The sequence below is a fragment of the Microcebus murinus genome, chromosome X, assembly GCF_040939455.1.
Source record: "Microcebus murinus isolate Inina chromosome X, M.murinus_Inina_mat1.0, whole genome shotgun sequence".
In the NCBI taxonomy this organism is placed as follows: Eukaryota; Metazoa; Chordata; class Mammalia; order Primates; family Cheirogaleidae; genus Microcebus; species Microcebus murinus.
In genome coordinates, this window is record NC_134136.1 from 34,643,527 (window position 1) to 34,931,884 (window position 288,358).

Here is a 288,358-nt window from a genome sequence, read left to right on the forward strand (position 1 = left end):
TAAAATATTTATCAGATTTACAAAACATTTTTTTTTTTTTTTTTTTTGAGACAGAGTCTGGCTTTGTTGTCCAGGCTAGAGTGAGTGCCATGGCGTCAGCCTAGCTCACAGCAACCTCAAACTCCTGGGCTCAAGCGATCCTTCTGCCTCAGCCTCCCGAGTAGCTGGGACTACAGGCATGCGCCACCATGCCCGGCTAATTGTTTATATATATATCAGTTGGCCAATTAATTTCTTTCTATTTATAGTAGAGACGGGGTCTCGCTCTTTCTCAGGCTGGTTTTGAACTCCTGACCTTGAGCAATCCGCCCGCCTCGGCCTCCCAGAGAGCTAGGATTACAGGCGTGAGCCACCACGCCCGGCCTACAAAACATTTTTCTTTTCATTATAAACATGAAAAGGTGTTTGATTTCTCCATAATTTTAAAACTTTTTTACACTTGAGGTCTTGGCTTAGTGGGGCTGAATGCAACAGAAAGTTTTAGTTTACTAAGACTTTCTCAGATCATCCTAGGAAGCCTGCCCTTTTAATGTTTGCCATGATTGCTTTTAACAGGTGTCCCTCTTTCTGTATTCATTCTTTGGAGGTTTGATGTGAATTCAGCAGTGTTCATTGCTTTCCAGTTCCTGTTTTTAACATTTCTTCAATTTCAACCCTCTGTTCTGACAGTATCCATTTCAACTTTATATCTTCTTTACTAAGTAGTTTTAATAACACTAAAAGATGAAAAAAATTAAATTTTATTTATTTAGTTTTTAGAGACAGAGTCTCTCTATATTGCTGAGGTGTGCCTTCAACTCCTGGCCTCATGCGATCCTTCTGCCTTAGCCTCCCCAAGTAGCTCTTTTCTCTCTTCTTTTACCACTGCTGACATCTGAGCTATACAATCACTTTATGACTCTGTCCCTACTGGTATGAGCCATCTCAGGTAGAAATCAGGGAAAGAATCACAGTGTGTGCCGAGGAGCACAACTATATTAGAACAATACAGTTTTGCTGACAATGGTGGAATTAAATGAACAGAACTTGTGTGGCACTAAAGGGTAGCTCACGACCCTAGGGCCACAGAGGAAAAAGATGATTCTGAGCAATATTAGAACCAAAGGACCTTGATTGCTCATTGGACAGAGGGTATGCCAATCATTCCTTCTCAGTAAATGACCTTAGAGCTTGTGAGAAAGAGATGTGGCCCTTTGGTGAGCCTTTCAAGCTCTGCCCCTGTCACCCGCCCATCTCAATCTTTCTGGTCTTGCCCACCACCATTTTAATCACAGCCTTAGCGGGTTGCTGCTCCGGCTGCTCATTGGTCCTTCCTGTCTTGTGTTCTCCAAAGGTACCAATCACAGACTGTTCTCCTCTGCGCAGCCTCCTTCTTTGCCACGCCCACCACTTCCCAGCAAGCCTTGCTGCCAACGGCCTTTCTCTTCTCTGCGATAGTCACTCGGACTGCCGCCATCTTTATCGCCTGAGGCGTCGCTGCTGTAGCCTCAATTGCTGCTCCAGTTGAGTCACTGACTGGTGTCCCTCCTGCCATGTCTGCCACAGAGGAGCAAAACCCGATCTTAAGTGGCCAGGACAGAGCTGATGGCCACACAGGACAGGCCCCCAGACAAGTCGTGTTCCCTGTGGCGCCTGTAGAAGAGTCAAATGGCGTCACAGGAGCTGCAGCCTTTCGGGCTTCCCAGGTGGTCTTGGAAGCCTTTAGGGAGGAAGAGGGTGGGCAGGAGGTGGCCTGGCCCAAAGTCGAGGAGGCTAGGGATGGTAAGCAAGCTAAGCAGGAGTACATTGGGGAGGGACAGGAAGAGGATGAAGATGAAGAGAGAAATGAAGAGGAGCAGGACTGTGAGGATGAGGAACAGGATGCTGAGAATGTAGTGGAAGACCAGGTTGTGGAGGTAAAGGAGGAAGGTGCCAAAGTCATTCTGGATGGCCGTGAGTTCTCTGTGGCGGAGTTTCATTCCCTATTTCGAGACTTGGTCCATTCCCTTCTACACCGTCTCTATCATAACAAGCGTGTCCTCGTCCGGCCCAACACTGGCCGCCTGGTGGTCAGGCATGGTGCCAGGGAACCAGAAAACCCGAGAGAGGGACCCACTCCCCAGGAGGGCGAAGGCATGGTAGAGGGAGCAGAGAACTTGGAGGGTGAATACCCAGCAGAGGGCACCAGAGTGCCTGAGGAATCTGCAGAGGGGTCCGCATCCCAGAAGTCAGAGAAAAGTGATGAAGCCAAGTTCCAGAAGGAGGAGTCCCTCACTAATGCAGCACCGTTCTATGAGATGGGGGCCAGTGCGTTTGACGGAGCTGAGGCCTGCAAGTGGCAGCAAAGTCATCCAACCCTTGCAGCCTCTGTTGGTGCATCTGTCTCACTTGCAGGCCGTGCTCAGTGCCTGTCTGCAGTGGTTAAGCAGCAGGTCAGTGCTCTCAAGAAACTCCAGGTAGAATATGCACAAGTAGAAGCCCAATTCTATAAAGACCTTTACAGTCTTGAGAAAAAGTATTTTGCCTTCAATCAGTCTCTGTTTGATAAGAGATGTGAGATCATCAATGCAGTGTATGAGCCCACAGAAGGTGAATGTCAGTGGGAAGGAGGTGTTCAGGAAGCAGCTAGGGAGGAAATGGAAAAAAAGCATGAAAGCAAAGGGCAAACAGATGGCATACCTCGCTTTTGGTTGACAGCTTTTAAAAATGCAAAGATTCTTGATAGGATGATTGGTGAAAATGATGAACTTATACTAGAGCACTTGAAAGATGTAAAAGTTAAATTTTCAGGAGTTGAGGAACCAATGAGCTTCACCATAGAATTTGTCTTTAAGTCAAACGAATACTTCTTCAATGAAGTTCTGACGAAAACATACCAAATGCAATCAGAACCAGATAATTCCAATCCCTTCTTGTCCCTAGGGCCAAAAATCATCAGCAGCACAGGGTGTGAGATCTACTGGAAAGAGGGGAAAAATGTCATTGTGAATACTGTCAAACAGCAGAAATGTGAGGGCCATGGAAGTGTTGTACCAACCAGTAGGAATGTGCCGAGAGGTTCTTTTTTTACCTACTTCTATCCTCCTGAGAGTGGAGTACTGAATTCCACTACTGATTATAAATTGGGATATTTTTTCCGTAAAGTTCTTGTTCCAAAGGCCATATTATTCTTTATTAATGAAGCATCTGAATATATGTTCAAAAACTTTGATGAGGAGGCCCAAGAAGCCAGAAGTGAGGAGGAGAAAGGAGAGGATGAAAATGAAGAACTAGAAGAACAACCTGAAACAGATTTAGACCCAGTAGAGGCTGGCCTGGGAGAACCAAGGTTGAGTATCGCCTAATTCTTCCTGACTTACACATTTTATATTTCTACATTTTCTCAGTAAAATAAATAATAATATTTTTTTTTAATTTAGTTTTCTTAATCATTTTTATGTTAATAATATGTGTGTATACTAGATAATATAGAATGCAGCATGTTCTGAAATGTACTTTTTTACAGTCACAAGTACTTTGAGCTGTAGCTATGCGACTTCTTCAGATGGGAAATATATTAGATCTCGTAGCTGAGACCAATATTTGCTTATAACACAGTTACTACAACAAGTGGCAAAAGTGATTGGAATATACACTAGATAGGCCTGCATCATTTGGTGGCCACAGAAATATGATATACTAACTAGGAGACAGTGCCTTTCAGAATGTGACTACCTATAAAGTTGTAAAATTTAAGAATTTCAAATAAGATTACAATTAATGATTGATGCCTAAGTATTCGTTCACTTTTAAATTTTTGTATTTCATGTGATGGTCAAAAGAAAAAAAAATTATAAGATATTTATTATTGCTGAATTGATAATCAATTCAATGTATATCTCATCTATCTTTTTTCTTCCCCTATTTTACAATTATGGAACCTGAGAGCCTAGAGGGCTAAGAGATTTTGGTTTATGGAAAGAGCACAGTCTTTTTTAAGAGGGAAAGACATTTATTTTCCTGAATAGTCTGAGGGGAAAAAAAAACAGGCATTTTTAGTATTTGACAAGAAGCAGATGAGGTTGATGTGATCAGATTATTGAAGACATCAGATGATATACAAGCACACTGACACCCGAGGGTCTAGGTTAAAATAGAAAATATGTTTATTTCTGCTGTTGAGACAACAAATATAGGATAGACTATTTTCTTAGTTTTAGAAAGTCATTGGTTCATGTTAATATTGTACAGTTGGTAATTTTTTTTTTATTCCTTCCTATAGTTCGATGGCATAGAAAGACATGGATGAAGTGAGAAACTATGAATTTATTCTTCAAGGACTTGAGATTCTCTGATTTTCAGTAGCACATGGGAATTTTATGAACACTGGTTTTGTTCCAAAGTTCATCACCCAAAAAGTCAGATCCACTGATAGCTGGCTCTTCTCCTGTGTTTTAGGTGACAATATATCTGACAGTAATTGTTCAAGTTAAAAATAAAAGTTTTTTTAAATGAATAATAAGCTGCAGGATTTTTTTTTTTAGATAAATAACACTGGCTCATATCTGTTGCTGTACCTTTCTTATTGCTTTGGCCCAGCTTAACGTCATTGAAAGAGATCAGTTTCAATTATGTTTGAAGCTCTTTTATTGAACACCCAGTTACTTAAAATATCAAGTTTAAACAATTTATGTAAAAAGAGAGATGGAGATCTAGCCTCTATCACATTTTATGGAATGCTGATGGATGACCCACCCAGCTCGCCTGGAGGCCAGATGGTGCTACTGGGCTGCTGTGGATGAGCAGCATCAGCATTGCCCGGGAACTTGGTAGAAATTCAAATACCCAGGCCCACTCAAGACCTACTGAATCAGAAATTCTGAAGGTGGGCTGGAAATCAGACTTTTTCAGGTCTTCTAGTTGATTCTGAATTTCAATCAAGTTGAGAACCACTGGTTTAGAGTAATGGGAAAACTTTGAGCCTCACCTATGGTAGGACCAGCATTAATTCACTAACTTGAGACTGTTTCTGTTAAATTGAACAGGAAAGTAAATACTGGACTGGGGAAATGACTACAATCCTTAGGGGTTGGAACACAGAGAAAAGACCTTCTAGATGGGCAAAGATTGAGTGGTGGCAGTAGAAAAACTGGAAAAGGGAAAAAAGCTAGTTCCAGAAGTATATGAACACTATGATAACATGTACTTGAGGTTTAAAAATATGCAAAACAATCACTGTAAATTGATCATGGGTACATGTATATGTACTAAAATGAATACATAAGAATGATGCATGCATATGTAGCATGTAGAAAGTCACGTATGAAAATGATAAACATCTATTCAGAATAGTGGCTATGTCTTATGGAAAGAGGGAGCGGAATTTAATTAGGGAGGGTTATATGGTGGGCTTCAGCTTTATTTGTAATATATTGCTTGGATCATGGGTTCATGAATGTAAGTATTCTCTATACTTTTGTGTAGGTCAACAATATTTCCTATTTTTTTTAAAAAAAAGAGGAATGGGAGAAAATTGACCCAATGACTATAATCTGTTTAAGGCAAAAAAGTGAAGTAGGTGGACAGAGTACAGGATCAGAGAACGGGAAAGGTTAGGGCTTTGAGGGTGGAAGGCCTCCTTCTATATTTACATAAAGCTTCATAGATACTTTTTAGTAATGTAATACCTTTTCTGGTACTCTATGGTAATACATCTCATAACTTAATAATCATTCATATATGTGTATCAATGTCACCATCCTATAGCAGATACATTTCTTAATAGTTTGAACCCTAAAGAATTTATCTATCTTTCCTGTAGCACTGTGTTTTTCACTTAGTAGGTACTTGGTTAATTTAATGCATCCAAAACTCTTTTTGGTCACTAGCGTTGACATGTAAAATTACATTATCAGGTAGTGTTCACATTTAAAAATATATTATCAGGTAGTGTTACATAGTTAAGGCAGGCAGAAGATAGAAATGCCATGTTGTAAGCTAGGGTCTTTTATCATCATTTAAAGTAAAAGGAGAGTCCAAGTAGGAATTTATCCAGGTAGTGTCATCTCAAGAGCCTCGTATTGGTTCTGCTTGGTCAATGCTGTTGGAATTTCTGCTAATATAGTTTAAATCTAATTTGTGAAACTTATATGAATCATATTGGGATTCACTTCATTATACAAAAGGCACACCCATAAATCTCTTTCAGATAAATCCTTTTCACCTTAGGCTTTAGGTGCAACTGCTTAAGGACAACAACCTTTAGTCTTTTTTAAGGAAGTCTATTGTTTCACCAATGTTTCTAGAGAGTGAGTGATCCTTTAAAATGGGTTCAGTAGCTTTGGAGACCTCAGGTATCTGGATGTATAGTCTTCTGTATCACCCAACCATTCCTGATACATACTTGTTAGTGACAGCTTTATGTTTTTAAATTTCCTCAGTAAACTAAGAAAAAAATCTTCAAAATACACTAAGTATTCTAAATTCGATCCTGGCCTTTCAGGTTGACAAGAAGGTATATTTGTCATGATAGGAAAGGTAAGATATTTTATTTAACAGTCTATTAGTTGATTTAAACCTTTCATATATTTTTATACATGGCGTGTAGGCCTCCAAATGAACTCTTACCCTGAACCTTGCAAATATTACAAAAGTTACAGGTGGTCCAATTTAAATATTTTCTCCATTACCCTTTCCCCTTCCTTATTCCCTGTTATACTTTGTTACCTAAGTACAGAAACAGTGCTGCCCTTGGTTCAGAAATAACATCTTCAGCTTGATCCTATAGTCCCTCTCTCTGTAGGGCTTGGACTGATGGGCCTAGTAACTAGGCAAGACTAAAGTATAACCACCAACTATCCTTCCCATCTACCCACGCTCAGCCTCTCACCCTCTCTCCCACACGTCTTCCTTCCTCCCTATAGTACATGCACAAATCCTCTTGATCAAGACAAGTTCTCCCCCATGCACATAGCCACCCAGAGGCTACCTGCCATCAGCTGGATCAGGTACCCCTGTGTGGAGCCCCTTTAGGATCAGCACAATCTTTCTTAAGAATACTTTGCTTCCCTGACAGCGCTCAGGCCTGAACTGTCAATGTCCTATTTGATTTTCCCCACTGTGACACACAGACTGAGATGGGCTACAGAAGAGTTTCTGGTTTTCTTTCTTTCTTTTTTTTTTTAGATCGAATGCTAATCCTATACAGTTTCTGCTTTTATAATTTAGTTTTTCATACAGCAAAGATCAAGGAAGCTACAACAAGGAAGCTGGAAACTTTTCAGAATGTTCCTCCTGGCGTCTAGAGAAACATTCTAACCTCTTCATTAGAAAAACAGTTACATTGCTAACATTGGAAAAGAAAATATTATTGGGGAATTTTCAGAGTAAGAATACCTTATATTTGTCCCCTCTGAAACAAAGTAAAAGTACGGAAGGTATAACAGCTAGCATGCCACAATTATCTGGGTAAGAGTATCAACCCAAATAAACTATTTTCCATGAGCATTAGAAAGACATACAATCGAAGAAGTCCCCAAAGGCAATCACAGCAGGAACAAAAATAAATAAATGGGACATGATCAAACTACAAAGCTTCTGCACAGCCAAAGAAATAGTCATGAAAGTAAACAGACAACCTACAGAATGGGAGAAAATTTTTGCATCCTACGCATCCGATAAGGGGCTGATAACTAGAATATACTTAGAACTCACGAAAATCAGCAAGAAAAAATCAAATAACCCTATTAAAAAGTGGGCAAAGGACTTGAACAGAAACTTTTCTAAAGAAGACAGAAGAATGGCCAACAAACATATGAAAAAATGCTCAACATCTCTAATCATCAGGGAAATGCAAATCAAAACCACAATGAGATATCACTTACCTCCAGTGAGAATGGCCTTTATCAAAAAGTCTCCAAACAATAAATGCTGGCGTGGATGCAGAGAGAGAGGAACACTCCTACACTGCTGGTGGGACTACAAACTAGTTCAACCTCTGTGGAAAGCAATATGGAGATACCTTAAAGCGATACAAGTGAATCTACCATTTGATCCAGCAATCCCATTACTGGGCATCTACCCAAAAGATCCAATGACACTCTACAAAAAAGACACCTGCACTCGAATGTTTATAGCAGCACAATTCATAATTGCAAGGCTGTGGAAACAGCCCAAGTGTCCATCAATCCAAGAATGGATTAATAAAATGTGGTATATGTATACCATGGAGTACTATTCAGCTCTAAGAAACAATGGTGATATAGCACATCTTATATTTTCCTGGTTAGAGCGGAACCCATACTACTAAGTGAAGTTTCCCAAGAATGGAAAAACAAGCACCACATATACTCACCAGCAAACTGGTATTAACTGAGCAGCACCTAAGTGGACACATAGGTACTACAGTAATAGGGTATTGGGCACGTGGGAGAGGGGAGGGGGGCAGGTACATACATACATAATGAGTGAGATGTGCACCATCTGGGGGATGGTCATGCTGGAGACTCAGACTTGTGGGGGTAGGGGGCAATGGACATTTATTAAAACCTTAAAATCTGTACCCCCATAATATGCCGAAATAAAAAAAAGAAAGAAAGAAATACAATCAGATCCATCAGGCTATAGGAGCCTGAAAAATGCTCCATATGGCACCCTGGTTTGCCACAGTCATTGCTACTGGCAATTTGGATCTGCCGGGCCATACCAACCAAATGGCAGAGGAGTTTGCATGGCATCCTAGATCTGTTGCAGAGCCTTTTTTGTTCTGGGCCCCACCTACAACTTGCAGCCTTTTAGGTAACTCAGTAAATGGGTATTGTTTGCAATCCTGAGTAAGGTACGTGATGCCTTCAAAATAAAAAGAAGCTCTCTAGGTGTTGTGCCTGGTAGTAGAGGCCAGATGCAGCAACTTGTACTTTCTCCTAGAATGGATATTTTGATGTGTTCTAGACCCCTGAACCCCTAGAAAATTCAACAAGGAGGCCAGCCCTTTTTGTGTGGTTCATTTTTCACCCTCAGGCATGCATGTGTCTTACCAACGTGACTAGGGTAGGTGCTACATCCTGCTTATCAGGTCCAATAGTATGATATCATCAATGTAATGGGACAGCATGAAGTCCTGTGGAATTAAAAGATGATCAAGCTCCCTGAGGACTAGATTTTGACATAGGGCTGGAGAGTCAATATAGCCCTGAAGTAGGACAGTGAAGGTAACTTGCTGGTCCTGCCAACTGAAACCAACCTGCTTCATATAGACTTTACCACCAAATATAGAGAAAAAAAGGAACTTTATACCAGGTACTGGGGTGATGTGTTAGGTTTTTCTTCTGCAAAATATCCATACCTTAAGTAGCATATATATAGTTGGATTAATCATCTAGCTATTTTTAAAAGAATCTACTATTAATCTTGAAAATCCATCCCTTTCCCACACATGCCAAATAGGAAAGTTGAATGTGGAGAAAATATTCATCATTTGAATGTTTTAAACCCCTGATAGTGGTTTTAATCTCTGAAGTTCCCTCCAGGAATACGGTATTGTTTTTGATTTATATATTGATAGATAGAGGCATTTTTAGTGGTTTCCACTTGTCCTTCCCTACCATAATAGCCCATAGTCTGTGGATCAGGAAACCAATGTGGACATTCTTTCAGTTTTTGAGCATGTGTAATCCACTTATACATTCTATAATGGACATACCATAGGGTAGCAACTCCACACTGGCATTTTGAATCTCTAGGAATTAGAGTTACTTCAGTGTCAGTGTCTAGTAATTCCTAAGAGGTCTAATAATGTTCATCCTTCCCCAATGCCCCATCACCCGGGCAAGTGAATGCAAGTCCCTTTACAGAAGACCAGGATAAAGATTTATAATATTTATTTTGACTAGTTAGCATAGTCCATTTTCAAAAGGATCTGGCCTCCTCTTACTTAGTTCATGGGGCTCTGGGTGAAGTGGCTCATGTATAGGAATTGATGAGGGGCTGTGACTCTTTACTATAGTGATTCAAGTCAGACTTCCATTCACTACACCTGGAATTGTTTAATTTATGAAGATGAAGTAGAATTTAGTGAGCTGCCCATCTATTTTAGTTTCAGGGACACCATAATCAACTTGTCAATGCCAAAGATAACTGTGAGTAGCCAATTCTTACTACTGCTTAAGTTCTGCCACCTATTAGGGTAACCATGCTCACCTTGCCTTTGGCAAAATACATATTGCCACTTAGTTCTTTTCACATGAGAAACACAGTTCAGGAAGTCCAATTTGATGGTGTCAGTTCTCACTCTCATTTATGACCCACAGAGATTATACACCAGGAAGCATTTCAGTGATACTAGAGTTCCCCTCATGAATGTATTTCTGACAGCTTTGGTAAAGAGAGTGTCCTTTAGACCTACATTCCCCAGCCCCTGGGCTGTGGACCAGTACCGGTCTGTGGCTTGTTAGTAACCAGGCTGCACAGCAGGAGGTGAGCAGTGGGCAAGCAAGCAAAGCTTCCTCTGTATTTGCAGCTGCTCCCCATCACTCGCATCACCGCCTGAGCTCCACCTCTTGTCAGATCAGCAGCGGCATTAGATTCTCATAGGAACATGAACCCTACTGTATAAACTGTGCATATGAGGGATCTAGGTTGCCTGCTCTTTATGAGAATCTAATGCCTGATGATCTGAAGTGGAGCTGAGGTGGTGATGCTAGTGCTGGGGAGCAGCTGCAAATACAGATTATCATTGCAGAGAGGTTTGACTGCACAATAAATGTAATGTGCTTGAATCATCCCAAAACCATTCCCGTCCCCTCTGTCTGGAGAAAAAAATTGTCTTCCATGAAACCGGTCACTGTTACCGAAAAGGTTGAGGACCACTGCTCTAGACTTTTCTGAAGGTAAAAGTGGGGTGGTGGGAGAAAGTCATATGTGGTAAAGCTACTCCATCATTTCAAACTCTTTAAGCCTTTATCTCCAGTATTCTAAGCAAGTTCTGGCATTTTCATTTAGTATAGGATATCTTTGGGTCCAGGTTTCAGTCAACCAACCAAGCAAACTGTTAGGGTCACTCCAGCTACTCAAGCTGACATTAAATATAGAATAACTGCTTGGTGAGTCCATAGCAATAAATTTGGCCCAATCCAACATATTTTTTCATCTTAATCTGATGACTTTAGTATCCATTTTCACATATGTTCCCCAAGTTTCTATTAATATGAATTGGCAAAATCATGCAATTCTTTTGATGTGTATCACATCTCCTTATAGGCTACTTTTTACCTCATAATCTCTAAGCTACTGGGACTTGTGTCTGGTTATAGGTCTAACAGCAATGATACATGGTGTGAGTAGGCCCTGAGGAGGATCAGCAGTCTGTTACAAGGCAAATGCCCCAAGTAAGGCTATTAAAGGTTTTTTCTGCTAGGGGAAATTGATCTCCTCAGACATGAGTATAAAGATTGCTACTAATGGCAAAGGTAGACAGGCAGAATTTAAGGTTTCAAGGATCCTAGCTTCATTGTGATCTTTCTATATGTCTCTGTCTAAATTTTCACTGCTCAATTTCTTCCCTATCAATTTTCTAATTTTTAACAGAAGAGAACCATTAGGAAATAAATTTGCATTGCATTCCTGTTCCCCAAAATATTATACTTTAGGTTTGCTTTTCAGAAATCTCAGCTCCATGACTGCAAGACATAACAATTTTTTATAGAGCAGTCATAGATGTGGTTTGGTCCTCTACCCAGAACTTGATATGGAAATTTAAAGCCCTGAACTCATTATTTTCTTTCCCAAGTTTTCTGAAACATGTAGAAGCACACAACTAACCCTGTAATATTCATTGCTTTTACTAAAGTGTTCTGTGGCTGCAAGTGCTTTTTGATCACCCCAAATCTTGTCATTTGTATGTATTTGTTTCCAGGTGTCTACAAAGTGATAATACATGTAACTGTTTTGCTGCTGTACACCACGGATTTCCAGTACCTTTTACCAGTAGAAACAGAGTCATTAATATTTTTAAATAAAATCAGATCAGAGGATATTGGTGCTTTGAGACGGGAGTCTGCCAACCTCTTCATTTGGCAGAAAATAAATTCCTCTTTCCTTCTTCTCAAACCACTTGTCCTCATTCTTCTGATGTGGCTTTAGGGACAAGTGCCAAACTTTTGGTAACAGAATTTGGCGTCCCTGCGTGGTATCCATCAGCATCCTGGTGGAATGGCTCCCCACCTCTGTCGGAAGAGGCAGGGAGCAGCCCTGAGTCAAGGCTGTGAGTCTTTGCAGGTAGAAGCAACTTCTTTTCAAGGTGAGAGAACAAAGGACAGCCCCACCAGCTACTGGAGTCTGTTTTAGCTTCAGGGAACTCCTGTCTCTGCCTCCCCAAAGTAGACACAGCTCCCCGCATCCTGAACTGAGTTGAGGAGAAGGAACCAGATCTGGGAAGCCTCATGACAGTCACAGCCATTTGTAATAAAATTCCCCAGGATGCCAAGACCCTGTTTCCCTGTTTCCACCCATATGGACCTCCCTGTTGGATTTGTTTTGAGGTGCCAATTTGGGGTTGGAAATCAGGAGGTTGAGTGGAACTAAGAAACCTGGTTTGGATTGAGCTCATTTGCAGTTCCCAGGGAACCAGCGGGATTGGGAGATGTTGGTTCTTCCGTCTGAGAGAATTTGGTTCTCGGTTTGTCCCCTTTGAGATTAGGAGATGCTGATTCTCAATTGAGAGTTAGGTTCTCAGTTTGTGGTTCCCATTTGGTCAGCCATGGCATTTTATGTTGAGGATTCCTTGTATTGTCTGTGTTTGTTTGTTTGTAAAGTTTTGTTGCAACATAGGAAAGTTCCATCTGAAAGTCCCTAGGGAAAAACTTTGGCTGAATGGTTAGCTTATAGCTATGAACCTATGTGTAAAGAGAATGGCATCATTGTAATCCAATGTATGTGGTGGAGTGTGAGAAGCTACCATTAAATGAAAATTCCCATTTGATTGATAGGCCTGGAGGATTGTTTCTGTTGGGAATTCCCTATATTGTTTGTGAGGTTTTGTATCTATATCTAAAGATTACTGTAATTAGCACTTGCCTGGAGTGTGAAGAAAAGTGGTGGTTGATAGTCTGTTGTTTATTTTGAGCTGTTGGTTCTTTTAAAATTTAGAGCTCAAATGGTCAACCTGCCACTATAGAGCTAAAGTGTTCAGTCTCAAGGTCTCTGCTTGAGATAAACTCATTGTTTATGGTGTACAAGATGATCTGTGTTTGTACAATTTGTGATAAATGAAGTCCTCCTACCCCCATCAGAACCCCCACAGCTGCCCAGGGCAAGGCACTAGGTAGGGCCACAACCCAGGGGCAGACCTGGCAGGAGGGAGGACCAGTGCATGTAGCTAGCAGTGCACAGCAAGGGGGAAGGAACACCTGCAACTGCCGCCATCTTGGCACCATCAGAGGGGCTGAGAAGGGCACCTCCCTGAACTAACTCTTCAGTCCCACTCTCAGTAAATTATGACTTGAGGTTCAAAATGGCCTCTCCTGGCAGCAAACCAAATTTAGGTCAGAGGGAGCCCATAGCTGGGGTGGGCAATTTGTGGCAATATCTGATAGGGGGCTTGAATGTTCAAGAACAACCAGCAAGGTCCTTTGAGACAGTCAAAAGAAATGGGCAAAAAAGCGCTCCCCCCAACTGACTTTTTGTAACGAATAAAGACCTTGAAAGGAACATTGCCCAGAAGTTGCAAAAGCCTTAGGTAGCAAGAAGCCTCCAGAAGAGAAAATGTTCTTTTAAGTCCACAACTCAGACGTCGAAGGAAAGGGATGGAGCCCCCTGCCTCCAAATAGCCCCACAGGAGCCCTGGGAAAGATTGACAGTGGGGATTCAATTGGTGTCAACCTGCATGGACAGAAGCGGTCCATTGGGAGGCCTTTTCTCCCAGTCGCAGCCCCAACCCCAGCACCAGCCATGCCCAGCCAGACAGGGAGCAGTGTGGGAGGGGCCAGGCAGCAGTGAGGCAGCATAGACAAGCAGTTGAGGAACTTGAATGGTCCTGTTACATTTCAATGGCAGGATCCTGGGACTGTATTGCCTCATGGGATTAAAGGGGCTCTCCTGCTCTGTTTGATAAAAGCTTAGCAGGGAACTTGTGAAACCTGCAATTGGACAGATTTATAAACTTGTATTAGCTTATCTGGCGTTCCTAGAAATGGTGTCTGGATCTCAGACTTCGGACTATAGTAAAGCCCTTGTATAGAGAAAAACAAGGAATGAAACTTAGTGTCTTATTATAGATGCTGAGATGCATCCAATGGCCAGTAGCATGTCAAAGCCACTGAACAATATTGTGAGAAGATGGCCTCTTTGCCTCTGGGCAGTAACAGCTACTTAGGAGTTGTGTCTATTCTCAATCCTACCACTCTTTTGCCAGCCAAAGAGAATGAGCACTTACAACATGACTGTTTAGAGCAGGCATCCTCAAACTACGGCCTGCGGGCCACATGCTGCCCGCCTAGGACATTTATCTGGCCCGCCAGGTGTTCCTGCTACAGCTGCCTGTCCTGCTTAGCAGCCGTCTCATCCCGGGCCCACAGTGCACATGTGTAGAATGAGCACCACACTCTCCAACGGCCTTCCAAGTCTGAGGGACAGTGAACTGGCCTCCTGTTTAAAAAGTTTGAGGACCCCTGGTTTAGAGGTTCTGGAGGCTGTGTATTCTAGCAGGATAGATCTGTCAGATCAGCCGACACCCGAGCAAGATTGGGATCTTTTCCACTGAGGAGAGCAGCTTTGTGGACAAGAGATATGCGGTGATCATGACAGTGGCACTGCCACCTGGGACTTCAGCCCAGGAAGCTGAGTTGCAGTCATCGAGAGGAAAAAGGTAAACATTTATACAGACTCTAAATATGCTTTTATGATTGTGCATGCTCATAGTGCCATTTGAGAGAAAGGGGGTCTCGTGATGGCAGAAAATAAGAATATTAAGTATGCCAGTGAAATAATTGCCTTGAAACAGGCTGTGGCTGATTCCAAGCAGGTGGCCAACACGACAAAGAGAAGGCAGGCCACTGGCAGAGCTGCTAAGCGAGCCACTGAAGATCATCTGTTTCTCGGGGACTTGATACCCTGGCTAGATTGAGACCCCTTAAAAACTATAGATTGGGGCTCTGACATTTGGGATGGCACAGCTAAATGGAGACAGAATTCTAATAGACTCATCTCCTACCTAAAGCTTTGGTTCGGCCTCTTATGAGGCACCTACATGAACACAGATATTGGGAGCATGATGCCTTGATGGATTTAGTTGGACCTCATTTGAGAGGACCCTGTTTACAGCTAACTTTTTATGTGTTTGGAGTGGTCCAAGGACAGAAAGGTGACCTGCTACACAGGGAGGCCAACATGTGGGGGTCCACCCTTTCGATGATTGGCAGTTTCACTCAGATGCCTGGGCTTGTATTGGCAGATACCTTTTCAGGCTGGGTGGAGGCTTGTCCTGCCCAAAGGAAAGAAAGGAGCATCTGAGGTCACCAGAATCCTTCTGGAGGAACTCACTCCAAGATGGGCTCCTACCAGGAGCTGACAGGGCCTTTGCCAAGTTCCTGCATGCATACAGGAACAGGCCTTGGAGGATGATGGGATGACAGGCATCAACAGCCCAGAGAAAGAGGCCAAGCAAATGGGGACTAACATGCTGGTGACGGAGGCCGTGGACAGACAGCAACAGAGATGGCTCAGCAGCTCCTCCTCCCACACAAGGACATCGACAGGCACCCCATTGCCAACAGGACCCAGGAGCACACTCCACGGAGCCCTGGACATTTCACAAGAGTGATAATAGACCCTCCTTTGTAGCAGAGGTAACCCAGAAAGTAAACCAAGAATAGAAATTGCATGCATCCTGGAATTGATATAGAAAGCCCATCTAAAGTGGGATAGGGCCGGGCGCGGTGGCTCACGCCTGTAATCCTAGCTCTCTGGGAGGCCGAGGCGGGCGGATTGCTCGAGGTCAGGAGTTCGAAACCAGCCTGAGCAAGAGCGAGACCCCGTCTCTACTATAAATAGAAAGAAATTAATTGGCCAACTAATATATACAAAAAATTAGCCGGGCATGGTGGCACATGCCTGTAGTCCCAGCTACTTGGGAGGCTGAGGCAGGAGGATCCCTTGAGCCCAGGAGTTTGAGGTTGCTGTGAGCTAGGCTGACGCCACGGCACTCACTCTAGCCTGGGCAACAAAGCGAGACTCTGTTTCAAAAAAAATAAATAAAATAAATAAAAAATAAAGTGGGATAGGATATTCCTGCTTGCCCTCCTCTGCATGAAGGTAGCTCTTTAGAAGCAGGCGTAAGTGAAGCCCCTAAGAAATAGTTTATGAGAGACCCTTCCTACCACCCCAAGGTGAGTATGGTAATATAACCATAAGTAAAAGAGAGTAGAGTAAAACAATATGTCAAATGCATGGGTCAGGTACTAACCACCATACATGAGTTTGCCTCTGTCAGGTCCCTTCCCCAGTTAGAAGCAGAGAAGTGGAAGGGACCCTATGAAATGCCTCTAACAACTCACATCTCATTGTCAGAAGTGAAACCTTGGGTCCATCATACTAAAGTAGAAGTGTATCCCCCAGTGGAGAGGCCAGCCTTTAGGTGATCTAAAGTAGGCGTCCTCAAACTACGGCCCGCGGGCCACATGTGAGTGTTTTTGCCCGTTTTGTTTTTTTTACTTCAAAATAAGATATGTGCAGTGTGCATAGGAATTTGTTCATAGGTTTTTTTTTTTGTTTTTGTTTTTTTTTAACTATAGTCCTGCCCTCCAACGGTCGGAAGGACAGTGAACTGGCTCCTGTTTAAAAAGTTTGAGGACCCCTGATCTAAAGTATCTGTTTGAGAAAAAGAAAAAAATGAAAATGTTGATATTTTCGCTAATCTTTCTTTGGTGATTTGTTCTGTCTACAGAATACAGGGACAACTCCTTAGTGAGGATTTCCCCGGCTATTGACTCTTCTGTTAATCTGTCTTACTGCTGGGTGTGTTAGCTTAAACCTCGTTTGGTACAAGTATTTCGTACATGATGTCTGAATTGCAGAAGCTGGGCTCTCAGATCACCTACAGAACACACCTAATAGCTCTGTGCTCAGAGGTCCCATGTTTCTTTTGTAACCCAGCCCTGTATCAGACATTGTGCATGAGTGACAGTCCATTTCACTTTGTCAGTCCTCATGGTTATAGTTATCACTTATACCCTTTTTCACCTGATAGTTTGTACCTTCCACCTGAAACATCTCCCCAGTTCAGCAGGAAGTAGCTTAATGACTATGTGGCCTCTCCTCCCATAGAAATGGAGGGGTAAAATTGACAGTGGGAAATATGTAGCAGAGAAAATGGCCTGAAAAAGGGTAAAAATGTTTTCTGTCTCTTCAAAACCCCCTTACCTTTTCTGAGAACTAAAAACCTATGTCCCTGCCTCAGGCCAATGGTCAGGAGGGGCAAGGGAGTGTCCTTTGTTCTTTGTGACACAGGAGATGGCTCAAGGGAATTGTCTGGGCGGAGGTCACAAGATTGTCTTAGCCGAAGATGGGATGAATCAGAACCTTTAAAAGCTCTGTGCTTCTGCTCAGAAACAGGACGTTGGTACTTTGAGATGGGAGTCTTTCAACCTCCTCAATTGGGGGCAAATTAATAAACTCCTTTTCCTTCTCCTCAAATAAATGAAAAAATCAGCAGGGTTTTATAGTTTCGGTGTACAATTCTCGCATATCCTGTTTATATTTATTCCTAAGTATTTTACGATACTGTTATACCTTACAGCAACAGAGTTGTGTTACTTGGCCCTCTGCTTTCCTTCTTCTTTGTGTTAACAAGGCAATAAGCATACAAACCCACTTGAAGGCAACAAGGTGGTGTGAACAAGGTGGTGTGAATCTGCTCCTCTTTGGTCAGAAAAGTGTAAACAAAACTACAGGGAGAATTGAACTTCTACCCTATTCATCTGCAATGAGGCAATGTAAATAAGTACTCTACCCAGCCCACATGCAACACTTCAATAAGGGTACTCCAATTAAAAGAGAAGATTAAATAGGATCAACAATCTCATGATATTCAAAATCTCTAGGAAAAAATCTCTCATCATACCAAGAACCCCTAAAATCACAGGTTGACTGAGAGAAAATAATCAAATGATGTCAAAATCAGGAAGAACAAAATGTCGGAATTATCTGACAAGGATTTTACTGCAACCATCATAAAAATACATCAAAAAGCAGTTGCTGTCCTGTTGAAGTATATGTTCAAGCCATACGAAGGAATACTATGCAGCAAAAAAAGAAGAAACTCATAAATTAAACATAGATGAATCACACAAATAATGTTAAAGGAAATAAAACATACACAAATGGATACATATAAAGTTCAAGACCCGACGAAACTACAGGTCAAAAAAGTTGTTGGCTCAGGAGAGGTGGCTACTGATTAGAAAGGGGCATAAGAAACTTTGAGAAAATTCTTCTACATTTTGAACTATGTGATAGAGGAGTGTGTATGTGTGTGTATATACATATATGTATATACTCACACACAATGACATTGAGCTATACAATTAATATTTGTATATTTTAGTTTATGAAAAGTATGCCTCAAATGAAAAAAGTGAAACACAATGAAAAAAATCAGTTGGAAAGATAAAACTACTGATTTTAAAATCAATATGTTCCATGTATGCATATGGATCAATCGTTAGATACAAATATCTTAATTTTTCTTCTCTTTAAAGAAGTTTAATGCTGAACAGAACCAAAAGGAATATATAAATGCATCTATAATAATGAAATTATTACTGAGAGAAAATCATTATAATAGTGATAGATATGAAAAATACTCTTAAAGTTTGAAAGATATTTACTCCAAAATCATTGTAGCAATGTGTGATACCACCAATAGTGAGTCTTTTTCTACATACCTTAGCTAGGTCAGGGCATTAGGTTTATTTTTAATGTTAATAAAAGTGATTGGCAAACAATGGTTAAACATTTCTTTTGCAAATGAATATTAAGAGATTTAATGATGATTATAATCCCTCCTCTATGCTTAAAACTATAAAATGTTGGTCATATCAGAGCAAACAAGCAAAGACAACTCTGAAAGATAGAAAGGAGAAGGCAGATTGGCTGGGGACCTTGGGACTTGAAGGACACAGCAGTGAGTTCTCCTTTAGTTTCCTTATTACTTCCCATATGTCCCAGATAGTGCACTGCAGAAGCCTCCAACTCAAAAATGACAGCAGGCACAGACAAAATAATAAAATAAAAGATCCAAGAAAAGCCTATTTCCCTAGTCAAGTACTAGAAAAGGGTAGCCTAACAATAGAAAATCTTTTTGACAATACCTTCCCTACTACAAGGAAACATTAGTGGAAAAACTGCCACTCCTCTCACGCTGTTTCAGTGGGGCACAGCAGAAGGTGGATCATCCACCCCACACACTCACCCCATGAAAGCAACTGCACACTATTGTTTCCCCACCTGGTGGTGTCAGTGAGACTGATCAGGAAACTAATCTATGCTTACTTAACTTGATGGAAGCAGGAAACAGTATGATTCCCCAGCTAGGTGATAGAGGGGCTACCAGGCAAGGAGATCTTCCATCTCCATGTCCTACTGAAGCATGAATTCATCTGCCAGGGTGCATTGACAATGGGGCAAAATGGAGAGCTGAGTCTCTACTCCCATCTGGCCTCAACAACACTGTACAACTTGGTGCAAGTCAAGGGTAGTCAGCATTCCTTTTTCTCCCCACCCCTAGTGTCAGTGAAGTCCAGCAGGGAGCTGAACCTCTGCAACCACCTAATAGCAACAAGAGTGAACAGTTAGCAATCCCATTCTCCTCCCTGGTATCAGTGGGGCCTAGTGTGTAGCTGAGCCTCCATGTCTGCCATATGCAATGAGGCAGTGTGAGATAGTTAGTACCCTACTTTTGCCTAGGTGGTGCTGGTGAAGTTAAGATAGAAGCTGAACATACACACTCACCTGGGCCTTGCACTTCACCTCAACAGGGAGACAGCTATTAAAAAATGAAATTAAATAGGATATAAAGTTTCATACTATAATATTTTAAATGTCCAGAATACAACTGAAAATCATTCAGATTACATCAAGAACCAGGAAACCACAAAATGAATGAGAATAAACAGATACCAACACCAAGATGATCAAATGTTGGAATTATCTGACAAAGATTTTAAAGTAGTTATAAAAATGCTTCAACAAGCAACTAAGGGTTATTTTGAAACAAATGAAAATAAAAAGAATCCAAGTAAAGAAATAAAAATTATATAATAAAATGAAATATAATTTTTGAAATGAAAAAAATGCAATAATTAAAATCTCATTAGATGAGCTCACTTGTAGAGGCCAGATGATAGAGGGTAGAATCAGTGAACTTGTGGAGACGTCAGTAGAATTTACAAAATCTTAACAAAAGAGCATAATAGACTGAAAAAAAATGAATAGTCTAGTGACCTATGGACAATAGCAAAAAATCCAACGCTCATCTTACTAGAATTCAAGAAGGACAGGAAAGTAGGACTGAAAAGGTATTGAAAGAAATAATAGCTGAAAACTCTCCAAATTTAGCAAAATACATAAATCTAAATATTCAGAAGCTGAAAGAATTCCAAATAGAGTAAACTCTATGAAATACACACCAAGACACATAATTATACTTTTGAAAACTAAAGAAAGAAAAAATTTAAAAGCAGCCAAAGTGAATACAATTAGAATGACAGAGAATTTTTCATGTGAAAGCATGAAGGCCAGAAAGAAGTGGCACAACATTTTCCACACAATAAAAGAAAATAATTGTCAGTTGCAAATTCTATATCTGAGGAAAATATTCTTTATGAAAGAAGGGAAAATAAATACATTGTCAGATGAAGGGGAATTAACACAATGTGCTCCTAGGAAGTCTACCCTTCAAAAATGGTTTAAGAAATTTCTCTAAATAGAAATAAGATGATAACAAAAGGAGATTTGGAACTTTAGAAAGGAAAAAAGAACATCTTGGTAGGTAAAAAATAGGAGCAAAATGATGTTTAATAATATTTGATAGTTGAAGCAAAACTTGTAACACCATGTGATGTGATGCTTAATATATGTAGAAGAAATCTTTAAGCCAATTATATTTAAAAATCTGGTAGGAGAAGGAGATCTAAATCAAAGTAAGGTTTTGTCACTTTACTCAAAGTGGTAAAACACTGATACCAGTAAACTGTGTTAAGTTATGTATACATACTGTATACCTAGAGCATCCACTAAGAAAACTATACAAAGCATTATACCCTAAAACACTATAAATAAATCAAGCTGGAATCCACAAAATAATTTCTAAATAACATATAGGAAGGTAAGAAAAGAGAACAGGAAAACAAGAAAGAGAGAAAACAAGAAGAAAATAAATAACAACACAGAAGACTTAAGCACAAACATAAGAATAATTGTCTTAAATATAAATAGCCTAAATATACAAATTAAAATAAAGATATTGGCACATGAGCTTTAAAAACATCACTCAACAATATGCTGTCAACAAGAAACTCATTAAAAATGCAAATACAGCTAGGTAGGAATGGAAATGTAAAAGTATGGCAAAAAATATACCATGCTATCATTAGTCAAAAAAGAGCAGACATGACTGTATTAGATGTATTAGATGTAGTAGACTTCAGAGCAAAGAGAAAATCATTAACAACTAAGAAGGACATTCTCTAATGATAAAAGAATGATCACTTGAAAGATATAATAATCCTAAAGGAATACATGCCAAATAACAGACCCTTGTGATACATACAGCAAAAACCGACAGGACTAAAAGGACAAATAGACAGATACATAATTATACTTGGAGACTTCAATACTTCACTGTTAATAATTAATAGAAAAATTAGAAAGAAAATCAAGGATAAAGAAGAACAGAACACAACACCAATAATATCTAATTGACATTTATAGAATACACTACCCAACAATAGCAGAATACACATTTGTTTCAAATGTCCATGGAGCATCCACCAAGATAGACCATATCATGGGCCATAAAACAAATTTTGATAAATTTAAAAGAATTGTAATCATATATAGCATGTTCTCTGATCACAATGGAATCAAACTAGACATCAATACAGAAAGACAATGGGAAAGTCTCCATTTCTTAATATATTGGATATTAAGAAAAAATACACCTAAATAATCCATTGGTTCAAATAAGAAGTCTCAAAGGAAATAACAATATAGAACTAAATGAAGTAATCAAAGCAATACCACAGTTCACCTGAAATAAAAACATGTAAGAATTTCTAGGAAACTTCTAAAAAGAAGTTTAAGGAGGGGAGACTAACATTGCCATATATGAAGCCATATTAACAAAATTGCAGCGATTAAAAATGTTTAGTACTGACCTACCTAGGCATGTAGCAAGCAGCTAATAAAGACATAGTGAGATTAGAATTAAAATACAATGTATAAAACATTTAAGCCACAGCTAAGGCAATGCTGTGGTGGAATTTATAGTGTAAAATATTTTCATTAGAAAAGAGGAAATATCTCAAATGAATAATCTAATTCCCTACCTCAATAAACTATAAAAAGAGCAAAATAAGCCCACAACAAACAGAAGGAAGGAAATAATAAAGATCAGGAATCAATGAAATTGAAAGTAGGAAAACAAGGGGAAAAATGAATGAAACAAAAAGCAAGTTCTTTTAAAAAATCAATAAAATTGATAAACCTCTAGCAAGACTGACAAAGATAAAAAAGGGAGAAGACACAAACTAACAAAGATACCACTATAGATTCAGTAGCCATTTAAAGGATGATAAGGGAATACTATGAAAAATTGTATGCTCATAAATTCTACTACTAAGAAGAAATGGGCCGGGCGCGGTGGCTCACGCCTGTAATCCTAGCACTCTGGGAGGCCGAGGCGGGCGGATTGCTCAAGGTCAGGAGTTCAAAACCAGCCTGAGCGAGACCCCGTCTCTACCATAAAAATAGAAAGAAATTAATTGGCCAACTAATATATATAATATAAAATCGGCCGGGCATGGTGGCTCGTGCCTGTAGTCCCAGCTACTCGGGAGGCTGAGGCAGGAGGATTGCTTGAGCCCAGGAGTCTGAGGTTGCTGTGAGCGAGGCTGACGCCACAGCACTCACTCTAGCCTGGGCAAGAAAGCGAGACTCTGTCTCAAAAAAAAAAAAAAAAAAAAAAAAAGAAGAAATGGACCAATTCCTCAAAACCCACAAAATAATAAAACTCAATTAAGATGAGATATGTATTCAGAATAGTCCCAGGACCAGTATAAATTGTATTTAAAATTAAAAAGGACAAGAAAAAGAAATCTCCAGGCCCAGCTGCTTTTGCTGAAGAATTTTTTCAAACATTTAAAGAATTATACAAAATTACACAATCTTTTCCCAATAAAATAAGAGGAAGAAATACTTTCTAATTCATTTTATAAGACTAGTATTACCACTGCTATCAAAACCAAACACAGTAAACAAAATATACAAACCAATATCTCTCATGAATTTAGATGCAAAAATTCTCAACACAGTACCAGCAAACTAAGTCCAACAATATGTAAAAAGGTTTACGTAACATGATCAAGTGGAACTTATTTAAATTATGCAAGCCTGGTTTAACATTTGAAAATTATTCAATGTACTCTAGCATTTCAACAGGCTGAAAAGGAAAATTATACAATCATATCAATTGATGCAGAGAATGCATTTGATAAAACCTACCATCTAATCATCATAAAATTTTCAGCAAATTGGAATACTAGGGAATTATCTCAATTTGATGAAAAAAAAGCTACAAAAAGCCATATAATTAACATCATATTTAATGGCAAAAAACCAATACCTTCCCTCCAGGATTAGGAATGAAGCAAAGGTGTCTACTCTCACCATTCTTATTCAACATAGCACTGGAAATTCTAGCCAATGCAATGAAGCAAGGACAAGACAGAAAAAGGCATACATACTGTAAAGGAAGAAAGAAAACTGGCCATTTTTGCAGTGACTTAATTATCTAAGTAGAAATTTCCAATGAATCTACAAAATCTCCTAGGGCTCCTGTGAGTTCAGCAATGTTTCTGTATAAAATATCAATGTACAAAAATTAATAATATTATACATGCTAATTACAAACATGTGGAAAGCAAAATAAACAGTATCATTTACAATCACTCCAAAGTAAATGAAATACATACCTACACATTTAACAAAACATGTAGATTATTACAAGAGTCAAAAGTTTAAAAAATTTAAACATTAATAAAATAAAAGTTACAGTAAGCTAAGGTTAATTTATTATTGAAGAAAGAAAAATATGTTTTTTTATCATTTTCATATAGCCTAAGTGTACAATGTTTATAAAGTGTATAGTAGTGTACAGTAATGTCCTAGGCCTTCACATTCACTAAGTACTCGGTCACTCACTCACCCAGAGCAACTTCCAGTCCTACAAATTTCATTCATAGTAAGTGTCCTATATAGGTGTAAGTTTTTTTCTTTTATACTATATTTTTACTGTACATTTTCTATGTTTAGATACACAGATACTTGCCATTGTGTTACAATTACCTACAGTGTTCAGTACAGTAACCTGCTGTACAGGCAGGTATGCCATATATCCTATATGGGTAGTAGGCTATACCAGCTAAGTGTGTCTAAATATACTCTATGATGTTCACGCAATGATTAAATTGCCTAACCATGAATTTCTCAGACTGTGTCCCTGTCATTAAGTGATGCCTGACTATACACCAATGGCCCCTGTAGCTTCAGATACTCTGTGGTTCATTTGGATTTCATTTTCCCTTTCCTCCATTCTCACTATGTCTTTATTAGCTGCTTGCTACAAGCCTAGGTAGGTCAGTACTAAACATTTTTAATCGCTGCAATTTTGTTAATGTGGCTTCATATATGGCAGTGTTAGTCTCTCCTCCTTAAACTTTTTTTAAGTTTCCTAGAAATTCTTACATGTTTTTATTTCAGGCGAACTGTGGTATTGTTTTGATTACTTCTATTAATATCAACTCTAGAGGTATGTATTAAGATTACTTATATTTTCTAGATGATGAAACTAAAGTATGCAGAAATTAAGGAATTTAAGATGACAGAACTAGTGGTAAGGCTGGGAAATAAATTCATATCTATCAGACCTCCTGTCATATCGAGAATATCAAATATGTAACCATGTGGATATATACCTCCCTGACAATTTATAAAGGCAAAACAGCCTGCCTTGTGAACAGTCTCTTATATATCTATCTTCACTAGAAAATAATGATGACCTCTATTCAGAGTAGATACAGAAATAATTCTGGTCTAGCTTGGTCCTTCTTCGGTGGGTCCCCTAGGGAATAAGATGGTTTCTTCTTGCTTTAGAATCCCCATGATTGACCATGCTCTTTGCTTGTCAATCCCAAGAAGAACTGTGTCACACTGCAGCTCTGTCTCTCTAACCTGTGATCTCAAAGTGTGGCAAGAGCTAAAGTTTTTTGACCGCTTGTTTCTTTGTTTTTTTCATTACCTATACAGTCTGATGATGCAGTTTTCAAGTCTTCAGCAACCTCACTTACATTAAAAAAAATTTTAGTATAATATTACCATAAGTGGTAACTCATAGCATCATTAGCCATTGGCAGTGTGTAGGTTTTAATATCGACTCAGGAGCACAAAATCCCCAAATGTGGTAAACTCTAATTTGTATCTCTTTGGGCCATGTGTACCAGCCCAATTCTCCGTGAGAGTTCATCCATCTTTACCAGAAGCACTTTTTCCCTTTCCTCCTTGTTTCCACACATTTGACCAGAGATTACTCAGGCCCCTTTGGCCTTGACTAGTTTGCCTTTTTCAGTATCCCAAAGCTCAAATTCAGTAAATTCTTCTCTTGCTTTTGCACTTAAGGTGGGCTGACATTCAGCCAGTAGGCATTCATATGGTCATATTGCTTGTTTACAGCCAGCGTTGGATATTGGGCAAGGCCTGTGCCTTAGGAGTTGTTACACACTTTCTATATCACCTGATAAAAATTTGCTTTTGACAAATTTTTCTTTAGCATGCGTCAAATTTTATCAACTAACCAGCAGGGGAACCAGCAAGATAACAAAAACATTTAAAAGAGATTGTGCAAGGTCAGAAAGACTGTTGAAATGGAATGATTACAAATTTGGGTACTAGAAATGCTTACATAAACAAGTAGTAATTTGTAGTAATTAAGAAAGTTTCCGGCTGGGAGCTGTGGCTCACGCCTGTAATCCTAGCTCTTGGGAGGCTGAGGCGGGCGGATTGCTCAAGGTCAGGAGTTCAAAACCAGCCTGAGCAAGAGCGAGACCCCGTCTCTACTATAAATAGAAAGAAATTAATTGGCCAACTGATATATATATAAAAAATTAGCCGGGCATGGTGGTGCATGCCTGTAGTCCCAGCTACTCAGGAGGCTGAGGCAGGAGGATCGCTTGAGCCCAGGAGTTTGAGGTTGCTGTGAGCTAGGCTGACGCCACGGCACTCACTCTAGCCTGGACAACAAAGCGAGACTCTGTCTCAAAAAAATAAAAAAAAAGAAAGTTTCCTTTCGCAAAGTCTTAAATACATAATGTTCTTGCCAGTTGTTACAAAGGAGGCATGTGGCACTATGGTACATGCTATCAGTCAGAAGACAAAAAACAGCGTATTTAAGCAGTAAATGTTAAGAATTTATCTGCTTGAAACTGAAAGTTTTCATCCTTCAGCAATAATGTCTAATAAAAACATCTAATGAGAAAGCGTGAAACCAGGTCTATAGAGATTGGAAGTAGAGCACCAAAAACAAGTTATTGCCAGTGATTTTCTTTTGAACTGAAAACAAAGTTGCAGAATATACAGTTTGTCCATTTCTTAGGTGACATTTTTTAATTTTTGATCATCCCTTTTGTTCGTTTCCTCTCCCAAAAAGCAATAATCATTCACATTTTAAGTTATTGTTTGATTAATCATTTTGAAAATTTTAAATATAGTAAAACTCAGGCACAGCCTTACTTTATACACTGTTATTAGGACCATGATTACTGGCAAGGTTTGTAATTATTTATATGCAATATTTCTTTAACTCAGTTTCCAACATCTAGGAAAAATTTCCAAATAAAGTTTCAAAGTAAATCAATCTTAATGGTAACACATTAATTTTGTCCATGAACCTGGGCTTTTAGGGTGTATTCTTTTTCTACATATCTTGATATATTTACATAAGTGCATTAAGTGTTACTAAACATACCCACACCTCCTTATTTTATTGTTACCAACCGTTTCATGGTGAGAAACTACCAACCCCTGATAACTTTTGTCACAAGATTCTAAAAAGAATCCAAAGCTCTGTTTTACATGGTCCCGATTACTCCAGAAATCTTCTTTACCATTTTTATGAACCTATTTTCTCCAAAGCTAGAGAATAAAGACCAAGAAACTCAACTCCATCTGTTTGCAATACCTCTTACTGTGGGGTAATCTCACATTTCCAGAGGTCCCCCCAAATTTCTAAGTCTCCTGACCTGCAGACGAAAAATTCCTTACTGCAGACAAAAAATTCCTCACAGCCCCTGTGGGACAGGGACTATTTGGGCAACAGAGCAAGTGCCAGAGGCCTGAGAGGTCTTTTCAGTCATTGTCATCAAGTACAGTTCTTGTGTTTTGGTAGCAGGCTTGTGAGTTATGATTAGGTAGTTTTACCTTTGTGACATTTCTGATATGGTTACAGTTATAAATTTGATTCTGGTGAACTACAATATTGTTTTGGTTACTTTTATCAACTCTAGAGGTAGGTATTAAGATGACACACACATTTCATAGATGAAGAAACTAAAGCACACAGCAGTTAAGGAACTTATTTAAGATTATATAATTTATAACCCAAAAGCTGGGAAATAAATTCATCTCTTGTCAGACTACCTGTCATATTGAAAATACCAAATACATAGCCATCCTGCCATATGTCTTCCTGGCAATATATAAAGGCCAAACAGTGGGCCTGGTGAACAGTCTCCTATATATCTTGGAGTCATCATCCCAGGTTTTTATTCCCTTGAATATTCATATTTATGGTCTTTTTTACATTAAAATTTCTTAATATAAACATATAGGAAATTTTATGTGTTTCTGTATTTTGATGGGGTATGCCATGTACTGTAACATTCTGAAGAATTTAATCTGTTGCATCTTAAAATTAGATGATATGAGCTATACCATAATACTCCTTCCATGGAATTTTTTTTGAGATCAGATGTATTTCATACCACTTAAAGAGTGAGATATTCCTGTTACCTTGTGATTTTGAGAGTTTAAAAAGGAGGATGAGGAGAAAGAGAAAGAGAAAAACTTCATGGTCTGAGAATGTCAAGTCTGTCAAGGCTGAAGACAGAATACCAGGCATTATACCTAAAACATACCCATGCAAACAATCACAATTAGATTTTTTTCATTCCTTCCTTCAGTCCTCCCTTACTTTCATGTAACTAATTATTGATCCATTTGTCTTGGAGTCAGAAATCTGTCTCTTGAAGTCCTCTTTTTTTGGGTTGAAATAGTCTTGGAAATTTTGAATCTCGGGGCCTTTGTACAATACATTTCACTGTGGCTCTATGGCTAACTTTCTTAGAACTTTCTTCTGTAATACCCAGTCCTTGACCTGCAGCTGGTGACAGATGCCCTTAAGGTCATGTGACAGGGAGTGGGGAAGATGCAAGACCGACAGGTTTCAGTTAATTTATTAGAATGATTGAATACATCAGGGTGGAGGAGCATGGATTTCCCTATTGGGTAAAATACATAAACACATGAACCTAACCATGACCTTTTCTTAAGAATTTAGGCAATAATTGCCATAAGTAAGTGTAAGAATGTTTTATGGACTGTGACTGACAAATCTCTAGGGCTTTAAAAACCTTCCCATAAGCTGTGGGCCACAATTATCACTAAGAAACAAGAAATAAGAACCTAGGAATGAAATCTTATACTGTGTATTAATTTGTGAAATGTTACTGTGTCAGCCTGGGCACATGAATAAAAGCATGTTTCTATCTGTCCTAAAAAGATACAATCACTGAAACACATTTATAGCAATAGTCCTTTAACTATACAAAAGTAATCTAGGAGAGGTTGATTCTCTTTATGATTTGATAGTTTTTCTATAATATATGTCTGAAAAAGATAGTAGTTCTTTTAATACTGTGGTCTAACTATAAAACACACAGCATGCAAAATTACTTAAGTATATTTTTCATCCCTTCTTTTATAAAGTGAGGGGTTATGCCTTTCGTGTTACTTTCTAGCCATCTGGAAACTGCCAAAGATGATTTGGGTGTAAGAGACACCTTGAAAGTTTTATTATTCTAAATTTAGGGTCAGATTTGGGGGAAGAAAATCACAAAAGAGGCTTTTAGGGGAATCTGGCTGCTCAGTTAAAATCAGAACATAGGCACCTAAGAGCAAAGAACAATTTTATCCATGAATACCTCATTAACTATAGTGACAATACAATATTTAAAATAAATATAGCAGAAAGAAGCACAAAAATAAATGAAAATTTTAGCTCTTCCTGAAATGAAGAAATCTGTGAGCACGATAAGAGGCAGCATGGAAGGATGCAAGTTAGCTTTTGTGAACTGAAAATATACGTGCAGGGGAGAGACATATTAAAATTTTTGCTATCATGATAGAACATATGAAAAATAAATAAGTTTATATAATTTCATTATCAGGACAGATTAAATATTCTAAGATCATTTTTAATTTTAGTTCTTTAATCCTCTCCTTTCTATTGTCCCTAGACTACTCTTACTTAATGTACCATTATATTGCATATTTAAACATCTGGATCCAGATACACATACAAATTATAAAAAGGTTTAAATTTGAGCTTGAAAATATAATTAACTTCACAACATATTAGAAAATGATACAAATAGGAGGATATTGACTTTACTATTTTAATTTGAGCTTTACAAAAAGATATCCTTTTATATGTAAGAATCTAAATAAAAATTGTTGCACTGCAACTTGGTATGTTTGAGGCTTTGTGTTTATGGATTCTGATTATCTTAGGAATTTTTCAAGTATCTCAAAAAATATTCACTCATTAATTTCAAGGTCTCAAAGTCAATTAGAGAACTTAGAAATTAAATTTAGGTTGACATTAAAGGAAAACACAATTATTGTTGGTATTACAATTTATAATTTGTAATATTACAGTGAAAACACTTACATAATCCAAATGGAGTAACTGTATGCTCATACATTTTATAGCATTGTCTGAAGTTTGCAACAACCAATCCTTTTTAAGAGAACATGGCTTGTTATAATTCAATTTCTCATTATTATCTCAAACATTAATGGGAATAATGTTAGCTTCCCTGAGCAACAAAATCAGTATATAGGAAATTTAGGAAGTTCAGATTAATTAGTCCTTTTATGAGAAGATAATGATTCCAAACCATGCAAATCTGGGAGAAGACAAGTAGGAGGGCTATGTGGGCCATGAGTCCTATATTTTTTTTTTTTTTTTTTTTTTTTTTCTACAGGCGGGCCACCGGAACATGAGTCCTATAAAGCAGAGATTTCCACATATTTTTTATCACCACTGTAAAAAAAGAATTTTTTTTTTTTGGATAGTCTCGCTCTGTTGCCCCAGCTGGAGTGCCGTGGCGTCAGTTTAGCTCACTGCAACCTCAAACTCCTGGGCTCAAGCAAATCTCCTTCCTCAGTCCCCCCACCCCAAGTAGCTGGGACTACATGTGCACACCACCACACCCAGCTAATTTTTCTATTTTTTGTAGAGACAGAGTCTTGCTCTTGCTCAGGCTGGTCTCAAACTCCTGAGCTCCGGCGATCCTCCTGCCTGGGCCTCCCAGAGTGCTAGGATCATAGGCGGGAGCCAGCGCATCCGGTCTAAAACATTTTTGACACCCTCCCAACAGTTCAATATTTTTATAAAGTATACGATGTACTACAGTATGAATAATTTATCTTGTGCATTTAAAATCATATTTATAAATAGAAGTTTATAAAAATAAATCAAAATGAAAAACACCAAATTTTAAATATTTACTTCCTATGCCTCACTGAATTATCTTACATATGCTCTGGGTACCCATAGCTCTTAGTAGAGACCATTTTTCTGCTACCAATGTAGAGATGCTACTTTGCTGTTTAAAGCCCTAAATGGCTCTCTGTTAACCTCTATAATATTCAGCTTTAGGTAATAATGCCAAAACAGTTCTCAAAATGTTAGTACCTATTTACATTCCTGTTACCAGTGTATGAACTTTCAAGTTGTTCCTCATCCTCACAAATATTTGGTATTTTCAGTGTTTTATATTTTGGTTTTTTAAAAGCCCTTTTTAATACCAGAGAAAGTAAAAATAATACCAGCAACTATTAAAAAGCAACCTCTCAGAGTAGTCCCTTCGTATTCTGACTAGCAATGTTTCTCAAGGTCTTGTGATTTTAGAAAACAAAGTTTATCACTTCTCTGTTCTTAATGTTGCTGTCTCACTGAACAATTATTCTTAGTATTATGTCCTTGATACAAAAGAACAGAACTTGATACAAATGAGCAAAATTTCACAATATTGCAGATTCTCGTGAACAGAAACTATTTCTATAGAGTTGCATTATGAGAAGCTTTGATTTTTGAAATTATATCAGAGCCCTTGAAAGAACCTGCTATTAGAAATCATATGAATAAACAAGTGGGACTACATCAAAGTAAAAAATTTCTGCACAGTAAAAGAAACAATCAACAAAATGAAAAGGCAACCCATGGAATGGGAGAAAATATTTGCAAGATGTGCATCTGATAAGGAGTTAATATCAAAAATATATAAGGAATTCATATAATTAAATAGAAAAAAAAAACACCAGAAAAAAAAAAAAACAACCAAATAACCGGATTGAAAAATGGGCAAAAGACAGACATTTGAAAGAAGACATACAAATGGTCAACAGGTTCATTAAAAGGTGCTGAACATCATTAATCGTCAGGAGAATGCAAATCAAAACCACAATGAGATATCACCTCACACTTCTTAGGATGATTATTATCCAAAAATCAAAAAATAAGTGTTGAGAAGGATGTAGAGAAAATGAAACCCTTATATATTGTTGATGAGAATGTAAATTGGTATACCCATTATGGAAAACAGTATGGAGGTTCCTCAAAAAAATTACAAATAGAAATACCATATGATCTAGGAATCCCAATTCTGGATGTATATCCAAAGGAAATAAAATCACTATCTCAAAGAGATATCTGCACTTTCATGTTCATTGCAGCATTATTTAAAACAGTTAAAATATGGAACCAATCTAAGTGGTGTCTGTCCATGAATGAATGGATAAAGAAAAAGTTATATATATATAAATTCAGCCTTAAGAAAAAGGAAATCTTGCCATTTGCAACAACATGGGTGAAACTGAAGGGCAAGTGAAATAAACCAGACACAGGAAAACAAATACTACATAATCTCACTTAGATGTGGAATCTAAAAAAGTTGAACTCATAGAAAAAGGGAGTTAAAAAGTGGGTACCATGGATTAGGTTTGGGGGAAATTGGGAGATGCTGGTCAAAGGGTACAAATTTACAGTTATAAGATGAGTAAGTTCTGGAGACCTAACATATGCATGGTGACTGTAGTTAATAAAACAATGTAGCGTATATTTGAAATTTGCTAAGAGAATAGATCTGAAACGTTCTCACCACAAAAAAGGTAACTATGTGAGGTGATAGATATGTTTAGATCTGAAATGTTCTCACCACAAAAAAGGTAACTATGTGAGGTGATAGATATGTTAATTGGCTTGATTGTGGTGATCATTTCACAATGTATACATATATCAAATTATCACATTGTACATTTTCAAGATATACACTTTTAATTTGCTAATTATACCTCAATAAATCCAGAAAAAAATGAATAAACCATATGAGACACTACAAGACTAAAATAAATAGACTTTAATCTGGGAGAGATAAAAATGCTTTGTATGTTAAAAGAGCTTTAGGAGGAACTGATTACCAGTTCTCCCCATTTCTGTTAGAGCTAATCAAAATTTTCTTACTTGCCTAATAATGTATTTTTTATTCATTTTTGAATTATTAAACATTTTGAGGTAACTTAGTGGGTACATAAAAGTTTACAATTGTAATATCTTGAAAACAACAAACAAACTGTGACACAAAAACTATTGGAATAGCAGATGAAACCAAAATGTCAGCTTTATTAAGAAGGGAAGATAAATTGCACGATATTGCTTATTGTGAGAATGAAATTAACAGAACCCCAGACTTAAGCAAAACTATGCATCAACCTAGAAGTGTGTCTCTCTAGTCTAAAAGCAGAGAGCCCTCTAGATGCACTGCTTGAGCTTTCTTCACAGGGAAGTAAATATCAGGAGTAGGGAAGAACCTTGTGAATTGTCTGTTTGTGTCCTTTTCCCCTCTCTCTACCTTGTTGTTCATTTCTTTCATATTGAAATATAAGAGCTAACCTAGGGATATTTCTGCTTATCTAATCATACCAATAAACAAAGGCACTTGAAAAGCACTCCTAAATGTGCAGTTGATTTTTTACTTTGGTCTATGGTGGTTTTACCATTGATATATATATATATATTTTTTCACACTTCAGTATAATCAGATTTGGAGGATTTTTCTTTAGAAATGACCTAAGGAAAGAAGTATAAGTAACTTGAATAAGAGGAGAGACATACCATGTCCCAGGTTTAGATTCAAAATTGTAAAGAATTAATTCTGCCTAAAATAAAGTATTCATTCACTGCAAACACAATCAATATATTTAGCATGCTTTTAGGTGGAATTTGACCAGCAGGTCTTAAATTAATCAGAAATAAAGTAGAGAGAGGGCCAGGAAAAAATATGTAAGGAACATTTTAACCACATTTTTATTACATGCAAGCGAGATTTGCTACCTTTTTTCATGAAATCACCCACCCTAGGGGTTTGAATGTATATTAAACAGACACATTTTACCATTACGCTTTAAAGTTCTTTAAGAGGAAGATTTCTTCCCTTTAACTGTATTTCGGTTTAACTTGGTGATTCTCCTCCCTCTAGATGAAGTCAGGACCTCCTGCTTTCCCCATCACGAGGAGGGGGCGGAGCATCCTCCAGGAGCTTGGAAGCGAGCTGTGCCTGGCCAGGCTTGGGGGAGGAGCCGCATTACATACAGGCGTCGGAGGCTTCCGCGGAGGAGAAGCAGCTTGGAGGTAATGGCTGTCGTAAAAGCTAGTTATTTGGGGAGATTTCTTGAGGATACAAAGTAAAGGTGAGAAAAGAAGGTACTGCTGCTTAGGAGTAACGGAAAAGGAGTATCGTTTTGTGAGAGTCGTTGTCTCTTGAGGGAATTAATATCTGGATTTTGTGTTCCTCCAGAGATTTTAAAAGTCCACAGTGGGGGAGGTGGTGATCAGATTACACCTGCGGAAAAAATTTTTCATAAGGTTGCAAAAGCTAACTTTTGAATAGAGCACTTTATGGTTCAGTCAAAAAGCAGTGATGGCTGAGATAAATGATGAAAGAAAACTTGTGAAATTAATCCTTATTTTGGGGGGGAAAAAGGTTATAATAATCCTAAATGAAAAATTAAGTTGTTAGGTAGGGATGTTAGTTTTTTTATATTACTTTGGATGTGTTGATTGTGTTTCTAACAAATCTTACTGTTTTGGGGGAGTTTTTTAAAATAGTAATCTAAAGTAATATGTAACTGCAAATTGGAGTACCTCTGAGAATTAGCAGTTTGGTTATTTGTCAGGAATACTCAATGTCTTAATATAATTGCTGCTTTAATGATGTGCAAAAGACAATTTTTTCTCTACATCTGTGCATCTCTCTATCAAGAGAATGCTATATTCCTATTTGTACTCTAATATAAAAAATCTGAAAAATCATAAAAATAATAGATATAAATAGATATATCTTAATATAATAAAACAACAAACCATATATCTAGTAAAAAGGATTTCAAGGGAAAAAAGAGGAAATTTTCTACTTCTTTCTTCCATATTTCACTTAGCATATAGCACCTATGTCAGCATAAAAACTGTGATAAAAACTGAGATGGGAATTTAAAATCAAGGGGGGGGGGCAACCTACCTTCCCCCAAATGTTGTTAAACATATAAAACATGAAAAGATGTTGAAATATGTGGATAAATAAATGTAATTTCAAATGGTATATTCAAACATATATGTAATGAGGAAAAAAGTCACAGGGATTAGACTCAAATGTAAGCCGTAAACAACTCAGGGATTGATTATGTATATTTTCTTCTTTAGATTTTATGTAGTTTTAGATTCTTTTGGAAATGATAATGGAACTGAAAAGGGAATAATCCATTTTGTTGTAGACACTTGAACAGATGGCCACATCTTCTTTAGCTAAAGTTGGATTTTTCTATGGATCTGATCTGAGAACACTCGTTACCTGATTGCATGTGTTTTTCTTACAATTCAAATATTTAGGCTGTAGTCCAGCTCTGGGTCAAGCAGAAGGTATTTATCTGTATACTCTTGAGAAAGAATCCAGAATATTTAAAACATATTAGCAATAGTCATGTAGGATAGTACATACATAATGTTGACTGCTACACAGCTGTAAAAATAATAAGCTAACTCTAAATGCAATGATAAAAATGTGTCCAAGATATATCTAAAAATAAGCAAATTACAAAATGTCCTTTATCATAGAAACCCATCTTTTACAAAAAAAAAAGCATGTGCATTAGTACAGTATACACAAGAGACATCTGAAAATATACATGCTACTTTATTAATTGGAAATGTAAGTGTACAGAAACAGAACAACTTGACCTTAAATATATTATATATACTCATTTTAAAATTTTATCTTGAAAACAGCAAGCTTGAATGATTTTCATTATGAAAAATTGAGGCAAAATTTAGTAATATGGACAAATCTCATGAAGTAAGTCACAAAAAGATTATGTGGAAAACGTTGATTGATACGGAAAGATGTTAAAATATATTACTGGAAGAATAAAGGCCTAGTTTCAAAAAACACGCACATTTATAAATATCTATAGGAAAAAATCTAGACATGTGTAGAGCAAACTATTATATTTTGACCTTTATTGTGTGGATTTGCTTTCTTCTTTGGAAATTCAAAAGATGAATAAAGATATACAAATTGCAAGAGATATATTATAATTAAAAACATTAAAATGAAGACATTATGATCCCATTTTTGGATAACATATGCACACAACTCTTACACTGAGAATGAAAAATTCTAGAAGCCTAAGCTAGGCTGTAGTTCCCACCGTTCTCCACTAAATACCTGGGTGTCTGCAGTTCCTGTTTTGGCCACAAGATAGCAGTCACCAGGTTTCCTAAACTTTATCTAGGCAACCATTTTTCTGAAGTGGACAAACAGCAATGAAGCGTATTTGTATTAGCAGGCTATGAGACAGCGTGTAGAATGTGATTGAAATTCTGTTTAAAAATTGCAAATGTATGACAATAAAACTCCACATGAGGATTGATGTGAGGATGCATACAGAAAGAATTTTTTTTAAGTAGTTAAACAGAATTTGGCCTATTGAAGACGTAAGGCAAAGGCAGTAGTTATTTCCTTCTCTCCTGTCTCCACCTCATACATTTCCTGAGAGAGCTAATTTCTGCATGAACCAAATAACATAACTATGTCCCAGAGAGCATTTCCCGTTATAAGAATACGAAGGAAAATATACATAGCATCTATATCATGGATGAGATTTTTGTCTCATTCTGTTTCATAATGACACACCTGTTGAGAGTTTTGGTAGAGGAATTTCTTTACACCTTTGCCATGTAAGTGGTTTGATTCCCTTTCTTGCTCCTGGACAGTCTAGGTTATTATCAGAGTTGCACGTGACCTGGACAATCTGCGTGTGATACCAGTTTAGCCACAAAAAGTCAGTGCAACGACAGAAGTGCGGAGCGGAGTTAAGGCCCTGCTGGACAAGCAGTTGGGGTGAGAATCAAGACAGACGGATCACAGGGCCAGACCTTCCAGGAGCCACGTGACAGTGGGTAAGACTCTTCCCATTTCACAAAACACTTCACATTAAAAATATTTTACAAATTTGGGGAAATAATGCATTTTGCTTCCTGCTCTGCAGCCATGGCATTTTAAATTAAAAACCACATTTCATATTAAAATCATACTGTGTTGAGAATTTGGGATACAGTTCATTTTTCTCCCTATTCGATGGCCGTAACGTTTATAGTTAGAAGTCATAGCTTCTAGCTCTGGTAAAGATCCTCATGTATTACCCAACTATGAAGAAATCATGCAGGAAGCTATTCAGGTGTCTACATGAAGTTCCAGCCAATGTCCTGACTCTTGAGTTCTTGAAAACTCTGCTAGATTACCATTACCACATGCTAGATAGCATAGTAACAAAGATTTCTCAGGATCTGCTTAATGTCTTACAATCTTACTTAGATATGTGTACACAGTCCCCCATTGTAAAATGACATGGACAGATTCTGAGAAGTGTGTCCTTAGGCAATTTTGTGGTTGTGCAAATATCACAGAGTGTACTTACACAAACCTAGATGGTATAGCCTACTAAACACCTAGGGCTACATGGTACAGCCTATTGCTCCTAGGCTACAAACCTGTGTAGCATGTTACTGTACTGAATCCTGTAGGCAACTGTAACACAATGGTAAGTATTTATGTATCTAAACATGTCTAAATATAGAAAAGGAACAGTAAAAATACAGTATAATAGATTTAAAAAATGGTACACCTGTATAGGACACTTACTGTGAAAGGAGCTTGCAGGACTGGAAATTGCTTACTCAGTGAGTAAGTGGTGAGTGAATGTGAAGGCCTAGGACATTACCGTACACTACTATAGACATTATAAACACTGTACCCTTAGGCTACACTAAACTTATGAAAATTGTTTTCTTCAATAATAAATTAACCTTAGCTGACTGTAACTTTTTTACTTTGTAAACTTGTAAAGTTTTTTAACTTTTGACTTTTGTAATAACACTTAGCATAAACCACAAATACATTGTATAGTTGAACAAAATATTTTCTTTCTTTATATTCTGATTCTATAAGCTCATTTCTATTTTTAAATTTTTTATAACTTTTTTTTACTTTTTAAACATTTTTGTTAAAAATTAAGACACAAACACAGTAGCCTAGGCCTATACAAGGTCAGGATCATCATTATCACTGTCTTTCACCTCTAAATCTTGTCCCTCTGGAAGGTCTTCAGGGGCAGTGACACACATGGAGCTGTCATCTCCTATGACAACAATGCCTTCTTCTAGAATATCTCCTGAAGGACCTTCCTGAGGCTGGTTTACAGTTAATAGGTTTTTTAAAAATAAGTAGAAGATATATACTCTAAAATAACAATAAAAAATATAGTATAGTATAGTAAATGCACAAACCAAGAACATTTATTATTTTCAAGTTTATTGTCATTAGCAAGTATTATATACCATACATAACTGTATGTGCTATACTTTTATATGCCTGGCAGTGCAATAGGTTTCTTTATACCAGCGTCACCACAGACATGTGAGCAATGAGTTGTGCTGCAATGTTAAGACAGCTCTGATGAATGTCACTAGGCCATAGGATTTTTTTTTTTGCTCCCTTATAAACTTATGGGACCACCATGATACATGTAGTTCCGGTTGGACTGAAACATCATTATGAAAGGCATTACTGTACTCTCTTGAAAAATAATTTGCAGCAGTTTAACACATTTCATTATTTTCCCAGTGACTGTCACAAATCTCTGACTCCTAAGAGGTTGTTGGTGCTGAACCCCACCGTGTCCATGAGCTTTCCTGTGGTTGCCGTGGGCAGATGGGGCAGCAGTAGCAACTTAGTAAACCATTCAAACCCAGCATTCACTTAAGACAACCCACTGGGGTCCAATAGGCACAAATTATGTCCCAGATACCACCAAAGTCCCTCCCACACACATTCCCTTTTTATTATACAACAGAAAAAATGAGGATGGGGTCTTGGGTTGATGTCATAATACTTCTCTGTTTTGTTTCCCTCTCCCAAAATATGTTCCATGTCTCTGACCCCCTCTGTCTGATACCCACTATGTATTCTTCTGGCTTTTATCTTATCTCCATTCCCATTGTCCACCTTCTTGCTACTTAGGAAAGTATACTTCCTATCATCCCTTTTCTTTATTGTCATGGCTTAATGTAATCCACTTATCACCCACTGAAAACATTTTATTCAAGCTACTTTGTCAAGTTTGGGGGGAGGGGGATAAAAAGATACAACAGGTGAGAATCATTTACTAGCCCTAGGTCCATAGAATGAAGTTTCTTTAAAAAAACAGCTTTTCTAGACAACCAGGCAGCTAAACCTCTTTATTATTATATCTTTAAATATAGCTTAATATTGGATATTTGGACAACCTAGATTAATATTAGAGATGTACATAACCTGTGCATCTTTATTAACTATGTTATCTAGGATGTGGAAATGACAATGTAGTATAGTTGTCAAGGATTTGAAAATTTTGTCCCTACTGAGCTAATAAAGATTTCAAACCCACAAGTGTCTGACTTCCTGGCTGTCTGTTTGAATACTTCAAAAACATAAGTCTGTCATAATAATGCCTCCATGACAAACTCTTAGAAGGTCCTGTCAACAAATCTATATCTCACCAAAGAACCTTTGACATCCTTTTCAGATTGGTTACCAGAATAATTTCGACCCAGCTTGCCCCTTCTGTTATGGGTCTCTGGAAAAATGATAGTTTCTTCTTTCTTTAGAATTCCCAATGCAGACCATTTTCTTTTTCTCCTTTTTTTCATTACAGGAAAAGCTATGTCATAGCACAGTTGTTTCTCTAACCTGAATAGTTAGAATGCAGCAGAAGATGTGTTTACATGCTCACTGAGATGATGGATGGGGTTGTGAGGGCTTCATCAACTTTACTTGCTGATGTTTTATAATTTTTGCTTTTAAACTTAGCATAACATTAAGAGAGCTTAACTGTCAGAATCATTATCCATCCATAATGTATAGCTTTTAATCCTCCCTGGGAAATAACACCTCAATGTTAAAGGCAATAAAAAATTTAATAAAATTAAATCTTAATTTCTTGAGTATTTTGTGAACAGAAAAGCTTAGTAAAAGAGGCTAGAAATATGATTTTCCCATACTGAATAGGTAGTTGCAAACAACAAAGCACAGGAACAAGAAATTGCCAATCGTTAAGTGAGAGTGGAGTGAAAATGGCACTTGTCTGAGTAAACAAATTATTTTCAGTCCCTGCCCAGGAATAGTCATTTCTGAAAGGGTAGTTACTTCCATGCCCCTATAACACAAAAGAGACTTGACATAATTACTCTAAGGCCAAGTGAAAACTATCATGCAGATATAGTCAGTGTAAAAGTATAGTGCACAAAAATATTTTTAAATTTATTTAGGAATCTAGATGTATATAAGAGATGGAAAAGAGTTCAAGGATGAGTATGATAAATACCAAAGATGGATGTAGCTCACCAGTGTGTTCACTGAAGAGGACATGAGACTAAGCCAATACTCACTCTGGGGTTCTACTTACCGATTTTCTCACAGTCTGAAAGTGAATGACATCATCTTTGGTTTTACCAAAGAGACAAGATTCCAAGCACAGGGCAATGAGTACTGGGTGGTGAGAAGGTATATCTCCTGTTTTGGAGTCAGATAGATTTTGACTCTGATTTTATCTTGCCCTCTTCCCAGCTTTGTGACCTTGGGCATGAGTGAGAATGGCCATTTCCTTGTTCCCTTACTAACTGTTTATTGTATCATCTCTTTGCTTATTTGTCAGTTAAATTAGAAAAATTACATCTCATTCATGTTTATATTTGTGATTATTAGGGAAGGGGAATATCTTTTATATATTTGTCAGTTTTAATTTTTATTTTGAATGTTTGGGTTTTGAATAGCCCCAGTAAGTAGCAACTCTCTTTCTCCACTGAATAAATTGAATAAATTGACATAAAACAAATGGAGTTGCAGATGGAAGCCAAAATGTCAGCTTTAGTACAAGGAAAGATAAGTTATAGGACATTTAGTGCAGGGAGATGATAAGTTGCAGGTCATTGATTATTGTGAGAATCAAATGGGTCTTAGAACAAGACCCCAAAGTTAAGCAAATCTAATCAAATAGCCTAGAGGTTTGCAACTGTACAGAGGACAAAAATACTTGCAGTTGAAATGTATGAGCTTGCTCTCAAGGAAGTAAATAGCAAGAGTGGGGAAAAATTATTCCCTCAGAACATTATGAATCATCTATTTATGTCTTTTGCCCATTTTTTTAACTTTGCCATTTCTTATTAATATGTAAAAATCACTTTAGCGATTAAAAAAAAAATCCTGGAGATGGGGTCTTGCTGTGTTGTCCAGCTGTTCACAGGAGCAATCACAGTGCTCTGTAGCCTCAAACTCCTGGATTCAAGCAATCATCCTGCCTCAAACTTCTGAGATTAGAGATATTTTTGTATTGAAAACATTGTTGTCAAGTTTGTTCTTCTGTTTTCAAATTTGACTTAATGTGTTTTTACCATGGTTTTTTTGTTTCCAATTTTAGTATATTCAGATACTTATCTCCTTAAGGATTTTAGTTGATGTTTTATATTTAGAAATGACTCTAATTGAAAAAAAACCTGTGAAACTTTCTGAAGGACCTGAATGAAAAGACATGTCATGTCCCAGGGCCAGAAGAATTGAAACTGCAGAAAATCAATTATCTATAAAGTAATATATCAATTCACTGCAATCACAAACAAGGACCTAGCAGGGCTTTTTAACAGAGCTCGACCAGCTTTTTAACAAGAGCTTGACCAGCTGGATCTTAAAATCATTTGTAGAAATAAGGTGGCAGAATAGACAAGGAAAACATGTAAAAGATATTCTTCACTGGGTGTTTATTATATGACAAAAACATTGCTATGTTCCCCCCCCCCCCCAGGAAATCACCTACCCTTGCAGTTTGAATGTAAATTAAAGAGACACATGTTGCCATTCCTCTTTCCGGTGCTTTAAAATCGTTTTCTGTTTTTTTATTTCACATATAAATCAAGTGTTTTAACATTTTTTCCGCTTTAAGGGAATTTCGGTTTAACTTGGCGAGTCTGTTCTGTCTATTTGAGGGAAAGGCCCCCTGCTTTCCCCATCACCGGGAGGGGGCGGAGCCTGCGGAGCGCCGCTTGGAAGGGAGCTGTGCCCGCCAGTCTGGGGGAGGGGCTGCGTTTCAGGAGGCTGCAGCTGACAAGAAGCTTCAAGGTAATGGCTGTCTTAAAGCTAGTTATTTTCTGGATATTTCTTCGGGCCTTGAAAGTGAAAAACAAATCGAGATGATTGCCTGGGAGAGGTGGGAATGGAATATGGTTTTGGTTGGATTGCTGTTATTGGGACGGAATTAATCCTCTGGAATTTTGGTTTCTCCCGATATTTTTAAAGTCCTCAGTGTGGGAATGGGCGATCAGATTACAGCTTCTAAGTTAAGACTTCAGTGAGGCATGCTGTTCATGTTAATTTTTTACGTGGCATTCCATGTTTCTATCTTCATTACAGATTTTATTATGTTTTGTTTTAAGCACTTATTAACTCTACCCAAAAAAGAACTGATAGGAAAACGTAAACATACAAAGTGAACGACGCATCCTGACACAAATATAAATGTACGTGAACACGGAAAGGGATTCAGATATGCTATTGAGTGGTAACACTTGTGAATATATATATACGCATTTTCCTTATTGAGGGAACTAGACTCCTGTGTTAACAGTCTGCATCTCTGAGTGTTCAGATTACTGGGTTTCTTTTAAATCTGTTTGCAGTGGTTTCAGCGTTTTGAGAATTGCTTTATCCCTTAATCATTTTCATAATTAGAGAACACAATGAAGCTGTATGCATTTTGCCTCAAATACATAAACACACATACACACACACACACTCCCAATACACCCCCTGTCTTTTGCTGATAGTGGAATTTTTCCTGGACCTGATTAAGCAGGTAGCCTGGTTGCTGTGTCAACTACAAACCTGCGTGTGTCCTCTCTGCAACGCATCCTTTGCGGCCACAGGTACAGTGTTGTCAGCAAGAACCGTTTTTCTGTATCATCTAAGTTTAAGAGTGAGAAACACAGAGGATTTGGTTTATTTCTATAAACAATTTTAAAAGTATTAGCTAGTATCCTGCATCCATACAGTGGAGTGTTAGATAAAAGTATGAACGTGTAGTAATTTGAAAATATGTCTGAGAAGTAGCATTAGTGGAAAAAGCAAATTGCAGAATGGCAAGCACCATGTGATGTCATTTAAAGCTAAAAGACTGTTAATAGAGTATGTTTAACCAAATCAGAAATAATATAAGGCAGCCTGTGAATGGAGTTATTTATGTGGCTGGAGAGACAGGATGGGCTTTACTATCTCTATTTTAAAATAATCCTTAATACATATATAGTCATTTTAACAATATCAGAAGAAAAAGATTGAGATATAAAGTTGCAAAGTTAGGGGAAAATTGCATTTGAAGTGATTCACAAAAAATCACATTGAAAATACGGGGTGCCCCATAAGTCTCCATACAAAGGAAAAATTATGTAAAATTCTGTAATGAATGTTTTGTAAATAAAGGTACATTTAGCTGCAATTTCCCATTTTCCCTATGTATGCCGATTTTTGGGTCATCCTGTACTTATTGGTATGGGAAAATCTGCAGACCATGAACTTGATCAGGGAAAAAGCTGATTTTAAATGATATGCATTCATGTATTTATGTAAAGAAAAAATATGGAAAGATAAACAGGAAAGAATGTTTTTCCTGAATTATACTTTCTTTTCATATATCTTTCTCATATTTTCAATTTTCAGTAAACATGAAGTTATTTTTTTATGACCAGACCATTGGAGATAAAGACTTTCAGATTCCATTCTTTGTTTAATGCCATAACAAAATGCGAAATTTGAGCATGGTATATTCTAGAAGCCTGAGAAAGCTGCTGGCAGGCAGGATGTAATTCCCATCCTTCTCCTACAAGGACATTGTAGTGACAGTTCTGGCTTTGGTCACAAGATGGCGCTGGCGAGATATCCTAAATTTTCTCCAGACAATTATTTTTATGAAGTAAGCAAACAAAGCAGTGAAACGTATTTTGTATTAACAGACCATGAGACAGCATGTAGAGTGTGGTTGAAATTCCATTCAAAACATTGTACGTGTCTGGGAAAAAAAGCCTCACCCAAGAACTGGTGTAAGGACTCAAACAGAAATCATAAAAAATGCTGCTGCATAAAGTCTGCCCCATAGTAGACACAAAGCAATTGTTATTTCCCTTCTCTCCTGTCTGCATTGCATAATTTTCCTCAAGGATATGATTTCATCATGAGCCAAATAACATAACTGTGACACAGAGAGCATTTCATATTATAAGAAAATGAAGGAAAATATACACATGTGTCTACATTACAGATTTCTCCTCATTCCTGTGTTTTGGAATTACATGCCTGTTAGAGTTTTGATAGGGAAAGTTCTTTAAACCTTTTCCATATAGTTGGCATGATTCCCTGCCTTCCTTTCGGATAGCTTAGGTTAGTATCAGAGATGCATGTGGCCTAGGCAATCTGCATGTGGTGCCCATTGAGCCACAGAAAGGCAATATAGCCACAGAAGTGCTGAGCAGAGAAAAGGCCCTGCTGGACAAGCAGTTAGAGTGAAAATCAAGACGGCCGATCACAGAGCCAGACCCTCCACGATCCACGTGACAATGGGTAAGACTCTTCCCATTTCACAAAACACTTCATATTAAAAACATGCTAAGTTGAGAATATGAAATATAATTTATTTTGCTTCTGGCTCAGTAGCCATAGCATTTTAAATTAAAAACCACAGATTCTAGTGTTGGGAAAGCATGAAATATGCTAAACCCTTATAAAGAAAGTATGCAAATAGTCATAATGATGTCTACTTATGGAAGACTCACATGCCCCAGCCAACTGCCTGACTCTCAAGAAATCCTTGAAAACAGTCCTGTCCAATGGGTAGCCATAACTGCCATTCCAAATCTCTTGCCTCCTGAGCTCATCCTCTGAACGACATCATTGTGGTGTTGTCAGGGTCGGTCCAGAAGACACAGACCTTAGCTCATCCTCGGAATGACGTCATTGTGTTGTTGTCAGGGTCGGTCCAGGAAACACAGACCTTAGTCTGTGTCTGGCTGCCTTGGATAGATAAGGTAGCACTGGCAGCTTAGAAGAGTTAAAAAATGATTCCCCTAGAATAAACCTTGAGAGGCCCCAAAGTAAAAACAAAAAAACATCCAATAGCAGAAATAATGTCCTTAACACACTCTCCAACTCTTGCTGCTCATCTTCCAACACACACACACACACACACACACACACACACACACACACACTTGTTCCCTAAATGTAATAGCTATAAGGGCTACAGACTAGGGCATTACAGAACTACTTCTCTTTTAGTGAATTTTCATATATTCTTCCCCCAACTATGATATGTTTCTCTGGTACCCAGTATTTATTCATCTTTTTGTATATCTTCTCCATTTTTATTGTCTACCTTCCTTCTTTCACAGAAAAAAAATTCCTGTGCTTGTTCTCTTTTTCTTTCCCTTTTCATTCAGTGAGTATCCTCTAGCACTGCCCATTCACAATTATTTATTTAAGCCTCCTTGTGAGTTTTTGGGGAAATATAAACAAGCCACTGAAGAAGAAAACTATTTAGTAGCCCTACGGCAATAGAGGCATCTAAAAATCACTGCTTTTCTGGTTAAACCAGACAGTCAAACACAGTCCAGTCAAACACAGTCCAGTGACCTAAGAATTTTTTTAGATGATTGAGAGTTCACCGATCAACTTCTAGTCTGTATCCAGATGTACTAATGAATCATGTGTATATTCAGATCTTCCATGGTTCGTTTTGAAATTTTTTTTCTTCTTTTCCCCTTCTTTCCTGCATCCATATGTACCTCTTGCAACACACTTAAACTGTTACTGAGCTTTAAAAAATTATTTTAACTTTGTAATATCTTTTGATACATGGTAGCACCAGTTGTTCTTCCAGTCCACTAGTAAAGTTAGAACTAGGTCTTAAAACATGTCTGTATATCTGTCTGTTTGAGAACTTGGAACACCTAACAACCTTGCCATAATACTTGCCTGAGAAACTCTGAGGTTTAGACATTGGATCTTTAACAATTTCTCAGGTCTCCTCACTAAAGAACTGATAGGTACCTTTATTTAAAGTGCTGACAGGAGTAATTTTGGTTCTGCCTGGATCTTTTCCTATGGGTATCTTAGAATGGTGAGGGGGGAGATGACTCCTTTTTTCTTTAAATTCCCCAAGGCAGATCCCAGATAACTCTTCCTCTTTGTTAATGCCAGTAGGAAAATAACAACTTAGTCTCTCTACTTGAGCATTCAGAGAGTGGTAGAGCTTTGTCTATGTGCTATAATGGTGGGGGTGTGAGGTCCTCATCAAACTTCCTTTTCTTTTATTACTTTTAAAATATTTCCCATCCCATAATCCTGAGTCTTGACTCCTAGCAGTTTTATCCATTTGATATGTGTAGATTTTAACATTGCCTGGTGGCTGATTTATTACCTTGTGATCTTTAGGTCACCGGGTTGGTTTTTTTTTTTTCTTTTTCCCCTTCTCTGTTATGTTCATATACACTTGATCACAGATTATGCAGTCCCTTTGGCCCTGGCAGTGATTCACTATCTGCTTTGCCTTTTTCTGGACTTGGGATTCTCATTCTTAGTTAAGTTTTCCTCTGATGTTCTTTCTCTTGAGGTGGGCTGACATTCAGACAGTAGACATCAAAAATAAGATTGAACTCTTTGTTTACATCCAGTTTCAGTTGTTATTTGTGCCTCTGCCTTAGGGAGTCCTTGAATATTTTGAATGTCCATTAAATGTCTTAAGTTGCCTTGTTTTACCAATGCCCGGGGCCCCCTCAAGGTCTTTGGGAGTGTTCTAACTGACCATTTCTTCTTTTTATATGGACCTTATGATATGGACCTATGATTTTGCCTTGTTTCTAATTTTAGGGGAAATGCATTTCATGTTTCACCATTAAGTATGACGTTAACTGTAGGGTTTTTTTTTTCTTTTGGTAGATACCCTTGATAAAGTTGAGGAAGATTCATTTAATTCCTACTTTGCAGAATGTTTTTTATCATGAATATGTGTGAAATGTTTATGCTTTTCTGCATCAACTTATACATTTTTTTCCTCCTTTTTAGTCTGTTGATATGGTGAATTACATTGATTAATTTGCCAATGTTGAACTATCCTTACATTCCCAGGATAAAATCCATTTGGTTGTGAGATATTATCCTTTTTCTATATCATTGGTTTTGATTAATAGCATTTTGTTAAGTATTTCTCTGTCAATATGTATGGGAGATACTGGCCTGTAGTTTTCTTTACTTTTTTGTTTTTTATTTTGGTATCAGGTTAATGCTGGTGGCATAAAATGTGTTAGAGATTTTTCCTTCCTTTTCTCACTTCATTGTCACCTGACTTGCATAACTTACATTTTGTGTGTTTCAGTTGGAGCCTGGAGTGATAGAGGATTTTTCTCAGCGATTCGCCAACCCTAAATTTTCAGTAGTCCTTTCATACCTGTGTCGGCAGAGGAGATTCTATCTTTATGCTCTTGCCCATTTCATAGCAGTAGGCTGCTGTTATTATTAGGTGATAGGCTCATGGTGAGGCAGGAAGTGTTGTCTGTTGTCCTGTCCAGCCTTAACCTTAGGGAGGCCCTGTGCACCTGGACCATGAAGGTGGGGTTTTCTCAGCATTCTTTTCTCTCCCTATGGCAGCTAACTTCTGATTTGTATCTGTGATTGATCTTTGGTGAGAGATATTTGCTTACTCCTTCCTCAGCAATAGCTAACCAGGGATGTTTTGTGTGCTAATGGCTTAGCTTTATTAGATTATTTTCCATTTTATTTTTTTACTGATATATAATATTTCACATATTTATGGAGTATATGGGATATTTTGTTACATGCATAGAATGTGTAATGATCAAGTCAGGGTATCTGGGGTGTCCATCACTTTGAGTATTTATCGTTTCTATGTGTTGAGAGTAATCTAAGTCCTCTACTCTAAGCTACTTTTAAATGTATCATACATTGTTGTTAACTATAGTCATTCTATTGTCAAACGATAGAACCTATACCTTTTATCTAACTGTATGTTTGTACCTGTTAACCTACCTCTCTTCATCACCACCCACTCTTCCCAGTCTCTAGTATCTATCATGCTACTCTCTACCTTTATGAGATAAACTATTTAAGCTCCCACATATGAATGGGAACATGCAGTACTTGTCTTTCTTTTTTTTATTTTGAACCAATAAAGTTGTATATTTTATTTATTTATTTTATTTCATCATATTATGGGGGTACAAATATTGTTAAGGTTACATATATTGCCCTTGCCACCCCTCCCCCTCTCCTCCGAGTCAGAGTTTCTAGCGAGTCCATCCTCCAGGTGGTGCGCATCACACTCGTTATGTAAGTATACACCCATCCCCTCCTCCCCCCTCCCACCTGCCCGACACTCGATAAGGAAAATGGGCTCCACATGTACTCACCATCAAATTGGTACTGACTGATTAAAACTATAATGCTCAAATGATGGTAGTGTTCAGCAGGGATTGGGGGGGGGAGACCCACATCTTAGGGATGTGGTGAGCATTGTGGAGGGGAAGGGCATACCTCTAACCCTTCCTAGGGAGAAGCAAAGATATAAAATGTAACCAAAATGTCAAAAAAAAAAAAAAAAGCAATAGTTGTCTTTCTGTGCCCCGGTTATTTCACTTAACATAATGACCTCCATTTCCATCCATGTTGCTGCAAATGACATAATTTCATTCTTTTTTATGGCCAAATAGTATTCTATTGTGTATATATACCACCTTTTCTCTATCCATTTCTCTGTTGATGGGCACTTAGGTTGGTTTCATATCTTGGCTATTGTGAATAGTGCTGCAATAAACATGGGAATGAAGATTATCTGTTTGATATATTGATTTATTTTCCTTTGGATAGATACCCAGTAGTGGGGCTGCTTTTTATTCATGTAGGGGCCTGGGTCCGAGAGGGTTTCCTCAAGGGCAGGGGATTTTTGCTTCTACTTCTCCCCTAGCAACAGTGGATTTCTGTCTTTGTTCTGGGAATTGGGAGAGTTTCCAATCTCTCTCTCCCTCTCCAGGTGGATGAGTTTTACTTCTGCCAGTCCCTCAGAAGCAATAGATCTTTGTCTGGGTCCAGGAGGAAAGAGTTTGCTGCTTCTCCCTTAATGACTTAAGGCTTTTGCTCTTCATGTTAGAAGGGTTTGCATAGAAGTTTGTGGGGCTGTGTGTCTGTCCCTCAGCAGCAGCTGATTGTTTCCTGCATATCTGAATCCGTGATGTGGGCTTTTTTTAGGCATTCTGCTTTGTCCCCATTCAATTTTGTGAGCTTCTGGTTAAGGACCGTGAGAGAGAACTTGGCAGTGAACGTATACGTTTCTGGGGCTCCAGATACTCCTAACTGACACAGGTAGCCCATGCTTTACCTTTAAGAATTCATTATAATCTCAGCTTTTATAACAGCCACTTCTGTCTCCGTGCTCTGACAAATGTGAAATGATGCATACATTTTGTCTCTTTTTAAAGGGGCCCGTCACCCTTTGGAATTCACTTTAACTCAGTTCCCCGATGGGCTTAAGGAAAGTTATGATTTTGTAGGTTATCTAGAGATTTATCATTGTTAAGTTATGGGTGACATTCTCATGGCTTTTTATATCCTAAGTGCAAGTGGAACTGGCACTTTTTAATAAATTTATGTATGAGTGTCATTTTTGTTTTTTTGTTATTAAATATGCTTTAGGAAGAAGCAGATGGTTTCTAAAGCATACTCATACATTATGAGTTGCTTTTTATATAGTGGTTATTCTATTTTTCCATTTAAATTTTTATTCTTTGAATTACTATACATTAAAATCATACTTTAAAATACTATGCACTATATTTGACATTTTTTTGTATTTCTGAATTGTAATATATATGTAGATTCATATAACCACCACTCACCAGAAGACAAGAGTTTCATCACCCTCACAACTTCTTTGTGCTTTATAGTCATATCCTCCCCACCTGTAACACCTGGCAACACTTATCTTTTCACCATAGCTATACTTTTGTCTTTTTGGAAATGCCATATAAATGGAACCATAGAGTATGTGGCAGACACACTCTAGGTGACCCACTTCCTTGTATAATCCCCTTCCCCTTGAGCATGGGCAAAACATGTGTCTTCTTTCTCATCAATAGAATTTGGCAAAGGTGATGGGATGTCATTCATTCCCATGATTACATTATGTTATATTGCATTCTGTCTTAGCTGACTAGAGAGAGAAATGAAAGAGAATGGGAGATATGGAGAAGGAGGAAAGTTAGATGCAGTACCAGGAACAGCATTCTCTTTTAAGTTCCAGTGACTCCCAGTACATAACTGTTTCAAATTTATTAATTCATCCATTCATCCAGCACACATTTATAGAGCATTTTCTGTTTGCAGTGAGGGTAGGTGTAGTGTATCTTAGTGATTGAGAGTGTAGACTTTGGAGTCAAAGTACCTGGATTCAACCCCCATATGCAAAATACTCTCTAGATTCCTTATAAAAGTTTATTAACCTCTTTAATGCCTCATCTACAAAATGGGAATACTCATTATATGCACCTAACAAGATTTTATGAGAATCAAGGGGGTTGATGTATATAAAGCACTTGGAAGAGTGCCTGACACATGGTAAGAAAACACTTTTGGTTTCTATCATCATTGTCATCATTATGAATTACATTAATGTTGTTATGCAGAATAAGTTGGTTATGAGCCTTTCCTCCAGAAAATAACCATGTGATTATTAAATGAGATAATATGTCAAGTGCTGAGAACATTGCCTGACATATAGAAAAATTTTATAGCTATTGGATATTTTATATATAATATCTATCTTCGTTGTAATAATAGTGATATAGTATTAGCATTTATTATTATTGGTTATTCTTGTCCACCTCCTTCTACGAAATAGTGAAATATAAAATATTATCCATGGAGTTAATCTTTTCCTTTGCATTTTGTTTGGAAAATGGTAAAGTGGTGTAGCATTATTCAGTGGCTCAGTATCACACAGCTCCAGTGAGTTGCATCCTTTTTGTAAGTCAATTCTTGGTCTAGAATGGCTGCCTGAACTTTACTTTGGTCAATTAGGAAGGAAGAGAAAGGAGGAAAGTGAGAAAAAAAGCCCAATCTGGCTGTTTATCCCTCCATGGAGGTGACTTCTGTAGAATCTTTTTTTTTTTTATAAGAGCAAAATAATAAAATTTTATGTATGTATCTGGTTAAGTAAATTTATGATACATTGACATACTATGCAGCTGTAAAAAAGAAAGGAAAGCTATTTATGTATTGATTGTGGAAAGAACACTAAGACTTATTAAGTTAAAAAAAAGCATGGTTCAGCAAATGGTCATAATATGCTATCATTTGTGTGAAAAGGTTCAAGAAAGAAAAAACTATATACATATATATTTGTATTGGCTTATATATTTATGAAATATTTTGGGGCATTTACCCAGGAAACTGATTACATTTGTAATTGTGGGAAAAGGAAAAAATAGGGGTTAGAGTGAGACTTTCCCCCATTTTTTAATGACATTTCAGTTTTTTTTTTTTTTATTTCAGGGAATTATTAGGGCACAAACATTTTGGTTACATTTTATGTCTTTGTCTATCCCTATCAAGGGTTAGAGGCATGCCCTTCCCCTCTACAATGCTCACCGTGTCCTTTAGTTGTGAGATTACCCCCTCAATCCCCCATCCCTCGAGAATATTACTTCCATGTGAGCACCATAGTGTTAATCAGTCAGTACCAATTTGATGGCGAGTACAAGTGGAGCCTATTCTTCCGATCTTGTGTTACCTCACTTCGGATAATGGGCTCAAGCTCGATCCAGGAAAATATAAGAGGTGCTAGATCACTGTCATTTCATATAATTGGGTAATAGACTTCTGTAGAATCTTTATAGCAGTTTCTGCTTGCATTCTTTGGCAAGAAATTCCAATCACATGACCATGGCTTACAGTGAGGGAATCTGGGAAAAGTAATATTTTAGGAGCTCACACTGCCACCCTGAATACAACTGGGGTTCTGCTAACAAGGAAGAATGCAAAGAGTGGATTTCAGGTGGTCGACTAGAAGTTCCTGTCCCATTCATTATAAATATGATGCAAGGTTGTAAAAAAACATTAAACAAATAACAGTAGTCTATAAAAGATTGAAAGGGAAAACTTCCTGTGGTGGAAAGAATGCTACATGTTCATCAAAGTGTTTCATTGTCCTCCTGGGGTCATAGAGATACTACATTCCCCAGGCTCTATGGCAGTTGGGGCTCCATGCCTGAGTTCTGGTTAGTGTACTGTGGCCGTAAGTGGTGTTTGCCAGACCTGGCCCCTAAAACCTTCCACAGGACTTTTTATCCTCCCTCTTCTTTAGACTACTAGCTAGATGCAAATAATGCTGTAAAGGACTTCAGGGCCCAAGAAGATAGTAGAGCCATAGACAGGATGGAAGAAGGTTGGGTCCCTTAATGACTGCTTGGAATCGAGAACTCTGCCCCTTTCTGAGCACATGATGACCTTCATTGAACTTTAACATAAGCAAAATAAAATTTTTAGGGATTGAACTTCTGAGATTTAGGGGATGTTCATAGCACAAAGCATTACATATTCTAATTGTTAGAGTCCCCAGTAATACATTAGCCTAGAAATGATATTCATTAATTTATTTGTATTTATTATTCTGATATTAATGCTTATATAAAGGTAGATTTTTAAAAATTATATGGAGTAGTGCTACATATTATATGATACAGAGGCCAAATAAACTACTTCATTTCCAAAAATTATCACTAATGATACTTAAATTTCGTTTGCTTAGTGAAATCAGGAATCTAAATTTAACACAGCATTTTAATAAAGAGAATGTGCAAAATGTACTCATATGTACAAATAAAGACATGCAAAATTTCAAAAATCAATTCCCCTCACATTAAGTTGCCCAAGTGAAAAACAACAAAAGATAAGAAGAAGGAATTGCCAATTATTGATAAGGGTATATGAAACGGGTACTTTCCTGCCAAACCAATTACTTTCAGTCACTAGTCAGAAATAACCACGTATGTGAAGAAATCTCTAAAACTTTCCTGAAGAGTTTAAGAGAATGGAATAAAAGGACAGATGAACCATGTCCTGTAAGCAAACAAACAAAAAATTATAAAGCAAATTCTCCCTCAAATAACGTACAATTTTGATGCAATCTCAGTCAGTATCCTTAGTGGTCCACTTTAACAGAGCTTGACCAGTTGGGTTTTAAATTCAGCTGTAGAGGTAAGATGCCAGAGAAGGGAAGAAAAAAAATATATAAAAGTATTTTTAACTGTTTTTTTTTATTATATGATAAAGTGATTTGCCACCTCTTTTCTTCAAGCAATCACGTACCCTGAGGGTTTGAATGGAAACTAAACACACTTGTTGCTATTTCACTTTAAAGTTCTTTTAAAAAAGAACATCCCTAGACTTCAACACTTCAGCGGTTTCTCTTGACAATTCCCCCTCCTCTAATTCAGGGAGGGGCCTTCTGCTCTTCATCACAGCCAGGGGGTGGAGCCTCCTCTGAGTCCCTTGGAAGGGAGCTGTGCCTGGCCAGTCTTGGAGGAGGAGCTGCCTTTCACCAGACTGCAGCTGACAAGAAGCTTCAAGGTAATGGCTGTCATAAAGCTAGTTATTTTCTAGTGACTTCTCAGAGCTTTATAGTACAGATGAGACAAATAGGGATATGGTCTTGGAGTGGTGGGAACAGTGTGTGCTTTTGAGAGAATTGCTGGCATTTTAAAGGAATTAATCCTCTGGAATTTTTGTATCTTCCAATGCTTTATAAGTCCACAGGAGAAGGGGTGATCAGATTACAGCCTCTATATTAAGGCTTCAGTGTAGCATGGCTGTTTATGCTAATTTATTGACTTGGCATTCCATGTTTATATGGCTAGACATTCTGTTGCTTGAGTTTGTAAGCATCTATTAAATTACACAGCAAAATAACTGTTAGAAGTATTTGACAGCATGGAGAGAATACTCCTGTATGTTGAATGATACATAGAGAGACTATGTATGTGTCACATGTATATGAGCATGGAGAAGGGATCAAATGTGTAGTTGAGTGAAGTTACTCGCACATAATATATGCATGTATATATATGATTAGAAAAAAATCTGGAAGAAAATAAACTCCCTTGTTAACATTCAGCACTTCTGTGTGGTCAGGTTACTTTTTAAACCTATTTGCATCTTTATAGTAGATTTCCTAATGATTATTTTTTCAGTCATGACAGAAAAATGAAGCTAAAACAGCATACCCATTTTGTTTCAAATATATAAACACACAGACATGTTCCCATGCCCCCCTTGTCTTTTGATGATAGTGGAAATTTTCCTAGACCTGATCAAATGGGTAGCCTGTTTGCTCTGTCAGCTACAGCCCTGCATATGTCTTCCTTGCATTTCATTCTTTCAGGCAAAAGATAGCGCCGCAATCAGAAAGAACCATTTTTCTACATTACCTAAGTTTAAGAGTGAGACAGATGATTTGGTTTATGTCCATAAGCAGTTTTTAAAATATTACATGACATGATATATCCATACAATGAAATACAATGTATCTGGCAAATAGAAACATGAACCTCTAGATGTAGTGATTTGAAAATGTCTGAGAAATAGTATAAGGTGAAAAAAGAAAATTATAGAATAGAAGATATCATATGATCTCACTTAAGAATAAATATGCATGTTAGTACACCTATATATGTTACCACAGTATATACAACTAAATCTGGAAAAAAACATCTGCAAAAGTATTAACAGGATTCTTTGTATAGTTGGAGAGACAGGGCTGGCTTTACTCTTTTCTATTTTTTAAAAATATATTAATATATACCTGTTTATTTTTTTACATATTCAGGGAAATATTGAGACACAATGTTACACACCTGGGGAAAACCTCATTTAATTTATAAAAAATTGTGTGGAAAATATTTATGTAGAATGATGTACAAGCCATGCTCTTGAGTGGGGTCTGAAGCTGGTTTCAAATAATATACAACCATCTATATATAAAAAATTCTGGAAATATATATAGAAAATATTCATAGTGATTATTTGTATAGAGTTCTTTCTTTTGCATGTTTCTCTGCATCTTAAGTTTTAATAAGCTTATAGATGTTTTCATAATCAGAAATATTGTAGTTGAAGACATTATGGTCCAATTATAATCCCACAGAACAAAACCCTTAAACCTAGCATAGAAAATCTAGAAGCCTGAGTAGGCTTCTGGCTGTCTAGATCTAGTTCCCATCTTTCTCCCATAAAAAGGACCTGGTAGTAATTGAGGTCTTGCCTCACTCACTCATAGGTAGGCTGCAGTTCTGGTTGTCATCACAAGATGGCACTTGCCAGATTTCCTAAATTTTCTTCAGGCGACCATTTTTATGAAGCAGGCAAACAAAGCAGTGAAACTATTTTGTATCAGTAGACTATGAGACAACATGTATACTGTAACTACAATTGCATTGAAAAAAAATGTATGTGTAAAGAAGAAAAAGAATCTGTGTAATGACTGATGTGAGGATTCGAACAGAAAAATCTAAAAGTCTGGCTCATAGTAGATTCAAGGCAATTGCAACTTCCTTCTCTCCTGTCTCTTAATCCACCTCATGCTTTTCCTGAGAGATGATATCAACATAAAAAAAATGACAGAACCCTGTCCCAGATAGCATTTCATACTATAAGAACATGAAGGAATATATACATGGCATCTACATCCCAGATGAGATTTTGCCTCATTTATGTGTTTCAGAATGACATGCCTGTTAGAGATTTGGTAGGGAAATTTCTTTACACCTTTTCCATTTAGTTGATTTGATTCTCTGTCTTCCTTTTGGACAGCCTAGGTTAATATCAGAGATGCACGTGACCTGGACAATCTGCATGTGATGCCAGGTTAGCCTCAGAAAGGCAGTGCAACCACAGAAGTGCCAAGCAGAATAAAGGCCCTTCTGGACAAGCAGTTGGAGTGAGAATCAAGACAGCTGGATCATAGGGCCAGACCTTCTAGGATCCACATGACAGTGGGTAAGACTCTTCCCATTTCACAAAACATTTCATGTTAAAAATATTTTATGAACTTGTAGAATAATATATTCTGCTTCCTGTTCTGCAGCCATGGCATTTTAAATTAAAAGCCACATTTCCACATCTTTGCAATTGTGAATTGTACTGCTGTAAACATTCTAGTGCAGATGTCTTTTTTATAGAATGTCTTTTGTTCTTTTGGGTAGATGCCTAGTAATGGGATTGCTAGATCAAATGATAGTTCTACTTGTAGCTCTTTGAGGTATCTCCATATTAATTTCCACAGAGGTTGAACTAGTTTGCAGTCCCACCAGCAGTGTATGAGTGTTCTTATCTCTCCAAATCCATACCAACATTTATTGTTTTGGGACTTTTTGATAAAGGCTGTGAGTGGATTAATAAAATGTGGTATATGTATACCATGGAGTTCTACTCAGCTACAAAAAACAATGGTGATCTAGCACATCTTGTATTATCCTGGGTAGAGCTGGAACCCATTCTACTAAGTGAAGTATCACAAGAATGGAAAAATAAGCACCATATGTACTCACCATCAAATTTGTATTAACTAATCAACAATTATGTGCACATATAGAAATAACGTTCATTGAGTGTCAGGCAGATGGGAGTGGGGAGGAGGGGATGGGTACATACACACCTAATGGGTGTGGTGTGCACCGTCTGGGGGATAGACACGCTTGGAGCTCTGACTCAAGTGGGGCAAAGGCAATATACATAACCTAAACATTTGTACCTTAGTAATATGCTGAAATAAAACAAAATTTAAATTTAAAAAACAAACAAAAAAGCCACATTTCATATTAAAATCATGTTAGGTTGAGAATTGGTGGTATAATTCATTTTGTTTCCTGTTCTACACCCATGACATTTTATAATTAAAAGTCATAACTTTTGGTTTTGGGAAAGGATCTCATGTGTTAAACCATTATGAAGAAATCATGCAAGAAGCTATTCAGGTGTTTACCTGAGGTTCCAGCCAATGGCCAGACTCTCCAATCCTTGATGACTACACTATACAATAAGTGGTCATGGCAGCCATTTTGAATCTCTATCTTCTAAGCCTAGGCATTTGAAAAGGTCATTGTATTGTTTCTGGGTCCAGGAGATAGAGACCCTTTTGTCTTTGTCTGCCTGCTTTGGGTGAACAAAGCACTTCACCCAGAATAATTTGGCCAAGCTAAAAATTGCAGCTTAAAAATTATAAAGCTGTGTGTTCAGCTAGAACACTGCTTCTCAAAAAGTTCTTGGACATATATCATTAGAAATGTAATCTTGCTCTTGCAGTTTAAAAATTACTGTGTGTTCAGCTAGAACATTGCTTCTCAAAAAGTTCTTTGGAATTGTAGCGTTAGAATCACTTAAGAACTTTTTAGAAATATAAAATTGTGAATTTAATCCAAACCTTCTGAACAAAACTCTCAGTATAGGGTCTAGAAATCTAAAAAGTCTTTCAGATGATTCTAATACATCCTAAGTTTGGAGGCACAATAGTACCAAAGTATCTAATAAGATAAATAGAATTCCTGACACACCACCATAAGCTCTCCCACCTCTGCCACTATATACACACATTCACTCCTTAATAAGCATGTACAATCATAAGGGCAAGTTCTTGAATTTGAGGTATTTTAAAATGACTTTTCCAATTTTTATGCCCCTTTTACATTATGCTACATTTTCACCCTCTGTTTGATGTCCCACTGGGCATTGTTCTTTCTTTTATCTCTTCTCTATTTGCAATTGCTCACCTTTTACTTTGGCAAAATAATTTTATTTGCTGATACTTTTCTTCTTTTCCTTTTCCCTGTCTCAGTATCCTCCAGTATTATTCATACAACGCACTCAAGCATCCTTGGAAATTGAAGTGGAGGAGAACAGACCACACGAACTGTAAAACCTTTGTAGTTCTAAGATAAAAGGGGCTTTGGTAAAAGTATTGATTTTGGTAGGACTTCCTTTAGCAGTGACAAGAACAGCTAGCCACCTCAACCTCTGATAATAACCCTTGGCACACAAATCTAAATCACAATGGATGCCGAGTATGTCCTCTGCAATTGGAAAGACCAGTTATGGCCAGCAAAAGTTTTGTCCAGATCTGAAACTTCATCAAACAGTAAGAGAAAGAAGGCATTTTCCCTAGAAGTTCAAATACTCTCACTAGATGAAAAAATTACAGTGGACAGCACAGAAACAAAGATCCTAAATAAATCTCAAATTGAAGCTATTGCCTCCTCACTAGCAGTACAGTCAGAGGTCAGTGCTCCACCTGCAGAGGAAACGGCCTATGGAAGATCTCTAAAAGTAGCACTGGATATTCTGAATGAGAGAAAAAATTTGAGTGAATCTAGCATTTCAGATGAAGAGAAGACCAGTATAGTGTTTCAAAATACACCACAAAAACTGTCTGATTCACCCCCTCGTAAAAAGTATCGAAAGCATGAAGGGGACTTACCAAAGTATCTTGAAGAGAGTGAAAACTCACCATACCTATTGATATCTTCAGAGAGCGATGATTCCCTGTATGATGACAAATCACAGATGCACACAACCATTGGTAGTATCCCAAGTGAAATTGAGACAAAGTCATCACCAAAGTATAGCTGGTGCCAGACTTTCCCTTCATTTTCAGATTATGATGATGAAAAAGAGGACAAGAAAAAGGCTAGTATCTCAACAGTTGTGTCTGTGCACTCTACAGTCAAAGATGAGGATACCTATGTTAAAGATGAAAAGTTTGTTCCATCTTTGCCATCAGATATCCTCATTACGCCCAAAGTTTTGAAAGAGGAGACACAAGCTATCTGCCCAGAGACCATAACTGTTTCCTCTGAATGCTCTGTCCTCTCAGAGAATGTTGACGATCCTGGAGAGGGTCCCTCAAATTCATGCTTTGATGCCAGTGAGAATCAACCTTCTGTAGAATCAGAGATGGGTGCTGCGACATCCACTGAGGGTTGTTCGCGGGAAAGTCAGCCTTCTTTTAGTGCCTCTAATCCTGTCTTGGATTATTCACTTCTTGCAAATAATGAAAGAAATCTTCAGAGAGTGGATTTTGAGGAAGAAGTTCAAGCTTCTGACAAATCATTGCCTCTAGATCCTGTTAATACTTCCTTGCTAGATGACAACGACGAAGATGAAGAACTTCCACGCTTCATTTTGCATTATGAGCCACGTTCATTTGATACAGGAATGATAGTCTGGTTTAAATATCAAAAATACCCATTTTGGCCAGCAGTGGTAAAAAGCATCAGACGAAAAGAAAAGAAAGCAAGTATACTTTTTGTTGAGGCAAACATGAATCCTCAAAAGAAAGGCATTAGAGTAACTTTTAGAAGATTAAAGAAATTTGATTGTAAAGAAAAACAAACACTAGTGGATAAAGCCAGGGAGGAGTACAGTGAAAGTATTGACTGGTGCATTTCACTGATTTGTGACTACAGAGTTAGACTAGGTTGTGGCTCTTTTTCAGGCTCTTTCCTTGAGTATTATGCTGCTGACATTAGTTATCCGATTAGGAAAGTAATCAAACAAGATACCTTCAGGAACAGGTTTCCAAGGCTCCAAAACGAGGATATTGGGGAATCCATGGTTGTGACATCCCAGGCCAAGAAAATGTCCTTCCAGAAAATTCTCCCTGACCGGATGAAGGCTGCTCGGGACCGAGCCAACAAGAACCTAGTGGACTTCATCGTGAATGCAAAGGGAACAGAGAACCATCTTATGGCTATTTTAAAAGGCACAAAAGGATCCAGATGGCTGAAATCATTTTTGAATGCAAACAGGTTCATGCCCTGTATTGAAACATATTTTGAGGATGAAGATCAGCTGGATGAGGTGGTGAAGTATTTACAAGAAGTCTACAAACAAATAGATGAAAGAATGCTCACTCTGATAAAAGATGATAAAATTAAGTTTATCCTGGAAGTTCTTCTGCCAGAAGCAATTATTTGTTCAATTTCTGCTGTTGATGGGTTAGATTACGAGGCAGCTGAAGCCAAGTATCTAAAAGGACCATCTTTAGGCTACAGGGAAAGAGAATTATTTGATGCAAAAATCATATTCGAAAAGAGACGGAAACCATTAACAAATGAAGCTCATTAAATTTCCTGAGAGTCAAACCATAACAGGGAGCTTTCGAAGATATTAGTTTTAAAAAAATCTCTGAAAGGTTCTCTCTAACATGTAAATATTTTTGAAAAAGGGCTTTAGGTAACGTGTTCAATTATTTTGAGATCTCTAGGATCTGTGGGTATCATTACATCTTTATTTCCTTTTCTTGCGCTTCTTTAAAGTCAATTTTGTCAACATGTTTCAGCAGTTCTGCTTTCCCATACCTTTTTAGAATGCATGATTCCTACATGACTTTTAAGAGAAAGTACTATTTTGTTTTATGACATATCTGTGTCTGTGCTGTATAGTTAAATACACTGGGCACAATTATTTTAATATTAAAATTGCACTGGTACTAGATATTAAGCAAGATAATTAGAAAAAAGTCTAAAAGAAACATTGATTATATTTTTTTGCTTAATTTTTATAAAATGTTGGGTTTTCTCTTAAGATAGCTGAATTATTTTTCCTGCCATGGCTATTTATTTTTGGAAAAAAATCTCTGCGACATAGAACCAAAGATAGATATGCTTTGCTATATAGTATAACTAACTATAATTGCTTTTGCAATAACATAACCTGAAATACAAAAATAAAGTAAATGGATTATCTATCTGCATGTTACCTATATGTATGCAAACAACATCTTAGCATGCAGAAAATAATTTTGGCAGCCTTGAACAGGATTGTTCATTCTACACTTTCTTGAAATTCCATTTTTGGAAGTTTGTATCCTTCAATAGCTAAATAGTTTCTTAAAACAGGCTTCTGGCTGTCTTCATAACTAACAGTGAGTAGATCTTCTTAATATAGCTGTCTAATCATGTGTGGAAGGCAGCTATAGTCATTGTATTCATAGTCTGGCCACTCTAGGCCTATGAGTCCAGGCTGACTGCTTAAGAGCCCATCTATTATAGTTTGATGTAAACTGTAGAAAAAGTAAGCACTTTCTTCTGAGTCTCTTATCTCCAAATATATAGTCATTTGTCTTAAACCAAGCAAGCATTATCATCTGGCTTATTCGTAGAATAGTTCCAATTGTTTCCAGTAATATAAATGATGACTGCTGGTAAGTCATTCCAAGGTGCTGGAAGGAGTAGATGGACCAGAATCTGGGGATTTGAAAATAGGTCACAGAAAAAGCCTTCATTTGGCTAAATGTGACAATAGGTCACATTAATCTGAATATGGTTAAATATATATAGTTAAAGTCTGAAGCCAATTAGTGGTTTATTCTAACTCACAGCAAATTTTTTGTGAGAATGTTAGAAAAGTTAATTTTAAAAACTTCATGTGAAAAAAGGCTAAAGGCTTAAGATGAAACTGCATAAAAAACCTCTTAGAGTGAGACAACTATCACTCTTGGGCTCTTGTTATGTGTTCACATGGCTACATGTTTATGTAAAATTTACAAAAGTTTGGTGTTTTGCTTTGCAGTATAAAACCATCATGTCCTTCATTTGGATGTTCAGTTCATCATACTTCAGATTGTAGCTACATAAGTGATGTTATTGTAAATTTAAAAATATATACACACATATATGTGTATATATATATAATTTGTTTGGAATCTTTGCTTATTGCAGTTCTCATCACTTTAACACTTGTTAAAAATTGTCTTATCGTTCTAAATAAAGACTCACTTTCATGGTTGATTTTGCATTATTTTAAATGAAAGTCTACCAAATTTCATAAGCTGCATATGCTACAAAATCTTTTCTGGACCCTGCCTCTAAAAGACAAGTACTTCTCAGACATACAGAATCCATACACCTTCTTCATGGCCCCAAGAAGAAACTGACACAGACCATCATCATACTACATGTGGACTTTATACCCTGGGAAACACACTATATTTATAATACTGTGTCCCTCTAATTCCAATATATCACCCACCTTTGGTTTTTCTCAGTGGAGCTATCTCTATCTCCTGGTTTTAATATTTTCTTTATTGCCTCATTCATTCATTCATTCATAGATAACATTGTGAGTCAGGAGAGCAAGTGATGTATGGTTTAAAGCTCTGTTCTGGGGATAGATTTCAGGTGCCATAGAAAGGAGATGTTACTCCTGTGACCCAGATGACAATTTAATTTCCAAGATGACCAGGATGTACTACATCATCATGGTGAGAAATATTTATTAACCTTCTGAACTGACTGCCTGAATTTGAAAACCAGAGCCCCAGGTTTCCTCACATTTGTGAGTTCCTTGATATCTGTTTGGTCTGGGGTAAAGATTGGACACCTGATCCCTCTTGAGATGTTATTTATCTTGTGGCATATTTTGAAGTCAGGGAGGTGTGCCTCAGACATGCATCTCTTCTCCTCTTTGAATGGGTCATTGAATGGCATTTGGAGTGTGAAAGTGGATGATGAGTTTGCCTTCCAACTCAGTGTGGATTCAGATACTTTCCAGCCTAAGTGGCTATTAAAGCAGGCTCTAAGATTGCCCTATGCTGGATCTCTAACATACGTTTGTTTCTGATAGTAAAGCATGACTTGTCATCCACTCTAATCCATTGGATTAAGGAGACATCATCTCTAGTTATAAGGCAGGCTGCTAAATGCCAGGCCCAGATTCTAATCAGGCCTAGAGACTGCATGCACAATATTTAGAGGTCTCTCTCTCCTGTCTGTCTTTATCTGTCTCTGTCTCTCTGTCTCTTTATCTCTCTCTCTCTCTCTCTCCCCCCTCCCATCTCTCTCTCTTTATAAGTATATATATATGGTTATACCTCTAATATATATCTATATATCAGAATAATATCACCTGACAAGGGAAAACTAGAACCCTCAGATCTAAAGTGGTGATGAGTGTGAAAATCTTGAATACCTACAATTCCCTGAACTCTCAGCCTGACAGTAGTAGCCCCCTAAACCCATGCTATTGGAGAGCAGCCTCCCTGTTTCCAGAGACAAGGCAATAACCTCATCTAAAGCAACTACTTCAAAAGAAGTTACTTGTCTTACTCAGCAAGCAGCACTAACAATTTTATTGCTTCCAACTCATGACAAGGGTAAGGTATCACGATAGGAGCAAGATACAATCTCTAAGTTGGTGTAAAATACCTTATATTCCAAAGGAACTACAGGAACTAGCTAATATATACTAGCATTAATTAGGTAATATATGTTAGAATGGATTTTGAGGATGTCAGACTAGCAAGGAAAGGAAGCAGAATATAAGTGAATATAGGGGAGAATTTATTGACATGGAATCACACACCCAAGACTCAGAGGTCAATGACCTGGAGCTGGCCTAATATGCTGCTAGGGTGGCACCTTTAAGTTTGGACAACAGCCCCACTAGCACATCCTTGCCAGAATACTGAGGGAATTAGTGAGGAGGCCAAAGGGAGTAGGGACATTAGAAATGATTTATTGTGTCAGACAAGAAGAACTGTCTCTGAACTATTTTCCCTGGGAGGGCAGAGAAGACACTACAATAATAAGGAATGTGTTGGTAAAGAAGAACACTGACATCTTTGAGAAGATCATTGCTCTCCTCTGCAAAACATCGTTGGGAGTAAAGTATGCTGCAATGGGGATGATAAGATTCCAAAGTGGTAGAGCCTAAGTGATGGCACAAAACCTCAGGGGCAGAGTAGGTATCATTACCATAAAGGAAAACAGGATTAGAGTGGAATCTGGCTAATTTAACTCACAGAAATCTGTGGCACTGCCTTATAGATAGTAGTATTCTAGTACTAGATGTATGGACAGCTGACTGGTGTATTACTTCTTTTGTACAAAAAGAAAAGATGTAACCTGGCAAGCCAAAGTCTGATGTTAGCAGCTGCAGTGGAGAATGATGGTCCCCCACCAAGTTTGCAGATCTGCACTATAAGTTGCCCTGCTACTCAGGCCATATGACTAAGCATATCTGGTAGTTCTTAAGGTATCTATAGTAGATAAGGATGCAGTATATAGTCACATCAAAGTCATTATATAGGATTTAATAGCACGGAATTTTAAGGTTCTGAAGAAAAGCCATATCTGCTGTAAACTTTGAAACAGCCATTTTAAAAAACAGCTCATTGTATGCTATTAAGGTTTATTAGATATAGAGTACCTAACCAAGAGACAGCAAGTGACTATATATAACAGGGCTGCCCATAATAAGTTGTACATTAAAATTCACCAAGTGATAACATCTGGCAGGCTCAACAGCAGTCCACCCCATGATGGAAATGCTATATTCAAGATCCAGCCTGAGAAGGCACAAATAAATCAGTATATTACACAAACTCCCCATGGCATTGACCATTGTTGCAATGATGCCCCTCTCTCAAAATACTCGTATGGCCTTCTGGGGTAGGAGGTGATCTATGACCAAGTAATGGAAGATGAAAATATCAAGCCCGGTGCACAGATGTCAGCATTAAATGTTGATGATAGCTGTAAATGGGCTGCTGCTACACTTCAGCCCCGGTTGGAGCAGCCCTGAAGAATAGTGTTGAAAGGGAAACTCCCAGTTGGCAGAGTTGTGCACAGTATACCTGCTACTTCACTTTGTATAGAGGGAGTACTGGCCTAAGGTTGTTTCCTGGACTATAGAGAGTAACTCGGCTGGCATGTCAGGACTCTTGGAAGGAGGCGGATTGGAAATTGAAGATAAGAAAGTCTGGATAACATGTACTCACCATCAAATTGGTTTTAACTGATCAACACTTAAGTACACATATAGCGATAACATTCATCGGGTGTCAGGCAGATGGGGGAGGAGGGGATGGGTATATACACACCTAATGAGTGCTATGCACACTGTCTGAGGGATGGACATGCTTGAAGCTCTGACTTGGGTGGGGCAAGGGCAATATACATAACCTAAACATTTGTACCCCCATAATATGCTGAAATAAAAAGGAAAAATGAAAGAAAGTCTGGATAAGAGGCATGTGGATGGAACTATGGGCATGAAAATAAATCATGTGCATCTCTGAATGTCATCTTAATGGCTATACAAGAGAATTGACTGTAGAGAAGATGCTGAACAACCAAGTGGATCTGATAACTCATGCCATGGATGTCAAACAGCTTCTCTCCTCAATTATCTTAGCTCTAGCACATGGCTCCATGAATTGTGATAGTGGCAGGGATAGAGCCTAAGCATGAGCTCAACAGCATTGATTCTCTCTTGCCAAAGGTGATCAAGCTACTGCCACTGCTAAATGTATAACTTCCCAAGAGCCACATCTGATGCTGTGCCCTCAACTATGCACTGTCCTTCAAGGACACCATCCAGCTACTTGATTTCATGTTGAATGTACTGCACCCATTCTATCTTGGAAGTGGTAGTTATTCATCCTAACAAAAATGGAAACCAACTTTAATCCCATATGATCAAGCACCACTTGCCTATAATGGTGTCCAATTTAATAACACATCCTTGTTTGACTTTTCTTCCTTCCTTATTTCACCACTCATTTTCCTCCCTCTGACTCACTGAAACCACTTACCAATAATCTATTCACATGGAAACCCTTGTATCAGGTTCTCTTTTATGCACACTCAGGTTAAGACAAACAGCAATAATTATGTATATATTTTATAAAATATAAGTAGGTACCACTGTATCAGTAATATATTAAACATTTTAAACATTCATAAATGAAAACTATTAAAAGTTACTAATTTTTCCAGTTCTGAATAAGAAGTACACACACTTCTATTGATTCCTACAGCTAGAATCAATAACCTAAGTTTTAACCTTAGGAAACTAGAGAAAGAAGAGCACATTAGATATAAAACCAGCAAAGGAAAGAAAATAAATATTAGAGCAGAAATCAACAAAGCTGAAAACAGGAAAACAATAGAGTAAATCAATGAAACCTAAAGCTGGTTCTTTGAAAAGGTCAATGAGTTTAATAAAACATTAGCCAGGGTAACCAAGAAAAGGAGAGAAAGAGGGAGAAGACACAAAATACCAATATCAGAAATAAAAAAGGAGACATAACTAATAATCCCAGGAACATGAAAAGGATAATAAAATACTATCAACAACACTATGCACACACATTTAATAAATGAAATGGACCGAGTCCTCAAATATTTTTAAGGACAATACCATTTTTTAAATATTTCTTTCAAATGCAGTTGATATTTTAATATAGAATTCACATTATTTTTCTACATGAAAAAGCAATGGTGTCGGATACTGATGCATAATAATTTTAAAATTTCAATATATATTTTTTGAGAAATATCAATTGAGTTTTTCTTTCTCTGTTGCTTCATTGATATAAATTGTTGGATTTCTTCTTAACATAATTCCCAAATTTCCCCTATTATGCCTATTTACTTTTGGAAAAATAGCTTTGAAACATCAAAGCAATGACAGAGAAACTTTCTTATGTATTATCACTAACTTCAATTGATTTTGCAAGAAAACAATTTGCAATTAAAAGATAAAGTTGATGCATTATCTGTATGCAGTCTATATGTGTGTGAGTAAAATCTCAGCCAGGAATAATCATTCTGGCAGCCTTGAGCAAAATGTTTCACTCCACACTTTCCTGAAATTCCATTTATGGGAGTATCCATTCTTCAGTGATTGAATAGTTTCATAAAGCAGACAGGCTTTTTTGTCTGTCTTCTTAACTTACAGTGATGGGATTCTGTTAATATAGCCATCTGCTCCCATGTGGAAGGCAGCTAGAGTCACTGTGTTCACAGTCTGGTCACTTGAGTCTAGACCGAGGAGGAGAGTCCAGGATGACTGCTTAAGAGCCCAACTAGTTTGATATAAACTGTATAAAAGCAAGCACTTTGTTCTGAGTCTTTTATCTCCAAATACATAGTCTTTCAACCAAGCAAGCTTTATCATCTGGCTTTTTCACAGAATAGTTCCAATTGTTTCCAACAATATAAATGCTGACTGGTAAGTATTACAAACTGCTAGAAGAAGTAGATGGACCAGAATCTGGGAATTTGGAAATAGGTCACTTTCTAGCTTTTTCTAAGCTTTTATTTGGCTAAATATGATCATTTTCCAAATATTAAAAATACACAATTAGGAGTTAAAATCTGAAGTCAATGAATTGTTTATGCTAACTTGAAACAAGATTTTTATAAGAATAGATGTTAGAAAATCTAATTTATTTTAAAAACTTAATGTGAAAATAAATGCTAACTGCTTAACCTGGACCTGATTAATTTTATTTTTAGGGCGAGTCAACTGTACCACATTTCTGATGGCATTTACATGTATTTTTTCACAGTAATGACTTGGTCACTAAAGGTATATCTTCCTGGATTTATGGGGACAATGAGACCTATTTCCTGATTTCCTCTTCACTTTACAGAAGGTCCCTTAATAAAAATTATATTGTATTGCCTGTTGGATGGGTGATTATCCATTTTCCTTTCAGTTAGTAAGTTAATGTTTTAAGAGGGAGACAGGCTCTCAACCAAGACAATTGCAAATAAAAATTGCAATACATTATACACACTTACAATGTTGATTTCAAAGGGTGATATAGAAGTTAAAAAATATTGGAATGGAGTCACTGAAATTATGGAGTAGGGAACTCCAAGGATCTGTCAATCCACTGAAGCAATGAATATGCTGGCAAAAACTGTCAGAATCAACATTTTTGGGGACTCTGGATCTAATCAAAAACAGACAATGGCAATCCAGATGTTTATGGATGGATGAATAAACAAAATGTGACATATATGCAAAATGAAATATTATTAAGCCTTAAAAGGGAAATGTTATTAATGCATTTTGTGTTGCCATAACAGAATACCTGATGCTGGGTTGTTTGTAAACTAAAGACGTTTATTTGGCTCATTTTCTGCAGGCTATAGATGCAGCATGGCACTGGCCTCTGCTTGGCTTTTGGTGAAGGCTTTTGTTCTGCATCAAAACATGGTGGAAAAAGTCAAAGGGGAATGATCACATGCAAAATGTTTTCTAACTCAAGGGGCATCCTGGCTTTATACATTTAAAAACCCCTCCTAGGGAATTAATCCATTCCCCCAAGAACCAATCCAGTCTCATCACAGAGTGAGAACTCACTACTGAGAATGGCACCAAGCCATTCATGAGAGATCTACCGAACACCTTCCTCTATGGCCCACCTCCCAACATGGCCATGCTGGGGATAAAATTTCAACCTAAAATTTGGTGAGGACAAAAAAGCCATATCCAAACCACAGCAGGAAGGAAATACTCTCTCATGCTACAACACAGATGAAACTTGAGGGCATTATGCTAAGTGAAAGAAGCCAGTCACGCAAAGACTAAATACTGTACAATTACACTTAAATTAGGTATTTACATAGTCAAATTAATAGAACAGTGGAATGGTGGTTATCAGTGGCTAGGGGGAGGGAAAAGGGGTGTGGGTGTTTAATAGGTACAGAGGTTCAGTTTGGCAAGGTGAAAAAGTTCTGGGGATCTATTTCACAACAATATGAATATACTTAGCACAACTGAACTATACACTTAGTTAACATGGTAAATTTTATTTGTGTGTTTTTAACTGTAAATACACACACGTACACACATATACACACACACACAGCCACCACCAAGGGAGTCCTTAAAGAAGAAAGAAGCTGCTGAATTTTGGCAAGAGAACATTGAAGCATTTTTACTTATCTGCCTACCATCATCCTCTACTCCTCAGGTCGGAGGTGGCCATGGAGATGACAGTCCACATCCCTGGAAAGGCTTGCTAGTACTAGAAAGGCAATATGGACCTTATTTTCAAAAACTTGTGGTTCTGTGTTTTGACCTGTCTGGAAGCTCCATGAAGGATTGACTCAGGGCCTTGCCCTTTTTTTGCCTTCCTCAGAACATTATTCATGCTTCAATACCCTCCCTGGTGGTGTTTGTCAAAAGCATTTAAAAGCATATACAAGCAACCACCTTGGGAAAGAAATAACAGGGCAAAAAGCAGACAAACCAAAAAGCCTGGCAAGGAAGAAGCTGGAGAAGGAGCTACTTGGGGGGAATAAGGGCTTTGATATGCCGCCATTTCTACCAGGGATTCTAGAAGGAAACATACATGCTTGAGGCTAACCACACATTCAAAAAAGACCTCAGAAGACCCAAGTGTTCACTTCTGGGTGAACTGAAAGCTCCATGTTAGCAGGAAGTAAAAATTAAGGCTGAGTTTTTAATGGTCTAAGTGTTGAAGGAGTGGCCCATCTACCAGGGATTCTAGAAGGAAACATACATGCTTGAGGCTAACCACACATTCAAAAAAGACCTCAGAAGACCCAAGTGTTCACTTCTGGGTGAACTGAAAGCTCCATGTTAGCAGGAAGTAAAAATTAAGGCTGAGTTTTTAATGGTCTAAGTGTTGAAGGAGTGGCCCAACTCGGAGCCAATGTACAAAGACCAGGAGAGGTTGGTTTCTTTTCTTTTCTTTCTTTTATTCCCTTTCTTTTTTATTGGCTTCAAGCATTTAAGGAAATCTCTGTCAAATCCCTAGATAGCCCAGGCTAATGGAACATAGACTTCAGTGAGCACATATGACAGGGAATACACTCTTTACAAAATTAGAAAAATGATGTCACTAAACAACAATAATACACAACAGCAACAACAAAAAACCCTGGAGAGGGTAAGCAAAAGAGAGCTGGAGTGTCTATACCAATGTTAGATTTTAAAAATTGTTAAAAAGAGACAAAGACATTATATATCAATAAGAAAGTCAGGTGATCAAGCATATATAACGGTGTCTTAAAAGGTCAAATATGTAGAGATAGAGAATAAAACAGTGGTTACCAAGGTCAAGTGGGGAAGAAATGGGGAGATGCAGCTCAAATGATACAAAGTAGAAAATATGTAGTATGGACAAGTCAAAAGATATAATGTGCAACATGAGGACTATAGTTAATAATAGTGTATTGTATTCATAATTTTTGATAAATGAGTAGATTATAGCCGCTCTTGCCACAGGCATGGGGAATGGAAAACTGTGAGATGATGAATATTTGTTCCAGGATAGTAACCATTTACTAATAAATATATATACACACATATATATACATGTCTTATAATGTCATGTTGTATACCCTAAATATACACAATAAAATTTCTGTTTTAAAAAAGTATGATGTTAACAATAGGTTTTTTTGTACATATTATTTATCAAGTTGAGGAGTTCCCCTCTATTCCTAGTTTGCTGAGAATTTTTGTCATGAATGGACATTGGATTTTGTCAAATAATCTTGTGACTCTATTGATATGATTGTCTGATTTTTCTTCTTTAGCTTATTGATGTGATAATTACATTAATTGACTTACAAATTTTAAACCAGCTTTTCATAACTGGAATAAATCCTACTTGGTCATGGTGAATAAAAAGTATTTCTAACAATTAAAAACACATAGCTAACAACAAAGCCCAAAAATATATGAGTAAAAATTGACAGAATTGAAGGGAGAAATAGTTCTACAATAATAGCTACAATCTACTTCCAATAATGGATAGAACTAGAGAGATCAATAAGGAAATGGAGAACTTGAACAACACTATAAACCAAGAAGATCTAACAGATATATACAGAACTCTCCACTACAGCAGAATACACATTCATTTCAAGTATACATGGAACATTATTCAGGATAGACCATATGCTAGGCCACATAACAAGTCTCAATAAGTGTAAAAAGTTTGAAATCATATAAAGTTTGTTTTTTGACCACAGACAAACATAACCAGAAAGCAATAATAGAAGAAAAACTGGAAAATCCACAAATATGTGGAAATGATACAATGGACTCTTAAACAACCAATGGGTTAAAGAAAAAAATCACAAGGGTAATTAAAAAATAGCTTGAGATGAATGAAAAAAAAACAATGTAACAAAACTTTCAGCATGCAACAAATGCAGGGCTCAGAGAAAATTATAGCTATATTTACCTATACTAAAAAAGAAGAAAAGTCTCAGATCAATAATCTAACTTCATGTTTTAAAGAACTAGAAAAAGAAGAGCAAACTCAATTGAAAGCTAGTAGAAGGAAGAAAATAATAAAAGTTACAACAGAGATTTTAAAAAATAGAGACTAGAAAAACAATAGAAAGAAGAAAGAAAAAATAAAACAAAAATCAATTATTTGAAAAGATCACCAATGACTGATAAAACTTTATGGGGACTGACTAACAAAAAGAGAAGATGAAAATTACTAAAACCAGGAATTAAAGTGGGTACACTACTGAACTTACAGAAATAAGAAAAGTAATAAGAAAATACTATAATTGCATCTCAACAAATAATATCATTTATATGAAATTAATACATTTCTAGAAATAAACTATCAAATCTGATTCAGGAAAAATAGAAAATATGAATAATCCTATGAATAAATAGATTTAATTAGCAATCAAAACCCTTCCAAGAAGGAAAAACTCAGGACCACATGGCTTCACTGGTGAATAGCAAACACTTAAAGAGGAATTAAAATCTATCCTTCTCAAAATCTTCTAAAAATATTATATGAGGAAGGAACTCTTCTTTACTCATTTTATGAGTCCAGATCTGATAAATGAGGCCTGATCCTAAACCCAGACCAAAAACACATATAAAGAAAACTATAGACCAGTATCTTTTATGAATAATGATGCAAAAATTCTCAACAAGACACTAGCAAACGGAATACAGCAACAAATTAAAAAGATTATATACCATGACCATGTGGGGTTTATCCTAAGAATTAAAAGATAATTCAACATATACAAATCAATTAATGTAGTACTCTACATTAATAGAATGAAGGTGAAAAAACCTACACATGATCTGTTGATGCAGAAAAATCATTTGACAATTTCCGACACTCAGTAATCTAGGAATACACCACAAAGAAAACAATCAACAGAGTGAAGAGACAACCTACAGACTGGGAGAAAATATTTGCAAACCACACATCTGATAAAAGGTTAGTTTCCAAAATATATAAGGAACTCCAAAAACTCATTAGCAAGAAAAAAAAATAAAGTAAAAAATGGGCAAGGGACCTGAATAGGTATTTCTCAAAAGAAGACATAAAATGGCAAAAAGGATCAACATCACCAATCGTCAAGGAAATGCAAATTAAAACCACAATGATTGCCTATACTTTAGAGGTATTACTCAAGAATTCCTTGCCCAGACCAATGTCCTGAAATGTTTCCCCAATGTTTTCTTTTAGTAGTTTCATAGTTTCATGTCTTAGAGTTGACTCTTTCATCCATTTTGATTTGATTTTTGTATATGACTAGAGATAAGGGTCTAGTCTAGTTCCCTGCTTCTGCATATGGATATCCAGTTTTCCAAGCACCATTTGTTGAAGAGTCTTTCCCCCACTGTATGTTCTTGGCACCTTTGTTGAAGATAAGTTCACTATAGACGTGTGGATTTATTTCTGGGTTCTCTATTTTGTTACTTGATCTATGTAGCTGTTTTTATGACAATAGCATGCTGTGTTGGTTACTACAGCTCTGTAGTATAATGTGAAGTCAGGTAATGTGATTCCTCCAGTTTTGTTCTTTTTGGCCAGGGTGGCTTTGGCTATCCTAGATCTTTTGTGGTTCAATATAAATTTTAGGACTTTTTTTTATTTGTCTGAAGAATGTCTGTATTTTTAGAGGGATTGCATTGAATTTCTAGATTGCTTTAGGTAGTATGGACATTTTAAACAATATCAATTCTTCCAATCCATGAGCATGCACTATCTTTCCATTTTTATGTGTCCTCTTCAATTTCTTTAATCAATGTTTTATACTTTTCATTATAGAGATCTTTTTCTTTGGCTAAGTTTATTCCTGGGTATTTTATTTTATTTGTAGCTATTGTAAATGGGATGACTTTCTTGGTTTCTTTTTCAGATTATTTACTTTTGGCATATAGAAATGCCCCACTAATTTTTGTACATTGATTTTGTATTTTACAACTTTACTGAATTTGTTTATTAGTTCTAATAATTTTTTGTAGTGACTTTAAGTTTCTCTAGATATCAGAGCATATCATCTGCAACAAGGATAATTTGGCTTCCTAGACAAATGGAATCACATCAAGCTAAAAATCTTCTACACAGCAAAGGAAACAATCAACAAAATGAAGAGACAACCCACATAATGGGAGAAAATATTTGCAAACTGCCCATCTGACAAGAGATTAATAACCAGAATAATATAAAAAGTCCAACAACTCAATAGGAAAAAATCAAATAATCTGATTAAAAATGGGCAAAGGATCTGAATAGACATTTCTCAAAAGAAGCCATATATGAAAACATGCTCAACATTATTAGTCATCACAGAAATGCAAATCAAAACTACAATGAGATATCATCTCACCCCAGTTAAAAATGGCTTTTATAAAAAAGACAGCCAATAGCTAATGCTGGCAAGGATGTGGAGAAAGGGGAACCCTCATACACTGTTGGTGGGAATGTAACTTAGTGCAACCATTGTGGACAACAGTATAGAGATTCCTCAAAAATCTAAAAATAGAACTACCATTTGATCCAGCAATCCCAATTCTGGGTATATACCCAACGGAGGGGAATTCAGTATATCAAAAAGATATCTGCACTTTCATGTTTATTGTAGCACTATTCACAATAGCCAACATATGGAATCAACCTATGTGTCCATCAGCAGATGAATGGGTAAAGAAATTGTGATACATATACACAATGGACTATTATACAGTCACAAAACTATTGAAATCCTGCTATTTACAACAACAGATGGAACTGGAGAATATTATTTTAAGTGAAATAAGCTAAGCACAGAAAGAGAAATCTTGCATGTTCTTGCTCATATGTGGGAGCTAAATATTAAAAACAATTGCTCTGATGGAGACAGAGAGTAGAATGATGGTTACCAGAGGCTGGGAAGAGTAGTAGGGAGGGGGTGATAAAATGGGGATGGTTAATGGGTATAAAAATAGATAGTTAGATAGAATGAACAATATTTGATATCACAACAAAGTGACTATAATCAACAATAAGCTAGAGTATATTTTAAAATAATGAAGAGTGGAATTGGAATGTTCCTACACAAAGAAATGTTAAATGCCTAAGGTGATGGATACCCCAATTACCCTGATTTGATTAATTCACATTTGTATGCCTGTATCAAAACATCACGTGTACCCTACACAGATATACAAATTTTATGTACCCATAATAATTAAAAATTTAAAAAACAATGAAATATCACCTTGTACCTGTTAGAATGGCTATTACCAAAATGACAAAGTTTAACAAGTATTGACAAGGATGTGGAGAAAAGGGAACCCTTCCATACTGTTGGTGGAAATGTAAATTAATGCAGCCATTATGGAAAACAGTATGGAGTTTCCTCAAAAAATTAAAAATATAACTACCATATGATTCAGCAATCCCACTTCTGGGCATATATAGAAAGGATATAAAATCACTATCTCCAAAGGTATCTGCATTCTTATATTAATCGCAGCACTGTTTACTATAGCCAAAATATGAAAACAATCTAAGAATCCATCAATGGATGAATGGACAAAGAAAAATGTAATATTTATAAGGTAGATATAGGTAGGTAGGTAGATAGATAGATAGATAGATAGATAGATAGATAGATAGATGTAATGGAATATTATTCAATCTCAAAAAAGAAGGAAATCTGCCATTTGTTTAAAGATAGATGAACTTGGACAATATTATACTACGTGAAATAAGCTAGGCACATAAAGGCAAATACTGCATGATCTCACTTATGTGTGGAATCTAAAAAAGTCAAATTCAAAAAAGTAGAGTTAGAATAGTGGTTTCTGGGGTGAGGGTCATGACATGTGGAGGGGTGATATTGGTCAAAGGGCACAAAGTTTCAGTTATGTAGGATGAATAAGTTTTGGAGACCTATTGTACAGCATGGTTACTATAGTTAATACAACCTTATTATATACTTCAAAATTACTGAGAGAGTAGATCTTAAATGTCCTCACCACAAAAAATGACAAGTATGTGAGGTGATAGATATGTGAATTAGCTTGATTTAATCATTTCACAATATATACATATTCAAAACATCACATTGTACACTGTAAATATATACAATTTTGTCAATTATACCTTAATGGAGTTGGCAGGGGGAGTGAAAGAGGGACGAAGAAGAGAAAGTTGATGTGATGAAATATGAGAAGGACTCAACCTATTATTACTGATTTGAAGATGGAAGAAGGGGCTATAAGTCAAGGAATACAGGGAACCTCTTGAAACCAGAAAAGGCAAGGAAACTGATTTTCTCTAGGATCTAAAAGAAAAAGAACAAAGTTCTGTGAACATCCTGATTTTAGTCCAGCGGGGCACATATCAGACTTCTCAACTACAGAACTGTAAGATAATAAATTCATTATGCTTTAAAAAATATCTAGAAATAGGAAAGAACTTCCTCAACCTGATAAAGAGCATCTAAGAAAAATCCATATCTAACATCATAAATATTGGTAAAAGACTGAAATCTTCCACCTAAGATCAGAAACCAGACAAGAATGCCTGCTTTCACCACTTCTATAAAACATCGTACTGGAAGTTCTAGGCAGAACAATTCAGAGAGAAAAAGAAAATAGTGGAACAACGAGTTGATCTCCTTCATTCATCCACAAATGCTTAAATAATATGGTTCCATAATTGACTTCTTTTTTTTTTTTTTTTAGACAGAGTCTCGCTTTGTTGCCCAGGCTAGAGTGAGTGCCATGGCGTCAGCCTAGCTCACAGCAACCTCAAACTCCTGGCTCAAGCAATCCTCCTGCCTCAGCCTCCCAAGTAGCTGGGACTACAGGCATTTGCCACCATGCCCGGCTAATTTTTTGTATATATTAGTTGGCCAATTAATTTCTTTCTATTTATAGTAGAGACGGGGTCTTGCTCTTGCTCAGGCTGCTTTCGAACTCCTGACCTCGAGCAATCCGCCCGCCTCGGCCTCCCAGAGAGCTAGGATTACAGGCGTGAGCCACCGCGCCCGGCCATAATTGACTTCTTGAAAGGATATTTATCCCACTGAGTTTGTGATTAGGCTTTATCATCTAAAAACCTGGCAATAATGAAGCCAAGATTTTGACCATGTACTCTCCTTTCATCAAATACCATTTAACTGCTGCTATGGTCTTTTGCAACACCATGTACTGTGTTCTGGGAACATAATTTGACATAGGATAACTGTCTTAAAATCAGTAAGTTGCCTCTCTTTTTTACTCATAAACATGAAGAGCTTCCTAGAATACCAGCTCAGGATCACAGGGATTTTTTAATTTTTTTATTTCTGCTCTATCTCTAGTGCCTTGAACATTGACTAATATGGTATTTGTTGAATTAATTGAATGACAGAATAGTATAGAAATTAAGTCTCTTGAGTCCTTCTTTTTCTTTGTATGTAAAAAAAAAAGTAAAGCTCATGAGAAACTTGGCATCAACTCTTGTGATTTCTGAGACCTTAAAAGCAGTATACCAATTCCAATAGTCTACATCCCAGGATGTAGCTGCTTAAGTAAGCTCAGCACCACCCAGGCATGAGGAACACTTTTGGCCAAAATTAAATAGAAAAAACATGGTGTGATACTTTAACATTTTTGTTTTTAATTTATTAGACACAAGAACAAAACAATTTTATTAATTTCTTTTTAATTTATTTGTTGGAAATTCATAAAGGAAAAGGAGGATTTTTTTAAAAAAAATTTGGAACATCTCCATTTTGTTGCCATTTTATTATTGATATATCTAAATGTGATCTTATAATGTTAGAACTTTTGATGTACTGTATTGAGAAGCATAGCTGGATATAATTCAGGATGGGAAGTAGAACAGGGAGTAAACTTATAGCAGGAAACTGGGACTGTAGAGAAAACAAAGCTATGTTTGTAAGTGGGTAGTTGGCTGCTACAGATGTGGGAAATTTTGCTTATGAGGGTGTGGAGCCAAAGTAGCTAGACAAAGTCCACAGTCAATTCAGGACTGTAGTGCCAGAAACACAGAGCTCAAGAGACAAGTAAGAAAGTTTAAATATACTGAATGAGAAGAAAAAGTACTTCTAATAAGATGTGGTGATAGGATGTGTGCAGGTACCCACTTGGTTTACCATAAGTTCAATTAATGGTTAAGCCATGTGTGTTAAAAAAAGAAATCAAAGATTTGGTGGAACACTGGAATGAGGGTGGGTTGGAGATTCTCCATTTTCCTGTTTCCTTGTTGAAGAAAACTGATTTCAGAGTAAAACTCCTGGTTTCTCTCCCACACTGTCCCTTCATTAGGAAGGATGATGAATGAGCTTTCTTTTTTAAAATAAAATATCTGTGCAGCATTCCATGGGTGAGCTTTGAAAGAAGAAATTAATATGCATGGATCAGCTCCTTCTTTTGTCTTTGGATCTGTCTGCAATGAGATTTGATTCTGGCTTTCTATATTCCATAAGTTATGGTATTTCTGTATGCCATGTCCCATGCTGCTGGAAGATGGTAAAGGCAGTGATTTTCTAACAGTACCAGAGACTGGATAAGTAAATCTGTCTAGTTCAGGGGGAAAGCATTTGCAAGCATTTTGGCTACAGATTATCAGGAGTAAAGCTAACATTGTGCTATCCGTCTCTCTGTCACTCAAGTCTTATTTTTCAGTTGGATCTGATCTAGGGAACACAAAGAAGTACTTAACATATCTGTTGTATTAATCTGAAAGGGAAAAAAGATAGTTTAAATCTCATGAGTTTTCTAGGAGGTGGGGTAGTTAATATAAATATAAATGACATGCATGAAGAGAAATATGGGAAACAGATTTTTGTGGGTTGTTCCATTTTAGAAACTTTGGGGGAAGTTTCAGGCAAAATTTGAAAATTAAAAATCACTGTGCCAGACACTGAGAGCATATTGCCCTTTCTGTAGGATTTCCTTTGAAAAGCTTTTGTCGGTTCTATTCTTCGATGAGCAAGATGGAACACGGGTTGTGGTCTGAGATATTTCTAATCCCAAAGTGTATTTCAAAAGCAATTATCTTCAGATGCATTTACATATCATTTTATATAGATCTGCCTTTGTATTAAAAAGAATCATTAAATTTTATTTGGAATTTTATGATATAGAGAGTTATACTAAATGAGAAGTTTAAAAAATCCTTTAAAATTGTGAAGTTTGGGCTAAGTTATTGGCAAAAAATGATATACAAGAATAAAATATTTTGCTTATCTGGATCTAGAGTCCAACTGATAAGTATGTGATTTAACCACTTAGTATGGAAAAATGCAAAGTTTATTTTTTAAAGCGAGGCAAGAGTTTTATGTGGTATGCTTGTGAGAAACAGAATACTCCCACTGCACTACTGAGACTGTTCATTGAGCAACAGAGAATATTTTATACATCTTTACTTGCCACTGTTTCTGGCATCAAATGTCAGCCTTGGTTACTGGCTTCTGGATATGCTCAACGCTGATATTTAATTCTCTTAGGAAAAGGAACATTAGTTTGCAGGTTATGTGTGTGTGAGATAAAAGTAGTGGTAGAAACACATGGAAATGGAAATGTCATTTCTGGTTCCAGATAATAGAAAATAAACACGCGTTGCCCATCACTGCCACTGAATACAAATATTTAAACTTAAATAGAATGCATGGACTCTGAAATGTAAATAGCAGCAGGTATATTGGGAAATATAAATTCAAAGTATATTTGACATAAATTCAAAGTATAACTGAACTGCAAGTGGGTTTAATGTTTTCTTCTTTTGGCATCCTCCAACTCGAATGTAATGCACTCTGAAACCCAAAAGTGAGCATTGTGGCACAGAAATTGAGAGCTCCAGGGAAAGACATCTAGTCCTGGCTCAAGGAGTTGGAAATGCCTAACATTCTAAGAGAACACATATATTTCCCCTTTCTTTCCTTCTTGATACACATCTCACACCATGCACAAAAATTTTGTCAGAATGCTACATCAAATTAAATATAATAAACTATACAACATCTAGAAGAAAACACAGAAGAACATCTTTGTGACCTTAGGTTAGGCAAAATTTTCTTAGATGTGTATTGTAACCAAATGCATGATTCATAACAGAACAAAAAGGTAAACTGGACATTATAAAAATTAAAGCTACCCTCCCCAAAAGACATTGTTGAGAGGTTGAAAAGACAATCTACAGAGAAAAGAGATTTTCAAATCATACACCAGATAAAAGGATGTGTATCCAGAATATATTTTTTAAAATCTGAGAACTCAATAAGAAAATAAATAAGCTAACAGAAAATGAAATCTAAAAACTCAATAATAAGATAATAAACAACACAAAATGGGAAAATTTTCAACAGACATTTTGTTAAAGAAGATATACAAATGATAATTTAGCACATAAAAAGATACTTAATATCATTAATTATTAAGGAAATGCAAATTAAATCACAATGAGTTACACCACACACCTATCAGAACAGCTAAAATTAAAAATACTGTCTATGCCAAGTACTGGTAAGGATGTGGAGAAACTAGTACTCTCATACACTGCCAGTGAGAATGTAAAATGCTATGGACCCATTGGAAAACATTTTGGCAGTTACTTAAAAAGTTAAACACACAGCTACCATTTCATCTAGTCATTACACTCCTAAATATTTACCCAAGAGAAATGAAACAATATACCCATAGAAAAATTTGTGCACAAACATGCATAGCAACTTTATTTGAATTAGCCAAATACTGTAAATGGGAAACCCAATGTCTATTAAGAAGTAAATGGATAAAATACAAACTGTGATATAGCTGCATCTATTTTAATCTATCAATATATCTCATTAATTAAAATGAGTTATTGACATATGTCACAACATAGATGAATCTCAACTCAAAATGATTATCGTAAGTGAAAGAAGCAAAGCCAAAAAGAAAGTACATATTGTATGATTACATTAACATGGCATTATAGTAAATGTGAAGCCTATGGGTTCCTGGGGAACAAGATAGGTGTTGCAGGGAGAAAGAACAGTGAGGGATTACAAGGGGAATCAAGAAACTTCTGGGAATGATAGAAATGTTTGCTATCTTGAGTGTACTGATGGTTTCACGGGTATATACATGTGTCAAAAACTGTATTGTATAATTTAAATATAGGCACTATACGTCAATTGTACCCACATAAAGCCATTTAATAAAGTAAAATAATGGAAAAAGACATACTATCCAAACATTAATCAAAAGAATACTAGAATGTATATATTAATATCAAAAAAATTAGATTTCAAAATAAGAAACATTAATAGAGCTAAAGAGGGACATAACAATGGTAAAGGGATAAATTGATCATGAAGAAATAAAAATCCTAAATGGGTATGTGCCTAACAACTGAGCTTCAAAATACAATTAAGCAAAAAATAAATGGAAATTAAAAGATAAATAGAAAATATGCAATTATATTTGGAGATTTTAATACTACTCTCTCAATAATTAATAGAATAAGTGGTTTAAGTAAGCTTGAAGAAGATTTAGATAAGACTAACTGACCAAATTGGTATTTATAGAGCACACTACCCACCAACCTGCATAATAAACATTTTATTCAAGTGCACATGGATCATTTACCAAGATAGACCATATTTTGGACCACTAAGCAAACCTCAAGAAAATTAGAATAGTTAAAGTTATACAAAGTATCTACTCTGACCAAAATGGAACCAAACTAGAAATAAATTATATAAATATGGTTGTAAACTCTCATTGTTTTAAAATTAAACAGTATTCATAAATAACTCAATATGTCATAGAAGATGGTATAAGAGAAATTAGAAAATGTTTTGCAGGGAATTAAAAATGAAATGCAACAAGTCCAGTTTTTTGAGATACTTCTAAAGCAATAAGAGGGAAAGGTATAGCATTAAATTTTCAGGATAAAAAGGAAAAAATATCCCAAATCAATGATCTAAGTTTCCATACTAAGAAACTAGGAAAAGAAGAACAAATTAGACCCATAGCAAGAGGAGGAATAAAATATTATATAACAGCAGAAGTCAATGAACTGGAAAGCAGAAAATCAATAAAGAAAATGAGTGAAAACACAGCTAATATTAATGCTTTTAAAAGGTCAAAAAATTTTACATCACTCTAACTTAACTGATTAAGGAAAAAGAAACAAATTACTATTTATCAGAAATTAAAAGTAGAATATCACTACAGATGCTATAGATATTATAAATATAAGGGAAGATTATAAACAAGTTTATGCTAATAAATTTAACAACATTAATGATATGAACACTCTGATTGAAATAGACAAACTATCAGAGGTCACTCAAAAAGGAATCTATAGCCTTCATTGTTCTATGTCTATTAAAGAAGTTATAGTCATAGTAAAATCCTTCCAACAATGAAAATTCCACATCTTGATGTCTTCACTGGGGAATTCTATGTGAAAATTCCACATCTTGATGTCTTCACTGGGAAATTCTATGAAATATTTATAGTATAAACCAGGGGTCCTCAAACTTTTTAAACAGGGGGTCAGTTCACTGTCCCTCACACCATTGGAGGGCCAGACTATAGTTTTAAAAAAACTATGAACAAATTCCTATGCACACTATATATGTCTTATTTTGAAGTAAAAAAACAAACCGGGCAAAAACACCTGCATGTGGCCCGCGGGCCATAGTTTGAGGATGCCTGGTATAAACATTACCAATTCTACATATATTCTCCTATAAAACAGAAAAAAAGGGTCAATCATATCTTATTTTATGAGAACATAATTTTATTGAAGGAATAAATGGACAAAAACATTTAAAAATGAAAACTATAGACCAATAACTCTCATTAATGTAGATGCAAACAAACATTCTTAACAAAATATTAGCCAATGGAATTATTAAAAGGATATACAAAAAGGATAATCGAACATCAACAAATAGGAACTACTCAGAATTTTTTTTTTATTTTTTGAGACAGAGTCTCACTCTGTCACCCGGGCTAGGGTGCCATGGCTTCAGCCTAGCTCACAGCAACCTCACACTCCTGGGCTCAAGCAATCCTTCCACCTCAGCCTCCCAGAGTGCTAGGATTACAGGCATGAGCAACTGTGGCCCGCCCAGAATTTTTGAATTCAAAAATCAATTAATGCAATTTGCCATATCAACACACACACACACACACACACATACACACACACAGGTGTTTTGTTAACCAATGCACAAGAAGCATTTCATAAAATTCAACATCCATTTGTGATAAAAATCTTCCTACAACGTGAAATATAAAGGAACTTACTCAAACTTGTAAAGGGTACTGACAAAAAAATGATGAAAAACTGAATGCTTTTCTCCTAAGTTTGTGAGCTAAACAAGGACGTCTGCTGTCACCACATGCATTTAACATTATACTGGGGTTCCTAGGTATTGCAATAAGGCAAGCTAAAAAGTTAAAAGACAAATTTGAAAGAAGAAATAAAACTATATTTTCAGATGTCATGATTCACGACATAAACTTACTAAAAAGCTATTCTAATAAATTGAGGTTAGCAAGGTTGCAGAGTACAAGGATAATATACAAAACTCAATCATATTTTTATATGCAAGCAATGAAAAACTGGAAATTAAAATGAACAAAGTACTTTTACAAGTGCATCAAATATGAAACACTTAAGTATAAATCTAACAAAATATTTGCAAGACTTCTATGCTGAAAAGTATAAAACATTGTAGAGAGAAGTAAAAATCTAAATGAAAAGAAAATTAGAATGTGTTCACAGATTGTAAGTCTAAAAATTAAGACGTCAAGTCACCCCAAACTGATCTACCCATTCAATGCAATGCCAATCAAAATCCCAGCAGACTTTTTCTTGAGAAATGGAAATGTTGGTTCTAGAAGGTATACGGATGCTATAATTTGGATGTTTGTCCCCCCAAACTTCATGTTGAAATCTGATCTTCAATGTTGGAAGTGAGGCCTAATTGAAGGTGTCTGGGTCACAGGGGTGGATCTCTCATGAATAGCTTAATGCCCTTCCTCATACTTGTATTAGTTCCCATGAGAACTGGTTGTTAAAAAGAGCCTGGCAGCTCCACCCCCCTGCTCTCTTGCCCTGTGATCTCTTCACAAGATCCACCTCCCCCTCACCTTTGGCCAGGAGCAGAAACAGCCTGAGTACCTCATCAGATGCAAATGCCCAATCTTGACTTTTTCCAGACATTGGAGTCTTGAGCCAAATAAGCCTTTTTTTCCTTAGGAATTGCCCAGCCTCAAGTATTCCTTTATAGCAACACTAAATGGACACAGATAATGAAAAAGCAAAGAACTTACACTAGCCAAAACAATTCTGCAAATGAACAAACTTGTAGGATTCACTATACTTGATTGCATGATTATATAAAGCTATAGTCATCAAGACAATGTGCTATTGGAAAAGGTATAGACACATAGAACAAGAGAAGAGTGAGTCCAGAAATAGAACCATACACATATAGTCAATTAATATTCAACAAGATACCAAGGCAATTCAAAGAAGAAAAGATAGTCTTTTTAACAAAGGTGCTGAGACAATTGGACCTCTTGTATGTGAAAAAAAGTGACCTTGATCTATACCTCACATCTTACACAAAAAATTAACTTAAAAGTGTGGGGGCAGGAAGTGTATGGGAAATCTCTCTACTTTCTGCTCAATTTTACTGTGAACCTAAAACTGCTTTAATAAAATAAAATGAATATATATATGTGTATATATATATATACTTTATATATATTTTATATATATGAAACTTTAAAAAATTAAAGGATCATAGACTTATTTAGGTTATTAAGTATGAAATGTCCAATTTCCTTAAGTACTAAGTTTGACAGGTGATATCTCTGACATTTCACTTTGACACTTCTTGTTTTATTTTTATTGTGAAGGAACAATCTCAGTCTTTCAAATGCATGGTTTGGCTTGTGATTATCTTGTACATTTTTTAAGAGCAATTTTTGTGAAACCATGGATAAGTCAAACATCCCTGTTACTTTTGAATATGAGTTCCATCATGGAGCCAAAGCAGCACAGACAGCTCGAAATATCGAAGTGTTCGGGAAATATGTGGCTAATGAATGCACAGTACGTTGATGGTTTGAGAAGTTCCATTCTGGTGATTTTAATCTTGAAAATGAGCCATGTGGGTGACCTGAGACCAAGGTAGATAATGATGAGCTGACAGCTGTAGTGGAAGAGAATCCATCTCAACCTACATGTGAATTACCAGCGAGGTTTGACGTTACCATTCCAACAATATTGGACCCTTTGAAACAAATGAGCGAGGTAAAGAAGCTGCATAGATGGGTTCTGCATGAATTAAACGAGCATCAGAAGAGAAATCATCTGGAAGCTTGCCTTTCTTTGCTGTCTGTCGTGACATAAAGACGAACCATTTCTACACCGTATTGTTACATGTGATGAAAAATAGATTCACTTTGACAATCTCAAGCGTTCAGAACAATGGTTGAATAAAAATAATGGTTGAATAAAGATGAAATGCCAAAACACAGTCCAAAATTGAATATTCATCAAAAAAAGCTAATGGTGTCTGTTTGGTGGTCCAGTGCTGATATTATCCACTACAGCTCCATGAAACCTGGTCAATCCATTACGATGGACGTCTACTGCACCCAGTTGAATGAAATGATGAGGATGCTTGCGATTAAGCAGTCAAGACTGGTCGATAGAGACAGGCCAACTCTCTTGCAAGACAACCCAGGACCATATGTCGCACAAACAACGCTGCTCAAACTACAGAAACTGGACTTGGAAACTCTGTCATCCACCGTATTCACCAGACCCTACACCAACTGACTACCACCACTTCTTCCAGGCTTTGGACCACTTCTTGCTAGGAAAAATATTCAATTCTCAACAAGCTATGGAAAACGCCTTTTGTGATTTCATTGCCACTCGCTCTGCAGGCTTCTTTGCTGCTGGCATAAACAAGCTACTCTTAAGATGGCAAAACTGTCAATAGCTGAGGTGCATACTTTGATTAATTGTACTGCTTCTTGTTTGAGATATAATAAATTAACTTTGTATTCAAAATTGGACCTTTCATATTCAATGACCTATGTCTCATGTTTTCATATTTTTTAATCCACTCATACACCAACAGATACTTGGATAAGTATAATGCCGCAAGGAACATGGGAGTGCAGATATCTTTAAGAGATAGTGATTTTATTTTCTTTGTATATATACTCAGAAGTGGGATTGCTGGATCATATTGTAGTTCTGTTTTTAATTTATTGACCAACCTCCATCCATACTGTTTTTCACAATAGCTCTAAAATTTATATTGCCAACATAATGTATAAGAATTCCCTTTCTCTACATCTAAACCAAGAATTGTTATCTTCTGGCTTTTTGATAATAGTCATCCCAACAGATGTGAGGTGATGAATCATTATGGTTTTGATTTGCATTTCCCTGATGAATAGTGATGCTGAGCACCTTTTCATGTACCTGTTAGCCATTTCTATGTTCTCTCTGGAAAAATTCAGGTCCTTTCTCCATGTTTTATTCAAGTTATTTGTGGGGTTTTTTGAGAGAATTTTGGTTCTTTTGCATTTTTGTAATCAAGTTTATGAGTTCGTTATATATTTTGGATATTAACCCTTTATCAGACCCAAGTCTTCTCCTCTTCTGTTAACTGATTATAGGGAGCTCCCCATGAGGCCATGGGTGCAGGCTTGGAGAAAGAAAGTAGTGTAGCAGGAGTGGTGACCATGGGTATTTGGGCCACTTCTTCAGGAAACTTACCTGTGCCTTCAGGACTTGCTCAGACTCAATCATGTATATACCACTTCCATTTGATGATGGGGTGCTGCACGCATGCCCAAGTTTATGGCTTGGTGGGTCAGATAACACAGTTTATAATAGACAGCTCAGGTCACAGGATAACTTGGTATCCTATGTTTAAACATTCAGTTTTTACTAAGGCCCATTAGCAGGCCAAGAGTTGTTTCTTTGAAGAAGAGTAGTTATCTGCAGAAGGTGGCAGGGCTTTCCTCTAAAAGTCTAAGGACCTATGCTGCTATTCACCTGTAGGGGCCTGCCAAATGCTCCGAACAGTATCCCTATCTGTCAATGACACTTGAAGCACCATTAGATCTGCTGGATCATATGGCCCAAGTGGCAGAGCCATATTTCACAGCATCTTGGACCTGTTACAGAGCTTTCTCTTGTTCTGGGCCCCACAGAAAACTAGTAGCTTTTCAGGTCACTCAGTAAATTAACTGGAGTAACACACCCAAATGAGCAATATGCTGCCTCCAAAATCCAAAGAGGCTCACTAGGTATTGTGCTTTTTTGGTTGTAGAATGGGTCAGATGTAACAACTTATCCTTCACCATAGAAAGAATATCTTGACATTTTCCATACCTCTAGACCCCTAAAAGTTTCACTGATGTAGAAGCTCCTTGAATTTTTTCAGATGTATTTCTCACCCTATGACACACAAATGTTTTACCAATAAATCTAGAGTACTTGCTACTTCTTGCTTACTAAGTCCATCAGTATAATGTTATTAATATAACGAACCAGTGTGATATCTTGTGGAAGAGAAAAATGATCAAGATCCCTGCAAAGTAAATTATGACACAGAGCTGAGAGTTGATATATCCCTGAGATAGGACAGTGAAAGTGTATTGCCAGCTGAAAGAAAACTGCTTCTGGTGGTCTTTACTAACAGGTATCAAGAAAAAGGCATTTACCAGATCAGTAAATTCATACCGAGTACAGGGGGATGTGTTAATTTGCTCAAGCAATGAAACCAGATCTGGTGCAACAGCTGCAACTGGAATCACCACCTGCTTAAGCTTATGATTATCCACTGTCATTCTCTAAGATCCATCTGTCCTCTGCACAGGCCAAATAGGACTGTTGAATGGAGATGTGGTGAGAATTACTACCCTTGCAACTTTCAAGTCCTTGATGGTGGCACTAATCTCTATACTCTCTCCAACAATGTAGTATTGTTTTTGGTTTACAATTTTCCTAGGTAGAGGGAGTTCTAGTGGTTTAGACTTGGTCTCTCCCATCATAACAACTCTCACTCCACATGTCAGGTAACCAGTGTGGGGATTCTGCTTGCTGCTGAATATAGCTATTTCAATTATACAATCCGGAACTAGAAAAATAGCCACAGGATGGGTTTGGGGACCCACTAGATGCCCTGTGAAACTTGGGCTAAAACTTCATTGATCACCTGGCCTTCATAAGCCCCAACTCTGATTGGTGAATCACACTGAGGTTTGGGATCTCTTGGAATTAGTGTCAGTTCAGAGCCAGTGTCAATTAGTCCCAAAAAGCTTTGATTTTTTTCCCCAATGTGTGTTTACTCTGATAAAAGGCTATAGGTCCCTTTGGGGAAGACTGGGAGAAAGATTAAGAGTATAAATTTTGACAGCATACCAGGGTCCTTCCTCAAGGAAACCTGGCCTCCCCTTCATTTAAAGAGTTCCAGGTCTAGACATTAATTAGCTCAATCAAGTCTGGGAATTGATTGAGGGACTATGACTTTCTGTTTTTATGATTAAGGTTAGACTTTCATTCACTTGACACAGAACTTTTCTGTTTACACAGATCAAGTAAGAATTTAGTAGTCTTTCTATCTATTTCACTTCAAGAAACACTATGATGAACTAGCCAGTGTCTTAAGTCTGTACAAGTAATATTATTCTGATTGCCACTTTGACTCAGCTGGACAGTATAGTAACCACAGCTACATTGCCTTTTGTAGTTGAGTGTTGCCACTTGGATCCTGCCATCCCTAGATCCAATTACTCTCACAGAATTTAGGTTTCTTAATACAGTGACTGCAGTCCCTACTGTAATGTCTGGCCTACAGAGAAGAGTGATCACAAAGCTCTTCAAGGATACTTGGACTCCCCTCACAAATTTATTTCTCACAGCAGTGGTGACAGATATGTCTTCTGGATCTTCCCAGTGTGGGTAAGTAGGTCTTAAACAACAAATATACTCTAACATTCCAATCTCCCTAAACCTTTGAATACCTTTCTCAACATTAAGCCAAGGCAGGTCTGGCATTTCTAATTCATTCACTGTGGGCCATCTTTTGGTCCATGTTTCAGCCAACCAACAAAACTATTAGGTCCCTTCGTAATTCCCCAAGCTTAAATATTAAATGCAGAATCTCTGCTTAGTGAGCAATAATTTGAATAATTTCAGCCTAATCCAACTTTATGTTCTTTCTACCATTATCCTGTACCTTTGATATTCATTTCTACATATGTTCCCCAGATTTCTGTATATATAAATTAGAAAACTTAAGTACTTCTTTTGGAGTGTAGTGTATCTCCTCATATGTCATCCTGTGTACCCCACCTCTAGAGGCCTGCTGTGACCTGAGTCTAGTTATTGATCTGGAAGTAAGGATGGGGGAGGTCCTGAAGAGAATCAGTATTGTGTTGCATGACAATTACCTCAAGAGAGGTCATTACAGTACTTAGGCAATGCAAGGTCAATCTTCTCAGATGGACGTGGAGAGGCCACTACCACAGGGGATGAGGACACTGTTTCCAGTGAGGGTGAGGAGACCTCTACTACAGACAAGAAGACTCATCAGAATTTAGGGGCTTAATGTCCCCAAGTTCATCAGGGTCTTCCCACACATCCCTATTCCAGCTTAAAGGATCTCATTCTTTCCCAATCAATGCCCTCACTTTAACAGTGAACACCCTGTGAGTCTGGGAGTTCAACTTGCATTGTAATTCAGCCAATTTGAGGATGAGATTCTGCATTTTATTTTCAGCAATCTGAACCCTGCAGCTATAGGAGATAAAAGTTGCCTTTAGGGTACACACAGATGATTTCATGTCTTTTATGTGGCAATTGAACTGAAAGTTCGAATTTTTGAGATCATCCTTTTCTTTCAACATTTTGTCCAACATTAGGAGAAACAAACCAGCCTCCTTATATTTGATAGACTTCCAAAAATGTTTGAAAATATACACACAGTCACCCTGCTCCTTGATTTTTGTATATCATTGAATAGTAGTTTTCAATGAAGATATTTTTCATATCTCTATTCTCAAGTCATTCCATAGATTATCAGTACTCTATTACTAGAAATAAAGTCATTGGCATCTTTAAATCTATTCAGATTAGAGAGCCAATTCTAGAAACCCAGAACCAATTCAGAATGCTTATTCTTAAACTTCTGTTCCTCCAGAACCACTCTTGACAGCAAAATCTGTATTAGTTTCGGTTCTGCAGAGAAACAAAACCAATAGGAGATGTGTATGTATATATGTGTATACACACACACACACACACACACACACACACACACACACACACATACATACAGTTGGTCCTCTGTATCAGCAGTTTCCACATTTGCAGATCCAAACAACTGCAGATCAAAAATTGTAGGGGAAGAAACCCCAATATATAAATACAACAATAAAAATAACAAATAAGAAATACAGTATAACAACTATTTACATATCATTTACATTGTAACATTTTCTTAAATATTATAAGTAATTTAGAGATGATTTAAAATATACAGGTGGATGTGCATAGGTTATGTGCAAATACTATGCCATTTTGATTTTGATAGCCAACAGTAGTCCTGGAACCAATTCCCCAAGGATACCAAGGTATGAGTGAATATATATACTATTTACTATAAAGAACTGGCTCACCTGCAGTCGGCAAGCTGAAGACCCAGGAGAAACAATGATATAGTTCCATTTCTAATCCTAAGGCATGAGAATGAGTCCAAAGACAGGGAAAGACCAGTGTCCCAGCTTGAAGACAGTAAGACAGAGGGAGAGAAAATTCTTTCTTAATCAGCCTATTATTCTATTTAGGCCTTCAATGGCTTGGATGAGGCCCACCCATATTGGAGAGCACTTGGGCACCTGCAGATTTTGATATTGGGGAGGGCAATCTGCTTTACTCAGCCTACCAATTGAAATGTTAATCTTACCCAGAAATGCCTTCATGGGCACATCCAGAAATAATATTTAACCAAATATCTGGACACTCTGTGGCCCAGTGAAGTTGACAGATACATTCTGTCAGTTGCATTTACATTTTAGAGTATCTACCTCCCTTGTCTTTTTAATCCTGAAAACAATTTTTAAATGAATAACAGTTTTGGAGGGGATTCTCCCATCATTTAAGGCAATAGAGGTTGGAGAAGTCAAAAATCATCTTGAAAATAAACAGGAGGCAGAACTATGAGTTTGGCAGAGGAAATAGTCTTTGAGAGGGAAAGAATTGCCTTTGTGGTAACATAAATGCCCTACAAATAAAACCTAGAATGGTGCATTGAGCATTTTCTCAAATGTAAATGTGTGTGACACTGGCTCTTAAGTAAGAAGCTTCAAGAATTGTACCTGGGAGAATAGGCTTTGCAAATAATTTTCTGGTTTTTTTTTTTTTTTTTTTTTTTTTTGCTGAAAAAGAATTGAGAAAAGAAATTTCTATTGTAAAATGTACTAAATTGAATGGGATTATTTGTTGGACACAGAATAAAATTTGAAAATCAGAAAGAAGTTTAAGTTTTTCCTTCCCATGAAGAAATCAAGGGCCATTTTATGCCTTTTTGAAAAAACCAGTTACAACATTTTTCCTTTAAATTGTATGTATTCAAGTAAATCTTCTGTCAATATGGGACTTTAGGGGAAGAATTAAGTTCTTCCTAAATTGCTTTACAGATTCAATACCAAACCAATCAAATACCAAACATTTCCTTTAATTAGATAAGGGAAGTCTAAAATTCATCTAGAGCCAACAAGGCAGCAGAATAGCCAAAATAATTTTTTACAAAAGATTACTGAATAACTTCTTTGTTATAATATCAAAGTTTTCTGACTCTTTTTTAGGAAATAGTGCATGCAAGTGGCTTTAAATTTCCAAATGCTGCATCATATAGAAAACTCCAAGGTAACAGCTTCTACTTTGGGTGGAGGATTTCAGGCAAAAGTGATTAAAAAATGAATATGTACCTATGGACCTTACTGTTGATAGAGATCATTTAAAAAAATGTGCCCATATTTTGGGAGAATTTGTTACCTAGAATTTTTCTTTCCTTCAGCTATATGTAAAGCCTCAACTTGGGAAAGAGATTATCAGAATACAGTTTCCAAACTTACACTTCCATATACCATGACAATTGATTAAATAACTGAAAACAATATTAAGGGATTGTATAGTCAATAAATTAAATATTTTTAAATATGAATTTTTTTAATTTTAATTTTTTAAAAAATTCAGGATATTATTGGGGTACAAACATTTTGGTTACATATAATGCATTTACCTCACCCAAGCCAAGGCTACAAGCGTGTCCTTCCCCCATACAGTATGATTTTGAGCTACTCATTTTATTTCTTGAAGATCTGTAATAGTGGGGAGGGAGGGAGAGAGAGAGAGAGAGAGAGAGAGAGAGAGAGAGAGAGAGAGAGAGGGAGGGAGGGAGGGAGGGAGAGAGGGAGGGAGGGCGGGCGGGCGGGCGGGCGAGCGAGCACGCGTGAGCGTGCACACACAGATTCTGGTACTAGGAAGCTGACCTGGCACTAACTGTTAGGCCATGTTCTTCTATTGGACATTAAAAATCTCACAGAATACTATCCTCAGAGAAGGTCACTCTTACATCATAATAAAATAAGTCAAAACAAGGCCATTTTATACTTTTGTCTAAGCATAGACAAAACCCTGGTAACTCTTCTATCCACAAAATATCCATAGAATTACTCCCACTTTCTGACAATATCCAAATTAAAATGAGGCCCTGCTTCCTTGCACTGAACCAAAACCCAAATCCTACATGTCCTTTCTAATACTCTTTTTCTAAGATTATCATATTTCCTATTAGTGTTCTTTTTCCCTGCAACAAGCAATAACACCAACTTGTTTATCTAAATGTCTATTCCTGGTGAACTCTGGCTGAAGGGAATTGACAATAGACTGTGAATATATAGCACATGGATTTGTCAGCTTTAATATTTGCCTGTATATTTGCCTGTATATAACCATTCTGGCTTGTTTTGGTAGATTTGAGTTAAAGCTAAATTAAGCTATTCTGATACATGTTTAAACACAACCCTGAGGATTTGGGGATAGATTGACATTAGTTGATTTTTATTCATTATCATATCATGATGATCAAATTGCTGTTACTGGTATATAAAGTCAATAAACATTAATAACTCTGTATGTGTGTATATAATAGAGAATGATAGGGAAAAGAGAGAGGCAGAGAATGGGAGATGGACAGGGAGTAAAAAAGGAGGGAAGGTAGGAGGGAGAAAAGAAGAGAGGTAAAAGGGGAAAGAGAACTTCTCCCTCTGCTTTCCACTCTTCTTAGTGTCATCCCAGCAGAGGACCTTCAGGAATGTACATTTTGTTGTTTATCCTCAATCTTTAAGGCACTCAATTATGCCTTCTCAGAAAGCCCTATAGTAGTAGTCTGCTGGGATCTGCCTTTCCTCAGAAGTTTGGGTTCAAACTTGGGTGTAGGGCAGGGTCCTCCTCTGAGATTCTGAGGCTCAACACCATCCAGGCAGCTTCCTTTCCTCAGAGATAGGATTCCCTGGTTTATTGTTTTCTTGCTTGAGCCCCTTTAGGAACCACCACTAGTTGAGCAGTATCATTTCTTCAGAGGTCTGAGTCCTAGCTCTGCAGGTCCATACTCCTCTTTTATGGGTTCTTAGAATACCCAGATCTTCCCCTGGCTTGCCCAGCACTAGGGGTGGGAGTTTCATCCTGCCTTTTTTTTTTTTAATCTCTGTATGACTTTAGTCTTTCCTTTATGTCTATTTAGACATAAGTTTGCCTTCTATGCTTGTTGGTAGGAAGTATACCTGTGTCCTACTTTAGCTCAGTCTCTCTAACCTGAATAACCATGTATTATAGCAACTGTGTTTGTGCTTACACATTGTGATGACAAGTTTGTGTGGTCATTATCAAATGTATCTAGATTTTATTATTTTTAAAATTAATCTTAACATAGAACATATGTAAAACACCTGCTTGTGAATGTACTCTCCATGGTAGTCTGTAGATTTCACCATTGTCTCAGGAACAGCATGATTCCTAAAGTAGCAGCCTAATATTTATCTTCTGTCCTGTGTTCCTTTGTGCCAGAGCATGATGGAGGGGTAGTTTTGCTTTTTTAATTTTTAAAATATTTAATTGAAAAATAAAGATTGTATATATTCAAGGTACACAATGTGGTGATTTGATATATGTATGCATTGTGTAATGATTATCACAATCAAATTAACATACTGATCACCACTCATGCTGTACATTAGATCCCCAGAACTTGTTCATCTTATAACTGAAAGTACTGTATCCTTTGACCAACATCTCCCCATTTTTCTCACTCCCCAGCCCCTTCTAACTACCATTCTACTTTCTGCTTCTATGAGTTCAAGTTTTATAAGATTCCACACGTGGGTGAGATCATACAGTATTTGACTGTGTCTGGTTTATTTCACTTAGCACATGGCATTCAAGTTGTTTTCCATGGCGCTTGGTAAGATCAGTGATTTTTGATCAAGGTCTAGACATTTTGACTATTTTGTTAGGAGACTCTTGAATTCTATATAAATATTCCATTTCAACAAGCAGTAACTCTATTTAGCTCTAGCTTGTAGATACCAGCAAACTTTTGCGACCTTTAGTTCACTTGGCAATTCACTGTTCATAACCTGGGGCAGAGCTATTCTGGTTGGCTCCAGACTACCAGACTACTGGCTCTGGTAGTCTCCCGCCTGATCCCTGCAAGTGCCACCTGTGCACCCAATGTCATTGAGTGGGAGTTCATGAAATACTGGGCTTTGGTTGCTAATGTTGTGGTGGACTGACTCACCATTGCTCCAAGCATGAAGTGTGGATGGATTCCTGGCTGGGCCCTGCTGACTATACTGCTGCAATGCATTGGACTACCACTGCTTTGGTTGTTGGGCAGGGTGGATCTCCCTGCTAGGTCTTTGCTGGGCTGCCTGTTTTAAATGCCGTTGTCTAGAAAGAGTAGGCTTTTGTTTTGTTTTGTTTTCTTCTGTTTTTCTTCCATGCCTGTTGGAGCTTCCTGGTTACAGGCCTCTCTAGTGCCCAGGAGAGACACAAAGAAAGCCAAGGGACTAACCGTGCTGTCTTTTCTCAAGTCTTGAGTTTTCTGGCCTATCAATTTCTTCCTTCCTCCTTCAGAGTCCTTTCACAATTATCTTTTGAACTATTCTCATGTTATTTAGAAGGACAGAGCTAAGAAAGTGAGTCTATACCACTTTGTCCTAGAACCAGAAGTCAGTGTATCTTTTATGGAATCATTTTCTTTATACTACCATCTTCATAAATCTGTCCCAAAATTAACCAGTGTCCTTAGCCCAGATATATCTTTAGCATCTAGTTTTTCTAGTACTATCTCTGGAGGATTGATATTCACTAAATTTTCTCCTTCTCATGTTGTTCCAAAATTACCAAATGTCCTTGAGCATGGCCTCGTTATGCTCTTGGGGACTGCTATAATCAGGTATCTCCATTATCAACAAAGAACTTGGTGAAGGGAACGTCTCATTCTTACATATTACTCAGGTTTTGTTTCCTTATTAAAATCATCTCAATGTCCAGATTCTAACATTTTTTATTCTATTTCATCCATTCAGTTTTAGCCTTGTGAGTCATATGTGAACCACTGAGCTGTGATGCAAAGCTCTGATTCTGAGAATGAATTTAAGATGCAGTAGACACAACATGTTAATCTTGTGAAGCACGTCATCTGGAGCTATTGAGTGAGCCAAGTTTGAGACAGTATTGATTTTGAGTTCTTTTCAGCACAAGCATCTGTTATTTCAGGTTCTAAGGTAGTCCTAAACAGAGACTAAGACCAGGTTTGGTGTGTCTGACAGGAAATCCATAATAATTAACTATTTTTTTCTTTCACTTTAACCATTGTTTCAAAATCCTTTTATTTTACTCCAATGGTGATTTTTGGGGAATTGATAGTATAATCTCTTCTAATATTGTATTCATTTATTCATTCATTGCATTGACTGTGAGGATGAATTTGTACTTCTCAATTTCCCTGGAAAGCTGATATAAACTGATTGTTATGCCGATATTCTGGTTTCTATGACTACTGGGATATACTTTCTAATGGCCAGAGGTATAAACAGTTTGCAGGGTTATTTACAGGCAGAAAGAGTGGCATACATGCATATATAACAAGCCTATTGGGGGTCTACCATCACTATGACTATGTTTTTGTGTGGGTTTGAGGCAGTGAGTTATTTTATTGGAGAAGATGGGTCTGATACACCCAGTAACATGAGAGAGACTGCCAGCTATTCAAGAGGAGAGCTAGAAGTAGCTGAGTCACCAGTTACTCATTCAGTTTCCCTGTTTCTATGTTTTAAAATAGCCTGACACCTGTGCAGGGAGAGCCTAGTTAGCCTTTGATAATTGCAATATGATTCTGTTGGTGCATATAGAATAAAATTTGGAATAGCTGAAATATGGCTAATTTAATTTTATAATTTTATAAATTTCATATTTTTCATTTTAACATATATTAAAAATTACCCTGATAAAATGAGTGTTACTTATTAGAGGAAAAAATAAATTTTAGTGGAGACCTAAACTCTTCCTAAATTGTTCTATATATTCAATACCAGAATAATCATCAAAAGTTCCTTTTAATTATACAAGGCAATTATAAAATTTACCTAGTGTCACTAAGGTGCTAGAATAGTCAAAATATATTTATTACATAGAGGGGGCAAAATTTTGCCTCTGCCTTCTTAGAGTTTTTAGCTGGGCCTGACAATTAAATTGACATAAAAATGATTAACAGGAGAAAAGCAGAAAAATCTGTGTAAGTTTTATGTGACACAGGAGCCCTCATAAGGAAATGAAGACCTGAAGAAGTGGCAAAACATAAATGCTTTCTGTATTAGGATGAAAGAAGAGAAACAATTTTGGAAAGGTAACTAAATCATCTGGAGAGGTGAAAGGAAAATAAGAATTATTTTTAAAAGGTCTGTTTATACAGAATTCTCTCAGCTATGACTCCCCGTTAAAGAATGTTCCTCTTTTTCTGGTACAGTGAGGGCATCTTTCACATGGGAGTTTTTATCTCTTGTTTTCAGAAAGAAAAGAAGAGATTAGAATACCTTTCTTGCATCTGCTGTGATTCAAGTACCTTTAGCTTATTTTCAGGTGGCATATTCTACCACCCTTCAATTACATAGGACCACTATGAATTGCCTATTTATTATATTAAAGAAGTTTCTTTACTCAATATTTTTAAGAAATGCTACATCTAGGTGCCTTTAAATTTCCACAGGCTACATAAAAAAAGAAACTCTAGGGAATAACTTGAAATTTCCATGATGTGGATTTGGGATAAAAGTGACAAAAAATGAATTTTAGTTTATGGGTAGTGTTCATGGAGATCATTTTAGATAATATGCACTTATTTAGAAACAACTCCATACCTAGGATTTCTTTTCGTTGAGGTATATGTTAAACAACCAGCTGAATAGAGGGTTATCAGAATATAGCTTCCAAATTAACAATTCTATGGAGCCTGGCTATCAATTAGATAACTAAAAACTACTTTTTGATTAGTGATTACATTTCAACATAGGAACAATGGTGGCAAATGAATCATTATTTTTGTTAAAGGTCTGGGAATGAAAAATTCCTAATTTGGACAATTTAGAAAATGATGATAATTAGAAAATTATAGGTTTATGGAGCAAGGACTAGGAAAGATTAATATTTGCTCTTTATATTAATTTGAATTTGTACTTAAATATTACACCAGGTTTTAGAAGATTTGAGTCAGGAGAAATTGAGCTATTTGGTTCGTTATAGAAGGCTTTAATCTCTGAGATTTTGGGGACACCTTAACATAGGTTAGGTGTTACTAGTGTTCAAAGAGAATGCAATGGGAAATAGAGGGAGAGGAGGCAGGGGAGAGATGAGAAAATGGAGTGAATGGAATGAGATAGCTATGGTTACTGAAAATGAAATGAAATTTCTTGAAGTTTATACACAAACTTGGTAGTAAAAGATATATTAAGAAAAGGCCACTGGGTGAGATAACAATTCAATTAAGCATTTTTTATTTAAGAGATTTTCCTATTATTTGTTTATATTAAGCATGCATATTTTTTTATTTCAGCATATTATGGGGGTACAACTCTTAAGGTTACGTATATTGCCCTTGCCTCCCCTCCCCCCTCGGGTCAAAGCTTTAAGCGTGTCCATCCTCAAGATGGTGCACATCACACTCATTATGTATGTATATACCAATCTCCTCCTTCCCCCTCCCACCTGCCCGATACTCGATAAATGTTATTCCTATATGTCCACTTAGCTGTTGATCAGTGAAACCAATTTGCTGGTGAGAGTACATGTGGTGCTTATCTTTCCATTCTTGGGATACTTCACTTAGTAGAATGGGTTCCAGATCTATCCAGGAAAATACAAGAGATGCTATATCACCATTGTTTCTTAGAGCTGATTAGTACTCCATGGTATACATATACCACATTTGATTAATCCATTCATGTATTGATGGGCACTTGGGTTGTTTCCACAGCTTTGCAATTGTGAATTGTGTTGCTATAAACATTTGAGTGCAGATGTCTTTTTTAAAGTGTCTTTTGTTGCTGGATAAAATGGTAGGTCTACTTGTATCGCTTTAAGGTAGCATGTATATTTTTATCAGAAAATAACTGAAATTTACATTTTGAAGATATGTAAAACATATAACATTGACCTAATTCATACTTTCTAAGAAAAATACAGATATGGACACTAAAGTATGTTAAAATGTGCTACATAATTTTTAAAAATAAAGACTTTTAGTCATAGAAACAAATCCATAAAAAGAATAAAATCGTGGAAGTCTATATACATTTCTACTTCTTTTTTTGTAGCATTACCAATGAGCTTTCATTTGGTCAGAATGAGCTTAAAATGGTATAACTTATTTATTTGTAAAACACTCTCTCACACCTGTGCAAACACATACACACATACATCCTCTAACACAAAAAAACCTGTGATTTTGTAAGTGTGAAATTTTCAACTGAGGGGTGTTACCATGTATCTGTCACTTGATGTTTACATATACACACGTGCACACACACAAAGCTTTATATTTAAGTGATAGTGGAATATTCCTGTTGTTGCTTTTTTTTGTTGGCTACTTGCTGACTGCCATGAGTATGTTTCCCTTGCCATCCTGCTATGTAGAAAAATAGTTGGTGTTGCAAATATCATTTATCAGTATCTCTATCTTTTCTTAGAAGACAGAAAGAAGATATTAACTTCATCTTGAAAATGTTTATGGGTATCTACCCAAAGGAAAAAAAAAGCATTCTATAAAAAAGACATCTACACTAGAATGTTTATGGCAGCACAATTCACAATTGTGAAGATGTGAAAACAATCCAAGTGCCCATTAATACATGAGTGGATTAATAAAATGTGGTATATGTATACCATGGAGTTCTACTCAGCCACAAAAAACAATGGTGAATTAATACCTCTTGTATTATCCTGGATGGAGCTAGAGCTCATTCTTCAAAGTGAACTATCACAAGAATATAAAAACAAGCACCACATGTACTCACCATCAAATTGGTACTAACTGATCAACAGTTAGGTGCACACATGGAAATAATATTCCTCGGGTGCCAGGCAGATGGGAGGATGGTGGATGGGGTGGTTAAATTCACAAATAATGGGGGTGGAGTGCACTGTTTGGGGAATGGGCATGCTTATAGCTCTGGCTGGGGTAGTGAAAAGGCAATATATATAACCAAAATGTTTGTACTCCCATAATATTCTGAAATATTATATATTATCTAAATAGATATTATCTAAAAATATAATAAATATTATCTAAAAATAAGTTTAAAATAAAAGAAAATGTCTATGATGCAGTATGGGCTATGAGGTGTACATATGCATATGCATATGATTAAAAATATTATACCTGATTAATAAAATGATTTCATAATCTATAGAGTAATAGGGAGTAATATCAAAATACATTAAAAGGAAAATTCAAGAATGAAATATATTAATTCATTTCTGGAAAAAAAATGACACTAAGATAAAATCTCATTGGGTTTCACACATATACTTCCTTATCTTCTCTTCACCCAAGTAAGCCTGCAAACAGACCTAAGGCCTATAGTTGGCTGGAGGTCCAGGATATGTTTCAGACCACCATGCAAGTCCTGACATTATACTTACCTATATATTTTATATAAAAATTAGGAAGGAGACTGAAGTGACTTAATAAATTAAAATACAATGTCGAGGCAGTAGAAAGTAGGTATGGAAAGCCAAAGAAGGAATAATGAATGTTGGGGAAAGAAAAGTACCTACTTTCATTGTACAAAAACAGATTATGATTTCGGTTGTCTACTTCCCACTGGTGCAATCTTGGGCAGCAACAAGGTTCTTCCCAGTCCCCATTTCCTAACACTCTAGCCAATTGTGTGTTTTGCATTCTTCATTTGTTTTGGAAGTTGGAATGCATAAGAAAATGAAATATACCTTATTTTTATGTTCTTTAGTTATTGATGAAGGCACAGTATCTCAGGTCATCTACCTTTTTGTTTCCTTATTCTGATATTCAAGGTGCACGATAAGTCATATCTCTCTTCCCCATGTAGTGTGAGAGAAAGTTGAGAAGAATATCTAAAATATCTGCTGGAAATCTGAATGCTGACAATTAGAGGTCAGAACATCTAGACTGAAATCCAGTGTTCCCATGGACCTTGTGGGAAAACTCCATATTACCAGGAATTACCTTGGATTCCTGACACCTATATTTGTCCCATGTCTTCCAGATAAAACACCATGCATTTTGGTGGCCTCCTATCAACCTATGTATCAAAGAAATGTTGATACTTTGTCTATTTTTCCAAAAAGGAGACTAGAAAAAAGAGCAGCTAAAGACACTAGTGAATGCCACACACCACGTAGGGAACAGAGCCACACTCAAAGCCAATTTACCTTTCAGAATGAGTCTCTAATTGGAAAGCTCACTCCACTATTTCACATGCATGAGAAACTGCAGCAGCTAGAACGTGGCTCCTGACACCTGCCTTGCTTGTTCTCCTCACACAAAAATTGCTAAAACCTTATTTTACTTTGTCTCCAGGCATGACTCTCATCCCAGCCTGACACTACTCCTGTGTAGCACAGAAAGAACATGGTGGGTTCCTGAATGGGAGTCCCCAGGATGAATGACAAAGGGGATTTTCTCTTTGCTTGTTGAAATTCAGAAGAACTGTGTCATTGACCAGTTGTGCCACTGTAGATTGAATGCCACTGTGTGACAGAAACTGTACACTGCATATTTGTGTACACCGAGAAACTAGCATGTTCATGGTCAAGCCTCATGAAATTGCTTTCTAAAAATCTTCATACATCGTATGTGTAAGAGTCATAGACTGAACATCTTTATGTATTGGCAGTGTGTAGATTGCAACGTTGCACGAGGGAAGCAAACGCCAGTATGTCACAGGTTCACATTCATTTGTCAGTGACCGCCAAACACAGGGCACTCTGTGAGTTTAATCTCTTGTCAGGACTCTTTTTCTTCTCCTCTTATCTTCATATATATTTTCCCAAATATCGACCTGTCCTTCTAGCTCAGGCAGTAAATCAATGTCTGACTTGTCTTTCTTTGTACCTGGAGGGTTCAATGTCTCTACCTTCTCCTGTCATGATATTTCTCCAAAGGATCCTGACAGTTCATGGTCATTCTGCACACACCGACCAACTTACCATCCTGACAGCTGTGGAGATTGTTACAATGAGAGGGCTATGATCACAACTCATGTATTGTTCGGAGAAACAAAACCTTTCCCATATGTTGCCTTGGCTTTGTGTTCTGAGTAGAGTCATCACAATTTCAGCGCCTCCTATTTTCTCTCTCTTCAACTTCATTCCATTATAGCAACATGAGTCACCAATGAGCCTTTTCGAGCTGGTTCAATGCTGATGTTCTGATGATAAATTTAATATGTCATGGAAAATATTTATTCATCTTTGACTCAAGTGCAGAGGCAGTGTCTCTATTGATTGGTGCTACAGTGACTTATGCCCAGAGATTAAGGTAATAAACGAGGGATGGAAATTGACTGGACCTTCTGTGCATCAGGGTCTGCTATCAGGAATTCTCACAGCACAGAATTCGTAGAACTGGCTGTGGGCTTTTGTTGCTCTAGGGACACGACATCAGAGCCCTCTTGACAGAGAAAGCAGTCCTGAGACACTCAGTGAAGGACATCTCTGACATATTTCTGATGGCCCTTCCCCATCCTTGCATCTGGGGGTCAGCTGTGGAAACTGAGTAGTGGGAGTGGTTTAGGAGGCTTGTGGATTTGGGAATCCCTTCATGCCCAAGTGTGCAACGTGGAATCCTGACAGTGGGTCTGATGACAACTCTGAGCCTATGGACAGGATGAGACTTCCTCTATTATACATTGTTTTGGAAAGCTTGTTCCAAGAAATACATAGCATTTAAATGTAGCTGGCATGTTCCTTGGATTCTTCTTTCTGTCAATACCTGGGCTGGTATAGGTTGGGGTGTCTGACAACTCAAGCAGGAATCTGACTCTGAGGGTGAATGTCTATACCCCATTTTCCATGCAATACGATTCTAGTGCAGGAAACGTAACCTTTTGGTTTGTATAACAAGCGTCTATGCTGTGCTGCCCTGAATGATGTATCTGACATAAGTACAGGCAGGAAAGGTTAAAATCTGAATGGATTATATTCCTGCGCCAAGTGTCTGATGGTGGTGTGTTTGTGTGCATCTGTGTTTGGGGGCTGAGGTGTTTATTGGGAAATGAGGATGTCTTATCGCTGCTGTTGTGTGGGAGACGCTGGCAGCTCTAGTCAGAGGAGTCTGAAGACGCTGAGTCACCAGTGAGTGTTTTTCCTGCCTTGATTCTTCGAGCTGAGCCAAGATGATAGTACAACCATGCCAAGTGGGCCTTCGATATCTAATTTCATAAAGCTGAGGTTTCTGAAACCTTGTTTTCTAGTACTTTAAAGATGTATCCTAAGTCATTAAATACTTATCAAGAATAATAGTCATTTTTCTAATTTAGAAACACATGCAATATTGAAGTTATAAAGGAGGAGTTGGGAAATGTTTTCAGTGAAGTGCCAGATATTAGATGTCCTGAACTTTGGGGGCCACACAGTCTCCGTGGCAATTACCCAGCTCTGCATCGCACCAGGAAAGGAGCTGTGGGCTTCAAGATAACAAATGAGGGTAGCTCTGTTCCAATAAAATTAATTTGAAAAAAGATACAGGAGGCCAGATGCAGCCCTCAGGTTGTAGTTTTGCTGACCCCTCCCATAAAGGATTAGACGTTTAAATGTTTAGAAAACTCAAATGTTACCTTCCTGGGCTCCAATACATCATCACTTTGTTTATTACTGACGTAGCCGGGCATTGCTTTGGAAACTAGCCTCTGAAGAAAAAAAAACATGTCTCTTTATGGCTTTCCTGTACTTGTGACAATAAAGCACAGGTTCTTTTAGAAAAGGTTTGTTTTTTTTTTCTTTTATGTCTTTTTAGGTGCCTGCATGTAGATGTTGTTGACGAGGGAGCTGGTAACTCATTCTATCTGAAAATAATTGTTTGAAAGAGAAGTGCCATGTCTTTCAGTATGTATTACTGACTTCTCCATTACCGACTTCCTCGTCTGAAATTCACTTGAGAAACAAGCAGATGGTAAAGAAGGTATTTGTGACTCTCCCTGTTCAACATTCCGTAGCGTGCACATCGGTGCTGTTCTGTGACTCTGACACCACCACTGTCCTTGGCCACCAAGCTCCCTTTTGGATCTGGTCATCTATTATGCCACAAGGAGACAGGAAACCTAGGAGAGAAAGTCGCAGGTTGCAATTCGCCTTCAGCCCCCTCTTGCTAGCATTGTCACACCTACCACGGCCCCTCGCCTAGCAGTGCCATGTAGTTTCCTTAGGGGAAGGAAGGACTAGATTACTTTCTCCTCTAGCCGCAGGGACATTGGCCATTGAACCTCCCAAGAAGTTCAACAGAGTGGCATGCTGGGGACCCTCTCTGCTCAATGTCTGAGTGCCAGCACTGGGAAACCCTCCTCGGAGATGCTGAGTTTCAGTACCTGCCAGGAAGTGGCCCTTTCTCAGAGGTAAGTCCGCAGGCATGGGGGGTCACTTCTCTCTGCCCCTTTAAAATCCAACATTAGCAGTGCAGCTGCCCTATGTCCTCAGCCTCTGGTTCACAGCAATTTGGGTCCCTCCTAGTCCATTATGGATTCTCACCACCCTCAGACCTTTTTATGGTTTGCCCAACTCTGGGCATGGGAATTCTTCCAGCACTTCCAATCTCTGTTCAATATTTACTTCTTCTATTAATGGTTATGTAGGTATTACAAGGCTGTTTAAACAAATTCCATCTACCAAATTCACATTCTTGAAAACATCTTGTTTTCTCTCAACAGAAACGTGACCTCAGCCTGCCTGATATACTTGTGTTTCTGATTGAATCCTGTCGTTGCTTTTCATGACTACTTCTTACATCTGCTGTTGGTATCTCTCATAATTTTGGGGAACATATTTTCTACGACTCTTCAAATATTGCCTCTTCCCCAGTATGTCTTCTTATTCTTCTAGGGGTCCAGTTACATATCTCTTTGCAACTGCATTGTGTCCTATAAGTCTTTCCTCCATTTTCTCTATTATTTCATCCCAATACATTTTCTTTTTCTTTGTCTAATCTGTTCAACAATATATTCGTGGTTTCAGCAATTGGTGTGGTGATTATAGAGTTTCCTCTTTGATTTGTTAAGATGTCTTTGCTGTTCTTTCAGAGAAAATTTAAGAAAGAATACAAATTTGGATATATAACAAATACCTCTACAAGTCCTTTCTAAATCTTTCTCTTGAATTTTGAATGGTCTATTATTATTGCCCCAAAATTATTTTTTGCTTTTCTTCAGGCACAATAAGTATTTTATATATCCTTACATCTTTAGGAAGTTAAGTTCACATGCATTTGTAAAATAACTTCACACAGATCTTTTTAAATAGTACAGTGTATTGCAATATTAAAGTTGACCACTCAGTACTAGCTGGGGTTGTCGTTTTTGTTGCTTTCACACTAATTCCATGCCATCAGCTTTGGAAATAACATTTAAGACAACTATGGGTTCACATGTCTTTTTGTGCCAAACAATAACTATATAAAACAATCTTCCAAGTGTATGGGAGTTTCAAATAAATTATGTGATACTGTATTTGGTATAGTGGTCTAAATCCTGATATTTCCACCTAACATATTCTTTCTATGTTTATACTTTTAAATCCATCTTATTATTTAATAAAAGCACTTGACAAACTAAGAATAAACACAATTTCCTTATCCTAATAAAGGGCATCTAAGAAAAAGCATCAGTTAACATTAGACTTAGTGATAACAGTCTGAAGTCTTTTCCTCTAAGATCAAGAACAAGATAAGAATGTAAACGCTTGTCATTTCTTTAGGTCAATTATTAATAATGAATCTATATCAAACTTTTCAGATCAGAATTTGAGTTCTTGATATTACTTTCTATCAGACATAATATATATGCACTGCTAAGAATAGGTATCCCTTACACTGGAATGGAGAGAGAACAGTGGTGATGCTGTCGGTTTTCTACTGGTTAACTTCTATGTCTTCCAGACTGCTAAAGTAGCCTAAATGATCAAAGACAATGAAAGAGGCTTACCTATAAAGGACCCGGGAGGGCCCCCTAGCCAATGCCCAGCATGCCACTGAAAGTTCCTCAGGTACTTTCTTGTGCCCATTACCAAGTCTTTGCCATGTTTTGTAGACAGGCTCATGTCAAACATTGCCATTATCTAAGGGAACTCCTGACCTTTTCCTCCCTGCATAAATGTTCAAAGCCACCAATTAGGAATGAGAATCTAATGTCTAAATTAATATCTCATTAAAGCATGGAACTGACATGATGGAAAGCCTAATATATTTAGTAGGCATTTCATTGTTCAACCAAAGAGCAATGTGGCAAAATTCAATGTTATAAAATATCTTGGAAAACCTAAACTATTTATTGGGAATCTTATTGCTTGATCATCCTCAGTACGGTGTGCAGGTATACTGTAGAGAATTCTAAAATACTTGTCCTTGTTAATTTGATTGTGTATTTGAACTTTGTAGGCTGACATACTTTTTCCAAGGATAAATCAAAGTATTGGATACTTATGAAAACCCAATGTCTTCTGAGAAACTAGAGATAGATGAAAACTAGTTACGTGAAGTCTATTATTCCTAAAATCATGAGATTGTTCCAAAGATGTATGTGAATCTAGCAATAGGCCATATATTAGGAAGGAACCAAAGAATGAGGTGACGGGGCAGTTTGATGTTTTTTTGCTGAAGAGATTTCCCTATTATTTATCTTAAGACTATATTCCTTTGAGAAAAATATCTCAAATTATTATGTTTATAGTTGTTGGAACAGGCTCCATCAAAGTGATTCATACTGAGATATAGACAGTGACAACTCTAAGAGCTGGCGAAAGATGGTGTGAGTTGTTTTAAAGGCTATTCAAGGAGTTCATGAAGTACATGTATGGGAAGAAGAAAAAAATGGAAATTTTGATGTGCACATTTACACTGAACCTTTAAACCAACTATTAGAATTTCCAAGGAAGATTCCTACGATGAGGGGAGAAGAAAGGGTGAAAATAATACATGTCCTTGTGTATCACAGCACACTCTTTTGAGGGGAACACACACTCCTACAGTGTAGCCTTGTCATTATGTGCTGGTGGACTATCCCATGGGCTGAAGCAGGTCTGGCCTATGAAACTTCTCCCCAGTTGCCCAAGTGTCCTGGGTGTGTTTCCCTTTGAGTGTCACCCTACAGAATACCAGCTCTGGTCACTTTTCTATACTCTTGTGATTCCTCAGAAGGAATTTTTGGAAAAGGATACTTAGGATACAGCTTGAGCACCATACACACATACATAAATCCATCCATGCAATGGAATGACAATGCAGCTTATACAAAGCGAGATAGAACACTGTGTAAGGATATGGAATGATGTTAAGTTACATGAGAAAAGTAAATTCAAGAATGGCTTGCATTGAAGGACATAATGTGTGTTGGCTGAGGAAAGTGCCACTCAAATAGTGTATGCACACATGCCTGCCTCCTTCTCATTGCCTGAAGTGGAGGGATCCTCTGTGCATTTGAGTAGCGTGCACATAGACATGAGGGGTGCAGTGGCCTGGGGGTCCACCTTTGGATTTCCTGTCACTTGTCAATGCAGACTGCACTTCCCATTTTGACCCATTATTGTGTGATGTTTTTAGAGAGATATGGTGAGAAAGAGAGTTGATGTTTTGAAAGTGAGGTCATGAGACTGTATTAAGCTGACTTATGACCACCTTCCTGAATTTCACTAACCACACTGTGGACTTTGATGTTAATGTATCATTCACCGTGTTTCCCCAAAAATAAGACAGGGTCTTATATTTATTTTTTCTCAAGAAGACACCCAAGGGCTTATTTTCTGGGAATGGGTTATTTTTTTTAAGTACCGTACAACAATCTATATTTATTCAAATATAGTTAAGTCATCTTCTTCTGGAACATCATCATAATTCTCCAAGCCCCGAATTCCAACCTGAATTTCTTGCAACTCTATTTCCTTTAGAACCCTTGGCCACAATCTCTCATGTCGAGCAATAGAGCTCTCATGGGGCAGATGAGAAGGGCTGCTCCTTTTCTTTACGGCTCCGCGACGAAATGCATAGGTTGTGCAGATACGCTGTGTAGCCACACAGCGTCACTAGGTCTTATTTTTGGGGTAGGGCTTCTATTGCACAAATGCTTAGAAATCCTGCTAGGGCTTATTTTATGGGTAGGTCTTATTTTCAGGGAAACACGGTATTCTGAAAGAGCATTATAGGAGTTTAAGGAGACTATGAAGCATATAAAATGATATATAAAGAAGATAGCACATTGTAAATACTTTTATTATGATGGTGCCTTCTTCCCCCTTATTTTCTATGTATCCATATATACATATATGCACATATTACATAAAACTTTATATGTTCACTCAACAGCATGTTCGCATACCTTTTCACTTAAATAAATATTTTTGCATAGTTTTTAGTGAGTCTCTCTACAATAAGATTTTACCAATTTTTTCCATAATTTAGTTAGAAAAATTTCAAGCTATACAGAAATGTATAATGTGGAAGATAAAATCATTATATCACTATCTCTCTTCCTACTTTCCCACAAAAAAATTCTGTGTTTGTGGGTTAGAATACTTTTTTCCAGTTTTCTGTATACAGTGTAGAAATATATATTATAATCCATTTGTATATTTTAGCTAATGCATTATTGACTTCAAATTTTATGTCTCACAAAAATTTAAAAATACTTTCATAATAAAGGCATATATGTATGGTTATTCACACATGCTTATATACACAATATGCAATATATAATGGTATTTACATATGTATATTTTGGTAATAATATGTGCATATATTTGTCTTGGACAAGGGTGCATGATCACAGAGGTTTGCAGGCCCCTGCTTCAGAGAATTCAGAGACAACTCAGCTCTCAAACTACAGGCGTCATCTGAGGACACAATAAAAAAATAAAAAATAACTGGTGACTCACTCACTTCATTTTTCCCTCCACAGGACTTGCCAGCCTTTACCACAAAATCAGATTGATCAGCCTCCAAACAAATACCTCCCACCTCCACACACACAACAGAGTCACAAAAGTCTTGATATTTATGCTCATTTCCATGACTACTGCCTGTAGACATTCCTGCAATTTTTTCTGTTTCCAGTATAAACGTTATTTTTCAGCTTTACTTATTCATTTACTGTCTAAATACTCAGGGGCAAATCTGAACTGATGTTTAAAATCTAAAAGAAAGAAATATATTAAGGACCAGTATTCTAATTACCCAGGAATATTTATTGTAAACATTTGAGTCCTCATACCCCAGAATATTTATTCTATCAATACATATGTTTATATAATATATCAAAAAAGCATTTAAAAATTATGCAGGGTATTTTGGTATTTGTTGATATTCACACATGTTTGCATCTCTTTTTTTTTTTTTTTTTTTTTTTGAGACAGAGTCTCGCTTTCTTGCCCAGGCTAGAGTGAGTGCCGTGGTATCAGCCTAGCTCACAGCAACCTCAAACTCCTGGGCTCAAGCGATCCTCCTGCCTCAGCCTCCCGAGTAGCTGGGATTACAGGCACGAGCCACCATGCCCAGCTGATTTTTATATTATATATATTAGTTGGCCAATTAATTTCTTTCTATTTTTATGGTAGAGACTGGGTCTTGCTCAGGCTGGTTTTGAACTGCTGACCTTGAGCAATCCGCTCGCCTCGGCCTCCCAGAGTGCTAGGATTACAGACGTGAGCCACCGCGCCCGGCCTGTTTGCATCTCTTTATGTATCAAACCCTTTACTGAAGCACTTTCAGTATGTAATTAAGAGATCAATTAAGGTTATATTCTGATTAGGAAAGCAATGCATACTTGAGAGAAAACGAAGGGATGTATGTTAAATAACAATATTCAGCTGTTCCTTCATTACATGCTTTAGTCTATTATATATAATCTTGCAGATATTTTTCTTTTTAAATTTTGTACTAATAGAAATACTCTCTTCTCTTGCTTTAGAGAGACAAACAGATATGAACCTATACAGAGAGAAATTAAGATATATAAATATTCATCCTCTTTGGTACACCAGTACTAATGCCATACTAATAGAACATTGAACACCACAATACTAACTTTTAAAATAAATGCAATTTCTCAAAGGACCATGGGTATAAATGTGTATCCAATATCTCAACTCAGAATTCAATCAAACACTGTCTGAAAAGTGTGAAATCAATAAGCTTAAAACAAAAAGGGAATACTATAATTGGCATCTCTGAAATCTATAACATCACAGTCAATTTTAGATCATCAAGAAATTAAACTTTTAACATTAAATATTTTAATTTTTCAATTCCCTGTTTAACTTCTGCTCTATGACTTTTGTTCTTTAGTTGAAGACCAAAATGACTGGTCATAAATTAATTTTTTTGTCCAGTCAATGGCCATGGATTTTGGAGTAGTTATTTTGGAAGGTCTATTTTGTTAACTCCTTTCCCAAGTGAGGGCTTAAATCACTTCTGAGGAAAAAAGAAAAATAATCCTCAGCAAGGGATTCTCTCAAAATGACAGTAGTTTTTTGATATAAACCCCACCACACCATTACTCAGAGGCAGTAATTCATTTTCTCTCATTTTTTACACCAATGCTCCTTCCCTACTATTACTAGCTATTTATTAGAGGTTCCTGTAAGCTCTAGACTTTATGATTATAAAGCCTACAAAAAGTATTTTCATAAAATATGAATTGGAAGTTCCCTTTATCATAATAAAGGTACAGTTTATAAAATTGATTTTATGAAGAAAATACATTCTTGCCTATCCTTGCACCTTTCCATTGTCCAGATTAATTTTAAAACAAATTTTCATACATATTTTATTTAAAAAAAGCTTTTAAGATTTCACTGGGTTAGTAGTGAATTTGTAAAACAACTGGGTAGAATTTATATCTTTTAAAATTTTTCTCTTATGTTGCTCCCTGGTTCATATATTTCTTCAACAATAACAAAATAGGAATGGGCTTTTAAAAAAGAGCATTATTTCTAATCTTAAAATAATACCCTAAAGATAAATCATGTATAGTTCTTTTTGTATAGAACTATAAATGTTTACTATAGTTTTTTCTGAAGAACTATAGAAAGTATAGTTTTGTATAATTCTTTTTCTGAAATGTATATGGTTTTCCTTTTCTAAGAAGGAAACGGTCCTCGAAGGTGTGTACTTGAGATTGGTTGTTTAGGGAAATATTAGGCCTCAGAGCTTCAATACTGAAAGTTTGGTAATTTGAATGTGTGTATGTATATTTATGGTCCTATGATATAATTTTGAAAGTGACAAATAAGTCTAATTTCTTATTCCTAACTAAAAAATGGAGAACAATTTCATGAGTCCTCAGTTTGTACTAGTAGTTACCATTTAAGTACTATGTACAAAAGCAGTTCTTCTTCTAATTAGGCATGACTCAAGCCCATTCCTCTACAAACTCAGATTTTTTTCTCTAATCCAGTGGGCCAACTATATTTCAAAGGTGCTCTTTTAACTCTCCATTCCCTATTACCCTGCCACAGAGGAGATACCAAATAGCCCCTATAACTGTAATAATATCAGCATAGTGTTTTGTGTTAAAAGGTTAAAGGTCAATTTATTTTCCTGAAGGTGAAGATCTCCATAATGACTAACACCCAGGTGAGTGAACAATGTATGTCTTTCAGAACCTATTGACTTCTCTAAGTTGTTCACAAGAAAAAGTGTTTAAAAAATACTGTGTTTAAAAAATACTTCATTGCATTGTAGTTCATTATAACAACAGTAAAATTAGATATAACAGAGTGCTGTCCACAGGACAGACTGAAGCCAGCAATGATATGTTATTTATTCATTACAAAGACTGATGCAGATTTAAATGCATTGATATAAAAATAGAAAAAAAATGTTTAGAGACCAATGCAGTACAAATAATGCAGGTTATGTAAAACACACACACACATGTGGATAACAGTGCTATGTATGCTTAACTTAAGATAAAAATGGGACAATGTCTTGAATGTTAAACAGTATTTTGATGATGTTGGCTACACATGAAATGAGAGGGGAACAAGGATAGAAGTGGATGGTGAAGGTAGGCTTGATCTTCCCATTATACTGTAAAAGATTACACAGACTATGCATTTATATGTACATATATACCTAAGTATTACTTATCTCCTTAGAGATGAATGAAATATTAGATATAAGTGAACAAAAACAAAGTGACCATAGCAAAATGGTACCATATAAAAAAGAATGTGAGGAAAATATATTTGAAAAGTTCTCAGACTAATGTTTTATATTGATCAAAGGAAATATTCATTGTTAAAAATTATATACCTTAACCACATAAGAGATATACAATTGTCTACAATACAGCAGCAGTCTCCAAGATATACAAAAGTCTAACAGGGAGCAGGTTGATAAAGGCAAAAGGAGGTTGGCAGAGTCTCAGGCACAGCATCATGGAACAAAGCATAGGATTTGGAGCCAAGAGGCTTATATATACTTTACCTAGCACCTGCTTCTTCCTGAAGCACGTATCATGACAAAGAATGCAACAGTAAGTCTTTTAGATGCAGTGCATTTCTTGGAAACATAATAAAATAGAAATAACTATTAACATCAGCAACATTCACATCCTAAACTGCATAAATAAAAAGCAGAAGCTTTGCTAAGGAGTTCATACCTTATGCTTATATAATAAATGGGAAGCCATTTATTTACAGATTTCAATTAGTGATGTGATGGCAGGAAATTTGTCCTTTGTTGAGGATGTTTTTGTGTCAGCTATACAGGATGAGCACAAGAGCATAGGTGCCACCTGCTGACCACAGTGGCAGCTTTAAACATTTATGCAGGGGATAAAAATTGAATTCCTTCTAGTGAGGAATTCTCTCAAAATATGAGCACTTCACTTAAAACCACCCTGCCTGGAAAAAACATGTCAAAAACTTGATAATGGGCAGAAGAGATTACCAGGGGGTGCTTTCAGTGGAATGCTGAGCATCAGCTAATGGGCTCTCCAGGGATTAGCTCATTCTATCGGAGTATAATCCTTTCATTGTCTTTGATTGATTAGGCTACTTTTCCACTCCTTAAGGGATGAATATTAACATGTAGAAAACTGATAAAGACACCCCTATTTCCTGTACACAGTCATGCAAGTGATCCCTATTCCTTGCAATGCACATATATTTTGTTCTAGAAAAAAAATCAGTAATTCAATTTCTAATTTGAAAAGGATTAATAGTTTATTGGTTCCCTCATTAATTATTGAGATAAATAATAACTTGGATAAGTATTCATTTAATGACAGTGTGAGAGGCCCAGCATGGCAGAGCAGTGTATAGGATTTGGTGCCAAGAGACAGATATGTTTTACCTAGCATCTATCTGCTCCTTCCTAAAACACGAGTCCTCACAAAGAATGCAATAGTAAGTTCTTTAGCAAAAGTTAGTCCTTTAGATGCTATGAGCTTATTTTAAAACTTAGCAATATAGAAAGAACTATAACATTAGCAGCATCCACTTCCTAAAATGCAAAACAAAAATAAAAACTTTTGCTAAGGAGCTTGTATCTTATGTTTGTATGATAAATGTGGAGCCATTTACAGATTTTAATTAGTGGCAGGATGACAGGAAATTTGTCTTTTAAAGAGAAGACCTTTCTTAACCCGTGTGTCAGCTATTCAAGATGAACACGATATCAACTCTGAAGTTCCACATTAGAATTTCCAGTCCTATTCATTTTATATCATTATATGCTGACTTCAAACCTTCTCTCCCATAATGTACACATAATAATTTTTTTTTTACTGAAAATAGATACAAAATGAGTAAGCTACATCTGTAACGGTATAAGCAAAAGTCTTTGTTTAACAGAGGTGTCAGATCAGAAATACTTGGAGACTGCTGCTTTAAAGAAATCAGATGACAATGCAATCACACACCAGGTGTCATCTTAGGACAAAGAAACACAGAAGGGATGACTCATCACCTCAGATTCCCTTCAGTAGAAACTTTCAAACACTTTAATAGAACAGGAGGGGTTATAGGTCCTAATATCTAACAGAATACCTCACACTTCCAAAATACACGCACATACAAACATGCACACACACACAGTCTCACAGTGATAGTAGACACCAACTAGGCCATGCATTTTTGCTGTTAGTCCTGCCTTCCCGCCTGTAAATATCCGTATTAAATGTTTCTGCCTCTAGGATAAAATGGCATATCCAAGTTGTCATAGAAACCAGAATTCGTCAAAGTGTTCTCGTTGATGTTAGCTTTCTAAGGAAACCAGGAGGTACACATACATCCTCAGAAGCAGAACACTGATATTGAGCTCATTTATTTACCCCATGCCCAATCCAATGAATGAATGAATGAAATGTTAGAGAAAATACTGGAAGTTCTCCATGGAATAGGCATTTTGGGGAAATGGAGCTTTTTACACAAGGGGTTATGAAAGAAGTAAAGGAAGGTTAAGAAGCTCAGCTCTCCTGTTAGATACACAGACTGAAGTTTCAGTTTTTGTTACAAACCACCTTTCAGCCTTTGATAACACAAGAGGCTGAGTACATTCATGCAGGTAAGAGCCTGTGGATTCTTGTTCACTCTAAAATAATCTTTAAAGGAGAAAATGTATGAAGATAAAGCACTTGGATGTCAGAAAGACAAATCAGAAACTCCAGTTTTGCCAGGGCCAAAGGAAGCTGGGCCTATATTTGGACAAATGTGTATTTGAATGGCTGTGAGGACAAAATGGTTCCTAAGGAGAGAACCAACTTCCACAAAGCACCCCGTGCCCTAGGACAACAAGGAGATAAAGCTGAGCATCTCACTCTTGGGAATCTGCTCTGCCCAAATAATGCGAAAACCACACCACCAGTGAATAATATGCTTAGAAGTAGTTCCCTGACAACCATGTTAAGATTTTTTAAAATTCAGTCAGGTTGCTGAGGACTGCACAAAATCATCATGAGGGGCCGGGCGCTGTGGCTCACGCCTGTAATCCTAGCTCTTGGGAGGCCGAGGCGGGTGGATTGCTCAAGGTCAGGAGTTCAAAACCAGCCTGAGCAAGAGCGAGACCCCGTCTCTACTATAAATAGAAAGAAATTAATTGGCCAACTGATATATATATAAAAAAATTAGCTGGGCAAGGTGGCGCATGCCTGTAGTCCCAGCTACCCGGGAGGCTGAGGCAGAAGGATCACTTGAGCCCAGGAGTTTGAGGTTGCTGTGAGCTAGGCTGACGCCACGGCACTCACTCTAGCCTGGGCAACAAAGCGAGACTCTGTCTCAAAAAAAAAAAAAAAAAAAAAATCATCATGAGGGTGCACAAGCACAGTCATTCACGACAGCACAGTCATGCACGACAGGGAGACAAAGATGCACTAAGATGCATCACTTCCTCCTATAATTAGCATAGAGGCTATGCCTTTGTGGTCAGTCCTGCCAGTAACATACAGGAAACAGGCCCTCAGGAGTAGAGGTGTGCAGCCGTGATTTCCAGCGTTTCTCAATTTCCCTGGTTTAAAAGCTCCCACTGTGGCCTATTTTTTTTAATCCACCAAGATGATGTTACTAAATGCCAAGTGGTCAAGTGATGCAGAGAATCAGCTTTCAAGACCTGGGCTGAGCCAGCTCCAGCACACCTCTGGACCTGTAAACTACAGCAAAACAAACTCATCCCACTGTATGTGGGCTCCACAAGAGAAGGGCCATTCTGGATTCGATACATATCTCTGTATAAACTACTTGAAGAGGATGATTTCATCGGTTCTTAGATCAGAAGAAATGAAACTAGATATCAACACCCACAATCAAACTTATCAAGTTCCTCAGGAAAAGCAAGTAGTGGGGTGTTTTCATAGTCAATTCTTGCAAATCTGAGAGACTCGCAGGAACACAGATGCAGGCTTGAGTGAGTCCCAGGTCTCCTGGTTGACCAGCCGTGTGACATTCAGCATCTTGCTAAAACGCTCTATCCCTAGTCTCCATGGAGGTCATACAAAATGACAACATCACAAAACAAAATACAAATTTTTCCTTTGGACAATTTAAAACAGGTGTTTTATAAATTTAAGTATGAATTGGTTTAATACTGTTATTTTAAATGAATAAACATTTAAAATTACAGCATTTATTTTATCATTTTCAAATATCAGCAGACATAAGCTACACAAACAAAACCTTTTGAAATTTCACAACAAAAGATTGAGAAAAACTGTAGTAGAATTTAGGGAGGTGGTCATAAGACAGCTTCATTCAGTCTCATGATCTGACTTTCAAAATATCAACTCTCTCTCTCACGATTTCTCTCCAAAAACATCACACAGTAATGGGTCAGAATGGGAAGTGCAGTCTGCATTGACAAGTGACAGGAAATCCAAAGGTGGACCCCCAGGCCACTGCACCCCTCATGTCTATGTGCACGCTACTCAAATGCACAGAGGATCCCTCCACTTCAGGCAATGAGAAGGAGGCAGGCATGTGTGCATACACTATTTGAGTGGCACTTTCCTCAGCCAACACACATTATGTCCTTCAATGCAAGCCATTCTTTTTTTTTTTTTTTTTTTTTTTTGAGACAGAGTCTCGCTTTGTTGTCCAGGCTAGAGTGAGTGCCGTGGCGTCAGCCTAGCTCACAGCAACCTCACACTCCTGGGCTCGAGCGATCCTTCTGCCTCAGCCTCCCGAGTAGCTGGGACTACAGGCATGCGCCAGCATGCCCGGCTAGTTTTTTATATACATATCAGTTGGCCAATTAATTTCTTTCTATTTATAGTAGAGACGGGGTCTCGCTCTTGCTCAGGCTGGTTTTGAACTCCTGACCTTGAGCAATCCACCCGCCTCGGCCTCCCAGAGAGCTAGGATTACAGGCGTGAGCCACCGCGCCCGGCCCAAGCCATTCTTGAATTTACTTTTCTCATGTAACTTAACATCATTCCATATCCTTACACAGTGTTCTATCTCGCTTTGTATAAGCTGCATTGTCATTCCATTGCATGGATGGATTTATGTATGTGTGTATGGTGCTCAAGCTGTATCCTAAGTATCCTTTTCCAAAAATTCCTTCTGAGGAATCACAAGAGTATAGAAAAGTGACCAGAGCTGGTATTCTGTAGGGTGACACTCAAAGGGAAACACACCCAGGACACTTGGGCAACTGGGGAGAAGTTTCATAGGCCAGACCTGCTTCAGCCCATGGGATAGTCCACCAGCACATAATGACAAGGCTACACTGTAGGAGTGTGTGTTCCCCTCAAAAGAGTGTGCTGTGATACACAAGGACATGTATTATTTTCACCCTTTCTTCTCCCCTCATCGTAGGAATCTTCCTTGGAAATTCTAATAGTTGGTTTAAAGGTTCAGTGTAAATGTGCACATCAAAATTTCCATTTTTTTCTTCTTCCCATACATGTACTTCATGAACTCCTTGAATAGCCTTTAAAACAACTCACACCATCTTTCGCCAGCTCTTAGAGTTGTCACTGTCTATATCTCAGTATGAATCACTTTGATGGAGCCTGTTCCAACAACTATAAACATAATAATTTGAGATATTTTTCTCAAAGGAATATAGTCTTAAGATAAATAATAGGGAAATCTCTTCAGCAAAAAAACATCAAACTGCCCCGTCACCTCATTCTTTGGTTCCTTCCTAATATATGGCCTATTGCTAGATTCACATACATCTTTGGAACAATCTCATGATTTTAGGAATAATAGACTTCACGTAACTAGTTTTCATCTATCTCTAGTTTCTCAGAAGACATTGGGTTTTCATAAGTATCCAATACTTTGATTTATCCTTGGAAAAAGTATGTCAGCCTACAAAGTTCAAATACACAATCAAATTAACAAGGACAAGTATTTTAGAATTCTCTACAGTATACCTGCACACCATACTGAGGATGATCAAGCAATAAGATTCCCAATAAATAGTTTAGGTTTTCCAAGATATTTTATAACATTGAATTTTGCCACATTGCTCTTTGGTTGAACAATGAAATGCCTACTAAATATATTAGGCTTTCCATCATGTCAGTTCCATGCTTTAATGAGATATTAATTTAGACATTAGATTCTCATTCCTAATTGGTGGCTTTGAACATTTATGCAGGGAGGAAAAGGTCAGGAATTCCCTTAGATAATGGCAATGCTTGACATGAGCCTGTCTACAAAACATGGCAAAGACTTGGTAATGGGCACAAGAAAGTACCTGAGGAACTTTCAGTGGCATGCTGGGCATTGGCTAGGGGGCCCTCCCGGGTCCTTTATAGGTAAGCCTCTTTCATTGTCTTTGATCATTTAGGCTACTTCACCAGTCTGGAAGAGATAGAAGTTAACCAGCAGAAAACCGACAGCATCACCACTGTTCTCTCTCCATTCCAATTTAAGGGATACCTATTCTTAGCAGTGCATATATATTATGTCTGATAGAAAGTAATATCAAGAACTCAAATTCTGATCTGAAAAGTTTGCAATAGATTCATTATTATTAATAATTGACCTAAAGAAATGACAAGCGTTTACATTCTTATCTTGTTCTTGATCTTAGAGGAAAAGACTTCAGACTATTATCACTAAGTCTAATGTTAACTGCTGCATTATTTTAGATGCCCTTTATTAGGATAAGGAAATTGCCTTTTATGCCTAGTTTGTTGAGTGCTTTTATTAAAGACTAAGATAGACTTAGGAGTATAAAGATAGAAAGAATATGTTAGGTGGAAAATATCAGGATTTAGGCTACTATACCAAATACAGTACCATATAATTTATTTCAAACTTCCATACACTTTGAACACCGTTTCATATAGTTAATGCTTGGAAAAAAAGACATGTGAACTCATGGGATAAAATGCCTAAAATGTTATTTCCAAAGCTGATGGAATGGAATTAGTGTGAAAACAGGAAAACCCAGGACCCCAGCTAGTACTGAGTGGTCAACTTTAATATTCCAATACACTGTACTATTTAAAAAGACATGTGTGAAGTTATTTTACAAATACATGTAAACTTAACTTCCCTAAATGGTAAGGAGTTATAAAAACACTTATTGTGTCTGATGGAAAGCAAAAAACAAAACTGGGGCAAAAGATACTATACCAATCAAAATTCAAGAGAAAGATTTCAAAAGGACTTGTAGAGGTATTTTCTATAGATCAAAATTTCTATTCTCTGTTAAATTTTCTCTGAAAGAACAGCAAAGGCATCTTAACAAATGAAAGAGAAAACTCTAGAACCACCACTCCAACTCCTAAAACCATAAATCCATTGTTGAACAGATTAGACAAAGTAAAAGAAAAAGTAATGGAATGAAATAATAGAGAAAGTGGAGGAAAGACTTATAGGACACAATGCAATTACAAAAAGATATGTAACTGGACCCGTAGAAGAATAAGAAGACTTACTAGGGAAGAAGCAATATTTGAAGAGAAAATGGTAGAAAATATGTTTCCCCAAATTATGAGAGATACCAATAGCAGATGTAAGAAGTAATCATGAAAAACAAAGATGGGATTCAATAAAAAACACAAGTATATCAGGCAGGCTGAGGTCACGTTTCTGTTGAGAGAAAAAAAGAAGTTTTCAAGAATGTGAGTTTGGTAGATGGAATTTGTTTAAACAGCCTTGTAATACCTACATAACCATTAATAGAAGAAGTAAATATTGAACAGAGATTGGAAGTGCTGGAAGAAATCCCATGCCCCGAGTTGGGCAAACCATAAAAAGGTCTGAGGGTGGTGAGAATCCATAATGGACTAGGAGGGACCCAAATTGCTGTGAACCAGAGGCTGAGGACATAGGGCAGCTGCACTGCTAATGTTGGATTTTAAAGGGGCAGAGAGAAGTGACCCCACATGCCTGCGGACTTACCTCTGAGAAAGGGCCGCTTCCTGGCAGGTACTGAAACTCAGCATCTCCAAGGAGGGTTTCCCAGTGCTGGCACTCAGACATTGAGCAGAGAGGGTCCCCAGCATGCCACTCTGTTGAACTTCTTGGGGGATTCAATGGCCAATGTCCCTGCGGCTAGAGGAGAAAGTAATCTAGTCCTTCCTTCCCCTAAGGAAACTACATGGCACTGCTGGACGAGGGGCCGTGGTAGGTGTGACAATGCTAGCAAGAGGGGGCTGAAGGCGAATTGCAACCTGCGACTTTCTCTCCTAGGTTTCCTGTCTCCTTGTGGCATAATAGATGACCAGATCCAAAAGGGAGCTGGGTGGCCAAGGACAATGGTGGTGTCAGAGTCACAGAACAGCACCAATGTGCACGCTACGGAATGTTGAACAGGGAGAGTCACAAATACCTTCTTTACCATCTGCTTGTTTCTCAAGTGAATTTCAGACGAGGAAGTCGGTAATGGAGAAGTCAGTAATACATACTGAAAGACATGGCACTTCTCTTTCAAACAATTATTTTCAGATAGAATGAGTTACCAGCTCCCTCGTCAACAACATCTACATGCAGGCACCTAAAAAGACATAAAAGAAAAAAAAAACAAAAACCTTTTCTAAAAGAACCTGTGCTTTATTGTCACAAGTACAGGAAAGCCATAAAGAGACATGTTATTTTTTCTTCAGAGGCTAGTTTCCAAAGCAATGCCCGGCTACGTCAGTAATAAACAAAGTGATGATGTATTGGAGCCCAGGAAGGTAACATTCGAGTTTTCTAAACATTTAAACGTCCAATCCTTTATGTGAGGGGTCAGCAAAACTACAACCTGAGGGCTGCATCTGGCCTCCTGTATCTTTTTTCAAATTAATTTTATTGGAACAGAGCTACCCTCATTTGTTATCTTGAAGCCCACAGCTCCTTTCCTGGTGCGATGCAGAGCTGGGTAATTGCCACGGAGACTGTGTGGCCCCCAAAGTCCAGGACATCTAATATCTGGCACTTCACTGAAAACATTTCCCAACTCCTCCTTTATAACTTCAATATTGCATGTGTTTTCTAAATTAGAAAAATGACTATTATTCTTGATAAGTATTTAATGACTTAGGATACATCTTTAAAGTACTAGAAAACAAGGTTTCAGAAACCTCAGCTTTATGAAATTAGATATCGAAGGCCCACTTGGCATGGTTGTACTATCATCTTGGCTCAGCTCGAAGAATCAAGGCAGGAAAAACACTCACTGGTGACTCAGCGTCTTCAGACTCCTCTGACTAGAGCTGCCAGCGTCTCCCACACAACAGCAGCGATAAGACATCCTCATTTCCCAATAAACACCTCAGCCCCCAAACACAGATGCACACAAACACACCACCATCAGACACTTGGCGCAGGAATATAATCCATTCAGATTTTAACCTTTCCTGCCTGTACTTATGTCAGATACATCATTCAGGGCAGCACAGCATAGACGCTTGTTATACAAACCAAAAGGTTACGTTTCCTGCACTAGAATCGTATTGCATGGAAAATGGGGTATAGACATTCACCCTCAGAGTCAGATTCCTGCTTGAGTTGTCAGACACCCCAACCTATACCAGCCCAGGTATTGACAGAAAGAAGAATCCAAGGAACATGCCAGCTACATTTAAATGCTATGTATTTCTTGGAACAAGCTTTCCAAAACAATGTATAATAGAGGAAGTCTCATCCTGTCCATAGGCTCAGAGTTGTCATCAGACCCACTGTCAGGATTCCACATTGCACACTTGGGCATGAAGGGATTCCCAAATCCACAAGCCTCCTAAACCGCCCCCACTACTCAGTTTCCACAGCTGACCCCCAGATGCAAGGATGGGGAAGGGCCACCAGAAATATGTCAGAGATGTCCTTCACTGAGTGTCTCAGGACTGCTTTCTCTGTCAAGAGGGCTCTGATGTAGTGTCCCTAGAGCAACAAAAGCCCATAGCCAGTTCTACGAATTCTGTGCTGTGAGAATTCCTGATAGCAGACCCTGATGCACAGAAGGTCCAGTCAATTTCCATCCCTCGTTTATTACCTTAATCTCCGGGCATAAGTCACTGTAGCACCAATCAATAGAGACACTGCCTCTGCACTTGAGTCAAAGATGAATAAATATTTTCCATGACATATTAAATTTATCATCAGAACATCAGCATTGAACCAGCTCGAAAAGGCTCATTGGTGACTCATGTTGCTATAATGGAATGAAGTTGAAGAGAGAGAAAATAGGAGGCGCTGAAATTGTGATGACTCTACTCAGAACACAAAGCCAAGGCAACATACGGGAAAGGGTTTGTTTCTCTGAACAATACGTGAGTTGTGATCACAGCCCTCTCATTGTAACAATCTCCATGGCTGTCAGGATGGTAAGTTGGTCGGTGTGTGCAGAATGACCATGAACTGTCAGGATCCTTTGGAGAAATATCATTACAGTAGAAGGTAGAGACATTGAACCCTCCAAGTACAGAGAAAGACAAGTCAGACACTGATTTACTGCCTGAGCCATAAGGACAGGTCGATATTTGGGAAAATATATATGAAGATAAGAGGAGAAGAAAAAGAGTCCTGACAAGAGATTAAACTCACAGAGTGCCCTGTGTTTGGCGGTCACTGACAAATGAATGTGAACCTGTGACATACTGGCGTTTGCTTCCCTCGTGCAACGTTGCAATCTACACACTGCCAATGCATAAAGATGTTCAGTCTATGACTCTTACACATACGATGTATGAAGATTTTTAGAAAGCAATTTCATGAGGCTTGACCATGAACATGCTAGTTTCTCGGTGTACACAAATATGCAGTGTACAGTTTCTGTCATACAGCGGCATTCAATCTATAGTGGCACAACTGGTCAATGACACAGTTCTTCTGAATTTCAACAAGCAAAGAGAAAATCCCCTTTGTCATTCATCCTGGGGACTCCCATTCAGGAACCCACCATGTTCTTTCTGTGCTACACAGGAGTAGTGTCAGGCTGGGATGAGAGTCATGCCTGGAGACAAAGTAAAATAAGGTTTTAGCAATTTTTGTGTGAGGAGAACAAGCAAGGCAGGTGTCAGGAGCCACGTTCTAGCTGCTGCAGTTTCTCATGCATGTGAAATAGTGGAGTGAGCTTTCCAATTAGAGACTCATTCTGAAAGGTAAATTGGCTTTGAGTGTGGCTCTGTTCCCTACGTGGTGTGTGGCATTCACTAGTGTCTTTAGCTGCTCTGTTTTCTAGTCTCCTTTTCGGAAAAATAGACAAAGTATCAACATTTCTTTGATACATGGGTTGATAGGAGGCCACCAAAATGCATGGTGTTTTATCTGGAAAACATGGGACAAATATAGGTGTCAGGAATCCAAGGTAATTCCTGGTTATTCCTGGTTATCCTGGTATTCCTGGTAATATGGAGTTTTCCCACAAGGTCCATGGGAACACTGGATTTCAATCTAGATGTTCTGACCTCTAATGGTCAGCATTCAGATTTCCAGCAGATATTTTAGATATTCTTCTCAACTTTCTCTCACACTACATTGGGAAGAGAAATATGACTTATCGTGCACCTTGAATATCAGAATAAGGAAACAAAAACGTAGATGACCTGAGATACTGTGCCTTCTTCAATAACTAAAGAACATAAAAATAAGGTATATTTCATTTTTCTTATGCATTCTAACTGCCAAAACAAATGAAGAATGCAAAAAACAGGATTGGCCAGTGTCTGAAGAAACTGTCACTGGAAGGAAATTTGCTGCTGTTTAAAATCCCACAAGCAAGAAACTGAATACTCAAATCCACACTGCAGTTTGTGAACTACCAAAGCAGACTTTGTCTCTCCCCAGTATTTGTCACCATAGCAATGACCATTAAAAATATAGATGGGGCTTTCCTAAAAATGATACAAACCATATATGACAAACCCACAGCCAACATAATACTGAATGGGGAAAAATTGAAAGCATTCCCCCTTAGAACTGGAACAAGACAAAGTTGCCCACTATCTCCACTTCTATTCAACATAGTGCTGGAAGTCCTTGCTATAGCAATCAGACAAGAGAGTGAAATTAAGGGCATCCAAATGGGAGCAGAAGAGTTCAAACTCTCATTCTTTGCTGATGATATGATATTATATCTATAAAACCCCAAGGATTCAACCATGAGACTCCTTGAATTGATAAATGAATTTAGTAAAGTCTCAGGCTACAAAATTAATATACACAAATCAGAGGCATTCATATACACCAATAACAGTCAAAGTGAGAACCAAATCAAAGACTCAATTCCCTTGAAAATAGCAACAAAGAAAATAAAGTACCTAGGAATATATTTAACGAAAGAGGTAAAAGACCTCTACAGGGAAAACTATGAAACACTGAAGAAGGTAATAGCAGAGGATGTAAACAGGTGGAAGACCATACCATGCTTGTGGGTCGGCAGAATCAACATTGTTAAAATGTCTATACTACCCAAAGTGATCTACAGAGTCAATGCGATTCTTATTAAAATACCATTATCATCTTTCACAGATATAGAAAAAGGAATTTTATGTTTCATATGGAACCAGAGAAGACCCTGTATAGCAAAAGCAATCCTAGGCAATATAAACAAAATGGGAGGTATCAATTTACCAGACTTCAAACTATACAGCAAGACTATAGTAATTAAAATATCTTAGTACTAGCACAAAAACAGGGGCATTGACCAGTGGAACAGAACAGAGAATCCAGATAGAAAACCATCCTCATATAGCTATCTAATCTTTGACAAAGCAGACAATAACATACACTGGAGAAAAGAATCCTTATTTAATAAATGGTGCTGGGAAAACTGGATGGTCACATGTAGAAGACTGAAACAGGATCCATACCTTTAAACCTCTCACAAAAATCAACTCATACTGGGTAACAGACTTAAATCTAAGATATGAAACTATTAGAATTTTAGAGGAAAACATTGGAAATACTCTTGTAGACATTGGCCTAGGCAAAGAATTTATGAAGAATATCCCAAAGGCAATCACAGCAGCAACAAAAATAAATAAATGAGACCAGATCAAATTAAAAGGCTTCTGCACAGCCAAAGAAACAGTCACGAGAGCAAACAGACAACCTACAGAATGGGAGAAAATTTTCGCAAGCTATACATCCAATAAAGGGCTGATAAGTAGAATCTATTTAGAACTCAGGAAAATCAGCCAGAAAAAATCAAACAACCCTATCAAATAGTGGGCAAAGTACATAAACAGAAACTTTCCAAAAGAAGACAGAATAAAGGCCAGGATATATATGAAAAAATGCTCAACATCTCTAATCATCAGGGAAATGCAAATCAAAACCACAATGAAATATCACTTATCTCCAGTGAGAATGGCCTTTATTAACAAGTCCCAAAACAATAAATGTTGGCATGGATTTGGAGAGATAGGACCACTCCTACAGTGCTGGTGGGATTGCAAACTAGTTCAACCTCTGTGGAAAGCAATATGGAGATACCTTAAAGCAATACAAGTAGATCTACCATTTGATCCAGCAATCCCATTACTGGGCATCTACCCAAAAGAACAAAAGACACTCTATAAAAAAAGACACCTGCACTCAAATGTTTACAGCAGCACAGTTCACAATTGCAAAGATGTGGAAACAACCAATGTGCCCATCAATACATGAGTGGATTAATAAAATGTGGTATATGTATACTATGGAGTACTATTCAGCTATAGAAAACAATGGTGATATAGTACCTCTTGTAATTTCCTGGATAGAGCTGGAACCCATTCTACTAAATGAAATATCCCAAGAATGGAAAAACATACCCCACATGTACTCACCAGCAAATTGGTTTCACTGATCAACACCTAAGTGGACATATAGAAATTACATTTATCGAGTATCAGGTAGGTGGGAGGGGGGAGGAAGGGATGGGTATATACATACATAATGAGTGCAATGTGCACCATCTGGGAGATGGAAACGCTTGAAGCTCTGACTGGGGGGGGGAGGGCAAGGGCAATATACATAACCTTAAGAGTTGTACCCCCATAATATACTGAAATAAAAAATGAAAATAAAAAAATGTTTTCAAAAATAAAAAGAGATAAAAATTTGTAATCTCAGTGTTTGCCTCTATATTTCCAGCATTTTTTCTGTTTTTTAAAAATTTCTACAGCTAAAAGAAAAGTCTTTATTTTTTTAAATTCCACACTAGATTGCAACATACTTTATTGTTCATATTTTTTAGCTTCCATGCAGGAATGAGACAAATTTGTATATATCACAAAAAAGTATGTATCATGCCAAACATATATTTTTACATGCCCTCAAAACATAAATTTCAATTCTTTTTAAATAGAAATGCATGCTTAATATGATCATATAATAAAAATCTCTTATATAAAAGTTTTGAATTGGCCTTTTACAACACTCAGCAGCCGCTTCTCATTATATCTTCTCAAGTTTGCATATAAATTTTCAGAAATTTCCTTTACTGTACACATAGGAATCTTATTCTTTTTTCTCTCTTTCTCTTTCTCTCTCTTCCTCCCTTTTACTCTGTTCTTTTCTACCTGTTATCCCCTCTCTCTCCTCTTTGTCTCTCAATCTCTCTCCCTCTTTCCACAGTGTTGTCTTTGACCATTAGTACATGATATCAAACAACATTCGCCTATGTTATTCTACACTCAGATTCTCAGAGTTTTCACACTTTCACAAATAACCAAATATCTCAATTTATCTTGACCTCTATTTTCTAATACTCAGTGTATATTTAAATACACAATGCATTTCATGGGTCCCTAACACCACCCTCAGGCTCAAAGATTTTTTGTAAGGATTCATGGAACTTAAAAATCTGTTGTGTCCACAGTTACAATTTATTACAGTGAAAATTCAGTTCAAATAGATCAGAATATGCAAAGAAAAATGGTACAGCAGGTGAATTCTAGGAGAAACCAGGGTCAAGCTTCCAGGTGTCCCCTCCCAGTGGATTTGCAAAGGGACACACTTAAATCCCCCCAGCAACAATGTGTGGCAACACAGGTGAAGTGTTACCAATCAGGGAAGCTCACTTGAACATTGTTATCTAGAGGTTTTTGGGGGGAAGTTTTTCACATAGGCATGCAGACCCTGTGTGACTGTCCTCACCAATTTAGACCCTAGCGCCTCTTTTCATTCTTATACCCCAAATAGGCATTCACCATGAATGATAAATGTATCTTGTCAAACTGGTACAGCAAAGCCCATGGCCTCAAGCATATCTAATCTTACAATGTAGAATATTCCAATGTGCAGAGGTTATCTCCCAAGAGTGTGTCAAGGGCTGGTTCTGAAGACAGTTCTTTCCTTAGAATGTGCCAGAACTGGGGAAACCAGGCCAGTTGAGTTAACGCTTTCTTGCCCAGTTGGCTCCTCTGGCCCTTGGCCTTGGATTGCTTACAGAAAAATTATCACATTTTCTTGTGTATCAACATTTAGTAACAATATAGCATTTATATAACAGATGCAATAGTAATATCAGTATGAATATGCCTAACAGTTGGAGAAGCCAGTGTAGGAAAGGGCTATATCTATTGAAACAAGTAATCCATCCTATAAAGGAAACATATACTTTCATATTTTTATACTAATTTGATTACTTGCTTCTTCCCTAGATCACACACTATTTGTATCTGTGATAAACTTGTGCAGAACTATTTAACATAGAAGTTATCTAATGGTTAGCTAAATTTACCTCTTCCTCAGACCAATCATGTTCTATTAGTATTATATGTTGAGAAGGTTTTAACTCAATCTTCTAATACATTTGGTCTGTGATACCAGTACTATCATATAACTTATTTACATAAGACAGTTGCTCAAGTCGGGGCCATTTGCTAGAAAAACTCAAACTTACCTGGTGATGCCACTGCTTTATTCCCGTCAGAAAGCCATGATTATTTTCTATTTAATATAACCACTTTCCATTCACAAAAACAAAGGTAATATATATTTGTGCACAGCAAACTGAGGCATGTTTGGCATGCTATTGCTTCATTTCATCCATTATCACCAGGGACCTTTCTGATTATTTGATCATCAATGTTTATAGTTATGCAATAATTAGTCTGTCAGGAGCTATACACTGTATGAACCAATGGCCCAACAGGAATTGGTTCCTGGAAATTCTTTCCTAAATTATATACTTTGCAATAAATGTAACCTAAAAAATAAGAGTCAACAGATACTGTCACATTACTAGAGCTTCACTCAGTCATTAACCATGGGACCGGTACATCATATGGTGGGACCAAAATGTCTCTCACAACAATACAACTCAGGTTTGCAGGCTTCCATTTGACCTTACCAGGTTCAAATAGCAAGTGTGATATTGGCCAATATATGGTTTCACTCTTTCAAGCATGAGGGTATAATTGCTAAAAGATAATAGTATTTTCTTGCTCTGAACCTCTTTGGATTTTCCTTATTCCATAACTCATTTATTCATTCCTTTACCCTCAACTATTATTGCTCCATCTTTCCATTTGTCATTGATTTTTATCTAAACTTTTTTTTTTTTTTTTTTGAGACAGAGTCTCGCTTTGTTGCCCAGGCTAGTGTGAGTGCCGTGGCGTCAGCCTAGCTCACAGCAACCTCAAACTCCTGGGCTCCAGCGATCCTTCTGTCTCAGCCTCCCGAGTAGCTGGGACTACAGGCATGCGCCACCATGCCCGGCTAATTTTTTATATATATATATCAGTTGGCCAATTAGTTTCTTTCTATTTATAGTAGAGACGGGGTCTCGCTCTTGCTCAGGCTCGTTTCGAACTCCTGACCTTGAGCAATCCGCCCGCCTCGGCCTCCCAGAGAGCTAGGATTACAGGCGTGAGCCACTGCGCCCAGCCTATCTAAACTTTTTGATCTTTGGAAGGAATCTTGGGTTTAGCCATTGTGTTAGTCCAGATCATTGGCATCAATACCAGTCTAATAAGTGCCTACCTTCAGCAGTTTTCAATAGTATCTGTGTGAGGAGAAACTTGGTCCATTCTAATTCAAATAGGGTGGGGTTACATAAAGAAAGAAGTAGTGGGCTTTCTTGACCACATAGACAATGCAGCTGCATTCACTGTCAACCTCAATTTTTCCAGATGGGATAAAGGCACAATCCATCCTATCAGGCCCTTAAGCATACTGGAATAAAGATTTAAAGATATGATTAGTTTTTTTGCTCAGAGATCATCCCTACTTCTGACATCCACAGTTGCAGCCCTAACCCTGGGACCACTGAATTTGGTAGGAAAAAAGAAATATAGATTGATGTTAGGAAACATTATATAGTCGCACCAGTTTCCTCTCTTATCCCCTTCCCAAAAATCCATAAGAAAATTAGAGGAATCTACCTAGTGCGGGACCTCCTCCCCTCCTCACGTTGAATGTGAACACACACTCATGAAGGTGTGTAAGTTAGCTTTTCATACTTTTATGTCCGCTGATTTTAGACAAAAAATATTTTAATTACCCATTCCAATTCTTTATCAAATCACTACTCTGAAGATGGTATGCAATATGATATGTCTACCTGATATGATAACTCTTTGATCATTGTTGAATCCTCTGGGCTATAAAGTGTGATCTTTGATCTGAAGAGTTACAACTTGGTATTGTAAATTGGTACCTTTTGTTCCAATCCTTTATAGTGTTCTGAGCATTTGTATGTACTATTAGGTATGCAAAGCTTAGTTCATAGTAAATATCTATTGGGACCTGTTTATAGCCTCCAAGGGCTACTGATAGTGTTCTGATGTAGTTAATGTGCCATCTACATGTGGGAATATACCAGAGAATCTGCCCCATATCTATCTGCAGTCTTTGTCTCTCTGGCTGGAAGACAGGTAGTTCTTGACATTTTGTGCCTCAGAAGGTGTAAGTAGAGTATGTTGATGATCAGCCCATCTCTGCATTGCTGCAGTTACTCTATGTCCATTCATACCATGGGCCCAGGTGGCCACCTCAACAAGTACACCAAGATGTGCACTTGCTGATTCCAATCACCTTCTGACTAGGGAAAGGGATTCTTCTGATGGGCACCAACATATTCTACTTTAATGTGCCTCTTAAATTCCCATTGTGATTTCTATAGGGCTGTGACATGTATAGTAATCCTTTAATAGTTCAACTTTCCATTGCCCATTTTCCTGACCATGTGGCCAGGCCATTAGCCCTCTCTTTATTCCAAATACTTCACTGCCTTATTAAACTTATGAGTCAGAATAAACCCAGACAATTTTTTTTATTGCTGTTCAATTCTTCCATCACTACAAGGAAAAAAGCATACAATTCAGCCTTTACATCTGATTTATTGTTACCTTCTTTAATTGTTACCTTCAATTAAAGAAGGTAACAATAAATCAGTCAGCTATGGTGCAGCAACCTTACAGACAGGACACTGTCCATCAACCTTGGAAATTCCATGCACAAATGAAGCAGCTATTTGCTGGTCAGTTGAGAGCTATGCATAGAGACACCCCCACCTATGTGGCAATAGGATCTGGCAACTCCTCACATGATGCCAAAGTTGGCCTAAGGTTAAAGAATATACCTAATGATGAACATTATGAGTACATCCTTGTATTCCTCCAGTGGCATATTTCTGTATCAACCATTTTCATTTTGTTATAGAGCTCTTCTGGACACTGCCTTCCTTATTAGACATTGCTGAAGACATTATGGGTAATTGCTTCAAGATTATTTTATGTCCTCCAGTCACAGGTTAGTTTCAACAAATGCCCAATAGCAAACCAATAATTATCTCTCAAATAGTGTGTAATGTACTGCCATGTCCGAAAAAATTTATAGTCCAAAATTTCAGTGGTCACTGCTGAGCAGCATTCATCGGATTTTGCCATAAGCTTCAGTCTGCAGAAATGTAAGTTGCAGATACTTCCAAAATCATATCTGGGTGTAGATCTTAAGGGGCCTAAAGTCATTGATTGAGCCACCATGTTTTGCATTTTAAATATAACCTGCTATTGTTCAGGCCCCCATTCAAATATGGCCTTTTTATAGGTAGTTTTATGAATCGGAGCTAGCAATATTCCCAGATATAATATATGCATCTTCCAAAATCTAAAAACCCAATGAGATTCTGTTCTCCTTGCTTATGTCTAGGGGTAAGCAATGATAGCATTTTATTTTTAGTTGCTTGTGGAATGTCTCAGTGGCTTCTTCCCATGTTATTCCTAAGAATTTCATCATTTAAGCAGGTCCTTGGATCTTTGGTGTATTTATCAACCATCCTTTGTTAGTCATGTGCATCGCCATTGCACTTAAGTAAGTTCTAGCTTGTTCTTCAATTTATAATGTTATCTTGACATCTTTGATGTACTTTATTATTGCACTTGATACAGGCATTAAGTCCCAATCCCTCCTAACTAAATAATGACAGTAACCTGATGAATTAAAATAACCCTGTGGCAAAATAGTAAATGTAATTTGGGATTCTTCCTACATAAAAGAATATTTGCAGTTCACTTTTTGATATAAAAAAAAGCATTTTCGAGATCACTAAGTAGATGCCTTCTTTAAATTGAATTTTTTCATTCTTTTGGACTGATGATGCTATATGTGGAACTACATTACTCAAGCCTTGATAGTCGACTATTAGTTTCCATGGGCCATCTGCCCTTTCATAGGCCACACAGGGCTACTATACAGAAAATTTTTGGTCACAACACTCCAGCATCTAACATGTCATTAATTAAAATAGTAATCTAGTTTTCTCCAGCAGATATTTTATATTGCTTCAAATGAACAACCTGAGTGGGCTCAGGAAATTCTGTAGGTTCCCATTTGATATGTCCAATTAATACTGACCAAAGGGTAAACTTGCTTGCTGTTTGTTTTACCATACTAGATAGAGAAAGTGTTCCTTAGTAGACAATATCCATCTCAGTAATACATGCAGGAAAAGAAGATGCAACCACTTCACATAAAGCCTGTTCAAAATATTCAATTTTCATCCAAACATTGACTTTAATTCCATTAACCATTGAGTCTTCATATCTTCCTAATATTACAATGTCAACCCTCTCAATGCCACTTTATTCATCCCATTCTTTAATAATTATTTGAAGATTTCCACTTTGCTGGAGTGAGTTCCTTGACTATCTCCTTTTTCTTTCCCCATTCTCTTGTGAATCATTATAATTTTCTTAGCATCTGTGAAACCCATGGAGGAAGCTGAGATGACAAATCCGATATAGCTTCTCAAACCATTGCTTGATTTTACACAGCAAGATTACATGGGGTGACCATGCAAAAAGTCCCCCTAAATCACAGCATCTACCATGATCTGAGTAAGAGGTATATTAAATGGATAAACATTTTGGTCTTTGTAAAGCCAATCCAGCATGGCATGCATATGCAGCATATCAGCTGCTTCATCTTAGGAGTTCTACTTAGCTTTTAAAAGAGAGTAAAATCATTCCCCCTTTAGTGTAAAAAGACTTTACAGTGGCTCTTATTCAGTCCACAAGGGTAACTAACCCCTCAAAAAGAGCTGTCTGTGTGTTTGGATCATGTACAGCCATTTATTCAATAGTAAACAGTGGGTCCCCAAACATATTTGTCTATAGTATGCAGCATTCAAAACCAAGTAGACTGCTTTTATGTTAGTCACTATCACAATCCATTTTTACTCAAGGTTCTTCAGGAAGCTGATGTTATTGATCTACAAAAAGAGATAACTCTTTAACACTATACCCACTGGTTTCAGTAGCTTCTTGGATTTGTCTCCACCTGCCACCTTCTTGGTGACCAGAGGTCATAGAGGTGCTATCTGTTGTTCTAGTGCTATTTTCACTTTTGGTAGCAGTTCTGAGACTAGAAGTCATTGCTCAAACTGGCTGAAATCTGAGTTCACTATAGTCCTAGGATCTACCATAATACTGTCCTTTACTTTTATTTTATCTGTGATAGATACAAATAACTAAGGGGTTGTCTATTTGGCTTGTTTCTCATTATTTTGTATTTCCTCATGTATTCAGGAAGCCAACTCCTCAGATTGCAAATTCAATTGTTATGTAACTTTTACCTGCAGTAACTGATCACATAACAGCTACTGTCTCATAAAATGGGTGACTCAGTAGCCATCCAGGCACCAAAGGTTTGGCATCCATCACCCCTATGCTTCCTTTTCCCAAACAACATATTCAATATGTTTTAGTGAGTCAGGGTTTTTCTAGCAAATCCCACTTCTGACACTAAATTGGGCATCACCAAGACCACCCTCAGGCTTCGTGATTCACCAGGAGAATTAAGAGGACTCAGGGAACCCCTTGTATTCACAGTTGTAGTTTATTACAGTGAAAGGATACAGATTAAAGTCAGCAAATGGAAAAGGTACTGGGGGCAAAGTGCAACAGAAATCGGGGGCAAGTTTTTAAGTGTCCCTTTCCAGAGAAGTCACACATGGATACACCTAATTCTATCAGAAATGATGTGTGCCCACTAGGGAAGATCACTTGAGCCTTGAGGTTTAGGGCTTTTGTTGTGGGTCAATCATGTAGGCATGAAGCACCTGCATGACTGACCACAACCACTCAGATTCTAGTCTATCCCCCCAGAGCAAAAACAGGCATTCACAATAAATCACATTGTTAAGATAAACTTAACTGGTTAAACTGGTACAGCATGTCCCAAGGACTCAGACATACAAAAACAAACTTATCGGTCATAATATCCCCAGGCCTCAGAGGTTATCTCCAAGGAGTCAGCCAAGGGCCCATCCTGAAGACAGGCTCTTCTTTGGAATGTGCCTGGTTTAAGCAACACAGGCCTGCTGAGTTAACCTTTCCCTACACACAATAAAATTAACCTGAATAATAAATACTAATTTGCTAAATCTATGCCCAATAAATTAAACGTTTTCTAAGGTTCATCAAGAAATAAAATACCCAAATAAAGTGTTCTTAATTTCTATGCTTCTAACAAAAAATAATGATTAATTTTCCACCATTTCTCTTAGGTTGAAAATAAAATCACTAAACAAAAAATAGTTTTCAGTTATCCAGTAGACAAGGATACCTTCTAAAAGTATTAATTTGGAAGTCACATTCTGACAATCACTAGCCAGATGGTTAGTTAGCATAATATACATAAAGGAAAAGAAATTACAGGTATAAGGGTTCTCTTTAAATAAGAGTATATTCCTGAAAATTATCCCCATAAGCACAAAGACCCATGGTGTTATTTTTTCCCACTTTTATATGAAGCCCCACACAGAAATTTCAACTTGGAGCTTTTTGTATAATGTAGTCTGTATAAATGTAAAGGCACCTGAAATTTCAAAAAAATAAACAAAAAAGAAACTTCTTTGTTACAATATAATGACAGTCCATAATGGTTCTGTGTAATAAATGCATTTTGGCTATTCAGGTACCTCATTGACTCTTTATGAATATTAGAATTCCCTTGTATAATTAAAAAGAAATTTTGATAATTAATTACTTGGGTATTTAATATATAGGACAATTTAGAGATATTTTAGCTCTTCACTAAAGTTTCAGTTTTTCTCTACTAAGTAATACTCAGTTTGGCAAGAGAATTTTTAATAAATAATATTAAAACTAAAGATATTATAAACATTTATGGAAGCATAAAATTAACCTCAAGTTTCTTAAAAGAATGGAAAACTTTATCCTTCTTTCTCATCACCCAAGTTTTATGCTATGTCTGTCAACAGAATTTAATTTAAATTATCAAAGGCTAACTAGGCTCTCCCTGAACAGGTGTCAGGCTATTTTAGGATACAGAAACAAGAGAAGTGAATGAATAACTGGTGACTGAGCTACTTCCAGCTGTACTCATGAAGAGTTAACAGTTTCCAAGTAATAGAGGTCTCAGACACAGCTTCTTCAATAAAATACATCATCCTCCCAAACACGCACACATAAACATACATACAGTCACAGTTATGGTAGACTCCCAGTGGGGCTGCTAAGAATGCAGGTATGCCACCTTTCCTGCCTATAAATTATCCCTAGTAATATTGTTTCTACCTCTAGCTATTAAATAGCATTTCCCAGTTGCTATTAAACCAGAATATCAGCATAACAATCAGCTCGATGTTAGCTTTCTATGGAAACTGAGATATACAAATTCATCCTCAGAATTAATACAATCAATGAATAAATGAATAAAATATTAGACATAGGTTATTCAGCAATTCTCAAACAATAACCAGTGGAGTGAGGAAATGAAAAGATTCTGACACAGTGAGTTAAAGTGGACAAAAAGGATAATTAATCATTCTGGCATCCCTGTCAGACAAAATAAACCTGTTTCTGTCTCTGTTCAGGACCACCTTGAACATGGAAATAATAGGTGCTTGTGCTGAATGGGAACTAAAATTCCATACATCCCAAACCCAGTACAAACATTCAATAGCTCCAGAGGACCTGGTACACAAGATTAACACATTCTTTCCATGGCACATTCACATGTACAATTAGGATCATAGCCTTGTACCAAAGCTAAGTAGCTCATACATGACTTGCAATGCTAAAAATAAGTGAGTGAATGAATGAATGAATGAATGAGATAAGAACAGTATCTTTTAGAATCTGGACACTGAAATGACTCGAATGAGGAAGCAGAATCTGAGTAATACCTGAGAGTAAGATTTTCGTTCCACCAAGATCTCCAATTGACTCAGAATACTCTGACAACAGCATAAAAAACACCATTAGCAAGAGATCATTTTAACATATTTACTGATGTGTAATTAATATAATGTTCACTTGTTTTAAGTGTAAAATTCAATAATGTATTAAAAAGTTAGTTATGCAACCATCATCATAATCTTTACATCCTAGTCAATTTTAGAACATTTCTGATATCTCAAAAAGATTCTTTGTGCTCATTTGCAGTTAATCCCTGCTTCTCAGCCCAGACCCAAACCTAGGCAACCATTAAAATGCTTTCTGTCTCCATGGACATCCTTTTTCTGGATATTTCATATAAATTAAAACACAATGTGGCCTTTTGTGACAAGCTTATTTTGCTTAGCAAAATACATCCAAATTTCATACATTTTGTAGCATTTATCAATACCTCCTTCTTTTTATGGCTGAATATTACACAAATAGACCACATTTTCTTTATCCATCCAATGATGGACATGGAGTTGTTAAACTTATTCCTAAGTATTTTACTTATTTTATTTTCTTGTATGCAGAATTGATCTATTAATTTCATTACTGTATTGTTCATTGCTAGTGTAAATAGTTTATTTTTTTTTTTTTTTTTTTTTTTTTTTTTTTTTGAGACAGAGTCTCGCTTGTTGACCAGGCTAGAGTGAGTGCCGTGGCATCAGCCTAGCTCACAGCAACCTCAAACTCCTGGGCTCAAGCAATCCTACTGCCTCAGCCTCCCGAGTAGCTGGAACTACAGGCATGCGCCACTATGCCCGGCTAATTTTATATATATATTAGTTGGCCAATTAATTTCTTTCTATTTATAGTAGAGACGGGGTCTTGCTCTTGCTCAGGCTGGTTTCGAACTCCTGACCTTGAGCAATCCGCCCGCCTCAGCCTCCCAAAGTGCTAGGATTACAGGCGTGAGCCACCGCGCCCGGCTTAAATAGTTTATTTTTATATTTTGATCTTGTATCTTACAGCCTTGCTGGACTCATTTATTAGCTATAATTTTTATGTGGATTCTTTAGGGAATTCTATATATATAAGATAATGTTTTCTGCAAATAGAAATAATTTTACTTCTTTTCCAATTTATATGCCATTTATTTTTTTCTAATTTACCTTTAATTGAAAAATAAAAATTATATGTATTATATATAAAATGATGTGTTGAAATATGTATACATTGTGAAATGGCTAAACATGTATTAACTCACATAATTATCACTTTTCATGGTGAGTACACTTAAAATCTACTCTTAGTAATTTTCAAAAATGGCTGGAGCTCTTGTTTCATTGGCTCAGATGGGTGCACATCTTCCTGCAGGTCATTGCAAAGGTAGAGTAGTTCCTCAACTGCAGCAGGAAAGACTGGAACTCAAACTGGGCCCCTTTGGGATCTGCTGTGGGATGGCATCTGTTGAACCTTTCTCATTACCTCAGATGAATGTGTGTATCCCAGCAGGACCCTTCACAGATGAGGTAATTCATTGACTGCAGCAAAGTCAGGGGCCAGGGGAAGGGAGGGACACAGCTGAGATTGGGCTCCCTTGGAATCTGCTGTAAGACGGAGGCTGGTGAGACCATCAAGGAGGCTCAGGCTCCTGGGCTGTGAGATATGTGTGAATCTCTCTCTGGGTCCTTCTGTGAGCAGCTCTTAACTTGGACCTCCAGCTGAGCGGGAGTGGAGCCAAGCCACAGGGCAACTTCTAGATTTACTGCTGAGACCAATGTCAGTGAGCAGAAGGGCCTCTCTGCCAAGGCACTAATGTGCGTGATTCCTCTTGGATCCCTTGGCAGATGGTTTTGGTTGCAGGCTGAAGGCCAAACACAGCTGTAGCCAGGGTCCTTAGGGGAATGGGGCTTGAACTCAGGAGCACGATTAGCAGATCAGCCACCTGAGTGCTGGTCTGTACTCTCAAAACTACTCTCCTGGGTCTTGGATTCCACCAGGGTTTCACAACCTCGTACATGAATCCTGTGGCTCCTATAGAGAGACATTTGTCTGTGGATGGATTCAGAATTATTGTTGCAAGAGGATATGAGTGGGTTACCTCCTGTTCTGCCATCTTGCTGATGTCACTCCATTTTAAGACTTCTACAAAGTGAGAAATTTATCAGACCTGGTAACCCAGACTAATATTTGTTTTGAACACAGTTACCAAAACAAATGACTAAGGGGAATGTAATATATCCTAGCTGGGCCTTCATCATTTAGCTACAGAAATCTTGTCTCTTGTACTAACTGGCTGACAATGCCTTTGAGATCACTTTTAAGTTGTGGTAATTTTAAAATTTCAAGTAGGACCATGTTTAATGATTGATATCTAACTAATCAGTTGTAAATTTTTATATTTCACAGGACAGTCAACAGAAAATAAAATTAGTCATAGTAAGAGTATTATTTAATCATTGTATGGATAATTAAGTCAACATATCTTACCTATCCTTTTCTCTTTTTTCTTTCTTTTACTTGTTTTATAGACATGGGTCTGTAAACTGAGGGTCTGGGAGGTTAATAGAGTATGGTTAATGGATAAAGAATAGGCCTTTAAGGTGAAAAGACTTATTTAAATTCCAGAATGGTCTCTCAAGTAAAAAACAGACAAAAAACCAGGTGTTTGGGGGTTTGGCAAGAGACAGATGAAGTTGACTAAGCACCCTGATATCAAAGGATTTAGGTTACAAGAAGAAAACATGTTGATTTCTCCTGTGTAGGCAACAGATAAGCACAGGATCGACTATTTTCTTAGATTTAGAAAGTTTCTGGTATGTATTATGATGTATAGTTGTTAATTTCTTGGTTTTTTTCCTTCAGTTTTAAGACATAGAAATGCATAGAAAGACAATGAACTTATTTTTCAGATTTGATATTTTCTGTTTTTTAGTAGCCCATGAGAATTTTATCAACAACTGGTTTTGTTTCAAAGATCATAATGTAAAAAGTGATATCCGCTTACATCGACTTTTCGCCCTTACATTTTTCAGATATATTTGCCAGCATTTGATCAGGTTAAAAATAAAAGTTTAGGCCGGGCGCTGTGGCTCACGCCTGTAATCCTAGCTCTTGGGAGGCCGAGGCGGGCGGATTGCTCAAGGTCAGGAGTTCGAAACCAGCCTGAGCAAGAGCGAGACCCCGTCTCTACTATAAATAGAAAGAAATTAATTGGCCAACTGATATATATATAAAAAAATTAGCAGGGCATGGTGGCACATGCCTGTAGTCCCAGCTACCCGGGAGGCTGAGGCAGAAGGATCACTTGAGCCCAGGAGTTTGAGGTTGCTGTGAGCGAGGCTGACGCCACGGCACTCACTCTAGCCTGGGCAACAAAGTGAGACTCTGTCTCAAAAAAAAAAAAAAAATAAAAAAATAAATAAATAAATAAATAAATAAATAAAAGTTTACTTGACATAAAAAAGCTGTAGACTTTTAGATAAATAACACTGAGTCAAGTCTGTCTCTGTATGTTTTTGTTTCATCCCACCCTACCATCATTGAAAGGGATCACTTTCAACCATGATTTAAGTTCCTTAATTACAGCTCCCAATTAATTAAAATATAAAGTTATAAACAATTTATGTAAATAGGGAGATGGAGATCTAGCTTCTCCTGCATTTTACTGAAGGAAACCAATGGATGATGCAACTTACTTAGAGGCCAGATGGTGTTCCTAGGCTGCCATAGATGAGCAGTATCAGCATCACCCAACAACCATTTTTAAATTTATTTTTTCTTTAGAGACAGGGTCTCACTCTTGCTCAGACTGGTCTTGAACTACTGAATTCAAGTGATCCTCCTGCCTCAGCCTCCCAGAATGCTAGGATTATAGGCATGAGCCACAGCACCTGGCCTCACCCAGGAACTTGATAGAAAGGCAAATTCCCAAACCCCACTCCAGACCTTCTGAATAGGAAATTCTGAAGGTGGGACTGCCACAATCAGAGTTTCACAAGCCTTCCATGTGACTCAGAATTGCAACAAAGTTTGAGGACCACTGGTTTAGAACAATGAGGTTGGGGAGGAGTGTGATGGACTTTGAGTTTCACCTATGGTAGGACTAGTGTTAATTCACTAACTTGAGACTGTTTTACATGAACAGAATATGACAGTAAAGGCTGGTCTGATGATGAGACTAGAATTCAGGGGCCTGAGATACAGAAAGACCTGGTGGGGCAAAGATTGAATTGTAGCAGTGGAAATAATAGGTTAGGAAGCAAGCTAGCTTTAGAAGGATAGAAACGCTATGATACCATGTACATGAAATATAGAAATAATGTAAAACAATCATATATTAATTATGGATATGAAGGAGCTCAGGAAATTTCATCCCAAAATGTGACTCCCTGATATAAAGAATATTTTCAATTTAAGGCCATTTGATATTAAAAAGCACTGGAAGGGACTTTTCCTCTATCTACATAACTAGACTGACCTGATCAAAACATCAAAGGGGACAATTGACTTCCCTTCCTCTCTCTGTTATCTCAATATATTGCAGGAAAGAAGATCAAGAATACAACCACATCTGGCCCAAATCATTTAAAACATAATACCTGTCTCTCAGGTTAATTTACAAGTCAATTTGTCTCCCCATCCATTTGTCCTGCCTAGCACCATTTGTCACCCCTAAACAGAATTACCTGTACTCCACATATCCCCTCCCCTTCAAAAAGACAGATATAAAAATATCTAAGCTTCCTTGGGATACTGGGTAATCACTGTGTAATTCTCCCCATGCCCTTGATAAATAACCTTTCTCTTATTAATCTGCCTTAACTGTGAGTTGATCTTTCAGCAAACTTCCAAGGGAAAGGGCAAGTTTCCCCTCACCCCTACAGATGTATACATACATACATACATACAAATAATTAAAAGTAATCAAAACAGTATGACACTGGCATAAAAACAGAAATATAGACCAATAGAACAGAATAGAGAACCCAGAAATAAATCCAAACATATATGGTCAGCTAATTTTCAACCAGGGTACCAAAAAGATACAATAGGGAAAGGATAGTCTCTACAATAAATGATTCTGGGAAAACTGGATTTCCACATGCAAAAGAATGCAATTGGATTCTCATCTTATACCATACACAAAAATCAACTTAAAAATGGATAAAAACCCTAAATGTAAGACCTGGAAATATAAAACTCCTAGAAGAGAACATAGAGGAAAATCTACTTGACACAGGCCTTGGCAATGAGTTAGTGGATATTATACCGAAAAGCTCAGGCTACAAAAGCAGAAATAAATAAATGAGACTACATCAAACTAAAAAACTTCACAGCAAAGGAAACAATCAATAAAATGAAATGGCAACGTACAGAGAAAAAATATTTTCAAACCACATATCTAATAAGGGGTTAATATCAAAAATTTATATAAAACTCTTACAACTCAACAGCAGAAAAACAAATGAAAAATAAGTAAAGGACATTAACAGACATTTTTCTAAAGAAGATACCAAAATCATCACTAGATATATGAAGAGGTGTTCAACATCACTAACCATTAGGAATATGAAAATTAAAATCAGTATGAGATGTCACCTCACACCTGTAAGGATGGCTATTGTCAAAAAGACAAGAGATAACAATACTGGCAAGAATATACAGAAAAGGGAACCCTAGTACACTGTTGGTGAGAATGTAGATTGATACAGCCATTATGGAAAACAGTATGAGGTTCCTAAAGAAATTAAACATAGCACTACCATATGACCCAGCAATTCCTCTTCTAGGTATATAGCCAAAGAAGATGAAAAGATAAAGATATCTGGACCCCCATGTTCATTGCAGCATTATTCACAACATCCTAAATGTCCATCAACAAACAAAAGGATAAAGAAAATGTGACATATACATATTTCACATATATAATGAAATAATAATGGAATATTATTCAGTATTAAAAAAGGAGATTCTTCCATTTGCCACAACATTGATGGAACTAGAGGACATTATGCTAAGTGAAAATAAGTCAGACACATAAAGAAAAAATATTGCATGATCTGTGGAATATTTTTTAAAAGAGCTCAAATACACAGAGGTAGAGAATGAAACAGTGGTTTACCATGAGAAGAGGGGTAGGGGGAGAAAATGGGAAGATGTAGATCAAAGGATACAAAATAGCAGATATGAAGGATCAACATATTTAAAGATCTAATGTACAACATGAGGACTAAAGTTAATAACATTGTACTGTATTAGGGATTTTTGTTAAATAAGTAGATTTTTAGCTGCTTTTGTCACCAAAAAACAAGTAACTGTGAGATTACAGACATGTTAATCTGCTTAACTATAGTAACCATTTTTCTGTCTATATGTATCCCATAAAATAATATTGTAAATATCAAAATATATACAATAAAATTTATTTTTTTAAGTGAAAATAAAATGGAGAACATGCAGTTAAAAAGGTGAAAAACATTATGATACTATGAATATGAAATATAAAAACATGAAAAACAATCATATATATTTATTATAGATATATGGATATATATATATTTACCACATGTAGATATACAGAAAAAGGCATGAATGTTAGCAATGTACACATATATAGCATGTAAAAAGGCATGTATGAGAAAGATAAACACTTTATTTAGGATAACGTTTATATCTTATGGCACTGGAGAGAGGCAAATTCAATTGGGGAAAAGGACTCAGTTTCTTAGAGCTGTCATAATAAATTACCACAACGTAAGTGGCTTCAAACAACAGAAATTTATTCTCTCACAGTTCTGGAGGCTGGAAGTCCAAATTCAAGGTGCCAGTAGGGCAATGCTCCCTCCAAGGCTCTAGGGAAGAATCCTCCCTGTCTCTTCCAGTTTCTGGTGGCCCCAGGCATTCCTTGGCTTCTGGCACCATAATTTCAGTCTCTGTCTCTCTCTTTACATGACCTTCTTCTCTATGTCTATGTATCTCAAATTTCCCTTCTTTTTCTTAAAAGTACACCAGTCCTTGGATTTAGGGCCCACCCTAAACCCTGGATGATTTCATCTCAAGACCGTTGACTTAATTACATCTCTAAAGATCCCATTTCCAAATAAGGTCACATTCACAGGTACCTGGGATTAGGACTTGGACATATATTTCTGGGGGAGACAATTCAACCCATTATAGATATGTAGTGTGGTTCAACTGCATTTGTTATATTTCTTTTTTCCCCCATTTTTGTATAGTCTCATGTATTTGTTATATTTCTTAAGTGAGGTAGTGGGTACATGGATGTAGTATTTTCTATACCTTTGTGGGGGTCTGAAATATTTCCTAATAAAAAATGGGGAAAAAATAAAAGATGAAAAGGTGAAATGGGCCAAATATGTAGAAACTATTTAAGGAACAATAATGAAAACATATTTGACCAGAATAGAGGATCAGAGGAGGGGAGAAGCCAGGAGATTGAGGATAGAAGACCTCATTTCCACATTTTGGTAAGGCTGCATAAGTACTCTCTAATTAGCATTAACTCCTCCTTTCATATTCCATAGTAGCACATTTTAATCCTAACATATATTAAAATATATATTTTTATATATACACATATGTGTGTATGTGTCTATCTCCCCCACCCATTACAGTGTGAACTTCTTCCTATTGCTGCATAACAAATGGTTTGTCACATATATCAGCTCTATTAAATGAGTGAAGGCACTACACTAGGACATGAACACCAGGAGGGAGAGACCACTGGGGTAACCTTGGAAACCGGCTATGCCAGTGCCTATGCTGAACCAGTTGTTAAATATAGTACTGGTATGAGACCCAGGCTATAGGGGTGTTGGCATGGGCCCCACACTTGCATTCCTCCAGCCTCACTTCTCTGCAAACAGATAAGAGTCCAGTGTGTGGGGACAGGGGATGTGTATACTCAGAGCCCATACCCTCTTCCTCCAACCATGCTGTAGGTATCCAGGGCCCTGAATTTGCTGCCCCAAGCTCCAATCCCCAAGAGACCTGCAGGCTCCTCTTCACTGGGTCTGTGATTCTGAACTCATTTATTAATTATAATAGTATTTTGCAATGGATTCCTTAGGAATTTCTATATACAAGATCATATCATCTGCCAATAAAGATCCTTTTATTTCTTCCTTTTTAATGTCAATGACTTATATTCGTACCCCGTAAATTGATTCTTTTATCATTATAAAAGATCTCTCATTATCTCTAATAACTTGTTTGTTATAAAGTCTATTTTGTCTGATATTAATATAGCTACTTAATCTTCCGTTGTTTTTCTATCCTTTTACTTTCAATCTACTGTACATTTATCTTTGTGTCTAAAATGTGTCTCTGAATCTGCAGAAGCTATTCTATGAATAAATTAAAAGATAAAGTTTGCTTGGATTGAGACAAATGACTGCATTTTTAGGTACAAGTCCTGGAATAAAATTCTTGCTTTTTCTAGAATTTACACTAAACTATTATTACAATAGATGGGCTCTTAAGCAAACAGCCTGGACTCATAGTTCTAGAGTAGGCAAACCATGAATACAATAACTCTACCTGTCTTCAACATGGGGGCAGAAGGCTATATTAAGAAGATTAAATCAGCATCAGTTATGAAGACAGCCAGAAACCTTTGACTCCAGCCAGAATGCCTTAATCCATTTCTCCCAGCATGTGCAGTGAGCACTTCATTCTTACCTCAATGTTTTGCATTCTTTTATCTCACCTACCCAAATCTTCCTCCCTAAAGGCCCAGCTCATGCTCCCTTGCTCTGGGAAATTTTCTGTCAATACCCAGGTCATGGTCGTCCCTCCTTGCTCTGAACTCCTAAAGCAGACATTCTCTGAATAATTCCTTTGACTCTTAATACTACCTTACATGGTTTCTCTTCCTGTCTGTGCAGCCAGTTCCCAGCATACAATTGGGTACTGTTTTGGAATGGAAACCATTTCCCATAGAGACAATGTTATTAATTGTAGTTTGGCTAGCAAAAAGCATGCTCAACAATCTATTGGGCTTTGAGCTTCTGGAAAAGGAAAACAGGCCCCATGTACATTCCAAGTAATATAATTATGATCCATTATGCATAAGGAGAAGCAATATAGACGGTGGCCCTCCATTCTGGCTGCACCATCTTGCATAGCTGCCTCCTGGGCTGAACGTCAGGCCAGCCTCAGCTTCCCATCTGGTCCCAGCAAGGCTGCCTATGCCCCAGAACCCTGGGGCTTTCTAGGAGCCTGACTCATTGCACTGGAAGGGGCTTCAGGGAGTCACTGGGCCCAGTCTTCTCCTGCCAGGCAAGTCCAGGACAAGGCCCTCCAGATGGATGGCTAAAGGTGTCAAGAGAGGAAGAGGCCACAAGTCCCACTGGGCACCTGGCCCAGGGTTGACCCATCCAGATTGGCAAGCAGGGCTCCCCCAGCTCCCATGCAGGGGTAAGAGGGAGGGGAGGGTTTCCCTGACCTTATTTGTAGTCTGGAGGTAGTGGTGGCAGGCTGCACAGAGACCCTCACACATTAGGTGCAAGTGAGCCTGGGGCATCTTCCCTGAGACAAGGCTGCCATGTCAGTGCCCACCCAAGCCTGGGGGATCATTGCCCTTTCAGTGGGGTGAGGCTCAGTGACTGGCAATCCTTCCTGGTGCAGTTCAGGGCTAAGGGCTCCTCCTCTGGCCCAAGGGGAGATAAGGAGCAGCCCAGCATCTTGCCTGGGGCTGGACAGAGTCTGGGTCAACTCATTTAACTCCTTAGTACCCACTCCCTAATCCTCAAACTAGCAATGAGTCAGCATTACCTGGGAGCTAGTTAGAAATGCAGAATCTCAGCTCCCAGCCTGACACCTACTCATTAAGAATCTGTATTTTAATGAGATCCCCAAGTGATTCAAATACACATTAAAGTTTGAGAAGCACTGGTTAGCTTAGTTGTTAAAGGCAGGGCGGAGGGAATCCTAGATTCCCAATCCAACTATTTAAGATGGGAATGGTGGATCCAAGCCTCGGTCAGAGCATAAGAACTCCAGAGGCAAGGCTGGAGTAAATAAAAGCCAAATTTCCTACAGCCCAGACCACCCTTTTATTAAATAAAATGCCCAAGAGGTGGAGTTGCTAGCCAGGATACAGGAGGGACTTTTGTCTGTAATGTGTATCACTATATCAGGTACTGCCTGTATTTGTATTTTTATTTATCTTATCTCTCCAGCTAGACAGTAAGGTTAAAAGGTCAGGAATAATATTGCATGTGTATGAGTGTATATATGAGATAAAAATGATATATAATAAATGAGCACAAGCTCTGAAGTAGGCCACACAGGCCTTCTGGGGCCAGCATTTCTATTAACTTAATATGCAGGCTTAGCGATGCTGATAAGGAAAACCCTCATCAACCTAATACTAACCTATTACTTGGCTTCTGCAATTGCATCAGCCACCTGAGAGACCACCCCAACCTAATAAAAGTGGGAAAAACCTGGTAGACAGGGCTCAGAATTTGGTGGTGAGACCCCTCTGAGCCCACCGGCGAATAAAGCTTGATTCTCCGGTTCTCCACGTGCAGCTTGGTTTGTCCTCGGAAGTACCCACTGTAACACTTACTGTAACAATACCATTACCCAGGAACATAACATATTGATGCTAATGTTTTGGAGTTTTTACTTCCAGATTCCTGTGTATATGTGCAAGAGAGAGAGAATGTGGATATAAAGGTCATAAAAAAAAGAAACCTGTGTTTTATGAAACCATTCAATCATTGAAAGGACACTCCCATAAACAGAATATCAGGGGCAAGTAGAGTGAACAATATTGCTCACGGCTGACAAAGTTTTTTTCTGCATTTTGATATTTCATTTACTTACAGATGGATTATAAACAGATAACACACTAACATTAGGTTTTTATTTCAGATTGTTTTTTGAAGACTCATATGAAAGTAGTGATAACATATCAGAAAGCATCTGTCATTGGTTTGATATCTCAGAGCTATTTTTCCAAACATAAATAGGCAGAATAGGAAAAATTAAGGGATCATATTAAGAAGGAACTTAATAGTTTATATCACTGTATCAAAAACTGAAAAAAATCAAATTGATTTTTTGGAAAAATGTATGTTAAATTTTAAAAATTATTTTTGTTTAATATCCAATATCAGTGCCTTTTCATGTAAAAATGTTCATCTTTTTTAGAATATCAAATTTCATCAAAAGAAATGTTATAAAATGATATTTTCTTTTGAAAACATTAGAGGAATTATTCATTCTTCAAAAGTAGAAGGAAATAGAATTATTTGCAACATTATAACAAGTATAATAACAAAATTAACACTGTAACAAAATTGATTGCAATTAAGTATAAGAGTAAGATGATGAATATGCTACCCATAAATGATAGAGATGTATCCAGAACAAATGAAGCACATTCTCCAAAGTCTAACATTACCAGAAAACATTAAAATATAATAGACAACTTTTTTTTTAAATCACAGTTTTGTTTATCTTTTTTAATGAAATAAATTCTTATTTTGTGGGGTCTTTTCTACTGTTTTATTCCTAGTCTCTATTTCATTTATTTCTGTTTTAACATTTATTATTTCCTTCTTTCTGCTAACTTTGGGCTTAGTTCTTCTTTTTCTAGTTCTTTGAAGTGTGAAATTAGGTTATTTATTTGAGATCTTTCTTTTTTCTTAATGTAGGCATTTGTTGCTTTAAACTTCCCTCTTAGAATAGCTTTTATTGTATCTTATAAATTTTGGTATGTTGTATTTCCATTTTTGTTTGTCTTAAGATTATTTTTCTTTTTCTTTTTATTTCTTCTTTGAACCATTGGTTTTTCAAGAGTGTATTGCTTAATTTCTACATATTTGTTAATTTTCCAATTTTCCTCCTGTTACTGATTTCGAGTTTCATATCAATATGATTAGAAAAGTAACTTGATATAATTTCAATGTTCTTAAATTTTTTTAAACTTGCTTTGTGGCTTGATCTATCTTAGAGAATGTTCAAATGTGTATTTAGGAAGAATGTGTATTTTGCTGCTGCTAAATGGAATGTTCTATGTATGTCTGGTAGAAGCACTTGGTCTATAGTATGGTTCAAGTCTATTGTTTCCTTATTGATTTTTTTTTATTCTGGGTGATTATCTATTGTTGAAAGTGAGACATGGAAGTCTCCTACTATTATTTCTCCCTTTAGTTCTATTAATATTTGCTTTATATATTTAGGTGCTCTTACAATGAATGCATATTATCTACAATTGTTATATCTTCTTTATGAATTTGGTTTTTTGAAAAGATAAACAAAATTGGCAAACTTTTAGTTAGGCTAAGAAAAAGAGAGAGAAGACTCAAATAAATAAAATCAGTAATGAAAGTAGAGACATTAAATGGATGCCTCATATATAAAAAGGATCACTAGGAACAGTTATGAACAAATATGGCAATAAATTGGAAACCTAGAGGACACAGATAAATTCCGAGAGACATATAACCTACCAAGATTTAATCAAGGCCGGGCGCTGTGGCTCACGCCTGTAATCCTAGCTCTTGGGAGGCCGAGGCGGGCGGATTGCTCAAGGTCAGGAGTTCAAAACCAGCCTGAGCAAGAGCGAGAGCCCGTCTCTACTATAAATAGAAAGAAATTAATTGGCCAACTAATATATATATATATATATATATATATATATATATATATTAGCCGGGCATGGTGGCTCCTGCCTGTAGTCCCAGCTACCCGGGAGGCTGAGGCAGGAGGATTGCTTGAGCCCAGGAGTTTGAGGTTGCTGTGAGCTAGGCTGACGCCACGGCACTCACTCTAGCCTGGACAACAAAGCGAGACTCTGTCTCAAAAAAAAAAAAAAAAAAAAAAAAAAGATTTAATCAAGAAGAAATAAAAAGTATGAACAGACCAATAATGTACAAAAATATTCAAGTAATAATTAAAAACTTTCCAGAAAGAAAAGCCCAGGACCAAATGGCTTCATGGCTGAATTCAACTAAATATTCAAAGAATTAATACCAATTCCTCTTAAATGCTTTCAAAAGATAAAAGTAAAGGGAACACTTCCAAATGCCTTTGATGAGGGCAGCATCACCCTAATACCAAACCCAGGCAAGGACATCACAAGAAAATTACAGGCCAATATTCCTGATGAACACAGATGCAAAAAGTACTCACCATAATGCTAAGCAAAGTAAATTCAACAGCCCACTAAAGGATCGTGCATCCTGATAAAGTGGGATTTATTACTGGGATGCAAGGATAGTTCAACATACACAAATCAATAAATGTGATACATCACATTAACGGAATGAAGGATACAAATCATATGATCATCTCAATACATGTAGAAAAAGCAGTTGTCATGATAAAAGCTCTCAAAAATTTAGGTACAGAAGAATATACCTCAGCATAATAAAGGCCATATATGACAAACACACGGCTAATATCATACTCAAGAGTGAAAAGCTGAAAGCTTTTCCTCTACGATCAGGGTAAGACAAGAATACATACCCACTCTTTCCACTTCTATTCAATATAGTACTGGAAGTCCTATACTGGAAGTCCTATACAGAGTAATTAAATAGGAAAAAGAAATGAAAAGTATCCAAATCAGAAAGAATGAATAAAGTTGTCTGTTTGCAGATGACATCATTTTATATATAGAAAACTCTTTAATATGCCACCAAATACCTGTTAGAACTAATAAATAAATTCAGTAAAGTTGCAGGACACAAAATCTACATGCAAGTATCAGTTGTGTTTCCATACATTAACAGTGAACTATTTGCAAAAGAATTTAAGAAAATAATCTCTTGTACAATAGCATCAAAAAGAATAAAATATTTAGGAATAAATTTAACCAAAAATGTGAAAGATCTGTACACTGAAAACTATAAAATTCTTATGAAAGAAATTGAAAAAGACACAAATAAGTGGAAAGCTATCTCACATTCATCAACTGAATGACTTAATATAATCAAAATGTCAATATTGCACAAAGCAATCGATAGATTCAATGCAATCATATCAAAATCCCAATGGCAATTTTCACAAAAAAAGAAAAAAATGTTCTAAAACTCATACAGAACCACAAGGGATCCTAAATAGCCAAAATAATCTTGAGAAATGACAAAGCTGGAGGCATCACACTTTCTCATTTTGAAATATATTATTAATATAAAACTACAATAATTTAAACAGCATGGGACTGTCAGAAAAACAGACACTGGACCAATGGAATAGAAAGTCCATAAATAAACTTATACATATATGGTAAACTAATCTTCAACAAGGGTACTAAGAGTATACAATGGGGAAAGAACAGTCTCTTCAATAAATTGTATAGGGAAAAGTGAATATTCACATGCAAAAAAATTAAATTGGGCCTTTATCTTACACCATACACCAAAATCAACTCAAATGGTTTCAGACTTACATATAAGACCAGAAACCGTAAAACTCCTAGGAAAAAACATAAGAAAAAAATCTACTTACATTGGTCTTGGCAATGATTTTTTAGATAGGACAGGAGGCACAGGCAACAAAAGCCAAAATAAACAAGTGGGACCACATCAAACTAAAAAGCTTCTTCCCAGCAAAGAATACAGTTAACAAAATGAAAAGACAATCTATGGAACAGGGAAAAGTATTTGCAAACCATATATCTTACAAGAGGTTAGTATTCAAAATACATAAGAAACTCATAAAACTGAATAGCAAAAAAATGTGTCATAATCAAATCTGAGTAATTGGGATACCCATCACATTAAACATTTATCATTTCAAAAACAAATAACCCAATCAGAAAATGAGCAAAGGACCTGGATAAACATTTCTCCAAAGACAACATATAAATGGCTAACAGGTATATGAAAAATGTTCAATATCAGTATTCATCAGGGAAATGCAAATTAAAACCAACATGAGATATCACCTTTCACCTATTAGAATGGCTATATCAAAAAGTCAAAAGATAAGTGTTGGTAAAAATGTGAGAAAAAAGTAACTCTGGTACACTACTGATAAAAATGTGAATTGGTACAGTCATTATGGAAAACAGTAGAAGTTTCCTCAATAAAATTAAATATAGAACTACCATATGATCCAGCAATTCCACTTCTGGGTATGTATTCAAAAGAATTGAAACCAGAAACTCGAAGAGCTCTTTGTACTACCATGTTCATTGCAGTATTATTTGCCATAGCAAAGATAATAAAAACAGCCTAAATGTCCATCAACAGATACATGGATAAAGAAATTGTGGTATATACATACAATGAAATATCATTCAGCTTTTAAAAAGAAGGAAATCCTATCATTTGTGACAACATGAACTAATCTGGGGGACATTATGTTAAGTGAAATAAGCTAGCCACAGAAAGATAAAATCTGTATGATCTTGCTTATATATAAAATCTGAAATAACTAAACTCATAGAAGCAGAAGTAGAATGGTGGTTGTCAGGGGTTAGGGACAGGGCAAAATGAGGAGGTGATGGTTAAAGTGTACAAAGTTTCAGATATGCAAGATATATAAGTTTTGGAAATCTACTATATAGTTTAGTGCCTATAGCTAACGATACTCTATTGTATACTTAAGATTTGCTAAGATGGTAGATCTTATATTAAATGTTCTTACCACAAAAAAACAATAATAAAGGAAGTAGGGGGAAACTTTGGGAGGTGATGGATATGTTTATGACCTTGATGGTGATGATGATTTCAACAGTGTGTACTTATCCCCAAATTTGAGATGTATACACTAAATATGTATAGTTTTTATATGTCAATCTTGTGGCTTTAGAAAACAAAATAAAATGTTAAACCAAAAAAAAAATAAATAAATTCAAACAGATGGGTTTTCTTATCAATTATATAAATGTGAAGTTTCCCTGCTAAGGTATGGGGACAGGAGGAGATTTAATTAGCTTTAATCATTGAATCTCTATCTTCTGTCTTCTAGCATTTTTTTGTTTAAATCAAATAGTTTTCTTCCTGGTAATTTATACATAGCCAATTTCATTTACTTTGCTTCTGGCTCTCTTGTAATCTAATCCATTAACTGAAGAAATTCAACAAATTATTGAGCTGAGCAGAAGAATTTCCAGAACAAAACTGATTTTGTCACCTCTTTTCAGAACAAACTTTTTCATGTATTTGTTTATAGACTTTTTATCACTATTTTACCAATCTATCCAATTGACCTTCATTCTCAAGGTATGTTTCAATGCAGGATACATACATATTTGAATTTAAAAATTATTTCAGCTACCTGGACAAGTTTTTGCCTTGTAAAATGGCCAGAAAATAGATCTCAGCCTCCTTACTTTTCGTAATGAAGTCACTAGCTTCTAGTTGTCTTGGTCCATAGCAACATTCATCTGGTCAAGGATGATGTTTTTGTAGGGCCTCTTCTTTTTCTGGGATGTCTCTTCCTCATACTTCTTCATATTGTCGTAATTTACCTTTGAAAAATCATTTTCCATATCACTCTCTTCTACTTTCCTGATTTGATAACTGATAGCAACAGCATAATATTCAAGGAAAGAACCCACAAAGGACCACAACCTATTCCATCTCTATAGTCAGGAGTCAATGAGAAGCACTAGGTGCAACTTTGGCTGATACTTCCTGGCTCTCTTCATAAATTTTTGTCTCTCTTTACAGTCAAAATGCTTTAATTTTTCAAGAGAAATTGTTATGCTGCACTCTTCACATCCCATGTTTGCCTCTATCAAAAGCACCCCTGTAGTTTCCTCAGTTTCCTTGACAGTCTTTACCACTGCTGGTTAGAATGGATAATTTTGACATTTAAACCAGACTATCATTATTCTTTCAATTGCATATGGCTCCTATAGAAAAGCAATGCATCTAGGTTGTCTCCCTTATTTATAATCGCCCATTTTAGTAGATTTAATAGGATTGATAGCCTCTGAGTCATCAAAAGGTTGAAGTTCTTCCTACAGATTCCCCAAAAATCTGTTATTTGAAGCTTTCTTTTTCTACTTGTAAGACAGAGCAACCAACATAGTCTCAAGTTAGAGGCACTGCACCATCTAAACCTGGCTTTTGATGGACATTTTCCAGAATCCTCAATATTCTTTGAGAAGGCAAAACATTAAGAGGAAATCACCACGGTCTTAGTATAAGTGTCATGTGCTTCCTCTTTCAATGTTCCAGACACAGTAAGGATAATGGATGGCAAAAGTGGAACAACCTATTGACTTTAGCACATGCACTCTCCTCTATGACTGTGGAATGCAAAGACATAACTGTTTAGACATCAGTCTTTTTCTTGCTCTCTTTCCAAGCATCATCTTTTGAAAGTGAAGGAAAATTTTATCACCAGCTGGAGTTATGTGATGACTTTTTTTTTCCATTTCATTTGGGATAGTATCAATGGTTGTATGCACCTGGGATATATCACCATAAAGGGAATGAATCATCACTCTCTGTAAATGTCTACAGGGATGCTGGGTTTTCACTTTTCCCAGAGCTCTAGGTAAGCCCCTCCGCATTTCCAATATTTTTAGGAGGTGGTGAATTAGGTTACTTTTGTGGTTTATTTTGAGAAAGAATAGTAGTCTCTTCTTCATCTGAGGTGCTTGCTTCACTCAAATTTGTTCTTTAACTCAGCATATCCAGTGCCACTTTATCTCCTGGATACCGCCTCTTTTATAGCCCAACCAAGTTCATTGCCCACTGCTCAAGAGGACACCAATACACTGAGGCAGCAGGGATTACAGCAGGGAAAGAGCTTAATATCACAGAAGCCATGTGAGGAGATGGGAGGAATTTCTCAAATCCATCTCCTGGAGAATTTGGGAGAAAGGGTTTTTAAAGATAGTTTGGCAGGCAAAGGGCTAGGCAATTGGGTCTGCTTGTTGGTGGGGGATGAGCTCATAGAGAAGCAGATATTTATCTTCTCAGTTGAGAGATTTCCTGGGTAGGGGGTCTCCAGGCTTCTGGATCTCTTCCCACCCCTATCCATGGCCTGGTTGGTGTCAGTGGGTCCCTCTGGAATGCAGAGTCTGAAAAAAACTTTAAAGACCAGTCTTAGGCTTTACAGTACCAATGTTATCTATAGAAGCACAAGTTTGGGGCTTTATGAGAGCAATGTTATCTACAGAAGTAGTGGGAGAAGTCACAAATTTTGCACCTATTAGGGAAGATAGTGCCATTAAGCAGTAACCAGTTATAGCAAAAAGGAAGTTAGGGAACAATGGCTTCCCTAACTTCTCGCTACATTTTTATAAAAATCGGACTTTGATTATTATTTATGCCTTATGGCTCTACATTGTTTTAATATAGATGGTTTCACTTTCTCTTTAGGTGGAACACTGACCTCTGTGCCACAAGTGAGGAAGCAATGACTACAATTTGGAACTTATTTAGGATCTTTATTTCTGTGCTCTTCATTTTAATTTTTTTATCTAGTGAGAGTACTGTTAATAAGTCTCTAGGGAAAATTATTTTTTCTCTTATTTTTTAATGGTGTCCCAGATATGAAGAAAAAAACTTTGCTGGCTATATCTGATCTCTCCAATTGCAGGGACCATACTCAACAACTATTATGATTCAGATTTGTGTGCTAAGGGGTAATTGCCAAGGGTCTGTCTGTCATTATCACTGTCAAGGCAAGTCCTTCTCAAAACTATGCTCTTTTGTCTTAAGACTACAAGTGGTTTATAGCTTGTGTGCTCTGTCCTTCTCCAACTGAATCTTCCAGGGATGTTTGACCACATGCTTTGAAGGGAGGATACTAGAAAAGGGAAAGGGAAAAGAAGAAAATTCTCCCATCAGGTAGAATGCTGACCATTGAGAATTGATAAAAAATACAAAAAAGAAAAGTAAAGTGGGTAGTAGTCAGAGCAGGCATGATTTGTAAAAAGAAGAACAACAAAAAACCCTACCCCAACAAAAGAAAAGTACCAAAGTAGTTTTATAACAACAAAACTCAGTATCTTATTAGGATTACATATTGAAATTACCTCTGTATGTTGAGGGGTGGCATGTCATAGATTCCATTTGTGACACTGGGACTGTTGGGTTGCTCAGGGTTCAAATTAGGGGAATGCTTCCTTTTTCCCCCTAGATTGATACTGCTTTTCTGCCCACCAAAAGCAGTCAGGGGTGGTCTCCTACATATAGATACTGGGTTTCAGTACAATGTTGTGTTCACAAGCATAACTTAGAATTTATAGGTTCATGATGATTACCATGGTAAACAACTGGATATCATATTTAAGAAGGATTGCTTGAGGCACAGTCCATTGCCTAGGGACTGCAAATTTTCATTTCTCTATTGTGGTATAAAATATTTGTTTCCCAAAACTAAAACTGTGACTCATTATAAAAAGAGGTGGCTATAGAATAAGGAGCAAAATAATCTCAGCATAAAATAACTGCAAGTGAAATGTCGAGTAAAATAGGAACAGTCTTACCCCATGTAACACAGATCATGGTTAAGTCTGGTTCTGTGAGTCGCATCTCTTGATTCTCACACCAACTACATGTTCAGCAGAAATTTTACCCTACACTGTGCTTCTGAAGTGCACTACTCTTCCAGGGCTCCAATGGCATCAAATGTAGTAACCCAGGTACCATGAACATCTAATGTTAATCCAGAATATCCAAAACAGTTGGGAGATCAAACTAATTGCATAGGTTTGATAAATAATTACCCCATCCACAAACTCTAGAGCATGTCATTCTGAAACAGAAATATTTCTACTTAATATCATTCATAATGTGTATGTCATGTTTATTTTCCTTCTTGTGTACTTCAAAATATCCCCTTATTATGTTATTTAGTTTATACTAGTCCATTCCTATGTCAAAATAATGGAAACTACTGCTTTTCAAGACAGTATCCTTTCTGAAAACCTAGATTTCAGAGTAGCCTCTGTGTGTGTGAAAGTATGTATGTGTTTGTATGATTGTGGGGCTGTGAGAGTGAAACAAAATTGAATTCTTTAATGTTAATATATTTCTATGATTCTGAAATAACATTAAATGGGCTTGCAGAGAATATAAAATATGTAGAAATATATACAAAGAAGACGACACATTATAGATGTTTACTATTAATATGATGCTGCATTTTTGCCTCCCACACATTTCCTATGTATCCATATACACAGGTGCACCTATTATATAAAACCGTATTTACTCAACAGCATATCTGAGTACTTCTTCATTTAAATATGTACAGCTTTTCAACATCGTTTTTAGTAAATCTCTTTACAACAAATTCTCCTTGATGTTTCCAAAATTTATTTAAGGAAATTTCAAACAATGTAGAAGTATATAATGTAGAAAGTGAAATTGTTTTCTCAATCTCTTTTCCCACCCTCCCACCTATAAGTACTAATACTCTAGCATACAGTTTTCTAGTTTTCTATATACATTAAAGAAATGTTTGTTATATTTCATTTATATGTTTCAGTTCACACTTTGTTAACTTCAAATGTTATGTTTCATAATATAAAAAATATTTCCTTAAAATGCATTTATGTACACGTTTGTTTATATATACTAGTAGATACAATTTATATTATACAGTAATAATGAAATAGATATATTGGGGCAATAACCTGCACAAAAATTTTTCTTGCACAAGGGTCCATGATCATAAATGTTTGGAAGCCTCTGCTTTAAAGAACTCAAAGCATACCTAGCTCTTAAGCCACAGGTGTAATTTAAGGACAGAAAAAAAGTAAGAGTGTAACAGAGAAAATGGCCTGAAAAAATGGCAAAAATGTTTTATGTCTTTTTAAAACATCCCCCACTCCTTTTGGAGAACTAGCACCTGTATCCCTGTCTCAGGCCAGCAGTCAGGAGGGGCAGGGGAATGTCTTTTGTTCTTTGTGGTACACAAGATGGCCAGTTCTATGGAGGCCCTGGGCAGAGGTCATGGGACTGTCTTCAGTGGATATGGGATAGATATGGGATGATTAGAATTATCAACTATAGCAGAGGACATAAACAGATGGAAATCCATACCATGCTCAAGGGTCTGCAGAATCAACATTGTTAAAATGTCTATACTACTCAAAGTGATCTACAGATTCAATGCAATCCCTATTAAAATACCAACATCATTTTTCACAGATATAGAAAAAATAATTTTACACTTCGTATGGAACCAGAGAAGATCACGTATAGTAAAAGCAATTCTAGGCTATAAAAATAAAATAGGAGGTATCAGTTTGCCAGATTTCAAACTATACTACAAGGCTGTAATAATTAAATCAGCTTTGTATTAACATAAAAATAGGGACATTGACCAGTGGAACAGAACAGAGAACCCAGATATAAAACCATCCTCATATAGCCATCTAATCTTCAACAAAGCAGACATAAACATACACTGGGGAGAATAATCCTTATTCAATAAATTGTACTGGGAAAACTTGATAGCCACATGTAGAAGACTAAAACAGGATCCACACCTTTCACCTCTCACAAAAATCAACTCATGCTGGGTAACAGACTTAAATCTAAGGTGTGAAACCACTAGAATTCTAGAGGAAAACGTTGGAAATACTCTTTTAGAGCATTGGCCTAGGCAAAGAATTTATGAAAAAGACCCCAAAGGCTATCACAGCAACAAGAAAAATAAATAAATGGGACCTGATCAAACTAAAAGGCTTCTGCACAGCCAAAGAAACAGTCATGAGAGCAGACAACCTACAGAATGGGAGAAAATTTTCGCATGCTAAAGGGCTGATAACTAGAATCTATATAGAATTCAGAAAAATCAGCAAGGAAAAATCAAACAACCCTATCAAAGGGTGGGCAAAGGACATGAACAGAAACTTTTCGAAAGAAGAGAGAATAATGGCCAACAAACATATGAAAAAATGTTCAACATCTCTAATCATCAGGGAAATGCAAATCAAAACTGCAATGAGATATCACTTAACTCCAGTAAGAATGGCCTTTATCCAAAAGTCCCCAAACAATAAATGTTGGTGTGGATGTGAAGAAATAGGAACACTCCTACACTGCTGGTGGGACTGTAAACTAGTACAACCTCTCTGGAAAGCAATATGGAGATACCTTAAAGTGATACAAGTAGATCTACCATTTGATCCAGTAATCCCACTACTGGGCATCTACCCAAAAGAACAAAAGACATTCTATAAAAAAGACACCTGCACTCAAATATTTATAGCAGCACAATTAACAATTGCAAAGTTGTGGAAACACCCAAATGCCCATCAATACATGAGTGGATTAATAAAATGTGGCATGTGTATAGGAGTACTATTCATCTATAAGAAACAATGGTGATATAGCACCTCTTGTATTTTCCTGGCTAGAGATGGAATCCATTCTATTACACGAAGTATCCAGGAATGGCAAAATAAGCACCACATGTACTCACCAGCAAATTGGTTTCACTGATCAACACCTAAGTTGACATATAGGAATAACATTTATCGGGTGTTGGGCAGATGGGAGGGGGAGGAGGGAATGGGTATATACATACGTAGTGGGTGTGGTGCGCACCATCTGGGGGATGGATACGCTTGAAGCTCTGACTCCACAGGAGGGGGGGGGCAAGGGCAATATACATAATCTTAAAACATTTGTAATCCCACAATATGCTGAAATAAAAAAAGAATTATCAACTATAGTTAAACAATTGCCTGAAGCTGAAAATCCACCATTTAAAAACTCTGTATTTCTGCTTATTGTTAGGACAATAGCATTTTAGACAGTAGTCTCTATCCTCCTCATTAAACCACATCTTCCCATTCTTCTGATGCAGCCTCAGGGACAAGTGCTAAACTTTCGGTAACAGAAGTAATAACTGGTGATTCAGCCACTACAATCTCCACTGATGAGGACCTACCAGACACACCCATAAAGCAGGAGTGATCAGTGCCCCACACCCCAACCAATATCTCCTCTCGTCCAAGACACATACACACACACACACACATACACTCTCTCTCTCTCACACACACACACACAGACACACGCAGATCAGTGATATTAGAGGCACAAATGCCTGATATTGGTGTATATAACCCATATGCAAAGACTATATATATCCCTTTAAATTTTTTTGCTTCCAGTATAAATGCTATTTTTCAGCTCCACCTATTTCCTTTTTATAAAAATGTGAAACATATAAAATGTTTAAAATTAAAAAGAAGCAAATATATTAATCACTAATCCCATCACTCAGGAATGTTTATTATAAACATTTGAGTCCATATATTCCAGATTTTTAATACTATTTACACATGCATTTCTATAAGATATCCAAAGGCTTAAAAGACATTGTACAATCTATTTGAATAGTCTTTAGTATTCACATTTGCCCACATCTAAGTGTGAAATATTTTAGTTGAAATACTTTAATTTTTTTATTTTAGCATATTATGGGGGTACAAGTGTTAAAATTACATATATCGCCATGCCCCCCTCCCCCCTCGAGTAAGAGCCTCAAGCGTGTCCATCCCCCAAATGCTGCAGATCTTACTCGTTGTGTTTGTATATACCCATCCCCTCCTCCCGCCTCCCACCTGCCCGACACCCGATAAATGTTATTCCTATATGTCCACTTAGGTGTTTGTTAATACCAATTTGCTGGTGAGTACATGTGGTGCTTGTTTTTCCATTCTTCAGATACTTCACTTAGTAGAATGGGTTCCAGCTCTATCCAGGAATATACAAGATGTGCTATATCACCATTGTTTCTTAAAGCTGAGTAGAACTCCATGGTATACATATACCACATTTTATCAATCCACTCATGAATTGATGGGCATTTGGGTTGTTTCCACAACTTTGCAATTGTGAATTGTGCTGCTATAAACATTCGAGTGCAGGTGTCTTTTTCATAAGGTGACTTTTAATCTTTTGGGTATATGCCCAGTAGTGGAATTGCTGGATCAAATGGTAGATCTACTTGTATCACTTAGAGGTATCTCCATATTGCTTTCCACAGAAGTTGAACTAGTTTGCAATCCCACCAGCAAAGTAGGAGTGTTCCTACCTTTCCACATCCATGCCAGCATTTATTGTTTGGGGACTTTTTGATAAAGGCCATTCTCACTGGAGTTAAGTGATATCTCATTGTGGTTTTGGTTTGCATTTCCCTGATGATTAGAGATGTTGAGCATTTTTTCATATGTTTTTTGGCCATTATTCTCTCTTCTTTTGAAAAGTTTCTGTTCATGTCCTTTGCCCATTTTTTGATGGGGTTGTTTGATTTTTTCTGGCTGATTTTCCTGAGTTCTAAACAGATTCTAATTATAAGCCCTTTATCAGATAAGTAGCTTGCGAAAATTTTCTCCCATTCTGTGGGTTGTCTGTTTGCCCTCTTGACAGTTTCTTTGGCTGTGCAGAAGCTTTTTAATTTGATCAGGTCCCATTTGTTTATTTTTGTTGCTGCTGTGATAGCCTTTGAGGTATTCTTCATAAATTCTTTGCCTAGGCCAATGTCTAGAAGAGTATTTGTTTAAGTCTGTTACCCAGTGTGAGTTGATTTTTGTGAGAGGTGAATGGTGTGGATCCTGTTTCAGTCTTCTACATGTGGCTATGCAGTTTCCCCAGCATCATTTATTGAATAAGGATTCTTTTCCCCAGAGTATGTTTTTGTCTGCTTTGTCGAAGATTAAATGCCTATATGATGATGGTTTTATATCTGGGTTCTCTGTTCTGTTCCACTGGTCAATGTCCCAGTTCTTGTGCCAGTCCAAAGCTGTTTTAATGACTATAGCCTAATAGTATAGTTTGAAGTCTGGTAAACTGATACCTCCTATTTTGTTTTTATTGCCTAGGATTGCTTTTGCTATACAGGGTCTTCTCTGGGTTCCATATGAAGTATAAAATTATTTTTTCTATATCTGTGAAAAATGATGATGGTATTTTAATAGGGATTGCATTGACTCTGTAGGTCACTTTTGGTAGTATAGACATTTTAACCATGTTGATTCTGCCGACCCATGAGCATGGTATATTCTTCCATCTGTTTATGTCCTCTGCTATTTCCTTCTTCGGTGGTTCATAGTTCTCCCTGTAGAGTTCTTTTACCTCCTTAGTTAAATATATTCCAAGGTACTTTATTTTCTTTTTTTTTGAAGGGTATTGAGTCTTTGATTTGGTTCTCAATTTTACTGTTGTTGGCATATATGAATGTCTCTGATTTCTGTGTATTGATTTTGTATCCTGAGACTTTACCAAATTCATTTATCAATTCAAGGAGTCTCTTGGTTGAATCCTTGGGATTTTCTTGGTATAATATCATGTCATCAGCAAAGAGTGAGAGTTTGAACTCTTCTGCTCCCATTTGGATGCCCTTAATTTCACTCTCTTTTCTGATTGCTATAGCAAGGACTTCCAGCACTATGTTGAATAGAAGTGGAGATAGTGGGCAACCTTGTTCCAGTTCTAAGTGGGAATGGTTTCAAATTTTCCCCATTTAGTATATTGGCTGTGGGTTTGTCATATATGGCTTGTATCATTTTTAGGTAAGCTCCGTCTATGCCTATTTTGTTGAGCATTCTTATCATAAAAGGGTGTTGAATTTTGTCAAATGCTTTTTCTGCGTCTATTGAGAGGATCATATGGTCTTTGTTCTTGCTTCTGTTTATGTGGTGAATTACAGTTATAGATTTGTGTATGTTAAACCATTCCTGCATCCCTGGGATGAAGCCCACTTGGTTGTGATGGATTATTTTCTTGGCAAGCACCTGGATTCGACTGGCTAGAATTTTGTTGAAAATTTTTGCATCTATATTCATAAGGGATATTAGTCTATAGTTTTCTTTTTGTTGCATGCTTTCCTGGTTTTGGTATCAGGGTTATGTTCACTTCATAAAATGTGTTGGGGGGAATTCCATCCTTCTCGATGTTGTGGAATAATTTCTGCAGGACAGGCACCAGTTCTTCCTTGTAGGTGTGGTAAAATTCGGGTGTGAAACCATCTGGTCAAGGACTTTTCTTTTTAGGAAGGTTTTTTATTGCTGTTTCAATTTCAGTACTTGATATTGCTCTGTTCAGGAATTCTATTTCTTCCTGGTTGAGCCTAGGGAGGCTGTGTGTTTCTAAGAAATTGTCCATTTCCTCCACATTTTCCAGTTTGTGTGCATAGAGGTTTTTGTAGTATTCATGAATTGTATCTTATATCTCTGTGGCATCCATTGTAATTTCTCTCTTATTGTTCCGGATGGAGCTTATTAGAGATTTTTCTTTTCTGCTTTTCATTAGTCTAGCCAAAGGTGTGTCAATTTTATTTTTTCAAAGAACCAACTTTTTGTTTTGTTAATCTTCTGTATGGTTTCCCTGTTGTCAATTTCGTTTAGTTCTGATTTGATCTTAATGATTTCACTTCTTCTGCTGGGTTTGGGGTTGGTCTGTTCTTCTTTTTCCAGCTCTTTTAGACGATTCATTAGGTTGTCTATTTGTGATCTTTTCGACTTTTGGATATAGGCATTTATGGAAATAAACTTTCCTCTCAGGACTGCTTTAGCTGTGTCCCACAGGTTTTGATAACTTGTCTCTCCTTTGTCATTTAGTTCAAAGAATCTTTTGATTTCCATCTTGATTTCCTCATTTATGAAGTGGTCATTCAGCAGAAGGTTGTTTAGTTTCCATGACTTTGTGTAGAAATGAGAATTCCTGTTAAGGTTGATTTCTTACTTTTATTCCATTGTGATCTGAAAAGATACATGGTATAGTTTCTATTTTTTTAAACTGTTTGAGACGTGCTTTGTGTCCTAGGATATGGTCAATCTTAGAGAATGACCCATGAGCTGATGAGAAGAACATATATTCAGTGGTTTTAGAGTAGAATGTCCTGTATGTGTCAGTCAGGCCCATTTGTTCTAGAGTTCCGCTTAAATCCATTATTTCTTTGTTGATTTTTTGTTTGGAGGATGTGTCCTGTGCTGTCAGTGGGGTGTTCAAGTCTCCAAATATTATGGTGCTGTTTATCCATTTGTTTAGATCAAGTAGAGTTTGCTTTATGAATCTGGGTGCACCAAGGTTGGGTGCATATATATTTAGAATTGTTATGTCTTCTTGTTGAACTGTACCCTTTACCATTATATAGTGACCTTCTTTGTCTTTTATTACTTTTGTTGATTTAAAAACTAAGTTATCTGTAATCAGCACCGCCATGCCAGCTTTCTTTTGGCTTCCGTTTGCTTGAAATATTGTTCTCTACCCCTTTACCTTTAGTCTATATGCATCCTTGCAGGTTAGATGTGTTTCCTGAAGGCAGCAGACACTTGGCCTGTATTTTTTTATCCATTCGGCCAGCCTATGTCACTTGAGTGGGGAGTTCAAGCCATTCACATTTATTGAGATAACTGATAGGTGGGGCAGATTTCTATTCATTATGTTGGGTTGAACTTTGTTGCTTTGTTTTCTCTCTTGAGCCATTGTGGTTTCTGGGCTTTGATCTTTAGTTTTTGAGTAGATTTACATTCATGAGTGTTTATTGTGCTGATCTGTGGGTAACACTGTTTTGAGTACTTCTTGAAGGGCTGGTCTTGTCTTGGTGAATTCCTTCAGTTGTTGCTTATCTGAGAATGTCTTGGTTTCTCCTTCGTATACAAAACTTAGTGTTGCAGGGAATAAGATTTTAGGCTGGGCATTATTCTGTTTCAGAAGAGTAAGAATGGGGCCCTAGTCTCTCTTTGCTTGTAACGTTTCAGTAGAGAAATCTGGCATTATTCAGATTGACTTTCCTTTGTATGTAACTTGCTTCTTTAGCCTTACAGCTCATAGAAGGGCCTCTTTAATTGATATTTTGGTCAGTCTCATGACTGCTTGTTGTGACGTCTTCCCGTTTACATTGAATCTCCCAGGGGTCCTCTGAGCTTCTTGAACTTGTATATCGAGATTTTGACCAAGGCCTGGGAAATTTTCCTCTATTATATCTTCGAATAGCTTATCCAACCCTTGAGTGTTTTCTACTTCCCCTTCGGGTAACTCTATAACCCTCACGTTAGGTTTCTTCACATAATCCCACATCTCTTATAGGCTTTGCTCTTTTCTCTTGTTTTACTGCTCTATCTCAGTGACTGATTTATTTAATTGGAAGGTGTTATCTTCAATCTCTGAGATTCTTTCTTCTGTTTGATCTACCCTGTTCTTGAGGCTTTCCACTGTGTTTTGTGGTTCCCTGAATTGATTCTTCATTTCCAGGAGTTCAGTTAGACTTTTCTTCATTGTTTCAATTTCTTTAGTGAATTTTTGTTCCAGGTCCTGAAGTCTTTTTGCATTTTCTTTGTGCTGATTATCCAGTTTTTCTTGCAACTCATTGAATTTTCTTAGGATCCACGCTCAAAATTCTTCTTCTGTCATTTTAGTGGTCTGATTTTGGTTGGTGTCCATTTGTAAGGGGCTGGTATTTCTCTTTGGGGGTGTGTTTTCTGTTTGAGTTTTCATATTTCCAGAGTTCCTTTGCTGATTTCTTCCCATCTAGATCAGTTGTTGCTTCTATCCTTTAGGTTTTCATTTGGATAATGACACACCCTGTTTAGTCTCTGAGCCAGTAGGTGGTGTCTGTGGGTGAGATTCAACCACACCCTGTATGATGAGTCAGTAGGTGCTGTGAAAAGGGTGTGCAGAATGTCCTCCCTGTCAGTAGGTGGCACTTGCTCAGAGGAGCAGGCTACATTGTTGTTTTTGCGTCCTGTAACCGGCTTTGTTCCCCTGGGAGAGACACTCTAGTGCCTCAGGTTGTGGGTGGGGCTCTGGGACTTCCAGTTGTGTCCTTATTCTCCACTTCAGTGAGGGCTGGTCTTGGAGTGAATCTGGATGGAGCTGGGTTGGGTAAGCCTGCCCTCAGGCACCACAAATGCTATTAGCAGGGGTCAAAGTTCTGTTCTCTGCTTCCAGGAAAAGCTATCAGGGAGGGGCTGGAATGGCTCCACTGAGTCAGAAAGTCTCCGTGTGGGGGTGGGGCTGTCTGAGACCTGCAGTCTGGAGCAGGCCCCACTCCTTTCCACCCTCCCCAACTCCACGGCTTCTCCTGGGCCTCTACCAGCAAGCCAGACCTCACAACACCTAAGCTTAGGGGTTCCCTGCACAGGGTCGCCACCTTGGCTGGGCACACGCCCCCCCCCTTGGGAGAAGTATTGCCCTCAAGCACGTTGATCTGCCCTTAAAGGCACACACATCTCCGTAGGCTGTTCACGAATATCCCTTCTGTGTCCTGGGTAATGTGAGACCTGGGCACATGGGATCTGGTCCGCAGGTCTGACCTCTGGGCCCCGGAATTCAATCCCTTATCCCACAAGGGAGAGGAGTGTCAGTCCCAATTCACCCATGGGAGCCAAAGCTGGGTCTATGTCACTCACCCTCAGGGTCTGCCCCGCTCTCCTGGAGTCACTGGGCCAGGAGCACCTGGGAGGGCTGGCGGGTAGGAAGCTCACAGTCTGAGTACCCCTCAGTCAGCTCAAGGGCCCCAAAAGGGAAGGTCCTGTTCCCTGGCGATGCCTCTGGCTGGTGGCTATATTGTCTCTCTTGGTAGCCGTGGATAGGGTCAGGGGAGGGGAAAGTGTAGCAATATGGTGCCTGCCGTGCAGCTCGGGTCTTTGCACATGGAGGTGTCCTAAGGGGGTTGGGAGCCTGGTGCCACATCCGCTACAGGCTTACCACTCACTGGCAGTGGCCATCTCCCGGATGGTGTCTGCAGGTCTCTCTACCCGCTGAGGAGCCCACCAGCAGTCAGAGATACAAGGGAGGGGAAAGTTAACCGCTCCACCTACCCTTGCAGCTGGTCTCCAGGCTACTCGTGAGGTCTCTGCTTCCAGTTCTCCTCCGCAACCTCCACCCGTGGAGTCTTCCCTAGTCTCCAGTACCCCTCCTTCCGACCCTTAGCCAATGTATACTTGTCTGCTTGCTTCTTTCTTCTAATTTCTTCTAGAAACTGTCTTTTTTGCAGAGACACTCTGTCTAGCAGTGTTTCTCATCTGCCATCTTGGTCCGCCCCCCTGAAATACTTTTGACACATAATAAAATTATCAAACAGGGCCCGGCGCGGTGGCTCACGCCTGTAATCCTAGCTCTCTGGGAGGCCGAGGCGGGCGGATTGCACAAGGTCAGGAGTTCAAAACCAGCCTGAGCAAGAGTGAGACCCCGTCTCTACTATAAATAGAAAGAAATTAATTGGCCAACTGATATATATAGAAAAAATTAGCCGGGCATGGTGGCGCATGCCTGTAGTCCCAGCTACTCGGGAGGCTGAGGCAGAAGGATTGCTCGAGCCCAGGAGTTTGAGGTTGCTGTGAGCTAGGCTGACACCATGGCACTCACTCCATCCTGGACAACAAAGCGAGACTCTGTCTCAAAAAAAAAAAAAATTATCAAATATAGTCATTTTCCTAATTACAAAAGCAATCAGTTCTTAAGAGAGATAATCAGAAGGAAAGTGTGTTAAATTAAATTTCCCCCTCACCACATGGTCTGGCCCCTTGCCCAAATACTCTCTATTAAGAAGAGGTTTTGTATATATCCCTGCAAATATTCTTCTTTTCATATTTTGGACTACTAGTAATACCACTTTATCCTCTTCCTCTAGAAAGATATATAGGTAAGTAGGTAGATAAAGACAGACAGACAATAAATGGATATAAAGTATATAAATATTATATTGATCCTCTTTTACATACCAGTAGCAATATGATAATAATATAATATTGAAAAGCACCAAACTAACTAACCACAATTCACAGAGGGCCCTAGGTATAAAAGTATATTCAATAGCTCAGTTTATAATCAAATAAAACACTCCCTAAAACATGACAATACATAATCAGACTAAAATAAAAGAGAAATACTATAACTGGCAACTCTACTATCTATAACATCATAGTTAATTTAGATTATTAAAACTTAAATTCTCATATTGAGTAGTTTCAACTTTTAAAGTCCTGGTATAACTTTTTTTTCTATTACATTTCTTCTTTAGTTGAAAATGAAAAAATAAGGTTATAATTAGCTTTAATTTCTCCTGGCAACACCTATGATTTTGAAACAATACTTTTGGAAGCTCTATTCTGTTAACTCTTTCCCCAAGCAAGAATTTTAATCACTTTTGAGGAAAAAAGTTAAACAACACTCAGCAAGAAGTGTTATAAAAATGAGGGAATTATTTTTCATTTGAGCCCCACCACATCATTACCCAGAGGCAGCAATTCATTTTTTCCTCATTTCACCCTTGATATCTAATTCCTAGCTATTTATTTGATTTTCCTGTAAGTTTGCAGGCTTTGTAATTTTAAAGCCTCACCAAGAAATACATTTCCCTGGAGTGATGAATTAGAAATTCCATTCATTTTAATAAAGGCACAGTTTATTAAATCACTTTTATAGACACAAAACGTCCCTGCCTATTCTTGCATTTATCCATCTTTAGATGAATTTTAGCATTAACTTTTTACAGATACCTTTTAAAAGTATGTTTAAGATTGGCAGTGAATTTATAGAGCAAATTTTAGTTGAAAATATATATCTTTAATATGTTTTCTCTTATGTTTATCACTAGCATAACATACTTCACTATATAGTGGTATTTTTTGTACATAGTTTATTGAAGTAATCATTATTACAAACTGAAAAATCATAAAATTGCCCTCAGTCTTCTGATAGAAATAAATTAGACTTGTTTCTTATTTTCCAAATTATATCATAAAGACATATACACATATTAATATTACCAAACTTTTCAGTATTGAATCTCTGCCTCCCAATTTTTCCTGAAACAAATAACCAGCCAATAACAACATCTATTCCTCCAGGCACATCCTCGAGGGCTGTATCCAATTTATAAAAGGACAAGTATGAGCACTTGAGAAAAAGAACACTATAAAATCAATGCCTTATTGTCAGGGCATTATTTTAATACTAGAGTGAATATGTTCCCTTCCAAAGCCTATTTATTTTCAACACTCAGACTGTTCTTCCAGTGTAATAGGCCAATTTTCTTCCAAAGATTCTCTTTTAACTCTCTATTTCCCTGCCATAGGGAGGACAACCAATATCCCCTATAATCATGAAAAATAAAAATCACAAGTGGTGTTTTGGGTTAAAAAGTCAGGGGTAGCTTCTTCTTTTCCTTAATGCAAGAACTCCGTAATTACTAACATTCATGTGAATGAACAACATGTATCTTTCAGAAACCATTGATAACCCTGTGTTGTGTACAAGGATAAGGAGTTGCCTGTTTTCACAGAGTAAGTCATTGCACTATAGTTTGTCATAACAATGATGAAATTAGATATAAGCGAGATACTATCTATGTGACAGACTAAAAAATCTCTAGTCTAAACCAACAATTATATGTTATTTATCTATTATAAAGTCTCGTGCAGATCTAAATATACTGGCATAGAAAAAATCAAGGAAAAAAAATCAGGTTAGAGACCAATGAAGGACAATTGATACAGTAATGTAAAATATTCACATAGAGAAAATGGTATATATTTTTATCATAGATAAAAAAGGAAAAAAGTCTTGAATGATAAACTGAAATCTCATGACATAGTTACATCTCAAAATACAAAAGAAACAAGGATGTAAGATTTATAATCAAGTTGTAAGATTACAAGGATGCATCTATATGTACATATGCACCTAAATGTCACTTTTCAGAGACTCTTAAGGAGATAATAAATGAAATATCATGCATAAGTGAACAAAAACAAAGCAGTGTAATAAAATGGTACCACACAAAAAATGTAAACAGAATCTCCTAGGAAAGTTCTTAGAGGGATATTTCATATTGATTGAATGAAATATTTATTATTAAAATTTATATATTTAACCATGAGGAATATTCAATTAGAGTCCAACTACAAAGACTGAGGATGTAGAATATTTACGCAACAGCAGGGAGTTTTAGAAAACAATGAAAAAATTTCAAATGGCATATTTAAGCTATTCACAAAAACTCAAATAGAAGACAGACACACACATACACACACACGAATAACACATATACATGCCGATATACCTAGGCTTATTGTAGTAACACACCCAGAAGTCAAAGTGAAAGGAAAAATCTAAAAGGTAAAAGAGAAAAACAAACATGTTTCACAGGCAGGGCCCTCATATTTCTTTTTTTTTTTTTAATTTCAGCATATTATGGGGGTAAAAATGTTAAGGTTACATATACTGACCATGCATCCCCACCCCCCTCCCTCATATTTCTTTAATCAAAGAAACCTTGATACTATTATTTGGAGGCCAAAAGGGACAATTAGGGAGCATGGAGGTAACAAAGAGAGAGAGCAATGGTAGGAAGGAGCAAGCACCCCTAGGTCTGGAAAACAACTAGGGAGCAGGCTGATAAAGGCAAAAAGGAGACAGCAGAGTCCCAACATCACAGCACAGAGTATAGTATTCTGAGCCTAGAGATTTAGAAAGCTTTTACCCAATATCTGCTTCTTCCTACAGCATTTATATTAACAATGAAAATGTAACATGTTCATTCTGTGATGTACACCTGACATTAATTTGCACTTACTCTGTGACAGGCACGGTGGCAAGCAGACCCTTTATAAGTATTAGCTCTTTAAATATGCACAGCAATTCTATGAGGTAAGAACTGAGTTATATTCACAATATTGTGCAACCATCACCTATATCTAGCTTCAGAACATTTTCATCACCTCAAGAATAAACCCCATTCCCCAAAAGCAGTCACACCTCATTCCCCTATCCACAAACCCTTGGCAACCACTAATCTTTTTTCTGTCACTGTAGATTTGCTTAATCTGGACATTTCATATAAATGGACTCATACAAAAGTGCCTTTGTGTGTGCGTGTGTGTGTGTGTGTGTGTGGTATTTTGTAATTTTTGCTTTTTGTAGTTATCTTTTTAACACTGATTACAAATTTTCTTCTTGTTCCAAGTAAATATTCACTTTACACATGATTTTGCATGACTATGGAAAGAATCTTCCAAATTGTATAGCCTTCATCCCTGACAAAACCTGCTTTGGATTCTGCCTTATAGAGGCCAAGACTCCTCAGGCATACTGCCTATACCAACCCAACAATATGCATACATATTTCATACCATGACCAAATAGGTTTTATCATAAGAATACAATGCTGCTTTAACATTGAAAATCATAATATAACACATCATATTAATAGAATAAAGAAAAAAATAATGATCACCTTAAGATATATAGGAAAGGGCTCTGACATAATTCAACACCCTTTCATGATAAAAACTCTCAACAAACTAGGAAGAGAAGAAATCTTCTTCAACCTAATTAAGGGCATTTTTGAAAATTCACACTCAGAATCATATTTAATGGTGAAACACTAAATTATTTGCAAATATCCCACAGAAATACTTGTAAATCATATGCCTGATAAAGTTTTTTAATCAATAATTTATAAATAACTCTTTCAAGTCAATAAAGAGAATAACCCAATTCGATGAGAAAATATTAATAATTTGAATAGACATTTCTCTGGAGAAGACATAAAAATGACAACAAATATATGAAAAGATGCTCAAAAGCATTACTCATTTGGGTAATATAAATTATAACTACAATGAGATACTAAGACACACTTAGATGGCTAAAAAAATAAAGATGGACAATAACAAGTATTGGTGAAGAGATGTGGAATAATCCAAGCCCTCATATGGTGCTGCTGAGAATGTAATATGGTACAAGTGCCTTAGAAAACATTTTTCAATTACTGAAAATGGTACATACAGATTTAACATGTGACTCAGCAATTCCTTTCCTAGATATATATCCAAGAAAAATAAGAACATATGGCCACAAAAATTGCACATGATTGTTCATAATAGTATTATTCATAAAAGCCAAAAAGCAAAAACAACCCAAATGCCCATCATATAATTAATGTATTAATATAAACAATATGTGTTATTCTATACAATGGAATCATATTCACACTTAAAAGTAGGAACTATTAATGCATACTTCAGCAAAGATGAACCTCAGAAACATTATACTGAGTGAAAGAAGCCAGTCATCAAGCACCATATATTATATGATTCTGTTTATATTAAATGGCCAGAATAGGCAAATATATAAAGAAAGTGGATAGTGGCTTTCAGTAGCCTGGGGTGGGAGGGGAATGGGGAGTAACTACTAATGGATAAAGGAGTTTCTTATTGTAACAAGTAAAATGTTCTGGAATTAGATAGTGGTGATGGTAACACAACTCTGTAAATGTATTAGAAACCATTGTATTGTACACTTTAAATGGGTAAATTTTACGATACAGTAATCATATCTCAATAAGGTTTTATAAAAATGATATTAAAAAAACACAATGAGCCATTTAACACCAATAAATTTGACAATTTAGATTGATGAAAAAATTCCAAAACTAAAATGCATCTAACTGAAATTGATAAAAGCTGAAATACAACATCTGAATAGTCTTGTATTTGCTAAAAAATTTGAATAACACTTCAAAAACCTCAGAAAAACAACTCCAGTTCCAAATGTTTATATAGGTAAATCCAATCACACATTAAAAATTATATGTTTATATATATATACACACACACACACACACACACACACATACATTCTTCAGAAATGTTTCATAAAATTAATGAGAAGGGATTACTACCCATGTCATTTTATGAAGCTAGCATATCCCTTCCTGGACAATGAAAAGAAGAAATTCCTGTAGAATGAAAAGAAGAAATTCTATCCCTACTTGAATGAATGTAATGATTTATTTAGAGAAAATCCCTGGGAACTGCAAAATAATTACTAGCATAAAAAATGAGTTTAGAAAGGTCATAGGACATAAGGTAAATAAACACAAAAGAATCAATGAATAAAGTATTTAAAAATCCATTTATACTAGCTTCAAAAAATATCCAGGGATATACCTATCAAAATTTGCCCAAGGACTCTACACTAAAAACTGAGATACTGCTGAGAGAAATTAATGAGAAAATAAATGGAGTGAAATACTATGTGCATAGAATGGAAGAACCAATATGGTTAAAAGGGCAATTCTGCACAAATAAACTGGAGATTAATTGCAATCCAATCCAAATATCAGCAGGCTTTTTCAAAAAATAGAAATGAAAATCTGATTCTAAAATTCATCTATAAATGAAAAGTGCATTGAAAAATAAAAACAATTTATGAAAAGAACAAATTTAGAGGACTCACCTTATTTCAAGACAATATAAAACTAAAGTCATCAAAACAGTTTGGTTTGTGCAAAAGGATAAATATAAAGATCAACAAAACAGAAAGTCAGAAATTAACCCATACATGCATGATCAATTGATTTTCTACCACATTGCTAATGAAATTCAATGGGAAAAAAAGGTCTTTTCAACATATGCTCCTGGTTCACCTGGACATATGTGTCAAAAAAATGAACATTAACAATTAACTCACACCATATATAACAGGTAACTTGAAGGGGATCTTAGACTTAAAGGTCATAACTAAAACCATGAAATCCCTTAGAATTAAACTTAGGAGAAAATTTTTGTAAACTTGTATTAGTCATAGCTTTCTCAGGTACAACATCAAAAATAAGATCTTTGAACTGCATCAAAATTAAAAACTTTTGTTCTTCAAAACACATTGTTAGGAGGATGAGAAGATAACCAATAGACTGAAAGAAAATATTTTCAAATTACATATCCGATAAGGTCCAAGTATCAAAATATATACACAATTCTAAAATCTAAAATATAGAACAAACAACTTAATAAAAATGTACAAAAAATTTAAACAGACACTTCATCCAAGAAGATAAACAGATGGCAAATAAAACACATGAACAGATGCTCAACATCATTAGTCGTTAAGTAAATACAAAGAAAAAGAGGCTGTGTGTGGTGGCTCACGCCTGTAATCCTAGCACTCTGGGAGGCTGAGGTGGGCGGATTGCTCGAGGTCAGGAGTTCGAGACCAGCCTGAGCAAGAGCGAGACCCCGTCTCTACTATAAATAGAAAGAAATTAATTGGCCAACTAATATATATAGAAAAAAATAGCCGGGCATGGTGGCGCATACCTGTAGTCCCAGCTACTGGGGAGGCTGAGGCAGTAGGATTGCTTGAGCCCAGGAGTTTGAGGTTGCTGTGAGCTAGGCTGACGCCACGGCACTCACTCTAGCCTAGGCAACAAAGTGAGACTCTGTCTCAAAAAAACAAAACAAAACAAAACAAAAAACAAAGAAAAACATGAGATATCATCATAAAACAATTAGAATGTCCAAAATTTAAAAGACATAACACTAAATAGTGGCAAGGCTGTAACAGGTGTTCTCATGCATTGATGGTCAGAACATGAAATAGAAAATGACTCTGCAAAATACTTGGGCAGTTCCTTAAATAATTAAATATACACTCTCTATGTGTCCTAGTTATTACTTTCTTTGGCATTTATTCAAGAAGCATGTTCATAAGTATTGATAGCATCTTTATTTGAACATACAGTATGATTCCATTTATAGACAATTCTACAAAATGCAAACTATCAAGCAAATCAGTGGTTACTTGGGTATAGGGTTGGAAAGAGGAATGGATTGAAAAAGGGTATGAGGAAACTGGGAAGTAGTAGAAATGTTCATGATTTTGATATTAGTGATTGTTCCAGGTGTGAATATATATTTCACAACTGATCTAAGTGTACATTTCAATTATGTGCTGTTTATATATCAACTATATCTCAATAAGATTACAAAAATTAGCATCTCATCAGATTGAGAAAGTGAATTAGATAAAATTTAACACCTGTTTATAAAACTTTTAGTAAAGAGTATAAAGTATGTTTCTCAATCTGATAACTAATGTTTAAATATTGAATACTTTCATCTCTAAGTTCAGGCAAGCAAGGATGTCTTCTCTCATCAGTTCTTTTCAACACTGTTCTGAATTTACTATCCATTGAATGCAATATAAATCAAAATTGATTCATAGATTTCTGTAGAAATTAATGAACCATTTCTAAAATCTATATGGAAATGTAAATTACCTTGAAAAGACAATGATCTTAAAGAGGATGTAAACGTTGCAGAACTTTGCAGATATCAAGACTTACAAAATTATAGTAAATAAGACAATGTCATATTGGCTCAAGGACAAAATGATCAAGGGAACAGAATTGAGAGTCTAAAAATACAAAAACACATCTTATTTTTTAGAAAGTGGCACATGCAATTCAAGATAGAAAACAGGGTCTTTTCAATAAGTGGTGCTATAACAATTCTACATACAAAGAAGGAAAACAAATATTAATTCTAACTCTACACAATACAAAAAACAAATTTGAGTTGGAAAATAGATCAAAATGAAATATAAAACAGTAACATTTATGTAAGAAAACACAGGAGATTATTTTCATAAACATGAGGGGGACATATATCCCTTCGGACATAAAAGGCACTACACATAAAAATTGATACATTAGACTCCATCAAAATCTGAAAAAAAAATCCTCTTCTCATAAAAAGACACTATTAAGAAAATGAACGTGCTTGTCCCGTTGACTAGGGAGAAGGTTTTAATACCCATTTGTGATGTGGATCCAGAATTCATTAATAATGAAATGTACAAATCAATGGGAAAAAAAGGTAAATAACCCAATTTTAAAATTGTTAACAAGGCCGTCACAAAATATTGCCAAATAAGCAATAAACACATGTAAAAGTGAACAACATGTCTCAGCAGGAAAAATCAATTTCACACTACAAGGAGATACTACTACATATCCATCAGAAACGCTTGAAATAAAAAGTGACAAAAGGAAGTATGGGTTACATGGTATATGAAACAACAATCATACATTGTCAATTGTAGTGTAAAATGGTTAACTTTTATGGAAAGTTTCTAATAAAGATAAACATACATGATCCCTATGACTAAGTATTCCCATTCATGAGTATATGTCCAAGGAAAATAAGTGTATATGTCCAAGAAAAGACTTGGAAAAAAATCACTAAAGATTTATTCATAATATCATCAAGATGTAAATAACCAAGTGTCTTTCAACAGAAATCATAAAAATATGTGTTAGCTTCACACAATGGAATACTATATAACACTAAAAATAAGGAATTATTTATAAGTTGAATATGGATGAATCTCACAGATAACATTTAGTGAAAGAAACCAGACGAAATGGGACATGTCATGTGATTCTATTTATATGAAGTTCAAAAACATGCAAAACTAATCCCTTGTGATAGAGGTCATAAAAGTTTTAACCTCTGAAGGAAGAGGTTATTGATTGGAAAGCAGCAAAAGAAAACTTTCTAGGATGCCACAACTGTTATATCTTGGTCTATGACTCTATTTTGAGTGAATTATTATTAAAGGTGTAGGGATTGTGTCTAGATTCAAATGATAAGCAGGTTAATGAGTGCAATGTTTGAACGTGTGAACATGTACATTCATGAGAGTGAATATGTGAACTTGGATATGTGAGAATATGTTAATATGTCAATATTTGAGTATTGATATAAATTTGTATGTGTGTTCAAGTATATGTTTGAATTTCTGACTGTGTGCATTTACAAGGACTCTCTTTGACCAAACTTTAAGTTCCTCTGAGCCCTGTTCTCCCGTAGACCTCATGCTTAGCCTCATCATTGGCTTGCTGAGCCATATTTTAGCAAAAATCAAACTAAGCCAGTTTAGTCAAAATGCCCCGATCCTTGATATATAATCAAGTTCCTCTTCCCCTGACCCTTGATACCTAACCAAGTTCCTCTTAGTAATTCCCCATCTACTGACTCCCTCACCCTGTTCCTTAGCTATGAATTCTCAGATGCCTTTGTCTTCACTTCTGACCGATTGATCCAGGATTCATTGGTGAGTCTGACTTTTGATCCAGTGCTCTGGATCAGTGTGTTGGAGTATGGTAAAGACAGATTTTGCTTCTTAGGATTCTGAGTCTATTCTTGAATATGTGTCAGAGTGCCAGGCTTCTTTATTTGAAAGATACCATTAGTTTAGAACATGAACAATTCACATTGATTCTTATTTGGTTAAACTTTGGTTCTCTGATATTTAGAGTACTCTTTCTTTTTAGAGATCTCTTTTGTAGCGATCTTATTTGGACTCTTTTTCACTATAAAGACTTGAATTTAAGACCGGAATCTATGAAACTACTAGAAGAAAACATTGGGGAAATGCTCCAGGACATTGGTCTGGGCAAACAATTTTGTGTACGACCTCAGAAGCACAGGCAACCCAAAGCAAAACTAGACAATGGAATTGTCTCAAGCTAAAAGCTTTTGCACAGCAAACAAAACAATCCACAAAGTGAAGAGACAACCCTCAAAATAAGAGTATTTGCAAACTATCCATCTGACAAGGGATTAATAATCAGAATATATAGGGGCTTAAACAAATCAACAGCCAATAAAAATCAACTAATCTAATTTAAAAATAGGCAAAGGACCTGAACAGACATTCCTCAAAAGAAGACATACAAATGCCCAACAGGTATATGAAAAAATGCTCAACATCACTAATCATTAGAGAAATGCAAATCAAACTGTTGGGAAAATATGATTGAGGAATTAATGAAATATGGCTCATAAGATCATTATTTTATTGTATAACCCAAGAATACTATATTATAGACAGAAACAGGAGTTTGCAGGGTTTTGCCCTGAAGGAATGTGTGAACTCAATGGTTCACTTATTAGAGGCTGCTATCATGGGAGAGCTCTCAAATCTCTGGTAGGGATGTTTTCCAGGAAGGCTTCCTGGCATCTCAAAATCTGTGAGCTTCCCTGTGTCTTGAAAGACAAGACAAGGCAAATATGGCCCACAGGATGGGAGCCAGAGACAATGAGTGCACTTTGCCCAGAGATGTGCCCCAGTGATTATAAACAACCTGTTTATTAGAAATGGGCTTCCTGCTCTCTCCTGTCTGTCTACATTTAAGTCCACCATAACTAATCAAAGAAATATTGAGTTACTATACCTCTTTTGTTTTATCTCTGTTAATTGACAAATCTTCTTAGAACTTAGAAGTTAGCCCCTGAAAGACTTTGTACCTGTTTGTCCTAGATAGATTAGAAGCTCCTTGAGAGAACTTTTGACCCTAACACACTACTTGTATCCCCTAGCAACTGCATTCCCTGATATACAAATGTTACCCTGACAACTGGTAATTGATGTCTGTGATTATATCTGTGATTATAAAAACCTGTATGAATCTAACCATATTGCTGGCGTTTATGGAGATATGCCAGTCTCCTAGGGACTCCCTGCTGTGTTATATCTGATCTTATATATATATAAAACTATAAACTATACCTTAGTCTCTGTGCATTCTTTTATTTCTCTCTGTCACCTATCAATTTCCTTATCCTCTGTGGCGACCCCTATCTTAGGGACTTGGCTCCGTGGGGAGAAGTAGCTAATCTCCTCGCAGGCCTGACTCTAATGCTCTTCCCTGCATCAAACCACAATGTGGTATCATCTCACCCAAGTTAAAATGTCTTGTATCAAAAAGACAGGCAATAACAGATTCTGGCAAAGATGTGGAGAAAGGGAAACCCTTGTACCCTGTTGTGGGAATGTGAATAATTATAGCCATTATAAATAACAGTATGGAGATTACTTAAAAAACTAAAAAGAGAACTACCACATGACCCAGAAATTCCAATACCAGGTATTTATCGAAATGAAAGTAAATTATTATATCAAAAAACAAGATATCTGCACTCCCACATTTATTGCAGAACTATTCACAATAGCAAAAACATGGAATCAACCTAAGTGCCCATCAATGGATGAATAAAGACAATGTAACATATACATGCAACAGAATATTATTCAGCCATAAAAAGGAGTGAAATCTTGTAATTTGCAGCAACATGGATGGAACTGGAGGACACTTTGTTATGTAAAATAAGCCAAGCACAGAAAGACAAATGTCACATGTTCTTACTCATTATGTGAGAGCTAGAAAAGTGGATCTTGTGAAATTAGAGGAGATTGATGGTTACCAGAGACCAGGAAGGGAAGTAGGGGAATGAAGAGGAAAAAAGGAATATAAATATATTTATTACCAGTGAACTGTGCCATTAAAAATAGTAAATATAGTAAATTATATATTTTTACCTTAAATAATAAATTTTAAAAAAGAAAAAATATAAAACATAATATTGTTGGTTTAATAAAAATATCTATGTCATTTGAGTTGTCAGCATTAACTATAATATAAGCATACATTTTATTCTACTTTAGTTTACTAGTCAAATAGGCTAATATTATATCTACTAGATGTCCATGCCATCAACAAAAACATTTGCAAAACAGGAAATCCATCAGATTGACATTACCAGCCTCACTCCACCATCTAAACATGCTTCAAGCTCAACATCTAGAAATTTTCTCAACTGGCTATCTTCTAGACTCAGAAACTGGGTTTGTAGTCCATTCCAATGTTAATTTTTCTTTTTCTTTTCATAGAAATCCCTCTCATTAAATGCCTGACTTGCACCATCCAGCAAACACCTCTACTACCACGTCTCAACAGATGGTTCAGCTGGTCTTTAATGAACAAAAGGTGACCAAATGAGAAATGGAATTATATTGTTCAGAGGAAAGAATAATGTCTTTTCTTTCCTTGAACAAGAGGAGGGACTGACAAGAACTCCTTCCTTGACCAAACTTTAGGCTGTTCTGAGCCCTCTTCTCAACTAGGCCTCATGTTGGGCCTCATCCTTGGCCTGCCAAGCCCAGTTTTAATAAAAAAGAATACTATGAAGACAATTTAGTGAGACTCCCACCACTCCCTGCTATCTAATCAAGTTTTTTTTTTTAATCTTTCCACTCCTGATACCTAACCAAGGTCCATTCACTAAGTCCTTGATCCTACCCATTGGTCAGTCTACTCAGATTCAGTCTAATCTCTCTCTCCTATTATAATAGTCTCTGTCCTCTATTATGATGTTCTTGAATAAAGCTCTCCTTGCCTGTTTAACTCCATCTGGTACAACTTTTCATTGACAACATAGACATTAGTATGTTCATGTAAATGAGGGAATGTGGTTTGTTGCATGAGCTACTTTACATGTGAGTATATTTGTGTGAGATAATGTGAACATGTGAGTATAAGTTCGTGAATATATTTTCTTCTGTGAGTGAAATTTTGAGATACATGGTGGATGTGTACATGTTTGTGTACAAGTGTTTGTCTGATGTATGAATGAATTTTTTATCATGTCATGTGTGAGTGAATGTGTGATAATGCTCATGTGAATGAGTGAATTGTGGGCATGCTTATGTATGTGAGTTTGAATGTATGTGAGTATGTCAATGTGTGAGTAACCTGTCCATATGTTCATTAAATTATAAGTGTATTAATGAGTCAATCAACATGTGTTTGTGAGCATATATGTGAGCATGTACATTTGTGACAGTGAATATGCGAACCTGTACATGTTTTAGACTGCAATAGTGAAAAAATATTTGAGTGCTAAAGTAAATGTCTGTGTTCATGTGTATAGATTAAATGTTGAGCATACACATGAATTACAGCATTTTAGTGTGAGTGTATGAGTATTATATTCATTTTGTGAACATATTTATGTATTAGTATACTGCTCAGGTGAAATATGAGCATGTTATTGTGAGTGCATGTGACTGTAAATGCATGTGATTTTATTTACTAATGAATGTTTGAGCTTCATGGTGAGCATAAACATACTGGTATGCAAGTGTATATGTGAGCATGTTACTGATTATGAGCATGTTAATACATATGAAAAGAGATTGGGTAAATAGGAGGGAGCATCAGAGTGTATATATTTGTGCCCTTGTGGGAAAAAAATTATAATCATGGCCATATGATTGAGCTTGTATTTGTGAAGGAGTGAATATGTCAGTGTATTTGTGTGAGTGTATCTGAGTATCTATGTATCTCAATGAAATTGAGATATTCAGGTGAGTAAGTCAATGTACAATCATGGTCATGGAAGCAAGTGAAGTTGTAAGCATATTTATGTGACTGAATGAATATGTGAACATGTGGGTATGAATGTATGTATGTCCACTATACTATAATCAATACTTTTATACTGACTAAATATTATTACTGAGTATCTAGTCAGTACGTTCATTTGAGTGAATTCTATGTGTGTTAATGTAAGTGTGGGTACATATATGAGTATGTACACTGTGAGTGTGAATATATGAACTTGCATATATCTCAGTGTGTTTGTGTAATATATGATTGTTGGATAAATATTTATGTATGTTCATGTGTATGTGTGACTTTGTAAGCACACACAGATGATACATATTGGTGTAAATGTGAAGGGTTTATCTTATCTATTTCTATGAGCTTGTTAATTTATGTGTATATTATATGAGTGAAATATGAGCATGTGAGTATGAATGCTTGTGAATGTATCTATGTGGGAGTTTGAGCTTCATGGTGAGTATGACCAAGTTTGTGTGTAAGTGTATGTGTGAGATGTTCCTGATTGCAAGCATGTCAATGTGCATGATAAGTGACTGGGTGTGTTGGAGCATCTGAGTGTACATATTAACATCCCTTTGTGCATGAATATGTCAGCATGCTCATGTGACTGAATAACTGAGCATGTTTATGTGAATGACTGTGTAACTATGTGTATGTGTGTATCTGATTATGTCTTCGTATGTGAGTGAATCAATGAGCATGTTCTTGTGAGTCAATGTTTGAGAGTGTTTTGCTAGTGAATGCATTAGGATGTGTATATATGTGAGCATGTATTGACAATTTATGTGTGAGTCTATTCGTGGGTGAGAATGTTACATAGTATGTAAACTTATGTGTTTTCAGTAGGTATTTTTATTCACTAATCTATATGAGAATGTTTGTGAGCATCTGTGTGCATGTTAGGATGTTTATGTGTAATGAGTGCATGATTTTCGTCTGATCTTTTTAATGTGTGAGTAGATTTGAATAACAGAAAGTATGAGCATAGGGATGTGAGTGAATGTAAATGTTTTCTATGTGGAAGTGAATGTGTGAGATTTTTGGTGAGTGAGTGCAAGTGCCTGTGCAAGTAAATATATACATTACTATTTGTAACAATGATAATTTGCATGGGTAAGTGAATGCGTAAGTGTGCATGTGTAATTGGAATGGGTATGTCTGGTGTGTGAGCTAATTTGTTGTCATTAACTTGTATGTGAGTAAATGGGTGATGATGCTTACGTGAATGAATGAGGTATGAGCACATCTGAGTGAATGAGTGAATGTGTGGGTGTGAGAGTGTGAATGTATGTATATGTGAATTAGTAAATTTTTCAATGAGTGTAGTGAGTGAATTGTAAGCATGTTAATGTGAGTAAATGAGCATGTGCATATATGTGAGTATGTACATTCACAAGAGCAAATAAGTGACCTATACATATGACAGTGTATTGGGGTGAGAATGTTTGAATGTTGAAGTAAATATGTGTGTTCTTTTGTATTGTGAATTTATGAGTAGGTGCATGGATGATAGCATAGTCATGTGAGTAAATGTGTACTGTGTGTATTTGCTGGAGCTTGTTAATGTGTGAATATATTGTCTGAGTGATTGGTGAGCATGTGTGTGTGAATATATTTGTATCTATGTATAAATGAATAAACTTTTGGTGAATATAAGCATCTCTGTGTGAGTATATATGTAAGAATGTTCCTGTTTGAGATTTTGTTAATGTGTGGGTAAGAGTGAATGGGTTAGTGGGAACATCTGAGTGTATATATTTGTATCCCTATGTCAGTGAATTTGAGAGTATGCCCATGTGATTGAGTGTTTGGGCATGTTCAAGTGAAAGAATAAACATGTCAGTGTGTGCATGTCCACAAATCTGTGTCTATGTATATAAGTGAGTTTGTTAGCATGTTTGAGTGAGAGTGGATGTGAATGTTTTGTAGGTAAATGTGTGAGTATATTTGAGTATGACTGTGTGTGACAATGCATGGGTGAGCCTGTAGATGGGTGATAGTGTTTCATTGTGTAAATGTGTGTGTTAAAATTGAAAAACCGTGTGTGATCATCTCTATGAGGGCTTTTGTAAGTATTGTGTACGTTATCATGTTCATGTGTAGTGAGTGTATTCATGTGATCTTGTTAACATGTGAATATATTTCAGTAAGGTAACATGTAAGCATGTGTGTGAGTGAATGTGCTTTTATGTGTTGACTAAATCTGATCATCTTAGACAGTGTGAGCATGTTTGTGTTGAAGTGAATATTGATCACATTCCTGTTTCTGACCATGAGATAATTTGTATGGTTAGTGAGCTTTTGGTTATGTGCATATAAAAGCAATGAGTGTGTCTGTTGTGTGAGTGAATTTGTGATCATATTCATGTATGTTCATGTATGACAACAGTCATGTCAGTGAGGTATGAGCATGTTTATATCACTGAGTGAATGTGTAAACGTGTTGTGAGAATGTGAGTATTTCTATGTTTGAGAGTAATTTGGTCAATATGCATTTTGAATGAGTGAATTGTAAGTGTGCTAATGTGAGTAAATGTATATGTGCAAATATGTGAGCACATCCATTTGTGACAGTGAATATGTGAACCTCTACATGTGAGTCTATTAGTGACAATATTTGAGTGACGTAAATGTTTATATGTTTAATTTTATGCCTGAAATTTGTGAACATATGCATGAATATTTATATGATTGTATGAGACACCAAATGTGTATTGGGTTCATTTATGTGAGCTTGTGACAATTCTTGTGTGAGTGTAAGAATGTGTGCATAGGTGCATACCATTTAACAATATGAGTTAAAGTTCATATGAGTTTATGTGTGAGTGAATGAGCTTCATAGTGGATGTGAGCATGTCTGTGTGCAAGTATGTATGTCAGAATGTTCCTTTTTTTGAGTAGGTTAATGTGCATGTATAAAGGAAGGGGTGTGTGGGAACATCAGAGTATATATATTTAAGTCCCTGTGTGACTAAATTTGTGAGCATGCTTATGTGATTGACTATTGAAGCATATCTGTGTAAAAGAATGAATGTATGAGTGTATTTAAGTGTGTGTAGGTATGTGAGTGACATTTTTGGAATTCATGTTTGTGTGATTCACGAGCAAGCTTTTTTTGAGAGAGTTTTTCTGGTGAGTGAATATATGAGCATTTGTATATATATAAGCATAAATAAGTGTGGCAGTGTATGTGTGAACCTGTTCATGGGTGAGAGTGTGTGAAAATTTGTGTTTAAGGGAATGTTTGTATGTGCTCATCTTATGAGTGAATTTGTAAGCATGTGAATGTTTGCAAGTTCATTGGTAGTGAGTAAGTGGTCTTTGGTGTGATCTTGTTAACATATGTACTAGTATAAATGTACACTCATTTATGTAAAGGAATGTGTGAATACATGTGTGTTAGTGAATGTAAGTTTTTTATGTGTTCAAGTGAATTTGTGAGCTTCTTGGTAAGTGGGACAATGTTCATGTGCCAGTAAATATATAAGCATATTCCTCTGTCAGTGATAATTTGCACGTGTAAGGGAATTTATGATTGTGTGTATATAAATCTAATGAGTGTGTTTGCTGTGTGTGTGAATTTCTGATTAAGCACATGTGTGACTGAATGTGTGATAATGTTCATATGAATGAATGAGGTGTATGTTTGTGTGAATGTGTGAACATGTGCATATATGTCAGCAGGCATATTTTACAGAGCAAATATATGAACTTGTACATGTAAAATGTTACTGTGATGATATCTGAGTGTTGAAGTTAAGGTTTGTGTGTTCAAGTGTACGCTTGAATTTGTGACCATGTGCATATATATTAGCATGGTCATGTGGGTGACTGAATGTATATAGGGTTATTGCTGTGAGCTAGTTAATGTGCAAGCATATTTGTGTGTGAAATGTGAGTATGTGAGGATAAATGTGTGTGTGTTTTTTCCATGGGTTAATGTTTACATGTTATGGTGTATGAACATTTTATGTGCATCTATGTATACATGTTTCTGATAGAGTGTTAATATGCATGTGAAAGGGAGGTGTAAATGGAAGCATCTCAGTGTATATATTTGAGTGCCTATGTGAGTGGATTTGTGCATATGCTTATGTGATTGAGTGAATGTTGGAGCATGTCTGTATGGAGTAAATCTATTGATACGTGTATCTGATGTGTTTATGTATTTGAGTACGTTTGTGACCATGTTCACCTGAGTGAATGTAAAGGTATGAGCATATTTGTGTGAATGAGTGAGGATATGTGTAAATGTATGTGTGTTTGTCTACATGTGTAATTTGTCATTATGTTCAAGTGAGTGAACTGTAAACATGTTAATGTGAGTGAATGGATGTGTGAGCATGTGTATATGTGTGTATTTTGAAAATAAATTTGTGTACTTGTGTATGTCTTAAAGTGTGTTAGTAATATTTGAGTGTTGAAGTAAATGGCTGTGTTCAAGTGTATTTTTGAGTGTTGAAGTAAATGGCTGTGTTCAAGTGTATTGTGAATTTGTGAGCATGTATTAATATATAGGTGTTAGGACATTTCTGTTAATAAGTGAATATGAATCATACTCACTTGTGTGAGCTTGCTAATGTGTGAATGTACTGAGTTAAACGTGAGTATGTGAATTCATCATTATGTGTGAGTGAATGAGCTCATGGTGAATCTGAACATGTTTGTGTGAGAGTGAATATGGTCAGCATATTCCTTTTCATGAATGGATTAACGTGCCTGTTTAAGTGAATGGATGTTAGCACGTAATGTATATAATTGTGTCTCTATAGGTATGAATTTGTGAAAATTCACATGTAAGTCAGTTATATGTGAGCATGAGCTTGTTTCTGACTGTGTTAATGTGTGAGGGAATGTGTAAATATGTTCATGTGAGATATACAAGCATGTCTCGTATATTGATGAATTTGTGAGCATGCTCATGTGCTCACTCACATGAACATGCTCACAAAATCACTTGTACACAAGAGACTCATTTTCACTTACATGCACATACTCACACATTAACTTACACATACAAAATAACATGATCACAAAAGGAACATGTTCACATCCTCACTGTACATGAATATGCTCACACTTATAAAATAAGCTCACACATTCACTCACATAAATACACTCACACATTGAGTGAATATGTGTGTTGGTGGTAGTATAATGAATGTGTCTACTTGTGAAAACTGAGCATGTTCATGTTAGTGAATGTGTAAGGATGTCTCTATTTGTATGAGCATGACTGTGTTTTAGTGAATTTGTGACCATGTTTATGTGTGAGAGCACATAGGTGTGTTCAACTGAACAGGGAGAATGCATATGGAATATGCAATTATGGGAATATTCTAGGACATACACTTGTATATAAATGATTATATATAAGGGTATCTATATACAATGAATGATTCTATACACGTTTGTATGTATGACCCAATGTGTAAGCATATGCATGTGTGATGTTAAGGATGAGGATCCTCACGTGTGTATATGAATGTCTGAACATCTCCCTGTCTATGAGTGTTCACATACATGTGTGAGAGAAAGTATGAGTGAATGAACGTGAGCATATATGAATGTGTCCTGTGAGTTTGGGGCCTGTTCATGTGAGAGTCAATGAGTGAGCAAGTTTGTATAAATATGTGAGAAAGAGGATGTGAATGTGTCTATGTATGTCAGTAAATACATGAGCACGTTGTGAGCTAATGTGAATTCATTCACAAGCTTGCTAAAGCGTGAGTGTATTTATGAGTGAATGTGTGAGCTTTTTTGTGTGAGTATATTCATGTTCAGTGAGCATGTAAACATATTCCTTTTGTAATTATGCTATTTTGTGTATGTAAATTAATATGTACATACATGTAAGTATAAATGAGTGTGGTGTGCAATTTTGTCAGCATGTTTACATGAGTATATGAATAAGCACATCTGTGTAAGTGAAAGAATGTGTGAGATTCTAAGCATGTATGTGAGTGTGACTATGAGTTAATTTGCCACTATGTTGTTTTGAACAAGTGAATTGTGTGTTAATGTAACCAAATGTGTGAATGTGTACATGTATGAATCAATTTTATATTTAAGTAAATTCTTGAGTTTGTTTTTGAGTACACATAATATATATGTTTGAGTAGATATATATATAAATATTAGTATGTGGGTAAATAGTGAACTAAGTTTTATATTTAGTATGTCGATGTATATCTATGTCTGGATGTGTGAATATGTGCAAATGATTATATGTGAGGGTGTCTATGTGTTTGAGTGGATTTTAAAACATTTTTATGTTTGTAAAGTAATATGTGAGTTTATGTGTGATAAAAAATTTAAGTACAGACTTACAAGTGAGTAAATGTTTCAGAGTGGTAATTGGTGCAAATGTATGAATAACTTTGTGGACATGAGCATATTTGGGTGAGTGAATATGTGAGTATTTCATGTGTGTGACCATGTTGATTTGAGTATATTTGAGTAAATAAGTGAGTATGCGTGTATTATCCATCAGTGTAAGTAAACTTCTGAGCGATTCTGTGAGTGATGTGTGTGTATGTATGTGACCCTGTCTGTGTGTGAGACTCACGTGTGAGTCTGTTCATGTATGAGTGTTAATATCAGTATATCTGTGTGTTTAACTGAATGTTCACGTTTATGAGTGAGTTTGTGCAAGGATGTTACCATGTTCATGTGTGTGAGTTAACGTAAAAGCATTCTTGTTTGTGTGAGGTTAATGTGTGAGTAAACACATGAACATGTACACATCTGAGTGTATATGTACATCTGTGTGTGAGCTTTGTGATCAGTGTGCATGTTTATTTGCAAGTAAATGTGTGTGTCCTTATTTGTGTGTTAATTTGCATACATGCGAGAATAATGTATTCATGTGAGTATATGTGTCTGAGTTTGAGTAAATCTGTGAGAATGTTGGTGTAAGTGAGGGAATCTATGAGCTGGTTTGTGTGAGTGAATGGATGTTTGAGCATTTTTGTGTGTGTGTGAGTGTATATGCAAGTATGTTCATTTGTGTGAACGTCCTAATGGAAGAATATATTTCTGTGAGTGCATGTGTATTTTGGAGCATGTTCATTTGCAAGTTAATGTGAGAACATGCCCATGTTTGTGTATATTTATGTGGGTGTGGGAATATGTATGTTCATGTGACCATATGAGTGTTTTGTGTATGAGTGAAATTATAACCATGTTCACGTGAATGAGTAAAATATGTGAGCCAGTTTGCTTAAGTGAATGTGTGAGTATATCTTACGTGTCACTGAGAGTGCATGTGTGTAAACATGTTTACACAATGAGTGAACATGTGAGCATTATTAAGTCTAAGGGAGTTAATGTTTGAGTACATTTGACTATGTAAGTGAACTTATCTCTGTGCAAGTGAATGTGTGAGTGTGCATTATGTGAGGATCACTTTTGTGAGTGAATGAGCACATTCATGTGTAGGAGCAGGTTCTCTAATGAGTGAATGTATATGTTTGTATATGTGAGTATAATTATGTTTGATCATGTGTGAGTGTGTTAATGTGTGACTGTGTGAATGTGAGCATCACAATGCCATTATATATAATTTGTCTATGCATGTGAGTAAATTTGTGTGATGTTAAGACTGAATAAATGTATAAACATATTCTTATTTGAGGGTATTAATTGTGGGTGAATGTGTGAGCATATTTATGTGTTTGAGGGCTTAAGTGTGTCTGTGTGTGAGTAAATGTGTAAAAATGTTCATGTGTGATTTAATGGGTGATCAAGCAAGTGTGAGCAGCATGATAATATGTACATGTATTTGTGTGTACGTGGTATGTTTCTGTTTGTGAGCAGGTTAATGTGCATACATAGGTGAATGTGTGTGCATGTAAGTGAATGAGTGTGCTATATGTGAATAAATTTGTGAGCATGTTCATGTGACTCACTGATGTGTAAGTATGTGAATGTACTCATATATGGGATCCACACAGGTTGGCCAAGTTATTTCAAAAATAGACATCAATTGATCCATTTCTGTCCCTATTTATCACAATGTTGTTGGATTTCAGTGGGAAATCCAACTATGGAATCAGCTATGGAACTACCTGTTCCATAGCTTCCATTCTAGGGAAAACTTTTCTATGGTAGGATTAATAGCCTCAGGCTGGGCTCTTAGAAAGTAACAATGTGACTAATATCAACAAATGTCTTCCAAGGTTAGCTTTGCTATCAGGCTTCTCACTATTGTTTCTATCTCCTATAAGGTGGGATGTGCGTATTTTTTTAAGGATCACTCAGAAGAGTATATTTAAGGGCAATTGCCCAATTTTTTCCAAAGTCCTTACTAATGGTGGTCTTTGTAGGCCTGGAAAATTTTGTAATATTTATAAGCAAGTAGTTATTAATATCAATTTGAACAGAGAAACTGTCATGTAGAGAGTGATTAGATTTCTCAGTGGGATCAAATGTGTTTCTGTACTAATTGTCTTCGTTGTAACACACAAGAGCCATCATTGTTTACTGTTAGCAGCCAACATTATAATTGTTAAAGAGCTTGTTCCCATTGAGTGTTATGTAAACTTTGAAATTGGTATTGTGAGAAGGTTAGGTCAGGGAAGAATTCCCAATCTGCTTGTAGTCTAGGACCTCTTACACATGCTTTGGCCCAAATAATATTTCCTTTCTGGTTTATATTGATTAGCAAATAGGGAGGAAGTCCATGGTAAATTGCCCTTGGCCACTTGGCCACAATGTTTTTCCACCTCAATAAATGGGGCTTGTACTGGAGGGAGAGAGATCATTATAACAGTAAAGAGGGCCAATAGTTGTAAAAACATACATTGTTGGCATGATTTATACTTGTCATTACCCCAGAATATGAGCTATAATTTTATCTTTGTAATCCTAAGAATTCATTAGTATTAGCTTTGAATTACAGCATATTTAATCTGATTGAACTAATCACAAGCATCCTGGTAGTAATACTGGGGACATACTATCTCTGGGCATTCCTTAAATGAGACGTGGTAGGTAGTGGCCTATTGTTCTATTTGTTTAATGATATTATTAATAGTAGTTGGTCTCATCTGATTTGAAGTAAAAATGGGTCCTCAGGGTCTAGAAGGTATTAGTGAGTCAAAAGCAGTATCTAAAAGTCTTGCTTAGACAGAATGGGTGTCGCTAGGAGAAGTAGAGATAAAATATGTAGTGCTAGCCTCCATCTAGGTATCTGTGGTCATATTGTTACCAGGTTTGACCAACCTGAACAACCTGAATAGTCAACAGCATGGTTCCCATTGTCCCTAATCTGATCCATGTTGTGCATCTTTCTATGGTATTATAAAAAGCAAATCAAAGTCTCAGGGCTACGCCTCCCCCCAACTCCTTATGTAAAAGAGAAGGTAAAAGCCTCAGGCACCTGTGAAAAACTGGCCCAAAAAGATAATTCATTAAGGAAATTCCTTTTTAACCTCCCATAAGTCAGGACATGCAAATTATACTTATGTCTAGCATCTAAAACTAAAGCCTATCTGATTCCACACTAATAGTAAATTATGAGTTTATATTTACAGGTAACAGAACGGGAGACAAGACAGAATCAGACATTCTTCCACCTACCCAAGGAAATCTACATAATTGATGCCTCCTGCACTCCCTTTTTCCCTTCTAATATTCCCCTTATTTTATGTAAAATGTAGAATGTAACTACTTTGCCTCATAAGCCCCACCCTTCCCACCTCCCACCCCACCTTTTTCCTTCTCTCTGTATGCCTTTAAAATGTAGAAGGTTCCAATTTTCCCTTTGATAAAACAACCACAGCTTGTCCAGTTTGTGTTTTTCCAGGGTGCATCCTCAAAATCTTGGCTTAATAAACCTCAATTGAGTGTGACTTTCATTTTTGCCACTTATTATTTAAGTTAACAGTATGTATGTAGCATGTTGTTTCTAGATATACTTTGTTAACAGTAGTCTGTAGATTACCAGGGCTAGGGTGATCCACCAATGGACATACAGTAGATATCCAGTAGACATGATGACACTAGGAACTTCTCAGGTAAGAAAGAGGCACAGCAACAGTGTAGGGGTTAAAGTTGGAGGTAATCTGTGGCTAGCAGTAAGGAGATCTGATTGCCTACTGGGTTTCATCCAAATGGTGTTAACCTAGTCTGGGAATGGTTTAGTTCCATCTCCTGGATGTCAGGGGCAGGTCCAGGTTTATTCCACAGTGCCTTTAACAGAGCAAAGTACATGGGTGGCAGATGAGGGCAGCTTTCTCTCCAGATAGTAATGAGAAAGAGGTTAGCTTACCCTGGATTATGAATGGACACAGACTGAGGTGAGTTTCCAAGTCATTGGTCCACATCAGGTCCTTATCAGGATCAAGAGGCAAGTGTCTAAGCTCTGGGTTTTCAATGAGGGAAAATGGAAATATGAATGCACCAGACTAATGTTCCTTTTCTGTAGGTGGCAATGTCTGGGCTCCCATGTCCATGAAAACTGGTAACTGGGTTATGTCTGGCGTGGGTGTGTACAGCCGCAGAGGTCACATCTCTGTTAGTAGTCCCATCCTTTGTTACGAGTTTAAATAGTAACAGTGGTATTGTTATGCCATATGTGCATGATAATCAGGAGTATGGGAAGTGTTTTTGATCACTTCTGAGAATGTTTTCCTCTAAGCACTCTCAACAGCCCTTGTTTTAAATGGCTATTATATTTTTCTATGATACCTGCTGTAAGATGATACTGTAGGCAGAAAACTCAAACATTGTTATTTGGTAATGCCCATTGTTGTGTTTGCTTTGTGGTAGCCTTGATCTGATAATATAACTTGTAGCACTCCCAAAGGCTATAAAAGCTGTTTTGTTAACCCCTCAATAACACTATTAACAGCAGAGGTTGGTGCCTTGCCTGGGTAAGTAAACAAACAGAAGGCTTGTGTAGGTATTCACCATTATTAAGGCATATTTAATGGTTCCTGCTGCTGCAGGGAGAGGCCCAATGAAATCAACCTGTCAGTTGTTAAGTGGTTCATCTCCTCTGCAAGTTTCCCCTCCCATGCGGTAGGCCCAGTGTCAAGATTTCTGTTGATGTGGTACAGTCCCCAATAGTTTTGTGTAAATATGTCTATGCTGGGTTGATTCCTATAGTAACAATCCATTTTCATAACCCCATTAACCCCAAATGCTCTGACCTCTCATGTGCCTACCAATAGACAGGCTCATCCCAAAGAAATGGGGATTCCCACTCCTTCAAGAGGCTTACCTACTTTGATGGTTTAGTCATTTGTTGGCTTTGGCATTGTATCATGCCTCCTCTGTGCCTTGTTTGGTACAAACTGAGGTATAGTGTACCAAGATGGGTAGAGCAGGAACCAATGTGGTGACTTTTTTCCCCACATCTCTTTACTCTGTGTTTTTAATACTGATTTTGCCAAAGTCTTAACTAAGTAATTGGCCACCAGCCAGGAGTGATAAAAATGTGAACCATAGGAAAATGTTTGTCGAGGACAACTCTATTGCTAAGAATATTGCATGTAGCTCAGTTCATTGGGCACTTTGGTCCATCTCCCTGAATTGGAGTGTTTGAGTAAGGGTGATAGTCTGAGGCCATCCATATTTTGCTCCTTCATACCCCGTGCTCATTCCATAAGTAAAGAGAGACCATTACTTTTCTTTTTTGAGAATGCTGACCATCCTCCTGCTGATCCCCACTGATTAAGAGTTGGAAGTGTTTCTTGAGGTTTTGTCAAGTTAACCTCATTGCCAGGGTATATGGCTATTTCCTCATGGAGTTGTGACACTCCAGTAGGGCTGAGTTTAACTCAATCCAGTAGATACTATTTCCATTTTAATAAAGAGGTCCCTGTTGTTAGTCCAATTTTATAGGGAGCTTTTTCCATGACCCAGGGCATAATAGGAATCTCAGTCCATGGGATAACTGGCTCTGCCCCAGTAAGGGCATCAGTGTCAATAAATGCCCAGTATGTCTCCAGGGTTTGCTTCTCTAGGGGTAAATACCTATGGGCTGAGTCTGGGAGTTGCTTATACCAAAAACTCATGGGTAAGGCATTTACCTGTCCATTTGGTCCAGAGGCCCCAGAAAGTAAATTTTGGGATGGCACAACTCATTAACAGTGGCTTTAAGCACTGGCCGTACCTGGGAATTGAAAGGTGGGAATCAGTACCTATTTTTTAACTAAGTCAGCTATGACAGGCCATAATCATTAAGTGCTTTGCCTTAGCCAGTACTGTGGCATATTTGCCTCCTGCATTGGCAGAGAAAGATGAACTGGTCCCCACTGGCTACAGCCTACAAGTAACATAAAAGCCTTAGTCATGTTCCCTGTTATCTGCCAAATGAGGAGATCCATTCCAATCATGGGAAAAGGGACGTTCTCAGGGAGAACAACTAGGACAGCAGCATCTTTTAGCAAAAGTGGAACAATTTTAATAGCTAAGTGGATAATTACTCTTTAGTCCTCCTCCAAAACTGTTTACCTCCTTGACAATCACCTCCCTTTAAAGTATGAGTAACCGCCCCCCTTCCCGGAACTAGGAATATTTCAGCACTTGGTCCATCAGAGCCAGCCAGTATTTATTTTTTAGAACCCAAACAATAGTTAATGTGGTACAGGGGTGATTGTCTGCCAGAAGCTGCTCACTTCAAGCCTATTGGATCCTATGTAGGTGTGGGTCCCTGCCACTGACAGAGATCAGGGACAGGCATGGAAGGTAGGGCTGTCTCTGAAGGAGAAGCCTTCCCAGATTGTACTCTAACCCTAATAAGTATTGTAATTACTCAGTGGATTTACCAGAAATCATATAATTTGGGACCCCTCTTTTTCCCTCAGGTCCAATATAATCTCTTTTATTTATCTTGGGGTTCATACTTAAACAGGGATTCCGGATATAGGTAGTTTGGCCTAGGAAGAGGGCAGCCTCACTGTTGATAATAATTTTGATTTAGGCCAGATGGGGTATTGTGTGTAGATTTAACAGGCAGCACTTGATTCTCTTTGTCTCTTTCATGAGTTTCAATTAAACCCAGGGCAGCTGTGTTCTCTTGAATTGTTTAGTATTAGCCATCATTGCTAGCAAAGAGGACTCAGACTTGTGTCAAAAGCCCCCCCTGAGAAACAACTGGGTAGACTCAGGATTCAATTCGGCCTCCTCTGGGCTGCCAAGTCGCCATGCTGCATGCCATCTGTTGCCTGATAAACCCATTCCAACATCCTCAGCTGACGGGAAGCTAATAATGTTTTCCATTGACAGTCTGCCCAGGGCTGTTAGGAGGCCTAACGTAGGGTGGGAAGCCTTCCAAGCCGTAAAGATCCACATCAACAAGGTAAGTCTGCATTGGGGTCCAAAGCCTCCTCTGGGGGATATTCCCACCTTCTCCACTGGTTGTGTGGTATCCTTTAGCAGGAACACCATTTTTCCATCCCTTATTATAAGTAGTCAATAGTTTAATTTCAGCCCCTATTAATTTCACTCCCCAACAGATACATGTGATATAGTCATGGAGCCCCTTTTTTTAGTTTGGTTCTTGGGCTAGATACTTAAAAAGCAACTGAATCTTAAGGCAAGAGAGATGTGTTTCCTCCTCCAATTAAGGAACCAGCCTCACCTCCTTGGCCTTCCCCTTTTGTCTTTTCTGTCTTTACAACTCTGTGAGTGGTTACCTAGAAAGCAAAGGGTAAATTATCCTCACCACTATCATGGCGGTATTGTGCTGCCTTTTCTTCTAAAGGGCACCAGTCTTTTTCCCAGAGTCTTCCTCTCTGTCTTATCTCCCCCAGGAGTTTGGGCTCTATCTTTTTTTCCAGCAGCATCCTAGTGAGAAGCTTCCATGAGCAAGGCCCAGCATTCATCTTGTGGTTTAGAGCACCTGTTCAGTAGGACAGACACTTCCTTTAGAGTCCTGGGAGGGGCAGAAATATAAATTTCCTTTCATATTTAGTCACTTTAAGTAATGCTTTAGCCAGCTCAGCTGAAGGATTGGTGTTTCAGTATCCTTCAAGGGAGGAACTAGAATGACTGCCTTCTGCAATAGCAGATCCAAACAAAACAGCAGCGGAGTCATGCTAGCTGTTTATGAAGGTGTTTCCCCCAACTATGCTTAGGAGACCAGCCTTGGCCTGACATCTCTGCTTTATTGGCTCATTTATCTTCCATAGCAGTCTCGAGGAACAAAGATGTCCTATCATTTCAGAGTACCCCAAATCAACAGCCTATCCATGGGGAGATCCTCCTGCTATAGCCCATTATGGGGGAGCCTACCCTTGGTCCAGAGGTGTGCACTCATCCCCCTTTCCTCTTGAGGCCCACAGGTCTTACAATCCCCCATGCATCCCCAGTGAGGGTCCCCCAGGTAGGCAGGTTTACTTCCTTCCTCAGGGTGCTCAGTGCCTCTCACCCCAAAAGTTAGTTGCAATGAGCTCTCCCAAATGCTGGTGCTGCTGCTTGGTTAGGCTAATGAGGCACAGGTGGAGGCTATGACAAACGTAGAATATAATATAGCACAAAATAATGCCATGCCAAACCAGAGCCGTTCCAAATTTTGAGTCCAAACCATTTAAGGTTGTCCAGGATAATTTTGTTAATTGATTGTCCTGCTGACTGGATGGACCCTATATAGATTTCTGATCATCACCAAAATCCTCCCTTTTCCTCACCACCACTTTTAGTGGGTTCAAGGAATTAGGGGCTGATCAAGGAAAAAGATGTGACCACAAGGTGGCAATAGCATTCAATGACCTTTATTTAGATGACACTTTCACTGGTTTGCATGAAAGGGACATCTCTCATAACAGGAGACCTTTCAGAGACACCACCCAGAAGGGGGAGAAGGCTAGAGAATTCCTCGGGAAGAGTGGGATCAGAGAGGGGTATGTGTCTTGGTGATGTTATTCAGCAGTGTTATGGGGAGTCTCTGGTTCAGAGAGTGCCAAAGAACAGCAGTGACTTGGGCTCTTTTATAACTATATGGTTTATCTTATCTATGGATAGCAGATGCTGGGAGCAGTTTTGTAGAGTATGCAAAACAGGCTGTCTCTCAATGGCTAAAAATCTGCTTATTTAGGCTGTATTTAAAACAACTGAATGTGTAAAATTTGAGTTTGGTGCCAGCTGGTTTTTGAGCTAATTGGATCCCAGCCTGCTGTGAAGAAGTAAAAAAACACAAGGCCAATACACAGAGGCCATCTTTGGCTCATTTATGTAACACTGCCCATGTTGGAGAGTAAATATGTGTGCCTGTTCAAGTATGAGTGTGCTAAGATGAGTATAATTATGTAAGTAAATGTTTGTGGATGGTCATGTGTATGACTGAATGTGACTATGTGTATTGATATTAACTTGTTTGTGTGTGCGAGTGAATTTGTAAGCATGCTTTATTTGTGGTGATATTTTTAATATGTGAGGATACTGCAGAGATTTGCAAGCACGTGTGTGACTGAGTGTGAGTCAATTTGTAATCATGCATGGATATGTGTGTGAATGAATTTAAATGTGTTTGAGCTTGTTAAAGTGTGAAAATATTCGTGTAAGTGGATGTGCAAGCATGGGGATGCGAGTGTATATGGGCATATCTATGTGTGACTGAATATGTGAGGTTCATGGTGAGTGTGAACATATTTGTGAGAAAATTTAATATATGTTGTTTGTGTGTTAATGTGTGTGGGTTAGGAAATGGGTATGTGTATGAGTTTGTGAGCATGTTCATATGAGTGAATATATGAGAAAGTGAGTGAAAGCATGTATAAATATTTGCATGAGTGAGTGAATGTGAGAGTGTGACTAAGTGAATGTGTCTGTGTGTGAGTAAATCTGTGAGCATGTTCATGTGAGTTCATGAAAGTGTATGTTAATGTAAGTCAGTGAATGTGTGAGCATGTGGATGTATATAAGCATGTTTTTGTGTTTCAGGGAATTTGTGAGCATCTTTGTATGCGAGCATATATGTATATATCACTAAACAGTAAATACATTTGTAATATTTCAACATGTTATGTGTATTACTGGATTATGAGTATATGCAAATGACATATGTGAGGAGGTCTATGTATATAAGTACAGTCATAAGCATGATTATATGTGTGAATGTGTGATCATGCTAAATTCTAGTATGCTCACGTTTGAGTGATTATATTGATCTGAGTAAACATGTGAATATATTTAGGTATGTGAATGAACACTGTCATATATGTGAGTGTGTAAATTTGGGTATATCTGTTTCAATGAATCTGTTTATGTGAGTATATGTATGTGTGTCGATGAGTAAATTTATAAGCAAGTTCATCATGAGATTTATTAAATGTGTGTATAAATGTTTGTCTTGAGTGTAAGTGGATATGTGAGCCAGATGACATATGAAACTATGTTAATGTGAGTATATTTGTGTGTTCATGTTTATGAGTAAATTTATGATCATGTGCATAGATGTTAGCATGTTTGTCTATATGTAAGTCAGTGTGTATGTTCATTTGTGTGAGCTTAATGTGTGACTGCATTTTTGTTAGTATATGAGAATGTGCCTGTGAGTTTGATTGTTGTCTATGTGTGTGAATGTGTGAACTTTGTGATGAGTGTTAACATTTGTGTTCAAGTGAATGTGTGAGCATGTTGCTGTTTATGAGCATGTTAATGTGCATGAATAAGTGAATGTGTTTGTGAACATGTGTTTTATCAGCATATTCATGTATGAGTGAATATGTAAGCATTTTTGTGAGTGAATATATCAACATGAGTATAATCATATATGAGTGCTGCTATATTTGTGAGTATAGTCATGTGTGTGAGTGGATGTATAAGCATGTTTCATGAGTAAATATGAAGGCATGTGGGTATGAGCCTGTGTTGTGTGTGGGTAAATTTTTGAGCATGTTTGTGTGAGTGAAAGTGTTTTAACGTTAATGAATTTTTGAGTGTGTATATTTAACCATTTCTTGTGTGTCAGTGAATTTTTAAGTGTATTCATGTGAGTGTCCATGTGAGTGTCATCGTGTTTGTATATGTGAGCATGTTACCATGTGAGTGAATTTGTGAGCATGTGCAAATGATTATATGTGAGGGTATATATGTGATTGAATGCATAGGTGTATGAGCATCTTAAGGTTGAGTGTGCTCATGCATATGAGTTAATATGTGACATTGTGTATGTGAGGCATATTTGAGTGTGAGTAGATGAATGAGCACGTTAATTTGAGCATATTTGTGTGTTTGAAGGTGTGTGTGTGAGTATATGTGTGTCTATAAACCTGTGGATAAACCTGTGAGCATGTTTGTGAGTGAATTATAACTACATGTATGTAGATATGCCTGTGAAAGTGAATTGAGCCTCTTCATGTGTGACAGAGTTAAAGTGAGTTTACTTGTGTGCTTAAGTGAATTTTTGTGTATTCATGTGTATGAGTCAATTTGTGAGCATGTGCATAGATGTTAGCAAGTTCACGTGTGAGTGTTAAGCATGTTCCTTTGTGCAAGCTTGATATGTGAGTATATTTTTGAGTATGTGCATGTGATCATGTATGTGTGTAGATGTTATGTTCTTGTGTGAGTGTATTAATGAGTATACATATAAGTCCGTGAGCAGGTTCATTGTGTTTGGATGTGGATGTGATCATGTTTGTGTGTAAGTGACGTGTGAGTATGTATGTGTGTGTGCAGTGAGCATGTTCATGTGTTTGAATGTAAAACTGTGTGTTCATATGTGAGTGAATGTATGGATAAAGGTAAGTGTATTTGTGTTTGAGTGAATGTGCAAAGATGTTTATGTCTGAGTAAATAAGTGAGCATGTCTGTGTGCATGTTAAAATGTGAGTGTGAGTGATAATGGAAACATGAGGGAGTGAATGAATGTGTGACCATGTTTGTGTGTAACTAAATGTGTGTTTATTTGGGAGTGATGGTGTATGTCTGTGTGTATTAATGTGCAAGTGTGAGTGAATGTGTGAGAATGTAAGTGTATGTGAGTGTTCATGTGTAAGTGATAGTATGAATGTGATTCTGTGTGTCAATGTGTGATCATGTTTCTAAGTGTACACTGATGTGTGTCAGTTTTAATGTGTTTACATGTATTTATAACCATACAGACTTTTGACTATGAACTTGTTCACAAATATGAACTTGTTAATGCATGAGTGTGTATGTTCTTGTTTTTGAATAAATATAGGAGCATGTCCATGTGTGAGTGTGTTCATGTCTGAATATAAGTGAATGTTGGGCACATGAATGTGTTTGAATGTGAGTGGGCAAGCATGTACATGAGAGTAAATACATAAGAATGTCTCTATGTAAATGTGTTTATGTGTGAATGTGAGGAGTGTATGTGTAAAAGTAGGAGTGCATGCTTGAGTGAGAATGCATGTGCATGTTCATATGTATGTGAATGTTTGAGTATGTCCCTGTGAATCAATTTCTGAGCATGTTCATTTGTGTGAGCATAAGCATGTTCAAATGAAATCATATGCATTTTCATGTTTTGAGCATGTGTGTGAATGAATGTGTATGTATGAATTTTAAGCTTATTTTTATAGATGAATATGTGAGCATGTTCATGTCTGAGTGAATGTAAGCATGTTCATGTGTATATTAATGGATAAGGAAGTTTGTGATAATACAAAATTTTAAGTGACATATGTATATGTCTGTGTGTTTGAGTTAATGTGTGAGCATGTTCATATGAGCATGTTAATGTCTTATTGTGTTCATGAGTGTCTGATCATGTCTGTGTAAATGAATGTGAGTTGTGGATTTATGGGAATATTATCTTTTTTGTGAGTTCATGATTTTTGTGTGAGCATGTTAAAATGTAAATATATTCAGTAAATGAATATGTGAGCATGTACATGTACAAGTGAACAAGTATACATAAATGTCTAAATTTGTATGCATGTTCATATGTTTAAATTAATGCTTGAATGTATTCATTTGCAAGTGAATGTATCTCCATGTGAGCATGTTAGTGTATGTGTATGTTCATGCATATAAGTGAACCTGATTGTATTCATTTGTGAATATGTGAACACACTTGTGTGTGTTGTTTTAATATATAAGTGTGACTGAATGTGTGAGCATGTGTCTGAGTATGATTCTTCCTCCTGAGGTTTTTCTTCAGGCCTCTGTGTTGTCATTGTCCACTAGCAGGACTCAAATATGGCCATGGATTTAAAATTGTATAGTAAACTATAAGGTGCTATGTACAAATAAACTTTTATTATTCCCTATTGGTTCAAAGCTGTGTATAATCAGCTATACAGCAAGGCCACTATTCTCTGTGTATTGCATCATGCTCCTGCTATGGAAATATGCATGACCCTCATGATTCAGTCTGCTGGCTTCACTACCGGCTGACTGCCCAGAAAAGCTGCAAAAAGAGAAATGTGTACTCTAAGCCCAATGCTTCAGAAAGCAAAGTGCTATTGGAAATAAGTGTCAGAATGACAACTGAGAAGTAAATGGGTCTCGGTGTTAGGGCACAGCCTACACTCCAGCATTCAGGGCTATTGTGAATAATCTCTAGCAAAATGCTACATAGTGATAGGAGTTTCTAGAAACACAATTTTTATTATAGCCTTTCAGGCCCCCCACATGCCTTTAGAGTATAGAAGCTGTATTAAGTAGTTAATAAACTCCAGTAGGGCCAAGCAGCCATCCCTGTTCCTCTCCATCCCTGAGTCAGAATTCTTATATTAGACCATTCTGTGCCACTCAATCAACTCCGCCCCATTCGGTAGACTCTTGGGGACCCTAAAGGGCCATCACAGAGCCCCGTCCAAGGGCTCCTACCTGAAGAAGCAAGTGGGAACTGAAATGCAGGCCACATACCCCTCACTAATCCCTATGTCCTGGCACAGAGATGCAGCCCAGAGGAAAGAATACTACATCAACTTTACCCAGAGGGGCCGCCTTATGTGCTAGCTATGTGCTAGGATGAGAACTTAACTAAGGTATACCCACATCTCTAAGAGGATAATTGAAAGAGATACATCTAGATAAGGTGCCTAAATGCCATCTTTAGAGTGACAGCCTCAGCTATCACTGTGTTGCTGTTCTCCCTGACGAACTGAGGAAGACAAGTAAAATGGTGAGGGTAGCCACTTCTCTCCATAGCATCTATCAGAATGTCAGAGCTCAAAGAACAGGTGAATGAAGGGAAGAATGAAACATTTCACTCTACAATATCAGGGTTCCTATGGCATGCCAGGTACTAGCCTAGGTGAAGCCCTCAGGGAGCTGCTTTTCACATCGTAGTGGCAACGAATTCTCTTGCCCAGAGATAAATAGCTCTGCTAGCTTTCCCAGGCTCCTCCTCCTACTTCTCTTCTCACCACCCCATCCCCCCTTCTCAAGCAAGTAACAAAGCTCCTATTTTAACCTGACCAGGGCACAGTCACTAAGGCCTCTACGTGTAAACTGGGGGGTGGGGGAAAGAAGAAGGAACAGGTTAAATCTTAAAATTCTATTCTACCTCAAACAGAGGGAAATTGGACTGTGAGTCTAGTGGGAGCTTCACAGGGAGTTCTAGGGGTCCCTAAACCCTGAAGCCCCTGGCCCAGTTTCCCTGATGCCCTGCTTGGTAGAAGGAATTTGGATGGGGGTGGGGTTGTGAGCTTTGACAGAATAGGTGTGACTGCCTGGATCCTGTTTGCCACTGCTGACCTGACAGACCTGGGGATGGGCTTGGGCTCAACTTGCCTGTGGAGTAGACAATGGTTCAAATGGGTTTTCAGTATTATTAGTCAGTATTATTACTGACTACTGCTTATCTGAGCAGTATTTTCCTTCCTATATTCACTGCTCTTTACTCTCACCTTATTTCCTCTTTGTCCTGGCTTCTCTATTCACCTGTGTCCAATGCCTGTTCTGGTTCTCCCGCTGCATCTTGTGTCCATCGATTAAATGTAATTCAACATGTATTCTAGTCTGTTCACTCCTTGATTCCTAGAGTCTCACTCTCTTTCAGAATAAAGTTATAAATATCTACCCAGGTCCTCTTTCCTCCCAGATAAACACCCCCAGCAACTTTAGCCTTGCTTCCACAGTGTTTACTGTTCTCCAGTTCTCCTGGCTGGGCTTCCTCTCTAGAGCATGCTACAGTTGCTGATCAGGTATGGAGGCTACCTCCAAGGACAAACACCTCACCCCACTGTGTTCTGCCTTGGTCTCTGCTCCTTCCACCCCTGCTATCTACTCCATTCAGATTATAGCTGTTTTGCCTACTGACCTCCCTACACACACACACACACACACACACACACACACACACACACACACCAGACTTAGAGCCTATAGTGCCCCCTTAAGTCTAAAGAGTTGTTCTTGCCCTCACACCTTCATCTATTTGGCCAAATCAAGCCAGGAACCCATCTTTTCTCATATGCCCCCCCAAAAAAAAAACTTAATGCAAACCTCCCTAACCTGAGGCATCAGGTACAAACAAATCAGAGTCTAGGTGAAAGATGGTGGTGAGGTGCCTTGGAGATAATATGAACTGTCTACACCTAAAAATCCCTGGGGTTGGTCCTTGCCCCTGCTCCCAGCCCCTGGCCCTGGATGCCTGCTGAGATGGCAACCTGGCCATAAAATAGTAGAGAGAATGTGCTTGGTGCACTTAAATGGTTGTTGGTTAGCCTTTGCAGAGAAACACGAGAACAAGGAAAGGAGGAAATACAGTAGCTACTTCTCTGACACTCACCATTGTTTAACCCAATTGATGCAAACTCTGGTGTCATGCCAAGGAAAGCTGGCTGTGCCCTCACACCTGAATTCCCATATATCCAGTCCTCTCTCCCTCAAGAGTCTTGGCCTCTTCCCTAGGGGCCCCACCTAGAAGGGACACTGCTATCTGTCTAGGGTAAGATTATTGGAAGAGTCTGCCTTCTGCCCTCTCCACCCCAGCTTCCTAGTTCCCAGATAAACACTCACCTTGAAACCTAGGTGTGGCACCTTACACCCTCACACTCTGGAGGGAGTAATGGAGCAAAGGGAAAGCAATAGTCAAGTGACCTACCTATATAAATCCAGGGCCCAGGGCGATGGCCTTGGTTTTCAAGGTGGAGTAATTCAGAAACAAGATGACCAAGGCCTGATCTGTGCAACATTTGGGGGATGGACACACTTGAAGCTCTTACTCGAGGGGGGAGGGGGTCATGGGCAATATATGTAACCTTAACACTTATACCCCCATAATACGCTAAAATTTTTAAAAAAGCAATAAAATAAATAAATAAATAAATAAATCCAGGGGCCAGCGCGATGGCCTTGGTTTTCAAGGTGGAGTAATTCAGAAACAAGATGACCAAGGCCTGATCTAGGGAGATCAATGGAGAGATAAGGACAGAGTTAGGATGTTTCCAGAAAACTTGGTAGGACGTGAAGGCTTGCGGACAAAGGGGAAGTGTCTGGGGTCTGAGTAGACAAAGTAGACTGGACAGAGATTCAGGAAGTAGACTATACAGAGAAGACCATGTGCTCAGTTTTGAACAAACTATATAGGGTGAGTGCCCAGGGTGCAAAGAATGTGTGCTCAGGTGGTGCCCTCTCCATAGAGCATGACAGATTGAACAGAAAACCCCAGCTTGAGAAGCACAGCACTCTGTAGCCTGCACACCTATTTCTGTGGGTAATGCTTCTCCAGCCACACCAGAGGGTGCACTTTAGGCTTGGAGCCATCACAAGGGAGTGTAGAGAGAGAGAACAGAAGGCCTCTTGTATATGAAAGCAGAGAAATGAGAGAAATTCCAGGGGCAGAGCAAAAGGCCTGGGGATTGGAGGCCCCCGAGTGCTCCACTGTAGGTCTCTGCAGGGTCAGGAAGGTGGGATCTAGAGAGGCAGCAGTTGGCCCTCTCCCAACTTCCCTAGAAAGTGAAGTAGACACTGCTCTCTCTCTCTCACCAACACGGTGAATAGGAGGTGACCACAACAAGGGTACAGGGTGATGGGCAAGACACAAAACATAGACATGACAGATACCTGTTTCAGTTAGGATTTTAGTCCATTTCCAGGACATGGGTGTTTGTGTTTGTGTGTGCTTGTGTGTAGACACTTTACTTCCTAGGGAGGCACTTCTATTCCCTAGAAGTCTCAGTCATCAACGGGAGTTACACTGACGTGAAAGCATCAAGGGGTCAATTATGGTGCAAGGCCTAAATAATATCTGAATGTGTTCATCAGTCAGCAATTTACATGTAGATCAAACAGAAATATGCAAATCTCAGACAGAGACAGACAAAGGGAGTGTGTGTGTGTTTTCACTAAAAGTCTCATGTGGGATTGTGGAAACCACAGGGCTCTCTGCTAGAACCTTACCCAACTACCTTTCCCCTCCTGGATACATATTCATTTCTAGTTTGCCATGTAAAAACTTCGATTATCTTCATCAAAATTTCATTTCACAATATTCCAAATATGTGTGCATTTGGAGGTGTAGAGCCTGGGGAGTGCTATTGGTGGGCTGGTTTGCTGTGTCTCAGCTCTTTTCAACCTAACACAAAGGTTTCAAGTATCTAGAAGAGCCTTACCTTCAAAATTTGGTCTTAGCTGGACATAATATCCCATCAGCACCCTGTCCAAACTTTTTGAACCACAGCCTCGTCTGCAAAGTTTTTTGCTGAAACAGAGAAGTCACTGGTTATTAGTAAATGCCACTCTGCTTCTCAGAGAACAGCAGAGAACAAACACCCAGCCACCAACTTTCCTAGGCCTTCCCTTCTCCTGCACACATGCAGACAGATCCAGCCATAGGTGTATACACTCTTCCCACCCCTCCTCTCTTCCCAAGGTGAGTCCCAGAAACATAGCAGTGAGGCAGACTCCTCCTTCTCTCCCCAGCTTTTGTCCAGAGGGTGGGGCACAAAGACTCTATGTTACCAAGCAGGATGAGGTGGTAGGGGAAATGCATTCTGAAAAGTGAAAAGGGAGAAGTAGGCATCTGGAAGCCCTCAAAAATGCATTATTTCAACCCCTAGAGGGCCCCACCTTACAATTAGCATGGACACAGCTCTCCAGGTTAGTGGGGGTCCTCCTTCCAGGGGCACATGATTGACCCAGGAAAAGTAATATTCCACCTTCACTGCCCTCCTGAGCTAAGCCAACCAGTCTCTGTTCTCCACATCAAAGTCACATTTCCCCTACCTGGCCTGGGACTGGGCATTTTGTTGTCACATTCATGTCAACTTTGTTCTTATGCACCTGTTTTTCAGGGCTGGGCATATGGCATATGACAGAGAGACAGTCTTGTTCATGTAGCAACAATTTATGAGCCTCACCCAGTGAAGCCATTTCAGATTGAGGCTCAGGGCTGTCTTCACAAAGATATCCATTCTGGGAGCTGGCATTTTTCTCACAAATCATGTGCTTTCAGCCTGGAAGTGTATTGGGTGAACACATGTAAGTACCTAGCTGTCGCCCTTCAGAGAGCTGGACTTTCCAGAGGTCTCTGATGTGCTCAACTAAGACACTTGAGATCATGAGCAGGGTCATCTCACCAAAAGCATCTTATGAATGAGAACAGGCCCTAGGCATCACTGGGACTCTCAGGATATTTCACACATTGACAAAGGAACTCCAGCCCCTGAAAATCTGAGAGAGAGAGAGAGAGTGTGTGTGTTTTCACTAAAAGTTTCATGTGAGATTGTGGAAACCGCAGGGCTCTCTGCTAGAACCTTGCCCAACTACCTTTTCCCCCTCCTGGATACATATTCACTTCCAGTTTGCCATATAAAAACTTACTATCTTCATCAAAATTTCATTTTGCAATATTCTAAATGTGTGTGCATCAACTATTCCTGAATTAAAGCAGTACATCCCCACCTGTTTCTAACCACGCTTTACCTATGTGCCAGCACTCAGGGTCTGTGGCCACTGCAAATGCATATTTCCTTGTGATCTACATGGAAATTGCTGACTGATGAACACATTCAGATATTATTTATGGTGCAGGTCTTGCACCATAATTGACCCCTTGATGCCTTCACATCAGTGTAACTCCTGGTGATGACTGAGACTCCTAGGGAAGAGAAATGCCTCCCTAGGAAGTAAAGTGTCTACACACAAGCACACACAAACACAAACACCCATGTCCTGGAAATGGACTAAAATCCTAACTGAAACAGGTGTCTCTCATGTCTATGTTTTGTATCTTGCCCATCACCCTGTACCCTTGTTGTGGTCACCTCCTATTCACCGTGTTGGTGAGAGAGAGAGAGCAGTGTCTACTTCACTTCCTAGGGAGGTTGGGAGAGGGCCACACATGGTGAGGTAGTCATCAAAAACATGAACTTTAGAGGTTTTCCCCTTTGTGGCCAACAAAGACAACTAAGGGACCTGAAAGGCATTGCTGTAGGGAAGTCATGTTCCAGAAGGCATGAATTTAGACTAATCAATGCCTGTGGTAACAGTGACACCTAGAGGGGTGTCACTTTGTAACTTAAATAGGAGTTCCTTCAGGAGGCCATTATGTCTATCAAACGAGCTGCCTGGGGCCTATAAGGGAGGTAGAAGTTCCATTTACTGCCTTCAAGAGCCTAGCATTGTGTATTCTGAGAAGTGAAATGAGTGCTTTGGCCATAACAGTAATGTCTGGAACTCCAACGAGGATAAGGAGTACCTGTTGAGGCCTTGTACTGTGGCCTTAGTACAGTCCATCCTCATTATCAGCAGATTCCATATTTGAGAATTCACCTACTAGCTAAAACTTAATACTTGCAGAGCTTTTGCAGACACTCATAAACATGCATAGAGCAGCAAAAAAAAAAAAATGACTCATCTGCAAGTGTTCCCAGCTGAGGTCAGATAAGGCAATACTCTGCCTTCTTATCTCAGCTCTCATACCATAAAAAAAAATATGTCCTTTTTGCAGTGTATTCAGTACAGTGTTGTTGAAATTTTTATACTTTTTGTTAATAATTTCACTGTTTAAAATTCCCCCCAAGCAAAGTGCTAAGGTGCAGTCTAGTATTCCTATGCACAACAATGCTGTGATGTGCCTTGTGGAGAAAATACATGTTTTAGGCATGAGTGATAGTGCTGTTGTCCATAAGTTCAAACAATATATAAATTGACAAACAACATATATTAAGTGTCCTTAAACAGAGACATACATAAAACAAGGTTATATATTGGCTGGTTGATAAAAATGTTGTGACCAGAGGCTTGCAGAAAGTGAGCCTGTATTTATTTACTCTAGGTATGATGTTTAATAGTCATTAATGCAGTGCTCACAGTGACTTTATAGAATATAATTACCACAAATAATAAGAATCAACTGTATATGTAGAGACATTTGTTATCTTGTGCATTAGTCTTCTAGTGCTGCCGTAATAAAATACCACAGACTGGGTGATTTAAACCAGCAGTCCCCAACCTTTCTGGCAGCAGGGACCAGTTTCATGGAAGACAATTTTTCCACGGACAGGGTGGGGATAGTGGGGGTGGGGGAGATGGAGATCAGGTGGTGATATAAGCAATGGGGAACAGCTGTAAATACAAATGAAGCTTCCCTCACTGGCCCACAACTCATCCCCCACCCCCATTTCCTAAGATTCATGGAAGACAATTTTCAATTTTTCCACAGACAGGGGTTGGAGGAGCAGCAGAGCTCTGCAGCCCAGTCCCTAACAGGCCATGGACTGATATCAGTCCGCAGCCCAGGGATTGGGGACCACAGACTTAAACAACAGAAATTTATTTTTTCATAGTTTTGGAGGCTAGAAGTCTGAGATCAAGGTGTCAGCAGTGATAGATAATGAGGCCTCTCTCCTTGGCTTGCAGATGGCCATATTCTCGCTGTTTCCTCAGCTGGCAAGAGAATAAGTTCTTTGGCGTCTCTTTCTCATAAGGACACTAGTTCTATCAGATTAGAGCCCTATACTATGACCTCTTTTACTCTTAATTACCTCCTAAAAGATCCTATCTCCAAATACAGTCACATTTGTGGTTAGGGCTTCCACCTATGGATTTGGGGGAACATAATTCAGTCTATAACCCCGTGCTTTATATTTTGGGTATCTCAGAGTTCTTTCCCCCAAAGTGGGTAACTCTAAGGCAATGGCCCAGGAGTTTGTAAAAATGTACTTACTGATGGGACCATTTGTTGGTCAGGGTATCCAGTGCTAAGATGACTGCCTGAAGTTTGGCAAAACTTTGTATTTGTCCTTTATCAAAGACATCCTGGTTGAGGAATGGAAAGTATGGTGACAATATCATCTGTGCTATACAAACTCCCATTGCTATTCACTCAGTTGATCCCAAGGAGCTCCTCAGGTAGCCAAGGGGGTCTGGAGAGGGATGACCTCCTTTGGCACCATGACATCTGGAAAGGGACTGAGGATAGATAGGGAAGGCTGTGCCCTCTTGCTTGCAGGATATGCCAGGCGGCCAGACTTGGCTCCATCTTTTATCAAGGAGGCTTAAGTAACCATCCTGAGCTCATGGGGTGCTGGTTCCATGATGCAAGGCATACTGGGCATCTAGGTTGTTAACGGGAAAAAAAAGCCAAACTCTGTAAAAATAATTTCAAAGAGATTTTAAAAGAAGTCTTGAGGAAGTGGACTCTGAGTCATGGTCCTCAAATTTGGCTCAGAATAAATCTCTTTAAAATTGTTTTACAGAGTTTGTCTTTTTTTTTCGTTAACAAGATTGGAGCCAAGATGTGGAGCTCAGAGAAGACTCAGGACCACTAAAGGAGTAGCCTGAACTCAATGCCAGGTACTGGCATGGCCTGTTTTGGGCCCTCCAACTCCGAGCTTCTCCTTTGGCAGAACTGGTATGTCCTCCTGAGCTCTGGACCTCCAGTTTTTGGTTGATGGTCTTGGTTATTCTGAGCTGGTTCTTTCCCTAGGAATTGTTGTTTGGGATCCTAACTTAGATTTGGAGGTGCATTCCAAAGGGTCTTCTCTATTATCTCTTTATCCTAAAATCTCAATAGGCTTGTCAATGAATTTTTGAAAGAGGAAACTGAACTGTCTTATTTGTAGATAAATGAGAGACTGAGTTTCTCAGCTCTGAAGAGAAGAGGCATCTTAATCTCTTCCCAGCCTTGACAGCCCTGGGTGACCAGGGGGCCTGAGTGAGAGTTGCCTGGGGCAATTCCTTGAGGCTCAAGTGACCCTATAGGAAACCCCCCAATAAATTAATTAAAAGAAGGCTCATGCAGGAAACACATATAAGAGCTGATCCCCAAGAGAGGAACTGAGACAAGTTAGAGGGTGGGACTGACTCAGTGATGAAACATTAAGGAGCCCTACCCCCTATCAGCACACTCTGATCCAGGACACCAAACCCTGTATTACAGCTCAGTTGCTTCTTTTAACGAAAAATGGGAAAGCCTTTAAAAATGAGGAAAGACAAGGAAAATTACCCCCATCAGGCACCCCTGTTGGTTTGTGGCACATCTACTTGCGAGCATTTTTGTAAATGAAAAGATTCAAAGGCATGCCAGGTTTTCTAGGGCTCCAGCTGGTTATAGCTAATTCTTGTGTACAAATTACATCAAATTACACAAATTACATCAAGGAAAATTCACAGGTCAAATGGTTGACCTACCACCATAGAGTTAAAATGTCTCAAGCTATTTCTCTCTCTTTTCTGGCTACTCTAAAACCTGCTAACTTTTTCTATTGATGTTAAGATAACTCATTATTTATGGTATTTACAATTGAAAGGCTACCTGGAGATACCCCAGCGAGTTCTAGCTAAAATGCAAACATTAAAAACTCATTTTGAACTAAAGAAAAAAAAGGGTAAAGTTTTTTAAAAAGTCAAACTGCCAGGGAAACTTCTTTACCCCAAAACTTTGATCCACAGGCCTAATTAGGTTACCTATCATGGCAACTAAAGTTTGCCATGTGAACAAGTTCCAGTTTCTTCAGAAGAAATTTGGATCCAGCTGTTTTTTACAGACTGGTGAGTTTGTGTTACCATCTCATGGGTAGAGTTCTAGGGTAAAATCTATTAGAACTTTGTGTGCGTGTGTATGTGTGTGAGTGTTAGGTATGTTTTGTGTATGTCCACTTAGTAAATGCTTGTGCTTACATGGTTATGGACTGGCTTAAAAATAAGGGAATGCTCATACATCAAACCCAAATGTTCATGTGAATTTAGTAATCTTTGGTAAATAAGCTGGATTATTATTATTATAAAATAAAAAAGGTACTAGTAAAGTAATAGTAAAAAGGTTTTCAAATTGTCAGCATACATTTGTTTTTGGCTGGGTTTTACTAGACATTTTCTATGTTCTTGAGGTGTCAAGATTTGACATAAAGGTTATGAAAATATAAATGCAACCAAAGACAAAATAATCTGTGGTTTTTGATAAGTAAATTTAATATTTGGTCTAATGATAATCATTAAATCTGAGTTACCAACAAAAAAATACCTATGCGTTTAACTTTAAAGTAAAAATGCAAATGTGCCTAAGTGTCTGCAAATTAGAATAAATAAAATACCAAGTAGAGAAAAAAAAAACAACTTATGGTCAAGGGTTTATGAAAATATTCTGGTTTTGATCTTTTAATGCTAACTACAAATACAGTTTACTTCCACTGATTCAATGTCTATAGAGAGGGACACAAAAGGTGTTGCTAACTCAATATCATCTAACATTAACAGTACTGTTAAGGATTCAAAGTTGTCCTAGAAGTTGTAGTTAGAAGAGCTTAAATTGGAAGCTTTAGTTTTCCCTTGGTCTTGTCCATTTTTGTCCTACTCTTCACAAGACACAGGGGTTACAGGTAAAGTCATAAATCAATACATGGGAGGCATACATTGGTTTGGCCCAAAAAGGTGGGCCATTTCAAAGGGGCGGGGCTTATATGTTATAGGTGGGTTTGAAGATTCTTTGGCTTGTAATTGGTTAAAGACATGAAGTTTTGTCCAAAGGCTTGGAATGTTCTGACATAAGGAGCTGTTAATCAAAGATAATCCACCCCACTGGGACATAGATTTGTTGTATAAATTGAGGACCTGGGGGTTTGTCTTGTATATCCTTATGCCAGTTAATGAGTTACAAAGGATGTCTCCAAGAAGGGAGGGGGGCATGATGAGACATGTCTGACCTCCCTCCTCCTGGCAGATAATTTAGTTTTAGGATATTCCTTTGGCCATGAGGGGGTCCATTCAGTCAGCCGGTCGGGGGTGGAGGGGGGGGTCCTTAAAATTTTATTTTAGTTCACATATTCAAGTTTACACTGAAGAAAAATTGTTTTGAGACTATTTAGATTGTTTTTAAAACAGTTTAATGTTGATCCTCATGTAAAAAGCATGTTACCACTTTTACCATTGCTTGAGGTGATAAGGATTGGTGCTGGTTTTGTTTTGTTTTCTCCTCAGTCTACAGTCAGGTGGTATGTTGATGGGATTAAGAAAACTAACTTAAAATGAAGGCTTCAGAAGCAAAAATTTTCTGACCTTGCCTTGTCTGCCTGCCTGTTGTATGAATTCTTCTCTGAAGCTAGCCATAAAAACCAGAATCCCTCTATCCAAGGCAGGTTGTAAAGGCCAGAACCCCTTTTTCTGAAAGGTAGCCATAAAACCTAAAATTATTCTATGTAAAATGGCCATAAAGTAATATCTGACCTCCTTTGTTTTTTACTTAGTTTTACTGTAAAACCCCATACCAGAAAGGGCCTTGCCCTTGTCAATGGAAAAAAGCCAAACTCTGCAAAATAATTTTAAAGAGATTTATTCTGAGCCAAATTTGAGGACCATGACCCGGAGCCACTGCCAAGAGGCCTTGGGCAAGTGGACTTGTTGTGGCTGAGTTACAGTTTGGTTTTTATACATTTTATACAGAGACAAGAGTTACAGGTAAAGCCATCAATCAATACGTGGGAGGCATACATTGGTTTGGCCCAAAGAGGAGGGCCATCTCAAAGTGGGGGGGGGCTTATAGGTTATAGATGGGTTTAAAGATTCTTCAGATTGTAATTGGCTAAAGACATGAAGCTTTGTCTAAAGACTTGGAATGTTTTAACATAAACTGTTTACCAGAGATAAGCCACCATTTGTTGCATAAATTGAGGACCTGCAGGTTTGTCTTGCATACCCTTAGGCCTGTTAATGGGTTACAAAGGAAGTCTCCAAGAAGGGAGGGGGGCATGATAAGGCATTTCTGACCTCCCTCCTCCTGGCAGGCAAATTTGCCATAGAATATTCCTTTGGCCATGAGGGGGTCCATTCAGTCGGCCGGTGGGGGGGGGGCGGTGAGCATTTTAGTTCACACCCTGCACACTCAGGCCAAACAGAATCTAAATATAAAAGCCTTGCTGGTTCTGCCACTCAGCCTGTTAGAATTAGCTTATACCTTTTATTGTCCAATCATATTTCTACACAGCTATCCATACTGTAAACATAAAAGTGGAAAATTTCCCCTACATCTTTTGAGTGTTCATTCTGAAGGCATCCGTGTATAAATTTTATTCTTTCTCCTATTAATATTCATGTCAGTAAATTTTTGGCTGGTCTTTATGGGAACAGTGGCCTTTGCTCCCAAACTTTGGGGGCCAGAGACACTGTGATCCCTATGATGTCAACAGATTTTGTTTTGGGATGTGATGTTTTGGAAAGATTTAATTAACTAATACCTTTAAAAAGGATATTCTAAAATGTCTATTATGTTTATAAAATTTAGAAGTGATGCTATATTTGTTTAAAATAACAAGTCTTGTTGAAATACTTATTTGTTTTTCTTGGTAAGATTTATGAGTTTAAAAGAAAAAAACGGTAATTAAAACTGTATTTTGATCCCTGTTTTGTGTTATATATCTAATTTACAGGGTATAAAAATGGTTAACAGAAAAGTAACTTAAAATAATACCTGGAATCTAGGTGAACTGAGATAGATAAATTAGGTAAATATACATGAAAGAAATACAAATGAAATTTTCATACAATTTAAAAACTTAAAGTCATTATGTTAAGTTCAAAAAAGATAATCATAAAATATCTGAGTCATTTATAAGGTGAAATACTAGAACATTAATTTTTAAACATAAGTTTAAGCTTATACCTTGGTATCTTATTTTATATTTAGGAATGATAATAAAATTGGTGACTAACAGTTCAAAGTTACTTTAACTTCCTAGGTTTTACTAAGAATTGACATTATGATTAGTATATGTAATTGAAACTTCTAGCTGAAAGGGAAACAGTTCTATATAAAAATTTTTAATGAAAATGTTATAAGACATAAGTATCAGTTTTGTTAAAAGATAATTTTATCTAATTTATTGGTTTTTAAAGTACTTTAAAATTCAGTATGTAAATGATCATTAAAAATTGAGTGGATATACAAATTAAAGATTATAAAAAGTTTGTAAAAGTCTTAACTTACAAATTGGTTAAAATTAGATGGATTCATTTATAAGATTTTATTAAAGTTAACTTTGTCATTAATACGCTAATACAATGAAATTTGGTTTTCTCTTTTGAACTAGATTTTCACATGATATTAATAGGAATAACAAAATATTTTTATTCACCTTTTAATAAACTGCAAAAAGGAATGGAAGGAAAGAAAGCCACAGATTCAGCCTCCTTATTAACTTGTACTTCAGTCTATTAGGTCTTCTACTTGTTTGAGAAACTGAGTCTCCTCTCTATCAAAGAATAGGATTTTTGCATTAAAAAAAATATTTGAATTATCAGTTTGGCTATAATTTTATAGTAACCTGTAATCTTGCTTCATAACAAGTGTCTTATGATGAACAATTCATGACCTCCTACTCTTTAAGCTTTCACTAAAATTTAAAGTTACCTAAAATAAGAATTATAGTCAATGCATATAATTCTATATATAAGGTATACCAAAGAATAAGATGTTTTTAATAAGAAAAATTATAAAAGGACACAGAATGTGTTCTTATTAAAATATATATAACTTTGTCTAATTCAGGGGTTAAAGGTTGAATCAAAATAAATTTAGAAAATAAAAACAAAATTCCACTTGTGAGTAAGAGCAAGATGTAAAAAGGCAATGAATATAGAAATATATTTTTTAGTAAAAAAGATTAAACAGAGCATAATGTAAAGAAAGGATCTTGCATGGAATTTTTTGTCCTAAAATGATTGGTTATTTAGGAAAAGGGAATGTTAGGACAAAACAAAGTTTTTAGGCATGTTTTGTAGATAGATTCTGAGGGATGGAATTAGTTTAGACCCTCCAGATCAAGGAGAGGCACACAGAAGCCCAAAGGAATACTAACTGAAATACTTTGTCTTTTCAGGGCATATGCTGCAGATATCCATCCCAATTATAAAATTTTTTTTTCCTGCTTCCTATAGACTTAGAACTTCCTGAGTATAAATTTTCTCAGTTATGGATTTATACAAAAGAAGATATAATGAGTAATTATCAGTCACCTTAGTGTAAATTACTAGAGACTAAAATTTTTTATACAATAAAAGTCTGTAAATTCTCTTAGCTTAAATATTAATGATGCTTATATTTGCTACAAGTCTATCACTAAACCAAAGAATATAGTAGCTCAACACCTATGGGTAAATTAGTTTTGCTGCCTTGCCTTTGACATTTTGGATTTTACTCTTATGTCACCTAGAAGATTTTAAAGTGTTGAGTGCCTGTCTACCTCCAGTCCTATTTGGCCTAAAATATTTAATTGGCTGTAAGCCCCCTTTCAGCTCTTCAGTCCTCTGGGCCACAAGGGTCCCACTGAGGGACTGGATAGACCCAGGGCAGGTAGCCACACCACCTTGGCAATGGATGGGACAAAATACGAGTTTGGCCACAGATGCTGCATCTGATAGATCTTCGCCAAAAGTGGGGAATTGTGAACTAAAATAAAATCTTAAGGCTCACCCCCCACCAGCTGACTGAATGGACCCCCTCTTGGCCAAAGAATATCCTTAAACTAAATTGCCGCCAGGAGGAGGGAGGTCTGACATGCCTCATCATGTTCCCCTCCCTTCTTGGGGACATCCTCTGTAACCCATTAACAGACCTAAGGGTATGCAAGATAAACCTGTGTGTCCTCAATTTACACAACAAATGTATGTCCCGTGGCTTATCTCTGATAAACAGCTTATACCTGTAAGCCCCCACCCCCTTCTAGATGGCCTATTTTTTTAGCCCGAACCAATGTATGCCTCCCACATATTGATTTATGACTTAACCTGTAACCCCTGTCTCCCTGAAATGTATAAAACCAAACTGTAACCCAACCACAGCGAGTCCACTTGCTCAAGACCTCTTGGGCATGGCTCTGGGTCATGGTCCTCAAATTTGGCTCAAAATAAATCTCTTTAAAATTATTTTATGGCGTTTGGCTTTTTTTCCATTAACAAGGTACAGAGGGTCACAGGCTTAGGGTCTGCAAGACCTCTATTTTGAGGACAGCTCAGTATATGGCCAGCAATTGCCACTCTAATGGTGTATAAGGCAAGGCTAACAAGGGCAATTTCTTATATTAGAAGCCCATGGTGAACTTGTAGCCTTCATGGCTGGTCCAGAGACCTCAGGGATCATGAGGGGAGGTTACTAAAGCCTCTTTGACAAGGAACCTCTTAAGGACACTCACAGGAGTGCCCAGTGATTTAGATTAGGACAGATTCTAGAGGTTTTTGTTGGAGGAGTCCCACTCAAGGTGTACTGATATTTAATAAACAGCATCAGTGAGACTAAATAAAATTTGTAAATGGGGACCATGTTGCCACCAGAACTCAGAAATGAATAAAAGATGCTGAACTTGTATTAACATTGTGGGTGATGAGGGGGTCAATAGCTGTTTTTTTGCAGTGCTAGGGATGGAGCAGCCCTTGATTTACCAAATAATTTTTAGGAATTTAACAAAGGTGGTGAAACCACTACACGTGGGGCAATGACCCATCCCTCCTTTATAAGCTTCTTTGTGAGTATTCTTAACGAGTATCAAAAAAATATCTTAGGAGGATGTCTTTAACGTAATGTCATACCTGTGCTCCTGGAGAAAGGTAGATACAGTTAAGATCTTGTCTACAAAGACTATGTGCAATGGCAAGGTTGCTGTGGTACCCCATGGGTTGTCTCCTAAATGTGTATCACGTTCCTTTAGAAGTAAAGGCAAACTGCAGCTGAAAGGCTGATGATATAGGCACTGAACAGAATATGTTAGCCAAATTTAAAATGGAAAAATACTTGCTGGTGCTAATTGGATAGAGTCAATAATTTCAATAAGATTGGATATGGTGGCCTTAATGGATGGGATCATAGGATTAAGATTGCAGTAATACACTGAGGTACCATTCATTTATTCCAGGTTTAAGAATAATCTAAACTGGGCTGTTAAATGGAGAGTCAGTGGGCATAATGAACCTTTCACTCATTAGGTCTTATATAATAACTTTCAATCCTTAAAGTCGCTATTTTTAATTTGCATTGGGCCATATTAACTATTTTAATGAGTCAGTCTTTGGAGTCCCATTTTGTCAAGTCACTTTGTAAATGCAAAGACTTAATTTATTACTTATTGGGTCCAAGCATCCATGCCCACTATGGGATATTTTCAGGCAATAGGTATTATGACCATGGGGAATTAAGGCAAGACAACAGTTCTAATGTTTAAGGTGACACACACCTATTTACCCTGTAATTTATATTCAGTAACTTCCAAAAGATTATAGAAGGGTACCATGTTTAAAGTTAATGGGATCTCCAAGTATAACTGTAATTTGAGCCCGAGCATTGATTAAGGCCATGAAGGCTTTGCCAATTGGTGTATTTCACCAGACGTTAAAGTTAATTCAGAACCTATGTTGTAGAGGTGAAAATTATAATCAGCACCCTCTTATCAGTTTGTTTTACAAATTAGTTTAGTAAATTTTTGATTTCCAATTTGTTTCAATTTAATTTTTGTCTATCTCTGCTCCCTATATTCAGGTTTGTTGCATTCTTTCATTTCATTTAGTGGATTTACTTTGGAGGATTGGGGTATCTTGACCCTGTTCATAAGTTTCTTCCTCCACAGAGCCTCAAATCAGTATTGTCAGGGTTAGCAACCTTCCCCATGGCTTTATGGGGTTTAAGGACTCTGGGCTTAAGTTGGGTTAGAATTAAATTTATCATTGTTCCAAAAGGGTACCATGGGTGTTTTTCCCTATGACTATGATGATCCAAATTGTTTCAGCAGAGGCACAGGTGGTGCAGTGGAACTTTTCTGGGTCCACAACTCAGAGGTCAATGGACAGAAACCATCTTCTCCTATGGTCTTGCCATTTTTGCCACATGGGATTTTTTTTTTTTTCAGTCTTTTGCTCTGTACAAATTCTCTCAGAACATTTTGGGTTTCTAGCGAGCAAATTCACTGTTTTGGGTCTTTGTTAACACTGAATCACATGTGGTCCAGACCATCTGGGTGGTTATGAGAAAATGTTTGGGGACCCAGTGGCCCACCTCTTGGGTGGCTGTTTCCTCTTCCATGGAGTGACAGTCAATCTCATTTGGGTCAGGTTCATATCCAGTAAGGTCATTTTGTCTGTGGTCCAGGTGAGGGCCATCAAGCCCTGTGATCACAAGATTAGCCATTGGGCCTGCTTAGCAAGCAGCAGTGATAAGCAAGCCAAAGCATATTGGATAGGGGTTTTGCATTAGCAGAGTATTAATAGTTCAGTATCAAATGCTTCTCTTGCTTCTTTTCTCATCAGTGACTGGGCCACAGGCCACCATGGAGGTGCACTTCGGTCACCTTGAGTGTAAGGAGAGTGTGCACAACAGCAGCATGGGAAGCAGCAGCAGCACAAGAGATGAGCAAGATCACTACCTTTGCCTAAACAACAACTATTAGGTGATGAGGGGCTAATGCTTAATTATCCTTGGGGGTAGTGTTCTCCTCCTTTTCTAAAAACCTGACAAAGGGACATTCCTGAGTCTGTCCCAGAAATGCACAATCACAAACAATGTATATATGTCTGCCCCAAGCAGCCAGTAACAGTCACCAGGCTAGATGCAATGGTCACAGCCCAACGGTCACCAATCTGACCCCTAGTAAGTGGGACTCAACTGCTGACCAGTTAGGGCATGTGTTGTCACTGCCTTTATAGTTGGAGCCTCAGAGACCACCCACCAAATACAGCCCAAACTTAATGGTATATCACAGTGGAATACAGGTAATTAATTACAATTCAACACCTATCAAAGAACACAGTACTAGACAAGCCAAAGAGTACACCCAACAATTGATGATCTCGTCCCAGACAGTCTTTGTTGTATCAATAGAACCAGTTGGTTAGCCAAGTAGCAGTTAATTAAAGCTAACCAGGTGTTCTTGGTCCTGGTTGGGTCATCCTGTATGATGACTCTTGTTTTTATCACTTCTATTGGTGACGAAGAGATTTCTGCCTTAGGGTTATGGGCATGCCCAAACACAGGACACCCAACACTAAACAGATGAAAGCCACAACAATTCATTAGTGTCAAATACCGACAGCTTGAGGAGGAAGACACCACACAGAGTTTACACTCAGAAACTGAGTGAAAAACTATGGGCTATGGGAAGCAGGCTTTGTAGTATCAAGAGGGTGAGGTACTCAATGGTTTTTGAGGGAGGATGTGATAGGCTTGCTTGAATAATTTTGTGGGGTGACAGAGAACTGAAGCCACTCCTCAGAGATAAGAAAGAAATGCAACTGGTCCATTTGATAAGGAGGGTTGTTTGGCTATGAGACCTCATTCAGGAGCAGTGTGGAAGAAACTTGTGGTTAGGCCATTTGAGGCCCTCCCATCTCACCAGATGTCAAGGCAGCACATATTAATTTTAGGCCTTGTATCACACCCCCTCCACACACACTCAGAGGCCAGAATGGGTGACTAGGGAGATCCACCTGGGACCTTAGTCCCTGGGTATGGATGATTGGATCCTAGGATGAAGGCATCCGAGTGACTAGCACTACAGTAACATTATTGGCTGAAGCACAGGGCTCCATCTCAGCCAAACACCACATTCCCATTCCCAATAGGAAGTCAAGTGAGCGAGGTCTCAGAAGTCTAGGTCCAGGTCTCCCTGAGCCAACTCCTTCCAGTGGCTGTCTGCCCTCCCCACCTGTGGCAGCCCAGCAGCCAAGCTTACCAATAAAAGAAGTCCAGGACAATGTTGAAGCGTTGGAAGACAGGTTAGAAGCCAATGTGGAATTTTGAAGCAGGATTGGAGTTATTGGTCTCGGAGCGCTGAAGAACTGAGGGCATGGGAAATGGCTGCAGACTGTGAAGAGGATACAGGAAGGGTGAGGAGGGTAGCACCAGGCAAAAGGGAACTAGGGGACGCTAGCTATTCAGTGAAGAGTTACCTCTAACCTCCACTAGAGCATAGTGGGAAATGGGGAGTGGAGAGGGCAGGGGTCAGTCAGGAGCTCAGAGCCCAGTAGTGGCAACAGGAGCAGCTACGCAAAAGCTCTCCTTCACATAGCGCCCCCAGGACGCACCAGGCCACTTCGATCAGTCGATCAGTTGGCAGCTACTTCTGGCTGCCACTGGGCGGACACTGAGCACTGCGCATGGCTGGCTCCGCCCATCCCGACGGCAGCCAGCCTATCCCAGCTGGCAGGCTCTAGAAGCCATACAAAAAGGCCGGGAATCCTATTTTCACCCTCAGTCTGTCAGCCGCTAGTCGCCTCCTCCATCGGGCTTCTGCCATCCTTTCAGGGCTAGCTCCAACTGCGGCTAGGGGTACTCTGCCCCGTGCCTTTGCAACAATGCAAAATGTGCTTTTTCTCTTGGAACAGCGTATGCCCCAGAGTTTTCTTCTTGTGGAGGAGGGACTGTAGTGACTTGATTGCCATGGCTGAATTTGCGTTCTGAAAGACCTGGACACCTTTGCTCATCAGAAGGTACTGGACTGCTAGTTATTCCCGGATCCTTGAGCCTCTAGTAAACCTGAGTACCTTCCCTCTGAATGGGGTGGAGGAGAATTACCCATGGGTTTATGACAGGGCTTTGGCCCCAGCAGGAGTACTCCTCTATCAGGACAGAAATTGGGATCCAGGAGCCCAAGAATTGCTTGAAAATTTAAATTTCCAAGAGTGCTCTTTGCCCCAAGTTTAAATCCCCAGGACATAGCTCAGAGAACTGGAAGGATAGCTTCACCAACTGAGATCACCCCAAGATGTGACTCTGTCCCATAGTCAGGAGATGCAGAATTGAAGTGAGGCTTCTTGGCTAATGCCAGAGAAGGGGAAAAAAAGGCAAATGTTACTGTACCTGATCTTCAAGGGAGTTAGCCCCTGGAAAGCAGGCCTTTCTGATGCTCCAGTATTTTGGCACCATCACATGGAAAAGACTGGCATTTTGACTAGAAGGCTCCTATTCTTTCCACTATCCTGTGGAACAGAAGGATCTCAGAGGATGAGGATATGCCTCCAATGCAATCCCCTGCATCCTTCCTATCACAGGTCCGCGATAAAGTGAATTCAGAAAGAGGCTTCTTCAGAGCTGGTGAGCCAGATGGGCAATCAGCAAACAGAGCTCAGTTTTGTTTACTGGCACTGGACCTCCTAAGGCATGCCATTTAGAAGTGTTGAAATCAAAATGGATTTCAAATTCTTCTTGGTTAACTAGAACATTCAAACAGAAATATGCTGTTCTTCCCCTTTCAGTATTTGGTGAAATGAGTTGGGACTGCTTGGGACTGGCATATTGCAAAGGTTCAGTTACCCGGAACTCCTGGGAATGGGTGAGTGTTTCACACAGCTAAGAATTCTAACTCTTTACTCACACTCCCCCCACCCCGTGTCTTAGCTTGTTTTTGTTTTTGTAAAGGAATACCTGGGTGTTTTATAAAGAAAAGAGGTTTATTTAGCTCCGGCTCTATAAGCTGTACAGAAAGCATGGCACCAGCATCTGCTTCTGACAGGGGCTTCAGGATGCTTCCACTCATTGCAGAGATGAAGGGGACCGGATGGCACCAGGCCATTCAATGAGGGATTTGTTCCCAAGATCCAAACATCTCCCATTAAGTCCCATCTCCAACATTGGGGAACACATTTCAAATGAGATTTGGAGGAGTCAAATATCCAAACCATACCACCCTCCTTGTCTTTATTTATTTATTTTTTTTACCATTTTAGAATCACATATTTAAAAAAAATGTTTGTTCCCTGCCTTATTTTAACCAGTAGAACACCCTCACACTTGATTTTCCCTTTTCCTTTCTCCCCCTCTTTTGTCTTCCATTGCAGCAAATGCTTCCTTCCTACATAGGTGAAAGAGAAGGAAAAAAAGGTGGGAGGAACCATATATCACTAACCATCCCATGCAGGGGTGGGTCAGATGAACCCACCCCTACTGCTGTTCATCCCATGTCCTTGGTCACCCAAGCATCCTTGTAGAAATAATCCTTGCTTGTCAACCGTGTAAGGGCCATTTCAGGTCATTTTGTCCAAGCACCTGAATTGTGCATGGGAGGAAACTGAGGTCTAAAGAAGGAAGAGGCATTTGCTCAAGGTTTCGTAGTGGCAGAGACCAAAACTAAAACTCTGTTTTCAGGTTTGCCTACTTCCCTAATTGTTTTTCATTGAAAGTTGCCTTTGACTGGTATTTCAGGCAATCACCAGCAGGTGGGAGTAGATTTGTTTGGTTGGAAGCCGGTTGTTCCCAGCACTCTGGAATCAATTTCACAATCAGCCCCTCATTTGTCAGGGAAAGGAAGCCTGAAGCCTGAAGTTTTGTTCCTAGGTGCCTTTATGACTATAGAGATTGCCAAAAACTTGATGGCATGAGAAATTTACTCCCAGAGCTTACATCCCAGACTCACATGGCAACTGGCCCAAAGGCAACAAGATATATGCAAATGCAACTATAATTTGTACTTGTTGAGCTTTTGTCTAGTTAATTTATTAGAATATCTATAAATATCTAGATTGAATGGACTTAAACCTGAATATGGGATCATGGTATAGGGAAAAGAGCGCTGACATACTGTGTTCTGACCTAGCTCTGCCACACAACAGTGAGTACAATCATGCATCACTTGACAGGGATACGTTCTGAGAAGAGTGTTGTGCAAATTTCTTCACTGCGGGCATAAAGTGTACTTATAGTGTACATAAAGTGTACTTATAGTTATACACCTAGGCTACATGGTTTAGACTATTGCTCCTAGGCTACAAACCTGTGCAGTGTTGACTGTACTGAATACTGTAGGCAATTATAATACAACAGTAAGTAGTGTTTGTGTATCTGAACATATATAAACATAGAAAAGGTACAGTAAAAATACAGTATAAAAAATAAAACTGATAAACCTGTATAGAGCACTTATTGTGACTGGAGTTTGCAGGGTTAGAAGTTGCTCTGGGTAAGTCAGTGAGTGAGTGGGGAGTGAACGTGAAGGCCTAGGACATTACTGTGCATTGTAGACTTTATAAACACTGTACACTTAGGCTACACTAAATTTACAAAATTTCTTTCTTCAATAATAAATTAATTTTGCTTACTGTAACTTTTTTGCTTTATAAACTTTTTTTTTACGTATAAACGGGTACCAGTTTTGATTTTATTTCATCATATTAACATACATGACACATCAAAATGAGAAATGCACAATTGAATCATTCAATAGCTTGCCTTACTCCAAAAGAACACTATATTCATATTAAACATTTATACAGTCTTTCTACCTAACTTTACAAATGTCCTAAACCGTTTTCCAGCATTTCTCACGTAGAATTCTAGTTCTGTTCTTTAAAATCACCACCTGTAGCATCCTAGTAGACTCCAGGGCTTCCCCCACGACCCCACGCTGAAGGAGCCGCCACGCCGCAAACGCCTGGCAGCGCTAGGCTTGCCTGAGGCTGCCCCTTCGGCATGGTCGTCTTGATTCCAGGAACTGATTATTTGACATTAGTGATCAAGGACTACCCCGTCGTAGTGTGTGACTACATCACAGTTAAAGGAAGGAAGGGGACCAGGGCCAAAAGAAACCCTAAATGACGGAATGCAAACTTCTGCCCAGAGATCTCCTTAAAACCAAGTCCTCCAACCCTCCTGAAACATACTCAGCTGTGGAGCTATTGCTTTCATTTCCGAAAAAATGTTTGACAGATGTGACCAGATTCTGGAAGCAGTGAACTGTTACACATTTTGTGTGTGCTTTATAAACTTTTAATCCTTTTACTTTTGACTCTTGTAGTAACACTTGGCTTAAACACGTTGTAAAGCTATAAAAAATATTTTTTTCTTTATATCCTTATTCTATAAGCTTTTTCGTATTTAATGTTTTTATTTTTAAACTTTTTTGTTAAAAACTAAGACACAAGCACACACAGTAGCTTAGGCCTACATAGGGTTAGGGTCATCCATATCACTGTCTTCGGGGGCAGTAATACACATGGAGCTGTCATCTCCTATGATAACAATGCCTTCTTCTGGAATACCTCCTGAAGGACCTGCCTGAGGCTGTTTTACAGCTACTTTTTTATAAGTAGAAGGAGTAAACTTCAAAATAACCATAAAGAGAATAGTATAGTAAATTGTAGGCTATAGGAATTTTTCAGCTTCGTTACAATCTTACAGGACCACTGTTGTGTGTGTAGTCCATCATTCACTGAAATGTCTTCATGCAGCACATGACTATATTCCAGTTTGCCTGGAGCTTAAGGTGATTTGGAAAGTGAGAAAGAGGTTAAGAAGCAAGAGAATTGGCAGCACCTGGCCTAGTGAGGGCCACACACTCAGTGCACAATAAATACTTGTTGAGTGAATAAATGAAACAAGAAAGTAAGTTTCAGGGGCCTGATTGTTAAAACTATTCTATTTATTTCTATGTTAGAGTCAACAATAAGCTTTAAAAGGATTTGTGCAGGGGAATGACACAGAGTGGTGCCTTAGGAAGAAATTTGCAGTTACTTTGTGAAGGAGAGATTGGAAGGAAGAGAGACTAGGGACAAAGCCAGCAGTTCGGAGAGTGTTAAACACCTCTGCTTCTGGCAAGCTAGGTAATTTGGACTAACCATTCCAATGACGACAACTAAAAAAACTAGATGAAACATGAAAAGACATTATGTATATTAAGAGCTAAGAAGTGATGAGGCAATATCTAGAAGACAAGAACAGAGATAGGAGAGCCCAGCACCCAAATCCACTTGTGCCTAAGAGCATTTGCTGAATCCAGAAAAAAAGAGTTGTGAATCTGAGCTATGGTTTTGGTGGCCTCGTGGGCAAAGGGGATAAAAATTGAAGCTTAGGGCCCAAATGAGTAGGGGATTTAATTAGTACTTCATCCACTTTCAGCTAAGACTCTGAGTGGCTACCCCTTTAGAATAGTGGTAAACCAGAAGTAACCATCACCTGGGGTGGTTCAAAGAACCTCAGGCCCTGAACTTGAATTCTTTGACAAGTCGAATCCCCAGGCATTTGTCAAAATCAAATGAAAATACTCTCTGCAGGAAGGTTCTGTCTCTCTGGGCCCGAAATCAGTCTTAAAATAATTTTTCAATAATATATTAGTATATAGTCAAAGATAAGTAGGCACACAAGGAAAAAATACATTTTAAGTGACAACCAGGAAAAAAAATAGACAATGAATACAAATTTGCAAAGAATTCAAGTACCAGAATTATGAGACACAGACTCTAATTACTATGGTTTCCTATAGTTCAAAAAATTAAAGATAAGCTTCAAAATATCTTCAGGGGGCCAGGCACAATGGCTCATGCCTATTATCCCAGCATTTTGGGAGGCCTAGCTGGGAAGATCACTTGAGGCCATGAGTTTGAGACCAGCCTGAGTGAGCCACATAGTGAGACCCCGTCTCTACAAAAAAATAGAAAAATTGTCTAGGCATGGTGGCACATGCCTGTAGTCCCTGCTACTCAAGAGGCTAAGGCAGGAGGATCTCTTGAGCTCAGGAGTTTGAGGTTGCTGTGAGCTATGATGACACCACTGCACTCTAGCTGGAGTAACAGAGCAAGACCCTGTCTCAAAAAGAAAAAAAAAATATATATATATATATACACACACACATGCACACATATAAAAAATATATATACACTTTTATATATATTTTATGTGTATATATGCCTCTCTTTAGGGAGATAAAGCCATAACAATGAGATAGCAATTTGAAAAATAATCAAATAGAACTTCTAGAACTGAAAAATATGAAAAGTGAAAGTTTAATGGCTACATTTAATAGATGGCCAAACACAAATGTTATATGATGATAACTGCAGTGGAGAAAAATAGACTTAAGAGAGAATTATTAAAATGAAAGATAGGTCAGAAGAAATCGTCTAGAATTCTGCCAGGAAAAACAAATTATATGAAAAAAAGAAAAGATAGGATAAGAAACACAATGAATAGAAATGAGATCTAACATACATTTAACCACTTCGGGACCGCACTCACCAGCCACGAAACCTTGCCAACAGCTGGCACTCACGGTCCGCATGATAGTTTGTGCTGTGCATTGACGATGAATCTGTTTTGCTCTTGTGTGATGAGGAAAGCTTTAAAGCACTGAAAGCTTATTTTACTTTACAGATAGCTTTACTTGTAATGTATATCAGAATAGGTAACATATACATATATGTTTTCATTGTTATTTTTAAATGTTCACAATTTTATTTTGATAAATGAAAAATTAGAAAAGCCATATCATGGCTGTCAGCTAAAGTCGATGTGCACGTTCCTCTGTGGCTGTAGACTGTAGTCAATGCTGGGCTGTGCACATTCATCTGTGGCTGTCGACTATAGTCGACGCTGGTACCAAAGTGGCTAAGAAGACTGTTTCTGGGGAAATGGGGAAGATGATGGTCAGAAATTTTCTAGAACAAATGAAAAGCACTAACTAAGCCACAGATTCTAGAAGCCCAATGAATCCTAGGCAGGATGGATTAAAAAACAAACAAACAAACAAAACATCTCTTATAGTGAAAGTACAGAAAACTGGAAATAAAGAAGGCTATGATAGTGATCCAAATTACAGGTAATGACCTTGGGCAGGAGCAGAATGAATTGGGACAAAGGGATGATCCTTTAGACTCCGGCCTTTAAATTGCCCTTTACTCAAAATTTCCATGAAAGACTATTTTATAAAGATGTTATCCATTTCATTCCTAGTTACTAAAATATATTTGTCAACAAGTCAATTTGTTGGAGCACCCTGGCTCCTAGGAGCCATTCCCAATTGTCTTTCTCATACACGGAAGGCCATTGTTTAATTGGTATATATCTCTCAGCTCATAGGCCTTGAAAGAGGGGAATATTTTCCTTAGGAATAAAATGATTATTGCAGCTCAGCCCAAAGGATGGAGAAATGTGCTTTTATGTGACTTTTTAAGAGAAAGCAGAATAAAAGTGAATCTTTGTAGAAATTCTTCCTTTTGCTTACCTGATTACCACCCAGATTTCACACTGCTTCTAAGGAAAAGTATATGAAATGAATAATTTTGTGGTTCCCAGAGTGTCTTATTACAGCCTTCAGGCTTGACTCACCGGACTCTCTATGTGTGGCTAGCATACCATTCCTGTTGAGGTTCATATTTGTAATAGAGCTAAAAATGGAATGGTCTGTCTTTTGAGGGAGTGAGACTTTTGCATATTACTAGAGCTTTTCATACAGAGACTCAATGGTCACTTGTCAGGAATAAGATATAGGAAATTCTGCTCCATATAGGATGTTTTTCAATGATTCTATAGTCCTCTGAATCTCTGAAATTTTCTGACAACAATCTAAGCTAAAAGCAGCTATCTGTAAAGCCTCATAAGAAGGATTTCAGTGTTTTTGCTCAAAATATTAATATGTCTAGCCTAGCATTTATTCTATTAGATATTCGATGTATACATATCTCATGTAGCCATAAAGATCCTCATTATTACCACAGAAAACTGTTTCTCCAAGAAAAGGTATTGGGAGAGTAGGAACTCCTTCTCTATTGCTTAAGGCCAAGCTAATCAGAAAGCTGTCCAGCAGTGAAGATATTAACCTGCTTTCATATGCAATATATCACCAACAATTTTGACCAAGTATCACAAAGGGAGGGCTTCCTGGATTTTTTGTTCTGATTTTGCAGGATTTCTCTTCACTTTTGCCAGGCATTCACAATTTGTATATGCTACAGCTTTCTTTCCAAAATCTGCAGAAACCTGCCTTTTAACATCTGTGGCATCTTCTAGCAATTTCTTCCTCCCTTACTATGGAAGGGCAGGAGCAGGAAAAAATCCTCCACTAACTCTAAGGTTTTTATCCAAGGGACTTGCTGCTGGAGCATAGGATACTAAAAAGGGCATTTGACTACAAATCTGAAGATCTAGTGTTACAACCTCTGAATATCAGTTTTCTCCTCTGGAATATAGAAGTGATAATAATTCCTGTTTGTTAACAGAACAGCCCTAACAGAAGGAAATCCTTATCTGTCCCAACTTCCTGGCTCTGTGTCTTCCCTCATTCCCTCAGCCTGATCAGGTTTCTTGTAATCTCTGCCTGGAAGGGCTACTGTCACTATCACCTCTAGCCACCAGGGGTCCGCAGCTCTCTTGGTCTAGTTGTGGAATGAACCTTTTTATTGATCTAATTGTTTCCCTGAATCCAGGCAAGTGTGGCTGATATTTACAAAAGGAACCTTCTTCAGAAGCTCAGTGAAACAGAGGGGGATAAGTACAGGGAGCAGAGACTCTTGTCAGGGAGGAGGTTTTAGTACACTAATGGATTTGGGTCTTAGGTGCCACCAGCTACTCTGTCCTTCAGTGGGGCTACTGATGGCTGGCCTCTGGGCACCCTTGCCCCTGCTCCTATTCCCAGGGAGTGATAAACAGGGGTTCTGTACAAATGGTGAATAGTAACCCCTGGAGTTTTTCAGGGTGCAGCCCAAATGGCCATATGTGGTTTTAATGTGACTCTTTTCTGAGTGTCAGAGGGCCTGCACTAGTCTTTCACTGTTCCTCCAAGCTTCCACCCTACCCCCCTAGGCTCCTAATGATTGTACCTTTGTCCTTAACCATGTTCTCTCTGCTCCTCCCTCAAGTTAAGTTCTACCTGATCAAGGGCTTTTCTCTTATATGGACATATCATATCAATATACTCTACATTTGTGGTAATAGAAATAAGTCATAATGAGGCATTTAATCCTGTCAGCAATTCTAGTCCCTGTACTTCTCAAAATCACTCCAAAACATCCCTTTACTTCGTGATCTCTAAGACATTGTCAGTGGTATTCCAGATGCTCCCTGTATTCCCCAGGCTCCTTTCAATTTATTGCGATCATGGACTATAGTATTTCCCGGATGAGACATTTGATACCCGGTGTGTGATCCTCAAGCACTCTCTTTCTTTGCCCTGGTAACCCTAAAAGCCACATGCTGAGATTATAACATCAAAGATGGAAGGAACCTAGACACCTGAGTCCTCAGGTGGAGCTCTGGACATGCATTTGACCTATTGTAAGCTGAAAGTAAGATTTGTTAGGCTAAGCTGCTGAGATTTGGAGATTTCTTTATTATTTCAGCAAAGCCTAGCCTGTCTTAACAAATACACTGTTCTGCATTCCTGTCAGTGTCTGTACAATTATTATAAAAGTCTATAAACAACTCTTCCTGCATGTTTTATAGGTAGCTTGAATCTAAAGTGTTTGTCTTAAGAATCTAAAGTGTTTGTCTAGTCCCCTGAATATTTCCTCCTTTTTGGCTGTTCTTAATCTCTGTGAATGGATATCCGGTTGTGACCTGATCATAACCTAGAAGTCACCTATGCCTTTTCCTTCTACTCTCCACTCCTCTATCCAGAAAGTCATCATTCATTCATTCATCAAATATTTATTGAATAACTATTTGTGCAAAGTACTTTTAGGAGAAATGGTACATAACAGTGGAAAAAACAAAAACCAGTCAAAAATCCTTGCCATCATGGAACTTACATTCTAGGAAAGGAAGATAGAAAACATGCAAGCAAAATAAGTAAAATACCTAGTCTGTTAGATGATGATAAATGCAATGGAGAAAAATAAAGTAGGGGAGGGGGATAGAGAACACTGTGGGAGTAGTGGATGGTTGGAGGGTGAGGATGTTATTGTAGATAACGTGGTCAGGAAAGGCCTCATTGTGAAGGTGCCATTTGAGCAGAGACAAAAGAGATGAGGGTGCAAGTCATGCAGACATGTGGGGGAAGAGGATTCTAGGACAGGGAGCAGCAAGGGGAAAATCCCTGAAGGTGGGAGCATGCTTGATGTATTCAAAAAAGTGCAAAGAGGTCTGTGAGGCTAGAACAGAGTAAGCAAGGGGGCAAGGAATAGGAGATGATGTCAGAGTAAAACTGGGGATGGGGGGCATAGGTTGTGTAGGGTGTAAACCATTATAATAACTTTGACTTTCACATGGAGTTAGATGTAAACCAGTGGCAGGTTTTGGAAAAAGTAGTGACATCTTGATCATACTTGTGTTTTAGAGCGATCATTCTGACCACTGCGAAGAGCAAAACTAAAAGCAGGAAGACAAGTTAGGAAGCTACTGCAATAACTCAGATGACAGATGATAGGCTCAGACCAGGATGGTAGCAGTAGAATTGGTGTAAAGCGGTCAGATACTGGAAATATTTTCAAGATAATGCCAAAAGGATTATCTTTTGACAGATTGGATTCAGGACGTGAAAGAAAGAAGAGTCCAAAAAAAAAAAAAAAAAAAAACCACTCCAGGATTTTAGGCCTAATCGACTGGGATAATGGACTTGCCATTTACTGAGTTGGGGAAGACTCTGGAAGGAAGAAGTTAAGGTGAGTGGGAAGCTAAGGATTTGGTGTTTTGGAGTTTTTTAAATTTTTATTGTGGTAAAGTACGTGTAACATAAAAGTTACTATTTAACCATTTTTAAGTTTGCAGTTAAGTGACATTAAGCATAGTGGGTTGTACTTATTCACCCCTCCTCCAGCCCCAGTAATTATCATTCTCCTTTCATTCTCTATTAATTTGACTATGTTAGGGTACATCATATAAGTGGAATCTAACAATATTTGTCCTTTTGTGTCTGGTTTATTTCCCTTAGCATGTCTTTGAAGTTCATCAATGTTGTAGCATATATCATAATTTCATTCCTTTTTAAGGCTAAAGAATATTTCATATTTACATATGTATATATATATATATATACACACACATGCATATATATATTTGATAGACATTTGAGTTGCTTTCACCTTTTGGAAGCTTTCAATAATGCTGCTATGAACATTGATGTACAAATATCTCTTTGGGTCCCTGCTTTCAGTTCTTTTGGGTATATAGCCAGAAGTAGATTTGTTAGATCATGTGGTAATTCTATGTTTAACTTTTTAAGGAACAGCCATGCTGTTTTCCACAGCAGCTATACCATTGTACATGCACACCAGCAATGTACAAGGGTTCTAGCTTCTCCATATGCTTAGTAACACTTGTTATTTTCTGTGTTTTTGATAATAGCCATCCTGATGGGTGTGAAGTGGTATTTCATTGTGGTTTTGCTTTCCATTTCCCTAATTATTATTGATGTTGAGCATCTTTTCACATGCTTATTGACCATTTCTGTATCTTCCCTTATCACATATATGATTTGTAAATATTTTCTTCCATTCTCTATGTTGCCTTTTCACTTTCTTGATAGCACCCTTTGATGCACTAAAATGCAAGTTTTGCTTCTTGCATTTAGGTGTTTGATCCATTTTGAGTTGATTTTTGCATATGGTATAATGTAAGAAGAATTTGGTTTTGAACATTTTACATTTGCTTTGATTATTAGATATGTAAGTGATGATGTTGTGTAGGAATTTGAACATATGATATCTCTCTTCTCTGCCCAGCACATTCTTAGTTGTTGAGATCAACAAATCTGATAGCCATTTCCAAGTCTTTATTTCCTATGAGCTCCAACTTCTGGAAGTGTTCTCCTATTTCACGGATAATTTGTAACGGCTAGGTTGGGTCTTAAAAACTAGGAACTCTGTCAGTGGGTGGGTTTTATAGACAGATTCTGGGTTAGACTAAGTTCTAATGAAGGAAGCATCAGAGTCAGATAGATTTAGGAGTTCAAATCCCAGCTATGCCACTTACCAGCTGTGTGACCTTGGACAAGTCACTTTCTTCAATCCTTAGTATCCTCATCTGTCAAATTCAATGTTGTGAATATTAAGTGAGATCAAGTTATAAAGCACCTAGAGTGGTTACTGAAATAATAATTGTTAGGGAAGGGTTGTTAAAAGAAGAATAATACTCAGGACAAGCCAAAGATGGAATGAGGTCCCCATGATTGGGGATGTTCAAGGACAGATTACATGACTACTTGGTGGGATCTTTATAGAGAGGATTCTAATGGTTTTACCAGCTGAATATTGAAGTCTTTTCCAATCTTCAATTTTATAGTTTTAAAAATTCCAACCCATAAAATGCAGACACAAGAGTTGTCTCTGATCAAAGTGAAGCTTTCATGCCCAAATGGGGTCTTTTTGGAGCAAATGGCCTAAGGCTAAGGGTACATGTCATCTTAGGGACTATGTTGGGAGGAGTATATAGTACTGTCTCAGATTTGAGAGCACGCTGCCAGCTGTGCAGTCTGCTGCTGCCACACTTGGTACCCTGCCTCAGCACTACATGTCCTCCTCATAATCAAATAAGCCCCTGAAGTGACTGCATATTCATTTTCGTCCTTGACTCAGTCAACTGTGACTTCCCATACTAATCTCTCATTTACTCTTTTGTGGTTTATCATAATTGACTCCCTTTTGGGGAAAAGACTTTAGAAGTTGGTACAGCGAGAAAGAGTGTTTCTTGATTATCTAGGCTTTTATGTGTGGCTTATGATAGCTTTTCCAGTTTGTCCTCCAGGTCTGTCTCCATGATATTTCTCCCCACTGTGTCCTCTTCACACCACTGCCACTGACCCCAGTTTGAGCCTTCATCCCTGATCTAGACTTTTCTATAATAATAGCCTAATTGGTTTTTCCCCTCTGGGTTTCATTCCCTCTTTTTAACTTTTTTTTAAATTTTAGAATATTATGGGGGCACTTCCTCTTTAATCCTTTCTGCATCCAAGCCATTTTACTCCCTGACCTACCTTTCTAGCTCTCTCCTCACTGCCCTTCCAGTCATGGACACTGACTCCAACCAAATGGAGCCACTGGCCATTCCCTGAGCAATCCCATCTTATAGATACTCACGTTTTTTTTTTCTTCTGCCAAAATCCTATCCATCTTTTAAAGCCAGGATCAATATACCTTTCTCCCCAAATCCATCTGTGAGGGCTCTAGCTGCATGCACACTGTGTGGCTCTCTTTGTGCATGTATCACATAGTACCTCTTACTAGAGTTCTGTGTGTTTATGTTCTATTTCCTTTTTTAAAAAAGTGTAGAAGCATCATTACTCTCATCAGTAGTTTTCTTCTCTCCATATTCTTTCTCATTTTAAAAACAAATTCTGTTTACCCACCATGATTTAACTCGAATCCCTACCCTATTTAACAAATAAACAAAGAAACCCAGTCCAGTTGTATATCAGTTATACTGAAAAGTAATTCTAACACCTGACATCCTAAAATCACAAAGGCATTTTAGGTACTAATTGACAATTTATAAGTCAGAGTGAAAAAAAAAAAAAAACAGGCTACAATTGATCAATTCCACTGAATGTTGTCTAGGTGCTCTTAATTAATTAACAAGGAGACATTTGCTCCCCTGCTGTCCCTTTCCCTTTTTTTCTGTTTTTAATAAATGTCAAACCCAAGGGAGAAGCTTGCTTAAACTGTTTATTCAATTCATTTCTTAGCTTGTGAGTTTGAATAACTTAAGTCTCTGGTATGTACTTAGGTATTATGGGGATTTTAAGAAATGAGCCATTCTCTAGTTTGCTCTTCAGCATGTGGGCATATTGCATCTGTTTAATCCCTTGAGTTTACAAAGTAGACTAGCATAGAAACCAGAGGTGAGTATAACATTTATTTAGGCAGCATCAATTTCCATGAAACAAGATGACAGGAACCCAGCACAGCTCTTCTGACAGCTCCCATGTTCCTAATATTGTTTATGAGAACATTGCTCATTACAGTGAATTGGTTCCTCTAGACTTCCATTCTCCCACATGGCCTATTGGGTTGAGGTAGAATATGAAGGGTCAGTCTTTCTTAATGGACAAACAGTGACTAAGACTATGTTTGCTAATACTGACATGACTGAAGTGGGGCAAAGGGCATTTGGAAGAGGGTGCACACATATTTCATATGCATAAACCTATTCCAAAAGCTATTAGGTCCAGGAAATCTTTGCTGTGAACCTATAGATCCTATTTAGGAGTCAGTTATGGAAATTAAGTCAGAGTGACCCTTCCTGTGTTTCATTAAATGTAAGTACATTAAGAGAGCATCTTTTTCACCAAAATGCATTATTGTGGCACTTTGTTTATGCAGAATTTCACTTTTGATTTATTAAAATAAATGGAAATATTTGCTTTAGCTTGAGGATCACGTCTGGAACTTAATTTGCAAAATGTATTCTCTACGCTGGTTCACTGGTCAGAAAATGATTACCCTACTCCAGATGACTCATAATAATAATCTAATCCTCACAGCAGCCCTATAGGTAGGTACTATTATTCTTCCCATTTTTCAGCCAGAAGGGGAGAAGCTGTAGTAGAGATCACAGGGTAGACCTAGAAATCTGAAGCCAGACTGCGTGGGTTTGAATCCCAGCTCTGTCACTCACTAGTTGTGTGATCTTATGCAAGTTAACTAACTTCTGTCTGCCTCAGTTTCCTCATTTCTAGAGTGAGATAATAATAAAGCTTCCTTTTACATTAAAATGAGTTAATACATGGAAACGCCTAAAACTATTACTGAGCATATTGTCAATCCTCAAAAAATGGAAGATATTCTTTTTATTGTTCTGGAGTTAGGCAACCTTTTGCTAGCCTGTCAGTGGAACAATTGGTAAGGAAAAATCTGGGCTTTATACACAGTTCCTGAGGTGACTGTGATTCTGGTCAGGGGCAGGGGCAGAGACAAGTGTATAGAAGCATTAGAGAACACAGTCCAGAGGGAGTCAGCACCTGAGATGTGTCCTAAATGTGTCTGCTTCAGCCCCAATTTCCTGGAGTCCATGATATGAGAAAAGGCCTTTTCCTACACAGACCAGGCTCCAGGAAGAATTTTAAACTCCAGGCTGGGTGTTATGGCTCACGCCTGTAATCCTAGCACTCTGGAAGGCCAAGGCGGGAGGATTGCTTGAGGTCAGGAGTTCGAGACCAGCCTCAGCAAGAGTGAGATCCTATCTCTACTAAAAAATAGAAAGAAATTAGCTGGACAACTAAAAATATATAGAAAAAAAATTAGCCAGGCATGGTGGTACATGCCTGTAGTCCCAGCTACTCAGGAGGCTGAGGCAGAAGGATTGATTGAGCCCAGGAGTGTTTGAGGTTGCTGTGAGCAAGGTTGACGCCACGGCACTCTAGCCTAGGCAACAGAGCCAGACTCTGTCTCAAAAAAAAAAAAAAAAAAAAGAAAGAAAGAAAACCCCTCCAAGGAATGTGTACAACTACTAAGCTCAATTAATCACAGGGAATTCATTTTTAAACTACTACTTTACCCTCTTAATTTAGAAGTGGCAGTTTACAAATCAACTCACTGATCATCATAGTTTTTCCTTGGGAGACCTGGAGCACAGTTGCTGCCTAACCTGGTAGGAGAGTCAAAAACCTGAGTCACATGGGACCATCTTATAATCTTACCTTGCAATTTCTGATTGGATTGGATGTTTCATTGTCATCACTTAAATGATTTAAATATATTTTGTTCAAAGCTCTTAGGCTATATTGAACTAACTAGTGTCTCCCTTTTACTTTTCAGTCATACTCTCAAGTAGTTTCTATAGCTGCAGCTACAGCATTTGTACCTTCCTGTCAGCAGCTTTGTTTCAGATATTCATGTGGACACAAGCTGATTCATAAGAGTACAGGACAAAACGCAGAATTTCTTCATGTTTCTGATTTTCTATAATGAGGGATAAGTGCACTTAGAGCAATCAACCCCTCGGAGAGCGAAGGAGAAATTTAGCTGAACATAATGTGTGTTGCCTTGAGTGAGGCTTAATCCCATGCTTCTCACTGCATGTTGGATTCTAGTTTCTTACCACACAAAGGGTTTCACAATGCATGCTGGAAGATGGGGCTCCATCCAGCAACACTGGCAATTAGCAAGGATTCATAAGGGCTCCTTAGTCTAGAGAAATTGGCCAGGCATCTGAGCAGGTGGACTCAAGGCAATGTAGTATTTCTCCATTCATTCTTATAAATAATATTTATTGAGAGAGCACCATTTGCCAGGCACTTTGCCATGCACAGTCAGATACATGTTTTGCCTCTGGGGATGTGATAATATATTGATAGTAGAAATACAGATGATGAAACAAGCCATTCAGTACAGTATGATGCTGTGATATACATAAGAGGGACTCCTAAACCAGGCTTGATGATTTGCAAAGAAAACTGGGTGGCTGGGGCAGGGCTGGAAAGATTATTAATCTTTGCATTTTTATATGTTTTCTTCAACCGTGCCTCAATCTGTAAGCAAGTCCTATTTTCAGAGTAAAATTTAAGTCCAACCACTTTTCAACATCTTTACATTTTTCACTCTGGTCCAAGCCACCATCATCTCTCTGGTAGATTACTACAGTAGCCTCCTAACTGGCCTCCCCACTTCGAGTTTTTTCTCCTATAGCAAATATCATAGATTAGCTCACTTGACTCCATTCCAACCCCAGCCGTTGCATGTCTTACTGCATATAGAGATTGAAAAGCTAGACTACATTTCTTTACCTCCTGTCCTAATGGCTTAGATTCCATAGATAACTTAGCCTCTGCCAAGTGAACAAACCTGCATGAGAATTGGAAGGGGAAGTGAGCGGAAGTCCATGCTTCTGTGATTTTTGAGTTTTGCTAGGGAGCATGGTCTCGGAAGCTTTTGCTTCTTCTGTAGCAGCAATAATAAAGATCCCAGGGTACAGTTCCTCATTTTATGGGCATCAAAAAGCATGGCATGGGATATCCACTTTGCTTATAAATGGAGGATAAGGCAGTCTGGTCTTGGAGCTAAACTTTGTAATGATCTCAGCAGAACCAGTGTGGTCCTAGAGCCAAGTATTGGGGCAGTGGCTTCCTCACTTTCCACTCTCCTGATTGTACTAGTTCTGTGGTGTTATTCAGGGAAATAGTTCTGGAAATTCAACTTAGAGTTTGTTCTTCCAACTGTATTAATATCTTTGTAAGTACTTCCTGCTTAAATGCATTAAAGTGGTTTCTGGGCCGGGCGCGGTGGCTCATGCCTGTAATCCTAGTGCTCTGGGAGGCCGAGGCGGGCGGATTGCTTGAGGTCAGGAGTTCGAAACCATTCTGAGCGAGACCCCCTCTCTACTAAAAATAGAAAGAAATTAATTGACCAACTAAAATATATATATACAAAAAATCAGCTGGGCATGGTGGCACATGCCTATAGTCCCAGCTACTTGGGAGGCTAAGGCAGGAGGATCACTTGAGCCCAGGAGATTGAGGTTGCTGTGAGCTAGGCTGACGGCCATGGCACTGATTCTAGCCTGGGCAACAAAGTGAGACTCTGTCTCAAAAAAAAAAAAAAAAAGTGGTTTCTGCTCTTTGTAACAGAACTCTACATTCTACTGTCTACACTGAAGATAAAGGAAATTTTTTTTAAAAATGGAAACCAAATCCTATAACCTTCTTGCTCAAAAAATTCCAATGACTTCCCATGGTGCTTATAATAAAAGCCAAATGCATAATTTCCTTCCACTCTACCATGACTCGACTGAAACTCTAATTGCATTATTTTTTAAATTTCAAAATAAAAATATTAAGAGGGTACAAATGTTTTAGGTTACATGGATTGTTTTTGTAATACTTGAGTCCTGGCTCTAAGTGTGCCCGTCGCCCAAATAGTCGTCATAATACTCCTTAAGTTAGTTTATTCCTCTCTCCTCCTCCCACCTCCCCCCTAGTTGCTTTCCACTGGGCTTTACTTCCCTTTATGCACATGTGTGCTCATCAGTTCCAATTTAATAGTGATTAGATGTGGTGTTTGTTTTCCCATTCTTTCAATACTTAGGAGAATGGTCTCCAATTCCATCCAGATTGTTGCAAAGGTATTATTTCATCTTTTTATGGCTGAGTAGTACTCCATAGTGTACATATACCACATTTGATTAACCCACTCATAAATTGATTGACACTTGGGTTGATTCCACATCTTTGCAATTGTGAATTGTGCTGCAATAAACATTCGAGTGCAGGTATCTTTTTGATAAAGTGACTTATTTTCCTTTGGGTAAATACCCAGTAGTGAAATTGCTGGATCGGAGGGTTGGTCTACTTTTAGTTCTTTGAGAAATCTCCATAGTGACTTCCATAGAGGTTGTATTAATTTACAGTCCCACCAACAGTGTATAAGCATTCTTTTCTTTCTGCATGCACATTAGCATCTGTTGTTTCTGGACTTTTTAATAAAAGCCATTCTAAATGGGGTAAGATGATATCTCATTGTGGTTTTAATTTGTATTTCCCTGATGATTAGTGATGTTGAGCATTTTTTTCATATGTTTATTGGCCATTTGTCTTTCTTCTTTTGAGAAGCTTTTGTTCATTTCTTTTGCCCACTATTTTTAAGTATTAACATTTATTATTTTATTATATCATAGCTATAGTTCTTTATAGTTCTCCTTACAATAATTCTTCTTCTCCTAGACATATTGTTGCATCTTCTCTTATTATTATTATTATTTTAATTCAGGATATTATGGGGGTATAAACATTTTGGTTATATGAAATGCATTTGCCTCACTCAAGCCAGGGCTACAAGCATGTCCTTCCCCAATACAGTGTGCCCCATTTCCATTAGCTGTGGGTTTAATCCCCCACCTCCCTTACCTGACAGTTTTGCCCGCTTTTTAATAGGGTTGTTTTTCTTGCTGATTTGCTTGAGTTCTTTGTAAATTCTGGTTATGAGCCCTTTATCGGATATGTAGCTTGTCAATATTTTCTCCCATTCCGTAAGTTGTTTATTTGCGCTGTTGTTTGTTTTCTTAGCTGTGCAGAAGATTTTTAGTTTAATGAAATCTCATTTCTTAATTTTTGTTGTTACCATGATTGCCACTGGGGTCTTATTCATAATTCATTGCCTGAACCGATATCTAGAAGAGATTTTCCTCTAGAATTCTTAGGGTTTCATGCCTTAGATCTAAGTCTTTTATCCATCTTGAATTAATTTTTGTGAGTGGTAAGAGGGTAGGGGTCCTGTTTCATTCTTCTGCATATGGCTATCCAGTTTTCCCAGCACCATTTATTGAATAGGGCTTCTTTTTCCCAGTGTACATTGCCTGCTTTGTAAAAGATCAGTAGGTTGTAGGTAGATGGTTTTATATCTGGGTTCTCTGTTCTGTTTGATTGGTTTATGTCTCTGTTTTTATACTAATAACATGCTGTTTTGATTACTATAGCCTTGTAGTATAGTTTGAAGTCTGGTAATGTGATGTCTCCAGATTTGTTCTTTTTGCTTAAGATTGCTTTGGGTATTCAGGCTCTTTTCTGGTTCCAAACAAAGCATAGAATTATTTTCTCTAGCTCTGTCAAGTATGACTTTGGTAACTTGATAAGAATTTCATTGAATTTGTAAATCACTTTGGGCAGTATGGACAGTTTAACAATGTTAATTCTACCTATCCATGAGCATGATATATTTTTCCATTTGTTTGTATCCTGTGTAGTTTCCTTCATCAGAGTTTTGTAGTTCTCCTTGTATAGATCTTTCACCTCCCTGGTTAAGTGTATTCATAGGTATTTTATTTTCTTTGTAGCTATTGTGAATGGTATTGAGTCTTTGATTTGACTCTTGGCTTGACTATTATTATTATAAAGAAATGCTACTGATTTATGTACATTGATTTTGTATCCTGACACTTTTCTGAATTTATTTATCAATTCCAGGAGACTCTTGGTGGAATATTTGAGGTTTTCTAGATACAAGATCATATCATCAGCAAAGAGTGATAGTTTGACCTCCTGTTTCAGGATTTGGATACCTTTAATATTCTTCTCTTGCCTGATTGCCCTGGCTAGGACTTCCAGCACTATGTTGAATGGGAGTGGTAACAGTGGGCATACTTGTCTTATTCCAGTTCTTAATGGGAATGCTTTCCATTTTTCCCAATTCAGTATGATGTTGGCTTGTCATATATGGCTTTTATAATTCTGAAATATATTCCTTTTATTCCTAGTTTGTTGAGGATTTTTATCATGAAAGGGTGCTGGATTTTATCAAATGCTGTTTCTGCATCTATTGAGATTATACGGTCTTTGTTTTTGCTTCTGTTTATGTGGTGAATCATATTAATTTATTTACATATGTTGAACCATCCTTGGATCCCTGGGTTGAAACCCACTTGGTCATGGTGGATTATTTGTTTCTTGTGCTGTTGAATTCGGTTTGTTAGCATTTTATTGAGGACTTTTGCATCTATATTCATAAGGTATATTGACCTGTAGTTTGTTGTTGCTGTGGTGCCCTTTCTTGGCTTTGGTATCAAGGTAAAACTGGCTTCATAGAATGAGTTGGGGAGGATTCCATCCTTTTCTGTATTATAGAATAATTTATGTATTTATGGGTACCAGGTCTTCTTTGTAGGTCTGATAGAATTCAGCTGTGGATCCATCTGGTCCAGGGCTTTTTTTTTTTTTTTTAATCAGGAGCTTTTTTTTTTTTTTTATCACTGACTCAATCTCACTGTTCGTTATTGGTCTCTACTTGCATTCTTGTTGTTCCTCAAATATACCAAGGACACTCCTGCCTTAGGACCTGGTGTTTATACTGTTCCCTCTACCAGGAATAGTCTTCCTTCAGATAGGTGTATGGTTCCAATTTTCACTTAATTCCACCCATCTCCTTCTAAACTAAAGTAGCCAACATCACTGTCTAGGGCAATACCCTGTTTGTTTTATGTAGAGTATCCATCATTCTCTGAGATCATCATGTTCATTTACTCTTTTTTTATATGTCATCTGCCTGTCTCCACTAGAATATTAGTTATCTGAGGGTTGGGAATTTGTTTTACTTTTTCAGTGAATCCACAGGAAAAGCAGTGATCCATACTGATTGAGAAAATACCTAGGACTTCACGGGGAGAATGAAAAAATAGAATAGACTAGGGATTTGTGAGAGCTGCTAGGATGTTTAGGATGTTTTAGAAAGCAAAGCACCAAAAACTAAAAATTCAAATTGCCTGAGAAAGGTGGTATTTTTGAAGAATAGTCTATAATTTTTAGATAGAGATTATATATGCAAGCAAAATGAAGAACCGTTAGACCTGTGTCTGTAGTGGGTGTCATTACATCTTTGGCATCCAACTAGAAGGCTTTTTCATGACCTGATCTGCAGTCTATTTGTGATTTTTTTCCATAAAATCATGCACTTGCTTATTCTGGGCCTCTGGGGAATAATAAAACTGGGTATTGAATTCAGATCATTCGAGGGAATAAAATTGCACTTTGCAAGCCTTTCGTATATTCAGCCCAGCACTATGCATTCTGGGATGGGAGTAAAAAGAGAAAGACACAACCCCTAACTACAAAGAGGGATGAGAGATGAGATACTTTAAAATGAGGGTCAGGAAGATGACTAAGAAAGGACCAGCCTGTAGGAACCAGATAGGATGGATTATCTGGAGAGGGAAGAGACCAGAAGAACAGAGTTATAGAAACCATGGCATCAGTGAACAGAAGACCCTGCAGTATTTTGAACTAGGGCATAGTTAAAATCTAGTTTGGGACAGAGTTGACCAGACATTTTTATTCCTAAAGGCAGAACCAAAGTAAGTATTAAGCACTGCAGTGTTGATTTCCCATGTCCCTGGATCACCTGCATTAAAGTCTCCAGGTGTATTTGTTCAAAATGAAGATTCCTCCACCTGCCATACCTTCTACTAGGGATGGCTCCAAAGATTTAGTAATTTGACAATCTTTCCTTGAAAGAATTTTTATGACACTAAGATTTGAGAGCCACTAGTATCACCCATAGATAATTTGTCACGTGAACAAGTTTTGGAATGAGTATGCTATCATGAATGAAAGCAAACTTTCCCACAGTGTGGTTCTTTAAAAGGTAGGGTCAATTGTAAAAAAGGAGAATCCTGTTAGACCATCTTCTTTTGAGACGTTTAAACATGGTGTGTGACAGTCCTTTACCCCACTCTAATACTTCTATTCCCACCAAAATACACATACATACCCAGAAGCTGTTCTAATATATGGAGGAGCATGATTGTCTCCAATGTCAACACTATAAAGGAGTTCAACTGTGGGAGTATGACAGTACGAGTAATATTTAAACTGTTTTTATGAAATATAACACATCTATAGAAAAGGACATGAAAGTATATGGTATAAGGAATAATCATAATGTGGGCATTTCTGTAACTGCTATATATGTCAGATATAACATGACTGGTGCCCCCAGAAGTCCCTCATGCTCTTTCCTTACACATATACTCCTGGTTATTTTGTATACTGTTATCATTTATTTATGCATGTCTGTTTTTGAACTTTATAAAAATGGCCTCATATAGCATATATTCTTGTATGTCTCACTTTTTTGGTTCAGTCTTATGCTTATAAGATTCACCTTGTATGTAGCCAAGTCTGTTCATTTTCTTTGCTATATAATATTCTATTTATTCATATACTACTATTTATATACTCATTCAACTAGTGTTAGAAATTGGGTTTTGTCCAGTTTGGGACTTCTACAAGCAATGCAGCTCTGGGCTTTCTTGGCTATGTCTTCTGGTATATGTGTACATTGGGTTCTCTAAGCTAAGCACCTAGCAGTGGTATTGCTGAGTCTAAGGGTAAATATACTTTAAACTTTGAGGAATACTAACATATAATGTTTTTATTCAGTTCTAAATAGTTTATAGTTTCCTTCAACCCACAGGTTAGTTAATAATACGCTATTTTTCCCCAAACATTCGGATTTTTAAAGCTGTCTTTGTGTTAACTTCTGAATAAGCATTATGATGAGAGGGTCTAAATTTTACAACATTGATCATTTGGAGTTTACAGAGACCTCCTTTTTTCCTAATCCATGTATTTCTGTAAGTGGTCGCTATGTTCAAAGGAATTTGTATTTTTTGTTGTGTGTAGAGTTTTATATCTAATGATTCACTTTTATCATTGTGTTTAGACCTTTGATGTTGCTGCTTGGTTTTGCTTGCTTGAAGTTTCCAGGTTCTGAGAGTGGTGGATTAAAATCTCCAATTCTAAATGTTAATGTATCTATTACTTCCTACACTCTTAAAATTTTTTGTCACCTGATAACATAGCCTAAAAATACAAGACCAAAAGTTGACATAACTATGAAGAGAAATGATCATAGTTGAATAACATACCACTTGCAGTAATTGATAGAACAAGCAGGAAAAAAAAAGTAAGTATATAGCAGATTTGAACAAAATGATTAACAAACTTGGCCTAATGAAGAAATAGACCTGTGTGCATCTGTAACTACTTGAAAATCTATATCTACATGAATATCTACCAAGTAAAAGGAAAGTACAATATTTTTCCAAGCGCATATGTAACATTTATAAAAATTGATCATATCATGTCTGGTCAACAATTTGCAAAGGATTGAAAGCACACAGACCACAATGGAATAAAGCTAGAAATCAACAACAGAATTCTAACTAGAGGTAATCCTTTCCCCCTTACAACCTCTATCCCTTTTTAGGGAGAGGCAAAGATATACACTATAACCAAAATGTATTAAAAAAAAAAATCTGTTATTGGGAGGTGAACAGGTGGAAGGGGGGGAGAAGGGGAAGGATATGCACTTTCATGGTGGGTGCAGGGTGCACCACTTGGAGATTGGACACACTTGAAGCTCTGGCACAGCTGGGTGGGGAGGGGGGGCAGGGGCAAGATATATAACCCTAACAATATTTGTACCCATAGAATTCGAGATAAAAAAAATTTAAAAAAAAGAATTCTAACTAGAAAAATTCTTACATGTTTGGAAACAAAAATTCAATTAAAAAATTCATGGGTAAAAGAAGGAATCATAATGGGTACTTGACAGCAATTTTAACTGAAAAACAATGAGAATCCTAAATAACAAAATTTGTGAGACAGTTAAAGTAAAAATTAGAGGAAAGAGAAGAAAGCCGGAAAATTAATGATTCTTCCCAAGAAGTTATAAAAACAACAATATTGACTCAAGAAAATAATTAGAAAATAAAAATAAAGCTAAATTGTACAGTGATACTAAAAATATGAACTACCTAGAAATAAATCTAGTATAAAATGTATAAGACTGACACAAAGAAAATGATAGAACTTTATTGAGTATCACAAAACGTGACTGAAAAAAATCAGGATATGCCATATTCATAGATTAAAAGATTCAATATTATAAATATGTTATTAATAATACTCCTCTAATTTACTGATAATTCAGTGCAATTGTAACCAAATTCTAGTAGGTCCTATTTGGTGGAATTTGTCAATTTAACTCTAAAATTTCTATGGAAAATCAAAGGATAAAGAACAGTCAAGATACTCCTAAAGAAGAAGGTGGTGGGAGGATTTACTCTGCCAAATAGTGTCTCATTATAAGGCTATAGTAATTAAGGCAGTGACATTCTAGCACAAGGACAGATAAATACATCAATGTTACAGAATAGGGAACCTAGAAATATCTCCACTCCATTATCTTCTGTGTTTGTTCCCTTCATCTTTAGGTCTTCACTGCAATCTAGCTGTTCATTGAGAACATAGCTTACCCTAAAGTCCTCTTCAGTGGAAACTGTTTTCTCATACAATACATACCTTAGGGCCAAAAGAAATAAGGATTTTCCTCACTCCCATTTTGCTTCTAGACCATTTCTCACTATTCTTTAAATAACCCCTGTCCTGTTGAGGTTTATGCCATCCTGCACTGCCACCTTCTGTGATTCCATCATGCTATTATCCATTGACTATAGCCATACACTGGTCTTCCTCTCTGCCCTACCCTACCATCCTCCAGGTGATTTCAACATCCACATCAACTGCTCAACAATTTGATATTTTCAGCTGGGCGTGGTGGCTTATGCCTGTAATCCTAGCACTCTGGGAGCCCAAGGTGGGAGGATTGCTTGAGGCCAGGAGTTCAAAACCAGCCTGAGCAAGAGCGAGACCCCATCTCTACTATAAATAGAAAGAAATTAGCCAGACAACTAAAAATATATACAAAAAATTAGCCGGGTATGGTGGCGCATACCTATAGTCCCAGCTACTTGGGAGGCTGAGGCAGGAGGATCGCTTGAGCCCAGGAGTTTGAGGTTGCTGTGAGCTAGGCTAATGCCACGGCACTCTAGCCCAGGCAACAGAGTGAGACTCTGTCTCAAAAAAAATAAAATAAAACAATTTGATATTCTCATTTCCAGTGAACTTCTCTATACTATATTAATCACACTCTCCCACAGACGCGCCCTGGATTTATCCTTCACCCTAAACTACTCTACCTCTGACATCTAAAATTAAAATATTCCAGTTTTGGACCACAATCTCCTAGCCATGATGCTCTCTCATTCTTTTATTCCCTCCACATATGTTTCTTTATCTCATTGAGACCTCCCATTCCTTGACCTCTCTATTTTCTGCCCATCCTCTTGCTCTTCTCCCTCCTCTCACCATTGATTTGGTTTGGGGGCATTCTCCTCTTTACGTTCTTTCCCCGTTCACACTCAAGCTTACTAAGTTGTCAATACATCCACTTCCACTTATTCCCTTATATTTTCAACACCTCCTGTGTTCCCACATCCAGTGATGACTCACATCAAATCAATTGATGATTCATAATTCTACACACTTCTCAATATGCCTTTTATCATTACCTTAGTTTAGGCATTCAGCAGCTCTCATATAAATTACTGCTATAGTCTACATTCCATTTTTTCCCCTCTCTGATTTTTTCTCCACATTGTTTCCAGAGTGACATTTCCAAAACACAGATCACATCCCAAATTAGAACTCTTTGATGGCATCTTGTAGCCCTATGGTTGAAGTTGAAAATCCTCAGTTTACTGCTTTTAGTATATTTTTATTGACTGAATGAAGAGATGAACAAAATGTCTTGCTTCTCTCAAACTTCAATATGGTTCTAATGATACCACAGGAAAAATAATAAAATTGTTTTCCAACATTTAGATTTTTTTTTAGCAAAAGACAAACCTAGATGCAGTGTAAAAGCCTTTTATTTTGTACTTCATATTAACTGTGAGTTAGCTAGGTTGCTGCAAATGCTGCCAGACACCTGTCATGTAGATATATCATTGCAAGAGACTGCCTCAGAATGAATCCTTGAATTTATCAATGATTCTTCAGAGAACAAGAGACAAATTTTAATTTAACATGAGAATACTATTAACAGTATGACTAGTTGGGATACATGGTGACCAATTTTAAGGAGACTTGTCCAGTTTGGAACTTAAGCAAGTAAACTCCTCTGAGATTTAGAATATAACACTGAATAATACATAGACAAAAGTAGCATCAATATCATCAAATCCCTTAGCCACTCATCTAGCCTCTCTGAAAGACAAAGTTCTTAGCCCTATTGCATCTTCAAAGAGACTTTCAAGGCAGTCTCTAAAGCTAGTGTCAAGACAAAGTGTTTTTAAAAAGTGCAGTTACCCCAGTCATTACATTTATTGTAAATGGACCCAGAACAAAGAGTATGGAAAGACTAGGGCAAAAGTTGGCAACCTTTCCATAGGACCTAATTTTTTAATTGTTTTCATTCTTTCCTCCAAACCACGGAGTTAGAGGCAGTTGTTCCTTTTCTTGGGGGACAGGGGGTACAAAGGACATCTTAAAGAAGATACAACAATGGGAAGCCTCTTCCTGCCTTCTGCTCTCAGTTCAGACCTAGCTCAGGTTGGAGGTTCCCTCCTTATAGCCCCATAGTCCCCTGGGCAGCTCTGCCAGCTCCAAAATCAAGGCCATAGCATATACAGTAAATGGCTCCTGTCCTACTCCCTCACCATACCTTCCTTCAGATCCTCCCAATAGCCATCGAGGACAAGCAGGGCAGGATAGCAACAGGAGAAGGCCAGAGAACCCAGGGAAGACCCAAAGGTAAAACCTAACTGGAAACTAGCCAGCCAAGGCCACCCCTGGCAGAACAGGCAGGGAAAAGCCAATCTCTCCACTTCCCTGGGGTCCTTTCCTCCTACAGCCCCTTTGGATACCTACATCACAAGCATGTGTGGAAGGACTAGACCTGATGGGTGTGGGCCACAAATAGAAGCTGGAAAACACTGGTTTTCCAGGAGCCAAGGATTCCTGGGATCAACTATTGGGAGGTGCTTCTGAGCTCAGAGGGTTTGGTGGCAGGGAAAGCTGAAAGAGGAGCAGTAAGAGAGCTGTCTTGGCTGTTTAGTTTATTGCTACATCTCCAGAAGTTACAATGGTGCCTGGCACATAATAGTTGCTCAGTAAAGTAAATATTGACTAAATGAATGCATGGATACATAAATGCATGAGAAAATGACCGTTAGAAAGGATAAGTCTTCAACAATAAAGATAGCACAGAGAACAGAGCTTATTTGTGCGCCACCTAATTGGTTGGTATTACTATGTGTACAAAGTTAGTAGACCCTTTATGTGTAGGTTTTGGATGTCAGGTTTATTTTGTATGTAGGAGAAACAGGAAATTTCTCACAGGAATTTGGCATGATATCAGAGTTGGGTTTTAGGAAGATTAATTTGGCAATAATATGAAGAATAAATCTGTGAGGAAAGAGATTAAGAGTAGGAGAAAGTTAGGAGACTGGCAAAACTTCAGGCATATAGTAATGAAGATAATGATACCAAAAGTTGGTGAGAATCTAGAGCAAGTTGAACTGTCATCCTTTGCAGTTGGGCGTATAAACTGTTACAACTACTTTGGAAGATAATTAGCATTATCTAGAAAATGTTGAACTTGGGAAGACCTATTAATTAGAAATTTCATGTCTAGGCATATACTCTAGGTCCAGGTCTCTCAAACTCAGTACTATTGACGTTTTGAGCCAGATAATTCTTCATTGTAGAGGGCTGTCCTGTGCATTTTAGGATGTTTAGCAGCATCCCTGTCCTCTATCCAATAGATGCCAGTAGCACATCTCTAGTCGTTACAACCAAAACTGTTTCCAGACAGTATTAAGTGTCCCCTGAAGGGCAAAAAATCACCATCACCCTCAGTTGAGAATCACAGCTGTAGAGAAAATCTTGTACGTAGGCATCAGAAGATGTGAATAAGAAGGTTCAGAGCATCATAATTTGCAAAGGCATAAAACTAGAAACAACACACTTGTCCATCAACAGGAAAATAGATACATTGTGGGATTTGCATATGATAGATAACTATACAGCAGTTAAAACTGATTACTACAGCTACACACATCAACATGGATAATTTTCATAAACACAAAATTGTGTGGGAGAAGAAACAAAAAATACATATAGTGTAATTACATTTATATAAAGTCCAAAAATGGACAAAAATATATTAATAACATTGTTTAAAGGAACATGCTTGTGCAGTAAATGTATTTAAAAAATAAGTGAATTATTAACACAATTTAAGACATTTCAAAGACATTGACCACACTGCAGTTCTCAATCTTGGTGACAGGTATACAGGTTTTCATTTTATTCTGTTATAGACCTTACATATATGCTATGTTCTCTTCCATATATATGAAATAGTTCATAATTTGTAAGGAAATGATGGGGTCTAAAATAATACAGCTAGAATGGAGAGCAGGGCACCAGAGTAAATAAGTTAATTGGATGAGAGAGAGAGAGAGAAAAGAGCCAACTTTTAGGTGCCTCTAGTGTGGATGCAAGAATAGTTTTAAGCTCATTTTCTTCAAAGATTTTGTGATGAAGTCAATGATTCCTTATGCTGTAAATAAACATACATGACCCATTGCTTAGAGATCTAAATTTAATGCCTCAAAACCAATCCTGCTAAATGCTGTTATTCACAGGACTTGATAATGGCATGTTTTACAAAATTCCATTGTCTCAGAATTCTGCCCAGGTAGACTTCTATTATATGTACTCATTTATATTTCTCAAAGTCATAAGTATGTGAAAATAGGGGGCTTAGAATAAGAGTGATTTTTCATCTCTAACTTAGTATCATTACAATATCCATAATAGGTACAGCAATCTGTTTCCAACTCTAATACCCCTGCACCCTCCTTTTTCCCCAGTGTTCTCCTTCCAGGTAGTGGAATAGAAGGAAATGTTTCAATTAAATTCTTTCAAAAGACTGAGTCATAACCAAGGAAAATATCAAAATATCTTTGCCTTTCTTCAGTGTGGCAAAGGGAGACAAGACAGGTCTTTCCCTAGAAGAAGCACAGGGGGTTTTCAAAGTTAAAGGACTTAATGAAAACTTTTTTGCATATGTGAAAATAGAAAACAAACAAACATCCAGAGAAACAGAAACACAGGAGATATCCTGACCTGATTTAAGGACAAGCTCTCAGAGATTCAAAGAAGCCTGATATATCAGAGCTATAGCAAACTCCTGAAAGCAGCAGGTCTAACTTCTGCGCAGGAATGGCGGAGGGGGAAGTGGAACCCAGAGAGGGAAAGCTGCTTGACCAAGGTCTCCCAGCTAACCAGAGGCAGAGCTGAGGCTACAATCCTTACCTCCTATTCCCAACTCTTTGTTGTTCCACATGTTAAGAAAAAGCCATGGATATTGTTATTCTGAATGTTAGAGCTGGAAGTACCCTTCGAAATCAATTGATAAAATCATCTCTTTATACTGGTGGGACAACTTAGGCCCAGAGAAGAGAAATGACTTGCAAAATTCTTGGAGCTAGACCTAGAACTTCATCTGCAGACTTCAAGTACTGCGGTTAGAAATATTTTTAGGTTTTTAATTCAAAATTCTCAGTTTTTGTTACCAATCTATCCAATGGTCACAGAGTTTTAGTTGAAAGTGACAGAAATGCCTTTCAAAATGACTAAAGCTAAAGGAAAATTATTAGCTTAAATACCTGGGAATTTCAAAGGTATATCCAGTAGTTCAAATGATATTAGCTCACTTTTCCTCTCTCCTTCCATTTTTCAGTTCTGATTTTTGCTGAGGGATTATTCTCTCCTATTATGAATGGGATTCCTCTATGTAGATAAGACTTACATGGAACAATTTTTAGAAACTCCAGTGAAAATCTCAAGGACTTTATATCTTTTTCACGAAAGGGCCCTGATAAGCCCTTGTCTGGATCTTATGCCATTGCATTGACATTTCCTCAATTAGAGTGGATTTCACCATTTTGTCCCCAGCACACTCTTGCCATGAAAAGGAAAAATGCCAATTCATTGTGGAATGGGTGTTTCTCTTGGTAAGGCAGACTTTATTGTCACCTGTCTCATAACTGACTTTGAAGGCAAAAGGACATGATAGGTGGGAAAGGTAGGAGAACAAGGACCATCACCTATGCCTTATCCTCATAGATCAAGAATAAAAGATTGAATTTCTTGTTTAATAAATAAATAGATATGTGGCCAGTGGTTCTGCCTCCTATTTATTACAGGACACCAGGAAAGTTACTTCTTCATTCAGATGAAGTAACCTCTCCCCCACTCACATTTTCTCGTGTGAACAATGAGGATAAGAATCTTTGTGCAGTCTACTGCAAATGGCTGTGGTGACCAAGACTGTCATATTGTCCAATTCTGGGGAGGAGTGGCAGTCCCATCAGAATTTGAATGCCAGGATGATGAAACTAATGTTGGTCAATGCATAATTATGTGTGGTGGACCTGGTTGTGAGAGTTCAATGAAATGATGAATGTGAAAGCATTTTGTAAGCTGTAAAATTTGTCAAAATTTATCAAAGGCATTGCATCTGCCCTCAAAAAGCTCACATTCAAGTTCAGTCAGAGAAGTAGAACTACAGAGAGATTTTTTAATACATGGATTTGACAGTCGTGGGACTGGTTAAACAGATTCTATAGGGCTGCTGTCCTTGCATCTGATTTTACTTATTATTTATTTATTTGAGATAGAGTCTCACTCTCTTGCCCAGGCTAGACTGCTGTGGCATCAACCTAGCTCACAGCAACCTCAAACTCCTGGGCTCAAGCGATCCTCCTGCCTCAGCCTCCCAAGTAGCTGGGACTACAGGCATGTGCCACCATGCCTGGCTAATTTTTTCTATATATTTTTAGTTGGCCAATTAATTTCTTTCCATTTTTAATAGAGACGGGGTCTTGCTCTTGCTCAGGCTGGTCTCAGACTCCTGACCTCAAGCAATCCTCCCTCCTTGGCCTCCCAGAGTTCTAGGATTACAGGTGTGAGCCACCACGCCCGGCCGCATCTGATTTTAGATCTTAAAGCCCACAAATTAGGCAACAGAGAAGGGAAGATGAATGTAAGGTGGGTGACAACAAGAACAAGATAGGGCATGCAGGCATACACTAGAGCTCACAGGATGAACGTGTCTGTTCTTGTTGTCTCTGACCTTGATTGTTTGGGTGTCCTGGAAAAGTTGGGTCCCTTTGTCATTGAACTAAACATTCAACCTAGTCCAGAAGTCAGAGAAGGTGACATAGTATCCAGAGAAAGGTAGAACAGTTGCAGCCCTGGCTGCTGCCTTGCACCAACAAGATAAGCCAGGAGATATGTACAGTGTTCATGAGCTATAAAATGACTGCCACTTCCTTTCTGCGTTGTAAAATTGCCACAAGAATCTCTTTTGTGACCCACCAGAATCTACAGAAAAGGGAATTCTGGAAAATGTAGTTTGTCTTAGCCAATTTGACACATTCCAAAGCCAAGCGCTCTGTGGAGACATTGGTGGGAACAACTTTCTGATTGGAAGGAGAAGAAGGTTTCAGGCAGGGGCGACAGATTGAACAAGGACATGGCTGTAAGGTATGGGGTATGTTTGAGAACCAAGTAGCCCAGTTTTTCGGACAACTGGGCTGTAGTAATAGGCAGATATGAAGCTGAAAAAGAAGTTTGGGGCAATACTAAGCAACTTCTAAATGCTAGGTAATGAAATTATAATAACACCATAATGAATGGAGAAAGTAGTTAAGGTTGCTGAGCAGGCGAGTGACATTTTTGGAAATTTAATCTGTCAGTAGGTATGAGATAGAGAAGACAAGGGGGGGTTACAAGGGCAGGAGAGAAGCTTAATGCCAAACAGAGGACTTGAGCTCATTTTTGTTCCATCCTAGCTTTCAAGCATTGGCGAGGCATGACAGGGGAACCACTCAATTGCTCTACAGCACTTAAACTGCTATCTCTTCAGCCCTTCTGGTCCTAGTTACAAATTACTCTCCATCTTTGAAATATCCCTTCCTGTGCCCAAGAGATCTTTTTCAATCATTGGTGATTATCTGACAACAAGAGAGGCAAAAATTTCCTGAGACCATGGGTGCCCACGGATATCTCAAGGGGTTGTTGGGTACTGGCTGTATACTTGAGTCAATTAAGCTCTGTTCTTGAAGGCACAGAGGAACATATTTGCACATTAAAGGGGGGGAAAAAGAATAATCCCCCTCCTGGTTTGACACTTTGCAATAGCTCTTCAGCTCCCAGCTCAGCAGGTGGTGGAGAACAAGTGCCTCCTAATCAGTGTCCACCACACTTAGTGTGCAATTGGAAAGTCCAAGCAGAGAATGCAGCCCAGCCCCAGCCCTGGAACTGGAAGTCCTGAAACATACCCCATACCTCACAGCCATGCCCTTGCTCATCCTGTCACCTTGCTGAGTCCTGGCTCTAACCTTACTAAATGTGGGGCCCTAGGCAACCACTCTTCCTCCCAGGGCCTCAGTTTCTTCACGTGTGTAATTGAAGTAATGACAATCCCTTCATTGCCTTACAGCTGCAGTGAGGGCCCCATGAGATGACAGCTATGAAAGCACTTGAAAAAATGTAAAAATCTGTGCTTTAGGGGATGAGTCATCACTGTGGATATTATAAAAGAATCTTTACTGGCCTTAGTAATGCTATGGACCCAGTAGTGTTAATAAATAATATTTGGTTCTTTCTTCTGCTGAAACTGAGGGTTTGCCTTGTGAGAAAAAAATTTAATTGGAAAAAGAGACTGGGTAGCTTTCGTTGTGAAGGTAACACCATAACCATCAGTGAAGGGGCCTGGGAAGGAGAAGTTACTCCCACTCACTCCATTACCCCCTTGCTACCTCTTTTTGGACATTTCTCTTTTCAACCTTTATTTCTCTGCCTTTTCTCTTTTCTTAAGTGAAGTCATCTCACAGCCCACCCCTGAAACTCTCCCCATTTCCCCTTTCCCCTAAACTTGCTCTCATTCTATCCCTTTTGTTTTATTTCTTTGTTTATTCAACGGTCTCATTTGCCTGTCTCTCTCTGTCTCTGCTTTTTACTCTCTCTTACCCTTACTCCCCTCTCCTGCCTCTCCCTCTTTCTCTGTCTGTCTGTCTGTCTGTCTGTCTGTCTCTCTCTCTCTCTCTCTCACACTTTTAAAAACCTATCTCTCTGCTAAGACGCTTCAGAAAAGAGATCCCACCAGCCAGTGTTGCTAGGCAACCTATAATCACATGGCCAACTGCGTATTTTCCGTCTCCTTCAGAGCTTTGCTACTCAAACTCCATACTATAGCTCAGATCCAGCAAATCTGAGAAAAGAATAGATCTGGTTGTCTCACTTATAGTTGACCAAAAGTGTAGGGGGAAAAAAAGCTAAGAAATAAAAACTATTACAGGATGGCATATATTCCTACATACTGCTCTCCAGAGTAAGGGGTTCTTAACTTGGTATGCATGGAGCTCCTAGGTACACTATTGAGAAGCCACAGGGGCTGAAACTGCCTTCAGAAATCATGTAAAAATTAAATATTTCTATTTATTTGTGCTTTTCATTGGTGGTGGTGTGAGGGTTCATAACTTTTATCAAATTCTCCGAGGGTACAAGGCTTTCCAGGAAGTTCTTGTATGTATTTCTAACTCTTATTAAGTTGTCTGTGCTGAATGTTTTCCATTGCCTCCTGCCTATACCTACACTTCCCACTTCTCTACCCTGTTTTGACCTGCATGGGTTACCTCAGTGGGCCCCCTTGCCCAGTGGTTTCAAGTTGGCTTCAGCCAATGGGAGGCCTCTCCAGGAGATGAGAGAGAGAAATTAGAGGAGAATAAGGGCAGAGTATTTCTTTCCCTAGCTACTGCCCTGCTAAATCACCAGGGATTTGTGGTGCCCCTCTATAGAACATCACAACTCCTGTCAGACAGCCCTGTCCATATGGCTACCATCTCCCTTTAGGTTCTAGTAACTGCTCCCTCCTCTTATTCCTTCATACCTAGAGAAAGTAAAGGCTACAGCAGTTAATAGCACCAGAGAATCTTGTTGGTTTCCTTAAGCCCAGTCAACACATCAGTAAATTCTCTCTTTAATAAATCTTTCTCAAATTATCCATTTGAGAGAGCCATATGTTTCTTGCTGAGACTCAGACTAATAAAGGTAGTCATATAAAATTGGAAAGTCGAGACAAGAGATAGAAATTTGGAAGTTATCCATAAATATAAATAGCAAGTATTTAAGTTGGTGTATCTGTTTTCAAAACCCAATTTTAATGGCCAGAACATCCTGTTGCAGGCGACTTTCTGTCATCCCACCTGGATTCATTGCTATTAGTAGTAATGGAAAAGCAGGACTGAGAGTTCCTGACACTCATATAACAATTCCAATGGATCACCTGATGGTATTTGCCTCTGTTGCAATGATAACTTGAGATTAAGAGCAAACCTTGTAGCAATGGCTGTTTCACCAGTCTTGATTTGATGAGATATATCAAGACAATTCTTTCTCTTTCCACCTTGCTCAGGTGTCCAAGAGTTTAGAGTGGTTTGGGTTGCTGAATGTTTGTAGGCAAGTATGGTTTCTGCCAGATGTTCCATCAGTGAGCAATGAGTTTCTTGAAACCTGGCTCTCTGGTGTAGGGTAGACCATTGATTAGATTTTCCCCAGTGAAACTTGATGGAGTCCCTTTCTGACTCCACTTCTAACCCCTCTCTTTCCTCCCCAGTCTGTAGAATCTGGAGCAGACAAAGAAAGAAAACTAGGTTACAAATGCTTCAAAATCTTGTATCTTACTCCTGAATTTACAGATTTTGAAAAACTCAAGAGCCAAGATTTTGATACATTTGTTCTCTGCTTAAATCCTGACAACTTCCCCTAAAGCTGTGGACGGGGTTGGAGAAGGTCTCAGGTAAAATCCAGTGAAGCACAGAAGAGGAAAATGCATATGTTGATGTTCCAGTATATTTTCTTGTCTCAAGAATTCCTGGAATGAAGTGAAGGCCACCTTATACTGGCTATCAATGGCATGAGCATTCAGGGTCTTTTAGAATCAGAAGTCCACTTCCCTTTTTCCTGAATTGGGAGCCTTTTTGGAATATGACTTTGAGGGCTAATTTTATTCACATATAACAATGTAGGGGAAAAAAGGGAGGACAAAGAATTTTTGGACTCTTCATATGTATTGGAGGATCCTATTTGTAATTGAGGACACTATTTGAGAACTCATCGGAAATCTATTAGAGAAGATGATATGACTCAGAGATTCCACTTTTCTGAGTCATTTTCACATTTTAATTTTTCTGGTTTCACATCTAACATCTAAGTGGTCATTCTAGAGGTATTGTGTTAATAGTAGAGTTTTCAGCTGCTAGTCTTGCTCACCTAATGTAATGGAAAAGACCAAGATATTGCCCTAACAGATACTTTTGAGCTGATTTATGAAATCCCTTGGAATTTTGTTGGAAAAGCCTGAGGAATACAAAACAAAAATAGCATGGCTCTGTATGCAAAGAGTCCATATCTCAGAAAAAGGGTTATCTTCTATGTATTGCCTTTGTTTACCCAGAGTTGATTATAAGCACCATGGAGGTTTTGTCAACCATCTCACCTATCAAAAATGTTTGAATAATTCTAGGATGAATGGAAGCACTTATTTATAACAGCAAATTGAGTGTAGTGATCAGTATGAAAGAGCACACTTTTTCATTTTTTTTGTACAAACATCTCAGCTGGTGATGTATTTACATGTATGTAGGAGGAATGAGGCTAGGGGTAAAGGTAACAAATATATCAACTCCCTCTGAAATGTGCTTACATCACAAGTAGGTGATTGTGACAATTGGGTCCTCCAAGAAGCAGACACTAAGAAATGTAGGAATATAAGAGGGCATATGGCATATATGAAAAATAAAAGGAGAATGAAGCAGGATTGGGCAGAGTGCCTCAGACCTCAGTGCAGATCTAACAAAGTCTCAGCCCATCAAATGGGAAAGCTCTGGAGCAAACATTTTTCATTAGATGAATTCTGCATTGGGAAAAAATGGCCAGGTCTTTGCCTAGGTATTGTCTGGGGCCTGCCCAGGAACAGTCCTATGCAGGAACCAAGAACAGTGGTTTTGGCTTAAAAACTGAGATGGATTCTGAAAGCAGTAATAGATGAAGGCTGTCAGCGTACTTCACTCTTTTCTAAATGGCAAGTTCTTGCTTGGAGGGAGATCCAAGCAGCACACCTTTGTGGCTGCCACAGTGATCCATCGAGTTTGGTGACAGAAATGTCTTGGCTCTTTTATTTTGAAAGCATTCCTGTCATTCAACTTATTTCACTAACACTTGACCCTGTAGTAATTTAGTAACATCAATAACATATATAGGACCCTGAGTTTTCAGATAAGTAGCATGTTCCTTATGAAGTCTTTGGTATGAAGACCTAGATAAGTCATTTTGTACCAGGGATTATGCATACAGAGTAGGACCGCTGCTTCAAATATTGCCAGTGTCTAAGAGTCTTATGGACTATGAAGAATGCCAAGTTTAAAAGATCTCCAGAATATCTCCAAATATTGGGAGAGTGAGAGGTCCAGAGGAGAAGATGCCCAAACAATCTCTCTCATAGCCACAAAGAGGTACCTGGGCTACACAATGCTACAAACCGAACATCTTACCGAACTGACTGGAGCATCAGGAACACTGAAGGCCAAATAGATTCTCTCTTCTCAAGGTAAGGATTCAAATCACAATGTATATAGGATTTCCATGGAGGCTTTCATCCTAATCACCTATTTCAGAACACACTAAGTCCTTGAGGCTCTAAGACTCTACAGAGCAAAATATTCATAAAAATATGATTTCTTGGAAGACTATCTGGGAGACCTCTGAGAAGTTTTTCTTCTGTGTTTTTGGTTGTACATTTACCAGCCTCTGTGGCACGTATTTGTAGTAAAGACACTTCTAGAGAAACTTTTCCTATGCCTATTCCCCCAGCTTAACACAACTAGTGTTAATGTTAGGCTCCTCTAATTCTAGGGTATGATATTAAATAATTTGCATGGGCTCATTCCTCATAGCCTAATTGACTCTAAGCTGAAATGGAAGAATTTGGTCAACTCATTCCACTTGGTGTATGAAGAATTGGAGTGAACTCTTTGATATACTGAGCTAACAGCACTAATGATATCTAATAATTATTGAGCATTTATCATTTGCCAGGTACTATGTTAAAACCCTTACATGATTTTTCTCATTTAATTCTTCAACTATCATGTATGATATACACAATTATTATCCACATTTTACACATGAAAAACCAGAGACAGAGATTACATAACTTGCCTTAATTAATACTGTCTGCTAAGAGGTATAGCTGGGATTCAAGCCCAGGAAACCTGACTCTGGAACCCATACTCGTAATAACTACACTGTAATTTGGGCTGTTTCCTTAGATGAAGAGTTTGTAGTCCATCTCAGCCATGTGGAGTGAATCTCCCTCTCAGAAGATTCAGGAAAATAGTAAAGGACGAGGAATAAATAATTTAAACGGAAGTCATATTTAGAAGCTCAACTCTGACCCTACTGGGGTGAAAAGATATTGGGCAGTCCTAAAAACTGGAAGTGGCAGTGAGAACCAGGCAAGCTAGTGAAAGAAGGTACAGGTAAAGGACTGCTCATCATGTACACGTTAACCCACAAGAGCACTACAAGGCACACTCTGGCAGGGAATGTTATTTTACTCCCTACCTGGGTCTAGAGAGAGTGTCATGCCAAGGCAGTGAGACAGGAGTATCTGAAAGTCCCTAGTACAAAGAGCCTACTTGTGCATAAAACTATGGCAACCCCTAGTTCAAGCTGAGCCTAGAGCCAAGTCTAGAGAAATTAAGAAATGTAAGGAGAAACAAACAGGTGCTATAGGTCCAAGCTCATCAGCACATAGAATCCCAAACTCAGAAAGTCAAAAAGTCCACAAGATCAACATCAGCAAATAAGTTAAGTGTTGTTCCAAGATAGAAGATGTTTTGGCTCTTCTCAGATGCAGACTACTTTTTGAATTAGGCCTTCTGCACCCAGCAGCTGTGAATTATAGTCAGAATGCAACAAGCCCACCCTTGAATAAGGAAAGATATACCAAGATTCTCTCATGACCAGACATAATGAGACTGTCAATGCTACTTGAAGTTTATTGATGTTTTTCACATATCTACTATGATTTTAGTTGTTTCTATATAGAAAAGCAAAGCAAATACTGTACTTTTAAATTTTACATTAGGCAGTAACTCAATCACCACATCAATGTCAAAACCAGTTTTGGTTTTCAGTGGATTCATCCTTCATACGAAGGATAAAAGTACAATTTTAAGTTTGACAATATTGAGTTAACATGGTTAAGAAGTTGAGTAATAAAGCCAAGAACAAAAAATTTCCTCCCAAATGTAATATCAAGACAACAAATGTAGAAATCAGAGACAGGTTTGTGAGAAATAAATTTTCTTGTAAAACATAATTTGAATATAAATATATCCAGATGAAGGATCACAGTTGGCGGCCTTGAAAGAGCTTTAGGAAAGTACATGTTAAGCTGTTTAACTCAGAACAAGCATTGATAAGCAAGTAAAGAAACACTCATTCTCAAACTACACTCTTCCCAGAAAATAAAGAGAGCTAGCCTCCTTAGTTACTCTTTTTAACTTGGACCTGACCATCAGAAAAGCAAAAGAATCGAACCAAGGACCTGAATCTGTGTTTTTGGAATGAGATGATGCCAAATAACAAATTCTACTGAGTTTACTGAGTGCCTCTTTCACCCTATCTTCCTTATTCTTCTCCCTCTTTTCCCCTTCTCCAGCCTCCCCTGCTTCAACCCTTGACTTTTGGTAAGAATCTTAGAGTACATTCTTAATACATTCTATTGCAAATTGCTTTTGGCTTCCTAATAGTGACTGTTTTTAAGAGACATTTTTCTTTCCAAATATGTTTACTCAGGAAATATATTTAGAAAAAGAGTGGATTAAAGGTTTTAAAAAAGTCCAACAGTGTTCTGCCCTCTATTGCTCCATTTAACACATTGACTGCCAAACTAGAAAAAAAATTTTTTCCTTGGTGCCATGGTGTTTTATTATGAAAATAGAATAAAAATTTCGAAAACAAAATGATCCTTTCTGATTTAATGAAAAATTAATTTGTATTGTTTTCTGTGTGTGAGTTATATGCAACTTGAAAAGCAGTTCTCACAGCTCCCAAGATAGAGAGGTATGTGAATTGCATATGCTTCACGTGGCCCCCAGACTTAAAACTAGCATGAGTTAAGTACAAATCACATGGCAGTTAATATGTTAAGAGTCATCAGTACTGGCCAGGCACGGTGGCTCATGCCTGTAATCCTAGCACTCTGGGAGGTCGAGGCAGGCAAATCGCTCAAAGGAGTTCGAAACCAGCCTGAGCAAGAGTGAGACCTTGTCTCTACTAAAAAAAAAAAAAAGAAAGAAAGAAAAAAAGAAAGAAATTAATTGGCCAACTAAAAATATATAGAAAAAATTAGCCGGGCATGGTGGCGCATGACTGTAGTCCCAGCTACTCGGGAGGCTGAGACAGGAGGATTGCTTGAGCCCAGGAGTTTGAGGTTGCTGTGAGCTAGGCTGATGCCACAGCACTCTAGCCAGGGCAACAGAGTGAGACTCTGTCTCAAAAAAAAAAAAAGAACCATCAGTACTTGTTAAGCACTTTAGTGCTTCTCTTACTGAGTCTAGACTTGTGCCTGCTAGAGCTGCCTTCATTTTATTTCCTATTGGACTTTGAGCTCCTTAAGGTCAAAGCCTGTGTCTTATTCATTTCTACTTTTTCAACCCCTAAGGCAGTAGTAAATATTCAACAAAGTATTGTTAAGTGACTATTTTTTTATTTCTACTCCACCACAATATTTCTGCCTTGGAAACAGTCAACTAATCAACTTTCATTCATTCATTCATTTAAAATGTTATCTTTCTATTTACTGCTATGCTAAGGACTCTGCTCTCAAAGTACACAGGCAATAAGAAAAGTCAAATAGGCAATCTACTGCAGTATGTTAAGAGAACTGCTGTATAGTGGGAAATGGGAACACCTAGGTACAGAACCTCACTAAAAAAACAATGACAGAAAATGTAGGTGGTATTTTACTTGAGTCCTAAAGCATAACCAGAATTTGTTTAATCAGGTGAAATGAGAGAGAGGTGAGCAGGGGGAGTAGCATGCGTAAATGCACAAAAACGAGAGAGCTTCAGGAAATGGCACGTCATTCAAGGTAACTGGGGAGTAGAACGTGAAATCGAGAGAAGAAGCTGGAAAGGTAGGCAGGGTGCAGATAATGCAGCACATTATATGACAGCTAGAGAGGATTAAACATTATTTTGTGCATTGGGAAATAACATCAATTTGCAACTTATCACTCTAGTGACACTATGGAGGATAGACTGGAGAGAACTGGACTGGTTGCAGAGAACTGGGTAGGAGACTACTGCAGTAATTCAGGTGAAAAATGGTGACTTGATTATTTGGTAGAGACTATGAATTAAATGTAAATAGGTGCAGTTAATTGTATGTCTGTTACATCTCAATGAAGCTACTAAAAACAATTGATTTTTAAAGATATACATATTTAAGAAATAGAGTTCCACAGGCTGGCTACTTGGAACACAAACTTACAAATTTATGTCAATCTTCACTCTGTCTTACCTTTCCAAACTCAGGTCGATTTCCATGAATCCACTGCCAAGCTTTACAAATAGATGCTTCCACCTCAGCAATTCTCCCCTTGTGGGAGGTCCTTCCACATTTACATCTTTTTCCCTTTGTTCCTATGAATCTAGAATGATTATAGAAGTTTTGGGAAGTAGAGCACCAGCAAAATAATCAAGTGAAATATCACATAGAATGGATGCAGACATAACTTGTAGAGTCTTATATTTTATAATTATGATACCAGAAATCCAACTGAAAATTGGTTTAAATGCTGCATATAAAATGACCAGAGATGCTTGAATTGGATGACATCTTTTATGAACACAATCTTAAAATATGAGTCACTCTCGCTCTTAGTAACATACTTTCATTTGGCATATTTTAATTCTCCTAATTTATTTTACATCTTACATTACATCTAATCTGCTCTGGGTATCATAATAGCTTTGGGGTAAAAGTAATACAATGCTGACGTGATCAGAATATCAGAAAACTTTCCAATAAAGAAAATAGTCAAACAGCAGAGCTGTAAGAGATACTCAGTAAGAATAGACACAATGACAGAATCCTTCCCTGTCCTGAGCTTTGAGAATTGTATGACATCTTATACTATAAGGGTTTTTAAACTAGGGTCTGATTATCCCTTGAAATTGCAGGCAAAATTATGTGCTGGTAGGATCTGCCCAGTTTATATCCTTTCTTGCAATTCTAAATTATTCATAGAATTATCCTCTTATAACCTATAAGGGGAGGGGGGGAGAGAAGATAGAAAAGAGTGTGTTAGTTCTGATTTAAAGATACAGCCATAGCACCAGGCTTTAAATCAGCAGTCCTGGGTCTGGTTCTGATGTGGTCATGTACCGTGTGTGTGACATTAGCCTAGTTTTCTTCCCCTTTTGGGGTCACGTTTTACTATCCCTTAAATTAGAATGTTGAATTAGATGAATGCCCAGGGCCCTTCCAATTCCAACTTCCTAGAGTTCTATAAACTAAGGAAGGTCTTGACTTAATCTTGATTTTTATCTCCATTTCCCAGAGTCTTTGGCATTTCCCTCTTTTCTGCCAAGATTCTGCGTCAGAGTGATGCATTTCTGTAGATACACTGGCCCCTAGCCTCGTCAGTGCCACTGCCCAGCATTGCAAAGACAAGGTTTTAACAATGACAGGGGCCACTGCCTTTCTCCCTGAGGCTGCAGATTCTGAGGCATCTTGTCCCTTTCACATTCTGTGACAGAGACTGGAACTTGGATCCCATGATGGCATGTCCCACAGCCATATTGTGACTCCATGTGTTTTATTGATTCATCATTTGTCAGAATGTGGCAACTCCTGTCTTAAAACATCAGAAGAGTAAAAATGCCCTTAGAAATCACCTTATCCATCACCCTCTCCACCACTATCCCATTGTTTTTCAGATATGTGTGAGGATCAGAGGAGGGAAGGAATATACACAAAGCCACACATGGAGTCCACAGATCAGGATTAGAGCCTAAGGATTCTGATTGCATGGTCAATTCTATTTCCATAACACCTATTTATTAATCACATTGCCAGGCATAAATTATTTTTTAATCTGGCCACTCATTTCTTCTTTTATTAAAAAAATCACAGAATTTTTACTATGTGCCAAACACTGTGCTCAGTACTGAGGAAGCTGCTGACAGGAATAAGCCATCTCTGTCTTGAAGTCACCCCGGCTGTTAACCATGGGTTGTTTCTTATAGTATGACTAGGGCTTAATACAACAGAACAGTTCATCATTATTACAATTGTCCCCACCACCAGGCTCCCACTCTCCTTCACTTGGCTAACCAAAGTCCAAAATGCTTTGAAACAGAGGTAGTACATAGCATTAAATACCATTTCATTTATTCACATCAGTACACAAGCATTCATAGAGGACCTGCTAATTCAATCCTAACCTTAATCCTAAGAATCCAATGCATCCTAAACATGGAATTAATTATCAAAAGATATGCATTTACCCCCCTCCCATCCCTGGAGACTATTACTACCATGTGAGCACCATAGTGTTAATCAGTCAGTACCAATTTGATGGTGAGTATAAGTGGGGCCTATTCTTCTGATCTTGTGTTATCTCACTTTGGATAATGGGCTCAAGCTCAATCCAGGAAAATATAAGAGGTGCTAGATCACTGTCATTTCTTATAATTGAGTAATATTCCATTGTATACATATACCAAATTTTAATAATCCACTCATGAATTGATGGGCACTTAAGTTGTTTCCACATCCTTGCAATAGTGAATTGTGCTGCCATAAACATTCAGGTGCAGATGTCTTTATTATAGAATGTCTTTTGTTCCTTTGGGTAGATGCCTAGTAATGCTATTGCTGGATCAAATGGCATTTCTATTTTTAGCTCTTTGAGGTATCTCCAAATTCTTTTCCACAGAAGTTGTACTAATTTGCAGTCCCACCAACAGTGGAAGAGTGTTCCTATCTCTCTGCATCCTCCCCAGCATTTATTGTTTTGAAATTTTTTGATAGACGCCAATCTCACTGGGTTTAGGTGATATCTCACTGTGGTTTACCATTTGATCCAGCAATCCCACTACTAGGCATCTATCCAAAGGAAAAAAAGACATTCTATAATAAAGACATCTGCACTCAAATGTTTATAGCAGCACAATTCACAATTCTAAAGATGTGGAAACAACCCAAATGCCCATCAATACTTGAGTGGATTAATAAAATGTGGTATATATGTACCATGGAGTTCTATTCAGCTATAAGAAACAATGGTGATATAGCACCTCTTGTATTTTCCTGGATAGAGCTGGAACCCATTCTACTAAGTGAAGTATGCCAAGAATGGAAAAATAAGCACCACATGTACTCACCAGCAAATTGGTTTTAAATGATCAACACTTAAGTGCACATACAGGAATAACATTTACTGGGCATCGGGCAGATGGGAGGGGGAGGAAGGAATGGGTATATACACACCTAGTGGGTGTGGTGCGCACCGTCTGGGGGATGGACACGCTTGAAGCTCTGACTCAGGTGGGGCAAAGGCAATATGTGTAACCTAAACATTTGTACCCCCATAATATGCTAAATTAAAAAAGAAAAAATTCTCTCTTTGTATTTGGCTATTGACAGCTTGATTATAATATGTTTTAGTGTGGCAGATTTCTTCATGTTTATCTTATTTGGAATTCATTGAGCTTTTGGACGTATAGATTTGTGTTTTTATCAAGTTTGGGAAGATTTCAGCCATTATTTCTTCAAATATTCTTTCTGCCCCTTTCCCTCCTCTCCTTCTGGTACTACCATCATGCATATTTTGTTGTGTCTAATGGTGTTCTACATTTCAGTGAGACTCTGTTCATGTTTTCTTTTTTATTTTTTCTTCTCTTCAGGCTGCATAATTTCAATTACCCTATCTTCAAATTCACTAATTCTTTCTTCTGCATATTAAAGCCAACTATTGAAACCTTCCAGTGAATTTTGAATTTCAGTTATTGTACTTTTCAGCTCCAGAATTTCTATTTGATTCATTACCATAATTTGTATCTTTTTATTCATATTTCCTATTTGTTGAGACTTTGTTCTGGTTTCCTTTAGTTCCTTTAGAATACATAAGACAGTTGGTTTAAAGTCTCTGTTGAGTAAGTTCAAAGGCTGTCCATATTGAAGGACATTCATCGTTAATATAATTTACTCTTGTGAATGAGCCATATTTTCTTATTTTTTGCATGCCTCCTAATTTTTTGATAACAACTAGACATTTTGAATTGTATACTGTAGTAACTCTGGAAATCAGGTTTTCCCCTCTATAGAGTTTATTGTCATTGCTTGCTGTGTATTTTAGTCACCTGTTTGTTTTATGACATTTCTAAAGTAATTTTTTAAAGTCTTTGCCATATGTGGTCTCAAAAGTATCTGTTACTTTAACTTATGATCAATTAGTGGATTGATAGAAATTTCCTTAAATGAGTCCATTAAAAAATAGAAAAATATACCCTGCAGGTATTTGCAGATCGGCTCTGTGTTGGAGTACTCTTTTTCTTTTATTTCAGTATATTATGGTAGTACAAATGTTTAGATTACGTGTGCTGCCCTTGCCCCCTCCCCAGAGTCAGAGCTTCAAGCGTGTCCATCACCCAGACGGTGTGCACCGCGCTCGTTATATATATATATATACCCATCGCCTCCTCCCCACTCCCATCTGCCCGATGCCTAGTAAATGTTATTCCTATATGTCCACTTAGGTGTTGATCAGTTAATACCAATTTGCTGGTGAGTACATGTGGTGTTTATTTTTCCATTCTTGGCATACTTCACTTAGTAGAATGGGTTCTAGCTCTAGCCAGGAGAATATGACAGGTGCTATATCACCATTGTTTCTTATAGCTGAATAGAACTCCATGGTATACATATACCACATTTTATTAATCCACTCAAGTATTGATGGGCATTTGGGTTGTTTCCACATCTTTACAATTGTGAATTGTGCTGCTATAAACATTCGAGTGCAGATGTCTTTTTTATAGAGTGTCTTTTGTTCTTTTGGGTAGATGCCCAGTAATGGGATTGCTGGATCAAATGGTAGATCTGCTCGTAGCTCTTTAAGGTATCTCTATATTGTTTTCCACACAGGTTGTACTAGTTTGAAGTCCCACCAGCAGTGTAGGAGTGTTCCTATTTCTCCACATCCGCACCAACATTTATTGTTTTGGGACTTTTTGATAAAGGCCATTCTCACTGGAGATAAGTGATATCTCATTGTGGTTTTGATTTGTATTTCTCTGATGATTAGAGATGTTGAGCATTTTTCATGTGTTTGTTGGCCATTATTCTGTCTTCTTTTGGAAAGTTTCTGTTCATGTCCTTTGCCTACTTTTTGATAGGGTTGTTTGATTTTTTTTCTTGCTGATTTTCCTGAATTCTATATAGATTCTAGCTATCAGCCCTTTATCAGATGTGTAGCTTGCGAAAATTTTCTCCCATTCTGTAGGTTGTCTGTTTGGTCTTGTGACAGTTTCTTTGGCTTTGCAAAAGCTTTTTAATTTTATCAGGTCCCATTTATTGATTTTTGTTGTTGCTGTGATTGCCTTTAGGGTCTTCTTTGCCTAGGCCAATGTCTAGAAGAGTATTTCCAATGTTTTCCTCTAGAATTCTAATAGTCTCATACCTTAGATTTAAGTCTGTTACCCAGCGTGAGTTGATTTTTGTGAGAGGTGAAAGGTGTGGATCCTGTTTTAGTCTTCTACATGTGGCTATCCAGTTTTCCCAGCACCATTTATTGAATAAGGGTTCTTTTCCCTAGTGTATGTTTTTGTCTGCTTTGTCAAAGATTAGATGGCTATATGAGGATGGTTTTATATCTGGGTTCTCTTTTCTGTTCCACTGGTCAATGTCCTGTTCTTGTGCCAATACAAAGCTATTTTAATTACTATAGCCTTGTTGTATAGCTTGAAATCTGGTAAATTGATACCTCCCATTTTGTTTTGATTGCCTAGGGTTGCTTTTGCTATATGGGGTCTTCTCTGGTTCCATATGAAGGATAAAATTATCAGTGCAATCCCTATTAAAATATCATCATCATTTTTCACAGATATAGAAAAAATAATTTTACGTTTCATTTGGAGCACTCTTTCAACACTTATTTAATACATTTACAACTATTCCTTAGCCTTCCCTTCTGTTTTCACTGAGCCTAAAATCAGACAGAGGTGAAAGCTTTCTAGATTCCCTATTATATGTGGGAGCTTTTCAGAGCTCTTATTCCTCAAAGTAACTCTCTCCCAAGCTTTTCTTCACAGGATGTCAGTGTGTTTGTTATTTACTCAAACTGTAATCTTTTGCCCCAGTGCCAGTGGCTTGTTCATTTGCCTTTCAGTATTTTTGAGAACATTCTCTACTTTAGCCATTTTTTCCATGCTGAGAAGAGTTCCAGGTTAGGCAAAACAAAGGCAAGTTCCCTGTCCTTCAGGGAACGCTCAGACAGGTCAAAATAGATAAACATAATTCCTTGGAAACAAGTTCTACTCTGCTCCTTCTGGAACCAGGTTCCTTTCAAATAGCTGTCATCTTTAAGATTGCCATCACACCAGGGAGGGTAGTAGATCAAAGCTAAGTTAAAATGCCACAAAAGTCTCCTGCCATGTTTGTCTCCTTTCTCTGGATTCAGCATCCACTTCGTTACTATAATCCTCTGATTATATTCCAGACTCTGACAGAGTTGATTCTGACAGTTTTATTTTCATTTTATTGGTGTTTCTGTGAAAGGACAGATTCATGGAGCTTCTTAGTCTCCCATTATTGCTCACTAAAGACCCTGAACTCAAGCCGTAGACTTCATCTTGTGCTTTCCCTGACACAGTGATTCTTTGTAGCACTGGTGGCAAGCTCCTGGCAGCAGACTTAACTGATAAATGGTGTTTCTGAACATTATACTTAATGGCAACAAAGCAAGCCTTTTAAAACAGATGATCCATTAGAAGAAGCAACTTAGTACAGCAGCTAAGTGAATGGACGTTGAGGCTAGACTGCCTGGCTTTGTAGCCTGGAAGTTCCATATACTAGCTGCATATCCTTGGACAAATTTTCTAATCTCTCTTGTCTCAGTTCACTCATTTGAACAATGGTGATGGCAATGACACCTACCTGCTAAAGTGATGCTGTGAGGATCAAATGCATTAAGGCTTTCAACAGAGTCTGACACAGAGTAAAGTCTACATGTGTGTTTCTCATCCTTTCTTTATACTAATTCTGCCTCATTTACTTTAGTGCTAAACATTTTATTACTTATAATATTTTGTAACATATGATAGTAGTAAAATGCCCTGATTACTTTGTAGTACACTACTGCTTTCTATGGCCTTTACTAACAGATAGAGAAAAATATCCCCCAGCACAGAAGATTTATACAAGCTGTTGAGGGGTGTGTTGATTTTCTCCAGCAAGTACTCTGTGATGGATAATTTCCTTATGGTAGAATTCACAGTCAGAATTACTGGATTAAATTGAGCTTTCTGAATCCAATAAGGATATTGTGATCTTAAGGTGACAGGGCTGTATTCAATTGACAAAAACAAAGTGTTGAAAGTTACTGTAATAAGGAGGAGAGCTGAAGCAGTAGTAATGATAGTCTTACAGAGGCACTGCGAAAGGCTGTATCAGTGCTCTAGCCCTTTGTTATAATCTAGTCCTCAATGGATCTTGACCACCTCTCCATTCCACAGGACATTACACTGTCCCATTACATTGATGATATCATGCTGATCGGACCTGATGGACAGAATGTAGCAATTACACTAGACACCTTGACAGAATGCATGCATGCCATAGGGTGGGAAATAAAAAATTCAAGAGCTAGCTTCCTTGATGAATGTTCTAGGGTTCCAGAGGTCTTGAGCATATTGAAAATCCCTTCCAGTACGAAGGACAAGTTACTACATCAGGCTTCAACTACCAGTAAGAAATAGGCACTATGACTAGTGGCCTTCTGTTGATTCTGAAAGTAAAATATCCCTTATTTGAAGGTACAAATCCTACCCATTTACTGGTAACCTAAGAGGCTGCCAGTTTTGAGCAGGCCCAGAACAGGAAAAGACTCTGCAATAGTCCCAGGCTGCCATGCGAGCTGCTATGCCACTTGATCAATATAGCCCAGCAGAGTCAATGGAGTTCACAGTAACTGTGACAAACTAGGATACTGTTGGGAACATTTTCGGGTCTCTATAGGTGATAGATCTGATTATATTTCCTTCTAATGCTCGTGGCAAATAGTTTGTTTGAATTGATACCATTACCCAGATGATTGTAGCCTGCCAGCTGCTATACTTCTCATCCTTTCACTTTTCTTCACAGTAGACAAATATAAGGTAATCTTACTCTGAAAATCTTCCACTAATATTTTCTTTTTTCCAAAGTTAGCAATATAACTCTGTTTTTCTTTTTTTTTTTTTTTTTTTTTTCCAAACAAGTCAGTTGTCTGAATATAACTCTGTTTTTCTAATGAAGAGGTTAAGAATATCTAGACTCCAAGAGGAACATTCTGACAAATTTCCTGCTGCTTTGTAGTTTCCTTGGTCTTTGCTCTGTGAAAAACTAAATTATAAAAACAAAAATTATTCTCTAGCCCATCTCAGTCTGTATGTAACAGGGGAAAACAATCAAATAGGACATTGACAGTTCAGGCCTGAGTGCTGTCAAGAGAAGCAAAGTATTCTTAAGAAAGATTGTGCTGAGCATAAAGGGGCTCCACACAGGGGTACCGGATCCAGCTGATGGCTGGTAGCCTCTGAGTGACTATGTGCGTAGGGGAGAACTAGTCTTGAGTAAAAAGGATTTGTGCATGTTATACAGGGAGAAAGCAAGACGTGGGAAAGAGGGTAAATGCAGTTGAGCATGGATAGTGGGAAAAGATGGTTGGTGGTTATATAATACGTAAAGCCTTGCTCAGGTACTAGGCCCTTTGGTCCAAGCCCTACAGAAAGAGGGACTGTGGGATCAAGCTGAAGAAGCCATTTCCAAACCAAGGGACAGCACTGTTTATGTGGTTAAGTAACAAAGTGTGACAGGGAGTAAGGGGAAAGGATAGTACACCAAATATTTAAACCGGACCACCTTTATCTTTTGTAACATTTACAGGGTTCAGGATGAGTTCATTTGGGTGTCTACATGCTATATGATCTGTGACATTTAAATCAACTAATAAATGTTAAATAAAATATCTTACCTCTGCTAACATGACCTTCTTAATGGCCTGAAAAAGACCAGTTTCAAATTTAGGATACCACATATACTTTAACATTTTTTTCTTATTTAGTTTACTGAGAAAATTTAAAAACATTGATCTGTCAGTAGCAGGTGTAAGTCAGGAATGGTTAGATGATATTCAAGACTACATATCTGCACATCAGGATACCTGGAATCTTCAGGGCTGCCTTGCGCTGGGCCTAGTATATTGGTTTTCTGTTGCTGCATAACAGATTACCACACAAGGAGATTTTATGTGTGTGTGTGTGTGTGTGTGTGTGTGTGTGTGTGTGTGTGTGTGTAAAATATTACGACATAATAACAAGTGTGACATCTCATCACCTTTGCCATACTTGTTCTACTGGTTAGAGTGAAGTCACAGATCCTGCCCAATTCAAGGGGAGGGAATTATACAAGAGTGTAAATGTCAGAAGGTTGGGACTATTGGGCGTCAGTTTAGGGTCCGTCCACCATACTTGTACTCCTCAAAGTTCTGTTCCAGAGATGCGGAGAAAGCAGAGCCACCACTCTAGGCCCCTGTTCTACATACTAGGCCTCAGGGTCCCCCATTTACCAACACATCTCTATATACTCTAAGCTCCATTTCTCACCTCAAGAGGCTTCAATATGCATATATATGGATACTGAAACCCACTTGCCCCTGTTCCTTGCATACAGTCACCACTTCTTGGTCACCTCTCAGTCATGAGAATATATACATTAACAGTACACTCGATCCCCAGAAACACAGACCCAGTGAAGAGGAGCCTCTTGGGGCATGGGGCCACTTGGGCAGCAAATTCAGGGCTCCAGGTACCTGAAGCATGATTGGGGGTCGGGAGCACAGGCTCTAAGTGTATATATCCTTTGTCTCCACACACACTGGACTATTGGCTGCTTGCAGAGAGGTGAAGCTGGAAGAGGGCAGGTGTGGAGCCTCTAAAATGTGGGGCCAATGGCACGCTCCTTTGAACCTGGGTCTCATAGCAGTACTATTTTTAACTAACTGGTTCCGCATAGGCACTGGCATAGCCAGCCTCCAAGGTTGCCCCAGTGATCCCTGCTTCCTCGTGTTCATATCCTAGTGTAGTGTCCTCCCTCATTTAATAGAGGTGAGCTATGTGATCAATAAGTTATCATGGACAGGGCTCGGTGGCTCACGCCTGTAATCCTAGCACTCTGGGAGGCTGAGGTGGGTGGATCACTTAAGGTCAGGAGTTCGAAACCAGCCTGAGCAAGAGCGAGACCCCCATCTCTACTAAAAATAGAAAAATTAATTGGACAACTAAAAATATATAGAAAAAATTAGCTGGGCATGGTGGTGCATGCTACTTGAGAGGCTGAGGCAGGAGGATTGCTTGAGCCCAGGAGCAACCAGGAGTTTGAGGTTGCTGTGAGGTAGGCTGACACCATGGCACTCTAGCTGGGGCAACAGAGTGAGACTCTCTCTAAAAAACGAGAAAGGAAGGAAGGAAGGGAGAGAGGGAAGGAAGGAGGGAGGGAAAGAAATGGTGGAGTGTGACATCAAGGCTAGGTCATAAAAGATATTGTGGCTTCCATCTTTCCCTCTCTTGAATTGCTCACTCTTGGGCAAGCCAGCTATCATGTTGATATGGTTTGAATGTGTCCCCTTAGAAATTTATGTTGGAACTTAGTCCCCATTATGGTAGTATTAAGAGGTGGAGCCTTTGGTAAAGTGATTGAGTCATGAAGGCTCCACCCTCATAAATCAATTAGTGCCCTATGAAAGGGCTGGAGGGAACTAGCTTATACCTTTTGTGCTCTTCCACTCTTCTGCCATAAGTAGACACAGTACTCATCCCTCTTTGCCTTTTCTGTCCCTTCTGCCATGTCAGGACACCTAGATGGCTCCATCTATGAGGAACAAGTCTTCACCAGACACTGAACTGATCATCACCTTGATCTTGGGCTTCCCAGCCTCCAGAACTATGAGAAATAAATTTCTGTTGTTTATTAATTCCTCAGTCTTAGGTGTTTTTCTATAGAAGCACAAGTGGACTAAGACACATGTCATGAATATACTTAAGCAGCCCAGTGGAGAGAATTACATGGTGAGGAACTGGTACCTCCTGTGAACTGCCAATGATATACCAGTGTATCTTTTCCATAGCCATGTGATTGGAAGCAAACCTTCTGTATACAAACCTTAAAATGACTGTAGTCACAACTGACATCTTGACTGCAACCTCATGAGATACCCAAAGATAGAACTACTACCTAGTTAAGCCACTCTTGATACCAGAACCACAGAAACTGTGAGAAATTAATTATGTGTAGTTTTAAGCCACTCCATTTCAGGGCTTATTTGTTGTGTTGCAATAAATAATTAAAATAGATGTTTGGCACCAAGAGTAGGGTGCTACTGAAATAAAAACTTAAAACATGGAATGGCTTTGAAACTGGGCAGAGGGATGAAACAGGAAGCAGTTTGAGCTGAGTATTGGTAAAAGTCAAAGATTTTTGGAAAGGACTGTTATCAGAAAACTTGATAGTCATTGTGGAGATTGCCTATGAGAGCTTAGGGGAAAGTAAAGAAAACATTATTAGAAACTGTAGGAAAGGGATGTCTTGTTATTTAGTGCAGTGATGTAGGGAATAGAAAATGTATCCACAAACTGGGTGATATAACAAAGGATATTTCTACAAAGAATATCAGAGTGAGCTGCTGCCTAGATTTTCTAGTTTTGTTTTGCTGTTTATAGCAAAATGTGAGAAAAGAAAGTTAAAGGACAGACTTTAAACAAAATGAAGATATAACTTGCTGCTTTCAAAATCCCCCGTGTTTCCAAATGGCAAAGGATACTAAAGTTTAAGAAAGGGCATCTAAACAAAAAATTAAATCTGGAACACTTCCAGGAAAATATGGTATAAAGATGAAGCCAGTGATGTAACTATAAAATCCTTTGTTAAGGACTGGGGCAGTCCCTCAGAGAACCTTTAAGTGAAACAATATGGCTTCTAAGAAGATTAAGGGTATTGTTCCTAAGTAGTCTCAGCAGAAGCCCAACATCCAAAGGTCTTTTCTCAAAGAGAGTTGTGTATATGCCTTTTGTCTAATGGAGTGAACCCCAATATTTTAGTGCATTTTGTGCTGCTATAACCAAATATCTGTGAGTGAGTAGTTTATAAAGAACAGAGACTTATTTCTTCAGAGTTCCAGAGGCTGGAGTGTTCAAGATCAAGGTACCAGCATCTGGTGAGGGCTTTCTTGCTGTTTCTTCACATGGCAGAAGGCATAAGGACAAAGGAGAACCAACTCTCTCTGTCAAGCCCCTTATAAGGGCACCTAATCCTATACATGAAGAAGGAGCACTCATGGCCTAATAACCTTATAACACCCCAGTCTTTTAATACCATTACATTGGTAGCACCTGACTTTAGAGAGTACATATTCAAACCTTAGCACCCAATAAGATTCTTAGTAAAACATGAAGCCTTTAATAGATAGATAGAATACTAGTATGTCGTGAACCAATCAGAACCAATTTAAGGGTTCTTCAGATGACATTGTATGGATAATTCTGACTTTGCTGTTTAATTTTAAACAATGGTGTCAAAGAGCCTTGTGCCTTTTTTGGTTCTAGCCATAAGTAAGACTGTGTTACTACATGATAATACATTGTTAAATGTCAACACTATTGACAAAAGCGGCTTGTGGATATATACATTATTTTAGTAGACCTTTATCAAGTACATACTAAAAAAGACAACACAATCCTGGATGTTTTGGGAAAGATAGACAAATAAAATCCTTTAAAGTCCCAACCATTCATTGGAGGAGATAGACACACATGTATAAATAATGTTAATATACTCTAAGATATGAAATATGCTACCATAGAATATAGAAAAAGGTATTGATGCTTATCAGTAAGCATCCAGGCAGCCTTAACTATTAATAAATGTAGAAACAAGGCCTTCTACCCTTAAACCTCTGGCCCATCCCTTCTCTGATCCTCTACTCTGGTCAACTATAACTTTATTTGCCTTTGACAGGTTCCATATATTAGGCCTATTTCTTCTTTTTTCTTTTTTACTAGCAAATATTTGAGACCTATAGAAAGGTATAGGGAATACTATATTCATGCATTCACCACTCATGTTAAAGAAACATAAGATTACAAATAGAGTTGAAGCCCACTGTGTACCCCTCCCCAATTAAATTCTCCCTTTCCTCAAAATTTGGCTACTGTCCTAAATAAGGTGTTTATTATACTCATACCTACCTTTCTGCATATTATATATCACTCTTATGTATGCCTTTACTAATATACGAAACTATAATCAATATAATGATAGTTTTGCATGTTTTTAAATTCCATATTCGTAGTATTATAATGCTTGTATCCTTCTGGAACTAGATTTTCCCTTATCCGTTTTTCACTGCCATCACTCAATATTTGCTCCTTGTTGTAAGTTGAATTATGCTATATGTTGAAGTCCTAACCCCCAGAACCTGTGAATGTGACCTTATTTGGAACTAGAGTATTTACAGATGCAGTCAATTTGAAATAAAGTCATTCTGGATTAGGGTGGGCCCTTAATTCATTATGCCTGGTGTCCTCATAAAGAGAAGAGACACAAAGACAGAGACACAGAGGAAAGAAAATACTATGTGAGGATGGAGGAAGAGATTAGAGTCATGCATCATGCAGTTGCAAGCCAAGGGATACTAAAAATTGATGGCAACCACCAGAAGCTAAGAGAAAAGCATTGCTACGGGACCTGGTGGGAGGTGTTTTGAGTCATGGGGGCAGAACCCTCATAAATGGCTTGGTGCCATCCTCATGGTAATGAGTGAGTTCTTGCTCCATTAGTTCCTGCAAGAAATACTTGTTAAAAAGAGCCCAGCAGCTCCTTCTCCCTCTCTCTCGCTTCCACACTCTGGCCATGTGATCTCTACACACCGGCTCCACTTTGCCTCCCCTTCACCTCTCCCCATGAGTGGAAGCTTCCAGAGGTCCCCAATAGAAGCAGATGCTGGCACCATGCTCCTTGTATGGCCTGCAGAATGGTGAGCCAAATAAACTTTTCTTTATAAATTACCCAACCTCAGATACTCCTTTATAGCAACACAAACAAACCAAGATGAGCATGGTAATGATTCTCCCTCAGAGCCTCCAGAAGGAACCAACCCTGCCATCACCTTGATTTCAGACTTCTAGACTCCAAAACTAAGGAAACAAATTTCTTTTGTTTTAAGCCAGTTTGTTTGTTATGGCAGCCCTAGGAAACGAACACACCCCTGCTTATGAGGTCTTTGTATCTCACACCCCTGAGAATTGTAGCCTCTTCCCCAGTCCAGACTTTACTGTCCGGTTCAGCTTACCTGCAACTGTACCAAGTGAGCGAATTAAGGATGGTTTTACTGTAGGTAAAGTTCATTTTCCCTTATTGCTCTAAACCACTGGTTCTCAAACTTTAATGTGTTCAGAAGCACCTGGAGAACTTATAAAACCCTGATTGCTAGCCCACCTTCAGAATCAAATTCACTAGACATGGAGTGGGCCCTGAGAATTTGCACTTCTAACAAGTTTCCAGCTGATGCTGATGGTTACTGGCAGCCCATTGGTACCATCTGCTCTCCAGGCAAGCTGGGTCATTTTTTGGTTTCTTTCACTAAAAAGCAGTAGAAGCTAGATCTCCATCTCTGTCATTACACAAACTGTTTATAACTTTATCTTTTATTTTGGGCTACAATGAGTTTATCAGTACCATAGCTCTAACCAACTGAGCTAACCAGCCAATGTGCCTGCAATAAAATAATTTAAAATAGGCTTACCAAATAGTTGAAAGATTTATCTTAATATGGTGGGCCAAAACAAAAAGAAAATATATAAAGATAGATTTCAATCAGTGTTATTTATATAAAAACATCTACAGTGTATTCATTTCAAACAAACTTTTATTTTGAACATAAACAAATGCTGTCGAATATATCTGTAAAAGGTAAGAGTAAAGGTAGAGGTCAGTTGATAACATTTTTGTGTGATGAACTTCGGAAATACAGTGTTTTGGGCCACTGAAAACTGGGAAATCTGTGAAGAACAAATTCATTTCTTCTTTCTCCATCTTTTTCTTTCTATGCCTTCCAACTGTAGGATAAAATAAGATACAATTAACATTTGTACACCATTAACATGCTCTAATAACTTTCTAAATCTAAGAGTTAATCCCATGTACATCTGTTGTCTCAGTAAAAAGAAAACGTTTTCCTCTTGCAACACAGACCCTTGGATATCAGGGTGCTCATACACTGAATGGCTTCAATCATCAGATCACATCAACCTCATTGCCCTCTTGCCCACCACTACCAATTCTTGTTGTTTTTTTTTTTCATTCAGAGGCCGCTTTGTGGTTTAAATAAATCTTTTCACCTTAAAAGTCTGTTCGCTTTACACAAAACATATATATTCCCAGACGCTCAATTTCCATATCTATAAAATGAGAATGAGGCTATTAGCATACATCCATAGATGTGAAAATTGAGAAAGGTGTGTGTATGTGTGTATATATACACACACACACAAGCTAAGACATACTTACCAATTCAGTAATGAATAATACTAATTTTTTCTTTTGAATGTCATATGTAATATAAAGATCTAAATTGAACTAATATTTATGCATTAATCACAAAGCATAGTCTCACTTTGAATCTTTAACTTTTTACCAATTGTCAACCTTCTCAAAGACATTGTTAGTACAAGAGACTACATTTCTGTGGCCAAGTGATTAAGGCCCAGCTAGTATGTGGCTCAGCTGCTTGCTGCTGCTTTTTCTGGTAACCTTCCTCTAAGTAAATATTGATTTACATCTTTAGTAATCTTATAGCTACAGAATAAGGAACTTGTAGCAGTAAATGAAGTACATTTCAGAATATATTACCTTCTATTTGTGTAGTATGCACGTACATTATTAACATTAAACTACTTTTTTAAACAAAATTTTATCAACCTTTTTCTTTGGTTTACAGAGAACAGTTAAAAAACCTAAAGCTGTTAGTAACATGTATATGTCAGAAATAATTAGTTAAGACTATACACAAATACCTGGATTCCCTGGGCAGCCAGTCCTCCAGATCCTTTTCGAGTCCTTCTCCCAGTTCTTCGTTATCCTCTTCTTCCTCTACCTCTTCCTCTTCTTCTTCCTCCTCCTCCTCGTTGTCATCATCGTTGTCGTCGTTGTCATCGTCATCGTCATCTTCAGTTTCTTGAGCCTCTTCATCAGAATTTTCATACTCATAATCAGTCGCTTCTTTAGTGGAGAATAATACAGACTTTGGGATCAGAATTTCTTAGAAAAAAATCCCAGTTTATACTCAGTAGCAACATACTACACTCTACCCTCAGGAGTATCTGGAGATGAGAAATATGGGGAAAAAACAGCTGGGCACTTTTCCTATTGGCTGATGAAACACTCATGGACCTCACATTTCTGCTACTTGATTAGTTTTCACCGTGACGTTTTTCCTCTCTTTCCACTATATCTAATCCCCTGTGCTGCTAATTTTTTATGGCCCTTGGATAAGGTATCAGAATCATCTGGGTTTTCATCTGGGTCTGATCACATTTGTTATGTTTTTGTCAGAACTTCATTGAAAAATGTTTGTTTAACTTAAACACACATTTTATGATGAAGTTTATTGGTTTCTCAACCCCTAAACAAATAATTTTTACATCTTTAAAGTGCTCTAGTACAAGTTTATCATTTTCTCCAATCATCCTACCAAAAATCTTTACATTTGTAAAAGCTGTCAATCAAAAGTGGGGTGTGCCATCTGTTTGCCCTTTGCTTTCATGCTCTTTTTCCATTTCCTCCCAAGCTGCTTCCTGAATACCTCCTTCCCACTAACATTCTCTTTCTGTGGGCTCATATACTGCATTGATGATCTCAGATCTCTTATCAGAGGTTGGTAGGAGGCAGAATACTTTTTCTCAAGACCGTAAAGGTCTTTATAGAATTGGGCTTCTACTTGTGCATATTCCACCTGCAGTTTCTTGAGAGCACTGACCCCTTGCTTAACCACTCCAGGCAGCTGCTGAGCATGGACTGCAAGTGAGCCAGCTGCGCCAACAGAGGCTGCGAGGGCCTCTGTTGCTACCACTCCCCAGCTTTAGCCCCCTCAACTGCACAGGCTGAATCCTCCCAGGACTCACCCTCGCCTTCTGGGAATTCCACCTCCACTGCTATTTCCTCTGCCTTGTGGGATGCAGCGACCTCTGCGGGTTCCTTCAGATCCCAGGGTACCTGTCCCTCTCCCGGGGCCCCGGGTTCCTGGGAGTAATGTGTGACCACCACGCGCTCTGCGTAGGGCGGGACCAGGATATGGTTGTTATAATAGACACAGTGGAGAAGGTTAAAGACCAGATCCCAGAACAGGAAATGAAACAGCACCATGAAGAACTCACGGGCATCCGCCATGAATTCTGCTTCGTCCTCGCTGTCCTCTTCTTCTTCCTCATCATCTTCCTCCTCTCTGAAATCTTCCTCATCTACTTCCTCTTCTTCCTCGTCGTCCTCCTCCTCTGCCTCATCTCTCTCTTCTTCCTCCTCCTCTCTCTCTTCTTCCTCGCTCTCCTGTACATCCTGATTCTCTTCATCACCCTCCTCTTCCTCCTCCTCCTCCTCTTCACCCTCCTCTCCTTCCTCATCCATTTCATCATCATCTTCCTCCTCATCCACCTTGTCGTTGTTCTCCTCCTCCTCCCCCTCTGCCTGCTCCTCCTCCTCCTCTTCTATGGGTTGACCATCCCGGTTTTCCTCAACAGTTTGCTGGGCCACCTCCTGCCCACCCTCCTCCTCCCAAGAAACTCCTACAACCACCTGAAAAGCCCTCATAGCCAAGACTACCGCAATTGCAGCTGCCCATTCAGAGGACTCCGAGCCATCCCCGACGGATTCGGGGTCTTGAGCCACCCCTCCACTAGCTCTGTCCTGGACACCTGGGGACAGGTTTTGCTTCTCCGCAGCAGACATGGTAGGAGAAACGCACTAGTCAGGACCTCAACTGGAGCGGCAACTGCGGCTGCTGTAACGACGGCGAAGATGGCGCCCGGACGCTTAGGTGACTGCTGCTGAAGAGATAGAAGCCGGAGGCAGTTGGGCGGCAGGAAAGGCAGCCGCACACAGAGTAACAGTCTGTGACAGTGCCTCTGGAGGCCTAGTGACAGGAAGGACAAGAGGGTAGCCCAAGGAGTGACCCACCAAGGCTATGACTAAAACGCCAGCAGGAAAGATCTAGATGGATGAGCGAGGGCGGAGCCTGGATGGGTCAATAAATGGCCACACCCCTTCCTTGTGAGCTCTAAGCTCATTTGCTGCAAAGCGATAATTGATGTGCCCTGCATCCAATGAATGATCAAGGTTCTCAGCTTCCTTTAAGGCTTTGGAGCTCTTGGCTACCCTCTAAGCGCACAGAATTCTGGCCCTTTTAATTCTACCATTGCCAGCAAACTATAGTGTTCCAATATGCCTGGGGCATGAGAATTATGATTTGTTCCCCAGTTTCCACCTGGAGATGCCTTGTGTCAGTAGGGACACCATCATTAAAAAAAAATGTATAGATCAAGTGTTAGGGGTGGTAAAAAGAGAATCTGGACGTTTTAACATATTAAAGCTACTTAGAAAAGAACATATAAAGTTCTATAGTCAGAACAGCTAAAGTGTTAAAAACAGGAACTGGAAAATGTTTAATAAATGCTGCTAAATTCACTTCCAGCCTCCAAATAAGGAGAGATACTATTTTTAAAGAACCAGGCCTAAGTATGACAGACTTCCTAGAATGATTTCTGAGACAGTAGTCCAAGACTTTTGTTATATTCAGCTCCACTTAGCCTAGACCTCAAGTGTAAACAATTCTTAGAATTATGAAGACATCAACAGCTCTTTTATACTGATCCCATTTACTATTGTCACTGGGTACAGAAGCACCACAGAATCTCTGATGAATCCTCTGTTTCAGACATACTCCTCCTTATCACTGTTATGTAGCAACAATCCTTATCTCTGGATGGTAATAAGGATCAGTTTTCTCTATTGGTATATAAATTCCTTTCTTTGCCGGCTGATCCACTGTCATGAGGAAATTGAAGTGACCAGGTGGTAACTATAGCTTCAAGTTTCATAGAACTCAACCTATGTCTCTTACTAGAGGCACTCCCTCTTGGGACTCAGGGCATCTAATATAGGAGACCCTAAAGTTTTAGGGATGGGACGTATTGTTTCTGCAGGTATGCTGCAGAGAATGATGGTAAGAGGAGCTGATGTAGCCATTCTACAAAAAAAGGATGGACTTCTGTGATGATTAATTTCAGGTGTCAACTTGACCGACTTCAGGGATGCCTAGATGGCTGGTGAAGTGTTATTTCTGGGTGTGTCTATGAGGGTATTTCCAGAGACTGACACATGTGTCAGTGGACTGAGAGAGGAAGACTGGCCCTCAATATGGGTGTATATCATCCAATCGACTGAGGGTAGGGTTAGAACAAAGAAGACAGAAGAAGGGTGACATTCAACTTGTTTGGTTTTCTTTTTCATGCTCGCTGTCTCTCTTCCGGAGTCTGACCTTTTTCTCCTGCTTTTGGACATCAGACTCCAGGTTCTTCAGCCTTTGGACTCTGGGACTTGCAACAGCAGCCTCCCAGGGGCTCTCAGGGCCTCCACCTTAGACTGGGGCTGCACTGTCAGCTTCCCTGGTTTTGAGGCTTTCAGACTTGGACTGAGCCATACTACTACCTTCTCTGGGAGCCATGCTAATGGCTTCTCTCATTCTTTAGCTTGTAGATGGCTTATCATGGGATTTCACCTTTGTGATCATATTAACCAATTCTCCTAATATATTCCTTTTCATATATCCTATAGGTTCTGTCCCTCTGGAGAATCCTGACTAATACAACCCTCCACCTAAAATTTGGTTCAGGGCCAGGCGTGGTGGCTCACGCCTGTAATCCTAGCACTCTGGGAGGCCAAGGTGGGTGGATTGCTTGAGGTCAGGGGTTCGAGACCAGCCAGAGCATGAGTGAGACCTCATCTCTACTAAAAATAGAAAGAAATTAGCTGCACAACTAATATATATATATATATATATATATAAAATTAGCCGGGCACGGTGACACACGCCTATATTCCCAGCTACTTGGGAGGCTGAGGCAGGAGGATCGCTTGAGCCCAGGAGTTTGAGGTTGCTGTGAGCTAGGCTGATGCCATGGCACTCTAGCCCGGGCGACAGAGTGAGACTCTGTCTCAAAATAAAATAAAATAAAATAAAATAAAATAAAATAAAATAAAATAAAATCTGGTTCAGATATCAATACTGATGACATCATACACATAGCAACAAGGTATGACTTATTATTAATACTTATGTAATAAGGCTTTCAGAGGAAAAAAGGGCAAGCTTCTCAAATTGACCCAAAAATGACTTGAAAGAGTGGGGAAGAGAGACTGGATTTGAGTTTTTGTTGTGATTAGGGAGAGGGGCCAGGTTAAGGGTTCTGAGGTATTAGTATGGACATGGTCTCCCACTGATGTCCTAGGAGAGATTACCAGGATATTTTGTCAGCTTGTCTAGACGTAGGGTGGAAAGTAAGAAGGAGGGATGAGGATTAAAAGCTTCTAGCAATCAAATATCAAAAAATTGAATCATACTCCTTTTTATAGGAGCCAATCTAATTTTTACTCCGTGGTTCCCAGATTCATTTATTTATATTTGGGGAACTTGGCATCAAATACCAGTTTACAGTGTGGCGCATACACCAGATCCTAGAGGAAAGTGCCCCAACTGTGCAAAGTCTTGCTCCTGAACTGATGCATTAACTGAGCTGCTTCACCTAGCTGGTAGAATGAAGCCAAACACAAAGGAGATGTTGGTGAAAATACAAACTAATCCCTGTTGAGTCTGAATGTAGTCTAAGGCAAATCTGTAATCTACTGCAACCTTAACAAGTAAATTTAGGATTATTTGCTTCTAGAGCTTGTGCCATCTCACTGGTCATAGTAGCTAAAGATAGTGATAGGTTCCTGACCATTATCTCTAGGGCATGGACATTGATGCCAGGTGACTAGACCAGGAGTCAATGTTTTCCCCTGCTAGGATAGCCCTCTTTACCCAGTGTCTCAATAAGGGATCAAAAGGGTGGCATCACTTTCAATAATTACAGGTAATAATACACGAACTAAAAAATTCACCCCTATCCCCAATGGAAAGATGATCTTTGGCCCACTCTCCAACACATTCAAGCATATAACCCAAAGGAGCTTCTTACACTTCATTTGGATCACCTTTATATTGGTTTGGTAAAATCACACGGGTAGTGTCACTGAGTAGATGCAGCTTCGATAGCCATACATGGCATAGGTCACTGGTGCATCATGAGAATCATGTGGGCTTGTATCAGTGACATACAAACAAGGTTGCACTGGTCAGAGTATTTTGTACACATATGAGAATCTCCAAGTTTTATACCCATGGCTGTGGGAAACTTTCTGTTCCTATAGCATGTGCATGAGAATGACAAATCTTACATGGGTCAGTTAGCCACCACTGCCACTTGACTCAGGTGGACCATGGGGATATTTGTCAAACTGTGGTGCTTTATCCAGGGGACATAAAGCATTGATTGCTACCCCACCCCCACACCTCCCAGTGTCTAAGGAGCACCACCTCAGGTACTGAAGTTATTACTCTCCCTCCATGGCCACACAGTCTGTTTGCCCTAATCCAGTAGCCAGTACCTTGTTCATTCACCTATCTATTCCCCATCTACTCCCATACCCATCCAGATGTCTCGGGGGTTATGTGGCTGTGGGATATGACACAATGGTAGGACTTTCAATGATCACGATATCATCTATTGCTGCCTGAGTGGGCTACTTTAGGGGTAATATAGGCTTCATGAACTCCACTGACAGATCGTTATCCTTGTGATCTGTGACTCACCATGCCAAATGACTGAAATCAGGTGATAGTATTAATAGAAGCAGTAGGTAGGAGTCACCCTCACCTTGTTGTTTAACTAAGGTCAGTGGAAGAAAAAGAGGAATGGTTGAAGATTATCAGTGTGGAATCACTGATACAGAGGGCTAATTTCCCTGTCTCTGATCCCTTCTCTTCTGACACTACCCAAGCAACCATTCAAAAAGGAATATTCCCTTGCTGGGGACAGCCTCATATAATGATTATGTCTCTAATCCACAATTCTTGCAACATGGCTATCCCAGAAATCTTTTGTAGTCAAGGCTTTGAAAATTCACTGTACCTCTTAATGATGCTCCAGCAGCCTGAGCATTAAAAGGGGTATGGAATGCACATTGAATGACATGCCCATCAGTGTATTGTTGGGTCTCCCTTACCATGAAGAGTGTGCACTGGAAGATTGTAGGTGGCACAAACATAGCAGAACCCGGACTCAAGTGATACCATGGTGTGGTTAGAATCTGCCATTCACACAGGAATGGCAGTTTCATCGCTGGAATAGATTTCAATGGTTATTAGACCCATAAGTAGCCATGAGATGGCAGCAGAGAATGGAAGTAGGCTTTTTGTCAGGATTGGTCAGGGCTCAAAGTTGTGTCACCTACAGACAGGTAACAGAGATGGAGTTCTTTTTAACCCATTGGATTATGGTGGCAGGGTCACTTGCCCAGTGTGATAATGAATCCAGGTAACACTACTAGCCCTTAGGGCAGTGAAGATCCAGTTGGCCACATTGTTTGATTTAGGCTCTTCTGAGTATGGACACTTTCCATGGGCATTCACATGGATTATATAAATGTCCTGTCCTTTTTCACTGGACACTCTGGTGTTTTCTTGAGATACAGAAGCTCTCGATACTGCTACTGCCTTTCTCTTTGACAAGTATCAGAGGTGTTCCCCTTATCCCCTACTCTGTAGGAGGGGGCACCATTTGGGCAGCTAGTTGTCTTCTGACCTCTTGCCACTCAGCATCTATTCATCAACTCACCTCATATTCACAAAGCAGACCACTTATCTTTCCATTATTCTACTATTTGGGCAGACACATTCCCTCCTAGCTCCCAGGGAGTTTCCTTATATCCCTGAATTGGCCCACGGGTCCCCTGCCTTTTCTCTTTCAAAAAGTCATTGTCTATATTGGAACCTTGCTTTCTATGCCAATCCTTGCAGAAACCCATCTTCATATTGGATGGCATGGAGTAACTAGACTCCAAAGAAAATGACTAAGTAAGCAAGCACATGAGTTTACCACACTCTGCAGGTGCCAAAAGAAGACAACAAGATTCAATGACTCAGAGCAAAAATAATTTATTACTTATAGCACTGCAAACACCATGAGTATCAGCCTGGTAGTATAAATTTACCTGTATCCAAGTTCCAGTGTGTTACCCTGCAAGAACAGGTGGTGGCTACAAACACTGGGTTGCACCACAGCTGCAGGGCCAAGGGTTTAGCACCTTTCTATAGCAAGTAGTTAACCAGCCATTCATTCTCCTCCAAGAGTGAGTAGTCATATAGCAGTCCTTCTGTGATATCAGGTTAATAATGTTCCTTTATTCTACCTAATTGCCATTTAAAACCTCAAGATCCACTTCCACATATGTTCCCAGGATTTGTGCCAGTATATTTGAGCTAGGTTTTCCACTTCCTTTAGTTGTAAGTTCTTTCCTCCCAGAGTAGAGGAGTTCACTTCCCTGCTCTGCCTGTAATGAGAACTGGCCTTGCTAATTGCCTTGGAGGCAATGAGAACATGCATGTTGAATGTGTCATGCAAGTCTCCTGTGTCGGTAATGTATTCTCAGGATCTCCAAGCATGGGAGGTTATTGTCCTTTAGCAAGTCAGAGGGGTGGATGTAGGGGCATTACTTCTGCTGATCTGGAAGGTTAAGGGGAATCTAGTAGTTCAAGATTTTAGGTTCTTTCATGCAAATCTCCTTATCCAAGGTCTCATGGTCTTACTGTTTTTCATGAAGTCTCTGACTTTGGCATAGACCTCTTTAACTTACAAATCCAGTGTCATTGTGTAGCTCCACCTCCCTTACAATTAGCTCCTAGCCCTGATTTTCAGCACTGTCTCCCCTGCTGCTGCAGAAGAGGATCTCTTTAAGCACTGCTATATAAGCCTTCTAAATTTTATAAGGGTCTAGGGATGATCTGAGTCTATTATTTTCTTTTCATTTCTCTTTTTATTCATTTTTACTGAAGTATACCCTACAGGACAAAAGTGAACAAACTGTAAGCATGCAGCTCAATGAATTTTCACAGTGTGAACACATATGTAACAGTGCTCAGAATGAGAAACAGAACATTGCCACATCCCAGAATCCCCTCTCATGCCTGCTTCAAATTATTACACCTCCTAAGAATGAACACTAAGCTGATTTTTATCATCATGGATTAATTTTGTCTGTTTTTGAGCTTTATATAAAAGGAGTCAGATAATATATTATGTTGTGGCTGACTTTTTGCTCAATACCCTTTTATAAGATTCATTCATTTTTGTGGTTAGTTGTAGATTGTTCATTTTTCATTGCTGCATACTATTCTGTTATATAAATATACTATAATTTAATCATTTTCTTTTCATGTCCATTGAAGAAGTTTTGAAAAATTTTACCTATTATGAATAATGATGCTATGAACACTCTTTTTTTTTTATTTCGGCATATTATGAGGGTACAAATTTTAAGGTTTCAATAAATGCCCATTTCCTCCCCTCCCCCCACAAGTCTGAGTCTCCATCATGACCATCTCCCAGATGGTGCACATCTCACTCATTATATATGTATATACCCTCCCCCCTCCCCCCTGCCCAATACCCTATTACTGCAGTACCTATGTGACCACTTAGGTGCTGTTCAGTTACTACCAATTTGCTGGTGAGTATATGTGGTGCTTGTTTTTCCATTCTTGGGAAACTTCACTTAATAGTATGGGTTCCAGCTCTAACCAGGAAAATATAAGATGTGCTATATCACCATTGTTTCTTAGAGCTGAATAGTACTCCATGGCATACATATACCACATTTTATTAATCCATTCTTGGATTGATGGACACTTGGGCTGTTTCCACAGCCTTGCAATTATGAATTGTGCTGCTATAAACATTCGAGTGCAGGTGTCTTTTTTGTAGAGTGTCATTGGATCGTTTGGATAGATGCCCAGCAATGGGATTGCTGGATCAAATGGTAGATTCACTTGTATCGCTTTAAGGTATCTCCATATTGCTTTCCACAGAGGTTGAACTAATTTGCAGTCCCACCAGCAGTGTAGGAGTATAGAATTTTTTAATTTCCATCTTGATTTCTTCATTTATGAAGTAATCATTTAGTAGGAGGTTGTTTAATTTCCACGTTTTTGTGTAGAAATGTGAGTTTCTGTTACAGTTGATTTTTACTTTTATTCCACTGTGATCTGAGAAGATACATGGTATGATTTCTATTTTTTAAAATTTCTTGAGGCTTACTGTGTGTCCTAGGATATGGTCAATCTTAGAGATGTCCCGTGAGCTGATGAGAAGAACGTTTAGTCAGTGGATTTTGGGTAGAATGTTCTGTAAATGTCAGTCAGACCCAATTGTTCTAGAGTTTTGTTTAAGTCCATTATTTCTTTATTAATTTTCTATTTGGAGGATCTGTCTTGTGCTGTCAGTGGGGTGTTGAAATCTCCGGTGATTATGGAGTTGCTATTAATCCATTTGCTTAGGTCCAGTAAAGTTTGCTTTATGAATCTGGGTGCACCTAAGTTGGGTGCATATATATTTAAAATTGTTATCTCTTCTTGTTGAACTGTGCCCTTCACCATTATATAATGACCCTCTTTGTCTTTCACTACTTTTGTTGGTTTAAAAACTAAATCGTCTGAAATTAGAACTGCCACACCAGCCTTCTTTTGGCTTCTACTTGCTTGGAATACTGATATCCACCCTTTTACTTTTAGTCTATATGCATCCTTTCAGGTTAGATGTGTTTCCTGAAGACAGCATATACTTGGCCTGTATTTTCTTATCCATTCAGCCAGCCTATGTCTCTTGAGTGGAGAGTTTAAGCCATTCACATTTATTGAGAGAACTGATAGGTAAGGTAGATTACTGTTCATTCTGTTGGGTTGGATATTGTTGCTTTGATTTCTCTCTTGAGCCATTGTACTATCTGGCCTTTAATCTTTGGGTTTTGGTTGTTTTTATATTCGTGAGTTTTTATTATGGTTTTCCATGCGTAACACTGTTTTGAGTACTTCTTGTAGGGCTGGTCTTGTCTTGGTGAATTCTCTGAGACTTTGCTTGTCTGAGAATGTCTTTATTTCTCCTTCATATATGAAGCCTAGTTTTACAGGGAAAAGGATTCTAGGGTGGGCATTGTTTTGTTTCAGAAGAGTGAGAATGGGGCCCCAGTCTCTCCTTGCTTGTAAAGTCTCATTAGAGAAATCTGGTGTTATTTGAATTGGCTTTCCCTTGTATGTCACTTGCTTCTTTTGTCTTACAGCTCTTAGAAGGGCCTCTTTAGTTGATATTTTGGTCAGTCTGATGACTGCATGTCATGACGTCTTCCTGTTTGCATTGAATCTCCCAGGGGTCCTCTGAGCTTCTTGAACTTGTATATAGAGATTTTGAGCAAGGCCTGGGAAATTTTCCTCTATTATATCTTCAAATAGCTTGTCCAACCGTTGGGTGTTGTCCTCTTCCCCTTCTGGTAACCCTATGACCCTCACATTAGGTTTCTTCACATAATCCCACGTCTCTTGTAGGCTGTGCTCTTTTCTCTTGTTTCTCTGCTCTATCTCTGTGATGGTTTTATTTAGTTGGAGGGTGTTATCTTCAATCTCTGAGATTCTTTCTTCTGTTTGATCTACCCTGTTCTTGAGACTTTCCACTGTATTTTGTAGTTCCCTGAATTGATTCTTCATTTCCAGGAGTTCGGTTAAACTTTTCTTCATTGTGTCCATTTCTTTTTCCAGATCCTGGCGGCTTTTTGTGGTTTCTTTGTGTTGGTTATTGAGTTGTTGTTGCAGCTCAGGAGTGTTCTTATGATCCACATACGGAATTCCTCTTCTGTCATTTTGGTTGCCTGATTTGGGTTGGTGTCTGTTTCTAGGGGGCTGGTGCTCCTCTTTGGGGGTGTGTTTTCCATTTGTTTCTTCATATTTCCTGAGTTCTTTTGCTGATTTCTTCCCATGTCGATCAGTTGTTGTTTCTTTCCTTTAGGTTATTGTTTGGGTATTCACACACCTTGTTTAGTTTCTGAGGCGTTAGGTGGTGTCTGTGGGTGAGATTGGACCACTCCCTGTATATTGAGTCAGTGGGTGCCGTGAAAAGGCTGTGCAAGATGCCGTCCCTGTCAGTAGGTGGTGTTTGCTTGGAGGAATAGGCTATGCCGTTGATTTTGTGTCCTGTTATCAGCTCTTGTTCTGGGAGGAGCTGAGTTGGGTAAGCCTGCCCTCAGGCCGTTAGCAGGGGTCAAAGTTCTGTTCTCTGCTTCCAGGAAAAGCTGTCAGGGCAGGGCTGGAATGGTCCCGCTCAGCCAGAAAGTCTGCTTGTGGGGGTGGGGCTGTCTGAGACCCGCAGTCTGGAGCAGGCCTCGCTTCTTTCCACCCTCCCCAACTCCGCAGCTACTCCTGGGCCTCTGCCAGCAGGCCAGACCACACGCCACCAGTCCTCCCCGGATTGTGATGCCGGCGGGGAGGTTCCCTGCGCAGAAACACTGCCTGGGCTGGGCGCACAGCCCCCCTTTGGTGGGAGGGTTGCCCTCTAGGACGCTGATCTGCCCCTGGAGGCACACACACCTCAGTGGGCTGTTCACAAATATCCCTTCTGTGCCCCAGGGAATGCTAGACCTCGGTGCACGGTTTCTGGTCTGAAGGTCCGACCTCTGGGTCCCAGAGTTCAAACTGTATCCCCACCAGGGAGAGGAGTTCTGGTCCCAATTCACCCACAGGGAGCCCAAGCTGGGTCTATGTCTCTCAGCCTCTGAGTCGGCACCATTCTCCTGGGAACACCGTGCCAGCAGCACCTGGGAGGGCTGGCGGGTAGGGCGCTCACAGTCTGAGTTCCCCTTAGTCAGCTGTAGGGTCCCAAAAGGGAAGGTCCTGTTCCCTGGAGGTGCCTCCGGCTGGTGGCTGTATTGTCTCTCTGGGCAGCCGCAGGTAGGGTCGGCAGAGGGGAGAAGGAGGCAATATGGCGCCTGCCGTGTGGCTCGGGTCTGTGCACACGGAGGTGCCCCGAGGGATTTGGGAGTCTGGTGCCGTGTCCGCTACAGGCTCACCGCTAGCTGGCGGCGGCTGTCTCTGGGCTGGTGTCCACAGGTCTCTCCACCCGCTGGGAAGCCCACCAGCAGTCCCAAATGCAGGGGAGGGGAAAGGTGATTTATCCACCTACCCTTCCCACTGGTCTCCGGGCTGCTCCGGTGGTCTCAGCTTCCAGTTCTCCTCTGCAGCCTCGTCCCGTGGAGTCTCCCGGGGTCTCAGGTAACCCTCCTTCAGGCCCTCGTCTGCTGTATGCTCGCCTTCTTGCTTCTTTTTTCTAATTTCTGCTAGAATCTGTCTTTTCTGCAGAGACACTCTTTCTGGCGGTGTTTCTAGTCCGCCATCTTGATCCTGACTCCTATGAACACTCTTATATGTGTGTTCTGGTGAACATATGCATATACTTCTGTTGAGTAAACAACTAGGAGAAAAATTGTCATATCATAGGTTGTGCATAAATTCGTATATATTAGATATTGCCACATAAATTTCCGAAGTGGTTGTACCAATTTTCATTCCCACTGGCAGTGTATGACAATTCCAGTTGCTCTGTCTTCATAAGGACATGATATTTATATCATTTTTCATTTTACCCATTCAGATATGAGAGTAAAAGCATTGCGGTATGGCTTTAATTTTCATTTCTCTGATCGTGGTGATTAATGAGGTTGTGAATTTTTTATTCATCATTCATTTATATTATGCATTTTTCTGAAGTACTTATTTGTCTTTTCCTATTTTTCCATTGGGTTGTCTGCCTTTTCTTATGGATTTATAGAAATTCTTTATATATTCTGCATACAACTCCTTTGTTGGATACATGTATTGCAAATAAGTACTCCCATGAATGAACTGCTTTTTCTCTTAATGGTGCCTTTTGATGAACAAATGTTCTTAAGTTTTATATAGTCCTCTTTTTTCCTTTATTGTTAATACTTTTTTTTCCTTTTGGTGTGTCCTGTTAAGAAAATAGTAGCTTACTACAAAGTATGAAGACATTCCCTGTGTTTTCTTTAAATTATTTTTTAACTTTCACATTTATATCTGACCACCTTATCCAATTGATGTTTGTTCATAGTTTGAAAAAGGGTCAAGATTCATTTTTTCCAAGTGGATATCCAGTTGACCAACATCAGTTCTTGAAAAGACCCTTCTTTCCTCACTGCACTTCAGTTTCACATTTGTCATGGATCAGGTGACTCTATGTATGTTTACGTACACACAAATATTTTATGTTCTTTGTGACAAATCAGTGGGCATTCTCATATTCTCTCTCTTTCTCTCTCCCTTCTCTGTAATATTCCATTGATATATTTGTATATATTTGACCAGTACCCCATGCCTTAATTCTTGGAGTTTCATAATAAGTTTGAAGGGTGGTAATCTATGTCCTCATTTTTCAAAATTACTTTTGAGTTCTTGTCATTCTGCATTTCTATATACCTGCTGCTATAGTTTGGATGTTTGTCCCTTCCAAATTTAACAGTTAAATTTTATACCTAATATTGGAGTTGGTGCCTAATCAGAGGTGTTTGGATCATAGGGGTGGATCCCTGACAAGTGGATTAATGCCAGGGGTTAGGGGTTCTCACTCTGTTAGTTCCCAGGAAAGCTTGTTGTTAAAAAAGAGCCTGACACCCTCCTCCATCTGTGTATTGTAAACTGTTATTTAAAAAGAGTCAAAAACTTAAAAATATTAAAAGGTTTATACAGTAAAAAGTTACCATGAATTATGATTAATTTATTATTGAAGAAAGAAAATTTTTTATTAATGTAGCCTAAGTGTACAGTATTTATAAAGTCTACAGGCTGAGCTCGGTGGCTCACAACTGTAATCCTAGCACTCTGGGAGGCCGAGGCGGGAGGATCACTCAAGGTCAGGAGTTCGAAACCAGACTGAGGAAGAGTGAGACCTCCGTCTCTACTAAAAATAGAAAGAAATTAATTGGCCAACTAAAAATATATAGAGAGAAAATTCTCCAGACATGGTGGCGCATGCCTGTAGTCTCAGCTACTCGAGAGGCTGAGGCAGAAGGATTGCTTGAGCCCAGGAGTTTGAGGTTGCTATGAGCTAGGCTGACACCATGGCACTCTAGCCCAAGCAACAGAGTGAGACTCTGTCTCAAAAAAAACCCAAAAAAAAACTATAAAGTCTACAATAGTGTATAGTAATGTCCTAGGCCTTTACATTCATTCACCACTCACTCACTGAGTCACCCAGAGCAACTTCCAGTCCTGCAAGCTCCATTTATGGCAACTGCCTTATACATGTGTACCACCTTTTATCTTTTATACCATATTTTTACTATACCTTTTCTAGGTTTAGATACACAAATACTTACCATTGTGTTATAGTTGCTTACAGTATTTAGTACAGTAACATGCTGTACAGGTTTGTAGCCTAGGAGCAATATAGCCTAGATATGTAGTAGGCTATACTAAGTACACTCTATGATTGAAATTGCCTAACAGTGCATTTTTTAGAACATACCCCTGTTGTTAAGTGACGCATGACTGTAATTGATACTCACACGTTAAACAAATCTTGCATTCTAGGGTGAATCCCACTTAGTCATGGTGTATAATCCTTTCTATATGTTGTTGGCTTGGGTTTGGTAGTATTTTGTTGAGGATTTTTTTCCATCTGTCTTCATTAAGGGACATTGATATGTAGTTTTCTTTATTTTGTGATGTCTTTGTCTGCTTTTTGTATCAGGGTAATCCTGGCCTCACAGAATAAGTTGGGAAGTGTTTCC

The 288,358-nt window shown here is 38.0% G+C and overlaps 1 protein-coding gene and 2 long non-coding RNA genes across 7 annotated transcripts; 2 read left to right on the forward strand and 1 right to left on the reverse strand.

The window, feature by feature from the left end:
• The first annotated feature begins 34,172 nt into the window (after positions 1-34,172).
• PWWP3B (PWWP domain containing 3B) lies at positions 34,173-62,733 on the forward strand. Of its 4 annotated transcripts, none has more exons than XM_075999080.1 (5): positions 34,173-34,252; positions 36,895-37,075; positions 53,753-53,885; positions 56,124-56,309; positions 58,144-62,733. In XM_075999080.1, the coding sequence occupies exon 5, from the start codon at positions 58,359-58,361 to the stop codon at positions 60,429-60,431; it is 2,073 nt and encodes a 690-aa protein (XP_075855195.1). In that variant the 5' UTR covers positions 34,173-34,252; positions 36,895-37,075; positions 53,753-53,885; positions 56,124-56,309; positions 58,144-58,358; the 3' UTR covers positions 60,432-62,733. The 4 variants fall into 4 exon arrangements, with proteins under 4 accessions (XP_075855195.1, XP_012642672.1, XP_075855194.1 ...); XM_012787218.2 differs by having other exon boundaries at positions 34,191-34,252; positions 36,890-37,075; XM_075999079.1 differs by having other exon boundaries at positions 34,237-34,311; positions 36,890-37,075.
• LOC142865782 (uncharacterized) lies at positions 42,287-202,219 on the reverse strand. Of its 2 annotated transcripts, XR_012915911.1 has the most exons (7): positions 202,136-202,219; positions 171,715-171,836; positions 153,679-153,828; positions 151,015-151,152; positions 148,200-148,252; positions 43,086-43,164; positions 42,287-42,370 (listed from the first exon to the last, which is right to left on the reverse strand). It is a non-coding gene; the product is annotated as an uncharacterized LOC142865782 (long non-coding RNA). The 2 variants fall into 2 exon arrangements; XR_012915912.1 differs by lacking the exon at positions 153,679-153,828.
• A 13,036-nt stretch (positions 202,220-215,255) lies between these two features.
• On the forward strand, positions 215,256-218,269 carry LOC142865837 (uncharacterized). Its single transcript, XR_012915934.1, has 3 exons — positions 215,256-215,389; positions 217,323-217,427; positions 218,193-218,269. It is a non-coding gene; the product is annotated as an uncharacterized LOC142865837 (long non-coding RNA).
• The last annotated feature ends 70,089 nt before the right edge of the window (positions 218,270-288,358 follow it).

Bases quoted from the DNA above. Each gene is read 5' to 3' on its own strand.
- PWWP3B (XM_075999080.1), top strand. From the start codon at position 58,359: ATGGATGCCGAGTATGTCCTCTGCAATTGGAAAGACCAGTTATGGCCA.